We start from the raw sequence: 288,358 nt of genomic DNA, 5'->3' as shown, positions 1-288,358 counted from the left end.
CAGTAGTGTGTTGGGACAGACAGTAAATAGAGAGATCTGTACTGGTAGCATTGTTTTTCAAGGGAAAGAATTCCTTAAAATTGTAGTAAATTTTAGCGTGGACTGGTAAATTTATTAAGCATAATAAACCCATTTCTAACCTGAAAATCGGTTCAATAATAATATTTTCAAGTGACTTTTCACTTTTTGATTAACTTCAGTGTTTGGCATTTCTTCCAAATGCATGATTAGTAAGTGTTTCCTGCATTTCGCAGTTTTGTTCCTTTAGAACGACTTAACGTAAGATCCTCCCGGATCATGTTGTTGTTGGTTCCTTCCGAACAGTTGTTTGGGGTGATGCACGTTTAGCATCGGGACTACCTTATCACTTAAGGGTGTCATGAATGACAAATACATGGTGGAATTTTATTTCAATTGTGAATGATGCCATTAACTTGTAGTGAACACCATGCTTTCCTATAATATTTCGCAACCTATCCAAAGCAACTGATAGTCAGTTTGGTTCGATTAAGGGTCCATTCGGCGGATGTTCCGTATCCGTGAAGGGTATTTGACTGGTGGATAACCTTAATTAAGAGAAAATCAGGCGTTCTACTTGTTGAAAGTCAGATTTTCCACGGATCGTGTGGATTAACTCTCAGTTCTCGTTTGGAATAATAGGCGCCCGTTTTTCAGGTCTTCCCTTTTTCAGTTTTTTCAGTTTCGCTGTCCACTAACATATTAGCTTCTCTGAAGCAACTCTTCGACATTGGAAGAAACGAAGTGACGTTATGTAATGTGACTGTGTTTGGAACGTTTCAAAAATCAATAATTAAATCTTTTTATATTTTGTGGCAAGAATGCATATTAAATTAACGATGTTATCGTGCTCTTTCAGTTTAATAAAAGTTAGTAAGCACATTTTTGCTCCTCATTTCAAGTAGTTAGGCTTTCTTCTGAACCCCATCGTTTGGTTAAGATCGTGACCGAATTTATTCCCGCAACGACCCAAGATTTAAGAGTTCTAAATTGTTCTACTATAGCAGCCGTGGCCGACCAACGATGGAATGGTAAGTTCAAGGGTTCAGTAGAAGTGGCGCCATCAACTTTGGGGCCTTAATGTCACGATAACGATGAGGAGCCCAAAGTCACGATAACGATACGATGCCACGATAACGATAATGAAATTATCCATTGAAAACAAATGTTAGGAAAATATAAAATAATGTTGAGGCCTAAGCCACATTATAAATAATGCAAGCGGGTGAAAATTATGGCTGAGCCACAGTTAAACGAATTATGCCCAATGAGAGTGCTAGATATTAACACGTTTAATGAGGAGCGTAACTACTTGGTAGATAATAATAATGATAACAGTCACAATGCATTTTAGAAAACCAGTATTTAAAGCTGTATTTAAGCTTATGTCATGTTGCCAATATAAATTTTGGAAGTGGTAACGCTGAATTACATTCAAAGTTTATGCGTTAACATGTTCGTTATTTACTTAATTTACGGAAGCGAAACTATTTGGGATCTTTATTCAGAGTAACTTATTAACTTCAGAATTTACTTTTCTATTAAACAATTTTGTGATACCAGCCATGTAAACAAAAATTTTATAAGACAACTGTTGGAATGTTGTCAGTTTCGGTATTAAATTGTAATAGCGTTTGTATGTGAAAACGCAGTAGATAGTGAATTCTTTCCTTGGTAGTTTGGAGTATTCTGGTTGCATCAACAGCCAGCGTACTCATTATTGTATTCTTTGTGGTATTGTGACATGGAGTGTCAGGCGATGTTGGATCTGCTAATGCAGAGGATGGAAGAAATGAGTAGCAATATGAAAGTCCAGAATGAGAATTTGAGGGAGGATGTGAGAAGTCAGAGTGATAGTTTGAATAGTTTGAGGGAGGACACGAAAGTTCAGAGTGATAGTTTGAGAGAGGACATGAAGGCTCATAATGAAAGTTTGGATGGTAAGATTGAGGAGTTGCAGTCGAGTTTGAAAGACACTAGTGACGAGTTAAAGAGTAGTATTGAGGATACCCAGGCTAGGTGTAAAGAGTCTAGTGATGAGTTGAAGGCTGGATTGAAGAACGTAGTTCAGGAGACACACACTATGTGCACCGAACTTAAAGAGGAAGTTAGGGGTGAGATAGGTAAACTCAACCAGCGTTTTGATGATAGCCGAGTGGAAATTAGGGATGAAATTGACAAACAATTTGCGGAAGTGCAGGTCAATTTAAAGAACGATTTTGATAAACAATTTTCTAAAATCCATGACAGTTTAAAAACCGATATGGACAAGCGTTTTGACGAAAGCCACGACATGTACAGTAGGTTATGTGATAGTCAGGATGAGATGAGAAAGGAACTTGACAAGCATTTACTGGAGAGCCAGGCGGCGCATAAACAGCTGATTGACAGTCAGGTTGAATTTAAGGACGACATTACACAACAGGTCGTAGAGATGCGGATCTCCAGTGATAAGGAAAAGGGGAAAACGCTAACCATAATAGAGGAACAACGTCAAATATTATCTGCGGACATTCAGTCACTGAACAACAAGGTAGATAAAATTAGTGTGGAATTGGAGAGTCAGGTATTGTCGAAAACCGAAACCATGGAGAAGAAACTGTTGCAAGTTAATGAGGAAGCAATTAGTAAACTCCAAGTGGCTAATGAGGACTCCGAAGTTTTAATTAAAGAAATTCAAGAGGAGTTAGTTGAAATGAAAAATGAACATACCAGGGAATTCAATGACAGGCAAATTAGTATAGAACAGGACTTAAGGGAAATCACGTCAGCCCAGGAAGAGACAGACAAGAAAGTTGGGTTCATTAAGAGCGAAGTGAGCAGTTGGATTAGCAGCGTGGTAGATATGCAGTCCAAGGTGGACAAAGTATTAAGTCAAACCTCGACAGCTGTTAATTCTGACCTCAGTGGTCAATTGCCAAATATCAGTCATGTGAATAATAACGGTCAGAGCTCAAATGTAGATACCAGTCGATCTCAAGGCTCAGGGGTCACAAACGTTATTAACATGATCAAGTTACATGAGGACCAGCCCAAGAAATTTAATGGAGGTCCACATACCACGCCGAAGGGATTTCTTAAGGATCTCAGGGAGTACATCCGGGACGCCAAGATTCCTGAGGAACGTCAGTTGAGGGTAGCTGAAAGATATTTAGAGGGGGCACCACTTTTATGGTTTAAAGGCTTCCGATACCACTTTGATACCTTTGATGAATTCCAGAGGGCGTTTCTCAATAAATTTTGGAGTACGGGAATTCAGCAGAGTCTTAGATTAGAGCTATACTCACGTCGGTATAATGCAATAGGCCCTACAAAGTTCAGTGAATACTTTATTGCACAAATGGTAAAGTTCAGAGAACTTGAGGCGCCGCCCTCGGAGCAAGAGTTGGTGCAGGCCATCCAAAAGCAGCTACCTCCCGAAGTACAAAGGATGCTCATTGCATCAAAGGTAGAGACCCCCATGCAGGCAGAAATGATCCTTAGGCAATTGGATCATACCCATAATCAAATAGCACCCAGAGGGGGACGATCGCACGAGCAACATGTAAACACTGTTAGCCAGGTCCCAGAGGGAAGTCAAGAGGTACCTGAGCAGGGGAAACCACAGCCGACTGAGCGGAGGCGTGAGTTTCGGAATAACTGGGAACCCTCGCATCCACGAAATGAGGATTGGAAAAGGCGTAGGGGTAATTGGAATTATCCACAAAGGAGGAACCCTTACTGGAGGCGATACGATGGGGACAGAGAAAACCAGAGGAATTTCAGGAATGGACTTAATAACCGCAGGGACTGGGGAAATAATCGAACCCAGAACTTCCGCCGTGATGAGGATGAACGGTACCGTGAACGTGTTCAGTACACCGACGGGTTAAGGAAGGACCACGAAAGAAAAAAATGGCAGGGGGCTATACAGCGCCAGGACGTCAACACCGATTGTTTCGGGGCTGAAAGTTTGGAATCCCAGAAGGCACATAGGCAAGACCAACGAAACTCCGGTCTGAACCCGTTTGCGCCAGATTTTGAGCAGGAGTCAATGTCTACTCTTGATAGAAGAAAAACAACTTCAAATTCCCAGTAGGAAAAGGTTCAGAGTCTTTCATCCCAGATTCTGAAGGAGAGACAACCAAATGACGCACATAACATCAGTAACATCAAGAAACAGACTCCTGGCAACTCCCAATTCAATGCAGCCAACTTAAAGGTTTATCATAGAGCCGAAGAAAGAATCCCATTACAGGATGACGCAGCCTTACCAGCTGGGGAAATGGTCACCGAAGAAGAAGAAGAAGAAGTACAACCCGTAAATATGATCGTCACGTCGAGAGAAAGACAGGTCGAGGCACCACTCCAAGGACCGGCAAGCAGTGGGAGTAAAGAAGAGGAAGACGCTGAATGTTTACAATGTTCATTCGTAAGAGAAGATTTTATTGATGACATCTGTAACGCAATTCTATTGTTGGAAGAAGAAAACAGGGAAATACGTGAAAGTAACAGAGCCCTACGTCAAGAGTGAAATCGGCTGGGAAATTTTACGTAGAATCATGGTTCATTTGTATCAAAATTCCCATGTATAATTTAGAATTTTGAAGGAATATATCTGTTTAAATATTTCCCCTTTCTGGGTAAATATTTCGTCGTTTGTAGGTGGATTATGAACCCATAATTCTACGGTGAGAAAAATTTTTATTTTTCACAAATATTTATTTGGTATTCAGAAACTACTGTATGTTTGAGGGCAGCCATTTTGCGCTCCCAAGAGCCCGATGTTGCGTGGGAAGGTTCCCGCAAGGCGAGCTCGTGGATTGCCGGGACACCTCGGTGGAACTCGAGTGCCCGACAATTTTCTAAATTAATGAATTCTGCACAACGAGGGATTTTGACAAGATAGTAAAGGAAGAAATAAATAAGCAAAATTATTCATACACCCTCTGTGAAGGTAGTGACACCAGGGACAATTTTAGATGCAGTTAAGCCTAAGTGTGTGTTAGCGTGAGAACAGCGAGCTAGTTACACGTGCCAAGGTCGTGGGCAGAAGAAAACGCGCGAAACGCACGGGCAGAAACAATTTATTTCTCCTGTTGTGGGTGTAGGAAAATTATAAAATTAACACCTAACATAAGTGCAAGTCTGTCCGGAGTTCTGGGACAAATCTTATCAAAATTGGTCTATTGGAAGCAAATTTGGCAGATTACACCACCAAGCCTCATAGAGGGGATAGCGTCCTTCCGGAAATTATAAAAGAAACCCCCCACCGTAGATTTTTTAGTGTCGATCTGGAACTTGAAGCCGCGGGAGCTCGTGCCCGTCGTCATTAGAATTTCGCGCCAGATTGACCGACAATAATTCAATACATGCTCGTGGCTAAAGTCCATATATTTAGTTAAGAAGAAAAGTGATTGGAGAAGCTGTGAACGTTTGCAGACGAACTGGGAAGGTGTAGGCTGGTTGAAAAATACACAGCAGAATTTATTTTTATCATTTCCTGTACTCTTGTAAGTGAAGAAGGTCTGGGGGAAGCGATTCAAAATAGTTCTACTCCCTTATCGGCCGAACACCTGTTCTTGTTGAAACAACGGGGAGAGAAACCACTCTGGGAGGCGCATCAGACAGTTAGAGTCGACTGCAGAACGAGGGAAGTTCGTGGTGCAAGTTACAAAGAAAGTGCATTATTTATGGTAATTTTAATCTCGTGTGTGTGTGAAGGGTAGTGTTTGGATGAGTGAAATGTTGAAAATGAAAATGTTGTCTGTGAAAATGAGTGGTTAAGTGCGAGGTTGCTGGAGATGATGTAATCAGAATGCTGAGAATGTCACCAATGTGCAGGTCTGTCTATTTTACATTATGTTGTAGTTAGTTAGTTAGTTACTGTCTGTCCTAACCAAATTTTCCAGATGATTGTCGGGTGATATGCGTAATTATCAGGCGAAAGGCGTTGTAAATTTTGGTCAGCGTGTGAAATTTTTCAGTGTGCAAAGTTCATGTCAAGAACGGTAAAATGCGACGCTTAAAATTTTGTGTTGAGTTGAGATATCATTCAAAGTGTGGATTTGTGAACGTTATAAGTGTAAATTTGTCGTGGCGAATATCGTAAATTCAGGTGTCAGTTGTATTCAAAAATGTTGAATAATAATAATAATAATAATAATAATAATAATAATAATAATAATAATAATAATAATAATAATAATAATAATAATAATGTCTACCGCGGGATGAGGAAATTCTCCTATGTCAAATTACATTTAACCAGTTATTTCGACAAGGATCGTAAGCATATTTAGATAATGTCAATAAAATTTGTTAGAGTCTCAGTCGTTAATGGGAAGGAAATTTTGAGACATCGTGTATACTTGAATTGCGAAAGGTCGAGGTGTGCTCTTGGATTCTTGAGGTCTGAAAGTCTTAATAATAGTAAAGTAAGAGATGTGTTTAATAATGTTTGTCGTTTTCATCAGGGGATCGAAGTATGAAAAAGGGTCGTGAAGGAAAAGGGATTGAAAGCGATGGATTTATACGTACGTGGAGATGAGATGGAAGTAATGCCGCTGGGATAAAGCGAGGAGAAAGTGTGTTGAGACAAGTTGTATTTTTGTAGAGGAAGTATTTAGAAACAGGCTGTGTGAAACAGGCTGTATTGTTTTCCGCAATCAATCCGAATTTGAGACGACTATGGTGTGAATTTATAGAAAGATTCCAAGTAAAAAACGACTCTGGTAAATGTTACAGTCTGGGTAGTACACATCCAGTGATCTATGTTACGTAAAGCCCGCATGGATGATAAGAGAACGAACGATCTTCAGGATCAGAGAGCACTTTGGACACACGGTTGGGTTATATTTAATTTGTTCATTGGGGAGGTCATGGATAAGATGGTTGGAGTTGATGATAGGCGATCTGAGAATTTCGAATGCGATGGTGATGATTATTATTTTGAAGGCGTCCACTAAAAGGGAAAAGTGTGTGGGGAATTTTAATTTGCTTCCCTAATACTTCAGTGCACAGGCTGAGATTGTGTTCGAGGTGGAGAACCGTTCGTCACGTCTATTTATTTTGAGTTCACATATTATAATGAGGTAGACACTTACTGTACTTTTCGAGAGGTAGACACTTGCTGTGTTTCGACTTGCATTCATTTGATAATAGAGACGTGGGTTCCGTCGTGCGTATTTGTTTGACGAAATCTAGTGTTAAATATCAGAGTTGTTTGAGAATTGCATTTCGCCTGATATGTTAAGGGAGACGTAGTGCGACCCACTTTGACGCCCGACGATAGATTTAGGACGTCACGTGTTTATTCTTGGAGTCATTGATGATGAGACGTCCTAGGTCACGCCCGACGATAGGACTTGGAAGGCATCATGCATATGCTGATTAGGTTTAGGGTGTACAGATTTCAAGTGAGCCCGACGATAGGTCTGGGATGGTAGCTGTACACACTCAAGTCTCAGTTTAGATTTTTTTTTTCTTTTGTTTCTTTTGTGAAGTGGCCTGGTTGAAGGTAGCCATTACAGTGCGATATGTTTTATTGTAGAGGGTCTATGCGAAGCTCTCATTGAGATAACGGGACTGCTGTTGACAAACGAGGGCTGTCCAAGTGTGGGACATCGACCCGATCTAGATTATATTTTTACTGTGTTTCTTCGTGCGTGTTAGGCTGTATGACTTCGAGATGTTAATTTATTTTTTACGGACTTTATTGTTTCCTCGTCTTGACGTCCGTTTTCATTGATAGTGTGCATTATTGGCACTCAGTGTTTTAGAATGAGACTTGAGTTGCGGATGCGGTTTCGATTCGTCAGCCAGTAATTTTATTTTATATTTTAATCTTGTCGTATTTTCATTCGTATTCATAGTTAGAATAAGTAAGTAATCACTTTACCAGTAGTGTGTTGGGACAGACAGTAAATAGAGAGATCTGTACTGGTAGCATTGTTTTTCAAGGGAAAGAATTCCTTAAAATTGTAGTAAATTTTAGCGTGGACTGGTAAATTTATTAAGCATAATAAACCCATTTCTAACCTGAAAATCGGTTCAATAATAATATTTTCAAGTGACTTTTCACTTTTTGATTAACTTCAGTGTTTGGCATTTCTTCCAAATGCATGATTAGTAAGTGTTTCCTGCATTTCGCAGTTTTGTTCCTTTAGAACGACTTAACGTAAGATCCTCCCGGATCATGTTGTTGTTGGTTCCTTCCGAACAGTTGTTTGGGGTGATGCACGTTTAGCATCGGGACTACCTTATCACTTAAGGGTGTCATGAATGACAAATACATGGTGGAATTTTATTTCAATTGTGAATGATGCCATTAACTTGTAGTGAACACCATGCTTTCCTATAATATTTCGCAACCTATCCAAAGCAACTGATAGTCAGTTTGGTTCGATTAAGGGTCCATTCGGCGGATGTTCCGTATCCGTGAAGGGTATTTGACTGGTGGATAACCTTAATTAAGAGAAAATCAGGCGTTCTACTTGTTGAAAGTCAGATTTTCCACGGATCGTGTGGATTAACTCTCAGTTCTCGTTTGGAATAATAGGCGCCCGTTTTTCAGGTCTTCCCTTTTTCAGTTTTTTCAGTTTCGCTGTCCACTAACATATTAGCTTCTCTGAAGCAACTCTTCGACATTGGAAGAAACGAAGTGACGTTATGTAATGTGACTGTGTTTGGAACGTTTCAAAAATCAATAATTAAATCTTTTTATATTTTGTGGCAAGAATGCATATTAAATTAACGATGTTATCGTGCTCTTTCAGTTTAATAAAAGTTAGTAAGCACATTTTTGCTCCTCATTTCAAGTAGTTAGGCTTTCTTCTGAACCCCATCGTTTGGTTAAGATCGTGACCGAATTTATTCCCGCAACGACCCAAGATTTAAGAGTTCTAAATTGTTCTACTATAGCAGCCGTGGCCGACCAACGATGGAATGGTAAGTTCAAGGGTTCAGTAGCAATACAACTGATGAGCACACTGCTACACTGGGGCTAACTGCTGGTAATTTCACGATTGAAAAAGCCTAAAGAGCTTAATGTTTTTCAGAAATATGTACTTTGAGATATGCCTCAGAATTAAAAATCAAATTATTTGAACCCCCAGAAGGTGGAAAGTAATATAATCAAAGACTGTTATGGAGTGTGGAAAACGATGGTTTCTTTCTCTGTGGTTCTTTCAACTCTATAATACTTAACTAAGAAAACCGGGCGAGTTGGCAGTAGAACCAATGTGTCTTTACACAAAGTGCTGGGCATCCGAACAAGACTCCATTAGCGGAGCGGTTGTCTAGTATTTTGGACCCGCCATGAGAGGAAGTGGTGCCATGCAAAATATTGTAATTGAGGGCAAGGTTAACGGTATGAGACCCCGAGCGATGGTTGGACAGCTACAACCTCTGATACGGGTATTTATCCATTTGGCTACCACATGCTACTGGAGCGTCAGATCTGAAGTGATGGAATTTGAGTGAATGGCCAGCGTAGCGGCCAAGGATGTTTTGCTGAATCTGGTTAATTCCTCTGACTTCGTGGATGCTGAGTATCTGTGTTCTTCTAACTGCACATCTTCATTCAAATACATGGTGTTTGTAAACAACGTGAAAAGGGTATATGAGCGTTAAAGGGTTGGTCATACTGATAAACAATTTTAAAAATGTAATTCGTTATCTCGCGCTGTTGTTATTCTATCAGCAGCTGACTTAAGCCGATCAGATCACTTCGCGGTCAAATTCAAATGGGTTTTTGCGAGGTGGTGTAGCTAAATTTGCAAGAGGCTTAAGACTGGCTCGAGATCACCGGTCTAAGAAGGGTTCCGTTGCAATGAGAGTCCAGGTCCACTGTACGTATGCTACTTGGCTGCTTAATGACCACTCCCGTAAATGACCGCTCGCTCCTCAGAAATCAGCATCATCACAAACACACCATGGGTCACCCTAGCGTACGTGCTATGGCCCAATCCTGTCAGCCCCGAGATTCGTATTCAAATATTTCCCTGGTGATGTTCTTCGATTGGAGTTCTGAAGTCGGTTTTAAGCCATAGCAACACCAGTTCGCAAAGTCCTTTTGAATTCGCTCGCGAAACTATCTGATTGACTAACTTCAGCAGCTGGGAAAATGACAACTGTGTGAGGGTTTGATTTTTTCCAAATTTTTATATTTCTTACACACGTTTCACATTGTTTCTGACCACCCTGTATAACACATCACACTACAGTTTACCAAAGAAACATGCTCTAGTGAATAAATCCATTCACTTATTCTTGTATCAGGAAAGGCAACCTGCCGTAAAACTGGGCCTAATTTGCACGTAGCGCCAACCGCAAACAGTAGAAAAAAGGCCAGGATGTACGTGTGATCAAATTTGAGTTGTCAACATTTGAGACGCCATTATGCCCGGTCCAGGACCAAGGATTGAGAAGGTGGATTTAGGGCACATTCTTTCTGATTTTTAATTTAATTTCGTGTTGCTACTTCTAGCCGAGTGCAGCCCTTGTAAGGCAGACCCTCCGATGAGGGTGGGCGGCATCTGCCATGTGTAGGAAACTGCGTGTTATTGCGTGTTGTGTGGTGTGTACGTTGCAGCGATGTTAGGGACAGCACATACACCCAGCCACAGAGCCACTGGAATTAACCAATGAAGGCTAAAATCCCTGACCCGGTCGGGAATCGAACCCGGGGCCCTCTGTACCGAAGGCCAGTATACTGACCATTCAGACAACGAGTCTGACATTCTTTCTGATGAAAAGTAATCATTCTATTTCTCACCACGTATTGATAAGGTCTACCAATATAAGATTAGAAATCGAAAAGGATCATATATTTAACATTAGCGTTTGCAACAAGTAGAAGAGTTGAGCCAGATGCATCCCGTGTGTATAGCTCACTTTTAAGATATAAAATGTAAAATTTCTTACGAAGTCAGAATTTCGTGAAAAATGTATGGATACAGTACCTTGCACAAGAAAACTAGTTGAATTTGAAAAACAGTCTATGACTTAGTGAGAGCAGGTGATCTGTTTCCCTGTTTCTAAATAACAGTTGATATTAAACCCGGTCTAGAAAGCCAAGAATAACGACCGAGAGGATCCGTCGTGCTGATCACATGACACCCGGGTTGAGCAGCGGTCGCTTGGTAGACCATGGTCCTTCAGGACTGTTGCGCCATGCTTTTTCGGTTGATTTTAAAACTTCTACATTTCAAGTCGACAGCTGACCTCAGTGAACGCCTAGTGGAAAAATAAAACTCTCAGATACCCCAGAAAGCTGAGCTAAATCCGCTGCAAAGATTTCCAGAATTAATACTTTTGGATAGAGATCTCCGGTAATGAATCTGACCTTTTATCTTTAACCTCCTCTTAGAACTGTAAATAAACAGTGGTCTGAGTGAAGTACACTTTTGCATTGGACAGCTACAGAAATACTGTATCCAAGAAAATATGGGAACATACCGTAAAAAATGCATCAGTTTTAAAGGTTACATTGCCGTTTGTAAGAGATAAAACAGAGTGAGGACACTGTAATACCTCCTCAAGCACTCATATTAATTGTACTGAGCGATACATCGATTGTCGTTCCCTCCAGCTTGGTATCGCCGATCGAGGCCGTTCTTCCCAGGGTGGACCGTGTAATGCCCGCTCCCTCGCTTTATCTGTGATCCTCTGATTCCCAGGCCAACCAGCCAGTCCACTAATTCAGTGGGAGTCTAGTCTCGCGGCAACAGGAATAAATCGTCTCGTGTCCGGTAAGCTGCTTGCTTGTTCTAATCAACCGGCCAAATAGTTCACTATTATGTTTGTATTCAGGACCTCGTGTAGCCTGATACATATCGTTAGTAGGTAGTATATGGAGGATTATTTAACACAAGTCCTTGAAAACATTGTAAAAAAACGCATTCCTTCAATGACTAGGAGTTTAAGATTATTGATTTAAACCGATATTTTGAAAGCATTTCGGAAGGTATGAGTGAATTTTCCAAACTCTACGGTATGGATCATCAAATGACAGACTTAAATCCGGATCTGGATTCCAACAGTGTTCTTTCCGGACTTACACATATTGATATAGCCTAGGCCTAATGGGAAGAATACGATTAAGGTAATTATTCTAAAACACGACTGCAGGTATACTCTTTCCTGGTACGGGTCGGTGATGAGGTGAGATAAAATTAAATCACATGTTTTACGGCTGGATGTCCTTTCTGATGCCAACCTCAGTTGAGGATCTAATGATTACAGCGAATGAAACTTGGTAAGGAAGTGGAAGAAATCGGCTATGGCCTATGAATAGGAACAATCCCGGCAGGAGAAAAATTTGGGAAATCACACAAAAGAATTCTCGGGCATTCAGAAGAAAGTCCGGCTTCTTATTTATTTATTCGTATCAGAGGTACCAATATCGTAGCTTCACCGGTAAAACGTTGTATCCCACAATACTCTTCCTATCCATTATACTCCTTATGACTGGTCACGCCTCCCAGCCACATATGGATACGCAGACCATCAGAACAATGTCCGTCGTGTTCGTTTTCCTATGTCGACGATTAAACGAAAATGAACCTTACATGCATTGTACACTAGGAGTGCGTAAATACGTAATGCAAACGTACATTCCTACAGTACGGTACTGTAAGATTCATTTTCCTTTACACTTGGGCATAGGAAAATGAACACAACAAAATTTTTCTGATGGACTGCATATCCATACGTGCCTGGGAGGCGTGACCAGTCTTAAGGAGAATAATTGATAGGAAGAGCTTTGTGGAATACAACCTTTTACCGGTCGAGCAACGATATATACAAGAAATAGATACTGAATATATGTACTGAATATGAAAAATTTACATGAACAAATTAATCGTATATAGTTATGAATGAAGCACTTGACAAATTTGTATATGAACAAAATGGAAGAACATACATAAAAATTAAAAAGGAGAAATCAAGTAGGCTATTATATGAAAATATCTACACTATATATACATTATTTACACAAGTTGTCACCAGTATTTGGCTACATTGGTGGCATTGTTTCCAGCCAGTGCCAATTCCAACCCTGTACATGAATCTGGGCATAGACGACAGTACAAGAGATGCCTAGAACTCTGTTCCTCTCCACATTTGCTTCTCCAGTGAACGGTCAGAGTATTGGTCTTTGGTTCAGAGGGACCGGGAATCAATGCCAGACGGGCAGAGTATTTTACTGCGTTCGGTTAATTCCGCTAGTTAGTGGGCTGGGTGCTTCTGTTCGTCTTAAAGCACGACTAATTTACACACAACACATGACACTGCAAAGTACCACAGTGACTTGCAGTAGTGAATACATCACTCAACAGAGGGTAGGCGTAAAGAAAGGCATCTGGCAGTAAAACGATGCTTAATCTACGTTAGCATCGACTCCGAGTAATTAGGAAAAGTCTAGGAAGAAGGAACGATTAAATAGAACAAAATAATTCCGCACAAGAATTTGCCGCTTGATTATATTGATACCCCCAATGGGTCCGCCTCTGTGGTGTAGTGGTTAGTGTGATTAGATGCCACCCCCGGAGGCCAGAGTTCGATTCCAAGCTCTGCCACGAAATTTGAAAAGTGGTACGAGGGCTGGAACGGGGTCCATTCAGTCTCGGGAGGTCAACTGAGTAAAGGTGGGTTCGATTCCCACCTCAGCCATCCTGGAAGTGATTTTCCGTGGTTTCCCACTTCTCTTCCAGGCAAATGCCGGGATGGTACCTAACATAAGGCCACGGCCGCTTCCTTCCCTCTTCCTTGTCTTTCCCCTCCAATCTTCCCATCCCCCCGCAAGGCCCCTGTTCAGCATAGCAGGGGAGGCCGCCTGGGCGAGGTACTGGTCATCCTCCCCGGTTGTATCCCCCAATCCAGAGTCTGAAGCTCCAGGACACTGCCCTTGAGGCGGTAGAGGTGAGAACCGTCGCTGAGTCTGAGGGAAAAGCCGACCCTCGAGGGTCAACAGATAAAGAAGAAGAAGAAGAAGAAGAAGAAGAAGATACCCCCAATGAATAAGATTCTTTTTTAAATGTTGTTTTTAGATTATTAGTCGTTCAGTTCTCGATGGTATTCTATTCCATGTTAACATTTTCAGTTCTAAGCCGGGTGGACAGAAACAACGTGTACCGTTATATGAATGTTAGAGGGTTGGTCACCCTGATAAATAATTTGAAAATATTAATTCGATATCCCAAGTCATTGTCATTTTATCAGCTGCTGAAGTTAGTCAATCAGATCGGTTCGTCGGCGTATTAAAACGACGAGACGATGTTGCAAAATTTGCAAGTGGCTTAAGACCAGCTTAAGAGCACCAATCAAGGGAAAAGATTTCGCTTGGGGGTGGGATTGCCGGCCCCATGATATAGGGGTAGCGTGCCTGCCTCTCGCCCGGAGGCCCTGAGTTCGATTTCTGGCCAGGTCAGGGATTTTTCTCTCGACCTGAGGGCTGGTTCGAGGTCCATTCAGCCTACGTGATTAGAATTGAGGAGCTATCTGACGGTGAAATGGCGGTCCCGGTCTCGAAAGCCCAGAATAATTGCCAAGAGGATGCGTCATGCTGACCACACGACCCCTCGTAATCTGCAGGCCTTCGGGCTGAGCAGCCGTCGCTGGGCAGGCCAAGGCCCTTCCAAGGGCGTGAAATGCCGTGGGGGAGAGGTGTGTTTGGGGGTGAGATAGAAACACAGATCTCCAATCTGACTGGATCACGCCATAGCAAGTACGCTACATTGACACCGGATGAAACCCGCAGTGTGTTTGTGTTTAATGCGACCTGCAGATTTAGCAACACAACCGCTCCAAGCCCATTTGAATTCATCGGCGAAGCGATCTGATTGGCTAACTTCAGCAGCTGATAAAGTGACAATGGTCCTAGATATTGAATAATCTTTTCCAAATTATTCATTAGGGCGACCAACCCACTAACGCTCATAACCGATTGACGTCGTTTCTGATCACTCTGTATAAACGTTATATCCTACATCTAGCGTAATCGCCATTATCCAGTATTCGGGAGGTAGTGGGTTCTAACCCCACTGTCAGCAGCCCTGGTTTGTGTGGGATCTGGTAAATGCAGCACGGGTGAAGTTTAAGAAAGCGGAGATTGTTATTAGTGGAATACTGTGTAGGAGGGATACTGACTGGAGGGTGATTGGGGATTTAAATGAGACTATGGAGTGGGTATGTGGGAAACTGGGAGTGAAATTTCTAGATCCTAATGGGTGGGTAGGAGAAAGGGATCTGCGCTCGGATGGCCTTCATTTAAACCGCAGTGGTACGTATAAGTTAGGAAATTTGTTTGGAAGGGTAATAGGGAGGTACATTCAGGGAAACGGGATGGCCTAGGGAGCGGTGATAAGGGAACAGGGAACTGGAAATCAAGTAGGGATGACATAAAATTGTTAGTGTTGAACTGTAGAAGTATTGTAAAGAAAGGAATAGAATTAAGTAATTTAATAGATATATATTTACCAGATATTGTAATAGGAGTTGAATCATGGCTGAGAAATGATATAATGGATGCAGAAATTTTCTCACGGCACTGGAGTGTGTATCGTAGAGATAGGATAGGAAAGGTGGGAGGGGGAGTTTTCATTCTGGTGAAAGAAGAATTTGTAAGCTACGAAAAAGTTAAAGATGAGACACATGAAATTCTAGGTGTAAGGCTCATTTCTAAAGATAATAGGCAACTTGATATATTTGGAGTGTACAGATCGGGAAAGGGTAGCACTGATACGGATTCGGAATTATTTGATAGGATAGTCAGCTATGTGGGAAACGACATGGAAAGAAATGTGATTGTAGCGGGAGATCTGAATTTGCCAGATGTCAATTGGGAAGGAAATGCGAACGACAGGAAGCATGACCAACAAATGGCAAATAAGTTAATATGGGAAGGACAGCTAATTCAGAAAGTGATGGAACCAACCAGAGGGAAAAATATTTTGGATGTGGTGCTGATAAAACCAGATGAGCTCTATAGGGAAACTGAAGTAATAGATGGTATTAGTGATCATGAAGCTGTTTTTGTGGTAGTTAAAAATAAATGTGATAGAAAGGAAGGTCTTAAAAGTAGGACTGTTAGGTAGTACCATATGGCTGATAAAGCAGGTATGAGGCAGTTTCTGAAAAGTAACTATGATCGGTGGAAAACGGTAAATAAAAATGTAAACAGACTCTGGGATGGGTTTAAAGAAATTTTTGAGGAATGCGAAAACAGGTTTGTACCTTTAAGGGTGGTAAGGAATGGTAAAGACCCACCTTATTATAATAGAGAAATAAAGAGACTAAGAAGGAGGTGCAGACTGGAAAGAAATAGAGTTAGAAATGGCTGTGGAAGTAAAGAGAAATTGAAGGAACTTACTAGAAAATTGAATCTAGCAAAGAAGGCAGCTAAGGATAACATGATGGCAAGCATAATTGGCAGTCATACAAATTTTAGTGAAAAATGGAAGGGTATGTATAGGTATTTTAAGGCAGAAACAGGTTCCAAGAAGGATATTCCCGGAATAATTAATGAACAAGGGGAGTGTGTATGTGAGGATCTTCAAAAGGCAGAAGTATTCAGTCAGCAGTATGTAAAGATTGTTGGTTACAAGGATAATGTCAAGATAGAGGAAGAGACTAAGGCCAAAGAAGTAATAAAATTTACGTATGATAACAATGACATTTACAATAAGATACAAAAGTTGAAAACTAGAAAAGCGGCTGGAATTGATCAGATTTCTGGGGATATACTAAAGACAATGGGTTGGGATATAGTACCATATCTGAAGTACTTATTTGATTATTGTTTGGCCGAAGGAGCTATACCAGATGAATGGAGAGTTGCTATAGTAGCCCCTGTGTATAAAGGAAAGGGTGATAGACATAAAGCTGAAAATTACAGGCCAGTAAGTTTGACTTGCATTGCATGTAAGCTTTGGGAAGGCATTCTTTCTGATTATATTAGACATGTTTGTGAAATTAATAACTGGTTCGATAGAAGGCAATTCGGTTTTAGGAAAGGTTTTTCCACTGAAGCTCAACTTGTAGGATTCCAGCAAGATATAGCAGATATCTTGGATTCTGGAGGTCAAATGGACTGTATCGCGATTGACCTGTCTAAAGCATTTGATAGGGTGGATCATGGGAGACTACTGGCAAAAATGAGTGTAATTGGACTAGACAAAAGAGTGACTGAATGGGTTGCTATATTTCTAGAAAATAGATCTCAGAGAATTAGAGTAGGTGAAGCTTTGTCTGACCCTGTAATAGTTGAAAGGGGAGTTCCTCAGGGCAGTGTTATCGGACCTTTATGTTTTCTTATATATATAAATGATATGAGTAAAGGAGTGGAATCGGAGGTAAGGCTTTTTGCGGATGATGTTATTCTCTATAGAGTGATAAATAAGTTACAAGATTGTGAGCAACTGCAACGTGACCTCGAAAATATTGTGAGATGGACAGCAGGCAATGGTATGTTGATAAACGGGGCTAAAAGTCAGGTTGTGAGTTTCACAAATAGGAAAAGTCCTCTCAGTTTTAATTACTGCGTTGATGGGGTGAAAGTTCCTTTTGGGGATCATTGTAAGTATCTAGGTGTTAATATAAGGAAAGATCTTCACTGGGGTAATCACATAAATGGGATTGTAAATAAAGGGTACCGATCTCTGCACATGGTTATGAGAGTGTTTAGGGGTTGTAGTAAGGATGTAAAGGAGAGTGCATATAAGTCTCTGGTAAGACCCCAACTAGAGTATGGTTCCAGTGTATGGGACCCTCACCAGGATTACCTGATTCAAGAACTGGAAAAAATCCAAAGAAAAGCAGCTCGATTTGTTCTGGGTGATTTCCGACAAAAGAGTAGCGTTACAAAAATGTTGCAATGTTTGGGTTGGGAAGAATTGAGAGAAAGAAGAAGAGCTGCTCGACTAAGTGGTATGTTCCGAGCTGTCAGCGGAGAGATGGGGCTGGAATGACATTAGTAGACGAATAAGTTTGAATGGCGTCTATAAAAGTAGGAAAGATCACAATATGAAGATAAAGTTGGAATTCAAGAGGACAAACTGGGGCAAATATTCATTTATAGGAAGGGGAGTTAGGGATTGGAATAACTTACCAAGGGAGATGTTCAATAAATTTCCAATTTCTTTGAAATCATTTCGGAAAAGGCTAGGAAAGCAACAGATAGGGAATCTGCCACCTGGGCGACTGCCCTAATGCAGATCAGTATTGATTGATTGATTGAATCTGTCTGGCATATTCACGTCTAGATCTCTCCCCGCCAACCTAACCCACGCTTTTCCTTGAAAAAACTAAGGTGTCTCAAGATAAATCCTATCAATTCTTCTCTTCTCCTGGTCAAAATTCGTTCTATCATTAACTCCATTCAGAATCTTTCCATTGGTGATTCGACCCACCCATCTCATCTTCACCCTTCCTTCGCAATACCACGCTTCAAAGTGTTCTACTCTTTTTTTCTGCACCATACGCTGTCCATGTTTTACTTTCATACACTGACAAGGGGCCGATAACCTTCGATGTTAGGACCCTTAAAACAACAAGCATCATCATCATCATCATCATCATACACTGACATACTTTACAAAATAATTATTCGGAAATATACTTTATATACATTGTATTTTTAAGGCGATGAACTGCCTTTTTTAGGATTTAGACTAGTCTACATGCGATGTCCTCTTTAATTCTACCATCATTGCTTATTCTTATAAACATGTAATAATATTTACAGTGTTTGCTTCTCTTTTCTCCATTCCCTAAGCCAATACTGTATTTCCTTCATTATTAACCTCAAATCGACAGCATTTATTCAAAATTTACTTTCATCTTGTTCACCTTCTCTGTGTACATCTGTCTGTTAGGTCATCAGGCCAGAGGGTGGTTGGATCCTCAAATAGCACCACCAAAGGCTATGCAGTTATATGGAAACTGCAATAACCAATGGAAGAGCCCAAATGAGGCGTACTAGGCAAGATGAGGAGTGAGGTAGTTTGCCATTGCTTTCTTCACTGGACCAGAAGGTGTCACTGTAGCATGACTGATTCTATGAGCAACACCTTTTGTAACACTCAGACACTAGTTGTGCCTCAAATGTCATTACTCAGCACCACCCATACCCCAGCAGCTTCCATATTGTCACAGCCATGGATGAGACTGGGACTTCGATGGAAGCTACACTTTGCTCTGGCCTGTGCCAAGAGATGGATGCAAAAAAACTGCATCCATAAAAAATGGCAACAGGCGGAATATCATTCAACAAAACCATTAGAATAGGATAAAATGACAAAACAAATGTTTCCTTTGACTTCCTTTTGGGAAAAGTTGTTGTTGTTGGTTTTTTTTTTTTTTTTTTTTTTTTTTTTTTTTTTTTTTTTTTTTAAGCAATTTGAGATTTAGTATAACTAACCCTGGTGGGACAGCTTAAGTGTTGCTGAAACATCGCACATTCCGGATGATGATTACACTAAGTACGATATTCTCTCAGTGATGAGTTTAAATGGGTGATTTTTCAAAATAGCTAATAGGTCTACCTGTTGTTACTGATATCGAAGTACTGGTACTACAAATTTAAAAATTTGTCTTCCTGAGAATATACTATATGTAAACACAATACACATTAAATTACCAATTATTACTGCGATTTATTAATTACCGAGCTGGATAGCTGCAGTCGCTTAAGTGCGGTCAGTATCCAGTATTCGGGAGATAGTGGGTTCGAACCCCACTGTCGCAGCCCTGAAAATGTTTTTCCGTGGTTTCCCATTTTCACACCAGGCAAATGCTGGGGCCATACCTTAATTAAGACCACGGCCACTTCCTTCCAAATCCTAGCCCCTCCCTGTCCCATCGTCGCCATAAGACCTAACTGTGTCGGTGCGACGTAAAGCAAGTAGCAAAAAAAATTATTAATTCAACGTACGAATATACGTCCTATGTAATTTCATGTAATATGGAAGGAGAAGGAGAAGAAAAATTCATATGTTGAATTTTTAATAGAGGAAACTATTCATTGTCTAGATACATAACATATGATTCTACGTTTTACAGTTCTTCGACGTAGTCACCACAGTTGCGTACATGTTCTCAGCCACGCGGAAGCCTAATTTCTGGATGGTGCGAAGAGAATGATCAATTGCTTGCAGAACGTCTTCCACAGTTCGGAAGGGAATTCCACGCAGTGGTTTCTTCATCATAGGGATTAAGTCACGAAATCACAGTATCTCCCAGCGCTAGCGACAGACACCGTTCTTGCTGCATGCGCCCTTGCATTTAAGTGCAAAATTATGGGTGGATTAAATGCCATCATTTCAGCACTGCTCGCAGATGTTTTTCTTTTCAGAAATGAACAGTAGTATCTGCTCTTTATTAGCGGTCTGCTGTGGAGGAATGTTATGATTTACGATAACTCTATCCCTATTCTAGACAAGAACCATCATGACTTTTACACTGGCGAGAGCCCGCCAAACTGATGTTCTTCGCTGTGACCGTTAATCATGCCACTCGCTCGATAGGTGGTTTTAGCTCGTCAGTGGTAGTTTTCAACCATAAGGTCTCTCCTGCACGCTCAAGGTACTGCAAGTGAGTCCGAGCAGCGTCATATCATAGCCATTCTGCATTTCCTTTAAATCACGAGTAGCGCACCTGAGGGAATTTTTTGCATTCCCAGGCGGTTCTTCAGGATTTGAAGCACAGTCGAAGGCGTCACTCCAATATACATATGTGGTAACTCACGAATCGTGTAGTTACGAGCCGTCTCCACTAATGCGGGCACGGACTGCACGTCCTCGCACTTACGCGCTAATGCAGATGTATTGCAAGCCTCTTGCAGTCCTTGGTTATACTGTCGTGCATTGCGACCTCTAGCACATTCAGTTTTTATCCAGCACCTCTGCTGTTGCTTCGAAAACATTCCGTGACTGTTCGTTCACATCCGCTCTGCCGCTTATGAAAGGGCATGGAGTGGGGGGGGGGGCATTTAACCTACCTGAGGTATAAAATACATACATTACCTAGCTCGTTTTACGGCGGCGCTACAGCATTCTTGCCACTATTAAATAATAAAAATATTATGGTATCAGCTACCGTGTTTCAGACCTTCTAAAGTGGCCTGCCTACCAATTTAGACATTGCTATTGTGTAGCAATGAATGCATAATGCTGGTGGGTGATTCCCTTGGCTAAGATGATTTAATTTGCAGGGAAACACTGAGTGCGTCACTGTGGATCATTAAAATACAAATAACATTGATATTGAGTGCCGAGATTTTCGACTGCCCTTAAAAGATCGACTGTTTCAGCCAGGGTCGAACCTGTGAACTTAGGATTGCGAGTTGAAAACTCCACCACAGACTCCCAGGGGCAGCTTATTTCTTCCATATTGTCATATAGAGATATACATAACCGTAAGCAAGAGTAGAATCTGTCTTATTCGCCCAAATATTTGGATGTCAGAGTCCACTTAAGGATTATTGTCAATACTTTTACCCAAGCTTACCTACAGTAAGTGACGCGATCGGATAACACCGCCCTTCTCGTGCCAAGATGGTGGGTTGTGTGTTGGCTAAAGTCCGTAGAATTTGAGGGATTTTGAATGTCACAACTCCGTGTTGTTATACTACGTGAACAGGAAACTTTCACTACTCACCTAGTCTTCTTAACCCACTAGCCATAACCATTCACCTGTAACAAAGCCATGGTCGGAATAACAAATATTCGATGTTAAGTTTCTGCGCTATCTGGCCTTTAGAGTCAAAGTCATATACAATCAACCAGTCAGCCATATAGCCATTTATAGCCAATGTCTTCAGTTGTGTACTAGAGAGAACGAATTATTTAAATACACTATATGTAAGTTTTCCGAAGCTCAATCTCGCTGACGTTTGGTTCGTATTTGAAGCTCTTTGCCGAAAAATTGTTTTATTGTACGATTACAAATTCCGTATATCACATTGAAAGACTTGTCGGCATGCACTGCACTCACTGAATAATAGGGATAAGCCGGACGGCTCATTTAATCATAAAATAGCATTCGAGAGATGGTAGATTCGTACCTCACTGTCGTTAGCCTTAAAAGTTTTCGGTGATTTTCTAATTTTAATACCAGGAAAACCTACCGTTTCCTTTTTTTCTTTTTTTTTTCTGCTATTTCCTTTACGTCACATCAACACAGATAGGTTCTATGGCGACGACAGGACAGGTAAGGCCTAAGAACGGACAGGAAGCGGTCGTGGCCTTAATTAAGGAACAGCCCCAGCATTTGCCTGGTGTGAACATGGGAAACCACGGAAAACCATAATGAGAAAATTATCGACTTTCTAAACATTCTACTGCCACAATGAAAAAATTGAGGTACATTTAAAAAATTTACACAATGAACTCTAAGAAAATCAAAGACATAACATACTGCATTACATAGTCATCAGCTTTACAATATTGGAATTTATTACAAAACAATCAAAGAACAGTGCATTCGGTATTTAAATATGAACGGGGGTGTAAAAGGAGTAGAAAACTATTGAGGACGTAGACATGATTTTAAAATAAGTTAAGTGATGTCAAAAAGACGTTTCTGGATTTTCTAAGCCGAATCCTATCAAGGAATAATTCCATCTCTTCTAAACGGTAGCCTACTTCCTCCAGTATAAATCGATTGCAGGTATACTGATGTTCCTTTTATCAATGTCAGCCCCCTCAGGCTGGTCGGTGTGATGCTCAATTCTGACTGTGGGATTACTAAACCCTTCTTGTTGTCGTGTTTAAAAGCTTTCATATCGATTCTTCTTGTACTATCATTCGTTGACACGCCGTGAAGCTTTTTGTAAACGGCTCTTCAGCAATGAATGATCTTATTTTATATTGGCGGGAGTTTCTCAATGCATTACCATAAGCGCAGTTTCAGAAAATGTGACTCAGTGCTTCATATGCGACAGAGGTTGCCCTCTTGAGATCTACCAGGAATACTTCTAACTGAAGAAACATTAGTTGTCATTTCCATTGGCTCACGTCATTCACTGTATGCATAACCACCGAGTGAGCTGGCCGTGCAGTTACGGGCGTGCAGTTGTCAGCTTGAATTCGGGAGATAGTGGGTACGAACCTCACTGTCAGCAGCTCTGAAGATGGTTTTCCGTGGTTTCCCATTCACACAACAGACAAATGCTGGGGCTGTATCTTAATTAAGACCACGGCCGCTTCCTTCCCACCTTCAGCCCTTTCCCATCGCATCGTCGCCATAAGACCTATGTGTGTTGGTGCGAAGTAAAGCCAATTGTAAACAGAAAAAGAAACATGCAACACCTTTATTTATTAAGCTGTTGGCGGGCGTACGTTCCTTATACAACTCTACTCCCAGGAAATTTGCATCACTTAACAAATTTTTCTTCATGGAGTTCACTGTGTGCTTTACTTATATCAAATAGTTTAGTTTCCTTATTTAATATGGAATCAGAATTTAGGATGCCGAGTGTATTCAAGTGACCTCTAGTCCCCGACGTGGAGTCCTGAATTGTAAGGACGTGAATTATCATTAGCAGTCCTATTGAATATGTTGCAGGCATTTTTGTGCTGACTTCCCATCCAGCTTTAAATAGTCCAAGACATTTATATTTCTTTCCTGTGTGCGATTCACAGTCTACAAAATCTGTCGATAACTGTAGTATTTCTTTCAAAGCGCTCTTAATAATTTTGTCAGGATCTCTTAGAAAACTCGTGGGTATTGTAAATTTTTCTGCAGTTTGAAGTAGATAAATTAAAGAGGAACAAACTGCTGTATTACAAGAGCAGTGTGAAAGTTAAAATTCAACAATAAGTCAGTCAAGTGTGTTTCCAGTCTTTTGTTTCTGAGAGTATAAGAAACCGTGACTGGATAGGAGATCAAGCAGAGTGCTTCCTTCTTGTCGCGCATAAATTAATATAGAATTGACTGTCAGTCAACACGAGCTGTTGGTGATCATGACAATGCAAGGGTTGGGGGTACGTTGTCGAGTCTTACTTTTTTCCAGTTACAGATGTCGAAAATAGTATGTTACACAAAACAGATCGAATCAATGAACAGTGCACTACCAGAAGAATGCTACTTCGAGTAAAAGCAGTCTCCTTATGGCCCAGCGAAGGAAGAATTTCATGGATTGAAAGGTGGGATATGTTCATTATAATCATGACTCTTGAGTCATCAACCTGAAGGCTGGTTGAATACCCATAGAACACCACCGAATGATATATGGTTATATGGGAACAGCGAAAATCGTCGCGGTGCCAAAATGAGGTGTTTGATCTAAAATAAAGAGTGAATTGGTTTGCCGTTGCTTTTTTCACCGTGTCACAAAGAGCTTTTGCAACGTGACTGACCCTAAAAGCACACGTGGATTATAAAGTGGTGAATCTACAGTGGCATGGCCGTCTGATTTTGCCGCACGTTTCTGGATCATGCAGCTATCAGCATGGAATCGGGTGATAGTAGGTTCGAGTCACACCTTTTGCGCTTTACAATACGTACCCATGGCACTCAATGATCTATCTTTGAATAGTAAAAGCTGAGAAAAGTAATCGCTAGAGCCCGGAAAATTAGGCATTTATTTGGTTAAAACAGGCAGGCAAATAAGCACTTAAAAGTGTCGGAAATAGGCAGGCAAATAATGAAAATAGGCAATTAAACAACGAAATGGTTTTATGTAAGTTACTTAATACACATTTAGTACTTATTCTTACATAGCAAGTATGGAACTGGGTAACTCTCTCGACCAGTTGGCTTGTGGAGTGAGATTTTCAGTAGAGATTTGTGTAATACGAAAAAAATATCTTTCTTTTATCTGTTGAATTAAAATTAAATTGATCTCTTTGTAATTAAAACAGTACATCGGAATTATATTTTATTTACAATTATTAATTTTAATATGTAAATAATAGCAGAAAATATAGTCACCAATAAAACAGCGTCCGTTTTATTTCAGGATGACCCAATAAACACAAATACACACGTACACACACACACACACACACACACACATATATATACAAACACAATTCCATTGGACTATGAATGGCCGCACTTACTAATTGTTGTCTATTTAAAAATGTTATGACATTTTACTGAAGAAATATGTTTTCCTCATTTCTTCGCACTGCAGTTTGATTTTGTCGTATACGAGTGGATCTCATTGAGATGAATCAAATGGCCCCTCTTATGACGTGCTAGCACGTCAGAGTCCAGAGCTACACAAACTGCTAGCCGCGTGCACGGCGATTTTAGCACCATAAAATGACAGCAGTATTGCTTCAACCGGTGATGTTATTCCAAGGTTCGACACTTGTTTCTAGATACAACGATTCTTCCTCCTTAATATGAGATATTGACTACTGTCGTTGCACGTGTTGTCCAGAAATTACTTTGACTTTGAAACGTTCATACTTTTGTGACTCACACCTTCCGAAGTGTAATTCCAAAACTACGTCTAAAATATTGGAAATGAAAATTACTTACAAGTAATGTAACATAATAATAGCAATTAATATTATTATTTGCTTTGAGCCTCCATGGCACAGGTGGCAGTGCGCCTGCCTCTCCCCGCTGGGTTCCGTGGTTCAAATCCCGGTCACTCCATGTGAGATTTGTGCTGCACAAAGAGGAGGCGTTACAGGTTTTTCTCCGGGCACTCAGGTTTTCCCTGTCATATTTCATTCCAGTAACACTCTCCAATATATTTTCATTTCATCTGCCATTCATTAATCATTGCCCCAGAGGAGTGCGGCAGTCTTCGGCAGCCGGCAAAATTCGTATCCTCGCCGCTAGATTGAGGATTTATTCATTCCATTCCTGACGCGGTCGAAAGACTGGAACAGGCTGTGGATTTTCATTATTTGTTTTACATCACACTGACAGAGATAGATATATGGCAACGATGAGATATGAAAGGGCTAGGGGTGATAAGGGAGCGACAGTGGGCTTGATTAAGGTACAGCCCCAGAATTTGCCTGGTGTGAAAATGGGTAACCACGGAAAACCATCTTCAGGGCTTCCAACAGTAGAACTCGAATCCACTATCTCCTGAATGCAAGCTGGCACCTACGTGACCCAAACCATACAGCCTCAAACAATCGCATAGAAATACACTAACTTTTTACAGAATATAACTCAAAATATTCACAGATAATTATTGGTAATTATACTATCCCTTAATATTATTAATACCACCATCATATTCACTCAACCAATCATTCGATCACCACTGATCTGCATTTAGGGCAATCTCCTATCTGGCAGATTTCCTACCAGATGTTTACCTAGTATTTTTTAAACAATTTATAAGAATTTGGAAATTTATTGAACATCTTCCTTGGTAAATTATACCGATCCCTAAGTCTTCTTCAAACAAACTAATAGTTTCTCCAATTCGTCCTCTTGAATGCCTTCATGTTATGATCCTTCCTAGTTTTGAAAACCTCACTGAAACGTATTTGTCTACTAATGTCATTCCACGCAATTTGTCCAATGACAGCCCTGAACATATCGCTTAGTCGAGCAGCTCGTCTCCTTTCTCACAAGTCTTTCTCTTCCAAACCTTGCAACATTTTAGTAACCCTTCTCTTTTTTTCGGAAATCACCCAGAACGAATCGAGCTGCCTTTCTTTGGATTTCTTCCAGTTCTCTAATCAAGTAATCCTGGTGAGCGTCCCAAACACTGGCAGTCATGGTTTCAAGGAACTGCAGTTTACCGGGCGTATGCAAAAATCTTTTCCGGTTTTTGTGGTAATGCAAACACGTAATTCATTTTTTGTTTATTAAAAATATTGGCTATCAGCTTCTACACACTTTGCCCATCTTTCAGGTAAGTTATGAATACCATGCCAGAAAAACTGCTTGTCTTTTGCAGCAAACCATTCGTCGATCCATTTTCCAACTTCTTCGAAATTGTTTAAGTGCTGCTCTGCGAGCACATGCCTCATTGATGCGAAGTCCGACTCGTTGGCTGAATGGTCAGCGTACTGGCCTTATGTTCAGAGGGTCCCGGGTTCGATTCCCGGCCGGGTCGGGGATTTTAACCTTAATTGGTTAATTCCAATGGCCCGGGGGCTGGGTGTTTGTGCTGTCCCCAACATCCCTGCAACTCACACACCATATATAACACTATCCTCCACCACAATAACACGCAGTTACCTATATATGGCAGATGCCGCCCACCCTCATTGAAGGGTCTGCCTTACAAGGGCTGCAATCGGCTAGTAATAGCCACACGAAATTTAGTTTAAATGATGCGAAGAGTTTACATTCAGATGGCGCCAGGTCGGAGCAGTACGACGGGTGGAAAAGGATGTCCCATCAAAGCTATTTCAAGGTGTTTTGCACTGGTTTTACTGTGTGAGACGACGCGTTGTCGTGTAACTAAATCACTTTGCCATGTATTCTGTCCCATTCCGGTCATCTTTCGATCAATGCGTGATTTAAATCAACCATTTGTTGGTGACAGCGTTGAGTTTAAGGTGGGTCAACATCCAGTAACGCCTGCAATTGCTCGTCTTCACACTTTCGTAGTCTACCAGAGCGCGCTCTCTTTCACATTGAAATCACCACGTTTAAATGGTCGAAACTATGTCTCATATGTTCTAATCGACGGAGCGTGTTCACCATATGTTTCTACCATCAAACGATGACTTTCCACAGCCTTTTCCTTTTGATTAAATAAGAAAAGCAATGCGTGCCGCAAATGTTCTTTTACAGGCACAAATGTCGACATGATCACTGAACGATACAACACAGACGCTAGTGTTTGGCGAACTCAACTTGTGTGTGTTGGTAGGTTAATGTCAGACGAACGAACTGATGTATGTGTCAAATTCATACGCTGCGTACTGTTCGCTAGCGCCATCTCTTATTGAAACCGGAAAAGACTTATTCATACAACTGGTATAAAATAGATATCATAATATCTGATATTTGAATACGTTTTACAGGTTGTGGTGTAATGGAGATGTATTACAAGCTAATATAAGTAGCCACTCATTCAATAAAAAAATGAAAATATGTTATTTATGAAATTAAACCTAAACTGTGGCACGTTCTCTTGTCTCGGTCCGGTGCAAACCGAGTCTATCGAACTAGCTCCTCTATGCTGGAGGGTGAGTCGAGATTCGAGATCTGTAAAACCCCCAAAGAAATGCTACGCTATTTGTGTTTAGCGATTTTCGACAAAAGAGTATTGTTATGGAAATGTTGCTAACCTTGGGCTAGGAAGACTTGTAAGTAAGGAGAGGAGCTGTCGGACTAAGCAGTACGTTCCGAGCTGCGGAGAGATGGCGTGGAATGGTATTAATCGATGAATAGGGCTGAGTGGAGATTTTTAAAGTAGGGAAGATCACAACGCGAAGATAAAGTTGGAATTCAAGACGACAAATTGATGCAAATTTTAGTTTAAGAAAGAAAGAAAGAAAGAAAGAAAGAGGACAGCCTTAAACGCTATAATTTAAGGCCACTGCTGCTACCTTTCCAATACTATCATTTTCCCATCCTTCCGTTGCCGAAAACCTTCGATGTGTTGGTGCGAAGTTAAACAAGTAGCAAAATATAAATAATAAGCTGTTATCGTCAGACATTCAAATTTACTGTATATTTTTATGTGGATTTAACAAAAAAAATATTGCTTTAAGTATATATATATATATAAATTCTACGCCTACACGTACTGAATAATGTTACAGTAGAATTATAATCAGGCAAGTACATGAACGGATGCATTATGTCATCCAGCAAGATAGCAAAGCGAAATCAATAAAATGAAAATATGTTTTATGAAATTAATCCTAAACTGTATATAAATATATATATTTCGTATGGCATGAGGATACATTGTTACAATTTGGTTATTTACAAATATGTACAATTACAGGAAAAAAAGAAAAGTTTCATCTATATATTCTACACAGAACAAGTACGTAATAAAACAAACAATATTTGTGAGCTGCAGAATGTTTAGAGTAGGATCATGATTTACAGTGGGGCTCTGAAAATAGGCATTTACGATTTAAATCATTTTTCTCATATTGAGTTGATGAATCCTCTGAATTGCCGGGATATCCACAAAGCAGAGCTTTTGGGTCCAGCAGCCATTGTTGTTGCTCCCTTAGCACCACCCAGGGGTCACGTGTAGGGTAATATGAGGTTAAACCTACGGACGTGTGGCAACGGCAACCCCCATTACTTTAAGTGAATACCTTATATCTTATTTTTCTGTATTTAAAGTAGAAAGTTTGATTCATGAGCTTTCATATTAAATACGTTCATGATAAAGTTATTTATTGATTTCGTTTTGCTATCTTGCTGGATGACATAATGCATCCGCTCACGTACTTGTCTGAGTAATTCTACTGTAACATTATTCAGTACGTGTAGGCGTAGACTATATTTATTGCTTTCTGAAAGACATGTGTGACAGAGTAGCACTTTTAAAATGCTACCATAAAATTTGTCTTATCGCAATTATCAGAACTGGGACTCCTTCTATGTTTACTACTTAAGTTGAGGTAATTTATGATGTACATATCAGCCTGATTTGTAAGTAGTGTCATTCACTGGTGTTAGCTCCAGTTCTTATTACTTTAGGTGAATGAATTGTGACTATCACCAAAGTAGAAATATCTTATCACATTACAGTCAACGGTCTGTAGAAGGAAAATGAACGCATGTTTAGTGAAGAAATTCTACAGTACTTCAATAATAATAATAATAATAATAATAATAATAATAATAATAATAATAATAATAATAATAATAATAATAATGTTGTTGTTTGAGTCATCAGTCCATAGCCTGGTTTGATACAGCTCTCCATGCCACCCTATCCTGTTCTAACCTTTTCATTTCTGCGTAACTACTGCATCCTACATCTGCTCTAATCTGCTTGTCATATTCATACCTTGGTCTACCCCTACCGTTCATACCACCTACACCTCCTTCAAAAACCAACTGAACAAATCCTGGGTGTCTTAAGATGTGTCGTATCATTCTATCTCTTTTTCTCGTCAAATTTAGGCAAATCTATCTCCTCTCGCCAATTTGATTCAGTATCTCTTCATTTGTGATTCGATCTATCCATCTCACCTTCAGCATTCTTCTGTAACACCACATTTCAATAGCTTCTATTCTCTTTCTTTCTGAGCTAGTTATCGTCCCTGTTTCACTTCCATACAATGCCACGCTCCACACGAAAGTCTTCAGGAACATCTTTCTAATTCCTATATCAATGTTTGAAGCGAGCAAATTTCTTTTCTTAAGAAAGCTCTTCCTTGCTTGTGCTAATCTGCATTTTGTGTCCTCCTTACTTCTGCCATTGTTAGTTATTTTACTACCCAAGTAACAATATTAATCTACTTCCTTTAAGACTTCATCTCCTAATTTAATATTTCCTGGATCACCTGCCTTCGTTCGACTGCATTCCATTACTTTTGTTTTAGACTTATTTATTTTCATCTTGTACTCCTTACCCAAGACTTCATCCATACCATTCAGCAACTTCTCGAGATCTTCTGCAGTCTCAGATAAAATAACAATATCATCGGCAAATCTCAAGGTTTTGATTATCTCTCCTTGGATTGTGATTCCCTTTCCAAATTTCTCTTTGATTTCCTTTATTGCCTGTTCTATGTACACGTTGAAAAGGAGGGGGGACAAACTGCAGCCTTGCCTCACTCCCTTCTGGATTGCTGCTTCTTTTTCAAAGCCCTATAATAATAATAATAATAATAATAATAATAATAATAATAATAATAATAATAATTAACTGCCAACTCGTAATTCAGAAATGCCAACCCTTGTCACGTCACAAAATATTATAAGACCCGTTACTGCATGCAATTAACATTGATTCACAGTTTAATAATAAATTAATTATAATCATAATAATACTCCAAAAATTATGTAACTTGAGTGACGCTGATAAGGTGTTCACGATTCTACTATTTAGTAAATTTGCGTAGGTGTTCATCATGAATATGTGATATTTTGAAAAATATTGAAAATGTGTTTGAAGTTAACTTCGAACGCATCTATTAGTTGGAAATAGCCTATAATAATTTCGTGTGGCATTTGCTAATCTGTTGCAGCCCTTGTAAGGCAGACGCTCCAACGAGGTTGGGTGGTGTCTACCGTATATCGTAAACTGTGTGTGTTGACGTGGTGGAGAATAGTGTTTTATGAGGCATATAAGTTGCAGTGATGTTGAGTTCAGCGCAAGCACACATTCCCCGGGGCAAAGGAATTAACTATTTATTGTAAAAATCCATCAATTTCGCCCGGAATCGAACTCGAGGCCTCGACGACAAAGACGCCGATCACTCAGCCATGAAGCTAGGCTTTCAGTTGATAACAATCTTAAAAGAAACAACTAATATTTTCACAACATTCAATTAAGTGACCTTTTTTCCCCTGTGGTTTCAGCTGTTCCCTGTGGTTTTAAAAGAATCTAGTAGTAGGGAAAAATAGCATTAATACGCGGTTTGATTAACTATAATCTATTATAAGCTCCGAATTGAGAACAATCTTAGAATATCCCTCTCAGCAACAGGAGATCAGTTGTTATGGAAACAACACTTTATTAGAAATCTATGGACTATAAGGAACAATATAACATCCTGGAATTATTGATTATCTGCATAAGAACACAACTGGAAGCGTGTTTAGAAAAACATAAATTATGTTTTAAACTATTCAGCAGTCACATCTTGCGCAGGCTTGTAAAAATTCTTGATAATAATGAAAATAACAAATCAGCGCTGTCTAGTTTGCTTCGAAGTGTTTGCAGCAGTATCATGGCAGTTACATCAAGTAACGACGAATATCATAGCTGCGTGTTATTGGATACCCTATTGTATTTGTGATGAATATGGAGAAAATTTTTGGCAATCCAAACTGCTTGCTGAAGTTTGTTCAAAAAAACGTGGAATGCTCTCACTGACCCCAGTCATCACACCGAATATCGCAGCGGTGTTTAGGTGTTTTATCGTTCACTAATACTTTACTCTCTTCTCTGAATATCGTCGCTGCCGGGACAAAACCTCCTATGTGAAATATTTTAGCTTAGAACTTTGGCCGGTAAGGTTCTGTCATCTAAGGTGCAATATTGTGTGAATATGGTCAAGGCATTCTCGCTCTTCATGATGTATGTGCTGCGGGTCAGTACACCTCCAAAAATATTATCACATAGGAGGCTTTGTCCCGGCAGCGACGATATGCTTTCTTTTTTTTTATTTTTTTTATTTTTTGCTAGGGGCTTTACGTCGCACCGACACAGATAGGTCTTATGGCGACGATGGGGTAGGAATGGCCTAGGAGTTGGAAGGAAGTGGCCGTGGCCTTAATTAAGTTACAGCCCCAGTATTTGCCTGGTGTGAAAATGGGAAACCACAGAAAACCATCTTCAGGGCTGCCGACAGTGGGATTCGAACCCCTTATCTCCCGGATGCAAGCTCACAGCCGCGTGCCTCTACGCGCACGGCCAACTCGCCCGGTACGATATGCTTTCTCAGGGAGACTCCTGTGGGTCACAAAGATGGTGAATTTTGGTGTATCCCTTTTCCTTCATGGTATAGCAATCGTTGGCTTGGCTGTATGGTGACGATTGTTGCGTACTGTAGAAGTTCTCCAAGTGGTATGTTACAGTACAAAATCATTTTATAAAAAGAAGGAGTTAATGATGACTCATTCTTTAAGGGGGTCAGAATTCCTCTTCCCCCTCCCCCTCCCTTGATTAATGTTTCGAAGTGCTGATAATACTGTTCAAGAAACAATAACATTTTGCTAGTTGCTTTACTTCGCACCGACACAGATAAGTCTTATGGCGACGATGGGACTGGAAAGGCCCAGGAATCGGGAGAAAGCGGCCGTGGCCTTAATTAAGATATTGCTCCAGCATTTGCCTGGTGTGAAAATGGGAAACCACGGAAACCATTCTCAGGGCTGCCGACAGTGGGGTTCGAACCCACTATCTCCCGGGTGCGAGCTCACAGCTGCGTGCTCCTAAAAGCGCACGGCCAACTCGCCCAGTAAAAACAATAATCACCACCAGAGATAGATCGTTTCAGAATTTTAAATTTGTACCAACCTCTCCCGTCATATTCTCCAGCCAGAGCCCTCTTAGTCTTCTAATTGAACAGATCCCAAACAATACAGTAATGATCATTGTCCTTTTTAGATTGTATCCTGAGATTCTTCGCGGGGGAGAAATTTAATTTCACGTCCATAGGGAATAATTGCTTAAGGATAAATCGGTATCAATCCAACATTAAAATTTTGTTTAGAATTTTAAAACTATTCTCAAGTTTTCTCAACAATTACCTTGAACTTTCTTATTAATTATTAATATCTGACTTATTTATTCTCAATATTTATCTCGAATTTTCTTATTACTTGTCATTTATTTATTATAATAGTTCCCTTAGTGGATCAGTGGTAGAGTAGTGGCCTCCCGATCCCAAGATATAGGGTTGAAAGGCGGCAGCACTAGCCGGAATTTTTTAGCGCTAAAAACAAGTCCCTTCGACACCCCAAGTAGTACGATCAGCATTTAAAGTACTGTATCTCTGGTGACACAATGGAGTTCACCCGGCAAGATTAATTAAAACGCCTAATAGAGATTCGATTTATTCTGCCATCTAGTAGGCAGAGAGTAAAACGAGCTGTCAAAATTGATGAGCAGGCAGCCAGATGATGTCAAACTGAAGTTACTGAACACTATAGCTGATTCCATGCGATTATTATTAATATTATTATTAAAAATGGCGATGACTTTCAGTACCGGGAGTCGATCATGGTGTCTTTCTTTGAAATTTCTCATATTCTTTTTCAAAAAGTAAACAATTCTTACATTTTGAAGTTGTATTTAGAATAAATGTTACTTTCTCGTGTTTACGAAAGGTACAGTATGTTAAATATTAGACACGTTTCATTTCAAATATAATATCTTCAATCCATCTCGAGCAGTGTTGAGTGGCTCAGAAGACAGAAGTACTGGCCTTCTGAGCCTACATCGGCGGGCTTGATTTCGCTCAGCTCGGTGGTATTTGAAGGTGCTCAAATATGGCAAATATGAAATGTAAATCCTGTGTAACAAAGATTCAGGCATCATCATCATCATCATCTAAAAGCTTTCATCTCCACCCCAAAGGGGTGGGGTGGTCCACCTAGAGGGTTAGGCCCTCTCTCTGGCCAAGAGATGCTAGCAGGTTTGGGGTATCTGAAGGACGAAGGAGGTGGGTAAATGGATGTGAAGAAGTGGAAGATGGGACGGGGGTTGTGGCCCCTTGTTTAACCCGGCATTACACGCTAGGTCTTTACGTGCACCGTTACTCGCTGGTGAGCGCAGCGCTCACCTTTATGTTTATGTTTAATATGTCCATATAAATATGGAGGTACTTTTAATATGTCCATTTGAGATAGTTATTTATTTAGGAACACGGCCGAGTGGAGTGGCTATGGAGACAAGCTCAACATTCGGGAGACGCGTCAGTTCGATCCCCACCGTTAGCTGTCCTGAGAATGGTTTTCTGTTTACGCTTCCAGGCAAATACCGGGGCAGTTTCTATTCACAGACTGCAGGCGATTCCTTACATCTATTTAGCCAACTTCGTTCACCATCATTTATTTCATCTTTATTAGCTCTTCAACTGAGGTTGGCGTCAGGAAGGGCATCCGATCGTAAAACAAGCTATGTACATTGATATCACAGTTTGCTATAAACGAAAGTTTCTCTCCTTCCCCAGAACTTGCAGACACTCTGAAACAGAGTTATGATCACTTCCGTAAACCTCATCTATTTCATACCATCAGTCTCGATGTTCAAGAACTTCCCTCCTTCGTTTCACACAACCACGAAAGTATCTGATCACTGGATGCCACAATAACTTGTAAATATTGTGTAAAAACACCCACAGTAGAAACATTTCGCCCTAAACACAAGCATAAAACAAAACCTGACTTATTACAATGAGCGAAATATAAGTAGCACAGTTCTTCGCTACTGAGCGCACCGCTCACCAAACATACACTGCCGTGCCTAATAATGAATTTCGGGTGTATATTTTCAAATATAATGAAAATGACTGACACATCCCCTTCATACTAATCTGTTACAAAGGTGGAGGTTTTGTAACATTCCAACAAGAAGCAATATACTACGAAGGTGAGCACCGCGCTCACCATGCGAGTAACCGCGGGTTAAGGGTTTTAAATCTTTATTTTATTGTATTTTATTCTATTATATTCAAGAAGGAAAGTAATTTGTTTGCTTGCATAATATATACCAAATTTTTTAAGCTAGAACTTGGTTTTGGAAATACCATAATTCTACAGCTTTAACAAAAATTCGCTAGAAATTCCATATAGAGAAAAAGACAGCGAAAGTTGTAAGTAAGTTACTATGTAACATAATTATTCCATTGATACACTTACAAACCTACTATATACATACTATAAGTGGCAACATTGTTGGGTGTAAAAATTCGTAGAAGATGGAACGTATTTACCAAACGATAGAGCTGTGGGAGTAACCAGTGCTTCCAAAGGTGTGAAGTTGAAATGAGAATTAAAGCCGGAATGGATGGTTGAGAAATGGAGATTTAATGTTTTATTTGCTGCGGCTTGTAGGTGTTTGAAGACTAAGGATCTGTTGTAATGGTGGATATTGAGCAATGAAAGAGGAAACGGATGAGGTCTTCAACTGTGGGTGGTGAGAAAAGGGAACGGTTGGATGATGTGGGCCGGTCGATGGTTCTAATAGGGGCAACGAGTAATTCTGGCATCTTGTCGCCTCCGAAAAGCGTAAAACCAATTGCTTGTTAATCTATCTCAAAGACAGATTAATGGCCTTCAGACTTGATTATCAGAACGTCAGGAAATTGAATTCTCTTCTGATATAAGAAAAATATATCCCTCAAATAATTTAAAACATGAAAGAGCGAGTGATATATATTATCCATTTGAATTATAATGTACAAAATTGTAACGTTGGTAAGCGGGCAGCGTTCGTCGCAAGTCAATAACAGAGCCTCAAGAGCTATCTAGCGGCCACCTCTGTACTTCACTTCCAAGATTCGTTTCACGGTTGTCTGCCATACACGTATTAATATTTAATATTTAAATTTGTGTTTGCTATTGTTTCCAGTTGTTTTGTATTTAAGGGCAAGTGAGTAGACAATGCTATATTCTTATGTCACTCGATTTCTTTTATCGTAAGGCACAGAGTTTATAATTGTGGAATCCGAACTTCGGGGCAATGACAATTTTTTATTTGATGAATTTACATGCATGGTCAGAGAATCAACCTCGTGGTTAATTTAAAGTTGATGTTGGCCTTCCAAATCCAGTCACACTTATTATACCTGTCAACTTTCCTTCGGAAAATAGTGGGTTCGAACCCCACTGTTGGCAGCTCTGAAAATGAGGATTTTCGTGCTTTCCCGTTTTCACATCAGACAAAGTGTGGGACTGCATCTTAATTAAGACCTCGATCGCTTTCTTCCCATCCCATCCTCGCCATATGACCTGTCTGTGTCAGGGGGACGTAAAGCAAATTAAAAAAATGTAATACAGTATGTATTCATTTATTTGTTTATTTATTTGTTTATTTATTAACTTATGACACATGCCTGTAACAGAGTTCACACGAATTACAACAGATAGTGCAAAACATATTATAGTAGGTAATTCAAATTAGAAAAAAATATTACGAAAAAATTAACAACAAATCTCAAAATATATGATAATGAAATTTAAAAACGATGACAAAATATCAACTTTTTGTTTACAATTTGTTTTACGTCGCACCGACACAAATATGTCTTATGGCGACGATGGGATAGGAAAAGCCTCAGAGTGGGAAAGAAGCGGCCCTCGCCTTAATTAAGGTATAACCCCAGCATTTGCTTGGTGTGAAAATGGGAAACCACGGAAAACCTCTTCATGGCTGCCGACAGTGGGGTTCGAACCCACTATCTCCCGATTGCAAGTTACCATCCGCACGACCCCAACCGCACGGACATTTGATCGGTATAATAATAATAATAATAATAATAATAATAATAATAATAATAATGTTACAAGGCAAAAAGAGAGTGGATGGAGTGATTAACTGCCATCCCCGGAGGCCCGGGTTCAATTCACGTATCTGCTACGAAATTTTAAAAGTGGTACGAGGGATGAAACGTGGTGCATCTCAACCTCGGGAAGTCAAATGGGTAGTGAGGGGTTCGATTTCCACCTCAGTCATCTTGAAGTGATTTTCCGTAATTTTTTCACCTCTCCTCCAGGCAAATATAGGCATAGCACTTAATTTAAGGCCACGGCCACTTCCTTCCCTTTTCTTTGTCTATCACTTCCAATCTTACGGTCACCCAACAAGGCTCCTGTTCATCATAGCAGGTGGGGTAACCTGGGTGAGTTAATAGTCCTCCTTCCCAGTTGTACCCACTCCACGACAAGTCTCATGTTCCAGGACACTGCTTTTGAGATGGTAGAGATGGGATTCATCGCTGAGTCCGAAAGAAATACCAACTCTAGGTTATAAATGGATTAACAAAGAAAAAAAGAAAGGAATGAAGAATTAAAAAGATATTTGTTTAAGGTTGATTCAATTGATGAAATGAAATGGCGTAAGGCTTTTAGTGCCGGGAGTGTCCGAGGACATGTTCGGTTCGCCAGGTGCAGGTCTTTCAATTTGAAGCCCGTAGGCAACCCGCGCGTCGTGATGAGGATGAAATGATGATGGCGACAACACATACACCCAGCCCCGTGCCAGAGAAATTAACCAATAATGGTTAAAATTCCCGACCCTGCCGGGAATCGAACCCGAGACCCCTCTGACTAAAGGCCAGCACGCCAACCATTTAGCCATGGAGGCGGACATTCAATTGATGTAGGCTCAAGACGTGCGAGAGTGTCGGGATTGACCCTCAGCAGCTTCTGAAAATACGCGAAATAAACACTAATAATTATGATTTCCTGTGGCTATATCTAGCAGACCCTCCGATGAGGGTGGGCGCCATCAGCCATGTGTAGGTAACTGCGTGTTATTGTGGTGGAAGTTAGTGTTATGTGTGGTGTGTGAGTTGCAGGGATGTCGGGGACAGCACAACCACCCAGCTCCTGAGCCACTGAAATTAACCAATGAAGGTTAAAGTCGCCGGGAATCGAACACGGGACCCTCTGAACCGAAGGCCAATATGCTGACCATTCAGCCAACGAGTCAAAAATTTCAACACTCATATGTCACCAGTTATCAGGTGATTTTTATCTTTCCACGCTGAGTAGTTCGGGTGGTAGAACGCTGACATTCTGAGCCCAACTTAGCAGGTTTGATCCTCGCTCAGTATGATGGTATTTCATGGTACTGAAATACGTCAGCCTTGTGGAGGTAGATTTACTGGAACGTTAGGCAACTCCTGTGGGGTGACATTCCGGCACTTCGGCGTCTCCGAAATCCATAGAAAATGTAGGTAACCAATAACATATTTTACTTCATAAATGGCTTTAAGTGAAGGATGTTGGCGAATGTACGTTTTGCTGATGATATTATTCTGTTGCCAAGCAGTGCTGATGAACTTGATTGTTGTAATGGGTAGAAAGCGAAAGTCTCCAGCTTGAATTGGAAACTAAGGTGATGATTGTTGATAGAGGAACAAACAAACAAACCCCACGGCACTACAGCCCTTGAAGAGCCTTAGCCTACCAAGCGACCGCTGCTCAGCCCGAAGGTCTGCAGATTACGAGGTGTCGTGTGATCAGCACGACGAATCCTCTCGGCCGTTATTCTTGGCTTTCTAGACCAGAGCCGCTATCCCACCGTCAAATAGCTCCTCAATTCTAATCACTCGGGCCGATGACCTTCGATGTTAGGACCATTTAAACAACAAGCATCATCAATTCTAATCACGTAGGCTGAGTGGACCTCGAACCAGCCCTCAGGTCCAGGTAAAAATCCCTGACCTGGCCGGGAATCGAACCTGGAGCCTCCGGGTAAGAGGCAGGCACGCTACCCCTCCACCACGCGGCCGGCACCGTTGATATAGGAAGTAAGCCCTAATTTAGTGAAAGGCTAGTAGGCCTTCTGTAGATGTTCTTAATGCGTTTGTTTATCCTGGCTCCTTGCTGAACAATACTGGCAGCTGCGGACAAGAGATCAGAGGATGAATTGCTCTTGGAAAATTTCCTATAGAAAGCTCCGAACGATCTGCAGTGACCGAACAATCAGTAAAATAAACGTCCGGTTTGTGTCTTGGTATTTTCAGTTTTCATCTATGGCTGAGACTTATGGTTGATGAAGACCAAGGGCCATTCATTTCAAATGTGATGTTGACAGAGGATGATAAAAATACCTTGGACGGAGAGAATATCTAACTGCTCCATAACGTGGAAGTGCTGCCAGGATACGGATAGGCTATATCAGAGGCATATTTCACGCACCTCTTTCCGGATAGTGGAAGATCGCAGCCAAATTTGACTATTGGTGAACATGAGATTACGATACTCGGACGTGCAGCATGATGTAACCTCTCCCTGTTCATCAGTATATGCCGCTAAAAGCCCACAGTAGCCTACCTACTTAATATACTCAATTAATATCGTGGAACACACAGGAAGCATACGTTAATTCATGAAATTCCCTTCCAACGCTGCCCACATCCAGTTTTTATAAACCTTATTGCAGATATGGCACACTATGCATTCATTTAACATTTCTCTTTCATGGATAAATTCATAAATTGTTCTAATGTAAGGATATTCGGGCTCGTTATTCTCAATCAATCATCAATGATATGCTTCTAGGGCTGTCGCCCAGGTGAAAGATTCCCGACCAGTTATTTACCTAGTCCTTGCTTAAATGATTCAGAGAGGTTAGAAATTTATCGAACATCTCCGTCGGTATTTTTTTTTTTCATCTTACAGTTTGCTTTACGTCGCTCCGGCACAGGTAGGTCTCATGGCGACGATGGAATGCGAAATGGCGAGGAGTGGGAAGAATGCGTCCGTGGCCTTAATTAAGGTACAGCCATGGTAAATGCGTCGCTGTTCGGGCAAAAGGCCATATCTCACAATGCTCTTCCTATCAGTTATTTTCCTTAAGACTGGTAACGCCTCCGAGCCACATATGGATATGTCCATCAGAACAATTTTCTTTGTGCTGATTTTCGTATGCTTACGTGTAAAGACAAATGAACCTTAAGTACATTATACTGTAGGAGTGCGTAAATAGGCCATGCAAACATACATTCCTAGAGTGTGGTACGGTAAGGTTCATTTTCCTTTATACGTAAGCATAGGAAAATTAACACAACGAATATTGTTCTGATGGACTAAATGTACATATGTGGCTGGAAGGCGGGACCAATCTTAAGGAAAATATTGGATAGGAAGAGCTTTGGGAGATTTGACCTTTTCCCCGAACAGCGACGAATTCTTTCAATTATTTCTCTTCTTATAAACAAATATTTTTTTTCAATTTGTCCTCTCTAATTCCAGCTTTATTTTCTACTTTTAAAATCTCCATTCAAGCTCATTCGCCTACTAACGTCATTCCACACCATCTCACCGCTGATAGTTCGGAACATACAGTAGAGTACAGTCAAGCAGCTTGTCTCCTTAAAGTCCTCCCACCGAACAAGTGGCCGTGCGGTTAGGGTCGCGCGGCTCTGTGCTTGCATTCCGGAGATAGTCGGTTCGAATCCTACAGTTGGCAGCCCTAAAGATAGTTTTCCGTGGTTTACTATTTTCACACCAGGAAAATGCTGAGGTTGTATCTTAATTCAGGCCACGGCCGCTTCCTTCCCACCCCTATCTCTTTCCTATCCGGTCGTCGTCATAAGACCTATCTGTGCGATGTAAAGAAAATTGTAAAAAGAGGTCTTTCCAACCCAAATATTTTTGTGACATTACCCTTTTGTCGGAAATCACCCAGAAAAAAATCCTGCTGCTTTGCACCTTCCACAGGATCTTTTCCGGTTCCCGAGTCATTCCTGCTAAGGTTCCCATACACTGGAACCATACTGTATTTGGAGTCTTATCAATGATTTATACGAAATCTTCATATCCTTACTACAATATCGTGGTGTCCGAATCGTTGGCTGAACGGTCAGCGTACTGGCCTTCGGTTCAGAGGGTCCCGGGTTCGATTCCCGGCCGGGTCGGGGATTTTAACCTTAATTGGTTAAATCCTACGACACGGGGGCTGGGTGTATGTGTTGTCTTCATCATCATTTCATCCTCATCACGACGCGCAGGTCGCCTACGGGAGTCAAATAGAAAGACCTGCACCTGGCGAGCCGAACTCGTCCTGGGATATCCCGGCACTAAAAGCCATACGACATTTCATTTCATTTCATGGTGTATTGCTATGATAATCTTTCCTCCATAGGCTAGAGCTTTACAAATGTTCGATTTTACACGTGTTCAAACCGCCACGTAACAATACAATGCAAAGCGCACGCAACCAGGGCTCCAGACGGTACGGTGTATGGCTCTCCCTCTGCTTGGAGCGCTGGCGGGTGTGCCTGTTGAATGGATAGGAGCGAAATGGATCATACAAATAAAAAGTAGCGAGAACCATTGACGTTATCTTTAAATGGGAATGAGAGCTTGCGTATTTTTTGTGGTGCACGGTATAAGCGGAGCGTGTCTAATTTACAGAGGCATGATTAAGTGCATAAGAAAGGTTTTTGCTCTTTTTTTGTTTTACGCAGCACCGACACAGGTAAGTCTAGTGGTGACGATGGGATAAGAGTGAGATGGGAGCGACCGTGGCCTGAATTAAGGTACAGTCGGAACATTTGTCTGGTGTGAGAATGGGAAACCACGGAAAATTTAGGGCTGCCGACAGACGGGTTCCAACCCACTATCTTCCTAATGCAAGCTGACAGCTACATGTCCCAAATCGCGCATTGCCTCGCTCGGTAAGAATGTCTTCCATCGAAAGACATGGTAATACCTTTCGCAGGGCAGTACGTGACGTTTATCGGAGAACAGCGGGAAGCATTATCGGAGGAACTAAAAGTGGCGTGTGTTCGAAAAGGTTCGTCATTTACCACCAAAATCGAAGATAATGAAATGGCGTATGGCTTTTATTGCCGGGAGTGTCCGAAGACAAGTTCGGCTCGCCAGATGCAGGTCTTTTGATTTGACACCCGTAGGTGACCTGCGCGTCGTGATGAGGATGAAATGATGATGAATACGACACATATACCCAGCCCCCGTGTCAGCGAAATTAACCAATTATAGTTAAAATTCCCGACCCCGCCGGGAATCGAACCCGGGACTCCTGTGGCCAAAGGCCAGCACGCTAACCATTTAGCCATGGAGCCGGACAATCGAAGATGAAGGCGACGAATACACTGTTTGTCGTGCCCTCAGAGTAAAGTGACTCTTCGCTTGGCACGAGCTGCTATGAAAGAAATACAAATACATTTGACGTTAACGGCTATGTTTTTGTCAATACAAACGCTTTCTACTTCAACACACCTCCTGTCAAATAAGGCCGTTCGCCGTCTCGTATGCATTTCTCAGTGAAGGCAGACGCAGGAGTGGGACAGTCACATGACCGAGAGGAGTGGGCATCGGCTCAACGGCGACTAGTTTTTACTAGCCTTGTAGCTCTGCATTCGGGAGGTGGAGGGTCTGGTCCCCACCGTCGCCTGTACTGAGGAATGTTTTCCGTGGTTTTTCATTCTCCTGCACTAAGGGAAAAGCCGGGATAGATCCTTTTATAAACACCGGCGGCAACAGCCTCGCCCTTTCCGCACCAAAAATCACCGCTTCAATGGCGAGAGAGAGAGAGAGAGAGAGAGAGAGAGAGAGTAACACTCTAGGAGGCTCGCCGTACCCCAATAATATATATATATATATATATATATATATATTTACAGTCGGCTCTACGTCGCACCGACCTGATAGGTCTTATGGCGACGAAGGGGATAGGAGTGGGAAGGAAGCGGCCGTGGCGTTAATTAACGCACAGCCTCAGCATTTGCCTGGTGTGAAAATGGGAAACCACGGAAAACCATCTTCAGGGCTGTCGACAGTGTGGTTCGAACCCACTATCTCCAGGATGCAATCTCACAGCCGCGCGCCCCTAACCGCACGGCTAAGTCGCACGGTCCAAATCAATCAAATCAGTCACTACTGATCTGCATTTAGAGCAGTCGTCCATGTGGCAGATTCCCTGTATGTTGTTTACCGAGTCTTTTCTTAAATAATTGCAAGAGTTTGGAAATTTATTGAACATCTCCCTTGGAAAATTGTTCCAATCCCCTGCTCCTCTTCCTTTAAAATACCGAGCTCAATAGCTGCAGTCACTTAAGTGCGACCAGTATCCAGTATTCGGGAGATATTGGGTTCGAATCCCACTGTCAGTAGCCCTGAAGATGGTTTTCCGTGGTTTCCCATTTTCACACAAAGCAAATACTGGGGCTGTACCTTAATCAAGGCCACGGACGCTTCCTTCCCACTCCTATCCCTTTCCTGTCCCATCGTCGCCATAGGACCTGTCTGTGTCGGTGCGACGTAAAGCAACTTGCAAAAAAAGAAAACTTCCTATAAACAAACATTTGTCCCAATTTGTCCTTTTAAATTCCAGCTTTATCTTCATATTGTGACCTTCCCTACTTTTTAGAACACCACTCACACTTTTTCCTCTACTAATGTCATTCTACGCCATCTCTCCAACGACAGCTCGGAACATACCACATAGTTGAGCAGCTCGTCTCCTTCCTGCCAAGTCTCCCCAGCACGAACTTGTTCAGGCTACTCTTTCAGGGTACGAAAGCAGAAGCAGATCAAATAAGAGCGTGAGACAGGCAGTGGAAAAGACATGAATGAACAACGCCGCCGCTCCTGTACGTGTCTTCCTATGTACGAGCGAAGTACATTGCACGGCGCAATGAACCGTGTGAAGCTCAGCCATAGACACAGCGTTATGCCACTGGACTTGTTTAACTCATTCCAGACCCAAAGCATCTTCTTCAGTTATGTGTAATATTTCTTGATATTCTGTATTTCCATGCAGACGCAAGAACATTAAAAAATGTATTTCATATCCTACTTCCTAATAATTTAAGTACAGAGTAAGTTGGCCGTGCGGTTAGCTATGTGCTTGCATTCGGGAGATAGTGGGTTCGAATCCCACAGTCGGCAGCCCTGAAGATGGTTCTCCGTGGTTTCCTATTTTCACACCAGGAAAATGCTGGGGCTGTACCTTAATTAAGGCCACGGCCCCTTCCTTCCCACCCCTAGCCCTTTCCTATCCCATCGTCGGCATAAGATCTGTCTGTGTCGGTGTGACATAAAGCCAAGTAGCAATAATTTAAGTTGTTTATTATTTATTCCGTGATTCAAATTCGTGAACTTTTTGAAATGATCCTGTGGCTCGGATTCCTAATAAAACTGGAAGCTGTTTCAGATTGGCGCGTGGTAGCTGAGTGGCATAACCACTGGCTTCTTAACTCTACTACTGCTATTTGCTTTACGTCGCACCGTCAAAGATAGGTCTTATGGCGACGATAGTACAGGAAAGGCCTCGGAATAGGAAGGAAGCGCCGTGGCCTTCATTAAGGTACAGCCTCAGCATTTTCCTGGTGTGAAAATGGAAAACCATGGAAAACCTTCTTCAGGGCTGCCGACAGTGGGATTCGAACCCACTATCTCCCGGATGCGAGATTACAGCGGCGCGCCCCTAACCGAACGGCCAACTCGTCCGGTGGTTTCCTAACAAGGAGACTTCAGTTTGAATCCCGGCCTATGCTTGTGGGATTCTTGAAATTAAAAAGTCACGTGCCTGTGGAAATTGGCGATCCTATGACTCTGATATCGATATCGACAATCACGTAAAACCATAAGATTTCTTGCTTCCTGTTTAGTTGTTTCCGACATTAAGAGTCACATAAAACTTTAAATTTCTTGCCTGTTATTCATTAACATTTTCCGCTTAAGTTACATAACACGTTACAGTTTTATGTCTCTTCCAGGAGTTCCAGCTATTCTATGTCTTAGTCATTTCAACACAGGTTATAGCAAAGCAAAGTCATACAAGCCATTAAGGCCCCTGGAGGGGTGGAAGCTAAAGGCTTCCACTATCCGTAACCTCGGCACTTGATGAAGTACAGTGGTTAGCTCCGCGTTCGGGCACATTTGCCCCCAGGAGTAAATCTGGTACTCATTTTGGTGTAGCCTGAGTGGACCTCGGGGCCATGTGGACCTCAGGAAATGGAAATCTCGTTTCTTAAATTTTTCAACTTCCTGAGGGGTAATCGAACCCACGTCCTTCCGGGTGAACCCAGAACGCCTTTACCGCCCAGACCAGGCAGACCCTAACACAGGTTATTTTTAATTTTAAATGGATCTAGAATTTAGTAAGCAGTTAGCAACATCGATCACCATACATTATCATCCCTCCGTCCAACATACATATATGCTACATGGAAAACTACTATGTAAGCCTGTAAATTTTCCTCTTGTGTAATCTCCGTCATAATTTCACTTGAAGTGAAATTCATTTACGACATCGGTAGTAATATCGGCTCGACAACCTTTCCCTATTTTCTTTCTTTCTTACTCCGTTTTCACTCCAGGATTCTCTTTTCCCTCGGACTCAGCGAGGGATCCCACCTCTATAATCTCAAGAGCAGTGTCCTGGAGCGTGAGATTTTGGGCCCGGGGATACAACTGGGAAGGAGAACCAATACTTCGACCAGGCGGCCTCACCTGCTATCCTGAACGGGGGGGCCTTATGGGGGATGGGATGTTCGGAAGGGATAGACAAGGAAGAGGGAAGGAAAAAGCCATGGCCATAAGTTAGTTACTGCACCCATAAGGCGAGGCATTTGCTTGGTGAGAAGTCGGACATCACGCAAAACCACTTCGAGGATGGCTGAGTTGCGAATCGACCCCGCCCCCTCCCCCCTCCCACTACTCAGTTGACCTTTCGAGGCTGAGTGGACCCCGTTCCAGCCCTCGTACCATTTTTCAAAGTTCGTGGAAGAGCCGGAAATCGAACCCGGGCCTCCGGCAGTGGCAGCTAATCACACTACCCACTACACCACAGATGTGGACACGTCTTTTTTTCACGGAATAATTATTGAAGTACTGTACGTAACTCCCTCTTCTATGATAATGGAGACCTCTCTGCCACTTGATCCCATGTTTCCAAATTCCTAGCCTCATTTTATGACAGTATGACTTCTTTTTTAACACAGTTAACCTAGCTGTAGGTAATACAGTCAAAATTCCCTGACGTGGCTGGGAATCAAACCTAGATCCTCTCCTCACAACTCCTGGATCGCGCGGTTGGCGAATACATGGAACGTACTTACGAAGTCTCAGGCACCTTGGAAAAAATATAATGTTTACGTTGATTCAAAAGTGTTAACCTCTAGTGTATGTGCGGTATGGGCGATGATAAAAAGCAAAATGGAAGAAAATAAAATGAATGCAAAATGTTCAAATCTAGGTACACCTTTAAGTGTCCTCTTCGAATTTTGTGAGGCTTATTCTTTCATTTTTCCTATGACAAATGTAAGTACTCAATTCTAATGATAGATGGCGAGAATATCCTAACGTACAACAGTACTAAAACGAGAGACGTTATCCTAAACATTCTTCATCTATCAAAATATTACAAGTGAGTGAGTATGCGATTTTTTAATGTTAACAATATCCGCAAAGTACGGTTCCATGTAGTTTATTACGAGCTGTACTATGTACCGTAAAGCGAATAAAATTCAGTAACTACTATTATTTCTGGTCTTACATATAGTATTCAACTCTGGTTATGAGTAAAATCTGCTGAATTAACTGATGTTCGATAGTCGTAGAGACATCCAATTTGGTTGCTTCGAGCTCTTCTCAATAATCTGGTTACAATGCTAAGTTGAGGATCCTTAGGTATGGAAGCACGGGTGGCCCAGATTGGTTGCGCAGTAGATGTTATTTTTTCCTCGTTCTGCTTGTGACGTCATTACAGGAGCACCGTGACTGAGTAGCATACAACCGCACGTGTATCTCATTTCGTTGTTTATATATTATTGTGTTATAAAGAAATGATTTCCACGTTATAACTATACGTAATTTCTTTCCGTATATTGCTGTTGGTTTATATAGTGGCCTACTGTATTTTGCGTAGTGTGTGTGTCGTAGTTCGTTTCTGTGAGATCTCTGTTAAGTTGATGTGTTTCGTGCAGTGAGGTGCACTTATTTTCTTTTCGTTAGTTGCGTGAACAGTGTCATAGTAGCTGGACTGAAATTTGTGTGTTAATAGTACAGTATCGTTGAGATAGAAAACCGTGCCGTTAATGATTCACCGACCGAGCTCGATAGCTGCAGTCGCTTAAGAGCGACCAGTGTCCAGTATTCGGGAGATAGTGAGTTCGAACCCTACTGTCGGCAGCCCTCAAGATGGTTTTCCGTGGTTTCCCATTTTAACACCAGGCAAATGCTGGGGCTGTACCTTAATTAAGGCCATGGGCGCTTCCTTCCCATTCCTAGGCCTTTCCTGTCCCATCGTTGCCATAAGACCTATCTGTGTCGGTGCGACGTAAAGCGAATAGCAAAAAAAAAAAAAAATTCACCGCAATCTACAGCGACACCTGATTGTTCAGCAGAGGGATTTCGGTACCTCGCCGGCTACATCCCCGACCGTGAAAGAAAATATGACAGGTCAATGTGAAGTCCCACTGGCGAAATGCTTTCCATTTCTTCTAGTACGGTACAGCCCCTGTGGGATGGATAGAAATGTTATCTCTGGGAGGTCTACTCGTTCCATCGTTAGAATGGTAAACCAAATGAAGGAATTTGAGTTAATTTTCAGGGACACTCACGGACGTGCTGAACTGTGACACATATCTAATATTATACGCAAAGTGTGTCAAATAATTAGCAGTAAATTCCCCGCTGTACCACCAGAAATATTAAAAAATGTATGTTAGAACGAGAATATTTATACACATACGACAAATGAACATTCGGACAAGAACTGAAATATCCATAGCAGCTCATCGGCGAAAGGCACGACAGTGGATTTCATCTTCAAAAGCAACCACTTAATCACATCTAATCTCACAGGTAGGACTGCGTTCTAATGAAGTGTTTTTCCTGTTCTTTCTTATTGTTTAATTTTTAAAAAGTAGACTAACTTTGCGAAGCCTCCGTAGTTCAGACGGCAGCGCGTCGGCTTCTCACCACTGGATACCGTGGTTCAAACCCCGGTCACTCCATGTGCTGGTCAAAGCGGAGGCGGGACAGGTTTTCCTCCGGGTACTCCGGTTTTCCCTGTCATCTTTCATTCCAGCAACACTCTGCATTATCATTTCATAGCATTTATCAGTCATTAATAAATCACTTTGGGAGTGGCGACCCCATTGTAATAATAGGCTATATATGGTTCATTCATTACATCCCTGACCCGGTCAAAGACTGGAAAACAGGTTGCAGGTTTTCCAGCACTATCTATGAACTTACTTCTGCTGCTGTTATAATATGTGTTAAGCTTTAAACTCGATACCTGCGGAAGTGAGTCAGTATATCGTATGTTAACATACGCTAGTTCCATAACGGAATTTCTGCTGTAAAGATTTAATATGACAAAGATTTCATATCTCTAAATATTTATGTTTACAGATTTGAAAACGCGTAACCTTCCTCAAACTAAATAGAGGAACTTGGAAATGTTAATAAATTTCAAGCGTTGGTCAGTGTGCCGTCACGTTACATTTACGCCTTATTCGTAATGGAAATAATGAAAAGTTACTATGCTGTACTCTTTTTCAATATTATAATAGCAGTAATCTTTGTCTGGTCTGCAATTAGTTCTGAGAAACTGTAATGTTTGCTGATATTATGAGATTCCTACTGATTTGCGCGCTCTGGGCTCGGCTGCTTTGCTCCTACTGTGACGTCATTTCGTTAACCAATAGCAGCTCGGCTCTCGTTGGGCCCAACCTTTAGTAGTGTTTAAGAACCTTGGTATGGAGGTACTATATGACCTTGTCTGTGTTGTGATCTGAAATAATGGTTAGAGAGTCGAGCTATTTAATACACAGGAGTTCTCTCACTCTGTCATCCTTCATTAAGCCAGAACACTTGTTGAGAGTTTACTTTTGCAGTAAAAGGCAGTCGTGAGCAAGCAAAACTAGTGATACCATCACTCCCGAATTCCAATATGAGGAAGGATATTGTTAATAAATTTGGGAAAGCTACAAATGCCAGGAGTTCTAAATGTTCACGTATCCTTTCGAGAGTTCCAGTGAGTACAGACCGAACGATATGGCAGAACACAGTAGTGGTATCGGGTGAAGAGTATAACATGAGACCAGTCAAATTGTCCTGTTTCTTCTACATTTTTAGTGGGCAAGACGCTTCTTAATGGTACATTATTACGCTAGATTCTGAAGGTGAGGAATATCAGTGGCTGTTATAGCATTTTTGAGATTATTGACAATCGAAGTCTACCGGGCGAGTTGGCCGTGCGGTTAGGGGCGCACGGCTGTGAGCTTGCATCCGGGAGATAGTGGGTTCGAATCCCACTGTCGGCAGCCCTGAAGATGGTTTTCAGTGGTTTCCTAATGTTCACACCAGGCAAATGCTGGGTCTGTATCTTAATTAAGGCTACGGCCGCTTCCTTCCAATGCTAATGCTCATGAAAATTAGATTGGATATTGGTGACAGACAATTCTTCAATGGCAGGAAAGTTCATCTGCATATGAAAATGAAAATGAAAACCTACAACCATTTTTCCAGTCTTAGACCGGGTCAGGAATGTAATGAATGTAACATATATAGGCTAGTATTACAATGGGGTCGCCACTCCCAAGGTGATTATTAATGAGTGATAGATGCAATGAAATGATAATGGAGAGTGCTGCTGGAATGAAATATGACAGGGAAAACCGGAGTACCCGGAGAAAAACCTGTCCCACCTCCGCTTTGTCCAGCACAAATCTCACATGGAGTAACCGGGATTTGAACCACGGTATCCAGCGGTGAGAGGCCGACGCGCTGCCGTCTGAGCCACGGAGGCTATTCATCTGCATACTACGCAAGAATCTGACGCTCGCATCTTGAGATCCAGCAAGGTGTAGCACCCTTAATTCGTGGCAACTCTGACCTAACGTTCCCACGACATCTGAACTCACTCCCATTATCTGGGAAAATCTGCAGCCTGCAACCTTGTAGACCTACTCAGCTTGACGATAATGACGTCTGTGCCTGGAGCTAACCTGAGGTGCTTTCGGTCACCTGCTGCCAGCAAGTGTACACGACCTGGACACAGTCGACCAGCTCGGAGTAGGAGAAATAGGAGATTATGAAGAGCACCTTCTCTGGCAAGGCGGCGATGGAAGTGGTTCTATGCCAGCCACTGGAACTACTGAAGTGCAATACCCTGAATATGAGAAGAAAACTGTCGTTTGATATAACTTGCCAAAAAAATAGATGATTCTATCAATTTTGCTGTTGATCAGTAAACGGTTCTTCTTGTTATGTGTCCTAAGAATAAATATTGCAAAGAACATAAACATTTCAGGAACTGTAACGTCCTATTGATAACACTCTAAGTACACGCGCTCACGAGCTCACTCAGGAGACCTTAGTGAAGGCCTAAGATACAAGTTTGCTTTGGATTCACTATCAACCAGAAGAGGCTACTGGAAGATACAACAGTGAAAAGAAGGGAAATATGGTTTGAGTTCTACTAAAATGCAGCCATGAGGAATAGAGCTTGGGCGGAGGCAAACTAGGATCTACGACACTTTGTGAACTCTCTGGCTGTGCTTGGCTATCACCACAAAATGTGCAAGACAACATTCTACCAAGGGGGGATGTCAACAATAATTCAGTGTTTGTTTAAAAAAATCACTGTGGGCTTGTTTTTAGCCCGCCTGGTGGCCATGATCGTTAAGGCGCTGAAGTCTAAAACGGTCTAACACCGAGGTTAGCCGGTTCGAGTCCCGTTGGTCGAAAAAATTTTCACCATCAGAATGTTGGCCGGCAGGGTAGGGGAGGTGGTGGTATACAATTTCTAATCACTAGATTGCGTGCCAAAAGCCTGGATTAAATTCCAAACCTCTCCGCAGTGCTCATATGGAGTGAGGGCATATGACGCTGTTGATGGTGATTCGTCCGTCGGATGGGGACGTTAAGCCTTGAGCAGACCCCTTGGTGCTATTCGACAGGAGTAGGCTATGTGCCGGCACCGGGTTTCACCCTCTCCCTACTATCATATATCACGTCATTCATTTCATCTCTCATTAACTCCTCTGATGAGGTTGACGTCAGGAAGGGCATCCGGTCATAAAAAACCGCCACGACAAATTCATCTCACCTCATACCCGACCCCGTAGGGAAACGGGACAAGGGCTGGACAAACAACTGTGGGCTTGTTTTTCAAGATAGAATTTTCATATCTTGCACATGTAATAAAATGATCTTAGTGAGTCTAAATGCTTTATTACAGTTACAAATATTATACAGTGTGGTCAAAAAGTTGATATCATTTTTAGAAAATCCATTGTAACAAAAGTGCACTTTTCTCCCAAGACAATGGACATATCACTGTGAAATTTGTTGTGCATAATTTACAAACATATGATATGTTAGTTTTGGGAACTAGAATTTTGTATTTGAGTGAAATGATTGGGTAGAAATTAAATTTTTAATTTCCAAAATTTTTTCAACCCCATTTTTCAGTTCATAATAACCCCATAATTTGGTTCCTAATAACTGTAGTACCGGGCGAGTTGGCCGTGCGCGTAGAGGCGCGCGGCTGTGAGCTTGCATCCGGGAGATAGTAGGTTCGAATCCCACTATCGGCAGCCCTGAAGATGGTTTTCCGTGGTTTCCCATTTTCACACCAGGCAAATGCTGGGGCTGTACCTTAATTAAGGCCACGGCCGCTTCCTTCCAACTCCTAGGCCTTTCCTATCCCATCGTCGCCATAAGACCTATCTGTGTCGGTGCGACGTAAAGCCGCTAGCAAAAAAAAAAATAAAATAAAATAACTGTAGTCTCTTTATTCTAGTTCCTAAGAGATTTTGTGTTGCTATAAGCAAGTACTGAAAATTACATTACTCTGGCTCTAATAGCTGCTGAGAAAAGGTACAAAATAGTTTGAAAAATGTGATTGTGAGAAAGGTTTAAAATATTTTCTATGCATTCCGTCTGAAAATACTCGTTTTTTAAAGCCAGAGAATTAATGTCCTCCATAATAATAATGTTCTCCATTATCCTCTTGCCTTCTCTTCTCTGATCTTCTGTGTTGTCTTGCAGTCTGCTGTAATTTTGGTAGACTGGCTTCAGTTTTTGGAATCCTCTTCTGATCTATTTCATTCAATATCCGGATAGTATGTACTCCTGGTTCCATTCCTACCTGCCTTAGAACTTCAACTCTGCCTTTATTTCCCTCTTTAAACCCCAACAGAGCATCATAAACAGCAATAGATAACACTTTCAGTCCACAGAATGTAGTTTTTGGACACAGATCCCACACTAGGTTACCAAAACTTTCATTAATATTTTGTGTCTTCCGATGAATACACTTTTTTAGTAATTCTGGGTCAGCCAGAACTTTGAATGTTGGCTTTATTTCATTCATAACGCCTCAGGGAGTGAATGTTTGTTTGTAAGTAGTTCTATTAATATTGTACTTACACCAGTCATCCTTGGGGCATCCAAAAGCAACAGAGTAGGTTGAAACTTGGTGCGATACATTTGCGCACCCACATGAACATTAATTTTTTCATCCACTTCTAGAAAAGATATTACCATGAAAATTTCACAAGATGAAAACAACATCCCAAATATTCAAAAAACACCATTTTCAAAAAATCGAAATTTTCAACCATTCTCATTGACATCCCCCCTTCCAAACTTGACTTCCGTCTGTGAACTATGCGACTAAAACTGTTTAAATCGTGGAAAAGCCATAGTAAATTACTACACGAATTGAAGTGGATCCTATCTCTTTGCACAAAGTGTGGGCATTTACTTATGTAATAGTTGTAGAAAGGTGAATTATTTGACTGAATTAGTAGTTGATCTATCATGTTAACCCTCTGTTATGTTACTACCGAATGTTGGAAATGAGTCAGATGATTTTATTAGTCTTTCCTGCAACCTTCATGAAATTACAAATGGAATGGATAGTAGCGTTGAATCATCAGGCAATAGCTCAAGAACACGCTTCAACATGATGACATCCCAGAAGTCTCACTTCATGAGTTACAATACATCGGCTGACTTCTCAAATTTCGAAAGTAGTTTACCGAAACCACTCTAAACACACACAAAGTATTATGAGACGTGCTATAGTACTAGTCTAACGCCATAAGACCTATCTGTGTCGGTGCGACGTAAAACAAATTGTAAAAAATGTACTAATTAATATGCTCCATCCTCAACCACCAACAGGGAATACCAGAAAACTTATCACAAAATCATTGAAACAGACCATCTGTGGAGACATAGTGTGGGTTGTTATCCAACATTCACAGATTCCAACTGCGGTTACCAACTGGTGGTTCACAAGAACGTTTCTTGTGGCCCAGGAAGTTTACAACTTTAATTTAAAATGTAATTGTTACCTATGTATTTATTTTAGGGATTTCTTTTTACAATTGGCTTTACGTCGCACCGACTTATAGCGACGATGGGATAGGAGAGTGCTAGTAGTGGGAAGGAAGCGGCCCTGGCCTTCATCTTCAGGGCTGCCGACAGTGGGGTTCGAACCCACTATCTCCCGGATGCAAGCTCACAGCTGCGCGGCCCTAACCGCACGGCTAACTCGTCCGAGTTTTAGGTATTTAAGTCAATCGAAACTTTTAAACATCGTCTAAACTTACTTTTAAAAATGCGTTAATTTTTAAAATGTATTTCATATATATTTTCTGCTCATAATTTGCCATCTTTTCTTACTAACTTTTCTTCAACCCGCCACTCCAATCTTGTATGCAGTTGTGACCCTTTGACCTCGTGGAGTTGAAACCCCACATCTGAAGGAAAAATTTCGATGTTTAGGGAATCTGAACTTTCCGGTTTAAATGAATTACGAATTGCCTGTTGAGCAATTTCAAATAAACAATTGTCTACACTCAACAAACAGTTAAAGACACTGATATTAAGTGAAAATCTCTAAAAGTTAGAAATTCTTTAGCTTCTGTATTCATGTGCTTAAATCTTCCGATTTTATTACTAAATGGGCTTGAAATACTGGATTAGAGTATTATCTGACATAAATCATTCTGTAAAGTAGATAACTCATTATCAACAGAGTAATAAAATATCAGAATCATTTTGAAAAGCGAAAACGTCGGGAAAATAATTAAGATGAAGTATTACATTATCTTCTGATGTGCTAATAATATGTTCCGTAATTGAGAAACCACTTTGTCGGAACATAGGCCGATAAGATCCGAGCATCCATTCGTCTATCAATAATTCCTGGTTTAACAAGGTCATCAATTTTGTAAACTTTATAATATAGTTGCATATACCATATCTAAAGTGGATTCACTTTCATTTAAATTGGACAAGCCTTTCATAGAGATAACTTCAGTCGGTAAACTTTGACGCTGGCCATCTCCCAACTATAGTAATAATAATAATAATAATAATAATAATAATAATAATAATAATAATAATAATAATAATAATAATAATAATAATAATAATAATCAACGACTATAAGAACACAATCTATAAAGAAAGAAGAGGGGAAGGTCGGCAGTTAGTTTCACATTATTTTCAACGCTTGTATAGTACGTATGTTGGGTATTCAGCCCGAAAGGTGGTTTGGTCCTCATCAGCTCCACCATCAGCTGTCATAGATGGCTTAGGCATTACTAAAGAGCGAGGGATATGAAGAGTAAAGTAGTTTCCCGTTACTTTCCTCAATGAGCCAGAAGTTGTTATTACATGTCAGTCTACGAAGCCCATTGAAATGCACGCGTCAACCGATTCTGTGAGTGTCATTTTCACACCATTCATGACAAGGACTGGCTGCATAAGGAATGGCATTCCTAGCATCGCTCTTACCTCAGTCACTTTGACATAATTGAAGCCAAGAATGAGACTGAGACAGATCAATGAACGTAACAAATTTGTTCTAGCCCACACCAGAAGACAAAGCTATCAATAAACAGCAAAGGCACTGTTTATATAGAACAGGTGTTAAAGGAAATCGAAGATAGAAAGGGTTCACCGATCAAGGAAAGGAAAATCAAAACCCTGAGATTTGCCGACGATATTATTTTATCTAAGTCTGGAGTGGACCTACGAATATTGCGCAGTGATGTGCATACAGACTTGGAGAAGAAGTATAAGATAAACAAATCCAAAACAAACCCTTAATGGAATGCAGTTGAGGTGATGCAGGACTATTAGATTTGGAAATGAAATCTTAAAGGAAGTAGGTGGATATTGGTACTGGGTTAGCAGAGCAACTATAGAGAGCAGAATAAGGATGGCATACAATACAGAGTAGCGCAAGCAAGGAATATCCTAATTAAAAATATGAAATTCGCTCACATCAGACTTAGATATGTTTATTAGAGAGATTGCTTTAGAGATTTCTGACCGGAGTGGGATTAAATGGAATTGTAACATCGATTATGATGATGATGATGATAATAATAATTGTTGGGCCTCTTTAAACAACAAACATCATCATCAATAATAATAATAATAGAGGAAAAGAATTGAAACGCTTGGTATGTAGTATTGCACAATAATGCTGAAGAAGAGATTGGTAGATCTTATCATAGATGAAGAGACACTTAATAGAGTTAGTAAGAAGAGAATGAGTTGGCGAAATTTGACAAGAATACGATACATTGATAGGACGCATCTTCAAACACCCAGTACTTGCTCGGTTAGTTTTTGAGGGAAATGTAGAAGATAAAAGCAGTTAAGGGTGAATGAAGACATGAACATGACAAACCGATTAGTGCAGATTTAGGATTCAGTAGTACTTAGAAACGGACCGGGCTTGTACAGGGTTGTCCTGCATGAAACCAGCCTATGGACTGATGGCCGAGACAACAGCAAATAATAATAATAATAATAATCATAATAATAATAATAATAATAATAATAATAATAAGCTGATATGAGTGTCTCGGGTGGTACAACTGCTGACCATCTGAACCCAAGCTGGCGGGTTCGAATCCGGCTCAGCTCGATAATATTTCAAATTGCCGAGACAGGGTAGCTTCGTGTCGGTAGATTTACTTGCACGTAATAATTACTCATGCGGTACATAATTCCGGCAAATCGGCATCTCTAAGTAGTAGTAACTAGGATTATTATTATAATTACTATTATTGCACCGGAGGTACACCTGCTTCGAACATTCAAACTGAGCGCCTTTTGGGAAGCCACCTGTAATGTGAACCTTGAACTGTGTATCAGAAGAAGAAACTTTATCTTCAGATGTCTACTGTCGACTTACGTGACCCCTCTAGTGGGAGGATGGACAATTAATTTTCAAAAGAATTTTTGTACTTATAAGTTTTCTAAACTGAAGTGTTTGTAGATTGTTTTTGTGTTCAAAGTTTACTAGCACTTCTATCTCTTCCTTCTTCATGAAATTATTAGCCAATCAGGAATTTTGGATATTTATTGAATTCGCCAATCAAAATTGATGTTGTGTACAGGCCTTTGACCTAGTGAGTTTTGGAACCTTCCCCTCTGCTATAAATGCTAGGAGCTTTTGGGCAATGTTGTATTTTCCACCGCTCCAGTCAAGAGGTTTAGAGTGCGTACGTAGTGGAGGCAGGGGACAAGCCTTGCTCACCGACGGAAGGCCTACCAGCTCAAGGTAATGGCAGACATCTTTTAAATATGTGATAGCTTCAGAAAGCTGATTTGAGAGGAAGGTTTCGATATTCATTCTTAATGTAAATCTCTAAAATTTAATATCATCTTCTAAATGCACATTTTCAAGCAAGTCTAAAGACTTCATTCGAGTCCCTGCAGGGCAATATGAAACGTAGCGAATAGTGAGTGTTCACCCTCTTTTAATCCTCATTCAACTTGGTATTCGGGTGACTAGGAATTTGTAACGATTTTATAAAACTTTAAAATTTATCTCTTCTTTTGAAATTTAATATTTTTCTCCATCTAGTCACCCACTGTAATATAGGCTTAGCCTCTCTAACGTAGGGCCATAAACCCACATATGTTCTTAAGTGTTTCAAGGTATATTTCAAAAGAAGTGCAAGTGTTTCGTATCCTAGCAATTTGCCGATTTCTTTTCACCACGAAGGCCATTTAGTATGGGCACTTATTGCCCCTGATTAATTTCTAACTATTCATTGTAAGGTTGTAAATCAGACTGTCGAGTGGGTAAAACAGTAAAAACAGTATTGTAATGATCTATATTTTAGAAAATTTTGCCTTTGAGAGGCTAGATTGTAATAAGTTCTGGAGTGCAATCTTCTGGAGTATTAATTGAATAGAGCAATGGTGCTCTTTTGAATATTGTAACTTTGGAACTACTGTACAAGCTCTTTCTACAACTTTTGTGTACCTGAACTTTGATAATTCCTGGCATTTGAACCGACGAGCTTCTGAATTGTTGATGCTGTTTATCAAAGAATAAAGTCAGTGCAAAAAAAGGAATGAAATAAAATTTCAAATTTTAGCGTTTCAAAATTATGCTCCGATCGTATCTTTGTCCACGCATTCGCCCCAGCACCTTCTTACACCTCTGTGTCTCCTCGGTATCCCCGTAACAACTATGATGATGATGATGATGATGATTATGATTATTATTATTATTATTATTATTATTATTATTATTATTATTATTATTATTATTATTATTATTATTATTATTATTATTATTATTATTATTATTAGAGAAGAAATTTAACAGTAACCAGATGCATCGAAAACTTACATTATCAGTTCATAAAATAGTTCATAAATTCTAATTTCTTGCTATGTTTCACTTACCGATTTTTACAATCCGTAAGACTTGAAAGATTGAATCTTTCAATACATACATTGTTCTCCTTTCCGACTCCAGGATTAAATGTTTATAGTGTTCTGGCCTTTGGTCCAGAGGGTCCCGGGTTCGATTGTCGGGCGGGTCGGGAATTTTAACCTTAAATTTCTTAAATCGCCAGGGTCGGGGAACGGATGTGTGTGCTTTCTTCATCATTAGAGATCACTTTAGGTAGGACCCTATCCTCACAGACATGCAGGTCACCTACAGGCCGTCTACTAGAAAAAGATCTGTATCAGGCCTCACCGGAGGTCGTACCCATTTATTTATTTATTTATTTATTTATTTATTTATTTATTTATTTATTTATTTATTTATTTATTTATTTATTTATTTATTTATTTATTTTTATTTATTTATTTATTGTTTTCTTTATTTTAAAATTTCGACAAGCAATCCTTAAAATAACTAGCGGGTTCAACCTTTGGTGTTAGCTCGTTGTAAATATATTGCACGTTTCAGGCAACACACACAGAGCCTCGTCTCCGAACATCTGGTTTGGTCACTGGACCAAACAAAACGGACACCATATCTTGCGTTTACCCACCTATTTGAGTTCCCGTACAAGCAGTTCTCGCACTGTACCTGTGGAAAGGAACATAAAGATAGTTAACGGAAGAATCATGCTACAGCAACAGCGGATAGGTTTCTCAAAATGCGAAGCAGTTCACATTCTAGGTTTGACAAGCTGAACCATGTTAAGCAGCCATGGGCTACTTGACAGTCAACAAAGTGCTGGCGCACAAACAGATTCTGCCGCACATGTGACGTATACTGTGGATCATCATGAGCTAATGCAGTCATGTGTGTCACACTGGGACGCAAGTCGATTGAGGGATCCTACAGACCAAGACAGGGCTTTGCGTGATTTGTATGTTGCATAAGGATATCTGAATGTTGAAAGAAAGCTACCTATTTATGGAAACCGACCGACAGATGCGGGTTCTCGAATAAATAAGCGCACTCTTATCATCTCTAGTGAAAGTAACACAGCGTTTCGAGAGTCCACAGTTTCAATCGAAAAAGCCTATCATGTTACGAAGGCTACTTCAAACCGCTCAACCCATCAACTTAAAATTCATGTTTTGTTGACATTGGCACTCCGAATGAACATTATTAGTACATTATTATTATTATTATTATTATTATTATTATTATTATTATTATCAGCCCGCCTGGTGGCCATGATCGTCTCTACGGTCTGACATGGTGGTTAGCCGGTTCGAGTCCCGTTGGTCGAAAATATGTTTGCCGTCAGAATGTTTGCTGGCAGGCTACGAGAGGTTGTGGTGTACAAATTATTATCCCGTGCTAAAACCCTGGATTTAATCCCAGTCTTCTCCGCAATGTTCAAATGGAGTAAGCTTATAGGATGCTGTTAATAGTGATTCGTCCGTCGGGTAGAGACCTTGAGCAGACTCCTTGTTGCTATTCGTTAGGATTAGGCTATGTGCCGTCTGGCCCCGCGGTGTAGGGAGCAACGTGTCCGCCTGACACCCGGCGGCCCCGGGTTCGATTCCCGGCCGGGCCGGAGGGTTATTGATCGTAAATGCTTAATATCCCTGGGCTGGGGACGAGGTATTTGTGTCGTCCTTAATGTTCCTTTCCTCACATTAAACACTTTACACTCCCGCAATTTCCAAATACACGAAGGTTCACAACATATGGTGCAAAGTAGGGGCAAACGACCTTCTTAGGTCGACGCCCCGAATAAATAGCATTTTTTTAAAGGGCTATGTGCCGGCACCAGGTTTCATCCTATCCTTTGCTACTGTCATATATCACGTCATTAATTTCATCTTATTAACGTCCGTCTCCATGGCTTTTGGCCTTTGGTCACAGGGGTCCCGGGTTAGATTCCTGGCAGGGTCGGGAATTTTAACCATAATTGATTAATTCCCCTGGCACGCAGACTAGGTGTATATGTCATCTTCATTATCATTTCATCCTCATCACGACGCGCATGTCGCCTACGGGAGTCAAATCAAAGACCTACACCTCGAAAGCCGAAGTCCTCGGACACAATTCGACACTAAAATCCATACGCCATTTCATTCATCTTATTAACTCCTCTGATGAGGTTCAGGTCAAGAAGGGCATCCGGTCGTATAACCTCAATACGAAGATTCACCTTACTCCATACCCGACGTCGTAGAGGGATGGGTCAAGTGTTAGACACTCACACTGTTATTATTATTATTAATATTATTATTATTATTATTATTATTATTATTATTATTATTATTATTATTATTATTATTATTATTATTATTATTATTATTATTATTATTATTATTATCTGGGTTGTTGTATAATTCATTTCCAGAGTGACCATCAGAATTACAGTAATAAAGAGAGAAATATATCTACATCATCGGCACTTTCTTCAGAAATTGCTTCCTCTAGCCCCTCTAGGACTTTAATTGGCGTTCTTGGCACCCTAGATTTTCAGTAAAGGAAATTTGTCCCTTTAGGCAAAATGCTTTTTAAAGAAAACACTCGGACTTCAAACCGACATAAACATGTGTCAAGTGCCTGTTTAGATCTTTCTGTGTACATATGGAAGTTACGAATACAGGGAACTGCCACTGAATGAGGAATTTCAGTCTTTTTATCGCTTTACCCAGTTCTTTGTTCGAAAGATATAATGGATCAGAGGATCCTAGGTTAGATTCCCAGCAGGTTCGAGGACATTAACCGTATCTGGTTAATTCCTTTGGCTCGGAGAATGGATAGCTCTGTGGTCCCAATACACTCTTCTTCATTTACACCCAACATGCTGCACTACCACAGAAACTCGTAGTATATCCCTCCACATAGTGCTGACGTGAGGAAGATCATGAGGCAATAGAGCAAGGTCAAGTCCACATATGCGACAAGGTTTGCAATTGTGACTCCATCAGGGTAAAGGAAAATTGGAAGAAGAAGGACGTCTTTATCTCAATGTGCTTATGAAATTCTCTGAGAATTTTACATTTGGAATGCAGTACTATAATACATGTAGTACACTTTTATCATGAAATAAAGGTATTCTATACCTTGTTTCACCGGCTCTGGAATTGACAAAAGGATTTAATGTGACGTGGCGTACCATTATCAATCAATCTATTAATAAATGAGTCAATTACTACTGATCTGGATTTAGGACTCTCGTCCTGGTGGAAGATCCCCTATCAATTGTTTATCTAATATGTTCTCAAATGATTTCAAGGAAGCTGGAAATTTATCGAACGTCTCAATTTGTAAATGATTCCAATCCCTAATTCCTCTTCCTATAGATCAGCATTTGCTCCAACTTGTCCTTCAAAATTCCAACTTCATTCTCATAATATGATTGTTCCTGCTTTTAAGAACTTCATAGGCTACAAGATTATTCGTCCACTAATGTCATTCTACGCCATATCTTCACTGATAGTTCAGAGCATACCACTTAGTCGAACAGCTCGTGTTCTAAAACAAAGTTTTCTCAGCCCAAAATTTGCGACAATTTTGTGACAATACGCCTTTATCGGAAATCACCCATAACTTTCGATTTTTTCCAGTTCTCGAATCAGACCTGCTGAGTTTCTTACCTCTCATTTATATCCTTACTACAACGAGTAAATACCCTCATAAAGATACAAAAGATCTCTACCCTTTTCTTCATGTGTTTAGCCCAATGAAGATATTTCCAAATATTAATACCTAAGTAATTATAATGATCCCTATGAAGCAGTTTTACAGCATCAACACCGTCATTAAAACTGAGAGGATTCTCACTCTTGGTGAAGTTTACAACCCGACTTTTCGCCCAATTTATAATTTTTTCATCTTACAATAACGTCGAGGTCATTTCGCAGTCACACTTCTGTAACTTATTTATTACTCTATTCAGTAATAAATTATCCGTAAAACGCATTATCTGTATTTCCAGTTCTTTATGAACGTATGTAATTTGTATCAAAGAAATCTTAAAGGTACAATAATACTGCGTTGTGTAACTCTCTCTTAATCACTACAGGATCAGAAAATGCTTCACCTATTATTTTCTCAGGTCTAGATAATTTCTATTTTCTATGTCCGGCTCCGTGGCTAAATGGCCTTTGGTCACAGGGGTCCCGGGTTCGATTCCCGGCAGGGTCGGGAATTTTAACCATCATTGATTAATTTCGCTAGCACTGGGACTGGATGTATGTGTCGTCTTCATCATCATTTCATCCTCTTCACGACGCGCAGGTCGCCTACGGGTGTCAAATCAAAAGACGTGCACTTGGCGAGCCGAACTTGTCCTCGGACACTCCTGGCACTAAAATCCATACGCCATTTCATTTCTATTTTCTATTAAGGTGACTTCAACAGCCGTTCTCTTAACATCCATATCCTGATATCTGAAGTTGTTTGAAAAATTTCCAAGTTCTTTGAAATCATTTAGGTAAAAAACTCTTAGGGAATCTGCCACATGGGCGACAACTTTAAAAGTAGATCAATGGTGACTGATTGATTATCCAGGATAACACAAAACACTATAGTCGTTTTCTTAACTGAAATACAATGGCCGATAAGAACCATAATATGTTGTTAAAATTCTCCAATGCAGGTTTGGAATAATTACAAATCAAGTTGTGTTCACACAAATAGTGGGATAGTGACAAATGTCTTAATCAATACAGTAGACTATGCAAAATGTAGTGATGTATCAGGAAATGCTGACACATTCCTGTGTGTGTTAAATTCCTTATATTTGAACGAAAATCGCCGAATTGTCCGTTACGCGGTATTGTCTACCAGGAGACATTTATATCCTAGATGACAGCAATAGTATATAATTAAATAGCAAACAAAGTGCTCAAACTAACTCTCAGTTATCGTGCGTCGTCAACATTTCTGAATGTCACTATTTCTACAGCGTTTACATAAGTAATATAAATATTCTAGGAGTGACCTAAACGCATGTCTATTTATCTTGAAAGCTATAGCCAGCGTCAGTTCTGTTACAGGAAGTGCATATTGATCAGACACCTCTGGTGGGCTAATAAAAAGTGGTTACATGTTTCCAGGTTAGTAGTGGTGAGTCCACGTGATACATAAATGAGGTCTCCACATGTATACATCCTTTACCTCAATGCGATAAGTGATGTAGATCGAATTGCTTCAGTTTCTTGACGAAGAATTTCGCTGTGAGTAATGTGTGTGCTTTCACGATCTCACAACAGTACTTGCCACCAAGTGAATGACATTTACAATGGTTAATGGGTTTAATGTTTGTATCATGTAGCCACGAAGCCAATTGGTGTGTTGTAGAATGTGGATCATATCACGAGCATCGCTTTAGCCGGGAAGCAATTTAGATGTCATATTGTCTGCAAGTAATTCATCACTGACCAACATGCAAACATGTGGCGTTTCTATAGCAACAGAGCAAACTATTGAGGGACAAAAAGCACTAAATTCACAAGGCTGCTGACATAGTTACAACACTAATTAACTAATTGATCATATTATGGACATTGACAATTATTTATTTGACATTATTGTCTAGAGTTTTCGTGTAATGACTGCCTGTAATAACGGACAATATTCTGTTATAATGTAACTTCCACGTACCTAATTGTTTGTTATAATTTCGCGGAGAAAATAGAATTTAGAATGAAAGTGAAGAATTATATTCTTTAGATTCCATATTTTCCAATCAAAGTACGGTTTTTAGATGAATGTTTAGCATTGTAGCTTTCGATTCGGAGGGCCCCGGATTCGATTCACGGCAAGTTCGGTTAATTGCTTGACTAGGGAACTGAGTATTTGGGTTGTCTCAATACACAGCTCTTCGTACATTAACAACACATTATACTACCATCCCCACTGAAACACGTAATAGTGAATACAGCCCTCCAGATAGGGCTGGTGACAGGAAGGGTATCTGGCTGTAAAACAGGAACAAATCCACATGTGCGACACAATTCACACCCGCAACCTCGCCAAGATATCAGATGAGTGTTGGAAGGAGAAGAAGTATAAATGTAAGAAGAATAATTTATTTTATACTAATTTCACACTTACTAAACAGACGAGTGTGTTGAACAGGGTGTGCTAAACTCATGGATGGGGGGAAAGTAAGCGCGTCCATAACCTCAGCACTATGCCCGACCCCCTTCGCACTTAGGAATTTATTTGCTACTCATATTTGGACTAGGCTAAATGATCCTTGGGGCGACGCACCTCTACGGAAATGGAAATTCTTCCTCTCTTTCTTTCTTTCTTTCTTTCTTTCTTTCTTTCTTTCTTTCTTTCTTTCTTTCTTTCTTTCTTAATCAACTTACCCTCCAGGGTTGGTTTTATTGGCTTTATTGTAATTAAATACGGTGGTGCGATCTGTCATCGAAAAATGAAGGGATAATCAATAAGCAAGTCACCCACGTGGGATCATTTAAGAGGACTTGTAATTTGGCAACCAAGTCCATGCATTATTATTATTATTATTATTATTATTATTATTATTATTATTATGAAATATGCATTAAAGTAAGGTATTTCTTGACGTATTATGCGATGATATTTCTCTGAATTTTTCGTTTTACTGTTCAATTTTTAAACTGTGTGTCATCCACGATTATTCCGAGCATCTTAACCTTCAACTAGTGTGGTGGACTTGGGTAACATAATGATGTGGTACGAATCAACAAGGCCGTCACAATATTTACCGCTTATCTCTATGCTAGGAGTTAAATGACAACATAAGTGTTTTCTACCTCATCTTGTTCTCATAAGTCTCATTAATTATAAAATACACTCCACAAAAAACGCTCAATAGACCTAAGAAACACAAGAAAATATATTTGGTGATTTTTGCATTGGGAAAGACGCTATTTCCTTCATACATTGAGGTAACCCAAATAATAAAGTCTTCTCAATTCCCATACAACAAAGATGGATTTTGACATAGAGTCTCACTCTTAAAACGACCCCTTTGCCTTCCTGTTTACTTTCCATGGGCAGATTTAGCACCAGTTCTTCTTCTCTATGTTTTACATTTGGTACATTACTTTCAGTGCCACTTCCAATGCCAATTGTTGTTGTTGTTGTTGTTGTTGTTAGTCGTTTAGGCGCTTTCGACTCTCCGTGACCCCATAGACCAAAGTGCGCCATTTCTTCCTGGCGTATACTATTTTCCGAAGTCTTTCTAAATTGAGAGCCGTGGCTTCCTTGATGTCATCAATCCACCTCATCCGTTGTCGCCCTCTTCCCCTGTTACCATCAGTCTTCCCCAGCATTAAGGTCTTTTCCAGTGAATCATGTTTTCTCATGATATGACCGAAGTACTTTAGTTTTTGCCTGAGTATTTGACCTTCCAGTGAACAGCCTGGGTTGATTTCCTGTAATATGGACTTATTAGATCTCTTCGCAGTCCACGGAACTCTAAGGAGTTTTCTCCAACACCATAGTTCAAATGCATCTATTCTTCGGCGCTCAGCCTTTCTTACTGTCCAGGTTTCGCTTCCGTGCATTGCTACTGGGAAGACCATAGCCTTCACTATACGAATCTTCGTTCTTAAAGTTACGTCTCTACTCTTGAAAACGTTATCAAGGTTGGCCATTGCCTTCCTCCCAAGGAGCAAGCGTCTCTTAATTTCATGGCTGCAGTCGCCATCAGCAGTTATTTTGGAGCCCAAGTAGATGAAACTAGGAACAACCTCCATTGTTTCACCATTTATATGCCAATACTTTCGTTCAATTCTTCAACTTGTAGAAAGCATAGTATCTCGTCCTCCACTGCAGTACCTTGCCACAAATATACATCCAGTTTCTATAAAATCACAACGATGACGGTTAAAACAAATAATAAAGTGTAAAAAAATTATACAGAGAATAGCATGTTATAGTTGCAGTAGTAAATCAAAATCATAGTGTCACGCCTACTCGGCGTGGTATGGGTCAAAATGACCAACTCATGCTACAGATTAAAAACCGTGTAGCGCAACGATCATATATCAAATGCCCTTGAGTGAAAGAGGAGAGGTATGCGGCTAATAGAAACTGGAGATTTCCACCGGAAAAGACGCGGAAGAGAGGGAGCGGAAAATTGATGTGCTGCGGCGAACCGATTCGCACCACAACAGTTGAGGGTTTTAAATATACTTTGTATTATAGTGGAGTCCCAGTCAAATGCAGTCCGATTCACCGTGGATTCGGATTGAATGCGGTATAAAGTATGTCTCAGAAAAAATCATTTATAAATTTTTGTTAAATGTAGAAACGAATTGCATAGTGAGATTCTGCATTACAATCTATATCTACGAGTATAACCAACTCCGCGCCAAATGGAATTTCAAGGGATGACTGGGCGGTGTTTTAGAAACTGCGTACCTGTCTATTCACAGAAAGAAGGGACATGAACAATTCGTCGAACTTTTCTGTATACAGGATAAAGTTAAGATGACATTCCCCCTTCCCCACTCAACAACTTAAACTCGTTTGCATACAAAGCAAGTGATCGTGTTGGTTTTTAACTTTTGTCAGAAAACCTTCTAATAACAATGTTATTGTTTTCTTTACGTCCCACTAACTAATTTTGACGGTTTTCAGAGGGGCAGAGGTACCGGAATTTTGTCCTGGAGGAGTTATTTTACGTGCCAATAAATCTACCGACATGAGGCTGACGTATTTGTGCACCTTCAAATACCATCGGACTGAACCAGCATCGAACCTGCCAAGTTAGGATCAGAATACCAGCGCCTCAACCATCTGAGCCACACAGACCGGCTTGAAAGAAAATCCCCTAGTTAAGTCCTGAAATCGGTTCAGGTGCTGTGCTTTCAAAATAATTTAAAAAAAAAACGAAAAGCTTACTCTGTGAACGATAAATTGAAAACAATCGATCGTGTGAAGAATGGATTTTGGAATCTTCTGTCACCCCCATAGGTCACTTTACATTTACCGTAGTTAAGCTATAACATGGGGTAATGGATGTCCCACGACAACCGCGTTAAATCGAGTTTCTACCTCCTTATTATTATTATTATTATTATTATTATTATTATTATTATTATTATTATTATTATTATTATTATTATTATTATTATAGACAAATTAATTGCAATTCGGAAACATTCCAGTGGCAATGCTTACTTGCAGTAGTATGACAAGGAAGTAAAATTTAAACATAAGTTGTACAATGATAACAGCAATAAAAATACAACGAATAATTGCATGAAAACAAAATATTACAAGAAACGATATTGATACGAGAAATTTATCGATAAAGAAAGAAGAATGTTTTAATGTTAATGTTATTTGCTTTACGTCCCACTAACTAGTTTCATGGTGCCGGAATTTAGTCCCACAGGAATTCTTTTACGTGCCAGTAAATCTACCGTCACGAGGCTGACGTATTTGAGCACCTTCAAGTACCACCGGACAGAGCCTCAACCGTGTGATCCACTCAATCCGGCAAGCATGAATGAAAAGTAAGCGAATTAAAACAAGTAATAAACAAACAAAAAAGACCTGATAATTAGAAGTTACATATTCCGAGCTCGATAGCTGCAGTCGCTTAAGTGCGGCCAGTATCCAGTATTCGGGAGAGAGTAGGTTCGAATCCCACTGTCGGCAGCCCTGAAAATGGTTTTCCGTGGTTTCCCATTTTCACACCAGGCAAATGCCGGGGCTGTACCTTAATTAAGGCCAGGGCCGCTTCCTTCCCACTCCTAGCCCTTTCCTGTCCCATCGTCGCCATAAGACCTATCTGTGTCGGTGCGACGTAAAGCAACTAGCAAAAAAAAAAAAAAAAAAAGAAGTTACATACGAGTAGTGTGTACCGAGTGAGTTGGCGTTGCGGTTAGGGTCACAAAGCTGGGAGCTTGCATTCGGGAGATAGTGGGTTCGATCCCCACTGTCGGCAACCCTGAATATTGTTTTCCGTGGTTTCCCTTACTAGTCATTTCCTCTCCCACCGTCGCCATATGATATATTTGTGTTGTTGCGACGTAAAGCTAATTGTAAAAGAAATAACTGTGTACTGTATTGTAATAATACAAGCAATGGCAAAGGACTTAATACGAAATTTGGGGAAAACAACTTAAAATATTCCCTTATATGTAGAGTAAAATAATTACAAATCAAACACCTAGAAATTCGTTTAAAAATTAAATTAAATGTAAAATGCGAGGGTTAATAGATAACGAAGGAATGTTTCCCTTTTTTTAAGCATTCATATGGAAATTTCAACTTTGAATAAGAAATGTTGGTTATAAGTACAGCACTTGATATTAAAACACAATCATTCATTATTCCCTTGCCGATATGCGGTTCACTACTGCTGTGTACTGTCCTATCTCACAGAACCCCTCATTCAATAACTCCCGAACAGAGGTTTGTTTTTCTCGTGCGTCATACATATAGATTGCTGACAATGCTTGACATGCCATTGTATGATGTACGTATTTTGAAATTCACAGGTGGTGTGACATCTCGTATTTTAGCATGCCTCTTCATAACGTCATGATAACTTTATCAACAGGTAGGTTATAGAGAAATCATGTCATTTATTTCTAGTATACAGTGGAATGTTACCGGTATACACAACGAGATGATCGTTGAACTTGCCATATTTTAAAAGCACGGTTTCTTTTAAATCGCAGAGTGGAAATTACATTTCTAGATGTTATGGGACAGATATGTTTCCTTTTCATTCATCGGACAGATGTCACTCTGGTTGCTTCAAGAACTCATGGCAACGAATTTATCTATCAGTAATTCAATTTCTGAATTCCTACAGACTTTTGGTGAAATTGCTATTTTTCCAACAGAAACAGTTTTGCACAGTTATTATTTTTTAATATCTGAGTAAGGTATGTTTACAAGTTGCTTTACGTCACACCGACACAGATTGGTTTGATGACGACGATGGGACAGGAAAGGGCTCAGCGAGGGATCCCACCTCTACCATCTGAAGGGCAGTGTCCTGGAGCTTCAGACTCTGAGCCGGATGATACAATTGGGGAAAAGGACCAGTACCTCGCCCAGGTGGCCAGGGTCTTTGATGGGGGATAGGAAGATTGGAAGGGATAGACAAGGAAGAGGGAAGGAAGCGGCCGTGGCCTTAAGTTAGGTACCATCCCGGCATTTGCCTGGAGGAGAAGTGGGAAACCATGGAAAAACACTTCGAGAATGGCTGAGGTGGGAGTCAAACCCTCCTCTACTCAGTTGACCTCCGAGGTTGAGTGAACCCCGTTCCAGCCCTTGTACCACTTTTCAAATTTCGTGGCAGAGCCGGGAATCGAACCCGGGCCTCCGGGGGTGGCAGCTAATCACACTAACAACTACACCACAGAGGCGGACCATTTGGTGTTTAATGAACAAAATTGACTAAAATTCAATAACATTGTCCCGAGAGAACTCCAGTTTCAGCGTCACCTGGTGACATAAATCAATGCAATTAACAACGTTATTGGCTTTACGTCCCACTAACTACTTTTACGGTTTTCGGAGACGCCGAGGTGCCGGAATTTAGTCCCTCAGGAGTTCTTTTACGTGCCAGTAAATCTACCGACACGAGGCTGTCGTATTTGAACACCTTCAAATACCACCGGACTGAGCCAGGATCGAACCTGCCAAGTTGGGGTTAGAAGGCCAGCGCCTTAACCGTCTGAGCCACTCAGCCCGGCGGTGACATAAATATGAACATCCAAATATAAGCTACATGTAGGCAGCAAACTAGGTTCACATCAAAATAGCTGCATACGGTAGCCGAACCCTTATTATTATTATTATTATTATTATTATTATTATTATTATTATTATTATTATTATTATTATTATTATTATTATTATTATTATTATTATTATTATTCAGATTAACAAGTTGACGGGTACACCGACCACTTTGTCTCCACAGTCTCACGTCGGGCATTTTCACCTATTGCTGAGCTTTAATGAGACCACCCTTAATCTGGAGCACAGATGGCCTCTGCAACCATCGCTAGTCTGCAGAACAAACGTCACCTGCTTGATTTCATCCGTATTGCCTCCACTGGGGAACCAGCACCCAACTGAAGGAGCTAATATATAGTTTTATAAGGAGACTGTCTTTATTAATGACTGAAATTGTTTGAAGGTGCCCCGAAATTTACTATGGATACTAACCACGTAACTCACAGCCAGATAGCCTTCTCGACGTCAAACAGAATGAACAGGGATATGTTCCCTAATGCGTGTTTGGTGTATAATGAGATGCGTTGAATGTAAGATGATCAAAAATCCAGTCCCCGAGCTAGAAGAATGAACCAAAATTTAGTTAAAACACCCGGCCCGAGTGGGAATCGAGCCCGGGACGCCATGAACCGAAGGCCACTACGCTGACCATTCAGTCAAGGAACTGGAATGAAGCTGTACTGCGTGTAAAACAAAATATCCTTATGACTTAAAATATCACAATTGAAATTATTAATGCTGTTGTGAGGTTATACAACAATTTGTAAGGGGTGATTTGAAATTAATTCCTTCTATAACAAATATCCACTTTTGTTTTACACTCCTTCGTAGGGAACAAGATTTGTACGCATTCTGAAGACTTGTCGAATAATATATACTGTATATTTATTAAGCTGTTACTTCGCAACAACAGGTGGTAAAAGACGTCTTCAGTACATTTATCATCGCGCTGTTGTTTTCTGAACTGACACTAGTCGTAAAATTCAAATCTGGATCTGGTGTAAATCTTGATATATCAAGATTATGAATAATGATGCATCCATGCTAGGAATGTGTGTGTGTGTTTCCTTTCCCTTCCGGAAATGGTAATTTGTCCTTTGATTAAGGAGATAGAGTATTCTGCTAAACGTTTGTTACATTAAGCTGGCGATTGTTTTCAAGATAGTTTCATAGATTATCATAATCGGTTTACTGCACTATTGAGGAATTATGTAGTACAATTTCTGTAAATGATAACATAACTTTCTCAATTATCGCGCTGCTTAATCGACAGATGCCCGTCAGATAGGAAGAGCTACCAAATAACACTCCGCAGCCATCTGCAAACGGGAAGGTTGCAGGCTCTAGTCCGATAACTATAGTGCTGACTTTTCCTGTGTGCTTAATGCATTGAGAACCCCTTTCGGTAGGGCAATTTTAACCATTTACTAAACTATCCAAAGTTTAAATTCCACCGATTCATGCCAGAACTGAAATCCAGAATTGAAATCCAGAATTGTAAGTGGAACATTTTGTCTCCGGAACCTCCAGTTTATTTTATCAAGAAATGGGTGCAACGTTAAGCTACCAGCAGGAAACAAAATCAGATACCTCATCATGTGGGCCTATATTCTCACTACTCACCGAACTGAGTAGCTTCTTACTCCAAGTGGCAAGTTCGAACCTGGCTCAGTCCGATGGTATTTGAAGGTGCTCAAACACGCCGCCTGCTTCTTGTCGGTAGATATATCGGCACGTAAAAGAACTCCTGCAGGACAAAATTCCGGCACCTTGTTGTCTCCGAAAACCGTGAAAACTAATTAGTGCGACGTGGAACCAATATATTTTTTATTATCTTACTGCTAGCTGCATGTATTTCTTTCTTTTCGTCTTCCTTAGATTTTCCCCCACATTCCTCTGTTACATGTAAAGTAGTTTTGCTGTGCTCCCTAGCTTCGTCCATTCTCTTTGTCCTTTCTTTTGTATAACGTCACGGCAACGCACTTAGATGATGGTAGGGTAGAAAGCCCAGGACTAATTAGGAAGTGACCCTGGCCTTAATTATGATACAACCCCACCATTTGCCTGGTGTAAAAATGGGAAACCATGGAAAAACACTTTATGGGCTGCCGATACGAAAGTTCGGACCTATTATCTCCTGAATGCAAACTAGTTGCAAACTAGTAGGTACATAATCCGAAACCGTCCAGTAATCTAGCAGGCTTTATTTCGTTTTCTATTTAACATGAATGTAAAGTTTATGTTCTTTCCCAGATTTTTCTATGTTTCCCATCTCTGCATTTCCAATTTTTCTTGTTCATTCCTGTATTTTAGTAGGTGCAGCACTCCCACTTATTTATACCGCAATATACATTGATTTTCCATAATTTCGTACTTTATGGGTTTATTCTTGTATACTCCCATCGACCACCAAATTATTCCTCACATTTCAGATTTCGTTAAGATTTCGGTCATAATTGTCATATTTTTACTTATTTTACAGAATTCTACTAGTGGCCTCTTGCTGTTACATTCTGTCCTTATTGCTTATCTTTCCATGTCTTTCACTCATTGGACCATCTCCTGTCATGCCTTAATGCATTTCTTTCTCAATAGTACCCTTGGCCATTATTCCAATCTACCCAGTAGCGCTGAGACAAATTAATAGGGGATATTTTATCTATACATTGTCATTAGGAAAGTGCATTTCTAAACTTTCTGAAAGAGTTTATATGACTATTTAGTTCATCGCTCTATAGCCAATCTCGAATAAGCATATCAAAAACTACAGCCAATTAACAGTGGTCTTACCACCATAGTTTTCTTCTTGGTTAATCACTTTCTTTTTATGGTATCTACGTACATTTGTTTTTACATAAATGTATCATAACAGCTCAGTGAAACATTTCCAATAATACATTTGACCACAGACTGCACTATCAACAGGACGTAAATGTGTTTTTCTGATGAAGTCGACGTATTCGAAGACTGTAGTCGAAAGTGTTTAAATCGTCACATTTCGGGCAAAAGGTCAAATCTGACAATGCTCTTCCTATCCACTGTTTTCCTTAAGACTGGTCGCGCCTCCCAGCCACATATGTGCCCATCAGCACAATTTTCGTTGTGTTCATTTTCGTATGCTAACGTGTAAAGGAAAGTGCATTATACCGTAGGAGTGCGTAAATGCAACCATACATTCCTAGAGTGCGGTACGGTGAGGTTCATTTTCCTTAGCACGTAAGGGCAGGAAAATGAAATCAATGAATATTGTTCTGATGGACGGTATATCCATATGTGGCTGGGAAGGTGACCAGTCTTAAGGAAAATAATGGATAGAAAGAGCATTGTGAGATATTACCTTTTGCCCGAACAGCGACGAAATATTTCCGTGCTGAATATTCTGCCTTCGGTACAGGTTATGAATATGTATTGTATTTGTTTTGTATTTAATCGCTTATATTATTAGGTCTACTTAATAATTTTGTGTATTTATTTGATAAATCGTCAAAGTAAATATAACTCGATCTTCAGATCTCACGAGATGCGTTTTGGAACTCTCGTTATACTACAGCAGGTAACATTCCCAACATGTTGTCCTAAAAGCCACTTGTAATGGAACCACGCAAGTTTGTTGATAAACTGTGTATTGGAGAGTTAATGAGAAATATTTGAAAATGAAATACTGTACCATCGAACGAGAAATATATTATTTCACGCTTATTCTTCCGTACGATAGTTCGCTCTTTTTTTTTTTTTTTTTTTTTTTTTTGTCGGGAAGTGTGCAAAATACTAACTGGAATTTCTCACGAATTACTCTAATGCAGTGAAATGCAATTTAGTTAACAACAATCAGATTTATTAATTAAATTCTGCTTTCATTGTGTAAATATTATTACGCGTTCTTTAGGTCGCTATAATGAACGTCCATGGCTGTGTGAGTGTTACCATAGTGTGCTGACTCGTACACAATGACAGAGACATAAAGAGACCGCCAAAATGGTCTTGGGGTAGTCACAGAGGTTTCCAGCCGGATTGGCTCGGCATTTTCACAAATTTGAGCGTGGTTCACTCAGCCTCAGCGACAAGTTGTTGTGTTGCACACATACAGAGTTCTTTGAGATTAGTGCTCGATTGTGAATGCGTAGAAACGTCATGCCAACATCCATTTCTACAAAAATAAATTCTCATTGCCGCAAGATGTATATATTTTCTTTCACAAACTTAATGATAACACAGAGTATGGCAACTCTGCGTTGCTTTATTCTACCCTGGCTGCATATCTGTAGGTAAATCGCGCTGTGTTCAACGTTTGTGTTGGAATCCTAAGCTAACCTACGTGTTTTACATCGCTTCCAGCCTAGCCCACTCTAAGACAAACAGACGATCAGCACAAAGCAAGCAAGCTTGTATTTTTACGTGACTGTTGATAACGTGATCAAAACAACAGGATCTCTAGTTCTGGGTGAAATCTGAATCAGAAGGACCTTATGTTTTATTTTAACAATCCCAAATACATTTGCCAGGATTCAAAATACGACCGCCTAGGTGAAAACCCAGTAACATACCCGTTGGCCATCACACACTCATCGGGAGAAGCAGGAAGACAGCGTGCTGTACCTTGCCAGTTTTAGAAATGAGATGCTGCACATATTTTATTTGTGATATCAAATTGTCATGTTTTGTCGTAAAAAGCTGTACTAATCTGAATAAGGAAACAGGAAGATTCGTAATAATGAATTCACGTCATTTCGCGCAAGGCCAGTCCATCGGTTATTAACGTATCGACTTAGCTGCTGTCTTTGCAACCCAGGTGTCCGAGTTCCCAAATCAGTTTTGATTTAAGGTAAACTTTTTTCTGAAAAATCAATTAGTGTCAGGAAAGACTCCGATCATGAAACCCTCGCCAAAACCCAAAATGAGCCAATGTACTGTAGCTCCAGCAATTCCAGAAATAACTGGGATAAGCTGATAGAAGATATTGACGAGCCCAACTGCCTCAGACATTTCTTCAGCTATCTTCATATCATGATGAAGAAGATACAAGGTGTATCAAGATTCAATTACACACTTTTAGGAACGGAATCGTCATATAGATAGAAGAAATAAAGAAACAATGCCGGTCCGGATATGCATAATTGCTGATTCATCCGACCTTTTCGTTGGTTCATAATTAACAGCAGTTGAATGGACGACAGATTTTACGTATCCCCAGGGGTAGAAGTCCAGGGAGTTCAAGTCAGGGGAACTTGATGGCCAAGCAATTGGTCAGCCTCTACCTATCCAGCGCCCAGGATAATAAACATTTAAGTGCTTGCAGGAAAAACACTGAAATGTATGGGAGCACCATCATTCAAGATGTACAGCTGTCGACAGGATGCTAGTAGTATGTCTTCTAAGTAATCAGATAATGTTTTACGCCTGCCCGGAAGAGCGCAGAGTCCCAACAAGCAATCACCAAGAAATGAAGAAGACAAGATACCATGTTCGGGGGTTTAGAGGTAGATCAGGCTCACTTTATTCGCAACATGATTACTTGTGTAACAATATAACCGGTGTCTCGCATTTTATTCTGGCAATCAGGACGTTTCGGCGTGCAATCGTGAATACATACTCGGACAACTCCGTAATTGAAGACCTCCCCAGAATAAGGATGCAACCAACAAATTTTGGAAAAGTTAGATTTCAGTTGAAATAAGGTGTATCATCACGACTCTATGCTGTCGTGTCATAGAACAGAACAGAACAGAACAGAATAGAACATCAGTCAAGATGGTAGACAGTGCTTGTGTTGATTCGTCGCCATGTGTAACAGATCATTTACATGAAGGCCGTAGACAAAATCACATCTAAATTTTGAAATATTTTCTTGATAGTTTTATTGTTGAAAAAAAACCTACAACCTGTTTTCCAGTCTTTGACCGGGTCAGGGATGTAATGAATGAATCGTATATAGGCTCTTATTACGATGGGGTCGCCACTCCCAAAGTGATTTATATTAATGAGTGATAGATGCTATGAAATGAGAATGGAGAGTGTTGCTGGAATGAAAGATGACAGGGAAAACCGGAGTACCCGGAGAAAAACCTGCCCCGCCACCGCTTTGTCCAGCACAAATCTCGCATGGAGTGACCGGGATTTGAACCACGGTGTCCAGCGGTGAGAGGCCGACGCGCTGCCGTCTGAGCCACGGAGGCTTAGTTTTATTGTTATTGTTGTTATTTTTATTATTACATTAATATTATTTCCTATCATTTTTGTTCCAAGTGCATGTACAGGACTTCTTTTTCTGTTATATACAAATGTACGACATACTTGCAGATTATTTTCCATTGCATCACTTCCAATACATACATTATTTTTAAAACCTTAAGTTATAAGAATAAAATATTTATTTTAATAAGAACTCATTTTTACACTTGCATAAGCAATTGTTTCAAGCAGTGTGTACCAGGAAATAAACGCCAAAAATGATTTTCCCCTCTCCTGATAAATTGCTGATTTGTTGGTTACATCCGATAACATCCGTATTTCGTGGAGGTCTTCGATTAATTATTACCTACAAAGAATTTTCCTAGGTCGAATCTTCCTTTATTACATCTCCTTTATCAGCAGTGCCAGCCGACTATCATGCCTTCTTCTCCCTCTCCCTATATGAGGAATTCGTTCCTGAAATGTTGCTGTCCAACTCCTTAGCTAGAGGGTCATCGTCGGTTCAGAGGGTCCCGGGTTCGATTCACGGAGGGGTTGGGGATTTTAATCGCATATAGTTAATTCCTGTGTGTCCGACTCGTTGACTGAATGGTCAGCATACTGGCCTTCGGTTCAGAGGGTCCTGGGTTCGATTCCCGGCCAGGTCGGGGATTTTAAGCGCTTCTGATTAATTCTTCTGGCTCGGGGACTGGGTGTTTGTGTCCGTCCCAAAAATCTCCTCATCATATTCAGACAATACACCACACTACCAACCACCACAGAAACACGAAATAGTGCTTACATCCCTCTATATAGGGTTGGAGTCAGGAAGGACTTCCGGCCGTAAAACAGGGCCAAATCCACATGTGCGACGCAGTTCGCAACCACGACCCCACAGGTATGGGAAAAAGTGGTAGGAAAAGAAGAAGATAGTTAATTCCTCTGTCCCTCCATATAGAGTTGGAATCAGCAAGGGGATTCGGCAGTAACGCAGGGCCAAGTTCACATGTTCGACACAGTTCGTACCCGCGACCCCACTAAAGTGTGGGAAAATCCGTACAATAAGTAGTAGTAGAAGAATAAGAAGAAGAATTCTGCAACTTTGCCGTTAAATTTTTATACCCCCTCTATAAAAAGTAAAGTGACAAATAATCCTTAAAATCACTCCCATAGAATTTGTTTTCGTACTTCAATGTGACGTAAATATAGATATCGTACCTAACGCACAGAATTCTATATTCGTCACAATCTATCTGTCTGCCGTGTGGCCATGATCGTTCGGGAGTTAAGTCTTTATGCTTTGACACCGTTGTTAGCTGATTCAAGTCCCGTTCAGGGAACAATTTTCACCAACAGGATGTCTAATATTTAGATCTCAAAAGCTCCGGTTCAATTCCAAACCTCTCCGCAGTGTTCATACAGTGTGAAGATAGCCTATATGTAACTGCTGATCGCGATTCAGTCATCGGATGGATTTGTTAAGCCTTGCGTAGACCCCTTAATGTTATGCGACAGGAGTAGGCTACGCGCCGACACCGGGTCCTTCTACCTACCTCATTATTATCATCATAATTCGCACTCACTCAGAAACACAGGTAAGGCATGGACGTCAACTAGTAAGACCTACGCCAGGCCACACATGACACCATTCAGCACAAACTCTCTGACGATATTCTTCTAATACGTCTCAAAATATCACACAGAAGAGATGTGGAAAGAAAAGGGGTACTACTCTCCTGGAAGAGATATTTCACGTTTTTCTACTTTTATTATTACCAATCATGCAGAAATGTGTAGTAGATTTAAATTTTACACATAAAGTTAATCCTTTTATTAGAATATGGCATCGGGACCAATGCTTAACTTATATAATAGAGCTTCCTATTAACGGAACACTTCATTAATATTCGATAGGTTACAGCCGTATTTTCTCTATCCTAACCTCAATCAACAACGACTACAAATACATACATCAGTTACATTGACACTTTTACTGCCATTCTCAATCGTATTATATTTTACTTGTCCTTATTGATGTAAATACTGCATTGTTAATGTTATTGGTTATTGTTAACCACTTTCATTGTTAGGAAAATTGTTATCATCAACATCACCTTTGTCATAATATTACAGGCCCACAGTGTTAAGCAATTACCGAGCTAAGTTATTCACGTAGTCGGTAATGAGCGTTTATGATATTTTCTCCACTGTAATTATCATGTCTATATGTTTTTATTTTTTTCCCGAAGGCATTCACATTTGAAATTACTTGTATTAGATATATTACTTCTGTGTTAGTACCGTCTCATTAATGCATAGTATCTCTGTACTTTTTTGAATACTGCATTAAGTTTGTTCTTGTCAGAAGGACCATAAATAAATATGTTAAAAAGAAAACATATATCTCAATCGATCTAGGCAAATTATCATTTATAAACACATATTTTCAAACCACCACCAAAATTGTACAAAACATTTCAGACCATTGAACTGCAATTTTATGCCAGAAATAGAATGGAGTTAATTATTTTACTAACAATATTCAGTTTATCCTGCCTGGAACATTTTGCCTTTGTAATAATCTCGATTGGTGGGGGGGGGGGGGCTGCGGGAGGGGCTGTCATAAAATATCTTTTCTTTTCCCCAACTTGTAACAACAATCATTGTCAGAAATTCAGTCGCATTTATCGCCATTTAGCAGCAGTCGAATAACTTCACTGTACTATACTGTTAGCAATGCTGAATCGGAGCCGTGTATGTGTGGTAGGAATAGTCACCGGTTAATAAAAATGGTATCATCTTATTATACTACTTGTGTATGAATGAAGTGGATGAATTGGTGTTAAAATAGTAATGTCTGAAAGAAACTTGAACCAACATTTCCCCACAATAATATTATGACTCGGTGGGTTTCATGCAACAGTTTGGAAAGGTTTATACTAATTTATTAATAGTTAGTAAATAATAGTGTTATTTATTTATTTATATATTTATTTATTTATTTATTTATTTATTTATTTATTTATTTATTTATTTATTTATTTATTTATTTATTTATTTATTTATTTATTTATTGTCCGGCTCCATGGCTAAATGGTTAGCATGCTGGCCTTTGGTCACTGGGTTCCCGGGTTCGATTCCCAGCAGGGTCGGGAATTTTAATCTTAATTGGTTAATTTCGCTGGCATGAGGGCTGGGTGTATGTGTCGTCTTCATCATCATTTCATCCTCATCACGACGCGCAGGTCGCCTATGGGAGTCAAATCAAAAGACCTGCATCTCGCGAGCCGAACTTGTCCTCGGACACTCCCGGCACTAAAAGTCATACGCCATTTTTTTATTTATTTATTTATTTATTTATTTATTTATTTACTTATTTATTTATTTTATTCATCAAACGCTTCTTCAATTGTTTTATATTCATGAGTTTCAGGTGTCGGTATGTTGTCCCACTGGAGTTATTTTACGTACCAGAAGCCAAAGACAGTATCTTGTGTGATTTACACCTCCTTAAATGCCACTGATAATATTCAGGCTTTACCTGCTGTCGTGGGGTTAACTGACGACACCACTGCATCACTGAGGTCGACAATGAATAGTTAGTTATTAAGTAAAATAAAGTGTGACAAGTATTATGTGTAATAATATGTAACATCTGTAGCATGTAATATCTATCTATCTATCTATCTATCTATCTATCTATCTATCTATCTATCTATCTATCTATCTATCTATCTATCTATCTACCTATCTATCTATCTATCTAATCTATCTATCTATCTATCTATCTATCTTCTCTCTATCTATCTACCTCAACATGTATATTTTTCTTGATTTCATTTGTTAAAAGAAGGGCCTGGTCCAAAGAGGGATAATTTATTCACTAAGTACTTAGGACTGAAAACATCGAAACCCCTTGATGAAGCAAATACATCAAGACTTAAAAATATATATAACTTACCGAGCCAGTCGACTGCGTGGCAGGTTCCTTGCAACTTTAAGCTTGCATTCAGTTGAATTAGAACCCCACCATCAGCAGTCCTGAAGAAAAGTTTCAGTGGTTTCCCGTGTTCACACCAGATAAATGGCGAGGCTGTTTATTTAAGACCACAACCATTTCGTCGCTGTCCTTGGCTTGAGTTAGTGAGACTTTAAGACACTATTATGAATTACTGGAAACTTTGTTGGTCAATCTGAGAATTCCTTCCCTCCATACTTCAACACTTGAGACAAAAATTGAGATAGTACGTTAGTTTATGTCTACATATAGTTTTCGTAATCTAGTAATTTACGTTCTGTATAGAATATCACTATACTCTTGACAAAACAGCTACGTAACGATTTCCTTCCAGCAGCCCATCTCTACATAGATCACGGCAGAAATAAACCATTTTTTGTATCGTTCTCTTAACTTTACCTATCCACTGATTTACCTTACATGATCATTTCTTATCTATTTTCAATTTCATTCAGGGAATCCACTCTGTGAAAATGTCACTAAACACATTTAATACAACAGTGTGGGAGTTCTTATCGAGACACATCTAGGTGAATTTTCGGACTGTTATTGTACATCTTTTAAAGGCAGTAAATTGCACGTGACTGTCGATATTGTGATCAAGGCATATTCGATATTTAAGCATGTTACTACATAAAGCGCCCCACAATTCCGCACAGATTCATGCCAGCTAAATTCCCACATTTGCATTCATAGATGCATCTCAGTTAATGTTTGATTGTTATTCCTGCAGTAAGACCACAGATCCATTTGAGGTGATATACAGTGCTTTCAGATATTGGCTAGTTCAAGTTTCTTATCTACATTTATCCGTCTCAGTCTCACGCTTTGAAGATAGTAGTGGCATGAGCAATGTTAGTAACGTCAATCATTTCTGCAGCCTAGTGATGTAATTCAGGGGGTAGTTGGCGTATACCTTTCAGTGGAGTCGGCTGTCCGATATGTAAGGACAACAGAGTACTAGATAATGAAAGCCTTGGAGAACTAAATCAGTCCCCTTGCACGTGCCTTCAGTAAAGTCCCTTCTGATGAATTTTAAATATATATTAGATGAAATATTCGTCATGCGCTTTGTAATAACAAATAATTAATAATTTGAGTTTTGGTATATCTTATTTATTTTATATTTTACCTTCCTAGTCCATGGACAATTTAGTTATATTGTTTATTTAAGACCACAGCCATTTCGTCGCTGTCCTAGGCTTGAGTTAGTGAGACGTTAAGACACTATTATGAATTGTCATATTAGACATTCTAAATAAGCTTTGAGTTTTTTTTTCGTGTCAAAAACTGTGAAACGTAAAGGTCTCGTGACACGGAAAAAAAACTGAAAGCTTGTTATGTCTACAATTAGGGACCGTGAAAGCATCAATCTAAATATAAAACAATGATTATGTATCAGCCATCTACACAATTTGACATGCTAAATATATTTTATAATTTTGTATAATATTATATTATGCATTTTAATCTGGTTAGATGTATGAACTTGTCAAACACTTCATGATTAGCACAGTGTATTAGATGTCGGATATCCTTCCGGGTGGCCTAAGTTCAAATCTTGGCAGATTCGGGTTCGGAAGTTCATCTAAACATCACGTGGGGTCAAGAAAATCCTGGAATTGGCCGAAGACCATTTTACATGTAGGAAGAGGTCATAAGGCCTTATATTACTGGAACAAATAATAAAACATTCTTCTAGCATATATTGAACGATAGGAAAAGCACTGAGATCAGTGATCAAGGCATATTGCAAGAAAAGTTCCTGTCATAGGATAGCTTTATACAGAACACATTCATAGAGTTCTTATGCTCCACTCAGAATCGGAAGAAATTAAATGCGATCAGTTAATCATTCAGTCAAATTATTTGCCAATCCAAGAATCGCAGTGAGAGGAACAAGTATAAGTGACGCCGAAGGCTATTAAAAGTTAATAATTTAAATCCATATTTTAGAGACCATGAATATTATCTATAAACTTTTAGAAGACAATATCTGTGAGGAAAATGTCTCAAAGATCTAGCTGCTCAGAATATTTTGAAAATATCATATAAAGCAAATGAATTCATCACAGTTGCATCATGCTGGTACCAAAACATTACAGGTCATGAGGCAAGGTTTATGCACATTTTCAACATTAGTGTTGATGAGCAAGTAACACGGGCTGGTTCCTCGCGCGCAGCTCTAGTGCTGTCGGGCGCGGACCTGGACAGGTTTGACGGGCAGGGCGGTCCACCTGGCGGTGAGTATTCCCGCTCGCTGCCCCTGCAAGCAGGTGTCATGATACAGGTACAGGATACCATTAATAATTAGCGCAACCCTCACACCTTGCGCTTCGGGCCACGCCCCAACATACGAACTTTATTAAATAACAATCTTACTAAAACTTACATGGTATTATCACAAGAAGTAGTTAGGGTACCCGATGATAGTTATAGAGGAATAAAGAGTGCGTGGGCAGCCAATGAATGCTGTAAATCAAATTAGTTAGTGATTTAACTGGTTACACGGTACAGGTTATGTATTCACCTTCACGCTGTAGTCCGTTAGTATTATTATTTCTAGATCTCAAAATAGCCTTTGACACTGTCAACCACAATTTTTTGTTACATAAACTTAATACTTCTGGAATTAGAGACCTGTCTTTGAAAACTTCCTACAGGACAGAACTCAGTGTGTTATTATTAATGGTAAAGATAGCACTTTTGCTTCTACCCAGTGTGGTGTTCGTCATGTATCAGTATTCGGCACCTTATTGTTTTATTCTATATAAATTATGTTAGCATAATATGCCATTTACTTGGAACTTTTACTCTCGTTTCTGATTATGCAAATAATTTATGTGCATGGGATAACGTATTCGGTCGAATAACACAAATGAAACAAGATACTAGTGTTACACAGTCATGGTTATGCCATTTCAAGCTCAGTATTAAAGATAACAAAATCGTCTATGTTCTCTTTCATAGAAAATCTGTTATTTTAGCTATCAATAAATAAAAAGTCAACTAATTAGGACAGTTAAGTCTAAAAAACGTCTTGGATTCATCGAGGATGAACCCTTACAATGGCAAGGTCTGCCAACCTTATTATTTTAAAAAATCTCCCAATATATGTATTTTATGTAGATTAAATAAGGTATTTCCACAATGAGATCTTAAACAAATTCAATGACCTATAAATTAAACACTTTATTTCTCTTTTTATAATATTATTTTGCATAATGTCTCGTGTGTCTTGTTTAAGACTAACTGTATAACTGAATGTGTTACTTTGTGTTAGGCACCACTGTAAATAATTATTAATGTAGTAACTGTATATTTTTTTTGTATTACCAACTTTGTATTGTTTGGGTAGTTCATTGTATTCTTTCTATTGTCTTTTCTTCATTTAATGTTTAGTAGTGTAACTATTAATTGTACTGTATATTGTGAACATTGTCATTGGGCAAAAAGCCTGTTATGTTCATCACTGATAAAATAAATAAATAAATAAATAAATAAATAAATAAATAAATAAATAAATAAATTACATAATTCGTCATTTCTACGTACATTTTATTTTACCCATTAGGGGAAATTTATCTAAAGGCATAATTCCTGGTTAAGGGATACTTCAAATAACGGCTATCCGCTCCTTGCTTGGCGTACCGATTGGTAACCTACTCCATCAGTTTTTTTCTATTTCATGTTTAAAACATTCTTGCTATTAGAGTTTTCATTACGGTTTTCATCTGGATTAAAAACTTCAAATTTACTAAAGGGGTGTTATTTCACAACTCTTAGTTCAGCTTAAACAGTTTCATACACAGTTACAACTTTCAATCTTTCTTAATCTGTTTATCCTTCAGGGTTGGTTTTTCCCTCGGACTCAGCGAGGGATCACACCTCTACCGCCTCAAGGGCAGTGTCCTGGAGCGTCAGATATTGGGTCGGGGGATACAACTGGAGAGCATGACCAATACCTCGCCCAGTTGGCCTCACCTGCTATGATGAACAGGGGCCCTGAGGGCGGATGGAAAGATTGGAAGGGATAGACAAGGAAGAAGGAAGGAAGCGGCCGTAGCCTTAAGTTAAGTACGATCCCGGCATTTTCCTGGAGAATAAGTGGGAAACCACGGAAAACCACTTCCATGATGGCTGAGGTGGGAATCGAACCCACCTCCCGAGGCTGAGTGGACTCCGTACCAGCCCTCGTATCACTTTTCAAATTTCGTGGCAGAGCCGGGAATCGAACCCGGACCTCCGGGGGTGGCAGCTAATCACACTAACCACTACACCACAGAGGCGGTTTTCACAGTTACAACACCAGACAAAAACATCAAATTCATATTATAAAGCAATTCCTTACAGTATGACATAAAATGTGTAGGTCACAAATGTTTGCACCGTATAATTCACTACCCGAAAGTCGTAAAGAAATACCGAGCTCAAAATTATTCAGTAAAACCGTAAGAACATTACATTTTATAGAATGCCCGGATCTGTGGCGTGGTACTTAGTTGAATGTACGAGGTAAGTTAAGGGTGTATTCTGCCCGAAGGCAGGTTTGAACCTCAGCAGAGGTGTACCTGAGCCGGAGTTTTCGTGCGGTAGGGTGGCCAGTTCCTTTCCGCTCCTCCATTCCCTTTCCCCACTAACAGCGCGTGGCAACCCATCCAAATCTTGACCACGCCCAATGTTGCTTAACTTTGGAGATCACACGGGATCCGGTGTTTCAACACGGCTACGGCCGTTGGCAATGTACGAGGGGGTACCAGAAAATAACCGGAGAACATTGCCGTGAGCGAAGCTTGTGTAGTACGCATTTCTGCCGCTAAGCGTGTATAGCGCAACTCATTGTCAGTTCAGTGTCGCCTGTGTTGTTGACCTGGCTTGTTCTGTTCATTTGCAGTGATTGTTTTTGCTAGCACTGTTTCTTTCTAGTTTCGTTTTTAATGATGGCAAGTTTAAGTGAACAACGTGCAAACCTTTTATTGGGAAGTTTCAAGAAGATTGCGCATCAGTTTTCATCAAAATAGACCCGAATTTCGGCAGACAGGAGACTAGCTCGTCCACCACGACATCGCACCTGCACACACAGCCATCTCTGTTAGACAGTTTTGGGATAAAAGTGGCGTGGTTCCGCTTCCCTACGCCTGACCCAGCTCAGTGCGACTTTTCCTCATTCCACGCATGAAAAAGGGGCATGGAAGGACACCGATTTGACAACATTGAAGAGGTCAAGAAAAAAAACGAGGGAGGATCTGTCAGCCATTTCTAAAGATGACTACAAAAAATGTTTCGAACAGTGGATGCACCGGTGGGACAAATGTATCAGCTGTAATGGAGAGTATTTTGAAGGGGATGAGGTTGTTTTGTAAAAAAAATTGAAAATATATAGCTTTTAAAAATCATATAAATAATTCCTTATTCGCCTATTAATGTCATTCCACCAGCAGCTCATGAAACATCGTTTAGTCTAGAAGTTCATCTCCTTACTTCCAAGACTTCCCAGCCCGAAGTTTGCAACATTTTCGTAACAGTCGGCTACTTTTTGTCGAAAGTCACCCAGAACACATCGTGTTGCTTTCTTTTGGATCTTTTATTCTCGAATCAAATAAACCTGGCGAAGGTCCCATACATCGGAATTGTGCTCTAATTAGGGTCTTACCCGTGACTTATACACCCTTTCCTTTACATCCTTTCTACAAACCATATGAAGAGACCTTTACTGACAACCTTGTTAATGTGATTACTCCAATGAAGATATTTCCTTGTATTAACACCTAGGTATTTACAGTCATCCCCATCAGTTACTTTCACCCCAGCTATACATTCATTAAAGCTGGAAGGATTTTTGTTCTAATATTTATGTCGTCAAGCCTATGTGTCCCTTATACACTTATGCACCGATGCACATAGCCTACTATCTGGCTGGTTCAATAAGGTAATAAGATAAATCACATGCATGTTTTCTTATTCCAATTTCTCATTTAAGCAGAGCAGGTACAACAAGCAACCACCTCTTACGAACATCCACCCTCCCTACATCCACAGCAAATCAGCGCTTTTGAAGGAGTCGAGAAAAGACTCTAAGGATGATTCCAACCCTCTTCGTGTAGATCTCTAATCCTTACCTGCAAGCATTCCAAGTCCAGAAGTCCAGTATACACTACCTGAACAAAATTATCCGGACACCTAATTGAAATTGCACTTAGAATTTACCCGTCGCACCGACACAGATAGGTCTTATGGCGACGATGGGACAGGAAAGGGCTAGGAGTGGGAAGGAAGCGGCCGTGGCCTTAATTAAGGTACAGCCCCAGCATTTGCCTGGTGTGAAAATGGGAAACCACGGAAAACCATTTTCAGGGCTGCCGATAGGGGTTCGAACCTACTATCTCCCGACTGGATACTGGCCGCAATTAAGCGACTGCAAATATCGAGCTTCGAAGGCTTATCTAGAACGTCTGAAATTTAAGACAGCCGAGTGTCGCGAGGTGCGTTTCGTACTACTGGCCCCTAGCCCAGCACATCTACTGCCCTAGTGGTGGCGGAATTCATCATCTTGAACATCTGCATATTTGTTTTGATATTGGAAATATCAACACATTTCAAACTCATACTAACCAGATACTGTATTTCTACAATATCGAATATAGATTTAAAGTTTTGCAGTCTGTCGGAAACACTAATTATAACGCATATGACATTATGACATACTTGTAAAAGTATACACACTATTAAACAGAGAATGACATGTTTCGTTTTCCAATAACATCCTCAGATTTTAGCAACATCACCTTGAATCATGCGCGCATACTGTATGTATTATATTGTTCACTTTGCGTAATCTTGTTAATGATTGTGAACTGGTGATGTTATGAACAAGTAAGAAGAAATAATGATTGTAGTAGTCCTCCACAATCACCTTAGTAACTTTGGAAATGTTTGTGTTCTTATCCAAACCACCACATGTCCGTCACTCTCAGCAGCCACGTTTGGACTGAAGCCAGTATCTCTGCTCCGGTCCTCCTGGCAGCTAAGTGTAAGGGGATGAGGGGAATTTTTGCAGGCAATAACTCTGTTCCGAGGAGAAAGGGGTTCTGCAGCTGCGATTAGGGTGGGGCGAGGGGTGGTAGTCACTCCCCCCACCAACATTATAATTTTTTTTCAATTTTTTGCCGACTGAAACTAGGAATAGTATGAATTATATAAAAAAAACATTTGTAAAAGCCCTGCTGTCTTATCAGATAATTGTTCCTTTATTTTCATTAATGAACAAAATTATTTGCGGAAATACACACAAAATATCATTCATCGCTGCAGAGGGCCTCAGCAAGTAGTGGAAACTTTGCATGTGCTGTGAGGAAGGATGGCAGGGGTATATTCTTTTTCCAAGGTCATGGACAATGAGGTAAGATTCACCCGCTTATCGCGCGCATTCTTCAGTTTCTTCAGTGTCTGTTGGTTTCTTAGTGTGTAGTCAACTACTAAATGATTTGAAATTGTGCAATCACACCGTTCCTCTACTTAATCGTAATACATGTGTAATTATTATTCCTTAGGTGAAAGTTTTAATAGGTAGTATTGAGTCAAAATCTCAAAATACTAGTTTTGCCGCACTTAAGTTGGTAAACAGTCAACCTTCATCCCTCTGTCGAAATTCGCTCAGAAAACATCAAAAACTTACCACATTGTAGCTTTTTGTTTCAGATCAGTTGTAAGGCTCATCAGGCGTTTGCTCTATTAACCAGCGTTTCGTCATAGGTCTGACACTAGACTCATCAGAGTGGGATGTGTCAGACCCTACCCACTGACGCTGGGGTGTATGCAGGTGAACTTATCAAAAGCCCTATTAAAGAGGCACAGGGCTTCTGATAAGTTCACCTGCATACACCCCAGCGTCAGTGGGTAGGGTCTGACACATCCCACTCTGATGAGTCTAGTGTCGGACCTAATGACGAAACGCTGGTTAATAGAGCAAACGCCTGAAAAGCCTTATATTTGATCTGTTTATTGACACGCTCTATTGGTGGAAAAATATCTAATTCCCTCTTGGGAACTTAGAACTTCCATTCGCTTTTTGTTTCAGTTTTGGCGTAAGCCTATATAAAAAACCCTCCCCCACCCCGGCAGCTATATCCTGCAAACCCTGGTACTTATTGTTGTCTGTACATTTGTATAAACAAGTAAGAGAAAATAATGATTGTAGTAGTCCTCCACAATCACTTTAGTAATTTTGGAAGTGCTTGTGTTCTTATCCAAACCACTACACGTCCGTCACTCTCAGCAGCCTCGTTTGGACTGAAGCCAGTCGTTCAGCTCCGGTCCTGGCAGCTACTAGTAGGGGGATGAGAGGATTTTTTTCAGGCAACAACTCTGTTCCCAATAGCCGCTACTCACAAGGTAAGCAGGGCGTAAGGGGAATACTGAGGGCATTGACTCCGTTCATTGGTGAGGGGAGTGGAAGTGCTGCTTTTTCATTACATATTGTGTTTTTGTGTATTAGGAGTAAATGAAGGTTAATAATTTGGATTAAATAATTGCTAGTTAATAATTTTGATGATGTAAAAGTATGTAATTCAATTAAAGAGTACCTTTTAAGGCGTTATATTTAGTGATAAATAATTATTAAAATGTCTCGAGCAGCGAAAATGCTGCGTAAATTCAGAGAATTTACTACAAGCAAGTCGACAATATCTATCACGCGGTACGTATTTTGCATAAAAACTTGCAGCCGTGACTACAATAAAGTCCCGCTCGAATTTAAACACATATTTTTACAAGAGGTTTCTCTTCGCTCTAACACGAGTGTACTTAATAAAGATATTGCCGGTTAAGATTCAACGAGAAACCATATTCAGGAATCCCGCTAGAAGTGATGGAGCCCATTATCTTATGGATGCAAACTTACAGATGTGCGACGCGTACTGTGTAGCCAACTAGCTTGGTAATACATTTGCGATTGTTACTCACATTTGACCTGGCTTTATTAAATTATAGATCTAGACTACGTTATTTCTATTCGATTTCCAGTCCAGAAACATCATATGACAAGTCTTAAAAATGTACTGTGCTGATAATATTCCTTATAAGGTGTATATCGAATCATTCGTCAAATTAATAAAGAAAAAGTATTTCCTATGTACCGGTTAAGATTCAACGAGAAACCATCTTCAGGAATCCCGCTAGAAGTGATGGAGCCCACTATCTTATGGATGCAAACTTACAGATGTGCGACGCGTACTGTGTAGCCAACTAGCTTGGTAATACATTTGCGATTGTTACTCACATTTGACCTGGCTTTATTAAATTATAGATCTAGACTACGTTATTTCTATTCGATTTCCAGTCCAGAAACATCATATGACAAGTCTTAAAAATGTACTGTGCTGATAATATTCCTTATAAGGTGTATATCGAATCATTCGTCAAATTAATAAAGAAAAAGTATTTCCTATGTACCACAAGGTAATGTTAGACAGTGCTGAACTGAGTGTGCTGGCTATACGGTACGGGTCGTGTAGCTGTAAGTTTATACTCGGAAGATTGTGGGTTCGAGTCCTACCGTCGGCAGTAGTAAAGAAGGTTTTCCGTGGTCTTCTGTTTTCTCCTAGGGGCCATTTCATGAGTGTATCTTAAGTCCATATCTCGCTTTTTCCTATCCTACGAACCCTCGAATCGTCAAAATCCCGTAATTATGAATTAGTGAGACGGTCCTGTGTGGGTTTAAATTCGATATGCTTTACCTTGTGTTATATCTGCCACCTTGTGTAAGTTTTACTCTTTGTGTTGTTGGTGAAACGATGTATAGTACACAATTTCAGATACTTTTTTATTAAACTGCATTTATTTTAAGCAAGATCTGAACAGAGAACCAAAACTTAACTTCACCGACAGCGAATAAAATGTCATCGCGAACTGAACGCATTCCTGCTCTTTAGTTTTTTTGTTTTTTTCAATCGCGAAATTGCTAAGGTTACGCCCCAATGTGTTATACACTGTCACTCCACGTACTTATTGCCAGAATTTTGGAGGGGTATGGCATTCAAATTAATTGGAGTCGACACTTCGTATGTACTTTGTCCACTTTTACGGCCAGAAACTTCTTCTGACGCCAACTCTGCGTCTAGAAACGCAGGCGTTCACTATTGCGTGCTTCTGTCCCTCTGTGCCGAAGGCCATTATGCTGATCATTCAGTCAAGGGTTATTCAGGCTTGTAAGCTCTTTAGAAAACTTTCCACGCGCCACCAAATTTGTTAAATTTATAATGTTAAAGTCACAATTAATTGAATGGCAATTCTTATTGATAAATATAAGTAAATGAATAAATAACATACATACATACATTATCATTATAGACTGTTATGCCTTTCAGCGTTCAGTCTGCAAGCCTCTGCGAATTTACTAAACGTCGCCACAATCCTCGATTTGCAACTAGTGTTGTGGCCTCATTTAGTTCTATACCTCTTATCTTTAAATCGTTAGAAACCGAGTCTAACCATCGTCGTCTTGGTCTCCCTCTACTTCTCTTACCCTTCGTAACAGAGTCCATTATTCTCCTAGCTAACCTATCCTCCTCCATTCGTCTCACATGACCCCACCACCGAAGCCGGTTTATGCGTACAGCTTCATCCATCGAGTTCATTCCTAAATTAGCCTTTATCTCCTCATTTCAAGTACCCTCCTGCCATTGTTCCCACCTCTTTGTACCAGCAATCATTCTTGCTACTTTCATGTCTGTTACTTCTAACTTATGAATAAGATATCCTGAGTCCACCCAGCTTTCGCTCCCGTAAAGCAAAGTTGGTCTGAAAACAGACCGATGTAAAGATAGTTTCGTCTGGGAGCTGACTTCCTTCTTACAGAATACTGCTGATCGCAACTGCGAGCTCACTGCATTAGCTTTACTACACCTTGATTCAATCTCACTATATTACCATCCCGGGAGAACACACAACCTAAATACTTGAAATTATCGACCTGTTCTAGCTTTGTATCACCAATCTGACATTCAATTCTGTTGAATTTCTTACCTACTGACATCAATTTAGTCTTCGAGAGGCTAATTTTCATACCACTCTCATTGCACCTATTTTCAAGTTCCAAGATATTAGACTGCAGGCTTTCGGCACAGTCTGCCATTAAGACCAAGTGGTCAGCATAGGCCAAACTGCTTACTACATTTCCACCTAACTGAATCCCTCCCTGCCATTTTATACCTTTCAGCAGATGATCCACGTAAACTATGAACAGCAATGGAGAAAGATTACAGCCTTGTCTAACTCCTGTAAGTACCCTGAACCAAGAACTCATTCTACCATCAATTCTCACTGAAGCCCAATTGTCAACATAAATGCCTTTGAATGATTTTAATAATCTACCTTTAATTCCCTAGTCCCCCAATATGGCGAACATCTTTTCCCTCGGTACCCTGTCATATGCTTTCTCTAGATCTACGAAACATAAACACAACTGCCTATTCCTCTCGTAGCATTTTTCAATTACCTGGCGCATACTGAAAATCTGATCCTGACAGCCTCTCTGTGGTCTGAAACCACACTGGTTTTCATCCAACTTCCTCTCATCGACTGATCGCACCCTCCCTTCCAAGATGCCAGTGAATACTTTGCCTGGTATACTATTCAATGAGATACCTCGATAGTTGTTGCAATCCTTCCTGTTTCCTTGCTTGTAGATAGGTGCAATTACTGATTTTGTCCAATCTGAAGGTACCTTACCAACACTCCATGCTAATTTTACTAGTCTATGAAGCCATTTCATCCCTGCCTTCCCACTATACTTCACCATTTCAGGTCTCATTTCGTCTATTCCTGCTGCCTTATGACAATGGAGTTTATTTACTATCCTTTCCACTTCCTCAACCATAATTTCACCAACATCATTTTCCTCCTCCCCATGAGCTTGGTTGTTTGCAACACCACCATGATGATTTCCTTTTACATTGAGAAGATGTTCAAAATATTCCCTCCACCTCTCCAGTGATTCCCTGGGGTCTATTATGAGTTCACCTGAATTACTCAAAACACTGTTCATTTCCTTTTTCCCACCCTTCCTAAGATTTTTTTATTACTGTCCAGAAAGGTTTCCCTGCTGCTTGACACAGCCTTTCCAGGTTATTACCAAAATCTTCCCATGACTTCTTTTTGGATTCAAGAACTATTTGTTTCGCTCTGTTTCTTTCATCTACGTAACAATCCCTGTCTGCCTTGGCCCTTGTTTGGAGCCATTTCTGATAAGCCTTCTTTTAACGTTTACAGGCTGCTCTAACTTCATCATTCCACCAAGATGTTCGCCTTTTCCCATCTTTACACACAGTTGTACCTAGGCATTCCCTTGCTGTTTCTACTACAGCATCCCTGTATGCCACCCATTCACTTTCTATACCCTGAACCTGCTTACTGTCTACTGTTCGAAACTTCTCACTAATCATAGCCATGTACTTCTGTCTAATTTCCTCGTCCTGGAGATTTTCTACCCTTATTCGTTTGCAGACAGATTTCACTTTCTCTACCCTAGGCCTGGAGATACTTAGTTCACTACAGATCAGATAGTGGTATGTATCATCGAAAAATCCCCGGAAAACTCTTACATTCCTAACAGATTTCCTGAATTCAAAGTCTGTTAGGATATAGTCTATTATGGATCTGGTACCCCTAGCCTCCCATGTGTAGCGGTGAATAGCCTTATTCTTGAAGAATGTATTCGTAACAGCTAAACCCATACTAGCACAGAAGTCCAGCAAACGCTTCCCATTCCCACTAGCTTCCTAACTTCCCCACATTTACCAATCACCCTTTCGTATCCTTCAGTTCTATTCCCAACTCTCGCATTGAAATCGCCCATTAGCACTATTCTATCCTTGCTGTTGACCCTGACCACGATGTCATTCAATGCTTCATAAAACTTGTCAACTTCATCCTCATCTGCACCCTCACATGGTGAATACACGGACACAATTCTTGTCTTAATTCCTCCCACTGACAAATCTACCCACATCATTCGCTCATTTACGTGCCTAACAGAAACTATGTTGCGTGCAATGGTATTCCTGATAAAGAGCCCTACCCCAGACTCTGCCCTTCCCTTTCTAACACCCGTCAAGTACACCTTATAATCTCCTATCTCTTCCTCATTATCTCCCCTAACCCGAATATCACTTACTCCTAGCACATCCAGATGCATCCTCTTTGCTGACTCAGCCAGTTCTACCTTCTTTCTTCCATAAGCCCCATTAATATTGATAGCTCCCCATCGAATTCCATTTCGTTCGCCAAGTTGTTTCCAAGGAGTCCCTCGCCTGTCAAAAGGGAATGGGACTCCATTACTCCCATAGGTCCGAGGCTTGCTTAAAGTGTTCTGAGCTCGGTAAATTCATGAAGCAGGATGCTGCCCTACTTGCACATAGTCCAAGTGAGGATCTCTCCTTTAACGGGTTATGGACCACCGGTGAATTGTATAGTCCTAGCCGCCTGAGCACAAGGAGGGCCAAGACTCAGAGTATGTCCGAGATGCCCACTCCCATTCCATACCAACTGGTATCCCGACTCTCAGGACCACTTACTAGGCCACTCAGCCGTTGTTCATGGTTCACGAACTAGGACGTGATTACAGTAACGCACAAACATAATATATGTAGCCTTAAATTCTTATCTTCAAATCATTAAAAATTGAGTCTGTCTTCACCTAAGTCTTCCTCTGCTTCTCTTATACCGACTACCTAGTCCATTATTCTCCTAGGTAGTGGTGGTGGTGGTGATTATTATTTTAAGACGAAGTAAAACTGGGCAACCATTCTCTATATAACTCTAATCAGAGAGAAGAAATGGGAGGATTCCTAGATTTCGAAAAATGAACCTATCGGCCAAAGAAAGAAAATGGCCACGAATGGCATGTAAATGAAAGACTCGTTAGGCCTCGAAAACTTAGTAGATTCGAGGTCGGCAAAGAACAAGTGTTGACCAAGGGAGGTAGGACAGGATAGATGAACATGAAGAGCCTGGTACAAGTAAGTAAGGTAACCCCTCCTCAAATCGTCCCACATGATCCTATCATCGAAGCTGGTCCATTTGCTCAGATTCATCCAGATACTTTATTACATATTGAACCGTACGGTCACTGTGAAGGATACCTACCTTCCTTACCTATCAGCAATTTTCATGAGATCTGTCTCTGGGGTAGCTACGCGTTCTTCGTCACTTGCTGAGGTAAAATGTAGGGTTCAGTAATCCTAATCTATGTACTCAAATGAAAGGTCTATTCACAAAATATTTGCATTTATTAATGAAATCACGATGAAAAATATTAAAAAATCAATACAATTTGTACTCAATCTTGTCCAGTCGACGCCACTATAATTCACAACACAGAGGAGCAGAATACTGGTTTGAGCCTTTGACTTAACTGCCTGATGCGGATCCTTAGTAGAAACCATTGTCCCAAATATTAAATGAATAAAAGAAAGTCTGGAAATCCTTAAGTTCGGCTTCCATGAGAGACTGCATGTACCATTATGATGATTCGTAATGGTCCAGCCCTCGTAACACGAACTCTGGACTCTGGGTATAATTAAGGCAGTCCAATCGGTGTGTGCCACACAGTGGTTGTACGGCATGGACCCTTAATTTAACCGATGTAACCTGCGACTATGTCATGGACCAACATCTAAACTTATAATTTACTTTAAAGTCATTGTGGATGATGACCGCAAGGAAAATGATACTACAGTGGACTATGGCCTTAATCTAAGTCACTGAGGTTGATGACCCCATGACCATCCAAGTTTCTAAGCTGAAGGCTAAACACAATTAAGTTACATAAGTTGATGACCAAAGTTTCCACTTTGCGGTTTCCACTGAGTTTAATAATTTATAATAAATTTAAATGATTTAATGAATCTTAATTAACAACAAATTCTATTTCCGAGGACGAATGGTTTCTTTCACAAGTCCCTACTCGAATTCTGACTTCGATCGTGTTTATCGTCTTCTGTTATCGTGCAGCTGGAAGAAAATTTACTTCATTTATTTCCAGTAGTATATCTTGTTTCGTGACATCACACTTTAAATTTAATCTAATAATAGCAATTATTAATACTTGGATAACCCTAATAATTAAGTACAAAACAAATCTGCATGAGTAACTCGTCGTAAAATGTAAGCCCATTTACTATGTCATATCCCATCATGACTTTTCCTAAAGTTTTCTTCACCCCTCACAAATGAATCAATCATTACTACCATCACTCTATATTTTGGGGGCAACCCTTGAATTGGCTAACTTCGCTCATTATACTCTAACTTCGTGGTTTCAAATATATTTCAGATCTCGGTTAAACCTATTACTCTTATTTAATAACTTATACGTTACTCCCGGATGAAAATTTCAACTAGTACTGGCACATTGCGATCTCCATTTAAAAAAATACAATCTCATTTTTAACCCGTAACAGGCAGCACACTCCCGTTATCTCCGAGGGGCGACTTTATCAGCTGGCAGTATTGGAAACAAGAAACCCTCCTTGACAGCTCTGATATAAAACACCTGTACTATGTCATGCGTAATTGGTCTACAAGAATGAAATCTTCGACTTCGCAAATAGAATTAAAATACGATATTCCTGACTAAACAGATATGCACATAGATTTTTTAAATGTCATCCAATAATTGTACACGTCGCAAATTAACACTTACGTGGATTCTCCCACGCCATTCTATCCCAAACATTATACAAATATACTCCTCGTGCTCACATAAATTCCCGGCATCATTGCAGGCTTCCAATCACCTGATTCGCAAATCCTATCTCAACCCATAAGACAAAATATAACCTCTTGCCTTCAACTCGACGACTCTCACTGACAAAAAGAAATGGAATAATAATACTTAGAAGCCACGGCGCATAAATTACGCACAATACTTTAATAATGAACAACTTCTCATAACATGACCTCGTATTTTTTACAAAAACTGGATTCTCACAAAAATTACTGACAAACTTTACTGTTATTTATTTGTCATTCAAACACAGTTTAAAATGACATAGGACAGCATTATCCTTGGCAACAAATATTCACTGATCTACATTACTCAACACTACAGCGCACTTACTCCCGATTGGAACGGGGTAACCACGGATATCTTGCACCATTCCATTTTATCAAACAGAACATTTTTACGCCAATTAAAACATCTTCAAGTTGACATCACAAAAATATAGGCAATACATTCACGGAAATGACGATCTACTTTGGACGTGATATCATTTCGTATCCCCCATTAATAACATTTTGCAACATGTTACGCGGCACTCGTGATACTTTAAAAATGTATACAAGCAGAAAATAAAACAAACGACCTTTCGTCATCTTTCTGACATTCACGAAACATATATGCGACCAACTGCGTCATAAATACCCATTACAAATACATATAAGTGTGATATCATAAAACAGATACATAAGGCGTTGAGATGGTATCCCCCCTACCTTAACTGCACGTCAGCTTCCATTACTGGGCTCACCAGCAACACTGAGGGTTTTGTTTAGCCATTTTAATACTTCTAGCTTCACATTTGGTTTTATTCATGTTTTCCTGGAAAATAAAGTATTAAAAAATATGCCGTTCACTTGGCGTCTTTGCTGATCGCACTCGACTGATTGTATTTGTTGCTAGCACACGAATTACTTTCTTTACAACACAATATTTACAACTTCACAAATACTACTTCTGTATCTTGACCGTCTTTTTATCAGATTAATTTTGCAACGAACTACTATCTCCACTTGGAGTCAAGACCCCGGCTACATCGGCCAAAATCTATGTTTGCTGGACTTAGTCTACTTCATGACGATCGATTTACTGAACAGTTCAACGAGCTTCCATGATACAAATGCAGGGGTTTCAAGATGGCGTCCCTTCTTATTTTACAGACTATACCCTCTCTCAGGCATATTTTCTTTGCCGCCGAGAAATCTTGCGTAATTTTTCCGACTTAGTGGAACTGAATTAAAAAGGGTTTTTGCTGTAACCAAGTATTTGCTAGCTTGCTATAGACAGTGTTCATGAACATTTAAAATTATTCCTTACCTAATTAACTGGTTAAGGACCTCATTTGATAGGCACTGTTTTCTGACGACTCGGCGTGGGTAAAATAGACACGCGCATCCTTCCTGAAAAATCCACAGAAACGGCTTATCAATCTCAAATCTGTCTTACTAAAGACCAATTGTCTTACAAATAATTAAATGACACTCATTATATCCCGTTCATTGCTAATTCCTTTATTTAGATATACTTATTTTACCCGAACTTTCTTCTGTATCCATCCACCTTTAACACGTGGGGATGACGTCACATCTCATAGAGTGGGAAAGAAAACGGCCATCTTCCTGCCTCGTGTCGCCTCTGTGATATAAATATGTATTCAAGCTTCTCATTACGATTGACATGGGGCCTCATGTGGTAACATTAAGATTTAAAATTCTTAGGGCACAAAGGTCATATTTATTTATTTATTTATTTATTTATTTATTTATTTATTTATTTATTTATTTATTTATTTCAAAGAAGTTTGTAGTGCATATCATATAAGCGAATACCATTGATTTACCGCTAGTGGTTCATTTGTGACAACATAGCTTACTGTCTGAATGTTTTTGGTCATTCAGAGACACTTCCCGTAGTGCCTCAGACCTGCTTACGTATGCCCATTTAGTTAAAATCGGTTAACAACCCTAGAAATAGACTGACATTCAATGGGATGTTATCAGTATAAATGAGGCTTTTCAGAGATTAAAGTACAATAGGACGAGTCTGCAAAATTAACGGGAGAATACATGTTCCGGCGTAGGGAAAGAGAAAGAAGAGGTAAGATATTGTGAAATGTCAAATGGCATTGGGCAGAGTACGGTGTACAGTGTACACATAACTCTTCTTAGTTTCCTAAATAGATGATAGCTTTGTCCTATTAGGTTTTGCTCGGTGGGTTCTGCGTGAGGGACAGATAAAGAGAAACTACTAAATCATGTAGAAGAGAGGGTTAAAATAAGGGCCATGATAGTCAATTACTATTCAAATCCCGGCAAAATCATGTGGGATGTTTGAAGTGAAAAATCACGACCAAATGATTTGGATACGACGTATGAGTGGAAATACTGTTTCTAAAATCACTGGGACCGAAAATAGTTTAACAATGCAAAGTATCAAGTATTCTCTTACCCGTTCTAAAGATGTGAAAGGAGGGTTGCATAATATGCGGGAGTTGTGAAATCAAGTGCCCGAAATATCTATGCAAATTTCATAAGCGAACCCGTTGTGCGGGCAGATGACACTTGACATTACAGAACTAAGGGGCTAATTTTATTGTAAGTCAGCAGACAGCTGCAGGTGTTTTGAGAGTAGAATACGCCTACCTACCTTTTGTAGCAGTAGGATTCGGAATGCAAGAATTTACTGACTGAAGCATGAATTTCACTTCAATGCTTATATTTCACTATTGGAAGCATTGTAAACTAGACTCATCTATAAATTTCTTAAAAACTAGGCACTTTAAGAGAAAGTTACTATCGCAAGAAGGATTCGATATTAAGATATTTGACGGTTGCATGAATATATCCTTGTCTTAATCGCGCACATCGCACTCTGGACTCCGTAATCTGTAAGCTGTCCAAGTCAAGGCGATTATACTAACATACACTCGAAAAATTGAACATTATGGCTCCGTTAGCGTCGTCATAACATCTGGATATTTACAGTTTTCCTAGTGCCAGTTATATTGAATGTGAAATTGCTTCATTTCATTTTCAATATTCATGCTATACTTTAATTGTTTTAACGAAAAGGCTGTAAAGGTATAATCATTTCCAGGACCATCAACCAAAAGACACGAACCATGACTAGAAGCATTTTCAAGACCATCAACTCAGATTCCACGAATCACACTCAAACACTGATTCAATTTCCCAGACTTTGGCAACTCTTACGGAACTATGGTGAAGGAGTAAGCCACTTTTCATCCACGGCCCTGTGTGATAACCAAACTACGCACCAGGCAGTTTGTGAACTCAAAAAATATTCGGCTGCAGGATTTAATCAAAGCGGCTGATCCGTAGGGGCTGTTTGATACCAAGAACAGCGCTCTAGTGCAACGAGAGACGAAGCTGTACTGGTTTAATGCGTGAGGCTAATAGTCATTTTACATGTTTATCGATATCGTGCTATCAAGGTCAAATGATGTCAGAGGAGAGTGGGGGTGATCTCGAATGAAATAACATTTCCTGGTGGAATAAACAATACACACGATCCTTACGTGCATGTGTAGCAATGAATTTATTAGCATTTCAATTCTTTAATGGAATCGTGGCAGATATAAAGACCATCCTTGTGAGCCGTATTCTGTGTTAAACGTGAAGCATAGCCAATTCCTTATAGGCCATGAATGACCTTAAGCAGTGAAAAGTAAGTTTCGATTATCCGCAACCTCGGCACTAAGAGGGATAGAGCAGTTAGGCTTATTTCCAGCCGCCTTTGCCTTGAAGAATTAACCTGGTACTCTTTTGGTGTGGGCCGCGTGGATTTCAGGGTCATGTACCACTCGAAAAGTGAAAACTAATTTCTAAACGTTTCAACTTACTGACTGGGAATATATCGTATGTCACCACCTGTGCTAGGCAGTCTCGCCCCCCCCCCCCTCTACTGTATTACTGTGGGACAGTACTGGTCCTAAACATCACGATTTCCAAAATCACGTCTACACAGGCTTCCTTGGTTTTGGAACGGCATGGTAGAAGCTGATGATTGTTTTGAATGCATCGGAAACTGATAAAATAATAATACTAATAAAAACCAAACCAAACCCCATGGCACTACAGCCCTTGAAGGGCCATGGCCTACCAAGCGACCGCTGCTCAGCCCGAAGGCCTGCAGATTACGAGGTGTCGTGTAGTCAGCACGACGAATCCTCTCGGCCGTTATTCTTGGCTTTCTAGACCGGGGCCGCCATCTCACTGTCAGATAGCTCCTCAATTCTAATCACGTAGGCTGAGTGGACCTCGAACCAGCCCTCAGGTCCAGGTAAAAATCCCTGACCTGGCCGGGAATCGAACCCGGGGCCTCCAGGTAAGAGGCAGACACACTACCCCTACACCACGGGGCCGGCTAATAATACTAATACTAATAATAATAATAATAATAATAATAATATGGCCTCAGCTACCTTGTGCAGATATTTTAATTTGAAGTCATCTTACTGTCTGCTCGTCAAGTTCAACGTTCCGGTCTACTCTAGGCCCACTAGGTGGCAGAGTAAATTGAACTACTCTTGGGCTTCTTTGGCTGAGTTTTAATGAATTTTGTCCGTTGAACACCAAATGTGTCATGGAGTGTTACATGGATTTTTTTTCCCACCCTTCAGAAATCCTACTGCCTCTGCCGGGTTTGAACCCGCTGTCTTGTGATCCGGTGGCAGGAACTCAACCACTGACCCACAGAGGCAGCTGAAAGCTGATAGAAAAGATGAGATAAACATAATGAATAAGTGTTTGTTGGTAAGCTAACAAGGATGGAAAACAGTTGATGAATGTCTGCGCTGCTACTACTGTATGGAATGCGCAGTTGCAAGTTCATTCTCCAAGGACAATATTGTTCATGGTTACGCTTGGTAGGGTATGAGTACAACATCAAGATCCGTGAAGGCTATAAAGGTTTTAAACAGAATTTTTACTCGACAAATCTGTAAAAAAACGTATTTCCGATGGTACAAACAGTTATCTGCTGGGCTGAGTAGCTGAGGCGGTTGAGGCCCAGGCCTTCAGACCCCAACTTGGCACGTTTCATCATGGCTCAGTCCGGTGGTATTTGAAGGTGCTCAAATACATCAGCATCGTATCGGTAGATTTACTCGCTGACCTCCTGCGGGACTAAATTCCGGCATCTCGGCGTCCTCAAAAACTGTAAAAGAAGTTAACGGGACGTAAAGCCAGTAAAATTATTTTTATTTAATAGTTATCTAATCTTCAGTGAAAACGTACATAGTTAATCTGTTAACAAACAGATAAAGTTGAAAAATATTCAAATTACATAAATGTTATGATGAGTGAAACAATTTTCGGCTTCATGGCTAAATGGTTAGCGTGCTGGCCTTTGGTCACAGGGGTCCCGGATTCAATTTCCGGCAGGGTAGGGAATTTTAACCATCATTGTTTAATTTTCGCTGACACGGGGGCTGGGTGTATGTGTCGTCTTCATCATCATTTCATCCTCATCACTACGCGCAGGGTGCCCACGGGAGTCAAATAAAAAGACCTGCATCTGGCGAGCCGAACTTGTACACGGACACTCCCGGCACTGAAAGCCATACGCCATTTCATTTTATATATATACTGGAATGGGAACGGTGTGATAGACATGCTTTACTACGAACACATTATTATTATTATTATTATTATTATTATTATTATTATTATTATTATTATTATTATTATTATTATTATTATTATTATTATTATTATTATATACATTCGTTTAGCCCCTTAAGGAGCACGTGGTACCATTAAATAACACTGGTATTCTTCATCTTCTTGTTCTTCTTATCTTCCCAAAAATTCCTCATCCTTTCACTATGGGCCTGCCGTCTTTCTTGTGTCCATGAATTTTTGAGTTTCAAGCTTTTCTCAGATGGATTCTTGGGTGCAAATTTATGGCTGTTGATCTTTTGTCTGTATGCATTCCTTGTGGTTGCCATTGGATCAACGTCGATTTCTGCGAGGTCCTTTTGTGCATCCACTAGCCGGCGAACTTTGGTTTGTCGGTTTCCATTGATAATAAGAAAGATTTTATTATTATTATTATTATTATTATTATTATTATTATTATTATTATTATTATTATTATTATTATTATTATTATTATTATTATTATGTCGTATGGAAAAAAAGGTAAATAAATAAATTACAGTTTTGCTTAAACAGTCGTAGTGTTACAAATAAACCTCAGGCACAAAAACTAAAATCAACAAATTTCAGAGCTGCATATCCAGTGCGGACATCCAATTGACAGCTCCTCTATGGTCCCTTTGAACATACGCTACGGACATTAAAACATGACAGATGGTTTGCGTCGTATTACCACACTCACCATAGGAATGCTCGGCTTTATTCCACTTATGAATCAGAATTGTGACCTGCCATGATTTGTACGTATTCGGTTGAAGGAAGTCCAGGTTCTACTGGGCAGAATGAAACCAGGTTGACGTCTGACGGGATGTGCTATCAGTCCTGTCTGGTCGGGCTTGGGGTGGCCCGATATTTCCGCCACACTTGGTATAAATTGAATCCAGTTTAAACCAATATTTTGTTCAGTTTCCATGGAGGGTTTCATTGATTTTACTCTTTAAGGCTTTCTTTGGATACATTCCAGATGGATGTGTAGCTCTGGATTCCCCATCTACTGGGCAGAATGAAACCAGGTGGACGTCTGACGGGATGTGCTATCAGTCCTGTCTGGTCGGGCTTGGGGTGGCCCGATATTTCCGCCACACTTGGTATAAATTGAATCCAGTTTAAACCAATATTTTGTTCAGTTTCCATGGAGGGTTTCATTGATTTCACTCTTTAAGTCTTTCTTTGGATACATTCCAGATGGATGTGTAGCTCTGGATTCCCCATACAGTTCAGTCAAGTTTTGTTGAGTGCTGATTGTCTACGAAGTTGTGGAGGTCGGATGTTAGACAAAATTGGTAGTAATTTTATAGGTGTAGATCTAAAGGTTTCAGATATAATCCTCGTTGAATAATGTAACAGGACTTCCACCTTCTTCGTGCGTATTGTCGATCCACACAGGACTACAATATTCAGCTACCTGGTAAACTAAATCAAGAGCTGATGTTCGTAGGATAGCTGTGTCTGCTCCCCGGCCGGTTCCAGTTAATTTGCCCAAGATGTTGTTGCGTGTTTTAAGTTCCAGGGTGTTTTTATAGGCCTAAATGTTCTTTGTACGTAAGCGAGCTATCTATAGAAGTGCCTACGTATTCGGGGTAGGCAATTAATTTGAGTTGTTGGCCTCTGAATTAAACCTGAGGCCATAGTTCGCATTTTCTGTTGACCAGGTGGAAGCAGCTAACTTCAGTTGTATTTATGTTGGGTTTTAGATATTTATATACTTGTCATCAATGCGCAAGTTGCCATGCTGCCCGTTCCAGGAATTTCAAACAAGCTCGATGATGTTCACGTCGTAATGATGGACGTCATAAGGGATGCCGCAACAACACATCTTTTTTTTTTTTTTTTTGCTACGGGCTTTACGTCGCACCGACACAGATAGATCTTATGGTGACGAAAAACAACACATCTTGCTAGGCGCCTCGCTTGGATATGGTATTGGTGGACACAGGCGCATCGTCAGCTGCCGTGACATGTCTGGATTTTGCATAGTGACGTCCTTGGAGTGCTTCCACTCTATCGCACAATGGAAGGACCAACCCTGCTGATGGGCCACGGTGACCAACTTGAGCCTTTTTGACTCGTGTGTGTACCCACACGTTCTCACCTTTCCCCATAACGACGCGCAGTATGGCCAAACGGTTCATGTGACGAGCAAGGCTCCGAAACTTCCAAACTGCCTCTCTTACAAGAAAAACTTCAGGGAAGTTATATCGCAACTTCCCTGAAATTTCATTTATATAATACGCATAGAGTAACGCTTTTTAAACGCCAGTGTTTCTGCAGGCGAGCATTTGTAGAAGGAAGCCGTGTAATAAGCATTATAAAAGTTATTAGTACTACACTCCTCTAACAGGCTGGTAAAACATTTTCTTGCTAATGCTTGCACTGACTGCAGCATTTTCACATGACATTATATTTGCAAAATTCCATTCCGAAGTTTAATAAATTCCAGTGAACCTTTCTGTTTGTTCATGACTTAAGCTACCGTGATTGTAATATGGTCATTTTATTTTCTTGTCTCTCACTGAATCATAGTTACTTCAAGCACCAGGATATTTTAAGTCTCCCCCACTGTGGTGTAAATCATGATTCATATACCGCCAGGCGAAACTTGCATTTATATTGATACCGTACCTAACACGAAACGGTCATCTAGTACGGTGTCTTGCATCTGAAAATGTGAGAGTGACGTGTAGGTCTCCCCATCCCCGCAACCTCACATTAGCATTTATAGGCAATCGATCAGCATTAAATGCATTCGCGTAATCATTGATTCTGACAACGGTTCATCGTGACGTTACAATACTGCCCATCTTTCCCAATTACACAACACGACCATTCATCTCATTTTTTCTGGGACTTTGGCTCATGGATTGTCATCTTCATGCCTCCCTCTATTGTTCTAATCCTGTGATTTACCACTAAACTGATTTAATTAATCAATGAACGCCTCAAGATGTAGATGTCGCTCTCGTTTCGCCTATTTCAATTAATTACTCTTCGCTGACACCCAGTTCCCGAGTGAGAAGAATTAACAAAACGTGATCAAAATTTCGAACTGGAGGGGAATCGACCCCGCTGCTCTCAGAATCGAATGCTCATATGCTGACTATTCAGTCAAGGAGACACACTAACGTATAATTCAATCGATTCATGTAGTTTTTACCCAACCCCTCCACTTCCTCGAGTGTAAAATATTTGAAATCACTGTTCCGCTCCTCATGAACTAATTTGCTCCGATTTCATCTTATATTGAGAAGATTTTGAAAATATTCCTTCTACCTTTCCAGTTATTGCCTGGAATCAGTCCTATATAGCAAAGTCCGTCTGTAAGATGGTTGCAAATATAGTTCCGTGCGAGAGCTGAGATCTTTCTTGAAGAATACCGTTCACCGTAACTGCGACCTCACTGCGTTAGTTTTGCTGCACCTTCGTTCAATTTCATTCATTATACTTCCACCTGGGAGAAGATATGATGAAAAGATCCATCTGATCTTGTTTTATACTCCCAACCTTACATTGATTTCGTTCCTTTCTGTCATTAAGTTAGTCTTCATATCATACAATAATAATAATAATAATAATAATAATAATAATAATAATAATAATAATAATAATAATGAAATTTCACAGCCTTTTTCCAGTCATTCGACTGGGTCAGGAATGTAATGTTTGAATCCCCCATCTAGCGGCGAGGATGAGAATTGTGACGGCTGCTGAAGCCTGTCGCACTGACACATGAAACGGAATGATATTGGAGATGAAGTATGACAGGGAAAACCGGAATACCCGGAGAAAAAGCCCTGTCGCGAGTCCGCTTTGTCCATTACAAATCTCACAAGAGGTCATCGGGATTTGAACCAAGGAACCCAGCATTGAGAGGCCGGCGCGCTACCAAATGAGCCATGGAGGCTATAATAATAATAATAATAATAATAATAATAATAATAATAATAATAATAATAATAATAACGAAAGCAATACTGGTATGTTAGGGGTTAATGGATGCCTGTATTGCTCAAGGATGACCCTTGGTGGTTTCGATGAAAACTCTTTTGACATTCAGCCAGGTTATATTACACTTAGGGCGGAGAGTTGAAGGTGACAGTAGAAGATAATATACGCTCCAAGTAAACCCTGGAAGTTGTGAGATTTCTGCCTTGACTTGAAGGGAGAGGTCGAGCTAACACTAATATGTGCGACTGGTAGCGATGACAGGGATGTGGGTGCCAGGAGATAAACATCGCCGAATGCCTACCAGCGGGAAGCCAACCTGACCGAACAATGGTCTGATGAGACCCACGCTAAAAGCCATTAGTCTTGTTACCGTGATAGGAAACTGAGGTAATATGAATAACAATGCTATCTGAGTTATTACATGTAGTGCTTTAGTCCATATAATTGAAACTTTAAGACTAGCATTTAGAAGAGCTTCTTTATTGTCCACCCAGCTGATAAATTCAATAGATTTTGCTTTTATGTATTCAGTAGCTACTACTCTTTCAGGGTTCCATATACTTTGGTACTTTGCTCTATATTTGTGGTTAAATGGAAATGACGTATGGTTTTTAGTGCCGGGATGTGTCCGAGGTCTTTTGATTTGACTCCCGTAGGCAACCTGCGCGTAGTGATGAGGATGAAATGATGATGAAAACGACACATACACCCAGGGGTTAAAATTTTCGACCACGACGGGATTCGAACCCGGGACCCCTGTGACCAAAGGCCAGCACGCTAACCATTTAGCCATGGAGCCGGACTATATTTGTGGTAATACAGCGTTAATTACCTTTCATTCAGTGGAAAATCCTGAAGTGCTGCTGTAGAGAGGAATAATTTTAAGCAGATATACTTGGGTGCAATAAAAATAATAATGGCAAATGATGGTGGCTGCTCTTTTAAGGGGTCGAACATCAACGCAGTGTTACCAAATCTCTTTAGCTCGTATCCCTGCATTTTACCTAACGTCATTGCAAAATTATTTTTTCTCTAGATATTAAAATTTCCTTCTAAGAAATTCTATTATTCACAATTTGCAGTATTGTTTGAATATATAGAGTGGACAGGAACAACGTGAACAGGAGATATGTGCGTTAGAGGGTTAGTCATCCTGATAAAAACTTTGCAGAAAGTAATACGATAACTCACGCCGTTGTACTTTGATCGGCTGCTGAATTTAGCCAATCAGATCGCTTTGCGGGCGAATTCAAATGGGCTTTGCGCAGCGGTGTTCCTAAAAGTCTGCACTTGGCTTAAAACCAGCTCGAGAGCACCTGTCGAAGAAGGTTTGAGTTGCAATGTGAATCCAAGTCTACTGTACACATGCCATATCTCCGCTTAACGAACATTTCCGTAAAATGGCCGATCGCCTAGCAAGTACCGATGCCCATAGATCAGAATTAAACATTAACACACGGTTAGTTTCAGTCAGCGTCATTATAACATACTTGTTGTGGGGCGATCTTGTCAGCTCGGAGGTCCACACTCAAATCACTCCCCTGGCAAAGTTTTTCTTCAACTTGTGCTCTCACCCCAGTCTTAAGACACGTTCAGATTCAGCAACACTTTCTCGCATCACCCATTTTTATTCGCCAACGAAGCGATCTGATTGTCTAACTTCAGGAGCAGACAATATTACAACGGCGCGGCGCGAGATATCGAATTACTTTTATCAAACTATTTATCAGTATGACCAACCCTCCAATGACCATATACCCGACTCAAATTGTTTCCGTCCATGCTGTATACTTATTTTTGAACTCACGACACGAAATTTTTCATACCTTTCTGAAGTCATACGTATTTTGATTATGGAGAGATGGGTGCTGATCAGTAATGCGACAAGTTCAACAATATTGGTCTCACATCTCAGGAATGATCTAATAACTATATTAACTATATGTGATTATGTTTTGGTCCCATTTCTTCCCTGTTTTAAGTTTCATTTTCACGAAATGAACTACATTGTCAATTGTTACAAATTACAAACACTGGGTAGCTTTCTTTAAATCGCACAAATTTTCACTGCCCCGTGTGTAATTTTACAATAAAGTATATTTTAAAATAAATCGAACACTTTTGAAAAAATATGAACGCGGGTTGTTTAAGTTCTGTGACCTGAAAACATTAATTATTAAATGGAGATTAATTTAAATAATTTTTTATGTGGCCAACATTGTTGCGTTGGTGACGGCAAGGACACAGAACTCGTGTGGCGCACGTGGATTTTAGTAATATAGATTTTAGAGGGTGCAGAAAGGAGCACTCACTATGAAAACAAAGAGATGAGGGTGAAAGAGCAAGATGCGGCAGAGGCAGAAGAGTTGCTGTGTAGGCTACTTATTGTTGATTAAATGGAAACCTGCAATCTGTTTTCCAGTCATTGACCGGGTCAGAGGTGTAATGAATGAACCATATATAGGCTATTAGTACGATGGGGTCGCCACTCCCAAAGTGATTTATTAATGACTGATAAATGCTATGAAATTATAATGGAGAGTGTTGCTGGAATGAAAGATGACAGGGAAAAGCGGAGTACCCGGAGAAAAACCTGTTCCACCACCGGTTTGTCCAGCACAAATCTCACATGGAGTGACCGGCATTTGAACCACGGTTTCCAGCGGTGAGAGGCCGACGCGCTGCCGTCTGAGCCACGGAGGCTCTGCTGAGTAAATATTAGGTGAATTTTAATATTAACAGTATTAGCCATGAATTGTATTAATTTATTTATCATTCATTATCATATATTCGTCCTTACAATTATGAAAGAAGGAAGAATGTGCCTATGTTTAGGGAGATGTGCTTACAGTTGGCAGTGTTACATCGACATCTTCGGCCTCAATAACGACAAAATCTCTGAGACTATCAGCCTTGCTGAAACACCCTTTCGATATTTCCTGGAAGGAAAATGTCGAGCCGGCCCGAGGACATGTGACGGCCTCTCGGTTCTAATGTGATCAACGTCTTGTAAGCTGCCTCTGTGGATCAGTGGTAGAGTGTCGGCCTCCGGATACCAAGATAGCGGGTTCAAAACCGGCAGCGGTAGTCAGATTTTTGAAGGGCGGAAATAAAGTCCATTCGACACTCCATGTCGTACGATGTCGGCATGTAAAAGATCTCTGGTGACACATTTGGTGTTTACCCGACAAAATTAATTAAATCTCAGCCATAGACGCCCAAGAGAGTTTCGGTTTACTCGGTCTGCCATCTAGTGGGCCTAGAGTAAAACGGAAGGTTGAAATTGACGAGCAGATAGCCAGATGGCGTCAACTTGAAATGTCTGCACACGGTAGCTGAGGCCATACGATTATTATTATTATTATTATTATTATTATCATCATCATCATCATCATCTGTTTACCCTCCAGGTTCGGTTTTTCCCTCGGACTTAGCGAGGGATCCCACCTCTACCGCCTCAAGGGCAGTGTCCTGGAGTTTCAGACTCTTGGTCGGGGGATACAACTGGGGAGTATGACCAGTACCTCGCCCAGGCGGCCTCACCTGCTATGCTGAACAGGGGCCTTGTGGAGGGATGGGAAGATTGGAAAGGATAGGCAAGGAAGAGGGAAGGAAGCGGCCGTGGCCTTAAGTTAGGTACCATCCCGGCATTCGCCTGGAGGAGAAGTGGGAAACCACGGAAAACCACTTCGAGGATGGCTGAGGTGGGAATCGAACCCACCTCTACTCAGTTGACCTCCCGAGGCTGAGTGGACCCCGTTCCAGCCCTCGTACCACTTTTAAAATTTTGTGGCAGAGCCGGGAATCGAATCCGGACCTCCGGGGGTGGCAGCTAATCACGCCAACCACTACACCACAGAGGCGGCTTATTATTATTATTATTATTATTATTATTATTATTATTATTATTATTATTATTATTATTATTATTATTATCGTCTTGAATATCCGTGGGCCTTCTGGAAGGCGAAACGAGAATATTCCTACTCCGGCCGCACATTCTATTGCCATCACCAGGGATATGAAAGCACGCTAGCTGCGAAGAAGATTGTTGTGTTGGAGTGTCGTCTTGGTGGACTGTTGGAATTATGTTCGAGAGTTGTCACCGTTGTTAGTATTGGTCGTTCTGTGTTACTGTCGAGTTATATGTGCTGAATAGTTCTGATGCGCAGCAGTCACGTAGATTGTGAGTTAATTGTGTTGGGTTTATTGTGCGAGTTGTTGGCCTTGCCTGGAGTCGATCCAAGTGAAGAGCAGTCGAGTGTTGCAATAGTCAACAGGCTTGTGGTCGAACGCAACTACAGCGAACTGCTCAGCAAGGGACTGATGCAAGCGTAGCGAAGTGAAAGAGAGCTGCCAAACAAGTAAAGAGCACACAAACCACTAATTAGTGACGGCTGCCGCCGGTAACATACAGAAAAATAGAAACTTTGTATATTCCCTATTATAGAATTTGTATTTTCTATCAACAATATAAATCCACCAGATTCCCGTAACACATGCCAGGAAAGATATGATTACCATCTAGCGGCGAAGAATTGAACTGAGACATAGTTCATACAAAAAAGTCTTTAATTTTTCCGATTTATACCACGTGTTACCTGCAGCGCTTCAAGGGCAATGATCACGACACATCGGGAATGAAACTTTAAGGAAATTAACAGATTTCGGAAATAAATTGTCCCATCTCATTTTGGCAGGCAGGAATATCATATGGAAAAGCAAGACTACTAAAAATGCATGACTGTTAACTATTGTCTGTAAAGATTACTCTTTCGGTTTTATCCGAACATTCCGTCCTTAAGAATTACTTTCAGTCCCCTTCGACATTAATCAGTATATTTGAACAAGACTCTTCTTTCTATGTCATTTGTTAGTGGAACAAAACAAAAATAATTAATAGGCTTTAATCCCTGACTGCGCCTACAAGGCTACTTATCGGTGAATATTAAATAGTAATTGTTTACTAGAAACAATGTTTGAGCTGTGATAAAAACAGGCGAGCTCATCGATTTACACGTGTTTATATTTCGCTAATACGTTTTGTCCGAGTGTTTTCATGTGTGAGGGCGATAATGCTAGGCCAGAAAGAGTTTCAACGTTACATCCAGGGATGAACAGACACAAGATAGAACACGCCGGCAGCCTGAACTCCAACCATTTCAGCGATAGTTGTAACACAGCGTTTGAAATTAAGTGTTGCATTCTAAATATTCCTAGGATATCACTTTTCATTTCATTTTATGAGTTTTAATGTTATGATTTCTCTGTCTGCCTCATCTCTTTCCTGGATAATCAGTTCCCTCGCACAGTTATTGTTTTGTTTATGCTTCAGTTGACGGGCCATAGACAGCCTTGGTGGAGGTGAAGACAGTTATGTTATTGATCGTATGTATATATTGGGGACGACGTATGGGATAAGCGTCCGGTTCCTTGGCCTTCGCTTCTCAAGGTCCGGGTTCGATTCCCAGACGAGCTGCGGATTTAAGCTGCGTCTTGTTATTTCCTGTGTGTGCGTTCGCCTTGGCACACATTCTCATTCACAAACAACCCTACACACTACCAATCATAATAGTCCACGAAAGTGAATAATTATCTCCATACAGAGTTTGTGACAGGAAGGTCATACGGTAGTAAAACTGAGCTTAAACCACGTCTAGTTCCAGCTCCAAGTAAATGGGAAAACGTTATCAAGGGCGACAGGGAAATCTTTATGAGAAGCAGAGGAAGATCTAGATAATTTTGGAGACTATGGTTAGACTCAGTTTTCAATTAGAATTCTGAAGTTAAGCAACATTTGACTCACTCACAATTTGAATGGCTTGGTCCCGAACTGTTATCAAGGAGAGGAGCTGAAGGAAACGCTCCACTCTACCGCACGTACACTCCGGCTTCAGCATGCCTCATCAGTGGATTCAGTGGCATTCAAAATGTCACCACCTGACGTAGAGCAAATTAATTAATAATTAGCGCCATTTTCTTTACGACTAACTAACAACTTTTACGGTTTTCGGATATGCCGTGATGCTGGAATTTTGTCCCACAGGAGTTTTTTTACGTGCCAGTAAATCTACCGACACGAGGCTGAGCACCTTCAAATACCACCGGACTGAGCCAGGATCGAACCTGCCAAGTTGAGGTCAGAAGGCCAGCGCTTCAACTGTCTGAGCCACTCAGCCCAGCTGACGTAGAGCGAAAGGGGAGAGTCTGGGGGGTGGGGTGATAAGGCAATGCAGCGCCATATTGCTTTCACCTTACAGCTGAGTTACAAGTGATTTCGCACATGTGGTGTATAATTTAACAACAACAACAACAACAACAACAACAACATCAATAATAATAATAATAATAATAATAATAATAATAATAATAATAATAATAATAATAATACAGTAGTAGCGGTATTGTTACTGGTTTTGCGATCCACCAACTACTTTGAAGGATTCTCAAAAATCACACGAACCCTTCCAAATACCATCGGATTGAGCAGGGATCAAACCCACCAACTTCGGCTCAGAAGGCCAGCGCTTCTGCTGTGTGAAGCAGTCAGTCCACGATGTACAATATTATGTGTTTAACGAAGTTATCGCTTACTTGTACTGTCTGTACTTCCCGAAGAAGTTCACCTGAGAATCAGAAAGTGTCTGTGCACGGGTAAGTAGAGTGTATTCCACTGGTATCATACACGAATACCCCGGGACTGCAATAACTTCTTGTTTCCACTTCTTAGAGCAGCACATTTTGCATGCGTCTAACAAAAAGCAGTGTTATCTCAAAATATAAAATCTTAATAAAATAACTATGTTATAGCAAATGTTATACTAATAAAGAGATACTATTTTAAAGTACAGCGGATATCTACCAATACTGACTGAACTGGAGCACAACATGAGTTGCTAATGCGGGGAATTGAACCAAGGTGTGTACATAAGAATCCTAGGACGAAGACAAATTTGTTGCTTTCTTCTCTTAAAGTAACAGATTATAAGTGGTGCCTAGCAACAAGTAGAGTTTTCCTTTAAGTATCGTGTGAATATTAAAAGGGAAAAAACAGGTAATGTCAAATTTCTTCGTTTGTATTAGCCATATGGAAAACTCTACATTATGAAAGTTATGTAAAGTATAATTTCCAATCCTTTATACTGTATTCCATGCATTTTACCGTGGGAGCTGTTATGATAGAGATATTCACGAATTCAATCTTTATTGCTTTCTATATCTTAAAGTAGCAGGTTATAAGTGGTGCCTCCCAGAAAGAGAGTTCTCTGAAACTAAAATAATGTCAACGACAATAACAATGTAATAACAACGTTTGTTTATGGTTTTTTTCATGAACTTCTCTTAAACATTCTGTGCCTATCGTAAATCTCAACGTGGATCAGATAACAAAATAAATTAAAAATAATAAATAACTTATTTCAAATAGAGATGATATTTTCCTTCTAAGCATTTATCCTACTGATGTAGGGTCCGTATGATGGTTCAAGGAACGCCATTTCCCGCCACCGAAATCATCATTAGGTTGTAGGTGGAGTGCTCTTATGTCGGCGTTAACACGTTGACTGCCAGGACACATAGCAAGAAATGTCCCGGTGGCCAAAGCATTTTTTCTCCTATGCATGCAGTAAATAAACAGTAAAGCAAATTTCAAAGTGATATTTCACTTAAGTGTTCATTGTACGTACGAAATACAATACAAATTCCCGCCGTGGCCCCTCAGAAAAGTTCACTGCATGGTTTTGCCTAGACAGCCAGAGCGGTACAGTCTAGCGGTACTAGAAGCTTGCATTGTTTGATAGTACACATTTTACATAACAGAGCGTGCCACGATTTATTTACTAGCGTTTAGGACTACAATCGCAAGGCACTCATTGTTTTACTGGAGGGTGTGTGTGAAATACTTGCGAGATATTTCTAAGTTATTTTACCAGTGAACGGAGAGGTTAGTTATAAGAATGAAACCGTTTTCTTCTCGAACTCGGAAGATAATAACGTTGGCCCTTCAGTATGAGAATGCTGGTAAGTAGTGTCCATGTTAAACTGATCTATTACGTTTTGCGACACAAAAAACACTTCACCAAATCAAATTTGAAATATATTTATTTCCTATTTACTCCTTGCCAAATTCTCAGTGGTAAAGTAAAATGTTGCTATGTTGCCAACAAATGTTGTCAATTTAGGAAATGCAAATACGCTCATGTTTACGCTGTATTTATTGCGATAAGCGTAGAAATCAGCTCAGGTATGGATGCAACAACTTGAAAGGAATCAGTGTGGCCTGTTGATTAGGTAAGCATAAGCTTGGAGTGAAAATGGGAAATCACAGAAAACCATAACCAGGTTTCCAGACAGTAGGATTCAAACCCACATTCTCCAAAATCTTGAACTTGCGAGATAGCTAACCCGGCACACCTAAGCACAGGCTAAACAAATTGGACAGATACTCACATATTGCCAAAAAAAAAAGGAGACTGGATTAATAAAAAATAAAGACTATAGTTTGGAAACCAAGCATACCAGAATTTGCTCCGAGGCCATAGCGAATTCAACAGCTCAGCGGTCCGCCTACCCGGCAGGAAAAGTCATATAGCAACACTTATCAGCGGTTCTTTGTACCGCCGTGGTCTCATGAGACACTCCCTCAGCGGTACAATGTTTTGGCTTTCCAGTTGATCGAGTTCCGCTGACTTTATTGTGTTAGGCAGTATTGGTGACGGTGTGAGGTGTTGCTCTCACGGCGTTGTCATACCGTTCGTGATGTTTCTGGCGAATTTTCTCATTTATTCGCGTGATGCCAATCTTCCTCCGAATAGCGTCGTTTGTAATGCGGTCAATGCGAGAGATTACAATTAACCAATGCAATATACGCATCTCCATAACGTGGAGATGGTGCTCTACTCGTCTCGTAACTGGCCAGCACTCAGTTCCATAGATAGCGACTAGACGAACAACTGTATGGCATATTTTCGACTTCAGGCGTATCGGCATTCTCTCGTCACAGAGCACTCGTTACCTCCCTTCATCGCATCTATCCAACATTCATCCTTGCACGCACTTCAGCGTTAACGTGAGCGTTACTACATAAATGAGATCCTAAGTAACGGAAAGTATAGGTCTTCCGTAAGTTTTCACCAACAACTTCAATATTGCCGACACTCTGTTTTGTTGTATACGCTGTCATCTCGATGTTAAGACGAAGACCAAATCTGCTGAGGGCGTCATGCCAGGCTTGGACCTGGTGTTGCAGACCATATTTGGTGGTTCTAGCAAGCTGGACATCTCGGGCTGTTCTTTTGCGTGCTTTAATAAGTTGGTAAATAATATGTTCTTCCTCCCTGTATCCTAACTGCTCATATAATCACTGAAAGTGAGCAGCTCTTGTTGTGGCTACAGCTTCCTTGGTTTCTCGTCGTGCATTGACATACTCTTCTCGGCTCTCTAGAGTTCGCTGTGCCAGTCATTCTTTGTATGACTCTTTCCTATTCAATTCTATTCTGCTGCACCTCATCTGTCCAGAGGCATGCCTGTCTTTCTACAAACAAACGACCATATTTTATAACGCCAGGAGTTCATTTAGCAGCACTGGTGAAGGATCTGCATATATTAGTCCACGTAGTATGAACTGAGGAAGGATTTATTGGAGGAAATAAGATTTCAGTGATAAGGACAGATTTCTGGTCTCTTATTTTCCACGACCTGATATTTCCAGGCCCAGTCAGACAAAGGATTTTCGTGCACTTCCGAATGTTCATGTCAGCAACAAGCAACTTGTGCTGTGAACCCACACAATCAGACGGGATTACTTTTAAGTCAGAGGGCAAGGCATTTTGCCTGAAGAGCACAAAATCTGTTTGACTTTTATGATTTCCAATGGATAAAGTGATGAGGCGAGATAAACGCTTCTTGAAAATGGTGCTACTGATGACAAGATTATTAACTGTATCCAAATCAACGAATTCGTCCCTCATAATTATTACTTGCCCCATAGCCGTTATTTCCATGACAGTTGAAACCATCACTAGTGCACCCGACATGTCCATTAAGATCTCGACAAACGATAAAGTAATTCGGACGTTCCGAGGTGTAATTTTGTAATTCCGAACAAAAGTGATCTTTTTTGCTTCCTCAGACACACTTTGAGGTGCGTAGGCTGAAAAAATTGATATCGACGAGTAATTACTAAGGTTTGGGTGTTAAGGAAAAGTCTTACCTGCTTCCTGAGGTCATTTTACCCGAAATCTGAAGAATAAGTGCAAATAATGGATCCCTGACCATGTTTAAAGCAATTTTATGTTGCATATAATTGCATTTTTCGGCCATTGTTGTTGATTTGGTCAGATTTTGCTCATTTTAGTGATATGTTCGTCATATTTTGAGTAATGTTGTTTAAGTTGAGACGCCCTATTTTTAACAAAGTAAGTAAATGTCATCTGCGTCGAGTGTCAAACAAAGTATAACATAGGATTTCAAAAGACTATAGTAGATGTATTTTTCATTTTTTTCCGATAGGTAGCAGGTTAAAAGGACATTATTCCGAGAAAAGGGTGTACTGTACGAACTTACGCCGACAGATACTAAAAAGCATGCAAATACTTCGCTTTCCTTGCTTCTTTTTTATGAAAACAAAGTGGGAACTGCTCTTCAGCGATGATACTAAATGAGTTCATAAAGTTTTGATAGGACCTACTTTAGGTCTGTCATTTGGAACGATTAAAATAATGTTTCTACTGTGTTATCACTTATCTCGTTTGGCCACGTTTAATGTTGGTAATTCTCTACTACTTGCTCTAATACAAGCCTTTCGTAGGTGCAGTTATGATGGTGGCTAAGAATTGTATGCCTAGAGGCCACAGAAAGGAATACATCCCTGGTTGGAATGTTGAGACTGATGCACTCTATAACGAATATCTACAGAGTGGTACATTGCCGATGAACTTCCTTGTAGCATGGATACTACACGGAGAGAACGGTGGATTGAAACAGTAGAAAATATTTACCTAACTCATTCCAGTAGAAGACCTTGGGGGCTCCTCAGAAAACTTGGCGGAAGCACACTTTTGGTGAAGCAACAACTTGGAATACTCCGGATGAAGTAGCATCTCACATCGTCACAACTTCCCGAACTCCATCAGATAAGAAATATACCAAATACATAATGCGCCAGCTCCAAACTCTGAAATTAAGAACACCACCCACATCAAGCTATTCACAGTCGTAAGCAGTGCAAGACATCAATGCTGCTCTCAAAGACGTTAAACCAAATAATGCTCCAGGTTTTGATGGCATTCATCTAGAATTTCTCATTCATTTAAGGAAGAATGCAAGAAGTTGGCTGGCAAGGTTTTATACGGACCTTCTACAGAATGGATAACTCCCGGCAGAATTCAACGAATAAAAGTGATTTCCATCTTGAAACCAGGTAATCCTGCCAATGACCCGAGCAGTTATAGACCATTTGCCCTTCCTAGTGGCTGTTATAAGATTTATGAGAGGATAATATACAACAGAATTCAGCACATTTCAGTTGATCAAGCCGGTTTCAGGCCAAATCGCAGCTGCTGCGATCAAGTGCTTTAGCTGACATCCCACACTGAAGCAAGTTTCCAGAAACAACTCAAGACCTCTTGATCTTACAGCAGCATTTCGCACAGTCTGGAGGGGAGATTAATTTACAAACTTCTCCGAATTGTACCCTGCAGGATCATCGTGCAGGTTATAAATGATATGCTCAATGGCAGAAGATTATGTGTGTGTATGAGAAAAAGTATGAGTACAGAAAGGAAGCTCAAGAATGGATTACCTCAAGGATCGGTACTGTCTCCCATAATGTTCAATTTGTATATCTCCGATATCCCAGAAACATCAAGAAAATTCTGTTATGCTGGTGATATAACACTAGCCATACAACATCGATACCTTAGTGTGACGGAAGAAGTGCTACAAAGAGACCTGATTTCACTTGACACGTACTTTAAGAAATGGAGACTGAATCCTAACCCTAATAGAACAGAAGTGTCATGTTTTCATCTGAATAATCGGTGAGCTGCCATTAAATTTCACATTCGTTTTTGTCATCGTGAACTTCGGCACAGCCAGTATCCAAAATATTTGGGCATTACATTTGATCGCACACTGTCTTATAAATAACATCTAATGAATCTGTACAAAAAGCTCAAAACACGTAATAATATCCTTCAGAAATTGTGTGGCTCAAATTGGGGTTCCTCAGCAAAGACTTTAAGATATTCTACTTTGGGACAGGTTTTCTTTTCTGCTGAGTATTGTGCACCAGTTTGACTGAATAGCTCGTACACAAGACACGTTGATGCTCAGCTGAATGCTAGCGTACGGTTAATATCTGGTACTATCCAGTCCACATCCCTTTATTGGCTCCCATTTCTGTCAGGTATAATGATGCATGATTTAAAAAGATGAAATGCTCTCATTCGAGAGTACAAGAAGATTGAAATGAACCCTCAACTGCCTGTTTTGGATGATGTTCCCGCTCTCAAGATAACGAGGCTCAAGTCACGTCATCCATCTTTGCGAGATGCTGTCACATTGGCTGATGGGAATGGAGAAGTCGCTGGAAAATTGCTACAGACAGCTACACAACATCTCTTTTGCTGAACATCTTCCTGGTGGACATCATCTACCGCGTAAGCTTTGGACCACTCTGAATCGGGTGAGAACAAATCATGGATGATGCAGGGATGCCCTTTATAACTGGAAATATATTTCATACCAGAGTGCGACTGTGGTGCCCTTCGGCAGACGATCCCCCATGTTGTATGTGGATGTGTACGACGTTTCTACACAAGTAGCCCGAGTGACATTTTGGAACCAACAGAGGAAGCCATACAGTGGATCACCAAACTGGATATTTTGCTTTAACTAAAACATGTTTCTTGTCTGTGTACATTTGTAAATATTGTGTACTTGTACTTATGTATCTAACTTGTTGCCATACTCCAATAATAATACTTTCTACATATCCCTAAATAGCATAAGTCATAGTCTACCTTTCTGGATCATATTTAGTTTGTTTTTATGGCATATTTCATACTTCTCTAGGTCATAAACTTCCTAACCCTGGTAATTACTAATCGAACCGGAACAAAAAATTAATTCTTCATAACCGTGACCGAGTATTGTAGACAAGTACAAAGGACCACGATAATTGATGGTTTTTACCTCTTGAAGAGGCAGGTTGTAAGTGATAGAGCACTAAGCATAGGTCAATATAGAGGTTAGCTATATTCAAGCATCTGTATTGAGCCATTTAAGGTAAGCACTGTCATAATAATTATTTGTATGTAACAGTGTTTGAATAACGCTATAAGATTGATGTGCATAAAGCTGGCGATTCTTTACGTGTGCATGCTCAATTCCCTTCTTATCGTGAATCCCTACTGGCATCATATACAAATATTGATGAAACCAACATGGCGGTGAAGCGAATCTTTTAGTTCAGTACTACTCACAACACTGCCTGTCTATGTTTACACCAGATGGCCCCCAATCCCGTACGTTCTACTTATATGTGGCCTTCATGCACTAATGATGAATGGAATGCCTAATCACTGGTTTACAAACGAGCGCTACAACGTGTTGTATTTCGAGTATGAAATTAGTATCACTCATTTTATTACACACGTTCTGCAACAGGGTATATTTGTCAAAAATACCAAAGATGCTAAAAATAAGGTATAATAACTCATTAATTTACAGTATTCACCCTTAGAAATTCTACTCGCTTGTATCTGGTATGTGCCTTGAGTGATCCATTAGTTCTTAATTGGAGCTCACTCCGGCGAAATACGTGTATAGAAGGCAGACGGCTCTTTGGAAACTACTGTGCGTACCGCCTGCGAGCTGCGGGTGCATTTCGACCAGATTATTCATAGATTAAAATTATTTCTGTTTATTCGTCATTGCTGAACACACTATTCATTGTCGATATGTTGACAGACTCTGTAGCCCTACTGTACCAAATACTACCCTCCTACTATAGGTTGGAAAACGAGGCTTACGATCGCAACGGGGTTGGTAGCGCCGAGATACATCTAGCGTTAGACCGTCGGGTTGTTATCTCTTCGTATTCAGACGTATCCTACCTTCAAGCAAAAGTACCCCCTGTGAAAATCAGTTGTTACATATCCCATTCATCATTAGTGCATGCAGGACACTTATAAGTAGAAATACGTGGCTGGCGGGTCACCTGATATATCTGTGAGGTCATCCTAGTTTATTCAAATAGAGCCAGCAGGAGAACTCTTTGTATTTGGACACGGTTAACTAGATTGACGTACGCTCTGGACAATTTCTTGTGAAGTCCAATATAGAGCAGAAATTGGAAAGTTTCACTGTGAAGCCACAAGGATGCCGGCCGCCAAGGATACAGGTGCCAGGTAAGCGCTTGCCTTTTAAGGAAAATACTGAATGACAACCCGAGTTTAAATAACAACTATCGCCGATATGCTAACAGTAAAGGCTTGATTAAAATCTTGGTTTGTTAACACGTTAATCATACTTGAATATTATTTAAAGAGTATTGTAATTTTTCGGTATTCCTATTGTCAACCATGAAGACTGCAAGTCTATCTTATATTGGTGGCTACATAGTACGAACGGTAGAAAAGACTTAATTGTATGAAATGTTTGAATTGCATTTCCCAGAACTTCAACAGTTCCCCTTTAATGAGCCTTATTGTAAATGATTTAAGTCTGAGAAAGTCTGCGATATCTTAAGCCTATGTTTGTTAAAGTATATATTTCAAATTTTTATAGAAAAAGGATTAAAATACCTTCCAAGCAAAATGTTTTCATTATCTCAAGTTGTCCCATTGATTTTTGTGTTAGCTAGATGGCAACTTGTACAGTGCCAAACATGCAAAAAAAATCCAGACCAGAGTGTCTTTCCAGCATCGTTGCTAAGAAATTTGTCAGACCACTTTTGAATACCATAGCACAAACTGTGACACAACAGATTGTGGCGTCAAAATATGCTATTTACTTTACGTCACACCGACACAGATATGCCTTATGGCGACGATGGGATGGGAAAGGCATAGGAATGGGAAGGAAGCGACCGTGGCCTTAATTAAGGTACAGCCCCAGCATTTACCTGGTGTGAAAATGGGAAACCACGGGAAACCAACTTCAGGGCTGCCGACAGTGGGTTTCGAACCCACTATCTCCCGATTACTGGATACTGGCCACACTTAAGCGACTGCAGCTATCGAGCTCGGTCGTCAAAATATGTTTCATGAGAAATACTAGTCAGGAAAGTCCTCAGAGTTTGATAAAAATGTACGGTTACTTTCATTCAGGTATATTATTATTATTATTATTTAATAATAATAATAATAATAATAATAATAATAATAATAAAATAGACCAAGAACTAATGGGACAATCCCAGTGTGGGATAAGAGATTAGTTCGGCGCCCTGAAAACCTTTGCAAAGACATAGCGAGAGTGCAAGCCTTTGTTAATGGTGCAGACACAAAGAAGCTCAGAGGACTAATTTCACATGTCATCAAGCGAAATCGAAACCACTTTCAGTGGGAAGAAATACATAGAACACTTATGAAATATTTGGACAGTTTGAATCAGGAATTACCAGCAACTCAACAGACTTTCTAGGTACCGGGTGAGTTAGAGACCGGAGAAGGTAGAATGGCATATTTTGTAGATCAGAGAAGAAGTTTTACAGAAGGCTGAGAGAGGACAGTACCAAAGTAGAAGGGAGCAAGTAACATCATTTTGGGGTGAACATTTATCCACAGCCGTTGGATACAACGTCAGTGCTGAATCATTGAGGAAGACAAATGCTGGAGAAATCTTTCTAGTATTTACCTTCACCATCTTCATATCATTTAAGTAAAGGAAGTCCTACGAATTATAATGGACTGGAAATATCCCAGCTGGAAGAAACGGCAGAACTTCTGTTTAAAGAAATTTAAATGTTTCTACCCTGTATTAACGGAAATTATTCATTACCTCATCCAACACCCTTAAAAATTACTATGTCTTCACCCAAGACATTTTGTAATTGTTAACATCAGATCCACGCAGCCAACAAGATCCAGCTATGCTCCATTCAACTGCATTCCTCCAGACTTTACATAAACTTACAACATCTTGTCTAGCGTTACGTCGCAACCTTCATTGTGACCGAAATAACATCATTGCTGAGCAGCAACAATGTTGCGCAAAGAACCCCAACAGATGCAAAGAACGACTTGTAATTGACTCAGTGGTGTGAGAACATGTCCACAAATGACACCGAAATCTGTCATATAAGGTACGGGTTATTCTGCCCGAAGGCAGGTCCGAACCTCCGCAGAGGTGTTTCTGAGCCGGAGTTTACGTGCGGTAGGGTGGCCAGTTCCTTTCCGCTCCTCCACTCCATTAACCCCCATCAACAGCGCGTGGCAACCCATCCAACTCCTGACGACGCCCAATGTTGCTTAACTTCGGAGATCTCAGGGGATCCGGTGTTTCAACACGGCTACGGCCGTTGGCAATCTGTCATATGCCTACATTGATTTCAGAAAACCCTTTTATTCACTGCTCCATGAATAGTAGCTAAACATTATTCTGCTCTACAAAGTTAATGTCTTACTCATTTCATTTCTGAAATACGTAATATCGAAATGGAAAACTCTTGTTGCGAACGCCAGCTGAACGTATTGAAATCAAGGAGATACCATTTGTGTCGGTTTAATCCTTAACTCCCTGTGAAGCTTCCGTAATCCAAAAAAATATGGCTTCGAAATTAGATTTGGGGGATAAAAGCTTTATACTTTGAAGCACTACATGTTTATGGACGTACAAGGATTTACGCGTACAATCAACACCAACTTGTCTGCTTACTGGGAGTGATTAAATCAATATGGACTCTGAACTTAATAAATGTAAGACCCTCAATGTAATTGGGGAAAATTACAGGAAATCTCACGTGAATTTAGAGATGGAAGGGTAATCGAGACTATGACTACTGACGATTCATATAGGTATCTGCGAATAAGGAAAGCTCTCCGTATTGAGCAAGCTTAAATTAAACTGAAATTGACGAATTAATTTGCCAAATGTGTTCGCAAGATCCTAAAAACTAACTTCACTCCAAACAATATGGTCAAAGTGATAAAACCCTATGCTGCTCCGTTTTGGGGATATTCATTCGATATTATCAATTAGAGTAACATCAACATCGTCATGGAAGCTTTCAAACGAACAATATAGATTTATGATTACTATAGTAGGTAGACAGTATTCCGGGTTATCAGTAGAAAGAACAGCACTCCTAGAAGTCTTGGTGGAAAAGGCAGAGTGGACACCAATAAACAACGCAAACAATAAGTGAATGGACTTTTGAGCATTTTTCAATCAGAAAGACACAACGGACAAACATCCAATATGTGAGGCAGACACCTCAACATCACTGTGCCTTAGCTAATACCAAAGGCTAGAAAATACCTCCACCAATTAAGAAAAATTGAGCATACGAATGAGAAAATATCTTCATGGAAGGCATTCCAATTATGTTGGCCAGGATTGCATCAACATATAAGCGTCTAACTTTTTACAAACTCCTGGCAATTGTTTCCTGAGAGAGTAGGCTTCACGACGGCAGGTCTAGATCAAGTAAACCCCTCAAGGAACAATTTGAAAGTAATAGTCAAGGACACATCAGTTTCAGATGACCACTGTCTGTATGCATATAATTCAATCGAATCAATTCAATATCTCACATCAGGTTATACAGGTTTGAGCAGCACAGAATAAAAAGCTCGCCACAATTCCGTTGCAAATATTCTGAAACATTGTCTTCTAACATCCGAGAGAACAGCCCTATTACAAATATCAACCAGAACCTGTGCTTGAAAACGATAATTGTCCTTATTGCCGGGATCCTACAAATTTTACCAATCGTACTGTCTTAGAAATAGACCAGATTTGATGTCAACGGGCAAGAGGCGCCGAATAGTATGGCTAACAAAAATGGTGATACCATACAATACTTGTAATCAAAACACCAGGAAAAGATACGCAAGTTCACCATACTAATTGAACCCATCCAAAAGCAATAGATCAACGGGAAATTGAGAACACTTCCAATCATTATTTTAAGTACGGCATTTATACCAAAGACCCTGCATGGTGTGCTGAGAGAGCTGGAAACGCCAAACCTCTATGGAAAGCTATGCAGAAGGCGGTAATAATAGTGACGAGAAGGACCGCGAGGAAAATCATGGGTACTCCAAACCTGTAACAACAAATAGCGTTTTGAATTTCATTAATCTGCTAAGTTTTTAAGCATCGCCTGCAGGCAATTTGATCTGACGTCATCTGGGTCGAATGAGTGTCGATGTCGACCTTCTACCGTACTTCATTCTGCTAGATGAAAGAGTAAATCACATCTCTCTTATTCGATCTGTGGCTGAGTTTTAACTATTAAACATCAAATGTGTTACCATAGATATTTTATGTACCTACATCGTACGGCATGAAGTGTTTAATGGACTTTATTTCCACCCTTCAAATAAATGACTACTCCCGGGTTCGAACCCACGATCTTGGGGTCCGGAGGCCAACACTCTATGACTAACAGAGGAAGCTGTTATAACGTAGTACCAGACTAATAGCGATATGTCATTATGTGTGGACAACATTAAATCTTCCGAGTTATCTACACAGAATTTAAAAAGAAGCTTACAAGGGAAACTTCAGTGACATCACATCGCAACTTAGCTGAAATTTCTTTGACATAATGCATATCATACACGAACATACTACACCAATAATTAGCTGCGAGTATTAACAGAAACATAGTGAGTTTGAAATATCGCATGACACCACGGCTTGCCAGCAGCAATGGGCATCTTTAAAATGTAAGAGACTGTAGACGGTGAGGCAGAAGGAAGTATTAGCAGTCAGTTGAAATCTACTTTTCCCTCACAGTTTCTTCTTCGAGGATGAGAGAACCATCTGAAAAATACGGTAATTCCTCTCATGTACGTATTGCACACAGTCCTGCACTTACAGGAACTACCCAATCCGATTGATACAACCAATACTTCTTTACCTGTACTTTTTCACTTATTTCATTGTCGATTTCGGACATATCTTACAAGAGAAAATTTCGTGATGTCACATCGTAATTTACCTGAAACTTCGCAGCTAAATTTGTAGTAGATGGCTATTTCATGGTACGTAGTGAAGTTTCAAGTAAGTTGCGATGTGATTTCACTGAAGCTTCCCTTGTTAGAAGCAATGGATGTTATAACATAACACTCAAGTTAACACAAAAATTGAATTTATTTTAGTTCTATTTAATATTTCTAAAAGCCCGTCGGAGGAAAATTTTAATTGTGGGAGTCTTCTGTAATGGCAAATTCTTGACAAACAGATTCAACCCATTTGGTTGAACAGAAGGACTTGAGTTCTTAAAAGTGGCTGATGTGTATCCAATCTGAAGATATTAAACACCCAAGTCCAGCGTGAATCACCTCCAACAGTATTTTTGGCATTAATGACTGGGCTCCTTGGCTCTCATATCAAGAAACTCTTCAATTATTTGAGGAGTTCGAGAGAATATAAAAGTCCTCGAAGAAATCTATGTCATGACCTCCCGATATGGGACAAGGGCGTTACGTCGACACAGTAGAGTTATTTTAGGTGTTAGAGACTCAGTTAAACGGTCTAAATGATGTTAAAGTACAAAGGATTGACCTGCACCAGGCCTGTCTAGAGGACACACGTCATAACACACTCCATGGGATTAGCGATAAAACTAATTTCAGGTTAACTTATTGAATTCTGTGCATTGGAGTCATATTAAATTTTTGAAGTGACATAGGATAGTTAATCAATCTAATAATTATTTAAGCAATCATGATTTTCATATTTTCTTTACCCGTGACATATTCGTTCTAAATTAGGGAAACGTGAATATCTCAGTGGCTTAGCTAGTGGATTTCCAGTCAGATGATCTAGTTTTGAGTTTTTCATGCGGGCATTCGGCAAAATAAAGGAAGAGCAATTACCCAAGATGATCCAAATATCTATAAATACCTGGAATGAGGTTTATAAAAATGTTGAGTTGCCTAGTCACTCGGCACCAAAGCTGAGTGTCTTGAGTTATTATCTCCGAGAATTGGAGTGGAATCTTTAACAGAACTGACGCACAGTCACGAGCAGGGAGTTCAGCGTTAAAGCCGGGGCCATTACGATGAAATCGAGGAGGATGCCATTTGCCCAAGCAATTGCTGTATTTATGCTAGCCTCCTCCGTCTGCAAACTCTTCTTCTTTTCGGTGGTAGGTTGATGAGGCTTGCAGAGTCTTAAATTTTCTCGCCCATGTAGCTTTTACCTTTCTTTCACCTGTAGCTTTATTCTTCGAATGAACGAACCTATTCCTTTGATTCCTCTGCTTAGAGTTAAGGAGGGAACGTTGCCTAATTTTACTTCCCCTTAATAATCACCAGTCCTAAACTGACTGTAACCGAGTGAGTTGGCTACACAGTTCGAGCCGTGTAGCTGTTACTTTGTGTTCGGGAGATGGTGGGTTCCAACCCCAGCCTTGAGAGTGGCTTTCCGTGGTTTCCCATTTTCACACCAGCTAAACTTGAGATTGAATTTTAAGCAAGTCTAGGGTCATTTACTTCCCAGTGTTCTAATCTATCCCATCGCTGCCATAAGACCCGTTTGAGTGCGACATAAAACCAATGGTTAAAAATAAAAATAAATGGATGCTCCGGGAACACTCGTAGACATAGGGACATGCCGCAGAAGAAAACAGAACGTAAATACATCTACAAAATTACGCAGAGCGATGTCGTAAGATATTACCTCTAAAGGTGAAAACCCAAATACATTTAAAGGTTCGATAATATTTAGAAAATATATCCACAAGATGATAAATGCATCTTCACTAAGTTTTATCTGCAAACATTCTGCTTAATATTCATTGATTTTTAAGTTTGTTTTTAAAATTCTCCGCTATCGCAGCATCCGGTATAAATTTATTTGTATTCTGAGATGTCTGTAGAAACTTTTTATGGAAAGTTTGCAATGATGCGTCATAAATCCACCGCCGTCTATTCCCACAGATTTAAGCGCAAAGAAGGGAAACAAAGGTTTTAAATTTTCAGATAAGGGAATATTTTCTACTCTGACAGTGTGTTGAGCACGTGATGTAGCATAACAAGCTGTACGAGAGCGTACTGGAGTGGGGGGAGGACATGAATGAAGTCCCGGATATCGCATATCTATCGCGCTAACTGATCCCCAATAAATCAGTGCTGTCAGAGATCTACTACTCAAAACTTTAAGTACTGCACTACTCACATACTAAAACATGAAATATTGCTCTCTCTACTCTAGTCAAGCTGCTAATCAATCCGACCGTCGAAGTTACTCCTGTGGTGTTTCCTATAAATGGTATGATGCATTACTGTCATGAGGGATTTTCTCCTATTCTAAGCAAATGCTTCCCCTCTATGGTTTTGTAAACATTTCTCGGAGAAAGTAATGGAATACAGTTTTGTACCTCAACTTTGCCTCCTCAATCATCAATCAGTCACCAATAATCTGCATATCGGACACTTACTCAGATGGCAGAGTTCCAACAATAATTGTTTGCCTAGCCTTTCCTTAAATGATTTCAAAGAATTTCGAAATTTATCGAACATCTCCCTTGGTAAATTACTCTGATCCCTAATTCCTCTTCTTGAAAACAAATATTTGTCCAAATTTTTTATCTTAAATTTAAAATTTATGTTCATATTATGAATTTTCCTACGTTTAACAACCCCACTCAACATTATTCGACTACTAATTAAAGCCTTTCCACGCCAACACTCCACTAACAGCTCAAAACACGCCGTTTAGTATAGCAGCTCGTCTACTTTTTTTCCAAATCTTCTCAGCCCGAATTTTTGTAATTTTATCGGAAATCATCCAGAACTTTGGATCCCTTACAGTTCTCAAATCAAGATGGTACCAAATACCGGAGTCATACTCTAAGAGGGGTCTTAACCGTAACTTATACGGCCTCTCTTTTATGTCTTTAATATAACCCGTACATACTCTCATAACCACATGAAAAGACCTGCAATCTTAATTGATAACCTCGTTATTATGATGACCTTGATGAAGACCTTTCTTTGTATTAACATCTAGATGCTTACAGTGATCCCAGTGAGGTGTTTTCATCCCATCAACACAGTAATCTTTGAGAGAGAGAGTGTGTGTGTGTGTGTGTGTGTGTGTGTGTGTGTGTGTGTGTGTGTGTGTGTGTGTGTGTGTGTGTGTGTGTGTGTGTGTGTGAAACTTACAGCCTGAATTTTCGCCTCGATTACCATCATGTCATTTTCTGCTCTCGGGTTCATTTGAGGTCTTTTTGCATTCGGTCATAATCCTGTAACTCATTTCTTACTATATACAGTATAGTGTCATCCGCAAAATTCCTTATTTATGATATCATTTCTTTACTCGTATTATTTGTATATAAGTAAACATGAAGTTCCAATAATAATGTTTTGTCTTTATTCTACAGGATCAGAGGCTGTGGTGGTGGTTGTTTTGTCTCAAGTGGAACTGGGTAACAATCCTCTCTTAATTTCTGAAATACCTGCACCGCGGTACGTATTGCACGTCAATCCTTGAGACTGTGACCCCGAAACAGCTCTATTCGACCTTTTTTCACGCTGATTATATTTCAGACGGGATGGTGTGTAGTTCACTTCCTCTTAAAACGAAAATCATCACACTCACCATTCGTAAACTGGCTGTAGTTGCTCCGATGACCCAATATAAACGTGAGGAAGGTCCTGCGAAATAAAAGTAAAAGCAACAAAGGGCTGAAAATGAAAAAAAAATCCCCAGGCCTCACAAACTTCAGTGACGGAAGATAACATGAATAAATCAAAGGAGGCCAGAGGGGATAGATGAAAGTGAGAAGACTCTCGCAAGAAAGTGGAAGTAATTTTAGATCAAATTTGAGTCGCAAACCCACCCTTCCAAGATCAGGACATTTCGGGGTAACTACTTCAGACACCTCTTAAGACAGGTTGCAGATACTGCTCCCACCTTAGGGGTTATGAGGAAGTACTACCAGGAAACCTTCCCCGCTTAACTCGAATCGCTGGGCTGAGTGGCTAAGGAGTGCAGGCTTTCTGGATCCAACTCGGTGAGTTCGAACTCGGTTCAGTCTGATGGTATTTGCAGATGCTCAAGTGATGCCAAATCCATTTCGGTAGATTTTTCGGCACACAAATGAAAATCTGTGGGATAAAAATCTGTCTTTCGATGAGAGGGTCCCGTTTTATGTTCCGGCAGGGCAAGGGATTTTAACTACCTACGGTTAATTCCTCTAGCTCGGCTGGGAGTTTGTGTTCATCTTAATACATTTCCCTTCATCTGCTGGATTATCAACCACCATAAAATAACCCAATAATGAATAAATCCTTCTTCTACTTGGGTTGAAGTCAGGGTGGGCATCTAGCCGTAAGACAAGGCCATGTCGATGATGATGATGATGACGACGACAACAACAACAACTGCCGGCCCCATTAAATTGTGGGAGAGTCTAAGAAGAGCATTATTATTATTATTATTATTATTATTATTATTATTATTATTATTACACCGGGGGTACAACTTCTCCGTCCAGTTAAACTGCGTGCCTTCTATAAGGTCATCTATGTAATTGAAATTGAACTAATGTTATGCAAGATATATGGGTTAGTAACTGTTAGATATCTCTACAATCGGCATAAGTCACCCCTCTGATAGGATTAAAGGCAATTAATTCTTAAGGCAAAGTCAATTTTTTAAAATTGTGTAACATTAGTTATTGAAGATTGTTTTGTTCATATATCAATATTGTCAACACGTCTACTGCTACCTTCTTCTATAGTTACCAACCAATCAGGACAAAAGATTCGGCAGTATCTCGATAGTTCTCTCATGACCCTTTCTGCCGCGTTAGACTCCGGATGACGCATGGAAACGAATACATACATACATACATACATACATACATACATACATACATACATACATACATACATACATACATACATACATACATACATACATACATACATACATACATACATACATACATGCATACATACTGCACCCGTCCACCTCCCGAGTCCCAGACTAGCATTTATCTCAGGGGTGTCGGTTCATTATTTAAGTCATCAAATATAAATATAGCGGCATAAATGAACACGGGAATGAACGGAGCAATTTAAAATTAAAATGGAGAAGGCTCGATTGTAAACTTGAATTTAAGGACTCCATGATAGGACTAGGAAGTGACTGTTAACTTTAAAAAGGGCATCAACTAACTACAATAAAAAGATTATGAGAATGGTTTCCTTTGAAATAATTTGCCAGAAAAAGCAGTTTATTACGCCATCCGACGTACGAAACTTTGATACATTTGGCAACGATATTTAAATTCCCACACATGTTACATAAATAAAATCACTTGCTATACCGCAAGTGGTATCAATATCTTGCTGGGTTGCTTCTGAAAGGAATTACAAGTGGAGTATAACTTACGGGTCGATTCCATTTGAATCGAACCGTTGTTCAAGGATATAGCTTCCTTCTATCGGGAGCCCGAGCATAACCCATGTTACGGTCGACTTCTCGATTTAACTAAGATGACGTACTCCGGCTATATACATTTTTCCGAGACCGGTACTCGGACTGGGTAATGTTTCTCGTGAATTACGAAAAATGGATTACACGGACAGTTCCTATCTTACGATGTCCAGCTGATGCCATACCACTGAATTAGCATTTATATTTTATTTACACCTGATCTGAAATGTTACGAAGTAGCCTCAGTAGACTACTGCCACAGATAAGATAACGAGAAGCGGTGGGAAATACCGTGCGGAGACCGTACGATAACGAGGTCACAAATGACTAATATTTATCATTCTTATTATTCAACATACGAATAGAGTGATGTTGTCACCAAATAATTTAATCCACTATCGTCAGAAATATTCATTTATCCACGAAGTTATCATCATTGAAATTATTATCATTATTATTATTATTATTATTATTATTATTATTATTATTATTATTATTATTACTCAACGGTTCCTGGCACTGTCACGTTTGATTAATATCGTCATTATTATGCGGGATGCAAACACAAATGGTTATTAATGTTATTATTATTATATCCCTCTTGTGGTTATTATTATTATTAATGAATAGGTGACTTAAGATATTATTATTATTATTCACGTCACTCAAGAGGTTATTATTATTAATGAACCGGTCACTTCCGCCAAATATATTAAGATATCGGTCGCAATTATAATTATTTCACTGATCAACCAACGGCATCATTACTGTTATTATTATGACAATTATTATTAAACTGACCGCGATGATTTAACATCGTCCTTACATTATTATTATTATTATTATTATTATTATTATTATTATTATTATTATTATTATCGGTTGCATATTATCATTTAGATTCCCGTTTAACATCTTTATCAACACTCAATTACTTAAGGCGGTCCAATCTGCAATATTTATTATTATTATTATCACGACATCATGATTGTCATCGCTCGTCATTACAATGATTACACTATACGATCATTTATGTGGACTCTGAACTCTCATTATCCTTAGATCCGTAGTATCTCGACGAATAGCTGTGCAGTCTATTTATTTCGTACATGCAGTCACGGGTTCGAATTCTACCCGCTACGTAACTCAGTATTTCTCTGTGACACTGCCCGTACATTTTACACTCATTTCAATATCCTAAGTGTCTCTCGTACGGAATTTATTTTCCTTTTCTATCTCAATACTCCTTGATTCATTTATTTCTCACAGAATTATCAACTGACTTATTTATTCCACTTTTGACATCGTACGACCTTTTATTATCTGACTGCAGATTCTTTAACATTTTCTATCTCATTTTGATCTACGCCTTAGTTCATTCTCCACAAATAATCGTAACATCTGGAAATTATATTTACCAAAATTTGACAATCATGGTTTCGTAATATTAGTCCTACGTGTTCCGGCTAATGAATTGCAAATTTAAGACACGACATTTATACGTAAAAAAATATTGGACCGTAATTTAAACCACACGTTCATTAACATGTACGGATTATTAGCACCGATCTTAAATTTCAATATTATTAATTTATCAAGTTAAATTACCACACACTTTAATTCCGAATTAAAAACGACCTCCCGTCATTAAATGATTTCCGACAAAATCAACACCTGATCACTTGACTTTTATCACATGAATTATTATTATATCGAATTTATAAAAAAAATTCTTCAAAAAAAAGTAGTTTTATTTTTATTTATTATTATTATTAATTTTAAAAAAATATTTTTCGCCTGTTACACGGTAGTCCACTCTTAATATGTTTAACGCATAACCCCTTTTACAATTCGATTTATTCTGGCACTAATCAACTCCAGATATGATTTACTTGGAATATTATTATTATTATCGCTTCTCACAAATTTAACAACTTCACTTTGAAAATATGAACATACTAATCAACAACAAAACACAACTGGTATGACGAAGCTGGACCTTCCTTCAATGTCATTACATAGCTCGTTAAAATGTCAAACAGAAAAGCACATATCGGGTCTATTTAACTGTCATAACCAAAATCAAATATGAAGAAAATTATTGACTACAAAGAAATATGAATGCATGCATGACTTAACGTACTACACTATATATACAAATTTACATCTCCAACAAACTGAATACATAAAAGACCCGATTATTTACATTGTTATTATTTACTACTGTCCGTGCTACAAATTTAGGATGGGGTCGTTAAGCGACTCATCTTGTTACAGAAGGTAACCAAGTATAATCAAATTATTCCCATTTTTCCCAATCACGCTAACATTTCCCAAATATTATATACATTATGTACTCATCTTAGTTATCGGTATTCCATTACAGCTTTGCAGATGAGAGGCTCCTTTCGGCCCCTCTCTGCATTTTACTCCTCCATTCTTGATGGCGTAGTTCCACAAAAGATTTCCTGGCACATTACCATTTTACACTAATACCTTAATTATCACAAACCTTCACCATTTACAACGTTAACACTGAACACTTTAACTTTTATACAACAAATTAATATCCTAGACCCAAAAATTTAATATTTACACTATTTTAATCTTCGTCCAATTACCGCACAATGGACCTGGACACGTACGACGAGGTGTCAAATTTTACGCCCGTCGCGATTTATGTCGTCCGACGCGATACGCCCGTTTCATACGGCACTCTTGAAGTGTTAATGATAGCGGTTCGATATTGCAAAGTACAGGCTATTATTCCCTTAAAGTACTGTTCGTCACACAGTCTGTTATGTACGTACTTATTGTGGTACAATTTATATTACTCTCTTGCAGTGCAATTAATTTACTTCACTGATATTTATAACTGACAAACACTGTCCTACGTTAACTATTTCCAGTTCATGTTGCTTGAGCGTGATCACATTTTACAAACACTGGCGGATGCTCGCGCCATTAAATGTTGAGTTACTGTATGCCCGTAAAATTCGAAGTTAGCTGCGACCGACGGTTCACCTCCAGAGATTCAGTTGAAGTGTGTTGGCGAGGATCCCTTGTCCCGTATATATGGATGAAGCTTTCCCTCGCGGATTCATTGACGTCATACCCCTTAGGGAGGGGGTGGATTTTTAATATCGGTACTTGCACTCCGAATTGGACGTTAAAATTTACATCAAATTAATCCACTCCGCTAGCATATTTGCTGGATTAAATATGAACTCCTGGTGATCACAGATTTAGGAGATACGGGTGGATTTAGCTCATCACATTTCGCGCCTTCGGAAGCGTCCCTTACAACGTGGTCTTCGTCCAGCCAATGAGATTCAAGCTGTCTGGTTTCCAAGAAATCCAGTCTCCAATTTATTTAATTTGCCAATAATTATTGATTATTTTTCCATGCGTGACCTAATAAATTCATTACATCGATCCGTGTACTCACAATAATTTATTACTAATTACCTTTGAAGTTACGAGAATATCTCATCCATCATTCCTTAAGATGGTATCCCTGAGTTTTACATCAAATTTTTACGATTGGCCGGCAAGCGGTCACGTGATTTAAATCTCCACCTGCCCGAACCTAGGCTAGCGAATGTCCTCGCAGCCGCTGTAGCTTTCCATGACGTCACGGAATTTCTGTTCTGCCAAAAATATCCCAGTGCATTACTCATGTTGTGAGTTTCCTTTGTATCACCTATCCCTTTCTCTTTCTGACCAAGACTTATTTGTAGACTTGTATTTTCTTGTTCGCCAACTAATGAGATCCCCTGCTGTGAAGTAGCTAAATGTTGGTGTGTCGAGCTAATCCGTCAGGCTCCAGTCTATCATCCTTCCTTCGCTCCTATTTCGACATTACATATATGAAATGTTTTCAACTACACTTCTGTATTTCAATAAATGTATCATATATTATTTTATCAATCAAATCATGATTGACTTTGGGCCTAAGTCACTTGGGTTCAATACATACATACATTAGTCTGTAAAGCTTCTGTGAATTCATTGCTACTAACGAAATTCATTCATTCCTACCACTTGATACATCGAATTTTCTCATTGCTCCTCTGTCGATCAGACACAAGAAGGTCTCCTTCCGCAGATCTCGTCGTACTGAATATCTTTTTCTCCGCCGAAGTTGATATAGATGACTTTAATGTTGTTCCGGTAACGACCACCTGCGGCCTACTATCAGCCGGTACCCGATGGACGTTTGCTGTGGTAAGTTGTGCGGCTTCTGGAGATGTTCAATTGACACTCAAGAGCGACCTGCGGATCTGGGTGTGATGGTGATGAGGTAGGGAGATGATGAAACTCGATGGCAACACAACCTATAAACAGCCGACATGCCCCTATTACTCAGCCTTTATCTTGCTGGTGGGTGTCTGGTTTTCCACTTTTGTTCTGTGCCGAACACCTCTTCAGCATGTACTACGTGCACTGAACACGATCATAAGAGGTTTAAAGTACTTTTCCAGTACGTAAGGGCACTTTTATTACAGCTAACAAACATATGATTCTGCACTATGTGACATCTAATGAATGCAACATTTAAAAGAATGTCCGTAATTAAAAATAACACAAATTGAAAACAAAATATTACTAAGTGTTAAATCATCCGCCTCTGTGGTGTAGTGGTTAGTGTGATTAGCTGCCAACCCCGGAGGTCCGTCTTCGATTCCAGGCTCTGCCACAAAATTTGTAAAGTGATACGAGGGCTGGAATGGGACCCACTCAGCCTCGGGAGGTTAACTGAGTAGAGGTGGGTTCGATTCCCATCTCAACCATCCTCAGAGTGGTTTTCCGCGCTTTCCCACTTCTCCTCCAGGCAAATGCTGGGATGGTACGTAACTTACCGAGGTCGATAGCTGAAGTCGCTTAAGTGCGGCCAGTATCCAGTATTCGGGAGATAGTGGGTTCGAACCCCACTGTCGGCAGTCCTGAAGATGGTTTTCCATGGTTTCCCATTTTCACACCAGGCAAATGCAGGGGCTGTGCCTTAATTAAGGCCATGGCCGCTTCCTTCCCACTCCTAGCCGTTCCTTGTCCGATCGTCGCCATAAGACCTATCTGTGTCGGTGCGACGTAGAGCAAATTGTAAAGGGAAAAGTGACCTTACTTAAGGCCACGGCCACTTCCTACACCCTTCCTAGTCTATCCCTTCTGTTTTTCCCATCCCCCACAAAACCCCTGTTCAACATAGCAGGTTGCCAACCTGCGTGAGGTACTGGTCCTCCTCCACAGTTGTATCCCCCGAATCAAAGTCTCACTCTCCAGTACACTGCCCTTGAAGCGGTAGAGTTTGTATCCCCTGATGAGTCCGAGGGAAAAGCCAACCGTGGACGTTAATCAGATTAAGAAATAAAGAAAAAGTGTTAAATTGTAAGTAAGTGCACTGGGAGCCCATCTCCCAACCTGGAGCCCGTGTGGTGAACCTCTAAACAGCTGTAATTAAACAGCTGACGAAGATAATATTTCTGAATAGTATTTCCTTTATGTCGTTCCTTCTTTATTCATATGTTTATTTAATTAACAACCGTTCCTCCCATTTAACCATTAACCCGATACGTGTGTGGCTGTTCATTATTAGTCTGTGTACTAGCGCTTGTAGAGTACGGTATGTGCATAAATGATTGCATTTCCGTTTTGTTGTGAGCTGACATACATGGTAGTGATTAATAACTGTTACAGATCTCATTAGTCACTGCATATTCATTGTAGTCCTCATACACTGTACTGGACTCTCCTAATTAACGCAGGAAATTGCTGTCTATTTCTGTGACGTGCACATGGGATATTGCAACCAGGCAGCTTAATTTAATAACGGACAGATCATCGTATCCCACCGTTGAAGGAGACTATGATACAATACACTTGTTCAGTGATCGAGCTCATATTGTAATTAAGGCCAGTGCTTTTCAGATATATCGTCATCACAAATATAGCTGCCTCTGTGGATCAGTGGTAGAGTGTCGGCCTCCGGATCCCAAGATAGCGGGTTCAAACCCGGCAGAGGTAGTCGGAATTTTGAAGGGCGGAAAAAAAGTCCATTCGATACTCCATGTCGTACGATGTCGGCATGTAAAAGCTCTCTGGTGACACATTTGGTGTTTACCCGACAAAATTAAATCTCAGCCATAGACGCCCAAGAGAGTTTTGGTTTACTCGATCTGCCATCTAGTGGGCCTAGAGTAAAACGGAACGTCGAAATTGACGAGCAAACAGCCAGATGGCGTCAAATTGAAATGTCTGCACATGGTAGCTGAAGCCATACGATTATTATTATTATTATCACAAATATGTTTTCCATAATAATAATAATAATAATAATAATAATAATAATAATAATAATAATAATAATAATAATAATAAAAATGTTTGATACAGTCTATCACACAAGTGTGTATAGTTGGTCACCCGAAAGTGACGAGTTGTTGACTATTAACGTTGTAATCCTTGAAGCTTCACAGTCAAAACAGGGGTGAGGCAAGGAGATGGTATCTCATGCATATTATTTGACTGTGTCCTGGAAAAGGTTATAAGAGAATGGGCCAGGTCATTGCCTGAGGACACCGGATTAAGAATGGGTTTTAAAGCAGACAATTTGAGTATTCCATGCCTGGCCTTTGCTGATGGCCTTACTTTATTAGCAAACTACATGCATGAGGCCACTATGCAGCTTCAAACACTGCACTCTATAGCAGCTAAAGTGGGTCTCTTGATCAATATTGGAAAGACGGAGTTTATCACCAACATCAAAGATGCCCCTACAACAATGGGAGTCAGTGATACAAAGCATATCAAGAGAGCTAAAAATGCGAAGTACCTTGGAAAGTGGATATCGGAGGACCTAATTGAAAAGATGGCTCTTTAACAAAGGAAAATCAAACTAGACAAGGCCTACCATGCCTGAAGAAAACTGTATGCCTCAAAGTATTTAGCAAAGAGTGTAAAACTGAGACAGTATAATGCAGTAATCAGACCATCAGTCCTCTACGCAGCAGAATGCCTATCCCTAACTAAAAAGACCCCACTGAGAGCCCTGGAAGTGCAAGAACGGAAATTCCTGAGAAGAATAACAGGGCCAAGGATCCTTACCAGATGGAAGGCGATGGTACAAACCCAACAATGAGCTCTACCAGCATCAAGAAAATCTCATGGATGCCATCAGAAGAAAACGTCTGACTTTCTATGGACACCTACACAAAATAGGTCCTAATAGATTATCCCACAAGATCTTCAAGGTTGCTAACAAAGGCAAAGCTACTGGATTCCCCTGGACCAAGCAAGTGGACAAAGATCTTGCAGAGCTTAATATTAATCAAGCCGCCATAACTGACAGGAATGCATACCGTTTAATGGTCAAAACTAAACCTTTCCTAACATCCCTTACATTAACTAGCCACAAAGGAGCCGGGAATTGGTCAGAGAAGCCTAGGAAAGTATTCATCGAGAAAATGAAGGAATACTGGGCCAACAGGAAGGCTCAAGAGGCTGTTAAGAACACAATCAGTACGTCAAAAGGGGCAGGCGACGACAAAAACACAGCTAGAACACAAGCACCGTAGTCCGCAGATGGCCTAAACGCAAAGAAATAATAATAATAGTAATAATAATAATAATAATAATAATAATAATAATAATAATAATAATAATAATAATAATAATAATAATAATAATATAGCTTCCATGCGCGGACATTTGATGCCATACAGGCTGCCTGCGTGTCAATTTACATTTTCCCTTTTACTCTACCAAATAGCAGAGAAATGGGATCTCCCTGGACGATTTATGCCTGGGTTGTGTTCAATATTATCGGATAAACACCGAATGGGATACCAGACAACTTTTACTTGCTGAGATCATACGAAATATAGTACCTAATGGACTTTCTTCGGAAACAACTTCCAGGCTTTTAACTGGAACCTTCGGATCCGGAAGCCGACATTGTAATCATTGATCCACGGAGAAATTCGAAAAAGTGTGAATAATAGAAACTTACTCTTACATGTATCAGTCTCGCGGTATTGGAATAAAGTGCCTGCCTATTACTTGGAGGCTCAGGGTTCGATTCGAGGTCAATTTTAGAGATTTTAATTATGGACTGGATGAGGGTTCATTCAGCTTCTTGACACCAACTGAGGAGCTCCTCGAAAAAGAGGCAACGGCCCCGGTCACCACAAGCAATACATCTGTGTATGTCATCACACCGACCAAATACCCGCAGACCGCCTGGCTGGGTGGCAGCCATCTTGGGGTGTAAGGCTCCAAATTACGCTCTGTATATACCAGAAATACATGCACACTTTATAATTTGTGAAAGCGCGACTGCAAAACTCAGTTTGATCCTTCTCATGCTGACGTTTTGGTGATCGAACACCACAACATTTACTTCCGAGTCCAAAACTTTGTGGAACAACGAAGCAGATTTACAATATTATGCCTACATTTTATTGTTTCCATTGAGTTACTCATGCTTACTATGAACGATTAAAGTGGAAGATTAGAGCCTTATCTAACCCCTGTAATTACACTGAATCAAGAATCCCCTTTACCATCAATTCTTTTAAGTATTTGAATCAGCCGGATCATAAAAGCATTAAGTTAAATTTGACCATTTTGAAATCATTCAATATTCTGTAGTATTGAAGCAAGGGTCATTGAAAGGTATAAGAAATAATTAAGTCAGTTTTCTTTTTATACCAGAAATCACTGCTACGTGTAGCGCTATCGGAGGAGAAAAGCATTAAGTGAATGACTTGCTACCTTTCATCGCCGTATCTATTACTGAATGTTTACCACACTGCAAGATTTCCACACATTTCGCGGCATTTCCCGGTTGCTCATTGTTTGCTTTAGAGAACCCGATTATAGGAAGCGTGTGTTACTTAGGTATTATATATCCCAAAAGGAAAAGAGAAGATAACCTTCAAAAGAAAAATATCACAAATTACGCTAAATAATTTTTTTTTTATCACAAACTGCAGTAGGAGAAACTTCAATGAGAAGAAAGTATGACTGATGACAAATGGCCAAATATGGCAAATGAAAGGAAGTCCTTGTTAACGTTCCAAGTAACGAGTGATGGCTTTAATGATATAGGCTAAATATGGAATATAGGTGGTTTTAATGTTACAAATACATTTTTGACAGATTATTGTGAGAAATATTCATTACGGATGACTTTATGACATATTAAACTGATAACGGAGCTGAAAGGCATTAAGGTACTTTTTCAAAATTGATTTTGAAAGTTGTTTATGAAATTAAAAATGGCCTTCAACTAACACAAATATAACCTGAGTAGCTTCCCCACAATATAGAATTAAGTCCCGTGTTTTTTTGTATGTTCGGGTAATAATATTTTTCTTCTCTCCCGAAAAATAGTGAAGCCTGACTTAATGCTTTTCAGCTTCGGCCGATACATTTCTATATCTGAAACAGGCAGACAGTACTTACAGAAAAGTCTCCGATTAAAGAAATTGTAGTTCAGTTATTATGAGTTTCGACTTGACGTTTGAGCGCTGCCTTTTGGCGGAGGGTAAGTAAATTAATCAACAGCCAATCATAGGCAGCCGATCGCTCCGACAGAGTAGATTAGACTCCAGTTCCGGATAGCAGTGTTGTCGATCTGTTTTTTACTGTAACCACGTGCTATTAGCTGTGTGTTGTATTGTGCTCAATTCTCTTGGCGTTCTCTATGTGTCTTTGTGCTAGGTTGTTCGTTTATATTTCGTAGTGTAGAGTTTATAAATTTATTGTTTAGTCTTTTTTTTAGTGTAGCGCGGTATATTGTAGTGAATAATGTGTAACAGGTGATCTAGTTTATATGGTAGCTTAGTTTAATATTTCGTTCGATGGTTATATAGTAGGATAATGTTGGGCCCGTGTGTGAATTTGATATTCTGTCATGTTGACGCCTGCGTCTAAGGTTGAAGCTCCCAAGAAAGAAAGCCCTTCAGGCGCGGTACTCCACTAAGGAGCCAGGCCCGGAAAATTGTTTGCAGTATTGGGTAGTCATTCTTGACAAAGCAGCAACAATTGCGGCTAGAAAGAATGAGTTGATTAAGTGGTTGAAGGAGCACAATATTTCGGTTCGCGATGACATAAGGAAGGGGATCCTCGTGCATCTTGTGAAACAAAACGAGCACCATGCCTAGTTTATGTGGTGGATGAAACAGCCAGAAGGCATGGGCATAGAGTAGTTCACCTTCCACCATACCATTGCCATTTTAACGCCATAGAACTGATTTGGGCCCAAGTGAAGGATTGTGTATCTGGGAATAACCGACTCTTCACAGTTTCGGAAGTTGAAAGACTTATTTTCGAAGCCGTAGGCCGTATAAAGTACGGAGGACTGGAGCTACGTTGTGAGACACGCGAAATCCGAGATGATTAAAACTTGGGAGAAAGAAAGTCTCACAGACGATCATGTTGAAGACTTTATTATCTCTTTAAGGTCAGGCTAGAGTGAAACCTCAACAGACGGTGACAATGCCGATAGTGACATATTTTTACCTCGTAACCTTATCCTAAATGTGCAGTGTATTATTGTTAATCTTGTGTGAATCATGTATGTTACTACAAAGAATAATTGATTATGGACTTATATTCCAGTATATACATTTCCGTTCGTGTTGTGTATCGTAAATCATCTGTTTATATTCGTAGCAATTTGGCACCGCGGTCTGACTTCCGGTTAACTGTCAAGTCGAAACTCATAAAAACGGAACTATACATACGTGAAACCACTGAACAATTCGATAATTTAAACCAAGCAGATTCAACGCTGAAACGAAAAATATATATATAGATACGACTACAGCGCCCACAGGTCTTGGAACGATAACATTAGCCTACTTAGCAAGGAGCGAAACCTAATAGCATAGTTCAAGAGAAAATCGTAGGAGACTTCGAAAATAATTAACAGTATTATTTTAGTCGCTAGATGAAAATTTCCTAGAAGGAGAGTGACAATTGGAAACTAACACATTTTTGTATAAGTTAGTTGTAGGCATTACAGTTCGGAGGCGGGGAGCTTTACTCTCGATAGATGAGAGAGAAGAATTTTAAAAGAAAATCCTCCTGGTAACATTAAGTAGGTTCAGAATGGGAATGACAGTAAAGAGAATGGTAAATACACTACAGTATCATAAAGTAGCAGGAATGGATGAAATTCGATCAAAAATGATCAATTATACTGGCGGAGATAAAACGGCATCGGATTGGAATAGGATTAGTAAAGAATTTGGGAACATTTCCTTTTGATTGGAGAAAGCAGTAATTATATGAAACCAAAAGGCACGATTTAACAAAAGTATCGAGGTATTACTTTTATCACTTTTCGACAGTGAGATGTTGGACTGAAAACGAGATAAATGAATACAAGTGAGTTTAAAGACCACAAGGAGGATTTTCATTGCTGACAATGAACCGAGAAATGTTACGAGCTTATTTCTTATTTCTTATATTTATAATATTTAGACCTACAAAAGGCATATGATAGTGTACCAATGAAACATTAACCTATTTATAGGATTATGGTATAAAAATTATTACTGCCGTAATGAGAACTATTCGTTTGTACAGGCTGCGTTGGGATTTTGTGGAAAAATTAAATCAATTTGCAAGGTGTGATAGTACCGTGGTAATAATTGGTAATAAATGTGTATGTCCGCCTATGTGGTGTAGTGGTTAGTGTGATTAGCTGCTACCCCCGGAGGCCCGGGTTCTATTCCCGGCTTTGCCACGAAATTTGAAAAGTGGTACGAGGGCTGGAACGGGGTCCACTCAGCCTCGGGAGGGCAAATGAGTAGAAGTGGGTTCGATTCCCACCTCAGCCATCCTGGAAGTGGTTTTCCGTGATTTCCCACTTCTCCTCCAGGGAAATGCCGGGATGGTACCTAACTTAGGGCCACGGCAGCTTCCGTCCCTCTTCCTTGTCTATCCCTTCCAATCTTCCCATCCCCCACAATGCCCCTGTTTAGCATAGCAGGTGAGGCCGCCTGGGCGAGGTACTGGCCATCCTCCTCAGTTGTATCCCCCGACCCAGAGTCTGAAGCTCCAGGACACTGCCCTTGAGGCGGTAGAGGTGGGATCCCTCGCTGAGTCCGAGGGAAAAGCCAACCCTGGAGGGTAAACAGATTAAGAAAGAAAGAATAAATGTGTATAGTTTACATGGATTACTTATACTATACGATAATGACAATACATGTTTCTCGGGGGTGAAAACCTTGTTAGCATTTTGGTATAAGCTGATTGTAATTGTAATTATGGATGTCAAGGAAAACTCGCAAAATAATATCTAACAATTAAAGAGAAATACAGCGAATATAATATGACATTTCCATGATTCATGAAATGTTGAGAATGTAAGTATTCTAAGAGAAATATTCCCTACGAACCCGTTTTGAATGAGACGTCCGATTATATGGGTAAAATATTGCATTCTAATGTTTACCTGCTTTCCTATTTAACCTAGAGAGAACATTTAAGTACCCCCATGTCTTCAATATATATGTGCATTAAATGTCCATAGATGACCCTCGGTAATTGTTCATCATATGTTTGCAGCTCATTTACCTAAAATTCATGTTCATACATAATTTTGATCACGATTAGAAACCAATTAAAGATATTATCATGAAGTTTTCCATGGTAGTGTATTGTACTCGAAATAAACTTTCAATATATTAAGCCGCGTTGAGTACAGATAGTAGGCCTACATCTGAGCTGGAAAATACAGAACAAATATGGCCAAACAACACCTATGGGATGCGAAGCCACGCCTTCCGATATCGCGTCGGATGCTTTTGCCATTTGAGCTATTTTGGCCTAGGTCATATTTGTTCTTATGAAAATCATCTAAACTGCAGATCTGGCACTTCAGTCATCACAACTGTAGAGTACGCGCAAGTCGGCCATTGTGAGGTACCTCAGTGAATATTTTATTTTTACTGCGACATTGCACTCGAAATAAACTTTCAACGTATTAGGTCGTGTGAAAGGTAACTATTTTGGAACATGTTACTTCCAGAAGGATTATGTCCGATATTGTTGATTAGGCCTATGCTCTTGATGTAAATATTTAAATAATTTCAGCAAAATAATTTTCTAAATAATCACTGAATTATAGCTTTTATTGTGCAAACCCCATTTACCTACAGAAATAATTTTCAAACGTGATTTAAAAATTCTGAAAATCTGAACATTATTTCTTGAATGATTATGGACGTATTCGTACGTGTTCATGCGACTGTCGGCCCCCTCTGTAAGACCCGTTCAGTGTTTCCAGGAAGGGATGAGTAAGACAGGTCTGAGGGTATGCGACGCCTCTGCTTGTATAGTGCTGGTTTCTCCGTGTATTTTCAGGAAGGCGAAACTAGAATGATCGTATTCTGGAAGCACGCCGAACATACTAAAACTTCATCACCAAGTGCATAAAAGTAGGCTCGCCATAGAAAGGAGTGACTCAGTTGTATTGCTGTCTCTTCGAGTGATATATCGACGGCTTACTTCTAAAACCTCGTATGTCCCGATGTTCTTCCTACGCATTATTTTCCTTAAGGCTGGCCACGCCTCCCGGCCACATATGGATACGCAGTCCATCAGAACAATTTTCATTGTGTTCAATTTCCTATGCTGCTGTGTAAAGGAAAATGGACCTTACCATATCGTATAGTAGGGATGTTGTTTGAATCACGTATTTACGCACTCCTAGAGTATAATGAATTTAAGGTTCAATTTCCTTTACAGATTAGCATAGGAAAATGAACACAACGAAATTTGTTCTGATGGGCTGCATATCAGTATGTGGCTGGGAGGCGTGAGCAGTCTTAAGGAATATAATGGGTAGAAAGAGCATTGCGAGATACGAGGTTTTAGAAGTAAGCCGTCGATATGTTGAGTAGTTCAGTGTGTGGACCGGTCAAGTGAATTGTGTTTGCGTGAGTTATTGGTCTTGCCTGGAGTCGAGCTAAATGTCTCATCGTAGTGTGTTGTGACAACCAAAAGACAAGCGTTCAAACCTGTTTGCAAGAAACTACTGTGTGAAGTGGCCGATGGGTGTGAATCGAAGTGAAAGATGAAACCTGTGAATGAAGATTAGATAAGTATCACCCGTTCCAAGAAAATATTGCCAACCGAAGACCCCCCGCTGTTAGGACAAGCGACTTTTGTAAAGAACACTAATTACTGCAGTGTTTCATTCATTGTCAAGTATAAAAGTGTGTGTGTGAGAGTGTATGTGTGCGTGCGTTCTAACTGGGTCATCGTCGATTGTATTAGTTTAATAAAACACCCAGTGTTATATTCGTAAGAGCTTTCAAGGTCATAGGCCGAAAAACCACAGCAACAGAGTCAGATTTTGGATTGTTAGGCCACGCGCGTGCGCAAGGTTTAATCAGTCTGCCACCGTTAAGCAACGTCTTGAAAAGGCGTGCCATTCCAACTGTTGAGTCCATATGGCACGTTTTGGGCAAAACGCAACGCACACTCACACACGCGGTCTAGCACTGCCGTGACAGCGTTAATTGACCTTGCACCTCTATGGGGAGTATAAAATGTTTGACAACACAGAATCACTTCCCATTTAGCACGTTAGCAATCAATATCTCCTAATTTGGTACAGCTGTGTCCTCACCACCTATCACCCTACTCTTGCAAACCCCAAAACCAGCCAAATCTCCTGACCAGAGGGACCAGTGGCCCGCCCCTCCCCCCTCCGGGAGGGGAATGAAAATCTATCACTTCACAATTATAACAGTCTCCTGGCTAGATAGAGGGGTTTTTCCCTGTAGGTGGCCCGCCCCGTCCCTTCAGGGTGGGAAATTGAAACGACCTTTGACTTAACTATACGTTATCAATTTCTAAGCAGCATCTTGGAGAGACATGCTAGTCCAACCGATGAGCCCAAATGGTACGTACATGGCCTAACAAACCAAGATCTAGTTCTATGATCTACAGTTTTATTTATGTTGCCTTTCATATTGCTGAACAAAAAAAAAATTAACTAAATTTAAGCTAGTGAAATGTGTATCTCCATCCATGGTAATAATAATTTTGTGTGGCTTTCTCTGGTTGGTACAACCCTTGCACGACAGACTCTCCGACGAGGGTGGGTGGCATTTGCTACGTATTGCGAACTGTGTGTTGTTGTGGTGAATTATAGTGTTGTGAGTGATGCAATGTTGGGAACAGCACGAAACCCATTCTCCGAACCAAGAGAATTAAGCAAGTTATTTTGAAATCCAAGGAGAAGGAATTTAATCTCTGAGGTTTGCCATTAATATTGTTATTTTCTCTGAGCCTGCAGAAGATCTCGAGAAATAGCTGGACAAAGAGTAGGATTATAAGATAAACATAAATAAATCCAAAACTAATATAATAGAATTGAGTCGAATGAAGTCAAGTGACGCAGGAAATATTACATTAGTAAACAACGTCTTAAGGGAAGTACATGTATGAAATAACATGGATAGAAGTACATGAAATGCAGACTGGTACAAGGAGGGAAGGCCTTTCTTAAGAAAAGAAATTTGTTAACTTTAAAATTTATAGCCTATAAAAATTAGAGAGACTTTAATCTGGAGCGTGGCATTGTTCTTTATTATTTATTTATTTATTTATTTATTTATTTATTTATTTATTTATTTATTTACACTGACTGACAGAGCAAATGCAACACCAAGAAGGAGTGGTCAGAACTTTATGCCAATTGCAGGGTAGACTGACGTCACTGAGGTATGCTCATGATGTGAAATGCGCCGCTGTGCTGCGCACGTAGCGAACGATAAATGGGACATGGCGTTGGCGAATGGCCCACTTCGTACCGTGATTTCTCAGCCGACAGTCATTGTAGAACGTGTTGTCGTGTGCCACAGGACACATGTATAGCTAAGAATGCCAGGCCACCGTCAACGGAGGCATTTCCAGCAGACAGACGACTTTACGAGGGGTATGGTGATCGGGCTGAGAAGGGCAGGTTGGTCGCTTCGTCAAATCGCAGCCGATACCCATAGGGATGTGTCCACGGTGCAGCGCCTGTAGCGAAGATGGTTGGCGCAGGGACATGTGGCACGTGCGAGGGGTCCAGGCGCAGCCCGAGTGACGTCAGCACGCGAGGATCGGCGCATCCGCCGCCAAGCGGTGGCAGCCCCGCACGCCACGTCAACCGCCATTCTTCAGCATGTGCAAGACACCCTGGCTGTTCCAATATCGACCAGAACAATTTCCCGTCGATTGGTTGAAGGAGGCCTGCACTCCCGGCGTCCGCTCAGAAGACTACCATTGACTCCACAGCATAGACGTTCACGCATGGCATGGTGCCGGGCTAGAGCGACTTGGATGAGGGAATGGCGAAACGTCGTGTTCTCCGATGAGTCACGCTTCTGTTCTGTCAGTTATAGTCACCGCAGACGAGTGTGGCGTCGGCGTGGAGAAAGGTCAAATCCGCCAGTAACTGTGGAGCGCCCTACCGCTAGACAACGCGGCATCATGGTTTGGGGCCCTATTGCGTATGATTCCACGTCACCTCTAGTGCGTATTCAAGGCACGTTAAATGCCCACCGCTACGTGCAGCATGTGCTGCGGCCGGTGGCACTCCCTTACCTTCAGGGGCTGCCCAATGCTCTGTTTCAGCAGGATAATGCCCGCCCACACACTGCTCGCATCTCCCAACAGGCTCTACGAGGTGTACAGATGCTTCCGTGGCTAGCGTATTCTCCGGATCTCTCACCAATCGAACACGTGTGGGATCTCATTGGACGTCGTTTGCAAACTCTGCCCCAGCCTCGTACGGACGACCAACTGTGGCAAATAGTTGACAGAGAATGGAGAACCATCCCTCAGGACACCATCCGCACTCTTATTGACTCTGTACCTCGACGTGTTTCTGCGTGCATCGCTGCTCGCGGTGGTCCTACATCCTACTGAGTCGATGCCGTGCGCATTGTGTAACCTGCATATCGGTTTGAAATAAACATCAATTATTCATCCGTGCCGTCTCTGTTTTTTCCCCAACTTTCATCCCTTTCGAACCACTCCTCCTTGGTGTTGCATTGTCACTGTCAGTCAGTGTATTTATTTATTTATTTATTTATTTATTTATTTATTTATTTATTTATTTATTTATTTATTTATTTATTTATTTATTTATTCCGCTTACCCGCCAGGGTTGGTTTTCCTCCGGAATCCTCTACCGTCTCAAGGGTAGAGTCCTGGAGCGCGAGACATTTGGTCGGATGGATAGCAATGGGAAGGAGGACCAGTACCTCGTCCGGGTGGCCTCTCCTTCTATGCTGAAGAGGGCCTTGTGAGGGATGGGAAGATTGGAAGGGACTGGCAAGGGACGGGGAAGGAAATTCCGTGGCCTTAAGTATCATCCCGGCATTTTCCCGGAGGACAATTGGGAAACCACGGAAATCCACTTCGAGGATGGTTGAGAGGGGGAGGGGGATCGAAACCCCTATATTCAGTTGACCTCCCGAAACTGAGTGGACCCCGTTTCAGCCCTCGTGTCACTTCTCAGATTTCGTGTCAGAGCCTGGAATCGAACACGGGCCTCCGGGGGGTGGCAGCTAATCACACTAGCTACTACACCACAGAGGTAGACGCGTGGCATTGTATAGAAGTGAAGTACGGACATTAACTAACTCAGAAAGAAAGAAAATAGAATATGTTGAAATGTGTTGATAAAAAGGAATGTTGAAACTGAGATGTATCGACTGGTGAATGAAGAGATGCTGAATCGAATTCGTGAAGGGAAGATGATTTGGCAAAATTTGACCAGAAGAAGAGATAGAATGATAGGATACATCTTAAGACACTTCAAGACTTGTTCAGTTAGATTTTGGGGCGGTATGAACGGTAGGGTTAGAGCAAAGTAAGAATATGCTGTTTTTTATTATTATTATTATTATTATTATTAATTTTTTTTTTTTTTTTTTTGCTATTTGCTTTACGTGCACCGACACAGGTAGGTCTTATGGCGACGATGGGAAAGGAAAGGCCTAGGAGGTGGAAGAAAGCGGCCGTGGCCTTAATTAAGGTACAGCCCCAGCATTTGCCTGATGTGAAAATGGGAAACCACTGAAAACCATCTTCAGGGCTGCCGACAGTGGTATTCCAAATCACTATCTCCCGGATGCAAGCTCACAGCCGCGCGTCTCTATCCGCAAGGCCAATTTGCCCGGGAGTAAGAATATGACAGACTTGATTAGTTGTAGGATGTATTATTTAGATATGAAAAAGTTAGCACAGGATAGGTTGTCATCGAAAGATGCATCAAACCAGTTTATGGACCGATGACGCAAACAACAATAACAAGATCAAAATTCCGTACCCGACCGGGTATAGAACCCGTGCCCACCTGACCGATGACATTACGTTAGCCATTCTGCTAATGAGTCGGACTTCCTTAAGGTGAATTGACCAATTTGGACAGAAACGTAATAGACTCGATACACAGGATAACGAGAAAGCACGATGTTGTTGATATAGGTGAAAGTGACACAACGTATAACTCGCAAGCGCAATGGCAGATGCTAATGGGAAAAGTTTTACATAGGACAATATTATTGATTATTGTTATGTATGGTTACAGTATTGAATATCTGCCTCTAAATGGGATGCTATTACATTTTATAACGAAATCATCGCCAGAGGTAAAATAAAATATTTAAGCATACTTTTGTTTTAGGGGCTGCCCGGTGGTAAAGGCATGCTCGGTTCGCCTGGAAGGACGTGGGTTCGAATCCCCGTCAGGAAGTCGTAACATTTAAGAAACGAGATTTCCACTTTCGGAGGTGCACATGCCCCTGAGGTTCACTCAGCCTACACCAAAAATGAGTACCAGGTTAATTCCTGGGGGCAAAGGCGGCCGGGCTTATAGCTAACCACTCTATTCCATCAAGTGCCGAGGCTACGGATAGTGGAAGCGTTTAACTTCCACCCCTCCAAGGGCCTTCATGACCTGTACGGAGAATACTTTGCTTTGCTTTGATTTGCACCTTGAGCAGTAAATGAACAATGACTCACTACACTGATCAAAGGAGGTTGCAATTGCCGTTTTCAACAATATAACCTAAATGCGAGCTGGTCTGGAACAGACTACAGATCAGCAATGCATACTATTTCCAACCTACTGCGCACTTTCTAACTCTGGGGCAATTGATGTTGCTTCTCTCTGGGCAGGACGTATTTGATCATCGTCAAGCTCCAGTCTAGCCACCAATTTTAATGTATATATTTCTTGTAATTGTCGTAGTTACTGTCACTAAAAAAAATCAATGAATGGTATTGTATACGTTCTTCGCAGGTTTATTTTTCTCAAAAACAGTTGAACCTGTACGTTATATATAATATTATATGCTGTGGGTTGGTGTGTACATGGGAGGTGAAATTATATCTGATGCAATGTTGAATGCGAGGAACATACCATGCACTCTTCTTTTCTTATGCGACTATACACTGAAAGGTGGTGTGCAGCATTGAGGGCATTGTGCGTTTTTCAGACGTTATTGCAGATATATGGTTGTTGTTGTTGTCGTTGTTGTTGTTGTTGTTGTTGTTTTTGTTGTTCTTGTTTTTGTTGTTGTTTGAGTCAGCAGTCCAGTCACCATATCCTTTGCTAATCTTTTCATTTCTACATAACTGCTGCATCCTAAATATGCCCTAATCTGCTTGTCATATTCATACCTTGGTCTGCCCGTGCCGTTCTTGCCACCTACAATTCTCTCAAAATCCAACTGAACAAACCCTGGGTATCTTGATATGTCCTACCATTACATCTCTTCTTCTCTTCAAATTTCGCCAAACAGATCTCCTCTCTCCAATTCGATTCAGTATCCCTTCATTCGTGATTCGAACTACTCATCTCACCTTTAGTATTCTTCTGTACAACCACACTTCAAAAGCCTCTATTATCTTTGTTTCTGAGCTAGTTATCCTCCATTTTTCACCTCCATACAATGCCACGCTCCAGACAAAAGTTTTTAAAACTTGTTTCTAATTCCTACATTAATGTTCGAAGTGAGAACATTTCTTTTTTAAGAAAGCTCTTCCTTGCTTGTGCCAGTCTGAATTATATGTCCTCCTTACTTCTGTCATCGTTAGTTATTTTACTATCCAAGTAACAATATTCACCTACTTTCTTTAAGACTTCCCTTCCTACTCTAATATATCCTGCATCACCTGACTTCGTACAACTGCACTCCATTACTTTTTTGTCTTATTTATTTTCAACTTGTACTTCTTCCTCAAGACTGGGTCCATACCATTCACCAATTTCTCCATATCTCCAGCAGTCTCAGATAAAATAACAGTATCATCGCACAGTCTCAGCGCATTGATTTACTCTAATTGAACTGTTTCCATTTCCAACTTCCTTTACTGCCTGTTCTATATAAACACTGAAAAGGATGGGGGGACAATCTGCAGTCTTGCCTCGCTCCTTTCTGGATTGCTGCTTATTTTTCAAAGCCTTCATTTCTTATCACTGCAGACTGATTTTTAAATAGATTGTAAATAACTTTTCGTTCTCGGTATCTGATTCTCATCACCTTCAGTATCTCAAATACCTTGGTCAAATCAATATTATCGAATGCCTTTTCTAGATGTACGAACGCCATGTACATATAAGGGGTCTAAATAAGTTCGTTTTTGACTTAGACGGACTGAACGTCTTTGTGTTTAAGAGCAGGCATTCTTTCTGCATTTTTCGCTGCTCACCATAGAATTTAAAAGTATTTCATCATTTCGTAACATATGACAACTATCCTTGTTTACCATCATTGCAGCTGCAGTAGTTTGTGAAACATCAGTGTGAAGACCCATGCGATTTGGTTACGACTCTCTCCTTTCTATTGATGATCAGTTCATAGTCTTCTGTATTTTGGACGTAAGTCACCTTACAGATGGAGAATGGATCTTGATAACAAAGCATATGTGTTAAGCAGAGGTCCGCAATCCTTTATTGATATTCTTATATGTTGTGAAGTTACTGTTCTACGTCCGTGAAAAGATGAAAAGATTGAAGATAGCTTATGTGTCAAGTCATGTGGGTGGTCCTACACCTTCTGTGTACAACTGGTAGCACTAAATGCCCACATTCCTTCCTTAAAAGTCCATGAAGACCCATCTGCCGATAGACAATCTCCAATCAGCTACAATGACCAATGAGCCGTATCGCTGTGACACGTCGAACTTAACTCGGGATTCAGATGGAACGTTGCATAATTCCTTTCCAGTACACCGCATTTACCAAAGAAACCAAATGAGGGGACACGCAGCAGACTGTCTTTATTAATATTCCATTTAGCTTCATCTCTGACCTCCGAATTCAAGGATTGTGGATTCAAATCCGACAGAAGTAATCGAATTTTGGGGCGAAATTGAGTGCATTCAGCTCTCCATATCACACAATGTCGGAATGAAAAAGATTTCTGTGGGCACATGTGGTGTTCACCCCACATAGTGAATTGTTATAACTCAGCAATACCTCACCCAATACAGTTCTAATTATCTTTTCATCTGGTAGAATAAAACAGGGGGCCGAAATATACACTGAGGCAGCCACAATGACATTCGAAACAATGATAGGTGAGGTCTCATATTATTATTATTATTATTACTGTATTGATTTTTTATATTTATAAACGAATTCACAGAGCTAATTGCAAATAGTGGATTATGGAGGCGTTAGTTAATTCACAGAAGCTTGCAAATTGAACTAGTCAATAATGAAGATTTACTTACTAGCATTTGTACCTGGTTTTTGAATTCCAGTTTACAACATAATGTATGTTCTCTCTATGAATTTACGCAGAGTTCTCTGGCTTAATTCGCACGTTAATAACGGCGTGTCAAATTGATATTTTCTCCGGAAGCGTGTGGCAGTAGTGTGAAGGACTGGGTATCTGAACCAAACCGGGTCAGAATGAGGACGATTTTCGTATGTATAATACGGTACAATGTCTTGTCCAAATTTGTGCGGAACAGCCTCTGCTTCTCATTAAAAAAAACTCTTGTTATTCCGGACTTTGACTAAAAATTAAATTTTCGTAAACATGTTAGTTTTTATCCGTCGCACGGTAAATGTGTATATGGCATAAACGATCAGAAATTACAATCCACACACATAAGGGCACAAAAACATTTTCGATAGATATAATATTACCGCATACTTTTAAGAATAACTGTTTGGACTTTCAGTAAACTTCTACACCATCTGATAAACCTGAAGTCATATGCATCTGATATCACAACTCAGAAGGCATCGATTACAAATACGGATTTTGGTTGTTGTTCAATCGTGTTTCAGTTTTAGGAACACAAAGAGACGGACAGATAGGCACCAAAAATAAAAGAATAAACTTTCAAATTATCAGTGTTATGAAAAATATTTTTCAAGACATTGTTCTGAAATAAAGAATATACAGACACGCGAACCTTACAATTTTCTTTCTTTCTTTCGTTTTGGCCAACTGTGGCCCACGTTAATTCGATTTCAGCTGCTTCTGGGCTTTGATCTGCGCCCAGTAATCCTTCATACTTTCACTCTGCAACCTTCTTCTCTCTTCCGTCCACGGTGTTTGGGCCCGCAAACTAACTTTTTCTTGGAAACTCTTTGTGTTCTTTATTTTCGACTTGTAAGTTTCCCTGTTGCTTATTTCCGATCCTTGTATTCCCATTTCTGTCAGGTCCTTCTTCACTTCCTCATGCCAGCGTACCACAGTTTTTCTGGTCTCAAATAACTTTACTATCTGGTTGGTCAGTTTTCCCGGGTCCATTCTGTAGATGTGTACAAAGAACATGGCTCTCCTCTGCCTGATGATGTCTGAGATCTTTTCTACGTATCTTGCGGTACAGTTCTTGGTTTGCTTTCTTTCTGTATGATCCATCCTCTGTTCTTTCGGCTCCCAGTACCTTTCTTAGAATTTTTCGCCCCACCAGTTCTAATTTCTTGATCAATCCTACCTTTATCAAGTTCAAACATTCAGCTGCAGATAAGGCTTCTGGACGGATCACTGTCTGGTAATGTCTGAATTTTGCATTGAGTGAGATCTTCTTCTTGTTATAGTTGTTCATACTTAGCTTGTATGCCAAGTTCATTTTGTTGAGTCTCGATATCAGTGCCTCTTTCTCTGACAGGTTGTTTTCCATCCACTCTCCCAGATATTTAAATTTCTCTACTTTTGGAATCCTCCCTCCCTCCCTCCCTGCCTCCCTCCCTCCCTCCCTCCCTCCCTCCCTCCCTCCCTCCCTCCCTCCACTGTCATCCCTCTGGGTGCTCCTTCGATGTTGGTTATGTAGTGTGTCTTCTCGAAGGAGATCCGTAAGCCTGCCTTACTTGCTTGTTCCTGGAGCTGGGCAATCTGGTTCCGAGCCTCCTCTATTGACTCTTAACAGAATCACAATGTCATCCGCAAAGGCTAGGCAGTCGACTACAGTCCCTCTGTTCTTATATCCCATTCGTATACCACCCATTCTTTGAATTTTCTTCCACCACTCTCTAATGACCTTGTCAAGAACACAGTTGAATAGAAGGGGAGAAAGCCCATCTCCCTGTCTGACCCCTGTTTTAATCCTAAAGGACTCTGATACTCTCCCTCTGAACGTGACCTTGGATGTTGTGTCAGTCACAGTCTGTTCAATGAGCTCTCTGGTCTTCCTATCTAGACCCATTTCTTCTAGGATACGGATCAGTGTTTCTCTGTCTACCGAATCGTAGGCTTTCTTGAAGTCCACAAATGTGAGCACGAATTTCTTGTTCTTCTGTTTTTGGTATGCTGTGATCAACTTCAGCTCCAGGATCTGTTCCGCACATTACCTGCCTTTTATAAAACCTCCTTGATACTTACCACTTTGCGGTTCCAATTGTTTTCTGCTCTGTCTAGCAGTGCCTTTGAAAAAGATCTTATATATATCTCTGGTAGTAGCGATATTCCCCTGTTATTGTTGACGTCTGTATTATCTCCTTTGTTGTGAAGAGGGTGTATTAACGCTGATGTCCATCAATCTGGAAGCTACTCTTCTTATTCTTCTCTGTGAACCGTACGATTTCATTTTTAAAGATTTATTTATGTATTTACTTATTTATATATCAATTTATAAATATTGGCAAAATCAAAGTCATTACACGCATTTTGCAACCCCTAAATGGAACTGAATGGAAGTCTTAATTCAGGAATTTTTAACAAATAACAGATAGTGTTTTATCGTTCAGTCTCTGGAAGCACGTGGAACATAGCAATATTCCAGGTAATTATCGTTTGACTGCCCTTCATATATAAGTTCAATAGCAATCACAGAAATCTGTGCATTGTTAACTTTCGAGTATCAATGTAAAAGTCAATTTTTCACCAAATGAGTTGTAACAATAGCTTTGTTGAGCACGGAATAACATGTTCTCGAGATTCCTTAAATCGTTCCAAAAATTGGGAATATATACAACGGCTACCTACAGGATTTATGAATTGTAATTTTTTTAATTTTTTTTTTTTTTTTTTTTTTGCTAGTTGCTTTACGTCGCATCGACACAGATAGGTCTTATGGCGACGATGGGACAGGGAAGGGCTAAGAGTGGGAGGGAAGCAGCCGTGGCCTTAATTAAGGTACAGCCCCAGCATTTGTCTGGTGTGAAAATGGGAAACCAAGGGCTGCCGACAGTGGGGTTCGAACCTACTATCTCCCGAATACTGGATACCGGCCGCAATTAAGCGAATGCAGGTATCAATTGTAAATTGTAACAGTTAAATCTGATCTCATGGCTTTTAAAACAAATAATTCCAACAACCTATACTCCACAGAGGTACATAGTACAGTACTAAGTAGAGAGTGTTTTCAAAGTATTCAGCAAATGGGATCAAAACTAGCCAATAGAGTGGGTGTTATGCCCCAAACGCTCTTAAGGAAAATACTGGTAATGAATCCAAAGCCGGTCAAGTTGTACGTCGAAGGACATTTAACGGAAAATGGACTAGTCTAAAGTTATCGAGGAACATGAAAGTTACGTTGTTGAATACATATGTGTTCTTGAACAAAAAGGAAGTGTTATTCTTCCACGGAGGATAGTGCTCGGAACTTTTTTATTAACTTAGTATTTAGGGACAAACTCTCTTTTTTGGATCATGAGTCTCAATTCAATTCTATTCAGGGCAGCTTCTTTCAGTTGAGTGATCCGTCGTCGCACTATCATCTTTGACGCCATTTCACCAATGTGACCCTGGCCTTACAGATCTTTCTTTGCAATTCACCATTGCGAGGATGGAAACTTTTTCCAGGGAAGTATTATCTGCGCACTTTTTATCGATAGATTTGTGTACGAGTTTGAGGAGTAAGGAGGGAGCAATTCCGGTTCCGTAAGTACTGCCAATTGAATGGAAATGAAATCTGAATTGAATCGATAATATGATCGATCGATATGAATTTTGCTAAACCTTTATCTTAAGCCAACAACTGTGTCACACACACATTATATAACATTATATAACATTATATAACATTATATAACATTATATAACATTATATAACATTATATAACATTTCTCGATGCGAATCTTATTCCTAGAGTGAATTCTATAGTTTGGCTTTACTGTGTTAATAACAACAGTACTAGTACGTAAAGTGTACGCCAGATGTCGCACAACGATGCATAAGCGATTCATAGTTCGTGTTTCAAAGGTTGCCAGTACGAATCTCGAAGATTGCCGAGGTCGACCAATTCAGCACTAGGGTGTAAATCTATCCAGAAAAGGTGCGAAGATAATACTTATTACTAATTGTGGCTTCCCTCGGTATTATTCGCAGATATTACCAAAGGAGAAACCTTCAAGTAAGTTGCTTTTATTAATTTTATTCATTTTAAACTTTGATTCAAGGACATTGCATGATAAGTATTTGAATGGCTTTTTTTTTAAACAACGATGAAAATACTTTTAAAGTTTTCTGTTATTATATTTACGACAACGGAGGTGGATCGTGTTTTCAAGAAGGGTGGACTTTCAGTAGAGAATAAAAGCTGTATGAAGAATACTGTATGCAGACGGACTTTCAAGCTGCGGGACACTCCTTTTCTAGACATTACTTTGTGAAACTTCGGCCACCTTGCATGGCCTCTTCAAGAGTGAAGTTGAACTTGTCATGGCGTATTACAATTCTCAATTGCTTAATATCACAAATTCGATCATGTTCCTTTACAGATCTCCTGAGTTAAGTATCCTTTCTAAAATGAACTTCAAATCTTGAACTATTCACTCATTATTTTGGACTATGTACAGGCTGGATAAAGACCCTTTATTTTGTGAGGTGATGTACCAGAACATTTCTAAACATTAATTAAGAAATAAGAATCAGCATTTTGTACATACACCCTTTGTTGGATGACTTATTCATTTAAAACCAACTTCTCTCCTATAGAATTGGTGGGAAGTTCGCTATGGTACTCATGTTAATAAAATCTGAAATTTGTTCTGTGACACACGAGAAAACCAGGATATGAAGAGAGAAGAGAAGCCAATCCGTTTGGTGTTGAGGCTAACAGGTGAGTCTTAGTCTCCGTTAGAAGCTAGTGCGAGTCTACATATTTCTGAAAACTTCTGAGAATACTCAAATACCTTGAGGGCGGCAAGCCGTCCTTTCTGAAAAAAGCCCACCGCTATACCGCGGGAGAAGTAACTGCAGTGGCCTTATCATGTGGGACAATCTCACCGGAGAATTTGTCGTCGTGAAACCCATACACAACAGATTTTAAAATGTCCCCCTCCACCACTTGCCAGTCTGTTGAGATGATGAAAGCTTATCATGTTTCACCTGTGCTAGCCATACGGGACTTGAGAAATCTTCTCTGGAGGTCTCAACGTGCATTGTGATGAATGATTGTTCTTCTATGACCCAGTGACAGACTGAGAAATACTTTCTCAGGAATCACTTGCTTTCTTGCTAGAATGCTTGCTTGCTGCTTGGTCGCTTTTCCACGCACTAACATAACTTCCTTCTTACGTAAAAAAATTGCAAATCAGAGCTAAAAAGGTTCTTGGAGGAGTAAAAGGAAAAGACCTCCAAGTTAGAGAGGGAGTGGTAAGCTCTATATCCAATCACAAATTAATCTGGTACTTATTTTTCCCGTCGGCTGACAGGAACTCAGAGCCATGTGCTTTTCCACAAGTGAGAAACTCATTTTCATATTCTACGACTTCCTGATAAGAAATCGAATCCACGTCCTTCCTGGTGAATCGAGCGGTATGAACGGTAGGGTTAGACCAAAGTAAGAATATGCTTTATTTTTGTATTTGCTTTACGTCGCACCGACACAGATAGGTCGTATGGCGACGATAACAGGAAAGGCCTAGGAATGGGAAGGAAGCGGCCGTGACCTTAATTAAGGTACAGCCCCACCATTTGCCTGGTATGAAAACGGGAAACCACGGAAAACCATCTTCAGGGCTGCCGACAGTGGGGTTCAAACCCACTGTCTCCCGGATGCGAGCTCACAGCTGCGCGCTCCTAACCGCACGGCCAACTCGCCCGGTTATGCCTGAAGGTGTGGCCCCGCCAGGAATCCCTCTGTGAGCAGATGGGGTTCCACAGAACTTTTCTTATTCTGCGTAGGACCTAGAAAAATTCTCATAGGTCACATAACTTTTCAGTTTGTAGTGTGCCAACATTCTCAGTTCCGTGTTTCTGATACAATCACATCTTCACCGCCAACATGCTTGGGGCACATCTCATCTCAACTACCTGAAAATTTCTCCTTTCTCCTCATGGCCTAAATTTCACAGACGTATGCCAAAAATATGCGAGATAAATGTAACAGGTTCCTTTCATATTTGAGAAATACCAATCAGAACTTTCTATGTTCTGTTGCAATTATCACCAGCCTGATGGTGATCATGTACGAGACGATTATTATAAAACCAAGGTACAATATTTTTATTTTAGTACATCATCTATTATAATTTTGTGGGGCTCTTGGTCTATGGATAGCGAGCCTTTTACTTACCCGTAGGCCTGCGGTACGGCAATTTTGGACTGAAAGCTAGAACGGGGTTCGCCCGGCCTCGTGAAACTAATGAGAGATGAGGAGATGCATGATACGAGAGACAGCGGATCCGGTCAAGAAAGCTAAGGAATACGGATTAGGATGTTGTTTCGCTTACTACGTGGCACTCCAGTATCTAAGGTCCAACTGGCTGGGAGTCAGTCATCCTGGTCAAATAAAGTGTTGTGTAGCGTGCTTGTTTTTCGTTTCAGGTCGGACGCTACATGATACGTGTAGTGAATATTCCATCCTAGGTTCGACGGCAATTGGAACCTTGACCTCCGTCAATAAGTTCAGCAAGCAAGCCACTGAGCTAATCAAAGCTCTCGGCAGTCAAACGTCGTCCTTTACCCTATCGATGTCGTTAGCAAAGGGTATAGTTTTCAATTTCTCAACATCAGCAGTCTGGTGTTAATTCTCTCTGAATCTCATTCAACATAATAATTGAAGGAAGGAACATAAGTCCACCTGACCTTAAGCCAGAATGCATTACCATTACTTCTGGAATTATTACGTTGATTTCGACATTAGTGCACACATTTTCGACGGTTTTGCCCATGTAACTATCTAATCTAACATCCATAAATGTGGCTGTCAAATATTTTCTCTGTTTACAGCATTCAGTGCTTCTTTGCTATCGAGCAAGGTACGATTATAATAATTTTCCTTGAAGTGACGGATTACTAAGGTTAGATCATTCGTTGACATAATTACTCTTCAGAATAATTTACCCCGTGGTTAGCCTGCTGGCCTTTCGTCCTAGGAGCCCCGGGTTTGACTCCTGGCCGGGTCGGGGATTTATAACCTTCATTGGTTATTTCATCTAGGTCGGAGACTGGGTGTGTGTATGTGTAATTGCCAATATTAAATATGATCCTACATAGGACCCCACCCACACAGACGGGCAGGTCGCCTGTGGGCGTCAGCTCAAAAAGACCTGCACCAAGACTCTCCCAAGGTCATAAGACATTATTATTATTATTATTATTATTATTATTATTATTATTATTATTATTATTATTATTATTATTAGTCTACTCTTGGAGTCTAAAATTCCTTCATTCAACTAGAGTAAAGAATGAATCTGCCTGTCCTAGGACCGAGCTCGATAGCTGCAGTCGCTTAAGTGCGGCCAGTATCCAGTATTCGGGAGATAGTAGGTTCGAACCCCACTGTCGGCAGCCCTGAAAATGGTTTTCCGTGGTTTTCCATTTTCACACCAGGCAAATGCTGGGGCTGTACCTTAATTAAGGCCACGGCCGCTTCCTTCCCACTCCTAGCCCTCTCCTGTCCCATCGTCGCCATAAGACCTATCTGTGTCTGTGCTACGTAAAGCAACTAGTCTGTCCTAGGAATCCACTATTAAGTGAAGGAATCTTCAGAGGCTTTTAACCTGGGAGCGTGGGTTGGGGACCCGTGGGTCCTAGACGAGTCTAGCGATTGTTGTCACTCACTTGTCACAGGTTCCTCATTGTCATCTCCCCTATCTGACATCCTTTGGTCGAGCCATACCCTCCTCCAACCCTGACTGGTATTCGGTTTGTGAAGTCCAGGGAGTATTCCATGATAATACCTTTGATATCTTCGTATTCCTTTTACCGGAGACTTCATTCTTCGAATAACCAGTCCTATCTCGAGCTCTCCTGTAATAAGTACTCACTGTACGGGCACAGAATACATTCTCAGAATCCCCTCCTGTCGTACAAGGACACTTAAGGGGGTCCCACGAACCCTCAATCTGTATAACGTGAAGTGGTGACCACGTGTTCCCTAGCTGAGACTGGCACTGTATCCACTTGTGCCACTTTCTTCGCAATCATTCCTATACGACCTCCTTTGTTCACTTCCAACAAAAGATAATATAAGATTCGTAAGGGCTATAGAGCGTTTCATTTTCAGGCTGTGTGTAACGTTTCAATTTCCCTATCCCTTCTTGAAAGGGTCGGAAATCTTCTTCTTTCTCTTGTGACTGGTGTTAATAGGGATGGTTTCTCTAATTCTACTTTAAACAATAATCACACCCTCACCACCTTTTCATTATGATTGCGCATTTTTGTGAGGTTGAATTGATTCACCTACAGTTCCTGATAATGATGATGTCTTCGTTCAATGAGTGACTTCATCAATACTTCGTAATTGCAATTATGAACAAGTATAATTGAAATATTTGATAATTAAAGAACTTTCATTAGTAAATCATCCTTACGTTCACTAGATTTACGTACGTACACGCCCCCTCCATGGTACTACAGCCCTTGAAGGGCCTTGGCCTACCAAGCGACCGCTGCTCAGCCCGAAAGCCTGCAGATTACGAGGTGTGTTGTGGTCAGCACGACGAATCCTCTCGGATGTTATTCTTGGCTTTCTAGACCGGGGCCACTATCTCACCGTCAGATAGCTCCTGAATTGTAATCACGTAGGCTGAGTGGACCCCGAACCAGCCCTCAGGTCCAGATAAAAGTCCCTGACCTACCCTGGAATCGAACTCGGGTCCTTCGGGTAAGAGGCAGGCACGCTACCTCTATACCACTAGGCCGGATACGTATATACACACATACGTACATTCATAAATACATATATGCATAAGTAATGGAACCAAAAATGATACCGAAACTTCACCAGCAGAAGAACGGATAATACCATGTAAGATAAGATCGTGCGAGTCAGCGTGAGGATATCTGAGGGGAACCTTTGTTATGTATGGAGGTAGGCGCTTCGTATACAGTAAAATATACTCAAAGGTCACAGAAAGTACAATATGACAAATACTAATGTGTCAGTCACAGCAAAGAAAAAAATTGTGCCTTAGGGTATTCGACAATGGAATACCTAGGCATACAATACAAATTCTGTAGAAAGAATCGATGGGAATGGAACTATTGAGGAAGAAAATAAAGAGCGATCAGACAGGAGTGTCCATTATTATCTGCACTTTTCATCTTATGTAGGTTAACGAAAATAATAATTGCTGGATCATAGAATGACTTACAAGGAGATGTTTGTAAATTGCTGCTGTAGCTGAAGCAAATGGTTTTAATATATCAGTACGAAAGTCAATGGCTATAGATTTAAAAAGTATAGATCATACAGAGTCTACAAGTGAAAACTATAATTCATGATACCATTACCGAGGTAATTATTTCTTGTAACTACCTTGATAACATGCTCCTTTTACAGGTTAAATAATATTGAAGTGAAACTAATAAATATTGAGGTCAAACTAAGTAAATTCCAGAATATTGTCCATCATCATCATCATTTTCATAATCATCGTCATCATCACCATTTCAGCGATCGCCAGTCTCGAAGAAGGCACGGTCTCTATCTCTCTTGCAGTCTCCCACAACACTGCACTAGTTTAGGTCGTTTTCCAATATAGTCTTGTTGAAACTCTCAGGTGTATCACGTTAAGAAAAGTCCCAACAGAAGCGGCTGTGAGCTTGCATCCGGGAGAGAGTAGGTTCGAGTCCCACTATCGGCAGCCCTGAAGATAGTTTTCCGTGGTTTCCCATTTTCACACCAGGCAAATGCTGGGGCTGTACCTTAATTAAGGCCACGGCCGCTTCCTTCCAACTCCTAGCCCTTCCCTGTCCCATCGTCGCCATAAGACCTATCTGTGTCGGTGCGACGTAAAGCAACTAGCAAGAAAAAAAAAAATGTAAATCAGTGACTATTTCAAACGTACTCTATTCACCTAAACTACAGGTACTATTATCTGCCGTAGGATTGAGAATATAAACTTCAGAAATGTGAGTGGTGCACACTCTGGCCAGTTGCACTTTCTTGTATCGTCAACAGCCTATAGAGTACGAAAACTTGGCATGATAAGCACATTGTGGGCAACATACATAAATGCAGGTATGATTGGTACAAACGTGTATCGAGAGTGGGTGACAACCGCAACTCAGCCCAGTCAACCTGTACCAGCAAAGAGCCAAAAGAGAAAAGGACGTAAGAAGTGATGGTGAGGTCAAGTAACATTAAGCAAGACCATTAATCCACAGACGCATCCCGCCATTGAATTATCTGTCATTCATAGATATCCCACGTAAAACAATATAATAGTCCAAAATAATTCAGATAGTTGTTTAACATCTTAAATGTTTGCATTGTTATATATAGGCCTACCTACAATACAGAATTAAGTCATTGCTCAAAATTTCGGAACTGTTTGCGGGTTGCGGTCCCCGAAGGAGACGGAGGGGACTGAAATGTATGAACGGAAAATTTTATGAGACATAAGTAAATCAAGAATTGTAAAAGATATCAGCATTGAAAAAAAATTACGTCCTCCTCTGTGGTGTAGTGTTTAGTGTGATTAGCTGCCATCCCCGGAGGCCCGGGTTCGATTCCCGGCTCTGCCACGAAATTGGAAAAGTGGTACGACGGCTGGAACGGGGTCCACTCAGCCTCGGGAGGTCAACTGAGTATAGGTGGATTCGATTCCCACTTCAGCCATCCTCGAAGTGGTTTTCCGTGGTTTCCCACTTCTCTTCCAGGCAAATGCCGGGATGGTACCTAACTTAAGGCCACGGCCGCTTCCTTCCCTCTTCCTTGTTTATCCATTCCAATCTTGGCATCCCTCTGCAAGGCTGCTGCTCGGCATAGCAGGTGAGGCAGTCTGGGCGAGGTACTGGTCATCCTCCCCAGTTGTATCCCCTGACCCAGAGTATGAAGCTCCAGGACACTGCCATTGAGGCGGTAGAGGTGGGATCCCTCGTTGAGTACGAGGTAAAAACCTAACCTGGAACGTAAATAGATAAAGAAGAAGAGAAGATGAGAAAATATTACAATATAAAAATGTTAGATGAGTCTGCACCTCAGAAGTAGGCTAATTGTTTGAGCTATATGAATGGGTAATCCCGCTTGTAACGCAAAATCTAGCAAACTTGACCTAGTACCACTCTTATTCAGGTTCATAACTGAGAATACGTTATCACAAAGGAAACTAATCTGCATTCCAATGCATGGATCCGTGGAAACTCTTTTTTGTTTCAAGTTCTCATAAAATGCATGGATGCCACCCGCGAAATTAGTTCTCCTTAAAACTGTACCGTACTGTAGGAATGTATGTTTGCATGACATATTTACCCGCTCCTAGAGTATGATGCATTTAAGTTCCATTTTCCTTTACACGTGCGAATAGGAAAGTTAACTCAACGGACTTTTCCTGATGGAATAATAGATAGGGGAATAATAGACAGGAAGAGCATTGTCGTATTCTCAGTTTAGGCACAGCAGCGATGATATGTAATACATAGCAAAATGTCGTCCCTAACTGACGAAATTAGTTTGAAATTTTACATTTTATATGGTACGATCCGTATTGTCCGCCTCTGTGGTGTAGTGGTTAGCGTGATTAGCTGCAACCCCCGAAGGTCCGGGATCGATTCCCGGCTCTGCCACGAAATTTGAAAAGTGGTACGAGGGCTGGAACGGGGTCCACTCAGCCTCGAGAGGTCAACTGAGTAGAGGTGGGTTCGATTCCCACCTCAGCCATCCTGGAAGTGGTTCTCCTCCAGGCAAATGCCGGGATGGTACCTAACTTAAGGCCACGGCCGCTTCCTTCCCTCTTCCTTGCCTATCCCTTCCAATCTTCCCATCCCTCCACAAGGCCCCTGTTCAGCATAGCAGGTGAGGCCGCCTGGGCGAGGTACTGGTCACACTCCTCAGTTGTATCCCCCGACCAAGAGTCTGAAGCTCCGGGACACTGCCCTTGAGGCGGTAGAGGTGGGATCCCTCGCTAAGTCCGAGGGAAAAACCGAACCTGGAGGGTAAACAGATGATGATGATGACGATCCGTATTAAAGACAACGTAAGGAGACGTCACAAAGAGAAACAGATATTAAACAGCCCTTGACTTTCAATTACCCTCCACAGGAAATTGAAGGCCACGAAAACAAACTTCTCTATACCCTGGCGTTGAATCACTACAAACTACCAACGGAATGCAGTTAGGAACCGCTAACCCTGGATGATTTGCACCGGTGGCTCCTCGACCAGGACTTTGTTGGTAAGTCATCGTCGAACCAGGAAGGAGGTGAAGAAAAATAAGACGAAGAAGCTTGCCCTGTACCATTACTATTGACATCGTGATCATAGCATAGAACATCCACTTTAACATGAAATCCGAATCACAGGGACGTGACATTTTATTTAAGAAATCAAATATGGGTTGGTTGGGAAGAACATTAGAACTGTGCATTTACCCATACGGTTACGATATTTCACTGAACTATACATTATAAGCCATTCGTTGAACTTCGCACTGTGCCTATATTCTTCTCGAATGATATATTCTCCCGGAATTCATGTTTACATTAACTATTGCATTATTAACGAAACATGTTCCAGAGTGCCAGAAGACACGATTATCGCACTGCTTATCTACATTTTTGAACACAATACGATACAGACTAATGACATATTATGCGTAGCTCTGGTATTTGTCAAAGCTAAATAAATCTTATGCAAGTTGATGTGAATGAAGATGACAATGGTGCATGATTATTTGTTGAAGATAGAAGCCATTGTCTGGAGGAGGTACGAACAACAGAGAAGGTAGGGACAAAAACAGCAAAGCAGACGGCTGAAGCGTAGTCCAGCCACACAATGCCAGCCTAGATGCTTCAGATTACAACCACAGACACACAAACAAATGGCATCGTTTAAGGTGCTTAGATCTGCTCCTCTCGCTTGGTTTAAAATATAAGAGCTGAGATTTCAGTTACTTTTCAAGACGATTCTTTGTTGATTAGAAGTCAGAAGATACGTCTTAGTTTTAGCTACAGCCCATTTTGCATAAACACTTGAGTGTGTGTAGCGAATCGGAATACGTGTGCAAGTCGTGAAGATGAGATAGTAACCCATTAAGGTATCTCCTTCCCAGTAAAATAATTATTCGTCACCGTGGATAAATTGAAGGGAAATTGGACTATGTATACAGGTCACACCATCCATTTCCTTATTCAAACTTCTCTGCCACATGATATATAAAAATGTTGTAATGATAAATTTAATGATCACACTTGAAGAGTCCAGGGGGAAAACCATGACTGTCGGAATATCTCGATTTTTTGAAATTTCAACGTCATCTGAGGCCTAGTTAAACGCGATTGAAGTTATTTGGTTAAAAGTAGGCCAAAGCTGACGAATCCGGCATAAGATACATCTTGGCAAAGATCTGATTTGCCTTTTTTGTTTTGTGGAAACATTTACAGGCATCCGAAGATAAACTTTCCTGAAAATAACCATGATCTACGAAATTTGAAAATATTTTGCAACAGTGAAACGCAAAATTATTGAGACGATCTATCCATCTAACAGTTTTTTGGAAAAATAATTGTGAAGTCCAGCATTTATAGCATAAGCAAGGGAGAGAAATACATGTTATAATGTGGCATAGAACTGTATTTTTCCTTTCGTTACAATTCTTGAAAATAAGTTGTAAAATTCAAACCCTAGAGTGAAAGACGTCGTAATTTGTTGATAGGAAAGGATGAAACAAAATGTGCATTGTTAGTCGCAGTCGAATACATAAAGTTCGAAGATGAAACAGAAGTAAGTGTGAAGAACGGATTGATAGAATAGTGAAGCGTCATTATGAAGAAAATAGAACCCTAACGTACTTTTTGGAAGGCAATAACCTATACGCAGAAAATAGAATGAATCAAAAAAAGAAAATGTTGCCTAGAGCTTAACCACAACTGATTTTAAACACTCTAAATTAGTTGTAAATAATAGGCCTACCTATATATTCTTTTGCCTCGTAAATGAATCACAAGAGGAAAATTTTGACTAGAGCTTATCCACACCTAATTTTAAACATACCAAAAATGACTGTAAACAATAGAGAGGTCCGAGTCATTCTGCCAGTCCAACGTCTGGAAATCAAAATAGAGAAACAATAATTTTGGTAATTTGGTAATTGTTTTTGATATTTTCTCTACGACTCCTATCAAGCGGTACGTTTTGTCGCATTGTAAATATTTAAGTAATTACACAACCTTGTAAAGGTACGCCGTCGACCAGAATGGTACGTTTTGTCCTGTGGTACGTGTTATCACGCATTACGAGTAACATACTCCACTCATTGGGGATGGTTACAGTTATCTGAGCTTAAGAGGAGCATAATTCAATACCCCGTGGTATTTGTCGTAAGGCAAACCTGTCTACACATTCTAGTCATGGTTCCTGTACAGGCAACCACTATGTATTCAGGTGATGAGTTCATGGATATGGAAAAGACCAAGAGAATTGGCTCTACAGCTCGAGAAGTGTAGCTGTTGGCTTGCATTCAGGAGATAGAGGGTTCGAGCCCCACCGCCGGCGTCCCAGAATATGGTTTACCTCTGTTCCCCATTTTCATACCAGGCAAACGCTGCAGCTTAATTAAGACCACGCTTACTTCCTTCCCAGCACTAGCCCTGTCATATCCCGTCGTCGCCAGAAGACCTGCCTATGTCGGTGCGAAGCTAAACAAATAGCGTCCTTCTGAGAAGCAAAGCGCAATGTATGACAAATACGACGCTTATTCCGAGAACGATTTCCTGGAGGAAGACTACCGGCTGTGCATACGTTAAGGATTGGAAGACGCCTACACGAAACGATGTCCGTTGTAAGGGTCTGTTCGGGAACCTCCAATGAGGTCTGGTGACAATGAAGTAGCTGTCCATAATGCAATTGTGAACAACCCTCATTCCAGCTAATAGTGTACTGTCCATGATATGGTCATCAGCCAGGTGTCTGTACTGCACATATGCCATCGCAATCAATTCCACCTCCACCATGCACAGCTCTGCACAAGGAACAAGGACACGATTTCCGAGCAAAGATCAAGGACTGACGGATAGAGCCGCTGAGGTTAATGGAAGGAAATGGCCACGGAGTCCTGTAAGAGATCAAATAATGTCCATCACCGCTATCAGCGATACAAGCCTCTGGAGGAGTGGATGGTAAAGATTTCCACTACCAATATTCGTAACCTTGACGCTAAGTGAGATATAGTGATCAAATCCATGCCTGACCACCTTTACTACCAAAACCTAATTTATGTGTTAAACTGAGTGCACTCTACGGTCATCCTCGTATGCAGAATCTCGGACAATCGTATCTACATCGTTCCGGAGTACAGTAATGTACACATTTCTGTTCAACGTTTGAATTGACCAAGCGGTTAGGGTCACCTAACTTTGAGCTTGCATTCTGGAATTGGTGGGTTCAAATCCCACCGTTGGCAGCCCTGAATAAACTTTTCCGTAGTTTCCCATTTTCACACCACCAAATGCTGGGTCTGTACCTTAATTAATGGCACGGCCGTTATCTTCCCCATTCTAGCCCTTTCCTCTTCTTGCATCGGCGAAAATCTTCGATGCGTTCGTGCGGCGTTAAACCATTAGTAACAATCAATATTCAAGTATAGGTTTACATCAGAATATAGGTTTACATCAGAAAATGTCACTCCATTCAAAGCAGAAGCACAATTTAAAGAGCTTATGGTATTACATCCTAACGAAATCTTACCCTCATTGTTATTCAGGAATCATTATATTTTCAACTTAAATAACTTCAATAGTCTATGATAAATGAAAATTTGTGAGCATTTTGTCACTATTGACACTATATTTTGTCACTGCTGATATATTACGAGTTGTGACCCAGGACTAAATTAAGATTAAATGGGAAATATTAAACATTATTATTAACAATACGTGCAAGGAGTTAAGGGCGTTCTCAGTATACTCAGTGGTGTTTATCAGAGTGTGGGTTTAACAAGGAGGAAAGGAGGAAATTCCCCGACTGGCAAAATTGTTTCCCGGGTGGATGATGATTTTCTTCCTCTCTTACCCTATTCTACAGATTATATTATTTAACATTGTTTATTATTATCGAGGTCCGTGAATTTTTCAAGCCACACTTAACAAAGATTACATCTACTAGCCTTAATCATAGGTGAATTTGGCTATTTCTAATACGCAGCCCTGTATGCCGTTAGCCCCGTTGCTAATTTTCACCGTGTGTTAAACCCTACCTCTATCGGCAGCCCTGAAGATGGTTTTCCGTGGTTTCCCATTTTCACACCAGGCAAATGCTGGGGCTGTACCTTAATTAAGGCCACGGCCGCTTCCTTCCAACTCCTAGGCCTTTCCTATCCCATCGTCGCCATGAGACCTATCTGTGTCGGTGCGACGTAAAGCCCCTAGCAAAAAAAAAAAACCTTCCTACCTATTAAAAGTTTTCATACCGTACCCTAATGGGGTACGATAGACCTCCTAGAGGGTGACACACTCTCTCCGGCCAGAAGATGTGTTGCGATTACTTTAGGAGCAGAGAAAGATGAGAGGTGAGTTGCGAGCCAGTGGCCTGTAAAACGAAATTGTCCCGGCATTCGCCTTAATGAGGAAAAAATCACGGAAAACCATTCTTAGGACAGCCGACCGCCTCGCGAATGCAAAGCAGTAGAGCAGAAGCCACTCTGCTCGGTCTCTGTGAAAAGTATCAAGAAGGTGGTGGGTATTTAGGCCTATAAGCTGATTAATTTTCAACAAGAGTGTTGTCAATGCTGCATAATTTTGCAATTCTTTCTTCAGCTCACCCCAGGTATTCCTACATTCGCTGGAACCACCAAGGCTCATTTTGATTTTGGCTTTAGATACAAGGGCGGATGCCCTTCATGACGCCAAGTTATTTTTGAGATGAAAATCTCACCCCAGCATTGACCGGGATTCGAACCTCAGCCTTCCGGATAAGAAGCCATCAGCTACGTCACTGTGATAATCACGGCAGGGCAAGGCAGTGAATTCGTTCCCGGTCTAGAAAGCCAAGAATAACGGCCGAGAGGATCCGTCGTGCTGACAACACGACACCTCGTGATCTGGAGGCCTTTGGGCTGAGCAGCGGTCGCTTGGCAGGCCACGGCCGTTCGGGGCTGTTGCGCCATGGTTTTTTTTGTTCCTTAGTGAATTCGTTAATTATGAATCCAGTAGTAATTAGTTTCAATATATTAATATTCAAGCATTTTGAATGAAAGAAACATTTAAAAGATTTAGACGACGATTTTTCCAGACAGTAATTGACAATCTGAATGTAAGATTCTCAAATTCGAATAACTGTTAAAACAGTGTGAAGTGTTAAAACAAAGACTGACACATACAAACTGCACTGAACTCGTTCTGTTTAATGTTTATTGAACTGAATCACTTTGCAATTCACTGATAAATATAATGAAGATTCTACTATCTCAGAAACGTTTAAGGAATTAAGGAAGATAGGAATGCTTAGATAAGAAATTACAGGAGCTGTTCAGCAGAATTAAATAAATGCCCTTACTGCTAGTGGTTTACCGTCGCACTAAGACGTCCCAAGTGGGAAAGGATGGGAAAGGGCTAGTAGTGAGAAGAAAGCGGTAGTGGCCTTAATCAAGGTAAATTTCCGGCATTTTCCTAGTGTGAAAATGGGAAACGTCGGAAAACCTTCTTCAGAGTGGACGATGGTAAGGCTCGAACCCACCATCCCACAAGCAAGCTCGCTCGGTTATAAATAATAGATCGACGTAGTAGGGGAACAGAATGTAGCCAATATTCAGAAACCGTCATCTCTGGTGTTTATATCAATAAACACATCTACTTTAGAAGTTTTCTCAGCAAAACGGTTCGTAGCTGGCTGGATAAGAGAAAAACTATGCTATAAACTTATGTAACACGCAAAGGAACTTAAAGTACAAAGTTTCGTGCAAACAAGTATTGTATCTAAGATAATTTTCTTCTTTTTAACCATAACTTCAAAATTGTGTATCTCAAATTCATTATTCACCTGATAAAATTATTGAGTGTAGCGTGGTCTTAGTAATGAACCAAAAGAAATGTTTTAACTCTGAAATTCCACTGCATGAAGCACGTTGATAGAGGATAAATTAGCTAGAAGAAGAAAAGGAAGACGTTTGGTTCGCTCTCTGATGCTCATGGTTGGCGTATAACTGAGGTAAAATTGTAAAGACAATGAAATCTTATTCACATCTAGTGATCTTGTGAAGTGTTTGCCAATATTCAACATGATGGAATGTCCTGGTTTACGCATTCTTCATGTGTGCAATACTGTCGGCTTGTACGTACGGTATGAAAGCTTTGTTCACTTCCCGCCGGTTTCTCCCCTCTAATTTCTAAATAATGCCTCTTCGAATGCTGTGAAAAATGAGTCGTGACTCTCTCCGGCTTTACCTCTGCGATGTGAGGAGATTGGTAGTTTTTCAAACCGGGGCCCTATTGTAATCCCCTAGGTTCTCCATCTGGCTTGTCGCACACCTCTTTGTTTTTGAGTTCCAGAGACCTGAAGGCTGGTTGCTTTGCGATGGCATCTTTTACAAGTGTGCGGCGTAAACCGTTTGATGTGTCGGCCTATGCAGTAAGCATCCGAGGTGTTAATAAGAATGTTAATGGAGAACTCAAGGCCAGCCAGGTGACAATGAGACTATTAACATGACATGACGCATCTTCATCCCGCTGTTTTTACCCAACACGGGATCTGCAGTGTTCTACTGTAACATGCTTTGAACTCAGGGAATGCTGGTAACCATGTATGTCATTTGCCGCGACCATAAATGTGAGCCATTTTAAGCGGTGCCTTAGAATGCTATTCTTTTTCCATCTGTTATCAATCATTCTAACGTATCCTACAGGTCATTTGTTAAATAATGACCTATTTTCGCACGTTCACGTCAATCACAAAGCTAGCATACCAGTGCAATCGTAGCACTATGATAGGAGTTGATGCATGGTTACTGGTTGGCATGGTTTGTTCGGAAGCCGCAACTTTCAGAGTTGCAAAGTTTAAGTTAATAGAATGACTCAGTCAACATGTGGTATATTTATAAGTTAATTGGTCACTTGGTCAATTTTAGGAATATAAATTCATTCGTACCTAGAGAAAAATTTGAAATTCCGAACATCAGCTTTACATAGCGTTATACTAACGTACCATTACAGAGCATATCATATAAAAACAATATCATCCATGTGCTTATTATTTTTGTGTTATTTAGTCTGCCAAATCATCTGGTCTTTTTTGGATGAAAAGTCAGCGTAGTGGTCTTCGGTTCAGACGATGCCGGGTTCGATTTTCGGACGGTCCATGAATTTTGCTCGCGTCTGGTTAATTCTTAGTCTTTAGTGACTGGGTATTTGTGTTGATCTTAATACACATCTTCAGTCAAGTACAACACATCACACTTCCGACTGTCAAAGAAACAGGCTATATTGAACCCATCCCCACTACGTAGGGTTGGCGTCGGGAAAAACACTGGGCCATAAAACTGAGCTTAATCTTCATCTAATGTTAACCCCAGTTCACTGGGAAAAGACCTCAACAAAGTTTCATAGTAGCCTGCTAAACTCCATCTCTTAGAACCTGTTTGGACGTTTTGGGAATTTTCTATTTCTTAGGGAACTAGTGCCAAGTTTTTTCGTTTCGAGGTTTTCCGGAACTACTTAGCTAGTTCGTGTATATTTTTGTTTCAAACATCAATAAACCTCGATTTCCATTTTTGGCATAAATGTAGGTGTCATCTGAAAATTTTTGTCACTAAATTAACGATGCAAAATGTGTGGCGACATGTTACCTAGCAACCACCCTGACTGTGATGTGAAGTATTGACAGATGACCATGACTGAGAGACATATATACAGTAGAGAGGCCTCATCTCATCATACTCTAGAGAAGTGATTATTTCAATCATGGTAGTTTCATAGACCCTGAGACAGTTTCCCCCTTGAGATGCACTGAATCCTACACTTGTCGACCCCAAATTCAATACAGATGTCTCTTGAAAACGATTCATTAAGTGAAAATCGTTATCAATTTATCGATATTTTATTATTACAAAAGGAAATTCGACGCCATTTACATTTTCAGTAGCCAATAGAACAGGAATGTTTATCAGAGTAGAAGAGAGACTTTCGGCCGATTTCCAATTATCAGTCGCGATGAGTGGCTTAGACGGTAGAGTGTTGACTTCTTGAGTACAGGTTAACGGGTTCAATCACAGCTCAGTTTGGTGGTATTTTAAGGTGTTCAAATACACCCGTTCCGTGTTGATAGATTTACCGGCACATGAAATCCTGATGAAAATTTTTGGCTCATCTACGTCTCCAAAATTGTGAAAATATTTAATAAGTGGAACGGTATTATTATTATTATTATTATTATTATTATTATTATTATTATTATTATTATTATTATTATTATTTGTGATGCGTTGATTTACGAAGAAGTTGACTATTTCGAACGTATCGGAGAGTGTTCAAAGTGTACTACCACGTCCATCTCTCTAGGATATAAATAGATCATCACTTCACACAGCGAACAGTATTTCTTGCTTTTTGACCATACATGGTTCTTTTAGTTGCAGATAATACTTAACGTGGCACCGCGGCTCGCGTGAATTTCTGATTCACTGCACTATTCTTTCAAAGGTAGTAAATTGTCTGGTAGGACAGTTTTATTGATTCTACTTAGCTATAATATGTTTCCTGGTATGGCGTGCGTATTCGTATTAAATCGTGCGTACAGTGACACCTGTGGTGGGTCTCGTACAGTGAGGTGGTCTCCTGGCCGTGCCAGCGATAAAGAACCTTCTTCCGAGAACGGTCTACTGTATGTCCAACACCTGCAAAGTTAGACGGTACCTACTTGCTACGCTACACAGCACTTAAATGGCACCCATAGTTATAACAATCTAACCTTCAGAAGCAGGAACTGTCATCAAGAACACTGATAACCAAATTCAGGCAACGAATTCTTCCACTAGGTTGATACTGTTACTTCCACCTGTCTTTGGACGATAGGTGTTACTGAACTACAGATACCTGGGCTTATGTTCCAGAAGTGTTGGGCTCATTCCCCTTCCAGGCAGGCATATTTTAATGCTAAGAAAACTCAGCACTTCGAAATTAATTTTTTGTGTGGTTATTTCCTGGCTCTACCAAGAATCAGGACGGATTTCATTGTCAGGAACTTAGAATAATAAAATAATAATAAATATAGTAATCTAACAACAATAAGAACTTGAAGAAGAAAGAAACATTGAGAAAGTTAAGATAGTAAATATACTGGTGAGATGATCCATTATAATGGTTTAGAAAGGAAGGAGTGAAAGGCAAGAATCCAGAAGAAGGAACTTGCACACCAATTAACAAACGATGTGTGCAACAAGACATATATCTGCTTTAGGACAAAACTAAAACACTATAAAATGGTTATCACCCCTGAAGCTTTGTAGGTTGCTAAAGCAAGGGATTACTAGAACAGCTGGAAAATAAGGAAGGAAAGTTTTTGACGGCGAACGGACTCTTAGGATTTAACCCTTTGTAAGGATAAGACGATGTCAGAAAGCTTAGGTTGGCCGTACGGTTAGGGTCACGTAGCTGTGATACTGCATTCGGGAGATAATGGGTTCGAATCTCGCCCGTGGTTTACCATTTTCACACCAGGTAAATGGTGGGGATGTACCTTAATTAAGGCCACGGCCGTTACCTTCCCACCTTGCATAGCCGAAACCTTCGATGTGTTAGTGCGAAGTTAAACCACAGAGTTCTGTGTGGTGTGCGAGTTTGCAGGGATGTTGGGGACAGTGCAAACACCAAATCTCCGAGCCAGGGGAATTACCATTTACGGTTAAAATCTCCAATCCGACCGGGAATCGAATCCAGGACCCTCTGGACCGAAGGCGACTATGCTGACCATTCAGCCAAGGAGCCGGACGATGAGCGTACTAAAAGTCATATGGCCATCTGGCTGCCTGCTCGTCAATTTCAACGTTCAGTTTTACTCTAGGTCTACTAGATGGCAGACTAAATCGAACCTCTCTTGAGCGTCTATGGCTGAGTATTAATCAATTTTGTGTAGTGAACATCAAAAGTGTTACTCTACTTGATGCAAATGATGTTAGAACTGTCCATGATTAAATTTATGCCGTGCACTTGTTTTAATAAATTTCATTGAGCACGTATACTTTTGGTACTAGTACACAGAGGGGATTATAAGGTAATCATTCAGAATTCAAATCTTCGGACGAGTTGGGAATCGAATCCAGGGGAAGATCAGTTACACCTTCGATGTGTTAGTGCGAAGTTAAACCACTAGCAAAAAGAACTTTTTTTCGCTTGTTACCGTCCATAATACCAAATCATAGTATTCATGTTTTCTCTGTCACATGTCAAATATTTGATGAGCAGTTTTCTTTTTTCCTGTGGCTGTTACTAGCCTGGTGCAGCCCATGTAAGGCAGACCCTCCGGCGAGGGTAGGCGGCATCTTCCGTGTAGGGGAAACTGCGTGTACGTGTGGTGGAGGACAGAGTTATGTGAAGTGTGCGAGTTTGCAGGGATAAACCATGGGATAAAATCAGACTGTCCTATAGTATAGTGTTACTCATCACCCCAAAACACATGTTTCCTGTTATCCACTGTCCATTGGCGTCACTCTTCATGCCAATTTAAGTGGCGCTTAGCATTCACAATATAAATATTTGGTTTACAAGCAGCTGCAATCCCATGGAACACCATTCTTCCTAACTCCCGGCGCACAGACATGTTGCTTACTAGAGATTTTTTTAGTTGCACTTGTGCACTTGTTATCTAGAGATTTTTATGAACCACCGTCTTCAACGCTCGTTTGCTCGTGTTTGCAGAACTGAAACCCAGTGATGTAGCATTATTTATGTATCAGTCAGTCACTACTGATCTGTCTGAATTTTGGGCAGTCGCCCAGGTGGCAGATTCACTATCTGCTGTTTTTCTAGCCTTTTCTTAAATGATTGCAAAGAAATTGGAAATTTATTGAACATCTCCCTTGGAAAGTTATTCAAATCCCTAACTGCCCTTCCTATAAACTAATATTTTCCCCAATTTGTCCTCTGGAATTCCAACTTTATCTTCATATTGTGATCTTCCCCACTTTTAAAGACAGCACTCAAACTTATTCTTCTACTGATGTCATTCCACGCCATCTCTCCACTGACAGCTCGGAACATACCACTCAGTCAAGCACCTCGTCTCCTTTCTCCCAAGTATTTCCAGTCCAAACTTTGCAACATTTTTGTAACGCTACTCTTTTGTCGGAAATCACCCAGAATACATCGAGCTACATTTATTTTCTTTTTTTTTTTTCAGTTCTTGAATCAAGTAATCCTGGTGAGGGTCCAATTCACTGGAACCATACTCTAGTTGGGATATTACCAGAGACCTATTTGCCATCTTCTTTACATCCTTACTCCAACCCCTAAATACCCACATATCCATATGCAGAGATCTGTAACCTTTATTTACAGTCCCATTTACGTGATTACCCCAATGAATGTCTTTTCTTATATTAACACGTAGGTACTTACAATGATCCCCATAAGGAACGTTCAGCCCATCAACGCAGTACTTAAAACGGAGAGGCCTTTTCCCATTTGTGAAACTCACAACCTGACTTTTAACCCAGTTTATCATCATACCATTGCCTACTGTCCATCTCACATCATTATCGAGGTCATTTTGCAGTTGTTAAACATATCTTCGTTTAAATGCAAGAATCAGGTTTACTAATACATTAAAGAACATTATTTTCAAGTAGAGCCTCCGTGGCTCAGACGGCAGCGCGTCGGCCTCTCACCGCTGGATACCGTGGTTCAAATCCCGGTCACTCCATGTGAGATTTGTGCTGGACAAAGCGGAGGCGGGACAGGTTTTTCTCCGGGTACTCCGGTTTTCCCTGTCATCTCTCATTCCAGCAACACTCTCCATTCTCATTTCATAGCATATATCACTCATTAATGTAAATCACTTTGGGAGTGGCGACCCCATCGTAATAATAGCCTATATCTGATTCATTCATTACATCCCTGACCTGGTCAATGACTGGAAAGCAGGTTGTAGGTTTTCATTTTATTTTCAAGTAAAGGATCCTACAACCCAGACGAATAATAGTTGCAGGAATGTCAAACATTTAGTGTTAATATAGACTTTAAGTAACTGTAATCAGTGGGGGCTGGTATTTGCGTAGCCAGTTAGAAACTTGAAGTACGACACAAGCATAGAATAATTATCAAGTCATATGTCGAATCTGTCACTGATACCAAATCAGTCAATCCAGTTTTCATACTAAATACTAACGAACTCGTATATGAAGGCATGTAATTCTAAATGATTTCGTAATTTAGTGTTATTTGTTTCTCTCTTGGCTGCGATGTATCTATGTTGGGGATCAGTGAAGGTTTGGGTACGCTACATTGGCTTATCAAATACTTCATTTAATCCAAAAATGAAATTAATAGATAAGTATTAAGAAATAAATAGATCTGACGTTTGAATCCCAGTACATACATAACTGACCGCTGCTTGCTGAATGGAAAAGAGAGAATAAAATCAAAATGATTGCTGAAGGACCTCTCTGATATTGCAGAATAAAGTAGAGCCAAACCCATGTAGAAGAACTGCTTAGATCTGAAGTGCTTTGAACTTAATAACTTCGTTGACAAGTTCCTCTGTGACAGAAGTCAAAAGATGTATAATGAGTTCCCTGACTAGTTCAAGAGATTGAGTCCGTGATACCTTAATTCATTCTCCGGTACATGACACGTAATTACTTGAAGCAGTCTCTTAATAAACACACAGGTAGGTATCCGGGCAGTGGGAATTCTTCGGAGCACGCTTTCCCTGAAGAAATTTACTCTCTGAATTATGTTCTGACATGAGAGACATGTAAGTATAAGCAATATTTAGTACGATGAGTAAATAAAGATGTAATCTCGTTGGGTAAATCATGAAGTAAGAACATACACTTGCAGTAAGGAATACCTGAAAGAGCCTTCCATATGTATAATCCTACATTCTTAGCTTGGATGAACTGGATTTCTTCTTAATGATATCAACCGTATAGCTCAGTAGGTTAGAGTCTCTTTTCTAGTGTTCAGGTTGCCGGATCGAATCCTGGCGCAGTCGATTGGCGTGTAAGAGGGATAAAATATAAACAAAAAGGCACGTAGCAGTAGGTTTCATGGCACTTTAACCTATCGTCCGGCGCAACGTTCAATGTCACATCAATGGGCACAATCAGTGAAATAGAGTTTCTTAAAATATGACAACTGTAAGTTAAAAACCAATTTAATTAAGAAAGAATATATTGAAGTACCCTAAAATAAACTATACAGGGTGCTCTGAAACAACGTGAACTGATATATGAGCGTCAGATGATTTGTCACCCTGACGAATAATTCGAAAAATAATATTTTATCAGCTGCTGAAGTTAACTATCATATCAATAAAGCCACGTGTAGATTTAGCAATACTGCATCTCTAAGCCCATTTAAATTCTCCCGAGAAGTGATCTGATTGGCTAACTTCAGAAGCTGATTAAATGACAATGGTGCGAGATGGCCCCTATTTCCAATTAGCCCTCCCGTATTGTACAATTTAGCACACGAGGTGTAGTTATTTCGTTTATTTTTAATGTAGGATACCAATCTTAATTCGTAATGTTATTCTTAGAATATCTGGCAAGAGGATTTTATTTCTGGTAGTTGAAATGTTTGCGAATGCTGAGCATCACACTGGACAGCAAATAATAATTTTTAAAAATATAATGCAAAAGAATTACGAAACATTCACAGTAACTGTGTATTGTAAACTGACTAGAATAATTCAGACAACAGTAGAAAAGATACAGCTGTTCAGTAGCGCAAGGGGCGACACCGCATAGGAAAGGGGAGGGATGAGAACAGTGTTTGTTACATCAGTTGCACCAAACCGAAAGTTACAGAACACGTTATCAGGGCAAAATATCGTGATACTTGGGTGTCTTTAACACTCTGGGCTGAGTGGCTAAGAAGGTAAACCTCTGGTCATCTGGGCACAAATTATTGGATTCGATCCCGACTTAGTCCGGTGAACATGATGATGTTCGTATACAACGGCCTTGTGTCGGTAGATTTCCTGACTTGTAAAAGACGCCCCACGGGATAATGTTTTGGCACCTCGGCGTCTCCAAAAATCGTAAAAGTCGTCAGTATGATATCGAGCGTGTTAGAGCGGTACGGCTATGGAACCAAGTTCTGCATTATTATTATTATTATTATTATTATTATTATTATTATTATTATTATTATTATTATTATTATTATTAACAAATACATCGCAAATGGGAAATATCCCAGTAGAAATGATCACTTACAGTAGTGTAATAAGAAAGTAAAGTTAACGTAATTACCCAACAACAACAAACAAACAAACAAACAACAAGAGTACAACAACCAGTTCCACGGAATGAAAATGTTACAAGAAATACTACCAGTTTAACATTCTAAATCCAGCGTCATTATGTACAATTTCATGCACATCTTACTTATTTCCATTACGACGAGTGGGTTACAATCCCCACCCTCCGCTGTCCCGAGAATGGTTTTCTGTGGTTTCACGTTTTCACTTCCAGGCAAATGCCGGCTACATAGGGCACAGCCTATTCCTTCCAACCCCTTACCCAATTCCATTCACCATTAGCTCCTCAACTGAGGATGGCTTCAGGAATTGCTGCATAATTTCATCTCGCCTCATCCGCGACCCCGTATCAGGAAAGGGGACTAAGGGATAGATATACATGATTATTTATTATTATTAGTAGTAGTAGAAGCAGTAGTAGTATAATAATATCGTGTGGCTATTTCCAGCCGAGTGCATCCCTTGTAAGGCAGACCCTACGAAGAGGGTGGGCGGCATCTGCCATGTGCATGTAACTGCGTGTCATTGTGATGGAGGATGGTGTTATGTGTGGTGTGTGAGTTGCAGGGATGTTAGGGACAGCACAAACACCCAGCCCCCGAGCCACTGGAATTAACCAATGAAGGTTAAAATCCCCGACCCGGCCAGGAATCGAACCCGGGACCCTCTGAACCGAAGGCCAGTACGCTGACCATTCAGCCAACGAATCGGACAGTAGTAGTAGTATTATATATTATGACGACGATGGGACAGGGAGGGGTTAGGGGTGGGAAGGAATCGACTATGGCCTTGATTAAGATACCCCAAGCATTTGTCTGCTGTGAAAATGCGAAACCACGGAAAACCATATTCAAAGCTGCCAACCGTGGGGTTCGAACCCACTATCTCCCTAATTCAAGCAGACAGGTACGTAACCCAAGCCACCCAGCCACCCGCTCTATTATTATTATTATTATTATTATTATTATTATTATTATTATTATTATTATTATTATTCGCTAGGGACATCGAGGACCACGTTAAGTCTTGTTACATTTGGCAATGAACTTTGCTTACTTTTGAGCCCAGAATTCCCTCATTCTTTCTGATTGGTCCGGCTTGCTTTCCTCTGTCCAAGGGACACATTTCTTTTCGTTTGTTCGTCTCGGTTTAGCCCGTTCATCACTATCTTCTTACGGAAAAAAAGCCTCTGTCAAAGGCGTCTTCCGGTTTTATTTGTAGCACTTGAAGGTCTTCTTTGGTGTTTCTAAACCAATTTGTTTTGAATCATACAAGTAAAATATCTGTTTAGTCAACCTGTTTCCGTTCATCCATTCGAGATGACCGTAAAATCGTGTCCGTCTTTAGCAGATCGTGTCTGTAATGTTCCCTATTTTGTTATGGACTTCCTTATTGGATCTTTTTCTGGTGGATGCCATTCTTGTAGTTGGATCCCATGATTTCCCAAATTATTCTGCGCTCCTTTTCCTCCAGTTCTTCAAGGAATTCTTTATTGGCATTTAGGGACAGGGTTTCGATTTGCATACATAACTACTGACTGCAGAACCGTTTCATAGTGAGGTATCTTAGTATTTTAGGAAAGGCAGCTTTTTGTAGGCCGTCCGTGCCGTTATTATTATTATTATTATTATTATTATTATTATTATTATTATTATTATTATTATTATTATGATTATTATTATTATTATTATTATTATTACACAGAGTCGGGGACCAGATGTTTATATTTGTTCCAACACACACCTCTACATATACAAACAACTTTCCACACTGTCATCCATGACAAAACAGTGATTGTATCTGAAAGCCCACTAATTCACAGTAGGACTAGCGTGCTGAAGGTATACCGAGGATTTGGAAATTATATCTCTGAGCTTACGAATTTGTGTTCTAGGATCTCGTGGCATCAAAATTAACATCGTCACGAATGATCTGGATACGTACGAATTCTGCCTATAATATGTTAGTGAAGTGTTCGTTATGGCATGTAATTAATCTGGAGTAGAAATTGAAACTGGACAGCTTTAACTTGTTGGTTCTTGTAAGATTATTAATGATCACTGAGAATTAAAACAGGTGAACCTGTAATGATTGAGAGGGGGTCCCGCAGGGGAGTGTTATTGGACCTTTGTGTTTTCTTGTATGTTATGTATAAATGATATTAACAAAGAACTGGAATCACAGAGAAGGCTATTTGCGGATGATGTTATACTGTTACAGGATTGTGAGTGACTGCAAAAGTACCTAGACAATGTTGCGAGACGAGCAGCAAACAATGGTATGACGGTATGTAAACGGGATGAAAAGTCAGGTTGAAACTTTCACCAAGAGGAAAAGTACTCTCAGTTTTAATTACTGTGTTTATGGCGTGATAGTACCTCATGAGGATCACTCTAACTACCTAGGTGCTCATAAAAATAAAGATCTTCACTAGGGTAATATTTACAAAGTTGTTAAGAAAGGTTGTCCGCCTCTGTGGTGTAGTGGTTAGTGTGATTAGCTGCCACCCCCGGAGGCCCGGGTTCGATTCCCGGCTCTGCCAAGAAATTTGAAAAGTGGAACGATGTCTAGAACGGGGCCCACTCAGCCTCGGGAGATCAACTGAGTAGAGGTTGGGTTCGATTCCGACCTCAGTCATCCTGGAAGTGGTTTCCCACTTCCCCTCCAGGCAGCTTCCTTCCCTATTCCTTCCAATCTTCCCATCCCCTCCTGTTCAGCATAGCAGGTGAGGCCGAGACAGAGTCTGAAACTCCAGGAGGACACTTCTCTTGAGGCGGTAAAGGTGGGATCTTTCGCTGAATCCGAGGGAAAAGCCAACCCTAGAGGTTAAACAGACAAAGGAGAAGAAAAATAAGTTAAGAAAGGTTTCAGGGCTTGTAAGGTTGTAGTGAGGGCGTAAAGCAGAGTGCGTATGTCTTCCGTAAGACCCCAATTTGAATATGGTTTCAGTTTATGGGACCCACACCAGAATTGATACAAGAACTGGAAAGGATCCAAAGGAAAGCAGCACGATTTGTTCTTGGTGATCTTCGACGAAGGAGTAGTGTTACGAACACATTGCAAACTTTGGGCTGGAAAGACTTGGAAGTAAGGAGACAAGCTGCTTCGCTAAGCGATATGTTACGAGCTATTATTCGAGAGATGGCGTGGAATGATTTTAATAGAGGAATAAGCTTTATTGGGGCTCTTAAATGTAGGAAAGATCATATCGTCGCTGCAATGGCAAACGCTAGTTTCCCTTAAGACTGGTCACGCCTCCCAGCCACATATTCATACGCAGTCCATAAGCACAATTTTCATTGTGTTGCATTATAAGCTACGACTGCGTAAATACGTCATACAAACATACGTTCCTACGGTACGGTACAGTTACGCGTTGGCATACTAAAGTAAACACAACAAAAGTTATTCTGATGGGCGGCATATCCATATGTGGCTGAGAGGTGTGTCCAGTCTTAAGGAGAATAATAAATAGGAAGAACATTGTGGGATACGAGGTTTTTCCCGTGCAGCGACGATCACATTATGACAAATATTAATTTATAGGGCGAGGAATAAGGGATTGAAATTGTGTATGGAAATATTCGACAAATTTCCCAGTTCTTTGAAAACATTTTAGAAAAGGTAACCTGGGCGACAACCCTAAATGCATATCATTGATGATTGATTGATACTCTACATCAGGGCCTCTCAAACGCCCAAAATCTCACGCGTGCAAATCGAGGCGCAAGAGCTCCGTGCACTGTGCATCGGTCGGGCTCGGCTTGTCTGGGACCAACGCTTCGTCTCTCGGCTACTCGGCTAAGCTCGGCTAAGCTCGGCTCTACTCGGCGCAACTCAGATCGGATTTGGAGCGCTACGAGGCAAGTGTGGAAGAGGGATACAGGGGGAGCGAGCAAGCCAGGCGTGAGGAAAGAGGAGTGGGGGGTCTGCACTCTGGTCAACCAAGCGAAGTCGTCTTTTGCACCGTGCACAGTGCATGCACCAAGCGCATGCACCCTGAGAGGCCCTGCTCTACATCATACTGTACATAAATCTTCATTAAATGGCGTATGGCTTTTAGTGCCGGGATTGTCCGAGGACATGTTCGGCTCACTGTACCTGGTGCAAGTCTTTTGATTTGAAGCCCGTAGGCGACCTGTGCGTCCTTACGAGGATGAAATTATGATGAAGACGACATATGCAGCGAGGCCCTATGCCAGCGGAATTAACCAATGATGGTTAAAATTCTCGATCTTGCCGGGAATCGAACCCGGGACCCCTGTGACCAACGGACAACACGCTAACCATTTAGCCATGGAGTCGGACATAAATCTTCATTATAGACTCTAATGCCTTTCAAAGTTCAGTCAGCAAGCCTCTTTGGATTAACTAAACGCCTCCACAACCCTCCCGTATTGTACATTTTAGCATACGAGGTGTAGTTATTTCGTTTATTTTTAATGTAGGATACCAATCTTAATTCGTAATGTTATTCTTAGAATATCTGGCAAGAGGATTTTATTTCTGGTAGTCGAAATGTTTGTGAATACTGAGCATCATACTGGACATCATGTCACTATGGCAATGTGCTTGAGAAAAAAAAATAGAACTGAAGATAAAAGTTATACTTTTTGCAGAAGTATCTAACTAAACTTCAAGAAAGAAGAGTCAGGTGAGTGAAAAATAAAAGGAAGTGTAACTAAGAAGAAAACATGCTGATATTTTAACAGATATAATAATAAACTTGCCTTTGCTGGCGGGACCTATTATTTACAGTGCACTATATCTTCTGGTATAGGCTAGAGCAGGGCCTCTCAGGGTGCATGCGCTTGGTGCATGCACTGTGCACGTTGCAAAAGACGACTTCGCTTGGTTGACCAGAGTGCAGGCCCCCCACTCCTCGATTTGGAGCAATAGCGCTTACTCTCTCTATCCTCACGCCTGTCTTGCTCGCTCCCCCTGTCTCCCTCTTCAACACTTGCCCCGTAGCGCTCGAAATCCGAGCTGAGTTGCGCCGAGTAGAGCTGAGTTTAGCCGAGTAGCCCAGAGACGAAGCGTTGGTCCGAGACAAGTCGAGCGCGACCGATGCACGGTGCACGGAGCTCTTGCGCCTCGATTTGCACGCGAGAGATTTTGGGCGCTTGAGAGGCCCTGGGCTAGAGCAATTTTATTACTTTCATTGATCTGTCTCTGTCTTATCCTTGGCTTTGACAATATAAAAGTGACTAAGATATGAGCGATGCTAGAAATGCACTTCCTTATGCAGCCCGTCCCTGCTATGAATGGTGTGAAAATATTGTTCACGGGGTCGGTTGGTGAACGCATTTCAATGGGCTTGGCTCGAAGAGGAAAGCAACGGCAAACTATGTCACTCCTCTTTTCTCCAGTACGCCTCTTCATTGATGCCTAGGTCATATATGACAGCTGCTGGTGGAGCTGTGGAGGATCCAAGCAGCCTTGGGGATGAGGATTAAACATACACAATAATAAACTTACTGCTTTACAGTGTTGTAGGCTGGATAGTAAAGGCATCGTCACTGGACTGACTGCAGGCCTGAGAAATTTGAAAGAAATGGCGAAATGGTGAAGATTCCATGGGTAGACCATACCTCCAACGAGGAGGCAGGAAGGCAACCTATTTTAGTAACATCTTCCGAAATGACAAATAACGCCTGATAGAACTGATCACTGAAGTCAAGATAGAAGGGATGCGGAGAAAGTTATCCTGGACTATCTCCGACGGTGGTTCGATATCCACAACGCGGCAACTCTTATACGGGAAGTCTGAAATAGTAAAAATATAAATTCCCTGATTGTCACCATTCTGTGAGGAGACGGAGCAAGAAGAAGAACAAGAAGAAGGACGATTAATGTGAATTGAAAGAATCATGAGAAAGTATTGAAAATATGTTTGTGTAAACGAACATACATATTGAATAATGAAAAGGAAATGTCACGTAGTTGCTCTAGGGAGCCGGTGTTACTTGCTCCGCCCGGGACGGGTGTTTGTCACGTGACAAGAGAGCAGCAGTCAGGTAGGTTGCATACCGTGGCCGTACTGTACTTGCGCCACTGGCCTTCAGTACATACTACGTCATGCACTTCCCCTACTTCTTCCCCTATTTGCCCGCTAAGATGCTCTCGTTCCTCGAGAGCGGGGAGCAAACTGGCTGCGAAGGCATTTCGCTCTCGACTGACGATGCCTGAACTAATGAACGTTAAAATTCTCCAACGCGGCCGACAATCGAACCCGGGACCCCTGTGACCATGCTAACCATTTAACTATGGAGCTGGACAATTTAACTGATGAAAGGGAAGAAGAAGAAGAGTGAAAATAGGCCTAATTGGAGAGTATGCTACAAGTAATCTGAGAAACTCGGTCAGTGTTTTCCTACTTCACTATTCAGGTGGTAGAGTTTGTAATAGAATGTCTTCTTCTTCTGCTTCTTTTTCTATGACAACTAATTTGTTTACAAGTTGCTTTACGTCGCACCGACACAGATAGGCCTTATGGTGACGGGTGATGGAGTGGGAAGGAAGCGGCCTTAAGGCCACCACACACAGAAAGCTAAGCTAAGCTACGCTATACTATGCTACGCTAAGCAATGCCAAGCTGTGGTGTGCTATGACACGAATAAAAAGCTAAGCTAAACTATGCTGGCAGCGCTTTTATTGTCTCGCTGTTGTAAATAATCAATTGCTCTCTCTGCTCGGTGGCATGATTTTTTTCGAAGGGTTTCGACTGGCTGAGATTGTGTAGGTGTGGGGGCGGACGGAACAGATGATAAATCAGATATATGTGATAGGGAGTGTAGCTCATCACATTCCGGACTCTCGCAGTCATCTGGGTGGCTACTTCAATTATCTCTTGACGTCGATATGTTTCCTGTCTGTCAATGTTTGAATGTAATGCTGTAAGGAAAATTAAGCTATTAATACACATCCAAACGTATATTAAGAAATGACACGTGGAGATCTGTTTATGGAGAATGAGCATATTGAACTGTCCTAGTCCTTGTGTTTCAAACGCAATTATTCATGTTGTTCATTTTATTAGTGAAATGTTTATAATGTCTTAGCTGCAAATCATAACAAATCGAGACGTTCTTATTTTCTTATAACCTCGAATGAATTACATGCGTTTTAAATTATAATATAATGAGCATATAAATTCACTTATAATTTCATCAATTTTTAAAATTTTAAAACTATTTTAAATATTAGTCATACTGCGTGCGTTAAAATGACCGCTCACCTTCTTGTAGATATATAAGGCAGAAGGAATTCCATATGTTTGTGGAGTCTCCACTCCTTCATTCTTTCCCTTCCCGTCCACTTTTACTCTCTTTTTGTCTCGTTAGTGACTCCCTAAAACAGTCTCTCAGTCTTTTTCATGAGTTTTAAAGCTCTTTACCTAAAACAATATATGCTATTATTTTACCTTTCACGTTCTTAGTAACTGTTGATATATTTAAGAATATGGCATACAGTTGCAGAACAGGCGCTTCAACTGTATCTGCTAAATTGTAAATAATGAGCGTAAAGTCATGTATTCTTCTCAAATAATTAGAACTGCCAAAATTGCGATTATATAGCTAATTTATAAATGGTAGCCTACTTACAATCAACTTAAAGTACTGAACTTATTTCCTGCCAACAGTTTTCCTTTCTTATCAAATCTCTGTAGTAATTTGATGACATAACATAAAGGCAGGGATATCTTTCACCTCCTCAATTAGTCGTTCTTCTTTTGGCCCGTTATCCATTGTATTAAAATATCGAAGTGCTATACTAGAGGAGACTCACACGACACGACTAAACACACACGACAGCCCGCCAGATCAACTGCTCAGAAATGAAAAGCGCATGCGCCAGGCCAGTTACAGCCAAGAAAATCGCCTGCCTAGCGATCTGTCTAGCTTAGCTTAGCTTAGCTTGGCATAGTATAGTTTAGCATAGCGACCTGTGTGTGTCATCGTACTTAAATGCATCGGGAGCGATATTTTTCACAACACCGCGTAGCTTAGCTTAGCTTAGCCTAGCTTTCTGTGTGTGGTGGCCTTTAATCTTAATTAAGGTACAGCATTTGCCTGGTGTAAAAATGGAAAACAACGGAGGACCATCTTTAGGGCTGCCGACAGTGAGGTTCGAACCTACTATCTCCCGAATGAAAGCTCACAGCTGCGAGCCCCTAACCACACTACCAGATACCCTTCATTTTAACAGACTTGTGATGATATGCCAACCTCGTCGAGGAACATATTTACTATTGTGTGTTTCTGTTGATGTAATAGAACAAACTCAATAAATGGAAGGGATTCTCAAAAGAAGGAAGAAGAGAAATGATATCGAAAATTAAGGAATGATCGAGGACATGAAATAAACGATAAGCTACTAATTAATGAACGTTCTCGAATGGGTGGTGATCAGTAAAACCAGGTGCTTATCGCGTTGACTTCCGGTAGCTCGCTTGAGGCCATCTTCAGCCGTTACAGGACAGGTTCAACACCTTCTGCTGTCATATTGCTTCCCATCACATACTTGATAAGTTGAATATAGTTTGCATTATTATTAACAGGTTTATGAACAGCTGATCTTTAGAAGAACTCATACAGAATGTACTGAAATGCGTTGTGTATTGAGGACATACGAGAATGACCACAACCTGTAAATCGTAACAGCAGCGGGGTTCTGTCGCTAAACAAGCCTATATGGTGAATATTTTTCTGCATATTTTTGTGCTAATATCCCATTGAAGCAGATTCCTCCTCTTCTTCTTCCTAGCCTGTTTCGCAATTACTTGGGATCGGCACTACATTTCGATAAGACCAGTTTCACAGTTGGATGTACTTCCTACGTTAGCACTATTTCGAGGGATGTATTCACTATTGCGTGTGTTTGCAGTGATTGATAGTCTGATGTGCTGTATGTGAATTGAAGATGCGTTTTAGGACACTCAAATCCAGACCCCGAGCTAGAGATTAATGGTTAAAATCCCCGGTCCGGGGAACTTGAACTTGTCATGCGAAGACCAATAGGTTGACCATTCAGCCAAGGAGCCGGATATAACAAACAAAAGAGAAGTGAGTACGAAATTTAATGTTACTCTGTACCAGATTGTTGATATACGTAAAAGGCTGCATTCTACTGAATTCATTAAGTTTGTAGCTATTGGCAAATTTACATACCCATTGGAGTGCTTTCTGCCATGGCGATGACTATCATCAGCAACCAACTCTTACTATTCTCCTGAGTTCTGACTCTGTGACTTCAAAAGTTGAGAGGAGAAGATGTTTGTTTGTTTGTTTGTTTGTTTGTTTGTTTGTTTGTTTGTTTTTATTTTTGTTTTTTGTTAGTGGCTTTACGTCGCACCGACACAGAGAGGTCTTATGACGACGATGGGATAGGAAAGGTTTAGGAGTTGGAAGGAAGCGGCCGTGGTCTTAATTAAGGTACGTACAGCCCCAGCATTTGCCTGGTATGAAATTTGGAAACAACGGAAAACCATCTTCAGGGCTGCCGACAATGGGATTCGAACCCACTACCTCCCGGATTCAAGCTCACAGCTGCGGGCCTTTAACCGCACGGCCAACTCGCCCGGTAGGTGAAGATGTAACCTTCGTATAATATGATTATATGGAACTTTTGCAGTACCTGCAATAGTATATAGTATATTTATCGAGACAGTAGGTGCACTGAGGTGTAGAAAGTGTAATTCTTTACCTATTATTCCTAAAACGTGTCTTTTAAGGTCAAGGTAGAAAAATTACTTCTCGTAAATGTATTTTAATTATGTACCCGTGTACATTTCGAATTACTGACAGGTAAAGTCAGATTTACTGTTTAATGCCCATTTTAAAATTTCAAACTTGAGTATGCCACACGTCTGTATACACCAGCAAATGCTTTCTTGTAGGCGTACTCTTCTTCTCTAAATTATCGAGTAACTGTTGTTAGTGTGTGTCTTTTGTTTGTGTCTGTAGGCTGTAGCCTTTATAGAACAGACACAGAACACAAATTACATTAAAGTTCACATAAACGTGCAGGAGTGGTCTAAGCAAAATAGACTAGCCCACATTTCTGATGAATTTCGTGAAATATAAATACAGATTTTAAAAAATAAGAATTAACTGAAATGAAGTTGACTTTGTAAAGTAATGATCAAGATGCTAATAATTGACAAACAGAATTTATTGCAATTGAATGAAGGAATATGTTTTGTCCATTGGATCTACGAGCGACTAAACATGGAGAGAACAGTTTTGAACAGGGCATTAGCAACACTATAATAATAATAATAATAATAATAATAATAATAATAATAATAATAATAATAATAATAATAATAATAATAATGTATGTTCAATCCTTAGCCCGAAGGTTGGTTGGATCGTCAATAGCTCCAACATTAGCTGTTGTAGATGGCCTAAGCTTCCTTGAAGAGGCATACTAGAGAAATGAGGAGTGAAGTAGTTTCCCGTTGCTTTCCTCACTGAGCCAGAAGTTGCTATTACATACCAGTCTACCAAGCCCATTGAAATACATGCAACAACCGACCCTATGTCCTATGTCCAATATTTGCACATCATTCATAGCAGGGAATGGCTCCATACTAGCATCTATTTTTTTTTTTTTTTTTGCTTTACGTCGCACCGACACAGATAGGTCTTATGGCGACGATGGGACAGGAATTGCCTAGGAATTGGAAGTAAGCGGCCGTGGCCTTAATTAAGGTATGGTCCCGGCATTTGCCTGGTGTGAAAATGGGAAACCACGGAAAACCATCTTCAGGTCTGCCGACAGTGGGGCTCGAACCCACTATATCCCGATTACTGGATACTGGCCGCAATTATGCGACTGCAGCTATCGAGCTGGGTCATACTAGTATCGTTCATACCTCAGTCACTTTCATATTCTCAAAACAAAGGATAAGACTGAGACAGATCAATGAAGTAACGAAATTGCTGTAGCTCATACCAGAAGATATAGTGCACTATAAACACTAGGTCTCACCAGCAAAGGCATTCTTCTTCTCCTTCTACTACTACTACTACTACTACTAATAATAATAATAATAATAATAATAATAATAATAATAATAATAATAATAATAATAATAATAATAATAATGTCCGGCTACATGGCTAAATGGTTAGCGTGCTGGCCTTTGGTCGCAGGGGTCCCGAGTTCGATTCCCGGCAGGGTCGGGACTTTTAACCATAATTGGTTAGTTTCCCTGGCACGGGGGGTGGGTGTATATGTTGCCTTCATCATCATTTCGTCCTCATCACGACGCGCAGATCGCCTACGGGGGTCAAATAAAAAGACCTGCAACTGGCGAGCCGAACCCTCCTGGGATCTTCCGGCACTATAAGTCATACGCCAGTTCTTTTCATTTCATGATAATAATAATGCATTACTGCTCTTTTAAAACTACAATGAAATATACAGTAAAGGTTGCGTATAGAAAACTGAGACTTTTGTTGGATTGTCTTATAGCTTATTGTTTGGAGTACGTTAACGTACAGGACATACTGGTGACATAACTGCCTAAATATAGTCGCCTCGTTGGATCAAGCGAGTGTCTCAGCGAACACCTGACGACTGATACCCCGAGCGGTTTGTTGGTGAAGGAACCATTCTTCAATAACGTCTCGGACTCAGCATCGCTTGCAAAACGGCATATCTTGACTTGTTTATTTTCTCACCAGGCTGCCTATTGTTCCTGTCCTGGTTTCGACAAATCTTTGCTTGTTCATAATGAAATTCCCATACGAACACTGTACAGCCTGACACACGCTAATTCCCACACAAATCCTTCATACGACGGTAAATGCGGGCTTCGCTAACACCATCTGTTAGCATAAACTGAATAACCGACACTGGGCAATTCTGGACAAATTCGTGGCAAAATCGTGTCTGAATTAGTCATTTCGCTTCCGCAAGTACAAACAGCACATTCTGACGAGTCTAGATTTCATCTTAACATACGTAGCCATTAACCAACGAATGCGCAGTGTTCCCTTTCTTCGAATAAGGATGCTCCTGGTGCAGCCTCAGTTTAATTTGGGCAAACCTTATAGTTCAAAGAATGGACCATGTATTGGATTACACAATACTGAAGTATTTCCTCGGAGAACCCTATGCAGCGACCTGGCCTTTGGTCACAGGGATTCCGGGTTCGATTTCCGCCAGGGTCGGGAATTTTAACCATCATTGGTTAATTTCACTAGCACGGGGGCTGGGTGTATGTGTTGTCTTCATCATCATTCCATCCTCATCACGACGCGCAGCTCGCCTATGGGAGTAAAATCAAAAGACTTGCACCTGGTGAGCCGAACCCTCCTGGGATCTCCTGGCACTAAAAGCCATACGCCACTTCATTTCAGGTGAGTCGAGTATGTTTTCAGACTCTCCCGGCATTAAAGTAGCCATCTAAATAAATAAATTATAGGCGATGAATTCTAGAAAATATCCACAGCATATTCTAATGTCACGGTGTTGCATTTTTTTTTCTCTGGGCACGGAGGTAGGGGCGTATCTTGAGTCTTCAGCCCAAAAGCTGGCAGGATTTCCAATAGTTAATCAATTACCTCTCGCAGAAAGCTCGAGCATAATCGAAACCGGGGAAATTAGGAGAGAAAGGTAGCTTTCCGTTGCTTTCCTCACTGAATCAGATGGTGATATGACATATCATTCTTGCTAGCCTACGTAAACGCACAGATCAACCACTCTATAAGCGGTAATTTCGCAGCAGTAATTTCAAGGACTGACTGCAATATTAGGGCCTATACTTATTGTGCATACCTTAGTCATATTGTCATAACCAAAGGCTGAGACAGGTCGACGAATGCTCATACCACGAAATCACTATAACTGCGATATATCTCACCAGAGATGAATCTCGGGTTTCTAACTGTCTTAAGTGGGTAATATTTTAAAAGAAACGTTTTATGATGTGTACTTGAAATATTAAGTTTTTACTCTGTAGAAAGGTTAGTACAATATTTGAGGGATATTATAGGATCCTCAATCTGTGGCCCACCATCGGTGTCTGAGAAATCGTCGCAATGGTGCAACATCCTTAGCTATATTTGCCACATTCTCTCGAATATCCTCGCAAGTCTCCATTTTCTTCTCCCGCATACGCCTTTGAAATTCGTTTCTGTTTTCTGGAAGATTTACATGGTTTACGTTTATTGACACATTCGGAGAGAGTCTCTTATTGTTTAATGGTAACGGCTTGAATTTTATGTGGGTCAAGAAGTGATCAGAGTCAAGATTGGCTCCTTTCCGTACTACCACATTCATAATTTCTTTAGTGTTTCACCTTAAAATTGCAACATGATCCAGTTGATATTCACCTAGGTCTTTCCGTGGAGCGCACCACGTTTTATTTTTCCTTGTCAGTCTTTTGAAGTACGTGGACATTAATTTAAGTTCAAAAGTCTCACATAAGTCAATAAGTCTCTTCCCATTTGTATTTGTTCTGGTGTGAACTGGATAATCACCTACTATTTTTCGGAACTGACGTTCTTTCCCAACCTGGGCGTTGAAATCACCCATCAGAATTTTGACAAGCAATTCATTCTCTAATTGATCCCAGAATATTTTCACCTTATCATAATTTTTCTGTTGTCTTCGTTAATGGGGTCGTGTGTATTGAATAATGTGTATCTCTTGTTTGCACATTTCAGTATTAGATTGGAGAGACTATCAGAAGGAGAAGAGAAGTCCGTTACGGAATAATGACTCGTTTCTTCACACAAAATGCTGTGCCTGGTTGCTGCAGATTTCTTTCAATTTTCCGTCCAGGTTTACCCTTAAGGATTCTGTAATTTTCTGAAACAAACGTATTAATATCAGTAAAACATGTCTTTTGCGCTACTAGTAATACGATATTCTGATTTTCCATTTTATCCAAAGTCCGTTTCAATTTTCCCGTCTGAAGTAGACTCTGTATGTTGATAGTTCCAAAATAGTGATGTTTCTTTGTCCATAAATTTCGTTTTAGGTTAGTCGTGTTTGTCGTTAGTACGTCACCAGTCTGGCTACCAGATGGCTCCGACTACATCTTGCATGTTGTTACAAGCTCCCCAGAATCCGAAGGCTTGTTTGCGCCGCCTGATGCGACAGTGGATTTCCATTGCTGGGTACCACCAGGGGTAGTTTTTCTTAAGAATGTTTCCATCATGCATAGTGTTACCTTATGGTAATGCTTGGTGGGACAGATTACTCTGTCCGTGGTTAGAACTACGGTTGTTAGCCGTAAAGCCAGTTCTTTCGCCCTCTCAGCCATTGGGAAATATCCCTTTCAGCCTTCGAGACTGTTGACTGCCCAGAGGTATAATAACAATAATAAATTATGCAAACTCTGTCCTAGGCAACGCCGTGAAGAACATACATAGTGCCTGTCTTCTTATGGTTTCCGTGACAGTCACGACAAATCGATCAATATGGCTGACACTTTGGGGCTAAGATTATAAACGTGATATTAACTGCCTTTCTTCAGAGTGTTATCTATGGATCAAGTTTAGGCTAAAATAAAATGGCTGCCATGTATGACACAAAAGTGATACAATATTTGTGTCTAAAATCACTACTAAAAGATCATATACTCACAAGATAATATTAACACACTTTCAGTACACATTATCTTGTCATAAATACAGTTTGGAAACCATAAATGAAGTACAGTACTGTTCTTTCTTACAGATGTAAATAAGGCGCACACAAACTACACACGATCTTAACTCATTGTGGCAATTGCTATTAATAAAAATAAATAATAATAATAATAATAATAATAATAATAATAATAATAATAATAATAATAATAATAATAATAATAATAATAATAATAATAATAATAATAATAATAATAATAATAATAATATACCAGCTCCGTGGTGCAGACGTAGCTTGCCTGCCTCTTACCGGGAGGCCCCGATTCAGTTACTAGTCGGTCTACAGTTGTTAATTCTGGACTGAGGGCTAGAACGGGGTTCACTCAACGTCATGAGATCTACTGAGGTGCTGGCTGATTAGAGAGAGAGCGGATTAAATTGCGGAAGCATCTAACAATCTCTTGATTTCTCTGTTTCTTGCCAACCCCTCCGAAGTCGTTTAGGTTCTCTGGCATAATTTATGTCCTTGATACGATCTCCCTCAACCTTCTTCTCTCAATAAATGACCAAGAACTCAACTACAGTGCACAGTTAGAATCATTTATAGCCCATGTATCAGTGTATTGGAATGTAAGTTGATTACACTGAAATAATTATAATCGTTTGCAACGTCTAAGGATGTTGTCACGCTGACCACGTGGTACTCCAGTGTCTGTAGTCCACCTGACCCGGCACCAGTCCTCCTGGAAGTCAAGGCCTTTAATGGGTCACGGCCTTGTTAGTTAGTTTGTTTGTTGTCATGGTAATATGTTCGAATACCATTAGGTCTATTGTGCAATAGAAAATGATCACCTTTGATGGAAGTGGTGCATTTCATTACTTCTTACCCTTAAGTGTTCTTTAAAGGCCAATAGTGCTACTGACCTCACTCAATCACTTGCTTACAGAATAAATTAGTTCCATTCAGGAGTAACATGAATCCCAAGTTAAAGAGTAGCATCTAACAATCTCTTGATTTCTCTGTTCCTTGCCTACCCCTCCGAAGTCGTTCAGGTTCTCTGGCATAATTTATGTCCTTGATACGATCTCCCTCAACCTTCTTCTCTCAATAAATGACCAAGAACTCAACTACAGTGCACAGTTAGAATCATTTATAGCCCATGTATCAGTGTATTGGAATGTAAGTTGATTACACTGAAATAATTATAATCGTTTGCAATGTATAGGGCTTTACAGGGAAATGTCCAGTTTTAGGATGGGTTTTTCTTACGTCAATGCTTGACCTTTTAAAAGCAACTGAAAAATTTAACATGCATTTGAGAAAATTGAAGGATTACCGAATTCCTTATTTTGTGTAGAGTAAAATGCCAAAACGTGAATTTATAAAATGAAGAACACAATAAAAATAGTTTGTGCTGTTTTTCAATTTTATATAAGTTACGTGGAATTATTTTATAATGATTTCCATGCTTTTATTCCTGTGAATCACAACGATATTTGCTCTAGTGTGTAAATGTTAGTATATTTCTCTGGGGCTGATTTCCAAAATGTTCTCTACAACTTGAAATACGGATCTCACTCGTCAGTGCTTTCCTGGAATACGTGTGTTTTTACTATCAGTCAGTTACTGAGCATTTTATCATAAGTGCGCAACAACTCAGATAAGACCTTGTTTAAGAAGTTCAAGCATCAGATACTCTGAACTACAAACAATGGTGGAAGAAATACTTAGCCTACAGTAAATCGGCAGTGTATCTTGAAACTAAGAACAAACCCCGTAAAGGAAAAGATGTGTTTCTAGATAACTAGTTTCTCTTATTTTGTTCTTGAAACAAATATTAAGGTGTGTGTCAATGCGTAAGGTACAATTAATGAACATATTAGGCACAACTTTGGCACGAATTCATCGCAGTCAATCTATCGGTTTTCCAAAAAATAAAGCCTACCTACCTAACATCGAAGGCCATCGGCCCCGAAAATAAAATAAATGGCATTGACATTGGCATTTAAATAGACATTATTAAGTGGCCTATCACCACTCACTGAATGAAGGAATGATTATATTCAACTAACTGATAAACACGGGTGGGAACAGAGGTGGGTCTGTCCCGTTGAATTTTTCGTTAAAACGTCATCCACCGGGCAGGTTGATCGTGTGCTAAGGAGCGCGCAGTTTTGAGCTTGCATCCGGGAGATAGTGGGTTAGAACCCCACTGTCGGCGGCCCTGAAGGTGGTTTTCCGTGGTTTCCCATTTTCACACCAAGCAAATGCTGGGGTTGTACCTTAATTAAGGCCACGGCCGCTTTCTTCGCACTCCTAGCCCTTTCCTACCCTATCGTCGCAATAAGACCTATCAGTGTCGGTGCGACGTAAAGGAACTAGCAAAAAAAGTCATCCGGAGCTAGCCTGATGTTCGGAAAATGAAAAGACACGTTACATGATCAAGTAAAGTACTTTTATTTACAAGTAGACGATAACAACTGCAGAGAGAGGTGAATAGTATCGCAGCGGGTAATTGCTACGTCAATAAATAAATAAATAAATAAATGAATAAATAAATAGATAAATAAATAATAAGGGAAGAAAGAAAGAAAGAAAAAACAAAGAAAGAAAGAAAGAAAGAAAGAAAGATAGAAAATGAAACAATTAAACACCGATTACGTCCGGTTCCCTGGGTTTACAGTACCGGTATGCTCAGCGTCGAGGCCTTCGGTTCAGAGGGTCCGAAGTTCGATTCCGAAACTGGTTGTGGTTTTTAACTGGGTTTGGTTAATTTGCCTGACTCGTAGACTAGATTTTTTGCATGTCCGAATAAACTCTTCTTATTACAAACATAACACACCACACTACCAATCACTATAAAAATATGCAATAAACTTAGAGAATCCTGCATCCCCTCCCGCCTCATAGGGTTGGCATCAGGGAATGGTATCTGGCTGTAAAACTGGGTCATATCCGTAGGTGTGAGAGAGTTCACACCCGTGACTCCATCAGAGTGTGGGAAAAGCGAAGGAAGATTAATAATAATTGCACCGGGGTACACCTTCTCCGGCCAGTTAAACTGCGCGCCTTCTATAAGGGCATCTATGCACTTGGTTTTTCAACCTTTAGATGTCTCTATCGTCGGTTTAATTGCTTCCCCCAGTGGGTCGAACTCTAACTCATTAAGAAATGTGTATTTTCACAGTTGGCTAATCTTAGTTTTTGAAGATTGTTTTGTTCACGTATCAAAGTTGTCTGTACTTCTGCTGGTTCCTTCTCCACTATCAATCAACCTATCAGAAGTTTGTAAATACTTTCTGTAGCTAATTATAATCGGGGGGTATGTACAGGAATCTAGCCTATCAGTAAAGAGTTATGGAATCTTCCCCTCAAAAATACTATAAAAGTTGGACGCTTTAGGGCCGTATTGTCGTCTTCTTCTTGCTCCAGTTATTGAGTGCGGGGTGTTCTAACGGAGGCGAGGGCCTCGGGTGGCGTTCGGAAGGCCCAGAAAGCAAGCTAATGGCAGAAATTTTATAAGCATATGATAGCTCGTGAGATAGATTGAGGGGAGGCTTTCAACCCCTTTTATTTCATATAAATTTCTAAATCTGATTGTTTAAATGTGGAATTGTGCGCCGATCTAAGGAATCTGCTTTTTCCCTGCTGGGAAATAGTTAACGTAAGGGAACAAAGAGTGAGTGCCCTCTGTTGATTCCCATTCAACTTGGTATGGGGTGACTAAAGTTTCTAAAGGTTCAAAATTCTTAACTCTCTTTTGATATTTAATGTTCCTCATGTATTCACCCCGCTGTTGAATAGGTTTAGCCTCTGTATCATTGGGCCATAAGCCCACTTAGGTTTTCAAGTATTCCTAGAAGGAGTGCAAGTGTTTCACCTCCTTGCATTTTGTTTATGGGCGGTTACAACCAAACTTTATTTTTATATTAAGGTCAGTTAGTATGAGCTCTCATGCCCCTGTTTATTTGGTAATTTTCTGGTGCGAAGTTCCCTTCGAGGAACAGAAAGTTATAAACTGTTGAGCAATAGATAGGCCTAAGCCCACCTCGGGGCTGCATTGTGTAAATTATTTAATTAAGGTCTACCGATAGGTTGTAAATGCTTAATTAGAAACTGATGCCTCTGCGAGGTTGGACTACTGTATGATACAGTTGGAGTGCAGATTCCTATAAGGGGTATTTTCCTGGAGCTTTCTAGCTCATATGAAATGTTGTACCTGCCAAGAGCAACTCAGCTCTTTTCTATGTAAATTAGCATTTGTAATTCTCTCAAGTTTTATACCTGATTTTTGGACCTTTTCGTTGGAGCTGCTGAACTCATTATGATATTGTTATTGTTCATTTAGATCTTCTATTTATCAAATTTTAAATTCAAAAAAGGAAAGAAATAAAATGTCAACATTTATTACGTAAAATTATACTCTAGTTAATTCCTTGTCCGCCCATTCACCCCAGCCGCTTCTTACACCTCTGTGATCCATGATATTTCTTAATAATAATAATAATAATAATAATAATAATAATAATAATAAGAAGAAGAAGAAGAAGAAGAAGAAGAAGAAGAATAAAAATAAAATAAACCCTAAGCAGAAGAAGAATAAATACAAACCCATTAACTTATTTTATCTTTACAGCTGTTATGTTATTGATATTATTTCTTGTGAACTAACTTATCTGGCTGGTCGTCAAGCGACAGGGATAGCTAATTACAATACAAAGGCCGAGCACATAATTTTCAATACCTTTGGTAATTTACAAAGGGCTGCCTGGCCGAGGCGGTAAAGGCGTGCTCGGTTCGCTTGGAAGGACGTGGGTTCGAATCCCCGTCAGGAAGTCGTAAAATTTAAGAAACGAGATTTCCACCTCCGCAGGGGCATATTGCCCTGAGGTTCACTCAGCGTACACGAGAAATGAGTACCAGGTTAATTCCTGGGGGCAAAGGCGGCCGGGTTTAGAGCTAACCACTCAACCCCATCAAGTGCCGAGGTTAAGGATAGTGGAATACTTTACATTCCACCTCTCCAAGGGCCTTCTTGGCCTGTACGGAGATGACATTGCTTTGCGTTTTTGGTAATTTACAAAAGTTCCTACACCATGTAATTTCTATCCAATGTCGGGTGTAAGTTTCTCTATTCAGTGATAGATCATTGGTCAGAATTTATATCCAGAAGTGTATCTGAAACAAATTGAAACATTTTTGCACTTTCAGTCCCAAATAACTTTGTCCTATGCGTCGTAGGTCAACCGTTGTGATATCATCACCTCAGGCTTTAAGATAACTTTCTGATGGCACCCCACATGAGGTGGGTGAAATTAGCATCCAGACGGGTAAATCGCAGAATTTTCAAACCTTTGGCGCAAATGTTCAATGTCAACATTCAATTATTCACAAACTGTACTTTTTCCGCTATTATAGCCTATTACTTACGTTTGTTAGCATGTTCGTTTTCGAACAAAGCGAAACCAGAATCTTAATCGGTCGAATCTTTTAAATCGGTCGAAACATTCACTCACTACGGCGCCCCGTATTGTATCGAGTGTGCGTAATCAAGCGCTCAAAACACGACGACTGCGCAGGGATAGGTTGTATCGTCGCACTAAGTTTACTATTTAGCCCTTTATTTGAGGTCTTGAGTTACATAGCGATATCGGAATATCGAATTCATCATTCATAGATTACCGGAAACAGCCCGTTAAAAACAAATTAATTTTCGTAAGGCCAATATGTTCCCTGCGTTCTGGGGATTGAGACATTGTTGCGCCAAAATCCAAATTGTTATACTATTTCAGACTAGGTAAGACTGAAAGCCATGATCTTTTAATTTTTCTTCGGACAATGATATAGATGATTCCGTCAATGTAGCATGTTCTACATAACCCACTCCTAAAAACTGAACATTCTTCCTAAAACATCATATAGCAAAACACGCAAAAGGGTTATGGTAAAATTACAGCTGAGGCAATAATAACGATATTGATTTTGCAACCCAAAAGCTAATGTTTCGGTATTTGTAGACGCCAGGATGTCAGAATTGTATCCGGCAGGAGTTATTTTGCGTGATGGTAAATCTACCGACAAGAAACTGATGTATTCGAATATCTTCAAATAACATAGGACTGAGCCGGTATCGAAGCCCCCTCCTTGGGCAATTGTTGAGTTAATGTTACCTTTAAAATTCCAAATGTTGCACCGTAGATATTTTACATAACACCACCCTCCATGGTGTGCCAAATATACCAATATGCACAGTTCAAACATTCGTCTACTTCTGCCACGTTCAAACCCCCAATTTTGGGATTCGGATGAAGAAAATATTATGAAGTAGCCTACAATCATTCCACTATTTGGGTATGTGTGGTGTATAGTGTGAAAATGAAGATTTCCTTACAGTTATTTATCAGTAAATTAAGTCAGGTATAATTTCTTATTCAATTGCTTAGTGCTTCTAGATAGAAAAAATATTTTTGAAAATTGTATCTTCTCAGAACGAGATTGACCCTTGGAATCCAGAACCAGTGCACAAAGAATATATTGGCCTATGTTTAAATAGAGAAATATAATATCTTTAAGAAGTAGACGTTTAATTTTGAAAAATCTATAGCACGATCATAAATTAGCTTTGAAGGTTTTCGTTCTGACTGACGCAAGTAGAAAGTAGGCTAATAATATTTGATGATCTTTCATGATATAAATAATTCCGCTTTCAGTTTCATTTTTCTCTTATGGTACTCGTGACTGATTATGGTAGTATATATATATATTCATAATTTCTAATATGGTACAAAAATGAAATGAATCTTCATATCTCAGGCCCGGTGATAGGATTATCAGGCTCCTAGGCAACTGGGGGATCCGGGCCCCTAAAGTTTGGTTCCCGGCCACCCCTCACTTAATTTACACCAGAATTGTGAACTTTCAGGTTTTTTTAATAACCAAGATCTACCTGATTATCCTCCGACTCGTTGGCTAAATGGTTAGGGTACTGGCCTTCGGTTCAGAGGGTCAAGGGTTCGATTCCCGGCCTGGTCGTGGATTTTAACTTTCATTGGTTAATTCCAATGGCTCCGGGGCTGCGTATTTGTGCTGTCCGCAACATCCCTGCAACTCACACACCTCACATAACACTATCCTCCACCACAATAACACGCAGTGACCTACACATGGAAGATGCCGCCCACCCTCATTGGAGGGTCTACCTTACAAGGGCTGCACCCGGCTAGAAATAGCCACACGAAATTATTATACCTGATTATCAGCCCCTGGAATCGTAATTTGCATCAAAAATTGGTGTAATAATATTGTAAAATTCGTGCAAAATTTTTATCGGTGCACACGCGGTGCATTTGTTATGCTAATTTAGCGACAATGAATGCGCCGATTTAATACCAATGAAAAATTAACAAAAATTTCATCATAATTACACCACACATTTTTTCACTATAATTAACACCATTGTTTTACCATTAAATTTGGTGCAAGAGAAGTGAATTTTACAACATAAAGTGAAGTACATTAATCAGACAATTTCTGCACCAAGTTCACGCCAAAAGTATGCCAAAGTTTTTCTTTCCACGCTCTTTATTGTCAACACCACTATTGAACTAAATTTGCTTCAAATATGCTCCAAAGTTACACCAATTTTTTTCATTCACACCAATCCCAAGGCACCGGAGATGTTCTTTACCTTTAAGAGAACACCTACTTGACAGAGTAATTAGTTATTGTTGTGTGGTGGTAATAATAGTTGTTTTAAGGACCAAAACGAAGGGAAAATCAGACACAATATTTCCTTTAATTTAAAGATATTGATAAATTCTTTCAACCTATTAGGTCGTGTTACGTACATTTAGTACGTGTTGAAAGTCCGATTCGATTACAATGCTGTTGTGAAAATTCAATATTCATTGATAAATTCTTGATTCGCCCCAGAAAAAAGTTATTTGGGAGATCTAAAATTGAATTTATGTATTTGTTCATTTGATACGTTACGCTATACATCTTGCTCAGTGGAGCCTGTCTTCCATAAACCAGCTATATATTGAAAGTAATAGCCAGGAGACCCTTGCACTCAACGTTGTGGGATCAAATTTCGACTTAGCAATTCGACATTTGATTTACTAATGCTCAAATCCAACATATCCAACAGTTGTATCAGGGTAAAAATGTAGATAATTTGGTTCTGGAACAAGATACGGCTGTTGATGCTGATGAAATGGGAGAGACAATTTTGAGGTCAGAGTTTGACAGAGCTGTGAGAGACCAAAATAGGAACAAGGCACCTGTAATTAATGACATTCCTTCTGAATTACTGACTGCCTTAGGAGAAACCAGCATGGCAAGGTTATTCCGTTTACTGTGTAAGATGTATGAGACAGGAGAAGTCCCATCCGACTTTCGGAAGAATGTTGTTATACCTATTCCCAAGAAAGCCAGTATCGTCGCCATAAGACCTATCTGTGTCGGTGCGACGTAAAGCCCCTAGCAAAAAAAAAAAAAAAAGAAAGCCAGTGCTGATGAGTGTGAAAACTACCGCACGATTAGTTTAGTATCTCATGTCTGCAAAATTTTAACACGTATTATTTACAGAAGAATGGAAAGATAAATTGAAGCTGAGTTGGGAGAAGATCAATTTGGCTTCAGAAGAAATATAGGAACACGTGAAGCAATCCTGTCTTTACATCTGATCTGAGAGGATCGAATTAAGAAGGACAAGTCCATGTACATGGCATGCGTAGATCTAGAAAAGGCATTCGATTCTGAAGGTGATTGGGACCAGATACCGAGAACGAAGAATTATCCACAATCTGAATAAAAATCAGTCTGTAGTGATGAGAATCGAGGGCTTTGAAAAAGAAGCAGCAATCCAGAAAGGAGTGAGGCAGGGCTGCAGTTTGTCCCCCCTCCTTTTCAATGTTTACATAGAACAGGAAGTAAAGGAAATCAAAGAGAAGTTTGGAAAGGGAATCGCAATCCAAGGTGAGAAAATCAAAACCTTGAGATTTGCTGATGATATTGTTATTTTATCTGCAGAAGATCTCGAAAAGTTGCTGAATGGTATGGACGAAGTCTTGGGTAAGGAGTACCCCCGACCCCTCATGGCACTACAGCCCTTGAAAGGCCTTGGCCTACCAAGCGACCGCTGCTCAGCCCGAAGGTCTGCAGATTACGAGGTGTCGTGTGATCAGCACGACGAATCCCTTCGGCCATTATTCTTGGCTTTCTAGACCGGGGCCGCTATATCACAGTCAAATAGCTCCTCAATTCTAATCACGTAGGCTGAGTGGACCTCGAAACCAGCCCTCAGGTCTAGTTAAAAGTCCCTAACCTGGCCGGGAATCGAACCCGTGGTAAGAGGCAAGCACGCTACCCCTACATCTCGGGGCCGGAAACTGGGTAAGTAGTACATGATGAAAATAAATAAGTCCAAAACAAAAGTAATGGGGTGCAGTCGAACGAAGGCAAGTGATGCAGGAGATATTAGATTAGGAAATAAAGATTTAAAGGAAGTATATAAATATTGTTACTTGGGTAGTAAACTAACTAACGATGGCAGAAGTAAGGAGATCGTAAAATGCAGACTAGCACAAGCAAGGAAGAGATTTTTTAAGAAAACAAATTTACTCACTTCAAACATTGGTATAGGACTTAGAAAGATGTTTCTGAAGACTTTCATCCGGAGCGTGGCAGTGTATGGAAGTGAAACATGGACGATCGAATCACGAATTAATAGATGCTGAATCGAATTGGCGAGAGGAGATCGATTTGGCTACATTTGATGATAAGAAGAGATAGAATGATTGAACAAATCTTAAGACACCCAAGACTTGTTCAGTTGGTTTTTGAAGGAAGTGTAGGCGGTAAGAACGATAGGGGTAGACCAAGGTAAGAATATGGCAAGCAGTTTCGAGCAGATGTAGGATGCAGTAGTAACGTAGAAATGAAAATGTTAGCCCAGGATAGGGTGGCATGGAGTGCTGCATCAAACCAGTCTATGGACTTACGACTCAAACAACAACACAACAATGCATAAATAACGAAGTCGCATTATAACTATCTTGAAAGTGATATATTTTTCCTGATACTCAGTTTTGACGACTGCACAAATGACTTCTATTTTTTCACCATCTCAGAGACTATCATTAACACTTCATAAACACCATATCATCGTTGCGCCTCGAAATATCGTTGTGACAGTGTTGAGGGGATGAATACTGACCCGCAGCACATGTATCACTTGGAGCGAAAATTCATTGATACATTTCATGCAATACTGAACCTTAGATGACAGAAATATTGTGATATAGCGGCTTTTCTATTTTATCGCGAGTGGAAATCAAAAATTAATTCTTTGAAATATTTATCATTCTGATGAATTTTGACAATCATGTCTTGAGTTGCCTTGGTGAGAAGCCAACAGCGGGCACGGTTCGAATCCCGGCTAATGAATGTGGGAGTATTGAAATTAAAAGTCTCGTCCCTGTTGTTCGGATTCCACGTAAAACTGGAGGTACCATGACAATGATCACGGTATCAACAGTCACGTAAAACTAAAAGCTTAGCTTAATTGCAGTTCTTGATAGCTATGTAATATTGAATTTGAAAGCCATGTATATAGGCCTAGTTGTGTATATGCGGAGAACAGGAAAAAGGTTTGACACCATTGGACGTGTTGGAAAGAACTGCAAAACTCGTTCTTGACAATAAAGGAGATGGAAATATTTGTTAGAAAAAATCACTATAAAATAATAATGTGGCAAACTCCGGCTTAACGAAAAGAATGTGTTTAACGGTAAAACGAAGATTTCTGTACTTCTATTCAGAAGAAAACTGTTATTATCTGAACTTCGGGTACGTGTGTAAAAATGGGACGAATGCATCCAGTGTGTGAAGTGTAAACAGTAGTCGCATGGGCGTGTGCTAAAAACAATCTCTACTAGGGCCTATACCTGTGTAGACTGACCTAACAATGATGAAGACTCAGATTGAATGTTTCGCCATCTTACATGCACTGTTGCAACTTACCACTCAAGCGGGGGACATTGCAGCAGGTGACACTTATTTTTAAATTGTCATTTTTAGACGTATTACCATTTTCAAATTATTTTTAAAATTACGTTTCTCATAGAGAAAAATATAAAGTATCTCCGGATTGCTTTTAATTTTAATATGAATAAATATTATATTCATAAAAAACAAATTCAAAATATTATTGCAACATGCCCCTCTTTCCCCTACTACCATTCACAGGCTCTAACATAGTGACTGTAAATATGTATTTAGAAGCAATAGTCCAGACACATTGTTTTCAAGCTGCTGTATATTCACATTTTTATTTTTTATTTCTTTTATTTTTCCTTGCGTCTCATCGTCACAGGTAAGTCTTACGGCGACGATGGGATAGGGGTTAGAAATGAAGCGTCCGTGGCCTTAATTTAGGTACAGGTACAGCCATATTCAGGGCTGCCGACAGTGGGGTACGAACCCACTATCTCCACTAGCTCACAGATACACACCTCTAACCACAAGGCCAACTCGATCGGTGCTAAAAATATCACTAGACGCACTTTGATGTTTCACTTTCATGTTATTTCATACAAATAACTACTTTGGAATTGATTATAATTAGGAGTGGAGGGATTCAACATTTTGAAATCAGTAGTTTGGTATTTTGATTGGCACATTTCTATTTTTTTAGCATTTACATATTTTTAATTTAGTGTTTAGGAAAGTACAATTAGAATTTTGGCTGATTCTGGTAACTAGTTGATGTCATTTGATAATATCGAAGTGAAATTAAAATCCCATTTGCATGGAACTAGTAAACAAATGCGTAAAGCATCAACAAAATTGAACAATTATTTTGACTTAGTATAGGATAAAGCATAATATGTCCTTTACATTGATTGAAAATCATAATAATAAAAGGAACATATGCAAAATTTACTTAAGTCATGTTCATGGTTCAGTGACACTTTTGAAAGAAATCGTAGAACACTCATGAACACTGTGTTCTGTCATTCCTATTCTCTTATCGCATACAGTGAAATTGTATTTACTGAAATATCTTCCAGCATCCACAATCTTAGTCGGCCCCGCGGTGGAGGGGTATAGTGCGTGCCTTTTACCTGGAGGCCAGTGTTCGATTCTCGGCCAGCTCAGAAATTTTCACCTAGATCTGAGGGCTGGTTCGAGGTCTACTTCGCCTACTCCATTACCATTGAGAAGCTATCTGACGGTGATATAGCGGCCCTGGTCTAGCAAGGATTGAGTGATGGACGAAAAAATTTGTCGTGCCGACCACACGACACCTCGTAATTCTGGCTGAGCAGTGGTTGCTTAGTAGGCCAAGGCCATTCGGGGCTTTGCGCCAAGGGGTTTGATTTGGTTTGGTCTGGTTTGGTTAGGTTATCTACAGTCTTAGTAGGACACCAAATAAGCTACATTACAGAGCTGCTTGCACACTCTCTGGGTGTCTGAGCTTAACAGGCAGCAGCATTTACAGACAATCAAAGAGGCACAAATTTCTCGATTTAATTTCCAAAAAGAAAGAAAAACTTGAATGAAGTGTTATTCTTTAAATACCAGCGGTTTTGGATTTAGGCCTAAATCGTATTTTAGTAAACATTTCACATTTTGAGTATATTTAGCATTTTCTCGTGCCTTCAACACGCATTAAAAGTGGTTTCCTGCCCGTGGGAAATGAAAATACAAAACCCTATTGCGAAAAATCACCACCCCTAAGTACACTTACAAAATAGGCCTGTCTCCACAGTGAGTTCTGCTACTCATCTAGGATAACTTACGAGTAAATATTAATATATTCTGAAAGTGAATCGCTAATGACCAAAGAATAACACAGAATATTTTGAAATTTCCTCCCCATAGAGTTTATTTTGAGACCGTTAAAATATCTCTGTAATCCAACTGTTATCACTTTTAGTGTCGTCGCTGGAAACATAAGTTCGATTATCAACTCCGTTAGAGATTCAAGATCTCGCCAAGATGGTCACATTTTAAGCCAGACCGCTGTATGTAAGATATTTGAAATAAAGACGTCTCGTATTCCTGCTTCGAAATCACGTAAAACTAGGGGTCCTGTAACCATGATCACGATATCAACGGTTAGGTAAAACTGCAAGGTCACTAGCTCTGATAGTGCAAATAGTGGTGTAAGTGTTGCATGTAGCCTAAGGCATTCATGGTGCGACCAGTTTCTTTTAGTCTCACACAAGGTCAATAGGCCTAATAATAAATAATAGAATAGCCTCTGCCACAGTACACAGACATTTCGATTTGAAGCCATTAAGGAAAATTTGGCATTCCATTGTACTCTAACTGATGTCAGAAGAAGTAAAACTCTATTCTGCGACATTTTCCTGAGTCTTAATTAACGTTATTGCGTAAACATAGAATTTGTCTCCACAGATGATTTAGGCTACATATCGACATCGTTCGAAAAGCTGTGGAATGTCAAATGCTCCTGTTACCACCCTACTAAAATGCAGCTAACTCTGCCTTGCCACCACAGGCTCACAAAGGGAGCTATAATAATAATTATTATTTGATTTATTTGGTTTTAGGTGAGGTTCTAAGACCGGATGCCCTTCCTGATGCCCCGTGATTCTTGACATGAAAATCTTGACACAGGATCGACCAGGATTTGAACCTCGGCCTTCCGATTGGGAAGCCAGCAGCTAAGCTACTGAGCTAATCACGCCCCCAATAATAATAATAATAATAATAATAATAATAATAATAATAATAATAATAATAATAATAATAATATTTCGGCTCGTTGGCTGAATGTTCAGCATACTGCCACTTGGTTCAGAGTGCCTCGGGTTCGACTCCTTGCTGGACCGAGAATTCTAACTGCGTAGGCCTATGATTAATAACCCTGGCTCGGCGAAGGGTAGTGGGTATAATCACAATAGAAACACGCAATGCTGATTACATCCCTCCAAATGGGTCGGCATAAGAAAGGGTATCCGACAGTAAAATATGGATCAAATCCACGTCAAATGCCCACTCCAGTAAATTGGTAAAAAACAGGTAAATTAATAATAATAATAATAATAATAATAATACAGTAATAATAATCAGCGTCATCATAATCATAGGCCTAATAATAATGCTACCGATGGGGTAGCTGCAAGCTTGGGGTCGAACCTCACCGACAGCTATACAGAAGATTGTTTTTCATGATATCCCATTCTCACACCAGGCAAATGCTGGAGTTATATCATAAATAAGGCTAAGGATTTTATCTTCCTTCCCTTGCTCACTCCATCGTTTTCAGAAACCAATGCGTGGTCCTAAAAGCCTGAAAGGAATAAAAATTAGTCGTATTACTTTAGTTAGCGTGTGTAGGTACTGTATTTACAGACTACAACGCGTTTCAGTGTTCATTCTGCAAGCGTCCTTTGTGAAGGAGCTGTGCGCCTCCACAACCCCTTGTATCTACAACTACCACAGTGGGTTATAGCTGCCTCTGTGGATCAGCGGTAGAGTGTCGGCCTCTGGATCCCAAGATAGCGGGTTGAAACCCGGCGGAGGTAGTCGGATTTTTGAAGGGCGGAAAAAAGTCCATTCGACACTCCATGTCGTACGATGTCGGCATGTAAAAGATCTCTGGTGACACATTTGGTGTTTGCCCGACAAAATTAATTAAATCTCAGCCATAGACGCCCAAGAGAGTTTCGGTTTACTCGGTCTGCCATCTAGTGGGGGCCTACAGTAAAACGGAACGTCGAAATTGACGAGCAGACAGCCAGATGGCGTCAAATTGAAATGTCTGCACACGGTAGCTAAGGCCATACGATTATTATTATTATTATTACAGTGGGTTATTATTATAATTATTATTATTATTATTATTATTTCTTTTTTTTTGCTAGTTGTTTTATGTCGCACCGACACAGATAGGTCTTACGGCGACGACGGGACAGGGAAGGGCTAGGAGTGGGAAGGAAGCGGCCGTGGCCTTAATTAAGGTACAGCCCCAGCATTTGCCTGGTGTGAAAATGGGAAACCACGGAAAACCATTTTCAGGGCTGCCGACAGTGGGATTATTATTATTTCCGGCTCCATGGCTAAATGGTTATCGTGCTGGCCTTTGGTCACAGGGGTCCCGGGTTCGATTCTCGGCAAGGTCGGGAATTTAACCATCATTAGTTTATTTCGCCGGCTCGGGGGCTGGGTCGCCTACGGGGCATTTAAAAGACCTGCACCTGGCGAGCCGAACATGTCCTCGGACACTCCTGGTATAAAAGCAATACGCCATTTCATTTCATTATTATTAATATTATTTCTAAAGAGGAGAACATTTCCTTTCAGAGCAGGAATTTTGAGTGTTAGAGAATTCATCTCTCTCTCTCTCTCTCTCTCTCTCTAGGCGTAGATTTGTGCAACTATGCTCTTATCCAGGGGCTGCCTGGCCGAGGCGGTAAAGGCGTGCTCGGTTCGCCCGGAAGAATGTGGGTTCGAATCCCCGTCAGGAAGTCGTAAAATGTAAGAAACGAGATTTCCACTTCCGGAGGTGCACATGGCCCTGAGGTTCACTCATCCTACACCAAAAATGAGTACCAGGTTAATTCCTGGGGGCAAAGGTGGCCGGGCTTAGAGCTAACCACTCTACCCCTTCAAGTGCCGAGGTTACGGATAGTGGAAGCCTTTACCTTCCACCCCTCCAAGGGCCTTCGTGGCCTGTACGGAGATGAATTTACTTTACTTTGCTTTTGTCCAAAGAAATTCCTTTCCTTGTGAAACCTATGTATAATTGTGGAACCGGCGGAGATCAGTTAATCAGCACGGTCATACTCGTTCCTAATATGTACCTTAATTCAGTAACTTGTGTGATTCTCAAGCAGTCGTAGGTTAATTCCTCCTCTGGGAATGTGTTCATTATACGTCAACACAGTGAACCAATTGGCTGCAGATGTATGACACATCCTGTATCCCCTCTCCACATGTATTGTGACAGTTTCTCATCTATCTTCTGTCCCTGTTCTCTTTTCTTTAGCTTCGTTTTTTAACTCGCTGTCTTCTCTCTCCTTCTGTAATATGTCAACGGGAGACCACGCCTACGTGTAGATATCATCAGCCAACCAGGGGTCAGTTTTTTCAAGATCCCTCCTTCGCCGCACAGGTAGTGGCCAATTGAATGCGTGGTCTCATATGTGAGCACACATGTTTGCTGACATTAAGATTTATAGTGTATGGCAGCCCGTGTGCAGTGTGCGTGTACTACTTTGTTGGTCACGCACCTACTAAATGTATCACTGCACAGCCTTGCTTGCCACTCTTTGGATTATTACTCCATAATCGTCATCAAAGGTCATGTGAAATCCTTCTTTGTTCGTCTGGTTATGTTTCCAGCCAAGTGAATCAAGAAATTACCTGTCAAGGCTCATATTTTCTGCTGTATTTTACCAAGGAATATTTTGTCTACTGGAATCAAAAGTAATCAGAAGTGGTTATCGCAACCCGCAGTGCAAAATTTCTTGAGCGGTAAATGAAGCAAGTTTTTAACTTGGAACTGCCTAAGAATGTAAATGGCCATTGAGATGTTTCATAAAAAATCCGTAATTTCTAGTACCAGGTAATCTGTACTTAGAGTTGTGGACTTACAGGTTTTTAAAATTATTCCAGTTAACATTTCAAATACCATTTCAGCTTCTCCCATTTACCATTGTTCATAGCCAAGTGGCTTAGCCACTGGTTCCTTCATTACCATCTCACCAAGGCGGCTGCAGTTCGAATCCCGGCCAATGCATGTGGAATTCTAAAAAAAAAAAATTCTTTTTTTTTTTTTTGCTATTTGCTTTACGTCGCACCGACACAGATATGTCTTATGGCGACGATAGGGTAGGGAAGGCCTAGGAATTGGAAGGAAGCGGCCGTGGCCTTAATTAAGGTACAGCCCCGGCATTTGCCTGGTGTGAAAATGGGAAACCACGGAAAACCACCTTCAGGGCTGCCGACAGTGGGGCTCGAACCCACTATCTCCCGATTACTGGATACTGGCCGCACTTAAGCGACTGCAGCTATCGAGCTCGGTGAATTCTAAAAATTAAAATTCACAGCACTGCAGTTCATTTTCTATATATATTACTGGAGTTACCGATCTCAACAGGCACGTAAAACTAGAAGCTTGATTACCTTTTATCAAGAACTCCTACCGGACAACATCCTGCTACCTCAGCGTCTCTGAAGCCCGTAAGTAGTTAGAGAGACACAAAAACAATAACATTCATTAGATTTTCGGTGAAGCTGAGGTAAGGAAGTGGCCGCAGCTTTGATTATAAAAATGAGAAAAGATGGAAGATCATTATCAAGACTACCAACAGTGAGATTCGAACCCACCATCACCCGAAAGCAAGCTTATTCCTAGAGGAACTGACACTCGCTCTTACCATTATTGTAGCAAATTGATCAAAAAATACAAATTTTATGTAAGATTGCACGTAACTAGTAGTCTAGTACACAGCATTTTAATAATCTGACACGTTGTTACTCTTGCCAAAGTATTAAACTAAAATTTGTTTAATGAAGAGCATAGTGAAGAACCAAAACAAAAAGTAATAATAACAATAATAATTTTATTTGCTTTACGTCCCACTAACTACTTTAACAGTTATCGGAGACGCCGAAGTGCCGGAATTTAGTCCCACAGGAGTTTCTTTTACTTGCAAGTAAATCTACCGACACGAAGCTGATGTATTTGAGCACCTTCAAATACCACCGGACTGAGCCAGGATCGAACCTGCCAAGTTGGGGTCAGAAGGCCAGCGCCTCAACCGTCTGAGCCACTCAACCCGGCCAAAACAAAAAGAAAAGAAAAGAAAAGAAAGAAAGAAAGAAAGAAAGAAAGAAAGAAAGAAAGAAAGAAAGAAAGAAAGAAAGAAACAAGAAATGGGATTTCTAAAATTTCCATACATTCAAACCATTGCTGTACACAAATGCATAGGTAGTTACGCTCTGTACGCCTACATCCAGTATTAAAGCAGACGTGGTACATGCAGTTAAGGGCAACGATTCGATTGCTTGAGTCAATGGAATGTGAAAGAGCTCAATATATGTAATAAAATTACAAGGGCCGGGCTGAGTGGCTCAGACGGTTGAGGCGCTGGCCTTCTGACCCCAACTTGGCAGGTTCGATCCTGGCTCAGTCCGGTGGTATTTTGAAAGTGCTCAAATACGTCAGCATCGTGTCGGTAAATTTACTGGCACGTAAAAGAACTCCTGCGGGACAAAATTCCGGCACCTCGGCGTCTCCGAAAAACCGTAAAAAGAGTAGTTAGTGGGACGTAAAACAAATAACATTATTATTAAAATTACAAGGCAAAATAAAACCAGCGAAATACGTCATTTTAACGGAGGATTAAAATATGCAGGCCAGCCGTATTTTAAAATGTAAAATATCCCATTCTTTTACAACGGAGGGCAAATGGTGATTATTTAAAAATACTACTACATTCATTTTGTAGAAACTGAGCTATGTGATGTATTATTCTAAACATCACATGCAGCATTTCTCAAGCTAGACACATGATCTAACGGGCACAGGAAATGCCTCGCAATTATCTCATATTCCATACCACGCATTCTACGCATACAATGAAAAAATAGTAGCCTACTTTAAAATGATTCGTTTTGAACTGTAGGTGTGCCATTAGTGATTTTGCACGGCTCCTTGACTAAGTTAACTGATTAGCATGATTGTTTCAATGAGTGTTTATTTTTAGTGTTTAATTTCCTTAAATTGTACAAGTACAATCCAGGGGTGATACATGGAGAAAGGGCTAGCCCCCACATACACGGAAGTGCTTCCATCTCTGTGCCAAGGATCTTTGTCCCAACGGTTCGATTCTCGACAAAGTCAGAGATTTTAATCTTCATTGGGCAGTCCGGCCCCATGGCTAAATGGTTAGCGTGCTGGCCTTTGGGCACAGGGGTCCCGGGTTCAATTCCCCGCAGGGTCGGGAATATTAGCCATAATTTCTCTGGCACGGGGGCTGGGTGTATGTGTCGTCTCATCATTTCATCTTCATCACAACGCGCAGGTCGCCTATGGGAGTCAAATCAAAAGACCTGCGTCTGGCGAGCCGAACTTGTTTTCGGACACTCCCGCCACTAAAAGCCATACGCCATTTCATTTTTATCTTCATTGGTTACTTCCTCTGGCTCGGGAACTGGGTGTTTGTGCTGTCTTCAACATTATACTTTATCCTGGGTGGGGCTCCATTCTCACAAATGTGCTGATCGCACATGGGTTTCAACTCGAAAGACCTGCACCACCCCTCTCTGGAGGCCACACGCTATTATTGTATGCTGAATATTCAACCCGAAGGCTGGGAGGATCCTCAACAGCTCCGCCATCAGCAGTCATAGGTGGCATGGGCGTCACTGCAGGGGAATAGTGAGAAACTGAGAAGTGAGGCTGTTTCTCGCAGCTTTCCTCACTAAGCCAGAAGTTGCCATTGCATATCGTCGCTCCTATGCCAGAACCGCGAATGTGACAATGTTCTTCATGTCCATTATTTCCCTTAAGACTGGTGACACCTCCAAGCCACATAATGATGTGCAGTCCATCAGAAAAAAATTACGTTGAGTTCATTTTCCTATGCTAATGTGTAAAGAAAAATATACCTTACTGTACCGTACTGTATGACATATTTACCCGCTCCTAGAGTATGATACAGGCCTATTTAAGGTCCATTTTCCTTTGCACGCGCGTGGAGATGGACACACTCAAAGTTGCGTTCAAGGGTAATGGTTATAGCGATTTGCAGATTCATGGAGCCCTGCATCTCAGAGAAACGACAATGCAAAGAGAAGGAGGAAGTGAAGGGTACTGCATACCTGCCTTACATTTACAACACCACAGATCGAACTGCCAATGTCCTCAGCAAACAATATAATAAGTATGTTTGCACCGTCACTAAAATTGCTCACAGTCTTGGTAAAACCAAGAACGAATTGTCCCCACTTTTACATCCTGGGTTATACGAAATTCCCTGTACTTGCGGTAAGGTATACATTGACCAAACATGCCGGTCCATTGCTATTCGTATCAAGGAACATGAACGAAATATTCGTCTCAACCAACCAGACAAATCAGCAATAGCTTAGCACGCTCTATCGTCGGGTCATGTTGTCGTGTTGCAAGTAGCTCGAGCTCTTAACCACACTAGACACTACAAGTGCATGATTATACGAAAAGCTGTAGAAATACGTAGATATCCTAACAATTTCAACAGGGACACTGGCTATCAATTAAGTAATACGAGGTTGCCGGCCATTAAGGATTTACGTAGGGAGTTCCCTTCCCTGTCCCTTCAACACTGTTATTTCGTTTCGGTGTTTTCCAAATTTGTAAGTACGTTCCTCGTCGCCAGATGTTTCATTCCAGGCTTGTGTCAATGTCATACTTTTGTATGTGTGTACACCTGTTATGTTATGTGATCCTCTCAGACTGATTCTGATGGTTCCGTCAGCTTCCGCTTAGAACGCTAGCGCTGTGACGCGTCCAGTGAACCATCTGGTGACGAATTAACGTACCACTTCCACTTCTATTATAACGCCAAATTTCAAACCTCATTGTTTGAGAAGCCTTTCTCGTGAACAGTCGAGTTTTTCTTCTGAAGAGGCAGAGCAAAATTCTCTGCGAAACGTACAAAACTTCACCTTCTACTCTTGACACGGGATAAGCCCAAAAGCCTATATGATATATATGAGTACAGGCCGTGAATGCAACAAGGACTGATTTTTTGTGGTTGTTCAGACACAACACACTATCAGCCACTACAAAGACAAGTAAAAGTGAAACACATCCCCGCACGTCGTGTTGGTATTAGGAAGATTATCCGGTCATTATACTGGTCAAGGTCCATATGTGGGACGAAGATTGCACCTGTGACCACATTAAGGTTTGCGAAAAGGGACTTCTTAACAGGCCTGATAGGTCTACTGTTTTGCGAAAATGTAACTCGCAATTACATTATTTTTGAATCGCTGTGCATTAACTTACTTACTAACCCCTCCAAACCCCACCCCGTCGCTGGCTGGGAGTTAACCTTGTTCCCATTTGTGTTTGACGTAGAGCTATTGTTCAGACACCTAACGTTGCATTACCCTGTAGAATGTACACAGTGACTCGAGGCGCTCGATCACATTTTCACAGGCCTTCTCTTTAACTTACCATTCGTTTTAATTATGTCTTCCAGAGTTCAATCTGTGAGCCTAAGCACACTGATCTCCGTATTTCTCTATCGGCTCTGTATCTTTCCTTCTCACCTCGAAACCTGGAATAGCATTAGGCTATCTAACTCTCACCTTCTGTTTCGGGTGCGTGATAGCCAAGTGACTTTATCAATGACTTCTCACCAATGCAGCTACTGGGGTTCGAATGCTGGCCGATGAACGTGGGATATCTGAAATTAAGTTAAATGTTATCTCCCTGGCGCTCAAATTCCGCGTTCACCTGGAGGTCCCGTCGCTATGATCATGAAAGGTACAAGCTTATTTGTTTGTTATTTACTATAGGCTTTACAGTCTACCTTCTCCTCTTCTAATTATTATTATTATTATTATTATTATTATTATTATTATTATTATTATTATTATTATTATTATTATTATTGCCACTCTCTTGATATAGGGGTGGATTGCCTGCCTCTTAATCGGAGGCCCCGGGCTCAGTTCCCGACAAGGTCAGATATTTTTACCTAGATCTGTTCGCTGGATCGGGGTCAACTCAGCCTACATCATTACAATTGAGGTGCTTTCTGAGGTGAAATAGCAACCGTGGTCTAGAAAGCCAAGAATAACGGTCGAGAAGATTCGTCGCGAAGACACCGCGTCACTTCACAATCTGCAGACCTTCATCCTGGGCAGCGGTTGCATAGTAGGTCAAATATCTTTCGAAGTTGGTAGCGCCAGGGGATTTATTATTGTTCATATTATTATTATTATTATTATTATTATTATTATTATCATAATCATCAAGGAGCGTAAGTTCAGCTACCTCGGGCACATCATGAGAGGTGAACGATACGAACAATAACTTCTCCGACTGATCATTCAAGGGAAGATTGATGGGAAAAGATCTGTGAGAAGACGGAGAAATTCCTGGCTGAAAGACTTGCGGCGGTGGTATGTACATACGTTGATAGAAATCTTCCGTGCTGCCGTTTCGCGTGTAATCATAATCAATTGGATCGCCAACCTTCGAAGACAGATGGCGTCATAAGAAGATTATTATTATTATTATTATTATTATTATTATTATTATTATTATTATTATTATTATTATTATTATTGTACTTGTGGTCTCCGGTGTAAACAACCTTGTACCTCATACCACTTGTTCTAGAGGCAGCTTTCTTGCAAGACGCCATCACCGTAGCCCAGTGGTTAAGTCAGTAGCTAGTTGTTTCGGGTCCGATCCCCGAATCTGCCACGAATTTATGACAGTCTGAGGGAGTGGAAAGGAAAGCAGACACCATTGCGAACATAACCACTGCAAAGAGACTTGTTAGATGCTATCCTCGGGCGTTCTAGAAAACATCTTCTGCATTCATTCACATAATTTTCGGAATACAGGCCACTCACTATTACAGTATTTACCAACTATATCCATATGTATTACAAATACAGTGATCAGTAAATTTCAAATCAAGTACACGAGGCTGTTGACCACAGCCTTCAGCAACAGCAATTTTGTGTAGTTACGGCTTTGCGGAGTTTCCTAGTTGTCCTGTTCACTACTTGTTCACTTGATCGAACTTTATTTTATTTGAAAGCTAGAAGCTTCTTGTGGAGATGGTATAGGGTTCAGAGGTTCGTATCCAAGGACGTGAATTCATTCCTCTGTCAGCGAGTAGAGAAATTGGGAAATGGGATGTTCACTTCTGGAGATACATAAAACTCTGCAACAGAAGTGTGACTAGCAGGTTAATTTCTGTGGGTAAACACAGACAGTCATAGAGCTAAACACTGCGTCCCATTTTGTGTCTAAGTTACCAATAGTGGAATTCTTCACCATCCATTCCTCCAACTGCCACCATGGACTGTACAGAGATGGCCTTGCTTTGTTTCCACATCAAAGTAGGCTAATTTTACTTAGCCCACAGTTTAGCTTAGTGTCTACAATACAGTAGCTATAGTGAAATATTATTAACATTATTTTATTCATCGTCCTCTAAGGGCACCGAATAAATAGGCTACTATAATATTATTTGTTGAACCTTCCTTCAAGTGTTTGCTTTAGATTAAAAGAGATGATAGAGTGTCGGTATCATGTACCGTAGAAAACTGGCTTCTGAAATAAGATCTGTCTGCCCGTCCCGGATCGTTTAGCGGCCGAGTTACAGATTTTAGCCGTGTCTGGTCAAATCCTCTCGGAGACTCGGTGTTCGTGATCGTCTTCATTTACTTCATTTATATACAGTACTACCAAGTTTACATATACAACACATTCACACCCACGACCCCAACGTGTGTCCGGTTCCATGCCTAAATGTTTAGCGTGCTGGCCTTTGGCCACAGGGCTCCCGGGTTCGATTCCCGGCAGGGAACAATCATCATTTCATCATCATCATCAAGACGCGCGGGTTGCCTACGGGCGTCAAATCAAAAGACCTGCATCTGGCGAGCCGAACTTGTCCTTGGGCACTCTCGGCACTAAAACCCATACGCCATTTCATTTTTCTACCCCAAAGTGTTATGGGTAAAAGTGGCAGAGAAAGAAGAATATATTCATAATGTCCATTCAATTTAAGACACGCCTGAGCGTCGAAATTTTGTCTCACAGGCGTTCTTATCTTGCAATAACCTAGATGTTAGGCCCCTTTAAAGAACAAGCATCATCTCAACCGTGCTGGAAACGAACAAAACGGAGATATCGCATTTAAAGAACCATAAATGCCATCGATCTCACCCGAGATCGAACTCGCTATCTTGTGAACAGAAGGACAACGACAAACCGTCTGCGCCACTGATGTCGGATAAACAGTATCGATAAACGGTTCTTAAGCATAGAAATCTTCCAACACCGCTTATAAAGTGGGGATCTTTCGCAGGATCTTAGTTGACCACTTCACTAATTGGGGGCGCGTGTCAGGTAAATTTATGACTTCCTGCAGCCGAATATTCTATTTGTAAAAACCAAGAAGAGTAACAGTGGGTAGCTTCTGTAATTATAAGTACTGAAGATTGATAGAGGTGTCGCAGGATATGAAATACGTCTCTGGTCTACATTTCCCGGAGATAAAAGTGGAATAAATGGGACAAGACAATACTCCAGACAGACGATAAATTTCACTTTGGCTCGTGATCAAGTTACTTTACTTCGAATTCTCTCCCTCATACAGATATACTAGTATCAAATTAAAAGATATGGTATAATTTAGGTTTTCGCCGTGTGGAAGAGAATAATAGAACAAACGCAATTGCCGTCGGTCGTTTTTCTCTTCGTAGGTGGCGGAACAAAGTCTTCATCAAACGTGAAGAGGCCTTTTCAAACGGCAAAATCCCAAAATATACCATGCCTATTAATCTAGACCGTGAAACCATCAACACTATCATTATTTGACAATGTAGAGATAGAGACCTAAGCACAATGGATGAAGTTGTGGGAGTAAATCGGCCTAGTTGCGGAGATTAAGTAATGAAGTAATGAGACAACCCAGCCAAATGACCCCACCTTTGTACCTGAGTGCGTAAAATCATACTCTACTATGACAATGGAATGTAGCACCCGACAAAGTCTCGAACTTCAAATCACGGTGCAGACACTGTTCGGAGTTCGAGCTGTTCCCGGGATTAATACGCATAGGCCTACTTCTAAGGAAGTAAAGCTGTCAAAAATCGCCTGGATGACGCAGAATAATTGTCATCATCATCATCATCAACATCATCAGTAACGATAACCACAATACGAAGTCACCTAGGAGGCTGATAGACACGAATTACAGGTTAGTAGAACTAGGGAAGAATCTAGAGGACGACTGTGGTCTAGAAGTTGAAATATGAATAGGTCACTATTCTTCTTCTTCAACCGCTCCTCATGCCAACCCTGTGTGATGGGATATATTCACTGTTGCGTGTTTCTGTAGCGGTTGATACTCTGATGTGTTTTGTGTGTACATGAAGAAGTGCACTAAGACGAACGAACGAAAACGGCCATTCATTGAGCCAGAGGAATTAAGCAGATGCAGCTAAAATCTCTCACCCCGCTGGGAATCGAAACCGGGACCCCCTCAATCGAAGGCCAGTAAGCTGATCATTCAGCCAAGTAGCTGGACAGGAATAGGTAACTAGGTTAGTATATAGATGATAACGTAAACTTTTATTTCATGGGATCAAGTATTTAGAACAGAATAGAACAGATGTAACAATACCTTATTTGAATAATATCGTTATGGGCGTATTATGTTCATGGAACGAAATTTTACAAGAGGAACAAAACACTGTCTATATGCAACAACTTCTGTAATCACTAAACAGTGAAAATTAAAATCATTTCGGAATTGGAAAATAAGAAGGAGAGGTAAAAGAATTCATCCTGAAAGTATGGTAATAGGATATTTTTAACAAGTGCATTACTAGGGTACTTAAAATATGGAACTATACTGTAACTGAAGGAGACCAGTGCTTTTATAAGAAATATTGTTTATTAGTCTGTATATAAAGACGTAGGCCCTATATAAAAACAGTTTTTCTTCTTTAGTGCTGAGATCTTGCTCTCTCATCGTGCTGCAACTAAGCTCAGTCTATCCAGTGTTGTAAGCCAGGCATGTCAACTTCGTGGTCCCGTCACTCATATCTATACAGTCCCAGCTTGTTGTGGGTAAATAAGTGGAATACAAACCGCGTCCAGTGTGTTCATACATGAAGTGGTTTAAGTGAAATATTTAATGGAGCATAAAATGGTTAATTACTACTCCGTTAACAATAACTCATTCGTTCCATAATTGACTAACTTAACTTACTCATTAGAACAATAGCTTGTGAAGGGCTATCGAGTTGTTTTAGCCTGATTGTTAAAAAATACGTTGCGAGATTCATATGAAAACAGGCTAGCATATTGCGACTAATAAGATCCACTTTGTCATTCATGCACGATCTCGCAGTTTACAAATGAACTAGGCCTACTGAATAATGTGTACGCACAACACAAAGAACATAATATAAATCACAACACAAAGAACATCATAAATCACAACAAAGAAACTGGTCTCCTTTACACATTTACGTATATTCCTGGAACCTTCAGGTATTTCGGATGTTTCTTACACTCGCAGCATCCATTGCCGTCAGGCACTGAAGTGATGCGAGCTAAAAATCTGTTGGCTTTCACAAAATGTTGAAGGAAAGTAAATATTATTCTTTGTTAAGGTGGTGTATAAGGAACCATATCCTTCTCAAAACCAAGAAATACCGGTAGTGAATAAATAATAACTGGTGAACATCGTATTTTTCAGGAGAATTGAGGATTAGGTTATTTTTGCTTCTTGCATCCGGGAGATAGTAGGTTCGAATTCCACTATCGGCAGCCCTGAAGATGGTTTTCCGTGGTTTCCCATTTTCACACCAGGCAAATGCTGGGGCTGTACCTTAATTAAGGCCACGGCCGCTTCCTTCCAACTCCTAGGCCTTTCCTATCCCATCGTCGCCATAAGACCTACCTGTGTCGGTGCGACGTAAAGCAAATAGCAAAAAAAAAAAAAAAAAAATATTGCTTCGAATTGAAAATTGAAATTGTTTGCGTAATGTGCCAAAGAGTCATCAACGTCCTGAAGTTACTTTCAGTAGTATCAAATGACATTTTGAGCAATATAAATCAAAATACGACCAGTATGACGCATTAATGGGACAAGTCAGGTTAAGTCAATATCAAAACGGCAACAAACAATGTTTACTAATGTAACTCAAGGACGCGAAGTTATAGCTAAGCACTCATAAGCTTTCACGGAAGGTGATTTTATGAAATCCCGTCTGATATAAGTCGCTGAAATTGTTTTTTTTTTCTTCTGAAAATATGAAGTCTTTCCAAGGCATTCAGCAGTCACGAAATGTGGATGCTGAAAGAGTAACCTATCTGGCTTGCTACTTGAATACACTTGTGAAACATTGCGACAGACCTAATTTTCATCATGCACGCCAAAGGTGTCTCAGTTCTGATAGGCCTTGATTTACGAAGCGACGACTGATCGGCCTTAAGCCTGCAGGTTATGAGGTGACACGTGGTCAGCTTGAAACGTTCTCTCGGACGTTATTCTTGGTTTTCTAGACCAACTGATGACTGCCCACTGTATTTTACTTCAGTGACTTAGCCTATACAGGAAGTTTCAGTAACTGTAGCATTATTTACTGTCAACAAAAATCAGCTGTATTCTCAATTCAATCTCCATAATTTATGTTTAAAGGGATCAATATTGTTGGTTGTTGATTCATAACTTATGAAGGAAAGCTATTTAGACTCTTTGAAATGCGAAATAAACAAATGAGATGGTTCAATAATATTCAATTCATATTTAAGCCTCTTGACTGCAAATATCAGGTAATCAACCTACCAACCATCATAACAACTGCTTATTTGGACGCATATTTCACCCGCCAAGAACCGTACAAAGTGTATTGTCCTCATTCTAAATAACGGTTATTACATCGACAAGGAAAGATCCATGGATAAAAGTGTCCTTTGTAATATCTGATTTGTGATCAATTCAAGCGCCGTGACCAAGTAACCATACGGACGTTGAGATAAAGCAACTAATGAATTAATTGTTAGTTTCAAGTCTAACTAACAGGAGATGTATATGCTTCCATAGTCAGCGTAATAGTCTCCATTGCTGAGTTAAATAACCACTGTGGATCGGCTGACTTCCTGTCCTCCTCTTCTAAAGTTGAACTTGCCCCACACCATCTTAAGGTCCCAGATAGCACATGTCTTTTCAGTGATCAACATAAATAGATACAACACAACCATACATTGGAAAAGGAAACTTCCGAACGTATAGCCCAGATGCCGCTTGCAAATCTGTTGATTCGGCTCAGGTGATGTTCATGTCAATTAGGTCACCATTGCCAGATCATAGAACCATAATTAATGCTGCAGTCAGTGTTAACAGTACCATGACCGAGAGTTCTTTGCAACCAGATTACAGTCTGCCATCTGGGAGACAGCCCTAAACGCAGATCATTGATGACTGATTGATGGAGAAAGTCAAGAATTATAATTTTGCGGAGTGGACACTTAACGATTCTTCTTATTCTCAATAGACTAGAAGTGTAATAGGTAGGGGTGGCGATTTTTCACAAAAATAGCAATATAATGCGAAATGCGTGTAAAGGCTTATACTTTTATTGTTTCATTTTTCCGGACCTGTAAAGTGTTGAGGTTTGAAAACGCGATAAAATGCTAAATTTACTCAATATGAGAAATTTATACTAAAATGCTGTATAAATGCGGAAAAGACGATTTTTTTAAAATATCCTAAAACTTTATTTCTGTTTTTTTTTATTTTTCGTCTGAAAACTTAGATGTTTTTTTAACCCTTGGGCTGCCTGCAAATGGCGTTGGCTGTTGAGAGTTCGACGGAGGAGCTCTGTGATGAATTTGGAGATAATGAAAGATATTTCAATAAATTATTTTTTGTGATAGGAGAAAACGAATGGCAGAACACAATGATCATGTAGCCTACATTCTACGATTTCCTTCAGCAGTGTCACTGATTTATGATCATAATGTAAGTGTATTCTGTAAAAAATATTTTATTAATCTGATTTTGCATCAATATGAGTTTGTTCTTGTTTTTCTGTTGTGCTTTAACCTATTTAAATTTAAAATGAATGTATAAGGAGAATAAGAAAAATATAATTTATGTATTTTTTGCCACAGTACTAGCACTATGGAAATGTGATTTCAATTCTACATTACCATCAAATTTATCAGAATTAATTCAAATTCTATATTTTACTTTAAAAACGCTGTAAAACGTTGAATTACATGTGTATAAAGACTCCAATGTGCTAAACGTAGGAATTTCTGATTTCCATATGTTAAATATCACCAAACCTAAAAATAGGCAACAGCCGGGCTGTTTTAAAGAAGTGGATACCTTAATTTGACTTCCTAACGCAAAATTAGATATTCCGAATATCCGTTAACAGCTTTAATAAGAAGGCACAAACCATCAAACCAACTATCAAGTTCAAACGCGCTCTATGAATGGGCATAACGAAGGAATAATAATAATAATAATAATAATAATAATAATAATAATAATAATACATGTCTAACCCTTAGTCACGTTTCCTGATACGGGGTTGAGGATGAGGTGAGATGAAATTGTGTAGTAGGGCCTAATGAAGGTTAAATGAATGCCGAGTAATGAAATTTAATAAAGAGGTAGAATAAATCAGCTGCGGCTTACGAATAGGAACTGTTCCAGCATTCGCCTGGAAGTGAAAATGGGGCACTAGAGAGAGCCATTCTCAGGACAGCCAACGGTAGGTTTCAAATTCGTTCTGTGTCCCGAATGCAGAGCTTGGCTACATAGCTGTAGCGCAATAATATAATAATAATAATAATAATAATAATAATAATAATAATAATAATAATAATAATAATAATAATAATAATAATAATAATAATAATAATAATGCATGTCTAACCTTCAGTCCCGTTTCCTAATACGGGGTCGGGGGATGAGGTGAGATGAAATTATGAGGTATATTTTTGCGGTCGAATGACCTTCCAGACACCAAACTCAGTTGAGAAGCTAATGAGGATTAAATGAATGGTACTGAATAAAAATTGGGTTTTATTTTATTCGTATCAGAAGCACTTAAATCAGATATCAGGGAAGACCCTATCTACAGTAGCAGCCTAGTAAGAACCGCTGCGCCCGTGGGGAGACGGAAAGGCACGCGGTTACAATGATAGAAGTTAATATAGTAATAATGCATAATATATACATGACAGATGAACAATACAACATTGAATTGAGAGTTCGTTTACACTGTTACCGCTCAGAAGTTAGCAACATCGATTGCATTTGGTGTAGCACAAATCAGGTCTTCCAGAGTACATGATGTTGGACACTGACTACAGTAGGTCTACACTGGAGCAGGCTGTAGGACGTCTGCACTTCGCCACATTCATACAGCGGCAACAGCGTACGGAGACCCCATTTCATTAAGTTATTCTTGCATTTAGTAACACCTGATCGTAATCTATTGAGCGATCTCCATGTTGTCCATTTCTGTGTGTATCCAGCGCGAAGTTTTTCACAGGGTGTGAGCTATCCCTCAAAGCTGTTAAACCTTGCACGCCAGGGATTAGTTCGGGAATGCTGTGGTGTCCCGACAAGAGCCTCTGTTTTTCTGAGGAAGCCGTACCTTGATTTTAGTCGTGGGGTTTCTGATTGATATCCATGTAAAGGATGTGCTTGAGAAGTTTTCACTTTGTACACTCATGTTTTGCCGCTACCTCTCTACGGATGACAGGATGTGCAATAGCAGGAAGGCAATAAAGCTTTTCAAGTGGAGTGGACTTTAAGCACCCGGTGATGATCCGACAAGTATCGTTAAGAGCAACATCTTCTAATTTGGCATGACTATATCAGACCACACTGGGCTTTCATATTCCCCGCCAGCGTAACACAGTGCAAGGGAAGATGTTCTTACAGTGGTAGGGTTAGCTCCCTATGTTGTGCCTGTTAACTTCCTTATAATGTTGTTTCTGGCTGCCACGTTTTGTTTGGTATTTAGGCAATGCCTCCTGTAAGTTAGAGCATGATCGAGGGTGATTCCTAGATATTTTGGAGTTGTGCAGTGTTCTAGTGCGATTTCTTCACAGGTAATGTTAAAGATTCTTGATGCCTCTCTGTTTTAAGGTGGAAGGCGCAAGTCTGCATTGGTATTTGGTCTCACGTGGTTCTCCCTATATTAGTCAGACAATTCTTCCAATGCCTTAGTAAGTGTCTATTCAACATGTTCAAAATAATGAGCTTGAGCAAGTATGGCACAATCATATGTATAGATGAAACTCTGCGTTCCCTCAGGCAATGGTTGATTGTTAGTAAAAACGTTGAAGAGCGCTGGAGCAAGCACACTACCCTGGGGTAATCCGTTCCTCTCTAATCTCCATCTGCTTCTTTGTCCTTGAAAATCAACAAAGAGTCTTCTATTTTCAAGGATATTCCTTATGAAGCAAGTTAGTTGATAGTCTTTGGTAGCATTACAAAGCTTCATAATTAGTAGTCTGTGATTTATTGTATCATAAGCCGCTGTTAGATCAATAAATACAGCTCCTGTAATCTCTTTCCTTTCGAAACTATCTTCTATGTGCTGTGTTAATATCAACACCTGAAACGTGCAACTCTTCCCTGATCTGAATCCAGCCTGTTGTGGTACGTAGACTGCCTCTATCTTCTCCGTTTTACTGTTTAGAATGAGCCTTTCAGAAACTTTATACAAATGGCAGAGGAGAGAGATAGGGCAGTAACTTCTAGGATCGTCGTTATCCTTTCCTGGTTTACGAATAGCTTTCCTCCAAAGTTTAGGAATCTTACAAGACTGGACACAGTTGTTCTAGCAACTATCTACCAACTATCCAGATCTAGCAACCAACACTTAGTTAACGGACCTAAGTTCTTAATCTGCTCAACTCTTATATCATCAAGGCCTGCAACCTTCCCATTTTGACATTTACTCAGGCGAGATCTAACTCAGTCTGAGTTAAAGTGGTAGTAAGGTAGTAGTTTCTTGGTGAGGTTGTCTCTCAAACGTCTTCCTACCGGACTTGGTTGTAGAAGGTGGTTTTCCAATTTCTTCTAGGAGATGACGGGCAATTTGATCAGCTCGAACATTCTCACACGTATTTGCCTGTGAAGGGTCATTATTCACTCGTCTTAGAAGTCTCCAAGCCTCTTGGCTGCTCCTGCTCATATCACATTCCACCATCAATTTAACCCGCTGTTTCCTCTTTATTTTAGAGATTGAGGAGAGAACAGATCTAGGTGTGTGGGATGCTTCCTAACTAAATGGATTTTCATCCTACCGTGAATAATACTCCTCGAGCAGTGTAACTGTTTCTGAAGTCACACCCTGAAGTTAGGTCGTCCTGCAACCTCTTGGAATACATGCTCGAAAACAAATTGTAACAAGCTCAACAAATTAATCATAACTATCAGGTACAGGCGTGATTGCTTGAAATTTTCCATCAAATATTTCAGAGAATTTCATCCGATCTGCATTCTTGAAGTTATACGATCTTCTGAAACCAGTTTCTTGGGGTCTTATGATGGAGAAAATGTCGACACATTATCGGTCTGTGTTGTGTGCTGGGGATGGGAGAACACGCTGATTTGTTGTATTTCTGTGCTACTTTTCACTTACAAAGAGGAAATCAGGGTTGTACTCTCGTTGCATCCTTCCACTATGGAAGGAAGAAGGTAGTTTACTATCATGAATGCGGGAGAGAGAGTTGGTTTCGACCCATGATGGAACAGCTTCACCGTTTTCATCCTCATATGTGTATCCCCAAGAATGACTGTGGCTGTAAAAATCTCAAATTACTACGGAAGTTTTCCTTGAATCAAAGCTGTTGAAGGAGCAAAAGAGAATTTCTCTGAAGGCGGCTTTTAAACTGAGGTGATCATACAAGTACTAAGCACCAAGGTTATGATCCCAATGTTATTCTCATGGGTACAATGGGGACACTTGACTCTGATTCCTGGTTTGATAAAGATAGCACTTCCATATGTAGCACGTAGAATTTCTGTCGTTAACTGCATATAAGGTATACATGGTCGTCTCTGCTGAGTGTCTCTATGAATTTCTTGTATTCAAAGGACATCACACTTCTGTTCACGGAATAATTCGTGTAGCAGTTGATGTTTAGACAGTGAAATGCCTCCGATATTCACCGAAATAACTGTCAAAATTTGTTCTGAAAATAATAGTGTACTTTAATTGCATCTTGAGCTCATAAATGCTTCTGGAGTGCTGAAGTTCGGGTTCAGTAATGGAAATTTAATTCCAACTGCCTTAGCAGGGGAACCACGGGCAGGAATCAGCTTCAACTACCCCCCCCCCCCCCCACCCCAAAAAATTGGGTAAGAAGGTGGAAGGTATCAGCTATGGTCTATGGATAGCAACTCCTCCGGCATTCGCCTGGAAGTGAAAATGGAAAACCAGAGAAAATCATTCTCAAAACAGCCGACGATGGGGTTCGAATCCATTCTGTGTCCCGAATGCAGAACTTGGCTCCGTAGCCGTAGCGCGTTAAAGTTTGATCCCTGCTCAGTCCGGTGATATTTAAAGCTACTCAAATAAAATTAATTATTGGGAATTAAAAACAATAACATAAACTTAGAAAATAAATAATTTAATAATTTCTTGTGGCTATTGCTAGCCTGGTTCATCCTTTGAAAGGCACATTCACCTATGAGTGTTGAAGGTCATCTCCCGTTATGGGAAACTGCATGTTAGTGTAGTTAAGGATTGTGCTATGTGTGTTAAATAAGTTGCAGAGATGTTGAGGACATCAAGAAAATTGAATCACGGGAATTCACCTTTTAATACTAAAATCCCCGACTCGAACGGGAATCGAACCCAGAACCCCATAACGGAATGCTGCTTCGCTGACCATTAGCCAATGGGCAGGACATCGGTAAGAAGTCAATTTCAGTGACACAGGTGGTTTGTATGTTTTTTCCTCAACATATTGGGTGTATTCGTTGAGGAACGGGTAAAGTTAAATTGTACATATATCCATAAGGTTGTAATAATAATAATAATAATAATAATAATAATAATAATAATAATAATAATAATAATAATAATAATAATAATAATCTATACATATAAAATAACAGTTTTGTCTTTACATAGCTCAGAAATTGAAAAGGATTGTATTTCTGTATCAGTCGTGGACACAGTAACAAGGAAATGCACTTTTTACTTTTCCGTAATTTCTGTGTCTGTGTATCTATCTGTCTGTATGTATGTATGTATGTATGTATGTATGTACACGCATCACGAGAAAACGGCTGAAGAGAATTTAATGGAAATCGGTACACAAAGTCGGGTAATAAATTGCTACAATCTAGGCCATAAATAATTTTATTCAATCTGACTGAAATGGTAGTTTAGGGGAAGGCCTAACATTTAATTCTCAAATATGTATGTTATTAGTGGTCATATCTTAATGAAAATCGGTATAGAAAGTTGGACAATAAGTCGCTATAATCTAGGCCATAAATAATTTTATTCACGCTGACTGAAATGGTAGTTTAGGGGAAGGCCTAAAAATTTAATTCTCAAATATTTGTTATTAATGGTCATATCTTAACGAAAATCGGTAGGGGAAGTCGAGGAATAAGTGTGTACAATATAGGCCATAAATAATCGTATTCACGCTGAGAAAACATGATAGTTTCGGGTAAGACCTACAATGTAATTTTCAAATATTTATGTTATTAGTGGTCCTATCTTAATGAAAAGCGGTATGCAAAGTCGGGGAATAAGTCGCTATAATCTAGGCCATAAATAATTTTATTCACACTGAATGAAATGATAGTTTAGGGGTAGGCCTAAAATTTAATTCCCAAATAATAATGTTATTACTGGTCGTATCGATAAATACTGCATAACTAAAGTTATATAGTATTTTATTTCCATATTTATGTCTTATACATTGTTACCATACCGGCTATGATCAGAGATATTCATGAATTTGGATTTTTGTTACTAAGTCCTTAAAATGGGTAGACAGGGTTTAATGAAAATCGGTATGTAAAGTCAGAGAATAAGGAACTACATTCTACGCTATAAATCATTTTATAAGACGCCCTAAGATCACAGAGTCGAAAGAAAACTAAATGTGAAGGCCTACGATATACTGTAGAAAGCTCATAAAATAGATCAACAATAACATTACATTGACCATTGTTTGTTGTGATGTACTTTGTCTTCTGTTGCCACTCATCTGCGATAGAAAGGATTACTGCTGCGCTCCGAGTATTTTTTTAAAAATTTGCTTTACGTCGCACCGACATAGTTAGGTCTTATGGCAACGAATGGATAGGAAAGGGCTATGAGTGTGAAGGAAGCGGCCTTGGCTTTAATTAAGGTATAGCCCAAGCAATTGCCTGGTGTGAAAATGGGAATCCACGCAATAACATCTTCAAGGCTGCTGACGGTGGGGTTCGAATCCACTATCTCCCGGATGCAAGCTCACAGTTGCGCGTCCCTAACCACACGGCCAACTCTCCCAGTCGTACGAGTTTAACTGTCTGGCTAAATAATGGCGGGAAGTAGCTGGGGAGTTAGGTAACTTTCTTCTTTAGCATGCCATTCCTCTGTTTTGCGGCATCGCTGACGGACTGAACATACATACATACATACATACATACATACATACATACATACATACATACATACATACATACATACATACATACATACATACATACATACATACGTAAATTTACTAATACTACTGGTACGTAACACACTGGTTCATCATAGCATTCGAGCTATTCAATCCGTACTCTGAGGCACTGTTTGCAATGAGCAGTGTGCATATTTTTACGGAATAAGGGCAGAGGAGTGTTCACGGCTGTCTGCGGCCTGGTCATTCCAGCTCTGGAACTTTGGACTGTTAGGTCGGCACTGTAGTAGGCCTACTGTTCGTTAAAAGTGAGAAAATGTGCGGTTTTTCATTTGATCGAATGTTTTATATGATAGGTTCCTTGCTTTTAATTGCTACATTCCTACTGACGTTTTTGTAATGACCTATGTTGACTTCAGTTAGGAAAACCACAAAGACAGTCTTTCTGAAAATCCCGTAGCGAAGCACGGGTACATCAGCTAGTAATAATAATAAGAAGAATAAGAAGAAGAAGAAGAATGATAATAATAGTCTATGCCCTCCCTAGAGGCAGGACTTTCGAGTTGACGCTCTGTATGGTGAATTCATATGTCGCAGACAGTACAAACACTCGTTTAAAGTCTAGAGGAATTAACCAAGTAAGGTTATAAAATTCCCGTCCCGGCTGGGAATCGAATCCTTGACCCCATGGACCAAAGGCTGTATGCTAACAATTTAGTCACGGGCTCGAACTATGAGAACCCTCACGCATTCACCACAAATCTCCGCACCTGAGAAACGGCGTCACCGTTTAAGAGGTCCGCCTCCCCCTTCAGGGCAGGAATGAAAACATTGAGTAGCATTAGTACAATCGCATGGCCACATAGAAAGCCTTATCTTCCAGGTGGCCCACTCCTCCCCATCAGGGAGGGTAATGAAAACTTTTCGACGATGACGATAAGTTACTGAAGTTATAGACAAAGTGAATACGTATCATGAGTTCGCGCATCACTGTTATTATCACTCAATAACTTTCAAGGTTACCGAATGAATTGTACATGAGTATAGTTTGCTTACAAATTCAATCAATAATATCATGGCGAAAATAAATCGGCAAGTGCGACCATTCTTGATATTTTTTTACATTTAGTGTGGCTATTTCGAGCCGAGTGCAGCCCTTGTAAGGCAGATCCTTCGCTGAGGGTGGGCGGTATCTGCCATGTGTAGGTAACTGCGTGTTATTGTGGTGGAAGATAGTGTTATGTGTGGTGTGTGTGAGTTGCAGGGATGTTGGGGACAGCACAAACACCTAGCCCCCAAGCCACTGGAATCAACCAATGAAAGTTAAAATCCCCGACCCGGCCGGAAATCGAACCCTTGACCCTATGAACCGAAGGCCAGTACGCTGACCATTCAGCCAACGAGTCGGACATTCTTGATAATGTAGAACTAAGACTTGGGCATTACTGTTATAAGAGTAACTGTAAGGTTTGTGCCTCATATTACTACTGGCTGTCCAAACATAAACGACCTGAAATATTTTATTGGTGATGTGGGCTACGTACTTATACATTTTGTAAAAAATTAGACCAAAATTTTGGGAGATGTTCAAGGATAACTCTGTGGTTGCTTACAGTTGGCATCCCCCTGTGGGTGGTAGTGGTAGAATAACACCCACGGTCTTCCCTGCCTGTCGTAAGAGGCGACTAAAATGGGCCCCAGGGGCTCTTGACTTGGGAGGGTGGATTGGCGACCACGGGGCCCTTAGCTGAGCCCTGACATTGCTTCCACTTACTTGTTTCAAGCTCCTTACTTTCATCTATCCTGTCCGACTTCCCTTGGTCAGCACTTGTTCTTTTCCGACCCCAACGGTATTAGATTACGAGGCCTAGGGAGACTTTTATTTTCACGCCTTTGATAGTCCTTGTATTCCTTTGGCCGATACTTTCATTTTTCGAAGTGTCAGACCCCTTCAATTTTTCCTCTCTGATTAGTGTTAATATAGGATGGTAACCTAGTTGTACTTCCTCTTAAAGCAATAATCACCACCACGACCACCACTGCTATGGCATGAAAATATATATTAACGATTATTTCTTCTTGAATTTATTTGCATGTCTCTTGTTTTATTTTGGCTCCAAAATAAAATTCACATAAATTTTCAGTGTGGGCCTCCGAAGACCATCTTATCCACTCGTGTTGAATACACGAGTCAAGCATCAGAGGGTTAACACATACTATTGGGTATGAGAAGTAGAAACTGCTTAGCGCTTTCAAGGGCGTCAAAACCATTGTGCTTTATCGACCTCCAAGTGGTATAGTTTCCTCGTTAATTGTTAATTATTTCAAAGGAAGAGGCGTAGGATTAGGAGAGGTAAGTGCTTGTTACAAATACGAGATTCTGGAGAGGCTTGATTCATTAAAGCAGGATTGGAAGGAATGCTGAAAGGCAAAACAGTCAGCGATAAATGTGAAAGGGAATTAATTGAATTTATTACTAGTTCACATACCACTGAGGCCGAATTGTACGCAGAGTCTGCAACTGATAAACGACTCAGTGTATACGTACTCAATACAGTATTAACAGTTACATTATTATGAATGGTCAAAGCAGCAGCCCTTGTTCAAAGGATACCACGTTCGATTTCCGGCCGAGCCTTGGATTTAAACCTCGTCCGGTTAATTCCTCTTCCTCGAGGACTGGGCATTTGTGTTGGTTTTGATATACACCTCTTCATTTACACACACACATACATAAGCAATAGTGAACAGCCTACATTCCTCCACATGAGGTTATCAGCAGAGGCATCCGGCCGTAAAAGTGGTTGATGTCATCGGCAAGAAGGAGAATAAGAAGAAGAAATCGACTCTATATTGTAATATACTTTATTCATTAAGCTGGAAACTATCACATTATTAAAATTTCGTTTGAACTACAAGAAATGCAATTAGTGTTAATAAAAATGTTCAAATTTCCACAGTAGTTGAGAAACACACTTTACGTGCTCTCGCAATACCAATGTTCTTCTTCAGGAAGAAATACATTAAGGGCTAATTCGGTAGTGTACAGTTCTCAGTATTTGTGAAACGAGAAAGATGCGTTGAAGATGCGTGATGATGTAGAAAGAAAAATATTTGTTCTATTTGATAGTTGGCGTACAGTGGATGGGAATTCGAAGATTAGTCTATATGAAGCTATTACCTCTGTTATAAACAGACTCAATAGAGAAAGGAAGTCCATGTATGAGATAATGTTCCATAATATCTATCACTCCTTGCACGCATTCTCTAACGCGCTTACCTTTTTAAAACCATACCACGATCTTTTAAATTCAACGTGACTAGTAAAGGACGACTGATGTTATGAGAATTTTTACTGTCGGACAAGTAGCCCAATATATAAAAATTCTGTTTTCGTCCACCAATTCACGGAACATTAAAAAGCGCTTCACTGTATTCCGCTGATGTTCGAGATATCACGATTCGTTCAGCATTTAATTTACACAATATTAAGTCAATCTTTCTCTATAGAGGAGCGGTCTGAAACACTGTGTGAACACTTGATAAGTTCTTTTGTCCTCTTCCAACAGCACTGTCTCTCGCCTTCAACATCCTCACTGGCTAGTACTCATCTAGCCATCCGCACGAGCGATTGACGACCTCTTCACATTTGCATATTATCTCCCAGGGTACAACTCATGCTCAGGAATCTGAGAATCAGGAGGACGGAAAACTAGATAAATTACAATTTTCATATTTAACTCTCGGCCATGGGATTATCCAGTGACTTAGGCCATGGATTTCCATCCAGATGGCTTAGGTTCGAATCTGGATGGAACTGTATTGTAATTCTCAGGTGAATAATCACAAAGCTTCAGGAAGGGAATGATGAGGGATGCTGACTCTGACCAGAGATAAACCGAAGAGAGTTTAGCTTGTTATTTAACTCTCGACTGGCAACACTGATGCAAATGTACTACCAGTGCAGTTAGTTATGTCACTATATCAAAACCAGTATGTTCCTCAGCTTGACGCCCACGGAATCAATATAATCGACTGTGACAGTCATCTCAGTCATTTTCTGACCAAAGAGAAAATAGTAACTAACATATTGACTACTAATAAAAATGAAAGTCTAGTTGTCGAATATGTAAAGGTTGAAACGAATTAATAAAGTAATTACAGACAACCTAGAAACTTAAAACTTGGTACCAGAGAGCCTGATATTCCAAGAACCCCCTAAAAAAATTAAAAAATCTCAGCAATCTCCGAAAGAGTCAAGTTGAGGGGAGAAGGATTCGAAATTAGAGCCCAGAAGCCAAACAGCATAATTACGCAAGACTTATTGTAAGCATTTGTTCACCCAGCGAGAAATATTTTCCAAAGAAAAAATCACTTTTCCCTTTGCAAAAATTAAATGATCATAAATATGGCTCTCGGTCATGGCCACCCATCAACTGCTGCTAATTTAAGATCACCACCAGCCATAAGACATAGCCTGCGCGGTTGCTAGGTAACATTGTCTGGCCATCCACCCATACCTTACATCACAGCCTGCACGTTGCTAGGGTTACACTTCCGTCACTCATTTTGTGACGCTGACTTCCGTGACGCAAATTTTCGGAAGACCCCTATCCATAAGACATATTTGTGTCAAAATGAATTCGAACGGGGCTATTTCGGGGCCACAGCCGGAAGTGACGTCGAATACGTACGGCGTGGTAGGATTGTCGAAATGAAGTATCTGGCATTCAGACCAGGTTCAGCAGTGTCCACATGCATGAGTTCCAAATAATTTACCACCTCTGGTGCAGTAAGTGTAGTCGGTTGGGTGTCCAGTAGCGCGAAAATCACCTCACGATGCTCGGTTGACTTTGATACGCTCCCGACAAGCCTTTTAATGCTAGAGATTGGTGATTTTGGATTTATGGAACTCTGACAAGCCACTCTATCCTCTTGAATGCTTTGTCAATAGCCTTGAAGCCATTTACAGTCAGGTGATGCAGAAAATATTATATTAGCAAATGAAGTCTTAAAGGAAGTAGATAAATACTGAAACATGGGCTGTAAAATAACTAACGATGGTAGGAGTAAAGAGGACATAAAATGCAGGCTAAGACAAGCAAGGAATACCTTTCCTACGAAGATACATTTGCTCACTTCGAACATTGATATAGGAATTGGAAAGATGTTTTCAAAGACTTTCACCTTGAGCGTGGCATTGTATGGATATGAAACATGGACGATAACTAGTTCAGAAAGAAATAGAACAGAAGATTTTGAAATGTGCTGTTTTAGAACAATCCTGAAGGTGAGATGGGTAGATCGCATCACAAATTAAGACATACTGACTCGAATTGGTGAGAGGAGATCGATTTGGCTAAATTTGACGAGAAAAAGAGGTAGAATGACAGGATCGAAGGGTAGACAGTAAGAGCAGTAGGGATACACCAAGGTAATAGCAGGTTAGAGCGGATGTGGGATGTAGTAGTTATGTAGTAATGAAAAGGTTAGCACAGGATAGGGTGGCATGGAAAGCCGCAGGAAACCAGCCCATGGACTGATGACACAAACAACAACAACAACAACAACAACAACAACATTTTGCGACATTCTGCGAAAGAAAAACTTTTCAACACTTCTTCACACCACATTCTGAATAGTTCACTATTTGACTTTTATTTGCCCTGATCCTATAGAACTCACTTAGACAAATCAAGCGACAACGCACACAATGTGCTACCACACCGGAATCCGGAGTTACGCTACTCGTTAGCCACGTAGCACTGTGATTTTAGTACCTCAAAATGGAGGCCCCATTGCATCACTCTATGAAATCATATCAAGATAAGACACCTGTTGCTGGGTACATTTCTCCTTCTTCTTTACAGTGAGATATTGAGGACTGTCTTCGCTCGTGTTGTCTTGAACTTATTTCGCTTTCAAACCATTCATGTCTTTTTAACGCTCACCTGTCTAAGTACGATTCAAATTATAGACATATTCTCGGTCAAATTTAAAACTAAATAGAGCACTCTTCCCTTCGCGAAAATCAAATGATCATAAATATGTCTCTAGAACAATCCACCAACGGCTGTCAATTTCAGATCATCACCAGCCATAAGTCATAGCCTGCACGGGTGCTATTTAAAATTGTCTAGCCATCCATCCATACCTTACATCACAATCTGCACGATTACTTCCGTCACATGTTTTGTGACGCTAAATTCCGTAACGCAAGTTTTTCAGAAAGTTCTTCTATGTGCCAGTAAATCGATCGACACGAGGCTGACGAATTTGAGCACCTTCAAATACCACCAGACTTACTCGGGATCGAACCAGCCAAGATGGTGCCAGAAAACAAACGCTGAAACAAAGGAGCCACTCGGTCTGGCGAAATTTATTTTCCAAACATGACAAGTATATAGTAGACAGAAAAGGCGGCTGAGAATAACATCGCGCTGACCACGCGCTACTTCTGTACCTGCTGATCATCTGCTGCACAGACAAGCCAAGACCCAAAAAAAAAGGCTGTATATGCCACAAATTTTACTTTTCAGCAGGTATGATCGCGATATTAATAGTGATGTACAATTCAACGTCTGTTTGCTTTGCTTACTCTTAGCTTATGATGATAATCGCGTCGATTAAATCACTCTGCCCAAAGCTTGAGGCTTAAGGCGACACACCGGAGATAAAAATATATTTTTACCTAATGCATGAATTTTCACTAAACTTTTTGGGAATGTCACCTACATAAAAGTAGAGATATAACGAACATTTCTTTCATTTACAAATAATAGTTTTTTCCAATTTTTTTCGTGAAATTAGGTAGATAATACTTCTTTTAAAAGCACTACGTATCGATTTTTCTGTACTTAATTTATATAATTAGATATATCGTACTAAAGTTTGTGTAATTTGTACGTTCTAAAATTTGGACTTAAAAATCCCTACTATTTGAGATACTGCAATAAAAAATTCCATACGCAGGTTTCTTAATCTAGCTGTGATACATACACCATACAAATTTTGTTACATTTGTTACATGGGAGAAAAATGGGATTGAAATGTAAAATTACAATTGGCAAACAAAGCATTATTACAGCGATAAATTGTCTGAATTCAGCTGACTAACTTCGTGAAAAGGAAAAAAAGCAACTCAATCATTTCAATTTCAATCATTAAAAAAAATGGCACCAAAATGTCGTTATTTTTATCTCCGGAGTGTCGCCTTAACAAGCGTAAATCTGGCGGAAATGCACGGAGTAGGCTATCAGAAGAGTAAATTACCAAAGCTAAAATTACAAACTATTATCTGAATAAGGAGAAACCAAAGTATCCAGTTCCGACAGAAGATTACTAAGCCAAACCAGACGCCATGGCACAACAGCCCCAAAGAACCACTGTCTACCAAGTGACCGCTGTTCAGCCGGAAGGCCTGCAGATTAGAAGGTGTCATGTGAGCGGCACGACGAATCCTCTCGGCCGTTGTTCTTAGCTTTCTAGACCGGGGCCGCTACCTCACCGTCAGATAGCTCCTCAATTGTAATGACGTAGGCTGAGTGGACCATGAATCAGCCCTCCGGGTAAGAACCGACGAAGGATTACTGTTACAAAAATGTTGCAAACTTTGGGCTAGGAAGCTTGGAAATAAAGACACGAACAGCTTGACTAAGTGGTATGTTCCGAGCTGTCAGTGGAGGTATGGAATGGAATGACATTGAGAGACAAATAAGCTAGAGTGCAATTTGTAACAGTAACAAACATCATAGCAATATGAAGATAAAGTTGAAATTCAAGATGACGATTCGGGAAATATACTCGTTTTCGGAAAAGGGATTAGGTATTGGAGATCTTCGATAAATTCCCATCTTTAAAATCGCTTAAGAAAGGACTGGGCTGACAAATGATAGGCAATCTGCCACCTGGGCGACAGCCCTAAATGAAGAGCAGTGGTGATTGATTGATTGATTGATTGATTGATTGATTGATTGATTGATTGATTGATTGATTGATTGATTGATTGATTGATTGGTTGATTGATTGATTGATTGATTGATTGATTGATTGATTGATTGATTGATTGATTGATTGATTGATTGATTGATTGATTGATTGATTGATTGATTGATTGATTGATTGATTGATTGATTGATTGATTGATTGATTGATCCAGATAGGGGTTGTTAACACTCGTTGCAACACGTTGAATGACCCCATGGAAATATATGTTCATATTAAATATGGCCCTAGTATGTGAAGTTTCAGTTCATTGTGCTTTTCGAACCTCTCTTGGAATTCATTTCAAGTGATTTTTAAGTCGATATGCTGAAAAAGCAGTTAGCTTCTGGAATTCAGTGACTCTTCGTTTTAAGTGCAGTATATTTGAAAAGCAGGAATCGCTACATAGGGGTTTTAGTACTAATGGTGACAAAAGAACCTTATTGTCTAAGTGAGTTTTCTTGCTTTTGAGAAGACCGGAAATAGTTGTTTATGTCTTTAACTGAAAATTTAGTTTAGCTCTGTGCTGAACAAATATGCCTTAAAACGAAAGGTGTAGGTTGTACTGTATTTCAACAGTGACTAGCGGTCCGACATCGAAACTGAACAAAAGCTAGCCAAATTGCTGGAAATGTGTGAGGATAGCGCAGTGGATCGCAGCACATTGTCGCGGTAAACTTGTTACTTTCATGAAGGTCGGATAAGCAATTCCGAATGATATCGACAAAGGCAAGTGAGGAAGTTGTAAATGAATTGAATATGTCAGTCACTTCAGATTACTGAATAATGAAAGAGAAAGGAACCTTTCAAATGGGCTCTGAAGAACAGAAGGAAAACCGTTGAGGAATAGCTGATGGATAGCGTTAATGGTAGCAAACCGTAAGGAGTTTCTGATCATGATTATGACCATAGAACAAATGAAACCTAGATACGAGATTTTTAGCTAGCACTGAAATGTTGGCTCTGCCAGGGAAAACACTGAGAGTCCCTTCGTCTAAAAAAGTGCCACCGCCCACAATTGAAGGTGAATTTGATGACTATCAACGCTTATGATAAAAGTATAGTCATAGCGATATATTCACTTCCCTAAGGCACGAATGCAATTGTATCGTTCTGAAAATGGTTTCTGCCTGATTCGTTAAATAAGGACCGTCATGGCTGCAGTTTTTTTTCGTATCTTAAAGAATAGGACAGTATTATTAGTGGTCTTTACATTACAAATAATAATAACCCTAGCCGAATTACTGCAGTATTTCTAAGAATAAAGTAGTTTCACTTTTTAAGAAATATATGAACACTGAATATCAGATCTGGAACACAATACTAGTACTGGTGGAATATTTAAAGGGAAATTAATTTAAGGTGTAACAAAGCTAATGCAGAGCGCTCGTAGTTGAGATCAACGCTATTCAACGATAGCATATCTGCGTTTCCTGAACATTACCAATGTTATTCAGGTTACCAATCAGCGGAACGGCCTTCTCGAGCCAAGAGATCTTCGTCAAGAACTTCGAGAACGTGAAATGATAGCTGGTTCTGCATAACGGCATCAGAGTGGAGTTATACAGAGAATATACGCCTACCTACATCTGGATAAAACATCACGAAACCTTTCCTGCAGTGAACGGGGCTAAGTTATTAAATTTACAACCAACGTTACTGCAGTTAGAATTGTTCCGGGCAGATTTCTGAACGGTAAACATTACCGGCGATATCGCAGGGAGAAAGAAATACTGCCTCACGCTCTTGAATACTGTCCGTTCGGTGATCTACTGATGAAATCCCTCCAGCATAAGATCAGATCCTTCATTGCTGAAGAGGAATGGTTTTAATGTGGATGAAGCGGTCCGTGGCATGCCATGTGATGACAGTTCCAGGTAAATAGACATGGTCGCCTACAAGAACAAGCAAGTCTACATAACAGACAGGACTATCAAGTTTGAACCTTTGTGAGATCGAGTAAATAAGGCTAATGCGTGGAGCTCAAGGTACTGTGCTAGCGTTCTCCAGCAAGTTCTGGAAACGGTTCAGTTTACCAAAGAACAGAATTTCAGACTTTGTCATGTCTATAATACGCCATTTACAACTTGTGAACGTCATACATACAGTAATCCACATACTTGATTTTTATACTGCCTCCAATCAGACTTCTGGCAACGCATGTTAGTTCTCAGCTTTGTAGCTTTAACACTTTTCATTTGATTATTGTACACATTGTCCCTTGTTGGGAGTTCTTACATTCGTAAAGTTAATGGTTTAATAAACTGTATTTCTCTCTCAAAAAGTCCGTTACCAGGGAAAACGTATGAAGAGGTAAAGGCCAATTTATGAACTCGATACCCCTATATGTACTTATAACCCGGCTTTGGTGGTGGGGTCATGTGTGACGGATGGACACGGACATAGCTGTTAAGAGATACAGATGGAGACTAAGACGACGATGATTAGACTCAGTTTTTAATGAATTAGCAGGTGGAGAAGTAAAAAAAAAAGGCCGTAGAGATAATTAACTTAGAGTATTGTGCAGGCTCACAGAGGCTTATAGACTTAACGCTGAAAGATGTAAAGTATGTGTGTATGTATTTCAATTTGTATTTAAATAATGTGTTATGTATTTATTAATACATATCTCTACATGGCAAGGATCGGGCTATAAAGCCTGCTGCACAGTACTTACATACTTACATAAACTGAATATGCCGGGCATTATACTTATTTACAATTAAAAGTAAATTTTATTTCATTGAACATTAATACAAAATATAATTTAATTAAAATTTATATTAAATTTTTGTTTTTAGGTTTATTAAGGTTAAGTTGGTACAGTAATAATCTCCAAAGAGGGGAGTGTACACATCTAACGTCCTTGGTATCTCCAGTTACTCATCCCCGACGTCCACATTATTATTCACCAGCCGTGCGTGACATTTCCACTCACATTCATACATGAACTGCGTGTGATACTTGTGGGTACTCGTTCTGGCATTCTCCAAATACTTCCACGTGGGGCAGTACTTGTTCTCCGCTGCATTATAAACTAGAAAATGACTCGGGTAAACAGTACAGTAAAATGAGAAATAATGAACCTTAGAAGTCCTGTATTTTGAAGATTGCGACCGACAACAATATTGCTATATCATGATATAAGGAGGACTCTCCTGCCTGTGCATTCGTTCGCGTTGAAGTTTCTTTTATATTTATTTGTTTCAGATCAACTCAAAACTATTTCATTGTTTTTAGTTTCCATGTTTGTGTGTTTTTTGTTCCACCATCATAGGGGAATGCTGAATATATATCGATCAAACATCATGGCATATACCACATAGAAGCATGTTTTAAGATACATTTGTGATTTCAATGGACTGTTATCAGTGCTAGTGTTATTTTTGCTATTCCAAAGTCGTTCAAGGAATTTCTGAAAGACTACGAATTATCTGCGAAAGTTAGGGAGTATGTAATAACCTGTCACTGACATGCTTGATTCATGTTAGGTTCGGCATATTCATAAATATTAAACAAATTCATGGAGTGTGTACTGAGAGTCTCTAGTCAAAACCTCTCTTGTGAAATAGTAGTTAACTGTTTAGGTCATAAGTACAAACAACCTAATGAAGCATAAAGAAGAATGCCGGCAGTTCGTAAAATTTTACTTTTTGTATTTAAAAAAAGGTAATGGTTTGTCCGAGGGAGGAGCTTGACGTAAAGTGCGACGTTTATGAGGTGAGTAGTAGCTTCATTTGCCCCCAGATGTATACCATCCATCGTACCATGCTTCAGGCAGTATGCATACTTAATGTGTACGAAACATTATCACTTCACTCCAGTTTCAAGTGGTATGTATGCGTGATGTGTAAGAAGGAATTCTAAGGACAACACTGCACTGCAGCACACACATCACTTCACTGCGGTTTCAGGACGGAGGCTTATGTTTGGGTAATATGCAAGAAACCATTTTAAGTACATCACTGCACTGCAGCTTCAGGTAGTATGTACGCATAAATTGTACAGTACGAAAAGGTTCTACGGACAAGAAGCGAACGTTAACACACAGGAGATGTTTCAATGTATGTCAGGCAGGCCCCATATCATTCATCATTAAGACAAAATGTAATTTAATTGAAACTGAAATTAACATATAACTAACGAAGATACGTTGGATTAATTTTAATTTGTATATTTATTAAGGCTTACTTACAGTAATCATCTCCCAGGAGGACCTGAGCTTCGAACATCAAATTTTTAGCGTTATTTGTTTTAGAAATACGACATTATATATACATTCAGAGTCCTACAAGTAACTAGCAGTAAAATATTTTTACTCACTGCACTAAAACCTTGTGTGTGAAAAACAAAGGATTATTACGAGAATAAAACGAGCGCTTTCTGTTTTGGAGCCACGACGCAGGATTTTTATGGCATAGAATAGTCTGTATAGCGTGGGAAGATGTAGTGTTTGGTAATAGGTGGTTGCCAGCCATGAAGGATTTCCGTAGGAAGTTCTCTTCCCTGTCCTCTCTATATTGTCATTTCGTTTCGGTGTTTTCCAAATTCGCACGTTTGTATCAGAGTTGGTTCATTCAAAGCTAGTGTTAAGTGTTAATGTCATACATTCATACGTGTGTAACATCTCATCTGGAGCACGGCCGACTGGATTCCTCGCTGCGCTCGAGCTAGCTAGTGCGACGCATCAAGTCGGCCGTGTCCGGAGCTTAATGTTGTCCTCAGCTCCCGTTGGGGCGCTGTGCCAGCTTACAGCCAGCCACCTGGTGACGATCAAGCGAACCACTACAATTCTACAACAGTAAAATATTCTTAAATTCAAATCCTCATTATTGTAGAAGACTTCCTCGTGGATAGTCAAGATTTTCTTCTGAAGACGCGGAGTGAAGTTCTCTGAGAGTTTCACCTTATTTTCTTGACACCGCATCAGCCCAAAACCCCCTATCATGTCTACAAGTACGGGCCGTGAAAGCATCAATGTTAATATTATTATTTTTATTTGGGGGCATTCCCCTCTTGCGAATGTTGTTAAATCATACTACTTCCAATATTCATAAACTCAATTACGAGTACATGTTTTTTACTGCTTTCGGGCATCTCTGTCTCTGCGAAAGCAGTATGCGTATACTGGTTCGCGGCCCAAGATGCTCGGTCGCCTCGGCTTTCTGATGTTTCTCCTTTTCGGCTTGTCCATTCCCTTTTTATTCATCAGTTCCACTTGATTTTGTTTGTGGCACGCTTTGGCTTTCTCTAACTTTAGATACTGAGAAATTTTCTGCAAAATTCTCAACTCCGTCACGATTTTTCACTCACCTAGTCAAGTTTTCTCACAAATATTATCACAGATAACGATAAAACCCGCGTAGGAAAAACGAACGACATGTTGAGGTCGCAGTCCCGAGTTATATTAATTCGAATCTACTCTCCTATTTCGCATAAAACCGCTCATTCTTAACGCCATCTTGGACCTTCCTCCTTTTAACTAAGTAATTTTTTTTATAGTGGTGTAATTATTGAAGAAGTTTGGTCTATACGTTTTTGGACCCACTAATTTTTACCGAGGGATCTAATACTGGAACGCAACTATATACTTTATGTCAAAAACACTTACAGACAGACTTGTACCGTAGTGATTCTATGAAGACAGACAGTTAACTAGCACTCATGCTAAAGGAAATTCACTGTAGGCTAACAATAAAAGGAGATAGTTGTACCATTCGAAAACTTTCACGGGCTGAGTAGATCAGACGGTTGAGCCCTGGCCCAAGTTGGCGGGTTCGTTCCTGGCTCAGTCCGGTGGTATATGCAGGTGTTCTAATGCGCGAGCCTCGTGTTGGTAGATTTATTGACACTTAAGATAACTTCTGAGGGACAAAATTCCGGCTCCTTAGCGTCTCCGGAGTCCTTAGGGGTAGTTAGTGGGAGGTGAAACCAGTGAAGAATATTATTATTATTATTATTAGTAGTAGTAGTAGTAGTAGTAGTAGTAGTAGTAGTAAAAACTGACAATACTGAATAAGTCCAAGGAGTCTCAAGATGTATCCTGTCAGTCTGTCTTTCTCTGATAAATCTCCGGCGAATTTTTCTCCTCTTATCAACTCCTTTCAGTATTTCTTTATTTTCGGTATGATCGACCCACCTAGCATTCAGCACTTTTTCATTTCAAAAGCATCCATTCTCTTTCTGTATCGGTTTCTGCCAATGTTTCACTTTGATACAATGCCACGCTCCTCACTGAAGTCTTCAAGGATATGATTATATAGTAGACATTTTCCGGGCTTGTAGGCGGTGCTCCAATTGGATTACTGGCCATCGTAGAGAGCGGACCCTTGAAAATGCTGGACGCAATTTCCAGTGAAACGTTAGAAGCTAGAAACCCAAATGAACAACTGCCTACAGCCCGAACAATTTCTTCTAGCCTATATTCGTTGTAATGCTGGCCGTGAGAAGCTAAGCTTACGTTCTTACAAAAATATTTCTAATATGCTTACCTACGTAGGAAAATAAAATATTTTGTTAAGGAAAGTCTTTCTTGTTGGCACTAGTTGCTTTTTCATGTCACCCTTACTTAATAAATCAGGCCCCATGGTATACAGACAGCGAACGTGTCTTTCACCGGAGGCTTCGGGTTCGATTACAGCCAGGTCAAAGACTAGTACCTGGATCTGCGGGCTGGCGCGAGGTCCACTTAGTCAATGGAGAACAACTGAGGAGCTATCTGGCGATGATATAGTGACCTCGGTCTAAAAAGCCAAGAAATATGGCTCAAGAGTACGTCGTATTGACCATGCGTCACCTTGTAATCTGCAGGCCTTCAGGCTGAAAAACGATCGCTGTGTTAGGGGTTCGTTAGTTAATAATGATAATAATAGTAATAATAATAATAATAATAATAATGGTTTTACCGGGCGAGTTGGCCGTGCGCGTAGAGGCGCGCGGCTGTGAGCTTGCATCCGGGAGATAGTAGGTTCGAATCCCACTATCGGCAGCCCTGAAAATGGTTTTCTGTGGTTTCCCATTTTCACACCAGGCAAATGCTGGGGCTGTACCTTAATTAAGGCCACGGCCGCTTCCTTCCAACTCCTAGGCCTTTCCTATCCCATCGTCGCCATAAGACCTATCTGTGTCGGTGCGACGTAAAGCCCCTAGCAAAAAAAAATATTGGTTTTACATCTCACTAACTACTTTCACAGTTTTCAGAGACTCCACGGTGCCAGAATTTTGTCCCGCAAGAGTTCTTTTATCAAAAATTTTAATCACCACTGATCTGCATTTAGGGCTGTTATCCAGTTTCTTACTCTTGGTAAATTATTCGAATCCCAAATTCCGCAATTTGTCCTCTTGAATTTGAATTCTATCTACACCTTTGCTACTTTAAAAAAATTTATATTCAAACTTGTCAACTTATGTCATTCCAGTGACAACCCGAAAATATACCGCTCAGTCGAGAGGCTCGTTTCTTTAGTCCCAAGTTTTCCCAGCTCGAAGTTTGCAATATTTTCGTACGGTAACACTCCTATTTTGTCGTAAAACATCCAGAAATAATCGTACAACTTTATTTGTATCCCCTCCAGTTCTCCAATCGGGTAATTCTCGTGACGGTTCAATACACTGGAAGCATACCCTAATTGAGGTCTTACTAGAGACTTGCACGCCCTCTCCTTTACATCTTTACCACAAGCCCTAAATACCCTCATAACCATGCGAAGAGATTTTTAACCTTTATTTGTAACCTCGTTAATATGATTACTCCAATGAAGATCTTTCCATATGCTATCCGGTATTAGAATTATATATACCGACACTTCAAAAACCAACGAATTGAACTGGAATTGAAACCTCCGACTAGGACTCTGAAAACCAGCGCTTTTACTGTCTGAGCCACTCATCTTAGCTCCTCCTTTCTTCTTGCTTTGTTGATTGTTCTGCTAAGTGGCACGAGCCATGAAAAGAGGCAATTGATATACTCCTCGGCACCGAAACACTGACATTAGAATAGGAAGTTACGAACGTTCTAACAAAAAAGCCAACCATTCCTTAGTTTCAATACTATGATATTAAATTATTTCAAAGAGGTTGGACATTTATCGAGCAGTTCCCCTGGTAAATTATTCGAATCCCAAATTTCCCAATTTTTCCCTCTTGAATTGAATTGAATTGAATTGAATTGAATTGAATTGAATTGAATTGAATTGAATTGAATTGATTATAATCAATAGAAATGTATGATTATAATTTTCGGGAAATTTGAATATACTCTTCTAATAATTCTAAGTCATTAGTTGATATTTGGTCATTATTTTCACCATGAGGAAGAAGCGGCTGACTTGTAAGTTTACGATTGATGTTAGCGATGCAAGGCCCAATGCAAGGCACGTTGTAACTGCAGGTACGATTTCGAGAGATGAAATTCATTAACAACCATTATCATGCTTCACTGCGTGCAATATGTCCCGTTTCTTGGCTACCTGCAATCTACTTAAGCCTTGGCCACTTTCGAAATCACCTGCGGTACAGAATATTAACTTTAGCACTCCGCGGAATTGGATCAGTTTCAACAATTTCATAAATGGATCCTATGCCCCAGTTAATTCCTCTTTCTCGAATAATAAGCTAATAATTGAGCACAATAAATGTTAAAATTAAGGAATCAGATTGTGTACAGTATTACAGCTCTGAATATTGCCCCCATCGTTTGTGAGATAATGTGCAACAATCTGAAAGGAAGTGTTCACAAATCTCCCATTTGCTCAGACTCATCAATGCGTCATTAGAATCAAAGCACGTACTTTTCAAACAATTGAATGAAACATACTTGACCACTTCATTATTGAGATTTAAAACGAACATACTCTGACCTTCGGTAATATTCCCTGATGTTAAGGTAAAAATGAAAGTTTTCCAGTAGGATTGCGTGGTCTATTTACGTAAAGTGTTGGTAACTTGTTAGTCCGACTCGTTGGCTGAATGGTCAGCGTACTGAAATCGGGATTTTAATCCCTTCTGATTAATTCTTCTGGCTCTCGGGGACTGAGTGTTTGTGTCCGTCCCAACACTCTCCCCTTCATATTCACACAACACACTACACTACCAACCACCACAGAAACACGCAATAGTGATTACATCCCTCCATATAGGGTTGGCGTCAGGAAGGGCATCCGGCCGTAAAACAGGACCAAATCCACATGTTCGACTCATTTAGCACCCGCGACCAACAGGTCTGGGAAAAGAGGTAGGAAAAGAAGAAGAAGAAGAAGAAGAAAAAGAAGAATAAGGAGAAGAAGAAGAAGAAGAAGAAGAAGTTGGTAACTTGTTAGTTTTCTACATGAAATGAGGTTTGATAAGTACAAAGCGCTGTCAAACGAAAATTGGCTCATCTGCCAAATGGTGCAGTAGAAAGTTTTTTACCTCAAAACTAATCACCAGAACTGTAAGGAAATTTAACCCAATGGTCATGATCGTTAAGGCGACTAGTCCATTTGGTCTGGGAGGTGCCGGAGTACAAATTCTAATCTCTATATTGAGTGCCAAAAGGCTGAATTCAATTCCAAGCCTCACCGCAGAGTTCACATGGATTGTGAGCATATATCAATGTCGATAATGTTTCGTCCGACAGATGGAGGCGTTAAGCCTTGAGCAGATCCCTTGCTGTTATTCGACAGGAGCAGGCTGTGTACCGACACTGGGCTTCACCCTCTCCCCACATCATCATCATCAACCTAGATCCAGACGCTCGGGTCACCTATGGGTTTCAAATTGAAAGAACTGCACCAGGCGAGCCGAACCTGTCCTCGGACATTGTCGGCACTAAAATACATACGATAAATAAAACTCGAAAGTATTATAGGAAATATTATGTTTCATAAACTCAGTCCGAACAGGATAAGGGCAAAACATAGCTTGCTGAAACAGTGTTAGTTAGCGCGCAAGTTCTGTTTCACTTTAGCCTAAAATAGAACGATGAATAACACCTTAGCTACCCATGTCTTAAATGATAGAAGAAAAGTGTCTTAAGCAGTCTTCTCTAACTGTCAGATTCTTCAGTCTTCAAAAACTAATTTATTATTACATAAAATGTGTACATGACCTGAAAAATTCTGTTTACAAACAATTCCTGAAAATAAAACCTTTAACTTGAAAAAGAAACAATTTAAGTCTATTAATAAATAAATTGTTATTTTTTCAGGTATAACTTGTTATCTATTGCAGGGCTCTGTGCTGGGTCCCTTTCTGTTTTCTATATATATAACAGACAGTTTGAAATATTGCAAACATCATTTTATGCTAATGATGTACGGATTTATAAACATTTGACTCCTAATGAACCTCAGTTATCTGTAGATTGTCTAAACGAAGATTTCATTTTCCATAGCGTCATGTTCTTCAGCGTGCGGTCTAAAAATTGTTGTTGTTTGAGTCATCAGTCCATAGACTGGTTTGATGCAGCCCTCCATGCCACCCTATCCTGTGCTAACCTTTTCATTTCTACGTAACTATTGCATCCTACATCTGCTCTAATCTGTTTGTCATATTCATACCTTGGTCTACCTCTACCGTTCTTGCCACCTACACTTCCTTCAAAAACCAACTGAACAAGTCCTGGGTGTCTTAAGATGTGTCCTATCATTCTATCCCTTCTTCTCGTCAAATTTACCCAAATCGATCTCCTCTCACCAATTCGATTCAGTATCTCTTCATTCGTGATTCGATCTATCCATCTCACCTTCAGCATTCTTCTATAACACCACATTTCAAAAGCTTCTATTCTCTTTCTTTCTGAGCTAGTTATCGTCCATGTTTCACTTCCATACAATGCCACGCTCCACACAAAAGTCTTCAAAAACATCTTTCTAATTCCGATATCAATGTTTGAAGTGAGCAAATTTCTTTTCTTAAGAAAGCTCTTCCTTGCTTGTGCTAGTCTGCATTTTATGTCCTCCTTACTTCTGCCATCGTTGGTTATTTTACTACCCAAGTAACAATATTCATCTACTTCCTTTAAGACTTCGTTTCCTAATCTAATATTTCCTATATCACCTGCCTTCGTTCGACTGCACTCCATTACTTTTGTTTTGGACTTATTTATTTTCATCTTGTACTCCTTACCTAAGACTTCATCCATACCATTCAGCAACTTCTCGAGATCTTCTGCAGTCTCAGATAAAATAACAATATCATCGGCAAATCTCAAGGTTTTGATTTCCTCTCCTTGGACTGTGATTCCATTTCCAAATTTCTCTTTGATTTCCTTTACTGCCTGTTCTATGTAAACATTGAAAAGGAGAGGGGACAAACTGCAGCCTTGCCTCACTCCTTTCTGGATTGCTGCTTCTTTTTCAAAGCCCTCGATTCTTATCACTGCAGACTGATTTTTATACAGGTTGTAGATAATTCTTCGTTCTCGGTATCTGATCCCTATCATCTTCAGAATCATAAATAGCCTGGTCCAATCAACATTATCGAATGCCTTTTCTAGATCTACGAATGCCATGTACGTGGGCTTGTCCTTCTTGATTCGATCCTCTAAGATCAGACGTAAAGTCAGGATTGCTTCACGTGTTCCTACATTTCTTCTGAAGCCAAATTGATCTTCCCCCAACTCAGCTTCAACTTGTTTTTCCATTCTTCTGTAAATAATACGTGTTAAAATTTTGCAGGCATGAGATACTGAACTAATAGTGCGGTAGTTTTCACACCTGTCATCACCGGCTTTCTTGGGAATAGGTATAACAACATTCTGCCGAAAATCGGATGGGACTTCTCCTGTCTCATACATCTTGCACACTAAATGAAATAACCTTACCATGCTGGTTTCTCCTAAGGCAGTCAGTAATTCAGAGGGAATATCATCAATTCCAGGTGCCTTGTTCCTATTTAGGTCACTCACAGCTCTGTCAAACTCTGACCTCAAAATTGGGTCTCCCATTTCATCAGCATCAACAGCCTCTTCATGTTCCAGAACGAAATTATCGTTACCTTGATACAACTGTTGGATATGCTCCTGCCATCTTTCTGCTTTGTCTTCTTTCCCTAGAAGTGGCTTTCCATCTGAGCTCTTAATATTCATGCACCTAGATTTCCTTTCTCCAAAGGTTTCCTTGATTTTCCTGTATGCAGCATCTACCTTTCCCAGGACCATACAGCCTTCGACATCCTTGCACTTCTCCTTCAGCCATTCTTCCTTAGCTACCTTGCACTTTCTATCCACTTGATTCTTTAATCGCCTGTATTCTTTTCTGCCCTCTTCATTTCTAGCATTCTTGTATTTTCGTCGTTCATCAATCAGGTCTAGTATCTCCTGAGTTATCCACTGATTCTTAGTTGATCTTTTCCTCCTTCCTAACATTTCTTCAGCAGCCCTACTGACTTCATTTTTCATGACACTCCACTCTTCATTGTGAGACACGAGGTACTGCTGTTTAGAAAACGATATGCAATAAAAGATACTTCGACAATGTATCGCCATCTTTTACACAATTATCTTGGCCACGTCGAAGCGTGCGACGTACTTACCACTCTCTAAGCATCCTTCATAAAAACACGAAACGCTTCAGAACCACCTACATGAGAAATGCCTTTCATTACTTCTCCCCACATCACAACGGAAATACCTGAGCACGTAACACCACCCTTCTTGTACTGCTGACCCAGAGAGCTACCAATTTCTCCACAGTTTTTGTATATCGTCAGTGGAAAAGCATTCCTGAGAAAATCAAGGCTATAAAAATTGCAAATGCATTCAAAGAAACTGTTTTGGGGTACTTGTGTAACTGGTTGACTAATTATTAACCGTACTAATTAAAGCATTTCTCTTTTATACCCTCGTAATCGAACCCACTGACTCTTGTGAAATTCATGTATGATCATGATTCAAATAGGTGGGTTTCTTTTGTTATACGTTCAGCTTAGTTAGTCATAAACAACGATAAAGCAACATTCCATTTGTAATACAATTGACAACTACTTGTTTACCCATCACATTTTGCCATAGCCGATTATCTCTCTCAACTCTGGCATTGAAATCGCCAAGGAGTAAGAGCTTATCCGCAGATGGTGATGGTTTTGCTCAGCTGGTTGTAGAACTCATCCTTTACATCATCATCAGCATATAAGGTTTGAACATAGGTGGATTTGAGCGTCTATATCTATGTGCAGAACATGAACTCTTCATCACCAACACTCAGTTTCGATTGCCTAACCGCTTCAAGACCATGTGGATGCATCTTTGATCCAAGCATTGGCACATTATTGATTGTATCACTACACGGCATTGTGATAAGAAGGAAAAACAGAACAGCAAGATATGTTATTGATGACTTTTGGACTAATCACAAACACCTTATTTGTCAACTCAGGATCTCCAAACACCCTAAACCACCTAGGCATCTCCGAATCTTGACCAGAAGAAAGTTTAACACGTTTAAACTTCAGGATGAATCTTTGCCACAGAATTTCAGATTTTGATCAATGTACAGCTAACAGCTAAACCAGTTAGCACAAATAACGTTCAGCAAGAGTGGGCCACTTTGCAGAAGATAATCACAAAATCTTGCCTGCTGCCATTTCTTGATGGATACAGTACTTTTGTATCCGTCTCTTGGCACAGGCCAGAGTAAAGTGTAGCTTCCACCGAAGTCCCAGTCTCATCCATGGCTGTGACAATATGGAAGCTGCTGGGGTATGGGTGGTGCTGAGTAATGACATTCGGAGCACGACTAGTGCATCTGAGTGTTCTGAAAGGTGTTGTTCATAGGGTCAGTCGTGCTGAAATAGCACTTTCTGACCCAGTGAGGAAAGCAATGGCAAACTACCTCACTCCTCATCTTGCCTAGTACGCCTCATTTTGGTGCTGCCATTGGTTTTTGCGGTTTCCTTATAACCGCATAACCTTTGGTGGTACTATTTGAGGATCCAACCAGCCTCTGGGCTGATGACCTAACAGACAGACAATCACAAAATCAGCCAAGAAAACCATTGGTTTTGTAAAGCAGAAGAGACAAGACTGGAAATTTTGTGTCTCATGAAGCAAAGAACGAAACCTATCTATCCCATCTTCAAAATCCATCATCCATCACGAAGAACTCAGAGAACGTGTCAGACAAAGGTAAGAGGAATTAAGAATACCTGGTGGCAATAGAAAGCTCTGGCACTTCAGAAACTATCTGATGCTGGGGACCTGAGGAAATTTTACGCAGGTATAAAGGAGCTGTATGGCCCAGCTCGCACTTCAACAGGTACACTGAAAACTGCTGACAACTCCACCACTCTAACTGACAGCTATGAAATGCTGGAGCGTTGGAAGGAGCATTTTTCCACCCTTCTAAATCGTCTTTCCACTGCTGATGTAGACTTCCTCCGTGATGTGCCTCAACAGCCTGATAAACCATGGATGACAGTTCCGCCAGCTTACCTAGAACTCAGTGCAGCTCTCAAAAGTCTGAAATCTAGAGAGGCACCTGGCTCAGATAATGTACCTCTGGAGTTAATTCAAGCTGGTCGTCAATCTTTCAAAACGAGGATGTTCAGTCTCATCCTCAAAATTTAGGAAGTCAGAGATGTAGCGGGTGAGCTAACAAAATGCCACTACCATCGCAGTCTACAAGATGTGACATGAAAACGTTTGAGCACTTCTACCAACGAAAACGTTCCATCCTTAGGATCAAAAGGGAAGACCATGTCACCAACATTGCTGTTCTTGAAAAAGTACATGTCAGTAGCATAGAATCGCCCTTAATTGGTCATTAGCTTAGATAGATTGGCCATGTTCGTGGGATGAGTGACATCAGATTTCTACGCCAAATTCTGTATGGTGAACTTTATTCTGACCTCATGAGGCGCTACAAGGACCAGGTTAAGCAAACTATGAAGATGACAGGTCTCAATCCACAAACCTGGGGCACGCTTGATCAAGACCGTACATTTTGGCACCGGACCACCCCTGCTGCTGCCAATCTGTTTGAAGGTGAACGACGCAGATGTGAAGGGGCCATGAGAGAAGCACTAAAGCTCCTTGCAGCATAACCACGCCATCCTCCAACAACTCTGTGCAATCGGTGTGGACGCTTATTCCATGCTAGAATTGGTCTGTTCAATTATCGAAAGTACATACACAGAGAGAAGTGAATTTATTGGAAGAGGTTAATAATTCGCAAACGAGTTAAAGCCGACAACGACATATTTGTATAACTGTTAAATTGCTTTATTAATTTTTGTAACTCATTTGATTAATTATACATAAATAATTAATTGCATTAGATGTAAGAGAAGGCCACTTGGCCTTAATCTTGCCAGAATAAATAAATCATTAATCAATCAATCAATCAATCAATCAATCAATCAATCAATCAATCAATCAATCAATCAATCAATCAATCAATTGTTCAATGTTTTCATTTTCAGGTATTTTCTACATTTTCTAATACAAGATCTTGTCTCAGCTTGTCAAAAAGTGGGACTATCCATGAACCTTTCTAAAACCAAAGTAATGCTTAACAAATGGGCCCCAGCAGGAAACCTGCATGTGGGAAACTTCACATTACAACAGGTCAATGAATATGTCTACCTTGGGCAGCTTGTAAACATGAAAGGGACTTAAGACCGAAAATCTTCCGACGTATCAAACTAGGATGGCAAGCCTACGGAAGAAATTCTTTAATCTTCAAATCCAACATGCCAACCCTCCTAAAGAAGATAGTATTTGATCAGAGTGTTCTCCCTGTACTGACTTACGATTGTGAAACCTGGACATTGAGCGAGTTTGTTAAACAATAACTCAGAAAAACCCAAAGAGCAAATGGAACAGTTTATACTAGACTTCACAAAGAAAGACAGGAAGAGAGCAGATTACATCAGGTCCGTCTCAAAGGTCAGTGACATTTTAGAAATGGTGTTTACCCTAAAATGGCAGTAGGCAGGCCATGTTGCTCGGAAAACTCATGGTAGGTGGACAAAGCTTGTGCTTGAGTGGAGTCCGAAAGATTATCTGAGACCTAAGGGAAGGCCACCGGACAGATGGGATAAAGACATCCGGAAGATTACTGGGATCAATTGGCAGAACATCGCTCAAGACCGTCCCAGATGGAGAGACCTCATGAAAGCCTACCTTGCTTCGGAGTTAAGGAGGCCACATCGTAAAAACGATTGAATATGGCTGATAGTGATAGTGAATTAATTAGTTATATTTATAATTATTATATTTATATATAATTTATTAATTAGTTATATTTATAATTCATATTATTAATTATGTTATTTTAAATTGTTTAGTAGATAAGATACAATATTCATGAATACATGTAAATGTTCTTTTAATAAATTTAGTCAACATGTCATTTTAATGTAGGCATGCACATATGTAGCTGTGAAGACTTTGGCATAAATACCGCAATTAAACTAATTAGATGTAAGAGAGGGCCACTTGGCCTTAATCTTACCAGGATAAATAAATCATTAATCAATTAACCAAGCAATAACTAAATAAATAAATAAATAAATCAATCAATCAATCAATCAATCAATCAATCAATCAATCAATCAATCAATCAATCAATCAATCAATCAATTGTTAAATGTTTTCTTTTCCAGGTATTTTCTACATTTTATTTCATCATAAATTAGTTTCTACAGACTGAATAACGTAACAGTTATAACTTAACTCAGTCGAAACTGAAAAGAAATGGCCACCGTTATATACAAAAAGGCACTCATGGAACTGTAATTCTGTCATTGTATTCCACTCCTGATAATTCACTGAATCGCAATCAGACTGGTCTGATGCCGCTCTCCATGCCACCCTGTGTTAAGAGGTTCATCCTACAACTGCTCTAATCTGCTTGTCATATTCATACCTTGGTCTACCCCTACAGTTCTTCCCGCCTACACTTCCCTCGAGACCAACTGCACAAGTCCCGGATGTCTTAAGAAGATGTGTCCTCTCATTCTATCTCTTCTTCTGCCCGACTCGTTGCCTGAACGGTCAGAGTACTGGACTTCGGTTCAGAGGGTCCCAGGTTCGATTCCCGGCCGGGTCGGGGATTTTAACCTTAAATGGTTAATTCCTACGGCACGGGGGCTGGGTGTATGTGTTGTCTTCATCATCATTTCATCCTCATCCCGACGCGCAGGTCGCCTACGGGAGTCAAATAGAAAGACCTGCACCCGGCGAGCCGAACCCGTCCTGGGATATCCCGGCACTAAAAGTCACACGACATTTCACATTTCATCTCTTCTTCTGGCAAATTTAGCCAAATCGATGTCCCCCTACCAATTCGATTCAGTATCTTTTCATTCGTGATTCAGCATTCTTCTGTAAAACCACATTTCAAAGGCTTCTATTCTATTTTTTCCTGAGCTAGTTATCGTCCATGCATATTTCATTTCGATACAATGCCACGCTCCAGACGAAAGTCTTCAAAACCAGCTTACTAATTCCTATATCAAATTTTAAGGCGAGCAAATGACTTGCCTGAAGAAAGACTTTCCTTGCTTGTGCTAGTTTGCATTTTATGTCCTCCTCACTTCTGCCATCATTAGTTATCTTACTACCCACATAAATATATTCATCTACTTCCTTTAAAACCTAATTTCCTAATCTATTATATCCTGCAGCACATGACTTCGTTCGACTGCACTACATCACATTTGTTTCGACTTATTCACTTTCATCCAGTACTCCTTACAAAGACTTCGTCCATGAAATTCAGTAATTTCTCCAGTCTTCTACAGTCTCAGATAAAATAAAAAATCATCAGCAAATCTCAGGGTATTGATTTTCTCTCCTTGGATTCTGATTCCCTTTCCAAATTCCTCTTTGATTTCCTTTATTGCCTTTTTTATATAAGCATTGAAAAGGAGGGGGAGACAAACTGTAGCCTTGCCTCACTCCTTTCTGAATTGCTGCCTCTTTCTCAAAGCCCTATATTATTATCACTGAAGGCTGATTTTTATACAAATTATAGATCATTCTTCGTTCTCTGTACCTGATCCCGACAACCTTCAGAATCTCAAATTGCTTGGTCTAATCAACATTATCAAATGCCTTTTCAAGATCTACGAACGCCATGTATATGAACTTGTCCTACTTAATTCGATCCTCTAGGATCGGACTAAAGTCAGGATTGCTTCACGTGTTCCTACATTTCTTCTGAAGCCAAATTGATCTTCTCCAAACTCAGTTTCAAATTGTCTTTCATTCTTCTGTAAATAATGAGTGTTAACATTTTGCAGGCGTGAGATACTAAACTAATGGTGTGGTAGTTTTCACACTCATCAGCACCGCCTTTTTTGGGAATATGTGTAACGAGATTCTGCAGCACATCTGATGGCACTTCTCCTGTTTCATACATTTTACACACTAAATGGAATAACCTCGTCAGTAATTCAGAGGGAATGTCATCAGTTCCAGGTGCATTGTTCCTATTTTGCTGTCTCAAAGCTCTGTCAAATTCTGACCTCAAAATGTGTTCTCCCATTTCATCAGCATCAACAGCCTCTACTTGTTCCAGAACCATACCATCTACGTCCTTTCCTTGATACAACTGTTGGATATGTTCCTGCCATCTTTCTGCCTTGTGTTCTTTCCCTAGAAGTGGTTCTAGATCTGAGCTCTTAATATTCATACACCTAGATTTCTTTTCTCCAGATGTTTCCTTGATTTTCCTGTATGCAGCATCTACATTTTCTAGGACCATGCAACCTTCAATATCGTTGCAATTCTCCTTCAGCCATTCTGCCTTAGCTGTACTGCACTTTCTATAAACATTATTTAACCGCTTGTATTTCTTTCTGCCCTTTTCAGTTTTAGCATTATTTTACTTTCGTCATTCATCAATCAGGTCTAGTATCTCCTGAGTTCTCCATTGATTCTTTGGGGATCTTTACTTTCTTCCTAAAATTTCTTCAGCTGCGCTGGATATCTCATTTTTTCACGACTGCCTATTCTTCCTCTATTGAGATTCCTTCAACCTTTTCATTTAGTCCTTGTGTAACATGTTCCATGAAATGGTCCATGACTCTCTTTTCTTTCAACTTGTCTTGATTCCACCTCCTTACATTCCTTTCTTCAATTTCTTCAACATCAGACAGCATTTCAAGACCAACAAGTTGTGGTCAGAGTCCACGTCTGCTCCTGGGAAAGTTTTGCAATCCAACACCTGGTTTCTGAATCTCTGCCTAATCATAATAAAGTCTATTTGATACCTTCCATTATCTCCTGGACTCGTCCACGTATACAGCCGTTGTTTATGGTGTTTGAACCAAGTATAAGCAAGGACTAAATTATGACTGGTGCAGAATTCAACCAGCCAACTTTCTCTTTCATTCCTTTCTCCAATCCAAATTCTCCTACTGTATTACCTTCTCTTCCTTGGCCTACCACTGCATTCCATTCTCCCATCACAATTAGATTCTCGTCACGTTTTCGATATTGTATTAGACCTTCTCTCTCTTTAAATATTCTTTTGATTCCTTCATCATCTGCTGAACTAGTAGGCATATAGACCTGCACTATTGTGGCGAAGATTTGGTTTGGTGTCTATCTTACAGCAATAATCCCTTCACTATGCTGGTCGTAGTAGCTTACCCGCTGCCCTATTTTCTTATTCATTATTAAACCAACTCCTTCATTTCTGCTGTTTGATTTTGTGTTGATAATTCTTTAATCGCCTAACCAAGAATCCTGCTCTTCCTGCCAAACTACTTCACTTATACCAACTTCATCTAGCTTTAGTCTCCCTTTTCAGAATCTCTAACCTACCACAACGATTCAAACTTCTAACGTTCCGCGCTCCGACTCGCATGCTGTCAGTATCTATCTTCCTGATGATTGCCACCTCTCGTAAAATCCCCACCCGAAGATTCGGACGGGGAACTAGTTTACCTCCGGAATATTTTAACCGGGAGGAAGCCATCATCAGTACATCATTCATACAGAGAGAGCTGCATGTCATCGGGAGTTAGTTACGGCTGTTGTTTTCCATTGCTTTCAACCGCACAGCAGTATCAACACAGATAAGCCGTGTTGAGTATTATTACAAGGCCATATCAGTCAATCATCAAGACTGCCGCCCTTGCAACTTCCGAAAGGCTGCTACCCTCCTTTCCATGAACCATTTGATAGTCTAGTCTCTCGACAGATACCCATCCGGTATGGTTGCACCTTCGCCTCAGCTATCTGCTTCATTGAGACACGCAAGCCTCCCCATCACTGCAAGATCACATGGTTCACAGGGGAGGATTCAAAAATTTATGAACATTGATCATGATTATTTTTAGAGACCATTGTTGTCTAGTTAACACAATAATATAGGCTTCTAAGTCGGTCAAAACGTTATAAATTTTCAGATTATTTAGCAGAGCGGTAACATTTTCTAAGACATGTAAAGGCATACGATAGGTAGATCTAAAACGTAACTTTAATTATATCAATTATATAAAACTAGTATGACACGGAAATGAAAGTATCTGGGAGTTCAAATAAATAATACAAATTCGTAGGTAACTGTAGAAGTACATATATTAAATAAAGTACACTAACACCATCTAAAATATTACTCCTGCGACGAAACAAAAGTTCTGCCGATGACCTCCGATGTTAGGCCCCTTTAAACAACAAGCATCATCATGATCATCGAAACAAAAGTCGTAAAAGATATAAACACATTTCAATGTAAATGTTATTGATAAAGTATATTATGATTTACTAACAGAAATATTAAAGTGTTTATGAATCTTAGATCTACCCTCTCATATCTAAAGCTCAGGAATAAGGACATCGTGACGACTTTTCTTTTGTCGATTTCAGAAAGGCTTAGGACTCGTTTGATCGAAATGTCCTAATACGAATCATAGATAAATCTATCTTTGACAACGAAACAAGAGAGTGATCATTCAACAGACCCAAACAGACACTATTCTAAAGTGAAATTCAGAGGAGTAATTTCAGATACTTTTGAAATAAGGACAGAAGTCAGGAGAGAATATCATCTCTGCTCTTATATCACTGAGTTGAAAAATGCAATAATCAAGTACAAATCAAGTAAAGCTGCTGGTTTGGATGATATACGAGTTGAGCGTGTAACGAACTTTGGAAGGAACACAAAAGAATGGTTGCTACAGTTTTATAATAACGGCCTACAGATGTCCAAGATTCCAAGATTGTGAAGGAAAGCACGTGTAATTGCTGTTTTAAGGCCTGAAAGGACAGCAGAGTCCCAGAACCAATATCTCTCCTGTGACACTTATATATAAGATTTTCGAAAGGATGATACTCAGCAGACTCATCCAGGCTATCAACAAAAATCTCATTTCACAACAGGCAGGCTTTATACCAGGCAAGAATACTGTTGCAAAAGTTCTGAACCTCAAGCAGTACATTGAGGGTAGTTTTGAAAGTCGACAAAGCACAGGGATAGCTTTCATCGACCTACCTCAGTGCTGCATACGATACAGTGAACCACCGTATACTGTTTCAGAAGATCTTTACACTTACGAAAGATTCAAAACTTACCAGACTGATGTCAATCTTGTTGCAGAACCGCAGGTTTTTGTTGACTTTCAAGGACAAATAGGCAGATGGAGATCACAGAAAAATGGATTTCCCCAAGGAAGTGTATTGGCTCCATTGCTATTTAATATTGTGCCCTTTTAAAGGCACCCAAATGCGGTGGTCTTCTTTCTTGATATGTGCGCCGGCTGCTCCTGAAAATAATGACATTTAAAAAATACCTACCGCCTCATGTAGACTCTTCTTCCTCAAGGGTGGTGCGTCCTTCGATCCCTCGGGTTGATGGGCCACACGTCGATCGGGGGGTGAGGAAATGAAAGATGGGATAAACTAAACTATTAAATGACGGTACCCGAAGACTGAATTAAAATTGAAATAAATAAAATGGTTTATTTAACAAAAATTTGCAAAGTGATAAATGCACGTAAACTGGTGCGAAGTAAAATGATGTGAAGTGAAATTAAAATTAAAACAATTAAAGGATCTGCATTACAATAAATTAATTATCTGCCTTAATAAATTTCGACTGAGGGTCAATTAAATTTTAGTGTTCTGGATTATATCGAACCGCTGTCCCCATGACGATGACGTGACCACATTTAAACACTGGTCAGAAATACAGTCTCATTTGAATGAATGATTTATAATACCTTGGAAAATATCATCTCACAATAAATTCAGTAAATAATTAAATAATTTATTAATTCATCCAAATGACATTGACTTTAAGGTGTCTATCAAATATTTAATTCATGTGTAAATTCATTTGGGAAGCACCCAACTCTAAAACAATAATAGAATACACTAACCATGTGTAATAATAAAGAAAAGAGGGGAAAATAACACAACCATGAACATGGTACTTTATCCGTTATATAACCTTTGCCACATATTTAAACTGCTCGTGGCTGAAAACAAGAAAATTAATTGAACTGAACACCTGAGTGCTACCACCACTCCTTTAATTTATTAAACCTTGTTTATTTAACGGTGATAGTCTGGATGCTTAAAATACTTAAATTAATTAGGCCAAGTGCCTCAAGTTTACATCTCAAATGAAAGCGATCCCTTTACATGGTTAACTTTACCTAGTTTGCCGCTATCTTCATTTTCATTGCGAACGCGTGTTTGTGGTATCAACTCTAGATGGAGGCAGATCTCATCGTATTTATCTGACTCATTTGCGGCATTTGATACAACTGCTTGTTAAAGATCGCTTCATTTGCCTAACTGAAATGTAGTGGATTTCTAAGACTTGGTGATTACAAACTCCTTTCTGGTATGAGCTTTCCACTACAATGGTTTTGACTATGAACTAATCGATGATCTCTTACCCTAACACATGAAATCTTATTTACATAAATGAACATGTCAATGGAGAAACACTGCTCCTAAGAAGTACTGAAATTAAAATAACCTGACTACACCTATTTTTTTTTTATTTACAGACATTAAATCAAACACAATTCACGTATCAGATTTTTAAAATAATACGGTGACAAAATATATACAAGGAAATGATATAATAAAATCTAGATTCCAAAATCGCTGCCTAATAAAATCTCTATATATAAAATAAGAGTTTTGTCTGTACATTGCTCAGAATTTGAAAATAATGGTATTTCTGTATCGGTCATGTCCATAGTAACAAGAAAATGCACTTTTTGTTTTCCGTAATTTCTGTCTGTCTGTCTGTCTGTCTGTCTGTCTGTATGTATGTATGTATGTACACGCATCACGAGAAAACGGTTGAAGAGAATTTAATGAAAATCGGTATGTGAAGTCGGGGGATGAGCCTCTATAATCTAAGCTATAAATCATTTTACTCACGCTGAGTGAAATGGTAGTTTAGGGGAAGGCCCAAAATTGAATTCTCAACTATTTATGTTATTAGTGGTCTAATGAAAATCGGTATGTGAAGTCGGATAATGAGCCTCTACAATCTAGGCTATAAATAATTTTACTCACGCTGAGTGAAATGGTAGTTTAGGGGAAGGCCTAAAATTGAATTCTCAACAATTATGTTATTAGCGGTCGTATTTTAAAGAAAATGGGTATTCAAAGTTGGGGAATAAGCTGCTACAATCTAGGCTATCAATAATTGTATTCACGCTGAGAAAAATGGTAGTTTAGGGGAAGGCCTAAAATTTAATTCTCGAATATTGTTATTAGTAGTCCTATCCTGATGAAAATCGGTATGTAAAGTCAGGAAATAAGTCGCTATAGTCTAGGCTGTAAATTATTTTATTCACGCTAAGTGAAATGGTAGTTTAGGAGAAGGCCTAAAATGTAATTCTCAAATATTTCTTATTAGAGGTGTAATCGATGAATGCTACATAACTAAGGTTATATAATATTAAATTTCCTATTATTCATGTCTTATACATTGTTACCGTACTGGCTATGATCACAAACATATTCATGAATTTGGATTTTTGTTACTAAGTCCATATCAGCACCGAGTAACGAGAAAATTGGTAAACAGTATTTAATGAAAATCGGTGTGTAAAGTCGGAGAATAAGAAACTACAGTTTAGGATATCAAATATTTTACAAATCACAGAGTTTAAAGAAAACTAAATGTGAAGGCCTACAATATAGGAAGCACATAACATTGATCAACAATACCATTTCATTGACCATTGTTTGTCGTGATGTGCTTTGTGTCTTCTGTTGCCCCTCATCTCCGGTAGATAGGATTACTGCTGCGTACAGAGTATTTTTATTTGATTTACGTCGCACCAACATAGATAGGTTTTATGGCGACGATGGGATAGGAAAGGGCTAGGAGTGTCTTAGGCCTTAATTAAGGTACAGGCCCAGCATTTGACTGGTGTGAAAGTGGGAAACCACAGAATACCATCTTCAGCAATGCCGACAATGGGGTTCGAATCCACTATCTCTCGGATGCAAGCTCACAGCTGCGCACTGCTAACCACACGGTCAACTCGCCCAGTCGTACAGAGTGTAACAGCCTGCCTGAATATTGATGGGAAGTAGCTGGGGACTTAGATAACTTTCTTCTTTAGCATGCCATTCCCCTGGTTTATAAATTTTCTGATACTACTGGTACGTAACACACTGGATCATCATAGCATTCGGGCTATTCAATCCCTACTCTGAGGCACTGATTCGAATGAACAGTGTGCATACTTAACGGAATAATGGCAGATGAGTGTTCATGGCAATCTGAGGCCTGGTCATCCCAGCTCTGGAACTTTGGACTATTAGATTGGCACTGCAATCTAACCGCAGCACTGTTCGTTAAAAGTGATAAAACGTGCGGCTTTCCATTTGATCGAGTATTTAATATGATAGCATTGTTTTTAATCGCTACATTCATACTTACGTTGTTGATTTCGGTTAGGAAAACCACAAAGTCAGTCTTTCTGAGAATCCCGTAGCGAAGCACGGGTACATCAGCTAGTTTAAAATAAAAATGCGCAATGTAGAAGTATAAAATGTTACCCTGATCCAAGTAGCAAAATTACGTGAATTTGATGGCAATCTTCTAACCTCAGACTAAAATGTCTGGACATGACCTTATTCAATCTTTACGGACAATAAATATTGGTATTACATGTCATCAATGATTATACTTGACTGTCGAAACACGCATTGATCAGTCGCTCTGTTCACAGTTTATCTCGGGCTCTCAATTGCATTTTTCCGAGCATTTATTTTCCCTGGAAACTATTTGAAGCAATACAGGCTTTCCGCCTACAACCATAACACATGTCGTCGCATATTTAACACTCTCGGTTAAATTATTCATCTCTCAATTCTATTTATTCATCAATATTCTTGACGTAGTAACTCATAATACGGCCTCGCTCGTATCCGGCGGGCGAAATAACTGTCGTTCACACATCCATTTATACGACATTATTAATGACATGGTCCAAATATCACATTTTCCATTTCTCAACACAGAACATCAGGGATATTACTATTACTTTGCTCGTTATTTTGATTATCCACCGTTTCACATATTATGAAATATCAGAGCTAACTTATCAATGGCTTCCTATCACTAATTAATTAACTGAAATAACGAGATTGCCTCTCAAAAACACGGCGATCGAATGTGTAACCACGTTACATAACGAAATTAACCTTCGCGTATCAACCAGATCGTCGCGAAATACAAAGTATCAGAGCTACCGGAAATGGTCATCTGAATAATGATTACAGAACATGAAATAATAAACTGAATGTGCGAATAGCAAAAACAAACATTTAAACTAACATGGCGGCATCCACAAAATCAAAGCGTTAACAAAATAGCACTCATTACCACAATTATTATTATTATCACCACTTTAAAAACCTGCACTACACCGTGTGTAAATTTCTTAGTAAAATAGGATTCTCATGTGTCAAAATGACTTACTTCAAAAGGAAACTACGCAAGTAACACTCGCAAACACTTATTTATTATTATTATTATTATTATTATTACTATTATTATTATTATTATTATTATTATTACGATCCTATTTTTTATAATTACCATCCGATCCGTGAATTATTTACAATCCTATCTAAAATTCTAAACTACATTTTTGATCATCGATTGTTCATAGCTCTAGATGTTTACATATTTACATTTTGCTCATTTACCTTATTTGTGCTGGAGGCAGGTCGGATCATCCTCCGGACCCCGTCATGATGAATTTAGTATTTCATCTTCAAGCTGATGTTATCCAAGAGGTCACACACGCAAACTTGTTGCATTTTTACAATATCGTTGCACACGTCCATATTTATATTAACACTCGCATTTTAACACTCCTACGAAGAATATTCAATGACACTGCATTGAGCACCTGATGTGAAGCCGAAAGTCTGGACTCCGCTACCTGCCTGCTGTCGCCAATCTCTCTCACCCCTCTCAGTTTGTTTGTGTAAAGGATTATTGGTTATTCACCTTCTCTGACCGTAACACTGGACTCAAAGTCTTAGTGCGGCAGCATTCCCATTGTGAAAACAAAGTTTTTCTCCCTGTAACAGGCTTGACTAATTCTGCTCCCAAATATCTCTCTTGCAATAATAGTTCTAAGAGAGTGTGGAAAAATTTAATGTAATGTTCCCAATGATCTGGAGAATTTTATAATAATCGTCCTCCGACATATGACTTTTCCACGTAATATATAAGCTACACGTGAAATAGGGAAAATGTTATGCAGCTACGTGTTACGACGAGATTCAATGTTCACCTCGATCCTAGCATTTTAAGTTCATTCATGGCAAGTGTTGAGAATATAACTACCATTGTCATTTGTTAATTTAATTGCCTGATTATATCTGCATAATCTAAAGTTGAATAAAAGTTTTTGTCAAAGTGTTCATTTCGGCTAAGAGATTACTCACACAAATAAATACATTACTCACTCGGATGTCAACTACTGTATAAGACACTGAAGATTCTTACAAGACCGTAAATTCTCACAGGACTGCGATTCACCACGAGACTGAAGATTTCCTACGAGACTGAGATTTCGTACAAGACTGACATTTCGTACAAGACTGAGGTTTCGTACAAGACTGAGATTTCGTACAAGACTGAGATTCACCACACTGGCGTCTTCGTTTTTGTAAACAGTTCTCCCCCACTTCGAAAATAGTTCTGTGGAAGGGATGTGGCGTAATAATCCTACACTTGGGACCGATTTATCATGTGCCCGTAGGTTAGAATTTTAGGAAATGTGCTCAAAACATTCCTAGTTTTGGTCCGATTTGTGTGTTACATTGCGTTATGAGAAACGATCACAGGTTAATTCATACGACGTCGCGCGTCACTGGCTCTATTTTCTGTCAGAGTATGGCGCCTTCCCGCCATGACTGTTCATTTCCTGGGCGATACCACTCTTCCATGTAAAGTTGAAAATTTCTGATTTAACCACTGATTAACCACACATTTGCACTGATAAATCCTTAAATATTCCTTGGAAGTCAGGACACAATCTTTCACAGCTAGTTCGGGCACCAAATCGCGAAATACTAGTTGTAGTTTCCCGCTCTGACAAGACATTAAATTTTGCAATTTTGTGATTGGCTGAGACTTTCGCGCTCTTAGTAGTTTGGGTTCTTCAATTTTCTGCTGAGGGATGACTGGTATTATTCGTGTCTCACTCACTCTTCTGGGCCAAGTACATTCCAACGTGCGGATTCATGTGGGAACTGGATAGAAAGCTTTCACTTCCCGTCGGCATCATAAAACATAATTGGACGTACCACTCAGGCTGGCTACATCCTGTTCGTGCCTTAAAACGTATTCTGTGGATATATTTTCAGTCTGAACGGCGCCTGGCTGTTGCTTTGAGAGACTGCAATCTTTTCCCAGCCTACTGCTGTATTCTCATATGCGAATTATTAAACATTTAATTTATGCATTAATTATGCACATTCGCTTATGGGTGCAATATCTGTACCAATGATGAACCACTCCCTAACAAAAAACAAGAAGTTTCATCTATGGAGACGACCGTACACTATCCTACCAGAGTGCAACTTTTGAAGAGGTAGAACTTGCTCCTGACAGAGCCCTGAAGGAATTAGGCACGTATTACAACGCTAACCACCTAAAGCCAAATCCGTCAAAATCTCAGCTTTGTGATTTTCACCTCAAGAACGGAGAAGCATCAAGGAAATTACATTTTTACTGCAAGGAACCCTCTTCGAGCATCCTGTCACCCCCAAAGCACCCAGGTTTAACGCTGGACCGCTCCCTGACTTTCAGAAAACACTGTTCCAACATAAAACACAAAGTCAGTGCCAGAAACAACAGGGATCTGAGAGATACAAACTGGAATGCAAGGCCACAACTTCTTAGAACCACTGCATTGGCTCGGTGTTACTCTACTGCAGAATACGCATCTCCTGTGTGGTATAGATTATCCCACGCCAAGACTGTGGGCCTTGTCTGAATGAAGCTTGTCGGTTAATCACAGGATGCCTAAACCCTAGCCTTGCTAGAAGCTTGTGGTGGATTTTGTCAATGTGGGGTGCTAATAAATATTATGTTCATACCAATGGCAAAAAGGACGAAAATCTTAGCATAGATAATAATAGGATGGTCGACCCACAACATCAAAGATCGTCAAACGGTAATCATTAGGACACCATAACGCTAAAAGCAAGCAAATGTTATTTCACTGGTGGTGACTTGTCGGACCACGGAAAGGCATGCGCTTAATGCCTCGTTGGGTCAAACCTAGTATATCAGACTTATTATTCATCAATCAGCAGAGCCAGTGGACGCCACGGCGGGCTAACCGAGAGGGGTGTCCGTGGTAAGTACAATGTTTCAAAAAAAAGGGAGAAGGAAAAGGTAAAGAGTGAGAGAGAACGTACAACAAACCAAATGTAAGAAAGGAGAATGGATTTAAAATAAGTTGTATTTAAACTTCAAATGACTAGAATAGGCAGTGTATAAGAAGCAAAGAAGGGGAATTACAAACTTTTAACAAGGGCTCAGCCCGTTTGACAACCAAAATACAATGAAGAATAATAATAATTAAGAATTCTTGGGAATAACGATTATGATTTTCAAGAAAAGCCCAAGACCAGAGTTCGACAGAAAAAACCAGAATCAGCACCTATATAAGTTCACATCCTTTTTTTAAACACTTTGGTTAAGAAATAAAGCCACTAAATATTTGAAAAATAATGATTTAAGGCCACCCTTACAATCTTCATTTAAAACCCAAAGGAGGGCAAGAGAGTTATAGCACGTCGGGAGACAAAAATTTTTACAACTCAATACCGGAAAAGAAAAAAGGGAAAGAAAAAGAAACAGAGTGAGAAGGGAAGAAGAGAGGGAAAAAAAGGGGGGGGGGATCCTTCCAGGCTGCTTAAACGCTATCACGTTGGCAATGTAAGCGACCACTCGGGCCTGTAAAAAAGTTCAGGATGTGGCAACACTTCTATCACTTGTCCAAGCACACTTTATTTTGGCGTATGAGATAGATAAAGGTATCAGTCTGAAGGACTTAGTTAGAATGGAGACCATGAAGCCACTAAATAATTTAACATTCAAAGTTCAAATCTTGATTATAGACCACGAAAGATATAAAAGGTTGTAACATTTTGCTCACCCAGTCTGTTGGTAAACAATGCAGCTATTCACAAATAAAAGTAGGTAAAACGTCGCAACGGGCCAGCCGTTAGCGAACAGTTCCGCTCTCTCCACTCGTGTTGTTTTCCAACTCAATGTCTGACCGCGGAAACTAAGGAATAGCTTGCTTATATAGGTGGTGAACAGATTTCAGAAGTTACTCGATGAAAAATACGTAGGTGTGACGTCACAACGAGGAAGCAGCAACAGTGCCGGAGAACAGACCAGTTAGTGAACAGCTGGGCGAGCAAGCAGATGAATGCGACAGAAGGCAGAAGGTAAGATGTAGTAGAGCGATCGTAACATATTCCCACCACTCGGCGAATCCGAAGGATGGGGGAGATGACGATGATCATCCAGAGGCGGAGAAGAAAGTCCCATGGTGACCACGGAAGATACCATCGCCGGATGTCGTAGAACGATGAAGCAGAAACGGAAAGCAAAAACTAAAGAGGCATAAGCAGCGAAATATAAAGAAAAAAGGGAAGAAAGGCATAAAGGGATGGGATGGGATAGAGAGAGAAAGAGGGAAAAAAAGAGGTATAAAGTAAAAAGGAAGAGAAAAGTGATATGGAGTGAAATAGAGAATTACAAAAATATACATATATACATTAATAAAAAAGGAGTGGCCTTAATATATATATATATATATATATATATAGGGAGAGAGAGCTGCAATAAAAATAAATGTTTTAGAACAATATATGTAATTTAAAGTAAAGTTTCCCATATTAGAAATCAAAAATGGAATATAAAACCCCCAAAATTTATATATGGGAGAGTCAGACATAGGGCGAGGGTGAGTGGAGAGAGCAGAACTGAGTGAGCAAAAGGAAAGGAAAAAAAATAGAAGTATAGAAAACTCAAAATGGACAAATGAAAGAAGATAAAAAACCTAACCAAAAGGAACAACAAAGGCAGCCTGGAAGAAATCTCTATCCCTAACCCTCAGGAACAGAAGGAGGAACAAATTTCTTCATCTGAGAAAAATAAGCCTTTTTAACATCAGTAGGAGTGTCAAGGGATTGGAGGAGGGCAGTGGTCGGAGAGGGAAAAGAGAGGATACGGAAAGGGCCAATCCAGCGAGGGGAGAGCTTTGCAGATACATTTTGAGAAGTAGAACTAATGGGGTGATTCTTTAATAATACAAAATCAGAAACTTGAAAAGATGGAGAACGGACTCGGGAATTACAAGCCTTACGGTGAAGATCTCTGGCGTGAAGAAGTTGTTGAAGGGCGTGATTCAGTTGAGTATCAGTAAGAAGAAGAGAGGGGGTATCCAATAATGAGGATAAATTCCAAGATAAAGAAAGGGGTGTGTGTAACTCTCTGCCAAGAAACAACTTGGCAGGAGTAAAAGAGGTAGAAGAATTAATAGTAGCATTTAATGCCAAAACAAAATGGGGGAGTTCGGAATCCCAAGACTTATGGTCAGTAGAATGAAAAATAGAAAGAAAGGTTTTGAGATTTCGATGGTAACGTTCTACAATGTTACCCTGAGGTTGATATGGGGAGGTAAAAACTTTCTTGATACCGTGAGAGAAACAAAAATTATAAAAGGCCTTAGAAGTAAAAATAGAGGCATTATCGGAAATTAATACTTTAGGAAGACCAATGATGGGAAAAATTTGAGTGGATAATAAATTAATAATTATTTGGGAAGAAATATTTCGTAACGGACGAACAATAAGAAACTTTGAAAAACCATCGAGCAAAGTGAATATACACTGACTGACAGAGCAAATGCAACACCAAGAAGGAGTGGTCAGAACTTTATGCCAATTGCAGGGTAGACTGACGTCACTGTGGTATGCTCATGATGTGAAATGCGCCGCTGTGCTGCGCACGTAGCGAACGATAAATGGGACACGGCGTTGGCGAATGGCCCACTTCGTACCGTGATTTCTCAGCCAACAGTTATTGTAGAACGTGTTGTCGTGTGCCACAGGACACGTGTATAGCTAAGAATGCCAGGCCGCCGTCAACGGAGGCATTTCCAGCAGACAGACGACTTTACGAGGGGTATGGTGATCGGGCTGAGAAGGGCAGGTTGGTCGCTTTGTCAAATCGCAGCCGATACCCATAGGGATGTGTCCACGGTGCAGCGCCTGTGGCGAAGATGGTTGGCGCAGGGACATGTGGCACGTGCGAGGGGTCCAGGCGCAGCCCGAGTGACGTCAGCACGCGAGGATCGGCGCATCCGCCGCCAAGCGGTGGCAACCCCGCTCGCCACGTCAACCGCCATTCTTCAGCATGTGCAAGACACCCTGGCTGTTCCAATATCGACCAGAACAATTTCCCGTCGATTGGTTGAAGGAGGCCTGCACTCCCGGCGTCCGCTCAGAAGACTACCATTGACTCCACAGCATAAACGTGCACGCCTGGCATGGTGCCGGGCTAGAGCGACTTGGAAGAAGGAATGGCGGAACGTCGTGTTCTCCGATGAGTCACGCTTCTGTTCTGTCAGTGATAGTCACTGCAGACGAGTGTGGTGTCGGCGTGGAGAAAGGTCAAATCCGGCAGTAACTGTGGAGCGCCCTACCTCTAGACAACACGGCATCATGGTTTGGGGCGCTATTGCGTATGATTCCACGTCACCTCTAGTGCGTATTCAAGGCACGTTAAATGCCCACCGCTACGTGCAGCATGTGCTGCGGCCGGTGGCACTCCCGTACCTTCAGGGGCTGCCCAATGCTCTGTTTCAGCAGGACAATGCCCGCCCACACACTGCTCGCATCTCCCAACAGGCTCTACGAGGTGTACAGATGCTTCCGTGGCCAGCGTACTCTCCGGATCTCTCACCAATCGAACACGTGTGGGATCTCATTGGACGCCGTTTGCAAACTCTGTCCCAGCCTCGTACGGACGACCAACTGTGGCAAATGGTTGACAGAGAATGGAGAACCATCCCTCAGGACACCATCCGCACTCTTATTGACTCTGTACCTCGACGTGTTTCTGCGTGCATCGCCGCTCGCGGTGGTCCTACATCCTACTGAGTCGATGCCGTGCGCATTGTGTAACCTGCATATCGGTTTGAAATAAACATCATTTAATCATCCGTGCCGTCTCCGTTTTTTCCCCAACTTTCATCCCTTTCGAACCACTCCTCATTGGTGTTGCATTTTCACTGTCAGTCAGTGTATAAGCATTTGCTTTTGAAGATTTAACTAATGGGCCAACAATATCAATATAGAATTTTTCAGCGGAATAAGTGGCAGGAGAAGCGGCATAGGTACCATAGGGTTGGTGGTTGAGTGGCTTATGTTTTTGACAAGAATCACATAAACGAACCCAAGAATATATGTCTTTTCTCATCTGTGGCCAAAAAAATAAAGAGGCAAGACGAGCATAAGTTTTGGCCAATCCAAAGTGGCCCCCAACAGGGGAACCATGGAAATACTGAAAAATCATAGGACGTAAATTTGAAGGAAGAACGAGGTGAGAAATAGCACGTGGAGTAGGTTTAAAAATAAGGAGATTCTGCTAACGAAAAGGACCAGAGTAATTTGGAAGAGAAAGGTCTTGAATCAGCTGTTGACAATACGGATCGTGTTTCTGATGGTCTACACAGGACTGAAAAGAGAGGGGAAAATTTGTCAGGGAGGAAATAGAGGTAATAGCATTAACAGGCAAAGAATCAATTTCAGGTTCATGGGATTGATTATCTTCAAAAAGGCGGGATAAAGCATCAGCAACTGAATTACGGAAACCCGATACAAACTTGAGCGAAAATTTAAAGCGAGATAACCGAAGGAGCCAACGACCAGTACGGCCTATTTTAGGAGCATTATGAAGCAACCAGGATAATGCTTGATTGTCGGTATGCACTACAAATTCCCGATGGTCCAAGTATTCGGAAAAATGTTCAATAGCCAAAAGAAGCCCCAGAGCTTCTCTTTCGTAGACAGAATATTTTCGTTCTGCAGGAGATGAAAGACGACTAAAATAGGCAATGGGTAAGGTTTGGCCATTACAAGTTTGTTTTAAGACAGCACCAAGAGCGACGTCAGAGGCATCAGTTGAGAGTTCAAAGGGGAGGGAAAAATCGGGGATTTGCAAGAGAGGGGCATGAGAAAGTTTTGATTTTAAGGTATCAAAAGCAATTTGTTGAGAATTAGTCCAATGAAATTTAATGCCTTTTCTTAAAGGAGATTTAAAGGTTCCGAAATTTGAGAGAAATTAGGAATGTATTTGGCATAAAAGACCACCATGCCTAAAAAAGAGCGCAATTGTTTCAAATTCTGAGGAGGGGGAATTTTATGAATGGCGGAAACACGGTCAGGATCAACAGCGACACCCTGTGAGCTGAGGATATGACCAAGAAATTTGATAGATATTTGAGCGACAAGAACCTTGGAAGGGTTAACAGTCAAGCCAACGGAACGAAGACGTGTAAGAACTTCACGGACATGCAGTAGGTGAGATTCAAAATCAGGAGAATAAACAAGGATATCGTCAATAAAAGGAAATAAATATTTGTACTTAAGATCGGAAAATAAAGAATCAACAAAACGCTGCATGATCTGGGATCCAAGATTTAACCCAAAAGGAACTTTTTTGAACTGATATAAACCATTAGGCGTAATGAACGCAGTGTAGCGAGAGCAAATGTCATCAAGGGGAATCTGATTGTAAGCGGAGTTGAAGTCAAAAATAGTAAAATAATGAGAATTAGAAAAATGTTGAAAAGCGGATTGTAATTTAGGCATCGGATATGCATCAAACAATATATGGGAGTTCAATTTTCTATAATCGACAATAAATCGGAAGGAGCTATCAGGTTTAATAACAATGAAGGCAGGAGAAGCATAATTGGAGGATGAAGGAACGATAGTGCCATCACGAAGCATCTTATCAATTCATTCATTAAGAATCTTCATCCTAGGAGGGCTGAGAAAATACGGTGAAGAACGAACCGGAGTAGTGTCAGTCAGATCGATATGGGCAGTGAAGTTCTTAACAGTCCCTAAGTTAGGGGTGTTCACATCAGAAAATTCCTGGAGGAGAGACTGTACCTGATCAGAATAAAGGGAATTAATTGTGAGGGAGGAAGACTGATGGAAAAAGGGATAATCAAAGGGATTTACCAACGGAACAGATTTAGATGAAAAATGAAAAGAAACCTGGGAATGAACTGAATCAAGAATGAGACCAGTGTGAGAAAAAAAAAACCTAAAATGAGAGGAGACGATAAATGTTCAACCACAAGAAAAGTAAAAGGCCAGGAAAAATATTGCATTTTAATGTTTAAAGATATAGTGCCAAGGACATGAAGGGGTTGGTTTGATGCGGAAATACATTGCCGAGAAGATGGAGTATACTGCAAATGAGGAAAATTGGCTTTTAATGATTCAAAAAATGGCAAACTAATAGGGATATGGCAGCACCTGAATCTAAAAGAGCAACTGATGGCAAATTATTCACAGTTATCAACACATGAGAAGTACATGGAAGAAAAGAAGCATTATATATATGAGAAGAAAACTGAGGAACATTTTCAGCAGGAGAAAAAGTAGATGAAGGCAGGTTTTCCCCAATAATACGACGACTGCCTAACGACGTGGGTGGAAGGCGTTTCCCGAAAGTGAGGCAGTACAATACTTAGAAATATGTCCCTGACCTTTACAACGAAAGCATGTTATAGTTGAACGATTTGTTGATGGAGAAGGGGAGACGGAAAGCGAAGGTAACGAAATAGGTAAGGGAGGGGGTACGATACCAGGTGGGGGAATAGATGAATAATATGAAAGATCTCCTAAGGAATTAATGACATGAGACTGAGCCAAATTATATAACTGAAGCATGGTAGTGGGGGGTTAAGTGCATCAAGGAGCTGACGAAAGGAAGGAGCAGCATAAAAACGGACAATTGAAATTAATTCAGAAGTATTATAAGCAATGTTCAATACATCACTATAGGTAGTAATAGAATCAAGATAGTCATGTGTAGATTCAGTAGGTAGTTGTTGGCGACGGACAAACTCAGTACTTAATTTGTAACGAATCTCATATGGCAAAAAATAATTGTGTATTATAGTCCGTAAGTGAAACCATGAAGAAAAATGAGACATATTATCAAGCCAAAATTTTGAAAAGAAACCAGTAGTTTTAGCCGACAAAAGACCGATTAATTGAGGAAAGAAAGCAAGTGTAATATTTAAAAATTTTCTCACAGAGAAAAGCCAAATGGTCAAGCTGCGAGGATCAGTAGCCTGTAGCTGAGGTACAAGAAGCAATGACTGCTTAACTATCTGAATATTAAGTGCACTGTCAACAGAAGTAAGATGTGTGATAGTACATATATCACACCCCCGAATTATATGTAGAAGTTACAGATATTATTTTCAGTATTCGATTTATTATTATTATTATTATTATTATTATTATTATTATTATTAGTATTAGTATTAGTATTTCATTTATATATTTTGCCATTTATATTGGTAAGCTGGAAGATATCCACATATGTAGGTATGAGTAATTTGTTTTGCACGAGTGGGAAAACATTGCTTTAATAACTCTGGTAATTTGAATGAGTCATCTGGCTACCCCAGTGTTTGTTGATGTACTTGTGTCAGGAAATTCCATTAGTCATGTATATATCCCAGCCTGATGAGATGAGCTTGTTGTTGTACCGGGGAAATTTGATGATTCATGTAAAACTCCCGAGTGTTTGTTTATAACTTGGGAGAAAGAAGAGGTTTACTCATGATTGGCTAGCAAGCACCAATCCAGACGTCTCATCTGAGAGGACGGGGATGTTGATGTCTATAAAGATGGAACATTGTAAGGGACATTGTAAGGAACATTGTAGAGGTGATTGTAAAGGAACGAGAAGGAAGATAACTACAACCAGTGACATTGTATAAGAGAACTACAACTGACGCACTGTACGGGAAGGAAGTAGTGCTGATACACGGTACTGGAGTGACACGGCTGCAATGGACTGGACTTCAAACGTTCGTGGAGCGTAGTCTTGTTATGTTCGTGGAAAGTGGCTGATTGTGGAGAGTGCTTGCGCATTAAGTATTGTAGCACTTGTGGCGGCCTAGCATTATATGTTGGTGAAAGCTATCTCAGACTTTCCATAAATTTATGTTGAGGATCGACAGACGTGTGTATATATCTTTACAACAAGTGTTAAAATATGTGAACACAGTAGTACAAGGTACAGTATCTGTGTGATGTGATAACTGCCGATTATGAGAATCGGTAAGTCGAATTGATATAGAGACAGTGAAGGGTATTTATCTTCATACATGTACATTGTTCATCGGACCATCTACAAGTGGTAGGTTAGTTCTCACTTTCGTTTTCCCACGGTTTTCATTATTGTTGTTGTTGTAAATATGGAGTCCTCTAGCAATATTTTATGTGTGTACTATATGTATAATGTTGTATGTTGATGAGGTGCTCATGCACGGAATTTGTTAAGAATATAGTTAGCTATTTTAGAATCAGTGTTATTGATGAACCTAGGTGCAGTTCCTACCTAATTAGTCGTTTTCAGGAGGTTAGGTAAGGCCTGCAGCAGATGTACCAGTACGCAGCATTATGTACACGCCCTGGGATATAAAGTTTATCATGCTCTTATCTAAATTCGAGGGATCCATTCTGGTGAACTCTGGCGCCCATACTACGGACATTTCGGTTAATTATGCTTATTAATTTTATTAAGTTTTTGAGTAATTTTATTTATATCTTTTTATTTATTATTATTATTATTATTATCATCAAAAAATTATTACAGATGAGGGGAGGAAGAAAAATGGGATCGTGGAGACGGAAACATTGCATGTTGAGCAAGGACTGGAGGAGATTTTATGTCATCAGAAGAATGCATTAATGAATCAGAAGAAGGAGAGAAAGAAATCAAGTCCCCAACAGGAGGGTTGGGTAAGGACAAATTATGATATGAAGGAAGTGGTGAAGAATTAGAACTGTCACCCAGAGGAAAGTTATCCGAAAAACATGCCATAACGATAAGTAAAAGAAAAACAGAGCGTATAATTAATAGAAAGGTTTGTCTGCTACCATTTGTGGTGGATTTTGTCAATGTGGGATGCTAATAAATATTATGTTCATACCAATGGCAAAAAGGACGAAAATCTTAGCATAGATAATAATAGGATGGTCGACCCACAACATCAAAGATCGTCAAACGGTAATCATTAGGACACCATAACGCTAAAAGCAAGCAAATGTTATTTCACTGGTGGTGACTTGTCGGACCACGGAAAGGCATGCGCTTAATGCCTCGTTGGGTCAAACCTAGTATATCAGACTTATTATTCATCAATCAGCAGAGCCAGTGGACGCCACGGCGGGCTAACAGAGAGGGGTGTCCGTGGTAAGTACAATGTTTAAAAAAAAAGGGAGATGGAAAAGGTAAAGAGTGAGAGAGAACGTACAACAAACCAAATGTAAGAAAGGAGAATGGATTTAAAATAAGTTGTATTTAAACTTCAAATGACTAGAATAGGCAGTGTATAAGAAGCAAAGAAGGGGAATTACAAACTTTTAACAAGGGCTCAGCCCGTTTGACAACCAAAATACAATGAAGAATAATAATAATTAAGAATTCTTGGGAATAACGATTATGATTTTCAAGAAAAGCCCAAGACCAGAGTTCGACAGAAAAAACCAGAATCAGCACCTATATAAGTTCACAACCTTTTTTTAAACACTTTGGTTAAGAAATAAAGCCACTAAATATTTGAAAAATAATGATTTAAGGCCACCCTTACAATCTTCATTTAAAACCCAAAGGAGGGCAAGAGAGTTATAGCACGTCGGGAGACAAAAATTTTTACAACTCAATACCGGAAAAGAAAAAAGGGAAAGAAAAAGAAACAGAGTGAGAAGGGAAGAAGAGAGGGAAAAAAGGGGGGGGATCCTTCCAGGCTGCTTAAACGCTATCACGTTGGCAATGTAAGCGACCACTCGGGCCTGTAAAAAAGTTCAGGATGTGGCAACACTTCTATCACTTGTCCAAGCACACTTTATTTTGGCGTATGAGATAGATAAAGGTATCAGTCTGAAGGACTTAGTTAGAATGGAGACCATGAAGCCACTAAATAATTTAACATTCAAAATTCAAATCTTGATTATAGACCACGAAAGATATAAAAGGTTGTAACATTTTGCTCACCCAGTCTGTTGGTAAACAATGCAGCTATTCACAAATAAAAGTAGGTAAAACGTCGCAACGGGCCAGCCGTTAGCGAACAGTTCCGCTCTCTCCACTCGTGTTGTTTTCCAACTCAATGTCTGACAGCGGAAACTAAGGAATAGCTTGCTTATATAGGTGGTGAACAGATTTCAGAAGTTACTCGATGAAAAATACGTAGGTGTGACGTCACAACGAGGAAGCAGCAACAGTGCCGGAGAACAGACCAGTTAGTGAACAGCTGGGCGAGCAAGCAGATGAATGCGACAGAAGGCAGAAGGTAAGATGTAGTAGAGCGGTCTTAACAAGCTATACTGTCATTCTGGCGTTGCGCCTCCAAGTATTCGTCGAGAAGTCGCTGCTGATCAAGAACGACTGAAGGTTGAGAACGTTGAAGCTCACTCACTGTTGGGTCATCAATAATCTCAATCTAGGCTGAAATCCAGAAAAAGTTTCCTCCAGACATCAAAGCCCTTGAAAGGACCACCAGATAAAAGAAGACTTTCCCTATGGAGACTTAAACAGCGAGACTGGATGGAGCCACGTGAATATCTTCCGGTTGGCTACAATGAAGACTGGAGTGTTTGGAAGTCCCTTAACAGAATTGGTGTCGTCAGGGCTAAGTCCTCACTTAAGTTATGACGCTTCATATTAAAGGAGAACAAGTGTGATTGCGGTGAAGAAGAAACAGTAAATCATATGTACCAATGTCCTCTCTGCCCTTTTCATGCTCAGAGCAAGATTTAATGCTTGCTGATGACAATGTCCTAGTTGTGGCTTAGTTTTGGTAAAACTAAATCTAATTTTACAGTAAATTTCGTCAATTTCCTTTGTTTGTCAATTTTAGTAAGCAGTTTAATTATTATTTTATTTTAACTGTATATATTATGTATGCTTCTGACACGAGTAAATAAATCTCTGCTCTTCAACTGTGTTCTTGGGAAAGCTACCCGCGAGTAGAGCGAGGAAATGAGAAATGAGGGGGTCGACAATGGAGTCAGACTGGGTTGCAGGAACCTTGTAACTGACTGTCTATGTTCTGCAGATAATCTAGCTGTCTTTTACGAATAGTTACAGGCAGCTGCTACAAAACAAATCAGTCAGTTTAAGATACAGGCAATGAAAGCAAATCTTCAGATATCCTTTGAGAATACTCAGTATATAACAAACATAAAGTCGGTACCAAAAGTGTTAGATGTGTACCAGAGAAAAATCAAGCGGGTAGGAAACATTAAACATCTAGTTAAGTGGATAGAACCCAACATAGAAAGAATCCTTCATATCACGCATGAATGGAATGGAGATGACATACCGGCTAATCAAGGGTGTCTACTACAAAAGATTGATACATTTGAACACCAAGCACAGACACTACTGCACCGTCATTCGCCCGGAGGCTTTCTATGAAACGGAGAGCCTTTCAATTAGCAAGAAAGGGCCTTATTGAGAAAGTTGATTTTAAAGAAAGAAAGAATGAATTAATTAATTAATTAATGAAAGGAATTTTGAGGAAATTCTTTGGCCCCATGAAAGAGGAAAGGTGAATAAAAAGATGGTGTTTGCTACTCTACACCCAGTGAAATTAAATAAAGACATTATACCACTAAATGTGCGGCAAAGACTAACACAGACCCTAATTCTTCCTATCCTTGACTACTGTGATGTAATCTTGGTAGACACTACTAAAGAACAAACTAGGAAACTGCTGCGTATTATGAATTGTTGCCTTGCATTCATTTTCTACCTAAGGTATGATCTGCATATTACTCCTTACTATCAAGCACTGAACTGTTTAAAACCTGATAAGAGACGTGAATATCATATACTTGTCTTAATACACAAACTTCTGCATAGTAACTCCCCCCAGTATATTTCATCTAAACTTCACTTCCTCTCTTCCTTCCATAACCGTAACACTCGCTCGGGCTGAAGGTTGAGAACGTTGAAGCTCACTCACTGTTGGGGCATCAATAATCTCAATCTAGGCTGAAATCCAGGAAAAGTTTCCTCCAGACATCATTCTATGTATAATAGTTCTTTTATTGTAACCGGTTCCAGGCTTTGAAATTCCCTGCCAGTAAGTGTCAGGGGCATTGACTCTTTCCTCAAATTTGAAATAACTTGCCGAGACTTCCTGTTGAGAATAACCGACTGAAGCGTGTATATGTGCGTGTGATTGGAAATTAAAAATTTTAAAATGGTTCTGTTAGTTGCATATAATGTAAACGTAAGGGTAGCTGATAAGTGTATAAATTGTGTGAGCAAATGTCTATGTCAGAGAGAAAAGAGGACTGAATTAATGAGCTAATAAGCTAATAAGCTGCATATTGTGTGGGTGTGTAACTGAAGCTTAATTAGGAAATACCATAAGTGTATAATTAGTATAATTAGTAATAGGCAGTCTTAATATTATTTGTTGTATTGTGGTTGAGTGTAAGAGAGGGCCGGGTGCCCTAACTTTGCCACATGAAAGAAGCTATAATAAATAAATTAAATTAATGACACAGCCATTAAATAAATAAATAAATAAATAAATAAATTAGCCGTGTTAATCCCCTAAAGGCTATGGCCTCCTGCAATGCAGGGACAGTGCTCAGTTTAGCTCATCAGGTGAGCAGGTCCTGAAGAGCCTTATTATATTGGTTAATCTGTAGTTTGTTTCATGATAACGTATTACCGCATATTGTGCACTTGTGTAGTCTCACCCCCGAGTGAATGCAATCTTGTTCTCTGGATCAACAATTCGTGAAAACACACTCTTGCATTAATGACACGTGAACACTTTTTTCCCAAGGAGGGTTCAGGTTCCTTCTAGGTGAAAGCGTAAACTTGCACTCTTCGTTCTTGCATAGCTTCTTCTCCGAATGTTGTAGACGTTTCTTGTAATTTTTTGACCTTATCCTCCGTTGAAATTCTCTTGACATACATTGCAAGTGCTTATCTTTCTTCCACTATGTGTTCCGTGATAAGTTATCATATCACTACTTCATGCAAACGTCTGTCTGTTTGACATTCGTCTTGCTATTCTCCCGAATGCTTAGAAGATGACCATCAGGGTACACAACCATTACATAGCTCTATTTCCAAGTTAAAAAGATAATCGATACGATGCGGAACAGAAGGATTGCTTTCCATAGTCACGTGACAAGAATCAACCCTGCAAGATCAACCCAGCCGAACTTCTACTTCGAAGGCAAGAAGACAAAATGGGCTTAGTTCAGTGAGATAGAAGAAGATTTACAAGAGGTGGGCATTACACATGATGGTATCCTGGAGCGCAACCACTTAAGAAGAAACTCCAAGACCACGAGAGTTTCCAAGAAAAGCTGAAGGCGAAAATAGTGAAGGCACGTAGGAAAGAACCTGTACGATGCAGAAAAGAGGGATGATTTCTATTGTCACGTGACAAGAATCATCCATGCAAGGTCAATTAATCGGATCGTCTCCTACTTCTAAGGTAAGAAGACAAAATGGGATCGTTCAGAGAGATAGGAAAAGATCTATAAGAGGTGGGCATCACTCATGATGATATCCTGGAACACAATCCACTTAAGAAAAAACTCAAACTCCACAAGAGTTTTCAAGAAAAGACGAAGCTTAAAATACGGACAGCACGGGCCGAAGCAAGAAATAAACAACACCAACAACGAATGCGGGAGTACTGAGCAAATTTCAAAGCCTGGGGAAGAAGACAGTTGAAATAACGTGGTCCTTAGTTGGCCAAAAGTCCGACTCGTTGGCTGAATGGTCAGCGTACTGGCCTTCGGTTCAGAGGGTCCCGGGTTCGATTCCCGGCCGGGTCGGGGATTTTAACCTTCATTGGTTAATTCCAATGGCCCGGGGGCTGGGTGTTTGTGCTGTCCCCAACATCCCTGCAACTCACACACCACACATAACACTACCCTCCACCACAATAACACGCAGTTACCCACACATGGCAGATGCCGCCCACCCTCATCGGAGGGTCTGCCTTACAAGGGCTGCACTCGGCTAGAAATAGCCACACGAAATTATTATTATTAGTTGGCCAAAATGATATGGAAAAATGAAATAGTAACAAAAGTTCATAATCTGAAGATCTCGTTGTTTTTAAATGATACTCTGCAGAATATAAGGAAATCACAACTCTATTGGCGGACTTTTGTTGAATGTTTAATTACATTTTTTCAGATAAATACCGTATGTGTGACTGCCGATCTATCACGTGTCTACACAGAGAGCTGAATTGACCTATTTCCGTCCTCCGAGAATCCAGCTATGCGCAGGCTGACCTTCTTCCACTGACTGACAGAGTAAATTGTTTTTATGAAAATAATTATCATTGGCTGAGACACAAATATAAAATTTATAAAGGCTTTTACGAGACTCAGAACCAAATGGATTAAGGTACAGTGTGCATTGTTTTACATTTCCTTATGTAAATTGGGATAACGAAAGCAGAAATAGGCAGAATAAACATCTAAACTAGGGTATATCGTGACTGGATACTGTTCACTGTTTTGCCTAATCCTCCATCATTTATATTGATAATTATTTTCAGTGCTTAATTTTATTTCACTTCTTACTGGTGTCAGAGATCAAAAATCTATCGGACAATCGTCCGTCTTGTCAGACGTTTGGCCAACTATGAAAAAGGTAGAACGTCACGTAAGCATCATGGAAACACAATATGTCGAGATGGTCTGCCAGCTTTAGACGTAAGAAAACGACCTGGCGTTTCACTCATACAGGTAAAAATGCGTGAAATTTGACTATGATTCTTTAGGCATGTACAGAAAATTGAGTTGAATACAATTAGAAAGATGAATTCGTCGAAAAGAGACCAAAAATACGACTTAGGCAACTTTAGGTCGATACGTAACATAACGACACGTAGAGAATAAATGAACTCCCACGACCGAATGAAAAGGAAACAGTAGAGTGACATAGCAGAATCTGCCACTATGCGGAGACAAACGCTGACAAGCAAAGTTATTACATTACTGATGTAGAAACTTTGTGCTCATTAAGGCAAAGAATAAAGAGTTAGAACTTTTAACCAGACAAATATTTTCCCAATGGTCATTGAAAATTATTGTAAAATACGATTTAGTTAACATAGAAATTTTAATAGAATTCCATACAAAATAGAAGCATTATCAGAGAACAAAGTCTAAACGGCAAATATGTTTGAAGAATTAATTCGTAGGTGATCTTCCAAACTTCTTTGTACTCCTCTTTCTTCTGGCCCTTCCCCAATGTATTGAAGTCGGGAGTTGATGTGTGGATTGGTTGCAGTTTTACAGTTGGACGCCCTTACTGACGCCAACCCTAGTTTTGGGGATATATTCACTAATGCGCGTTTCTGTTCAGGTTGGTAGTGTGGAATATTGTGTAGAAGTCTAACAGAGAATTGTACCAAAGAACAGAAGGAGTAGTTTAATTGATAATTGAATTGTTGAGTTTTGACAGTAACAGACTGACGAAGAAAATGAATTCTTCAAGAAGAGGAAGACAGGGCCGAAATGATTCCGAGAAGTGAAGTTGAACTTGACTAAGACGGGGGCTTTGGAAGTTGGTATGATGGACAGAAATTGATTTAGAAAATTCGTTCCGCGGTTTTCATTATACTGGGGAGATACTAGTGAGTGTAGGGAGATCCTGTACGGAAGAAAAGAAGAAGGAAGTAGGCGAAAGGGTGAAAAGATACTGGGGAGAGTGAAGGCGGAGAAGGAAAACAATTAATGCAAAAATTGCCAAACGAGTCCACAGATATATATTTCATATTTTGTGACTGTAAGCTTTTCACCTTTTGATGTCGCAGGTTTCTTAATCAATTAAAATTATTCACAAAGTCAAAACAATGTCTGAAAGTACCGGTACATAAACATTGTGTAAATTTTCTTCAAAAGATCTTATCCAATATCGCGGAAAATCAGCTCTCTTATTCCCTTAAAAGACATAATTGCTCAAAGTGTAATGTCTTGTTACATCTCTCTCCCGAACAAGAAGGCCTAGCCCTAGAAACAAAGAGAAAAAGTAAGCTTGAAGTTTTGGGTGATTTTTAATATCGTGATCATAGGAACAGGACCTCCAATTTTATGTGGAACCATATGAACGTGACCTTTCGAATTAAAAATCTTTGTTTAGTATCCCGCTAAATGCACACATGCATTTAGCGGGATACTAAACAAAGAGAGTATTACACTCTTTGGCTACCTTATTCATTATAAAATGATTTCGAATATGATAATACTTGATTCACCTCATGTCTAGAATCGCATTTAGACCAAGAATAGACGTATGCTTGGTAATGGTTGAGAACTTCATGGCAAAAAGTGCCCAAGTGCCACGTAATTGATTAGCAACCAACTTTAGAAAATTTTGCAACGAATAATAATAATAATAATAATAATAATAATAATAATAATAATAATAATAATAATAATTTCGTGTGCCTATTTCTAGCCGAATGCAGCCCTTCTAAGGCAGACCCTCCGATGAGGGTGGGCGGCATATGCCATGTGTAGGTAACTGCGTGTTATTGTGGTGGAGGATAGTGTTATGTGTGGTGTGTGAGTTGCAGGAATGTTGGGGACAGCATAAACACCTAGCCCCCGGGCCATTGGAATTTTTTTTTTTTGCCAGGGGCTTTACGTCGCACCGACACAGATAGGTCTTATGGCGACGATGGGATAGGAAAGGCCTAGGAGTTGGAAGGAAGCGGCCGTGGCCTTAATTAAGGTACAGCCTCAGCATTTGCCTGGTGTGAAAATGGGAAACCACGGAAAACCATCTTCAGGGCTGCCGATAGTGGGATTCGAACCTACTATCTCCCGGATGCAAGCTCACAGCCGCGCGCCTCTACGCGCACGGCCAACTCGCCCGGTCCGTTGGAATTAACCAATGAAGGTTAAAATTCCAGACCCGACCGGGAATCGAACCCGGGACCCTCTGAACCGAAGGCTAGTACGCTGACCACTCAGCCAACGAGTCGGACATATTCATATTATTATTATTATTATTATTATTATTATTATTAAAAATAATGTCTCAGCTATCGAGTGTCACAGCGTCTGAAATGATACCACCTATTCGCTCTGCTATCTAGCATCGAAAGCGGAATTCTTCTAGACGATTCATATGGCTGACACTGAGAGCGTCATCAGAGATCTTTCACACGTCAACAACAATGCACAGAAATAGAGTGCCAAAATATTTGGCAGTCCTTCAAAAATCGACTGCGTCAGCCGGGATAGAGCCCACGAACCTGTGGTCATAAATTGGACACTCTCATACTAATGCGTAATAAAGACAGCCGATTTAAGCGCTTTTTTAAAAAAAATCTGGATTCTGCAGGTTTTACGTCTTTACGTCGCACCGACACAGATAGGTCTTATGGCGACGATGGGATAGGAAAGGCCTAGGAGTTGGAAGGAAGCGGCCGTGGCCTTAATTAAGGTACAGCCTGGTGTGAAAATGGGAAACCACGGAAAACCATCTTCAGGGCTGCCGATAGTGGGATTCGAACCTACTATCTCCCGGATGCAAGCTCACAGCCGCGCGCCTCTACGCGCACGGCCAACTCGCCCGGTCAGGATTCTGCAGTTAACTTCTGATTTAATACATACATTCATTTAACTTAATAATAATGTAAGATAATGTCGATGCGGACATAGTGGCACCAGCTGCAACTAATTTTGTAGTTTCTCCAGCCTCACTCCTGATTATTATTTTTCCCACCCAATCTCCCTGGAATAAATTTGTCCTCTTCCGAGTCCGACGACGGCAATGATGATGATCATTATCACCATGATCATGTTGGTAGGGAGTTAATTAACTAAGCATCTTTTGTCACACAGAAATATATTAATGAATATCCCTCTTCCGACTATGGGGTTTCTTCAAGAGCAAATTTATATCCTTTTTGCTCAGCTTCCAATATGTTCACCATTTTCACTGGCATTAGATAACTGCGATTTTTGGAACTAGTAATATCTACATCCTCACGATTTAACACAAAATATTCAGTGTCAACCTGTTGACTTCGAAGAAAAGAACCCATATATAGGCTATCAGTACCTAACAGAGGCACATCCGCCACGTCAAGAAAGATTCACAAATTACTCTGACTGACGATCACTCATTGTTGGAACACAAAAGGCGGAAAATGATCACTTCGTATAGGTAATTCACGTAGTAGCGATACGTTGATACAACAATTGAATTTTCCATCGAGGTTGTATTCAAGAAAGGACACTTCTTGGAAACCACCACATTCACGTTACACCATAATAAATTATTGTCACAAACTGAACAAATCTACTTAATCTGATTCCAGCCAGGACCTGGGTCGCAGTATAAGTAAAAAACTAGCGCCAAGTTATAGAAACGTGCCGACTGACCAGCCCTGGGATCTCTGAGACGATACATATGATTGAATATTGAGGTTTACTGGAATAATTTTAACCAGGATTTTTTTTTTTTTTTTTTTTTTTTTTGCTAGTTGCTTTACGTCCCACCGACACATATAGGTCTTATGGCGACGGTGGGAGAGGAAAGGGATAGGAGTGGGAAGGAAGCGGCCTTGGCCTTAATTAAGGTACAGCCCCAGCATTTGCCTGGTGTGAAAATGGGAAACCACGGAAAACCATTTTCAGGGCTGCCGACAGTGGGGTTCGAACCTACTATCTCCCGAATACTGGATACTGGCCGCACTTAAACGACTGCAGCCATCGAGCTCGGTAACACGGAAAACAGAGTTCCCGAAGAAAGCTTGTCCTGCTTCTACTTTGTCCAAAACAAATTTTACATCCCGTCACCGATATTTGAGTCGTGCATGCAGTGGCAGATCAATGTCTGATTGTTCAAGTTAAGGAGGAGAATAAGTCCAACATATACAATGATAATTGCATGTTTGTGAATATTAACGAATAAAATAGGACATTCCTCAATTCTGATTTTATACGAACAACAGACAGTAAGACGATTTCTACATTCACTCATAAATACATAAAGCCAGTGAAATATATTCCAAGCTTTTAGGATGAATCATCGTTAAAAAACAATAGATCTCATTACGGATCAGTAGTAGACTGTCACTCCCCAGATCCTGAGACCGTGGTTTCAATTCTGGCTGTGGTAGTCCTACCTCTGAAGATCGGAAAAGTGTCCATTCGACACACTGTTTTACGACATCGGTTTGTGAGATCTCTTTAGACACGTTCGGTGTTTATTTGACCAAATTAAACACTCAGGAACAGGTCGCCCAGTACAGTTCTAGATTTTCTGGCCTTACTACCAGATGCCCTTACTGATACCAACCCTGTATTGAGGGATGTATCCGCTTTTCCGTGTTTCGTTATTATTTGTAGTGTGGTGCAGTATGTGTAAATGAAGAGTCGTGCATAGATATCCAGAGAAATTAGCCAATCGCAACTATAGTTTCCGACTCGGCAAGGAATCGAGCCCGTAATCCTCCGAATCCTGGGCTGCAACGCTGGCCATTAATCCAAGGAACCGTATTAATATTCTTTATCAAAAAATAACGTACATAGCCTACATTACAGTAATTACACGACAGCAAGTGTTTAAAGTGGATAAATAGCGCGATTAGAAATTCCTCACTACTAATCACAAGAGGGAAAGAAGGAGTTACTACTGCACTTTCGATAAATGAAGGATCTTGTAATAAGTGATAATTAAAGACTCTAGGGATCTGAAAAATCTAATTAATAGTCTACTGATAGGACTGAGAAAGAAGTAGAATTGAAGACGGATGTTCGAATTGAAAAGGTAAAAGGAAGGAGAATAGCAAATCCATATGGAAGCCATGTCAGGTTCGACTGGGTCCCTTGGTCGTCATTCCGTTCTAAAATGTTGTCTTACTCTGGGTTAAACGAAGATAATATTGTGACTTTCAATGTAGGAAAGAATACGTTCTTTTCATTTTTAAAATTGTTTAAACATGTATTCGCCTGGCAAGGAGTCATAAGACAACTCAAGTATCTTTTCTTAACGTTCAATAGATATGTGTTTCTTAAATTTCTTTACACCTTCAGAACAATACCATTGGCATGGGAAGGGACTATACATTTTATAAGAACAATTTTCTCCCATTCCACCCCCCTCTCCGCACTTTAACACCCCCTTCTCCTTCTTGTTTCCACCTCTTGAACCGCAGGCCGTTTTTATACAGATAAAACAAGTGAAGTCCATGATGCGCGTGCTTTAGCAAGATTCCAATCTCGGACCAATCTTAACTGCCCATAAAGGATTTTTAAAACCCATATATACTGGTGGTACACATATAAAAACGGCTTATCCATGTAGTAACCCACCAATTAATAGCTAAATTATGGTTATTCTCTTATACAAAAAGAAAATAACGTAACCTTTCAAAATTATATGGAACGAGTATTAATATCGATGGAAGTATTTTACGTGCAAAACTGAACCAAGTAGGTTCGTTTTCATCATGCAGCGATACATAAAGAAATAATGCCGATATATAGGCAAGTTTCTCATCACCCGTTTAAGTAAGCACCGAAAGGGATGTGTACATAGTCCACGAATTGGAACCAACTTATAAAAGAGGCTTGTAAAATGTTTAATAGCTGGGACGACTCCTTAGGGCCCGGCAGTCAAATTACTAGTAACACCACGAACGTAATACAAATAGAAAGAGACCTTCTTCCACGCAAGAGTGGCTTAAAGAGGACTTGAGATTATGTGTCAGAACTGGTAAACAACTAGTTTTGTAACTTGTCTGAATGATAATAATTAAAGCCATGTTAGGGTCTGCAATTATTTAAGATATTCTGCTTCATTAACGCACCTCAAGCCTTGCCACAAATTACTCACGGGGGACGAACGAGAATTAATGAATTCATTTTCTTATAAATTAATAGGAAGTCAGCTTTAAAACGTCAACTGCTTCGTAATAGCGTATAATTTTACCAATATTAAGTTGACATTTCAAACATGGTATTACCCTGTAAGAAAAGTGGATAGATTCCCCTTTTTCAGTGGCGTAACGTTAGTGCATGCGAGGCCTGCACTCCAGGTGGGTCCGTGGCTTAAGGGGACTGCAGACTTCCCCATAAGAAGTAAATAAATGAATAACCTTAATGATTTTTTTAATTATATTTGTTCGTGGCGTCGACCTATCAAGATATTTTGCTACTACTTTCACCATTTGAAAGGAACCTGCGTGTAAGTGGATTTGCGGAAATGTAGAGTGTTGAATGTGAGACAAGGAACGTTAAGGACGACACAAACACGCAGTCCTCAGCCCGGGGATATTAATCAATTACAATTAACAAACCCCTGACCCGGCCGGGAATCGAACCCAGAGCCGCCGGGTGACAGGCGGACGCGTTGCGCCCTACAGCACGGGGTCGGATTACCTTAATGCTACTCTGAACGGAAAAGATGACATCACGACGTGTTTACAGAGTGGACCGAAAGAAGCTTGCTTTACAGTGTGTATGTAGATTAATTGTCGGATTGTTGAATCTGCGTGCAAGTTATTGTTGTTGTGTTGAGTCTAAGAGAGCAGCCTATTGTAATACGGGGCCTATGACCTACATGTTACGTCCCTTTAAACAACAACAATCGTCATCATCATCATGTTCTAACACGAGCGGTTCGCTCCCGCACAAATTATTATTAAATCGAAACGGAAATTTATAAAGAACTATCTACGAAATTGTATGACACAAGACGGACTCTGTTAACTCAACATCGAATGTGTCATCCGTGGATATCATTGAAATCGTCAGTGCCTTTCATTCCAGAAAGTACGCTTCAGGTCCAGTTTCTTTAGAATCAAATATTGGTACAAAACATTGTTAATGCAATAACGTGTGTTTATTTGCGTTGCATTTCAATCCCTACAACATATTAAACTTTCAAAATAAATGTGTAAGTTTTGCTATCTTATAGTAAGTCCTTTGTGTGTATTAAATGTATATAGACTACATTAGTCCGACTCCTTGAATGAATGGTCGGCGCTGAGACCTCCGGTTCAGAGGGCCCCGGGTTCGATTCCCGGCCGGGTCGAGGAATTTAATCGAGTCTGATTAATTCTTATGGTCCGGGGACTGGATGTTTGTGTATGACCGAAGGCTCTCCTCTTCAAATTCAGACAACACACCACACTGCCAACCACCACAGAAACACTCAATAGTAATTACATCCCTCCCCATAGGGTTTGCGTCAGGATGGGCATCCAGCAGTAAAACAGGGCCAAATCCTCATGTGAGTGACAATTCTCACCCTCGACCCCGCAAGGTGTGGGAAAAGTGGCTTATAAGAGATACAGACTGCAATAAGATATCTGCTGTAGGTAAATGTGTATGTGACAGTGATAGGTTTTAGACAATTTCGTTGTCCGGCTCCATGGCTAAATGGTTAGCGTGCTGGCCTTTGGCCACAGGGGTCCCGGGTTCGATTCCCGGCTGGGTCGGGAATTTTAACCTCAATTAGTTAATTTCGCTGGCACGGGGGCTGGGTGTATGTGTCATCTTCATCATCATTTCATCCTCATCACGACCCGCAGGTCGCCTACGGGAGTCGAATCAAAAGACCTGCACCTGGCGAGCCGAACTTGTCCTCGGACACTCCCGGCACTAAAAGCCATACGCCATTTCATTTTTTTTTTTTTTTTTTTTTTTTTTTTTTTTACAATTTCGTTGAGAGGTCCAGTTATGTTTCGTGCAGGAGGGTCCACATCATATCCGTTACGCCTCTGACGCTATTGATCATATTGAAACCGCAAGATGTTTAGGAATGTCATTAAGGTGACGGCAGAGTAACTGATATCTGACATGGGTTCAAATGTTTGACCACCTGGTATTAATAAAAATTTCGTGTTTGAAATTCCTTCCAGTGCAATCAGTCTCAAAAGATGCCTATGCTTGTTGGCATGACAGCAAATCTACTAAAAAGCATTCCTACCGCAATCACGCTCCTAAATGCCAATCCATCTTGATGTTGAAACTGTGAACATGGGAGGCAAGTGCTTCGCAGAGTACATGGCCCGAAGTTGTGGAAGTAAGGTTTATTGAAATAATCGTCTTACACAGTATTTTTCCACATCCGGGTGGGTCTCCGGGAACGAACTGTGTCGCACATGATAATTTGGCCATGTTTTGAGAATGGATGCCCTTCCTGACACAATCCTATTTGAAGGGATGTGTTCACTATTGCGTGTTTCTCTGGTGGTTGGTAATACTGTGTACTGTGCGAATGTGAAGCGGAGTGTGTTGGGACGAACACAAACACCCAGAACTCGAATCAGAAAAATTAACCGGACGGGATTAGATTCCCCAACCCGTCCGGGAATAGAACCCTGACC

This window comes from Anabrus simplex, chromosome 1 (assembly GCF_040414725.1).
Source record: "Anabrus simplex isolate iqAnaSimp1 chromosome 1, ASM4041472v1, whole genome shotgun sequence".
Classification (NCBI taxonomy): Eukaryota; Metazoa; Arthropoda; class Insecta; order Orthoptera; family Tettigoniidae; genus Anabrus; species Anabrus simplex.
The sequence above is the reverse complement of the archived record's forward strand: the minus strand, read 5'-3'. Positions refer to the sequence as shown.